Below are 288,358 nucleotides of genomic sequence, written 5' to 3'. Positions count from 1 at the left end.
TGACTGATTTAATTCAATATTACAATAACAATTATCTGATCCGTACATTGATAACCTGTTGTTGTAAACTTCATGAGGACTTTTGAAAAATTGTCGGAATGGGGTCCTGATATGTAACTGATCTCTTGGTCTTGATTTCACAGTTGTCTAATAGCATCAATATCAAATTCCTGCCTGAAAACACTCCAATACAAAATTCCAGAGTTCTGTAATCAATCATGATCCTCAGATTTCTTTTCAAATTGAGCTCGCTTTTGTAGAGATGTACTATAATAAGGGTCTTTATTTAATGAGAAACGAATTTAAAATTGATTTAATGTCTATGAAACATAGAACTGCTCACCAAAAAATGCATAACTTTCGACATTTGCTAAAAATGTTTTTGCCTTTCTCATTCACTCTAAAATTCGTCAATCTAATCCCGACCGGGATGGCCGAGTGTCATATGCCAATCAACTCAGTTCATCGAATTGGAAAATGTCTGTGTGTGTATGTATGTGTGTATGTGGAAAAAATGTGACCTCTGTTTCTCAGAGATGGCGGGACCGATCTGCACAAAGTTAGTCTCAAATAAAAGGTACAATCTTCCCATCGGCTGCTATTAATTTTTTTATTGATTGGACTTCCGGTTCCGGAGTTACGAGTTGAAGAGTGCAATCACACAGCAAATTCCTATATAAACTGAAATGAAAAATTCTCAAAGTCAAATTTGTATTTTTGATGCCAAATGACTTTAAAATGCATGAAACATTGAGATTTTATGTAAACTCGAAAAAAATAATGTTTGAAAAAATTGACTTTTTTGGACTTTGGTACATTTTTGCCTTTCTCATATAGAAAGGTTATGCAATCACTCTAAAAATCGTCAATCATACTGGCCCGGAGGGAGTATGAAGTGAGGGGTTGCTACTTTAAAATTAAAATTAGTTTAAAATTTCTTAACAAGTGGAAAATTTTCGGCAGGACCCGGACCTCCCTGATCTTTCTCCATGATCCGCCGCTGGTTTCAAGCGATGTTTCAGTATCACATAGTATCTCAAGATCGTGGCTGTCGATCCATTGTATGTATATGCAAATCGTACTGAACATGTAATATTCATTTCCACCATTGTATTGAACATAACCAGCCATGGAATCGTAGTCTGGACAGATGAGAAAAGCACAATTGCGCCACTAGGTGGATTAAACAGGTTTTTATTTTGGGAATTCGTCGAGTTGAGACGAAAACGTAGTATGATTAACAAAGAGGATAACACTTTCCGAATGTAGAGAGAACTTTATGAAAAATGACGATTTCCATTCGACTCTAGCAGTTCCTGATCGATTTTGATGAGCATTTGATTTTTGTTGTATGACCAATTATATGTATAGGTAAAATGTTCAAAAACAGTAATTTAAGGTCAAGATAGCATCATTTTGAAACCGCCAATTTCGGAGGTTTAGTATCATCGATGAGTTTTACAAACGTTAAACAGCACATCATTTGATAAAATTATTTTGACGGTATATCGTCCAAGAAGTATTTATGGTGAATTTTCTCAGGTTAATATTAATGACTACAATAAAGTCTCAACAAATTCGCTAAAAACACGAACTCTGTTACTATTGTCTGAAAAATTAATTCTGCATAATTTTAAAACTTCAAAAATTACGGTTTCGGGATTATGGCGTTTGGACAGTAAGTTCGATTTTCACCAAACCCCCACCAAACCGAATTTCTGGCTACGCCGCTGACTGCAAGTAAGTAGAAACAAAGTCGTTCTACACTCGTTCACAAGAAACTTCTTCGAATGCTGAATATCTATTATAATACATTGAAACCCCGATTTTATCAGCCAAATATGAATATATGTTTGATGGGCTCTAATAGGTACATTTCATTTTTGGGGGATTTTTTATTGCATCGAACTACCACAATTTTTAGGTAGTTTTCAAGGGGTATTTTATAGACTTCTTCCAAAATTTGGCGAACCTATTCCAATTCGTATACCGATTAATTGGTATACTTAAGGGTTTATATGATGCAGATAGAGAAAATACTGAAATTTTCAGCTTTTTGCCTTTCTCAATAGAAAGGTATTGCAATTGCTCTGAAAACCGACTTTTTAACGGAGGCCCGGAGGGCCGAGTGACATATACCATTCGATTCAGTTCGTCGAGTTCGGCAAATGTCTGTGTGTGTGTATGTATGTGTGTATGTATGTATGTGTGTGTGTGTATGTGTGTGTGTATGTGACCAAAAATGTCACTCATTTTTCTCAGAGATGGCTGAACCGATTTTGACAAACTTAGTCTCAAATGAAAGGTGCAACGTTCCCATAGGCTGCTATTGAATTTCTAATGGATCCGACTTCCGGTTCCGGAATTACAGGGTGATAAGTACGAACACGCAGAAAATGTCGATTTTAATAAATTCTGCAATGAATGTATAAAGGTGAAAAATTTTCCAAAATATGACCACAACTGCTTCGATTTGTAGTATTAGGTCACTAACATCCATTCAAAGTCTATTTGGCCACCTTGGCCACCATCCTCGGTTCCGGAAGCCCCGGCGGAAGTATCTAAATTCAGAATAACAGTCACATCGGTTTCTCGGAGATGGCTAGACCCATTCGACTAAACTTGGCCTCAAATGAAAGGTATTGCATCCCCGTAAATGGCTATTTAATTTCCTCCCGATCCGACTTCCGGTTCCGGAGTTACAGGTTGTGGCGTGCGATCACATAGCAAATTGTGATTCAAACCGATACTCCGATGAAAGCAAAAAAGGTAAAAATTTCGCTAAAATGTCTCTCAAACAACTTAAATTTGCTGTTCTAGGTCACCGACGGCCAACCAAACTTTCGTTGACTACATTAACCATCATAGACGGTTCCGGAAGTGCCCGGGAAAAGCGGCCATCTTTCAAAATTTACGAACTCACATCAGTTTCCCGGAAATGGTTGGGCCAATTTTCACAAACTTAGTCCCAAATGATAGCTATAATATCCCCATAGATGTCTATAAAATTTCGTACGGATCGCTTATATGGTTCCGGAAATATAAACTAAACCGTCCGGTCACATATGAAATTCCCATATAAGCCGGAACTCAAATTTTTTTTCAAAGGGGGGACCTCATGAAATTTCAGAAATCGAATTCGTATTTTTGATGCCAAACATCTTTAAAATGCATGAAACGTCGAGATTTTATGTTATCTCGAAAAAATTTTTTTTTGTAAAAATCGACTTTTTGGGACTTTGCCGATTTCGCACCTTTTTGCCTTTCTCAATAGAAAGGTATTGCAATTGCTCTGAAAACCGACTTTTTAACGGAGGCCCGGGGGGCCGAGTGACATATACCATTCGATTCAGTTCGTCGAGTTCGGCAAATGTCTGTGTGTGTGTATGTATGTGTGTATGTATGTATGTGTGTGTGTATGTGTGTGTGTATGTGACCAAAAATGTCACTCATTTTTCTCACAGATGGCTGAACCGATTTTGACAAACTTAGTCTCAAATGAAAGGTGCAACGTTCCCATAGGCTGCTATTGAATTTCTAATGGATCCGACTTCCGGTTCCGGAATTACAGGGTGATAAGTACGAACACGCAGAAAATGTCGATTTTAATAAATTCTGCAATGAATGTATAAAGGTGAAAAATTTTCCAAAATATGACCACAACTGCTTCGATTTGTAGTATTAGGTCACTAACATCCATTCAAAGTCTATTTGGCCACATTGGCCACCATCCTCGGTTCCGGAAGCCCCGGCGGAAGTATCTAAATTCAGAATAACAGTCACATCGGTTTCTCGGAGATGGCTAGACCGATTCGACTAAACTTGGCCTCAAATGAAAGGTATTGCGTCCCCGTAAATGGCTATTTAATTTCATCCCGATCCGACTTCCGGTTCCGGAGTTACAGGTTGTGGCGTGCGATCACATAGCAAATTGTGATTCAAACCGATACTCCGATGAAAGCAAAAAAGGTAAAAATTTCGCTAAAATGTCTCTCAAACAACTTAAATTTGCTGTTCTAGGTCACCGACGGCCAACCAAACTTTCGTTGACTACATTGACCACCATAGACGGTTCCGGAAGTGCCCGGGTAAAGCGGCCATCTTTCAAAATTTACGAACTCACATCAGTTTCCCTGAAATGGTTGGGCCGATTTTCACAAACTTAGTTCCAAATGATAGCTATAATATCCCCACAGATGTCTATAAAATTTCGTACGGATCGCTTATATGGGTCCGGAAATATAGACTAAATCGTCCGGTCACATATGAAATTCCCATATAAGCCAGAACTCAAATTTTTTTTTCAAAGGGGGGACCCCATGAAATTTCAGAAATCGAATTCGTATTTTTGATGCCAAACATCTTTAAAATGCATGAAACGTCGAGATTTTATGTTATCTCGAAAAATTTTTTTTTTGTAAAAATCGACTTTTTGGGACTGCCGATTTCGCACCTTTTTGCCTTTCTCAATAGAAAGGTATTGCAATTGCTCTGAAAACCGACTTTTTAACGGAGGCCCGGAGGGCCGAGTGACATATACCATTCGATTCAGTTCGTCGAGTTCGGCAAATGTCTGTGTGTGTGTATGTATGTGTGTATGTATGTATGTGTGTGTGTATGTGTGTGTGTATGTGACCAAAAATGTCACTCATTTTTCTCAGAGATGGCTGAACCGATTTTGACAAACTTAGTCTCAAATGAAAGGTGCAACGTTCCCATAGGCTGCTATTGAATTTCTAATGGATCCGACTTCCGGTTCCGGAATTACAGGGTGATAAGTACGAACACGCAGAAAATGTCGATTTTAATAAATTCTGCAATGAATGTATAAAGGTGAAAAATTTTCCAAAATATGACCACAACTGCTTCGATTTGTAGTATTAGGTCACTAACATCCATTCAAAGTCTATTTGGCCACCTTGGCCACCATCCTCGGTTCCGGAAGCCCCGGCGGAAGTATCTAAATTCAGAATAACAGTCACATCGGTTTCTCGGAGATGGCTAGACCCATTCGACTAAACTTGGCCTCAAATGAAAGGTATTGCATCCCCGTAAATGGCTATTTAATTTCATCCCGATCCGACTTCCGGTTCCGGAGTTACAGGTTGTGGCGTGCGATCACATAGCAAATTGTGATTCAAACCGATACTCCGATGAAAGCAAAAAAGGTAAAAATTTCGCTAAAATGTCTCTCAAACAACTTAAATTATCTGTTCTAGGTCACCGACGGCCAACCAAACTTTCGTTGACTACATTAACCACCATAGACGGTTCCGGAAGTGCCCGGGAAAAGCGGCCATCTTTCAAAATTTACGAACTCACATCAGTTTCCCGGAAATGGTTGGGCCAATTTTCACAAACTTAGTCCCAAATGATAGCTATAATATCCCCATAGATGTCTATAAAATTTCGTACGGATCGCTTATATGGTTCCGGAAATATAAACTAAACCGTCCGGTCACATATGAAATTCCCATATAAGCCGGAACTCAAATTTTTTTTCAAAGGGGGGACCTCATGAAATTTCAGAAATCGAATTCGTATTTTTGATGCCAAACATCTTTAAAATGCATGAAACGTCGAGATTTTATGTTATCTCGAAAAAATTTTTTTTTGTAAAAATCGACTTTTTGGGACTTTGCCGATTTCGCACCTTTTTGCCTTTCTCAATAGAAAGGTATTGCAATTGCTCTGAAAACCGACTTTTTAACGGAGGCCCGGGGGGCCGAGTGACATATACCATTCGATTCAGTTCGTCGAGTTCGGCAAATGTCTGTGTGTGTGTATGTATGTGTGTATGTATGTATGTGTGTGTGTATGTGTGTGTGTATGTGACCAAAAATGTCACTCATTTTTCTCACAGATGGCTGAACCGATTTTGACAAACTTAGTCTCAAATGAAAGGTGCAACGTTCCCATAGGCTGCTATTGAATTTCTAATGGATCCGACTTCCGGTTCCGGAATTACAGGGTGATAAGTACGAACACGCAGAAAATGTCGATTTTAATAAATTCTGCAATGAATGTATAAAGGTGAAAAAATTTCCAAAATATGACCACAACTGCTTCGATTTGTAGTATTAGGTCACTAACATCCATTCAAAGTCTATTTGGCCACATTGGCCACCATCCTCGGTTCCGGAAGCCCCGGCGGAAGTATCTAAATTCAGAATAACAGTCACATCGGTTTCTCGGAGATGGCTAGACCGATTCGACTAAACTTGGCCTCAAATGAAAGGTATTGCGTCCCCGTAAATGGCTATTTAATTTCATCCCGATCCGACTTCCGGTTCCGGAGTTACAGGTTGTGGCGTGCGATCACATAGCAAATTGTGATTCAAACCGATACTCCGATGAAAGCAAAAAAGGTAAAAATTTCGCTAAAATGTCTCTCAAACAACTTAAATTTGCTGTTCTAGGTCACCGACGGCCAACCAAACTTTCGTTGACTACATTGACCACCATAGACGGTTCCGGAAGTGCCCGGGAAAAGCGGCCATCTTTCAAAATTTACGAACTCACATCAGTTTCCCTGAAATGGTTGGGCCGATTTTCACAAACTTAGTTCCAAATGATAGCTATAATATCCCCACAGATGTCTATAAAATTTCGTACGGATCGCTTATATGGGTCCGGAAATATAGACTAAATCGTCCGGTCACATATGAAATTCCCATATAAGCCAGAACTCAATTTTTTTTTCAAAGGGGGGACCCCATGAAATTTCAGAAATCAAATTCGTATTTTTGATGCCATACATCTTTAAAATGCATGAAACGTCGAGATTTTATGTTATCTCGAAAAAAATTTTTTTTATAAAAATCGACTTTTTGGGACTGCCGATTTCGCACCTTTTTGCCTTTCTCAATAGAAAGGTATTGCAATTGCTCTGAAAACCGACTTTTTAACGGAGGCCCGGAGGGCCGAGTGACATATACCATTCGATTCAGTTCGTCGAGTTCGGCAAATGTCTGTGTGTGTGTATGTATGTGTGTATGTGTGTATGTGTGTGTGTATGTGTGTGTGTGTATGTGACCAAAAATGTCACTCATTTTTCTCAGAGATGGCTGAACCGATTTTGACAAACTTAGTCTCAAATGAAAGGTGCAACATTCCCATAGGCTGCTATTGAATTTCTAATGGATCCGACTTCCGGTTCCGGAATTACAGGGTGATAAGTACGAACACGCAGAAAATGTCGATTTTAATAAATTCTGCAATGAATGTATAAAGGTGAAAAATTTTCCAAAATATGACCACAACTGCTTCGATTTGTAGTATTAGGTCACTAACATCCATTCAAAGTCTATTTGGCCACATTGGCCACGATCCTCGGTTCCGGAAGCCCCGGCGGAAGTATCTAAATTCAGAATAACAGTCACATCGGTTTCTCGGAGATGGCTAGACCGATTCGACTAAACTTGGCCTCAAATGAAAGGTATTGCGTCCCCGTAAATGGCTATTTAATTTCATCCCGATCCGACTTCCGGTTCCGGAGTTACAGGTTGTGGCGTGCGATCACATAGCAAATTGTGATTCAAACCGATACTCCGATGAAAGCAAAAAAGGTAAAAATTTCGCTAAAATGTCTCTCAAACAACTTAAATTTGCTGTTCTAGGTCACCGACGGCCAACCAAACTTTCGTTGACTACATTGACCACCATAGACGGTTCCGGAAGTGCCCGGGAAAAGCGGCCATCTTTCAAAATTTACGAACTCACATCAGTTTCCCTGAAATGGTTGGGCCGATTTTCACAAACTTAGTTCCAAATGATAGCTATAATATCCCCACAGATGTCTATAAAATTTCGTACGGATCGCTTATATGGGTCCGGAAATATAGACTAAATCGTCCGGTCACATATGAAATTCCCATATAAGCCAGAACTCAATTTTTTTTTCAAAGGGGGGACCCCATGAAATTTCAGAAATCGAATTCGTATTTTTGATGCCAAACATCTTTAAAATGCATGAAACGTCGAGATTTTATGTTATCTCGAAAAAAAATTTTTTTTGTAAAAATCGACTTTTTGGGACTTTGCCGATTTCGCACCTTTTTTCAGTTCAATATTACCGTGGCGGTTTTTTTTTCAAAATTTTAGAACTCGCACTCTTTTAATGAATATAAACAACGCACACATTCTCGTGATTCATAATTGAGAAAGGCACAATTGCACCGCTAGGTGGATTAAAATAGGTGTTTCAGTTCAATATTACCGTGGCTGTTTTTTTTCAAAATTTTAGAACTCGAACTCTTTTAATGAATATAAACAACGCACACATTCTCGTGATTCATGATTGAGAAAGGCACAATTGCACCGCTAGGTGGATTAAAATAGGTTTTTCCTACACAATATTACGAAAGCTTATTAAACAATTTTTCCTAATAAGTTTTGTTTCTGAAGATCTTACATCATTTGATAAAAAATGATTGAAAAATCATAGATATAAGCGTAAGACAATGATTGAATAAGCATGTCAAAATGCCCTAGAAGGCAAACTTCTCATATTTTATTACTAAAGTCGCAAATGTTTCGTTTGATTCCTGAAACTTTTCCAAAATAGGAAAACCGCAAAAATGTGATTTGCAGCCTATAGAGAAAATGTTATTAAAAATGGGGAAACTTGATATACTTTAAAACCCTAACTTCCCATGTTTTCAAGATACGAGCATATTTCCATTCGAATAATAAAGTTGTTTTCATTAAAATGGTATAAACTGTAAATTTACAAGTGCAACTTTAAAAGTTCTAGCATTTAATACATTTTTCACTCATATTTTTTCATAGTGGCATTGGCAAAAACTTCAATCCAAGTGGGCGGAGGTCAAAAATACCCAAATAATGTGAAATTTGGCATAACGGCGTACTTTGATATTTTTCGCAATCCAAAGGGCTTTTAGGCTTTGAAAATTACAAAAAAAAAAATACAATGTCCTAGTGTCAATTCTTCCGGCTATGTTCATCATCATTCTCACATTGCAATCAGAAAAGTAAATATTTAAAGTCTACCATACTAAAACGTAGAAAAAGTTGCGAGTTGGAACTGGTCTTGAATACTGTCAATGTAGTCAACCTACAACTTCTGACGTTCGATATCCTACTACCTATTCATTTTTGAACATAAATATGCTAATATTGCGACTCCTACCATAATTTTTCAATGTTCGAAATAGTTTATCAGGACAGGAAATAATGCTACGAGGAATTACTGTTTTTTTTGTGACTTCAATTTAAAGTGTGACTGTAAATAAACAGTGGTCGCCTCTTGACTCTAAGCAATATTTTCGTAAGTCAGAAGTAAAGAATGGCGTTGAATCAGTTGAAAGATTTGAATGATGATCTAAGAGAATCGATTGTTATGTGAAGTAGATAGAATCATCTTTTTTCCTATTCATCATTTAATCATATACATACCTACCACGTAATTGTTGATCAAAATGATGATGCTACTTTTTGCGGTAAAAACATCCTGGCCTGGCTATCACATCCATGCTAGGCGCACCAATTATAAAATATGCTTGCTTTGATAAAAATCCCATCATTGACCACACGTATTCGACCTCTGGCGTTTATGGGTCAAGATACCTGTCCAAAATTCAAAATTCAATTATAATTGGCTTTTAGTGCTAACGGCAGTCAGTGGCGTCATCGGCTTTACGAAAAACACGGCTGGAACAGAGTGAATGATGTGAGCAAAAATAAGCATTTGTGATGTTCGCTTAATTGAACTCATCCTCGTGGAGAGTATCATCAGCGAATATAGCCGACCCCGCCGCCCATCGTATGTAATTTTTTTTTACCTTCTAGGAAGTGACCTCATCCCGGTCTGGCAGTCCAGTCATCTCAGCAAGCCATGTTGCTGAACTTTTTCGTGCTTGACTCCCATCGAGGAACTAGCAGCCGATGCAAAAAAAAAACTAACCAATCGAACGAGGAATGTGATGACAAGTAGGAAGTACCTGATGAGCAGTTCAGGAATGGGATATATTTTTAGCCGGTAGCATCACGACCACAAGAAGCATGATCGAATGAATAATGCCTATTAGCGAATGTAGTTGCTGTTTGGTCATTATGACAACACACTTTGGAATAATGCAAATTATATGGACAATTAATAATACGGTTTGAGGATACCGAGCATACTTAACAAATATGATCATAAAAATGGCAGTCGTGAAAATACATATTAACAGTATAAATTCTGCGCTTCAGAAAATGTTCTATAACAATTTATGGAATCTATAAATAAGTTGAAACGATCCATGAAAAAACGGAAAACAATCCATAAAATTGAATAACGAAGTGCACGAATTCAAATGATGCATGAAAAAAGGAAAACAAGAAATTAATGAGCGAGTGGTATTGTCAGTAGAGCGTTCAAAACTAGCGCTACGTTTGGAATTTTCGGGGAGCTCACCCTTCAAATGGTAGCTAAAGGTAATACAAATAATTTTCGAATGATAGTAATACAAGGTAATAAATATTCAAAGAGAACAACGATGAGATTTAATTAAGAAGTTTTTTTTTCAGGTAACATAACTCTCTGAAATTTAGTCAAACTTAACACTTAAATATCTAAGGATCCTAACTATTTTAGAAAACTCTAATAGTTTCTTTTGTTTCATTTGATTTAATGTTCCGAAACTTTGAAAATATGTCCTAGTTCAAACACTACAAAGATTGTTGATACTAACAAAACGACTAATAAATGTGAAATTGGAACCACTGCTGTGAACTTGCTGAACAAGATATTAGGTTTTACACCAACCGACATAACTCCACAAAATGAGCCGGATGAACTTCGTTTGACAATTATCGGTGGTTTGTTTACATGGGAGTTACGTGAGTTCGAATGTAACAGATGAGCACCCGTTGCACTCGCACTCACGCAACTGACAAAGTAAACAAACCACCGAGAATTGTCAAACATGAATTTAATTCATCATAAGTTCATTCGTGTCGTCATCTTGTAGAACTCAATTGAGTTCTACAAGATGACGACACGAATGAACTCATAATGAATGAAGTTCATGTTTGACAATTCTCGGTGGTTTGTTTACTTTGTCAGATGCGTGAGTGCGAGCGTAACGGTTGCTCATCTGTTACATTCGAACTCACGTAACATCCATGTAAATAAACCACCGAGAATTGTCAAAAGAAGTTCATCCGGGTCGTTTTGTGGGGTTATGTCGGTTGGTGTAAAATCTAATACCGCTGTATTTGCATTCAAATGACATCAGTCTGCCAAATCACACTTACTACTCACACTTACTACTTACTATAACCAACCTACCAGACGGCACGTGCCTCTATAATAACCCATTTTTCTAGCCTCAAACTGTATACTGCCACGCCGCAGGCATTTCTGATTGCCTCGAGAGCATAATTGAAATAATTGGCATAATAAGCTCCTGCACACTTCCACAAATCCAAACGGTTCTGGCTATTACGCAGCTATTTGGCATGACTTTCCTAACCTCTGATAGGGTCTTGTTGCAAACAGTGCCATTTGAAATGAAGAATTATGAGCCATTAGAGATTAACGGCATAAGACTCTCTTTTTACAACATCGAACGGTTTCGAATAATTACCCATCACAATTGTTTCACAGGTTGCTGCTACTAAGCGACTTTTTTGTGAGTTCCAATTTCTCTAGCTGCTGAAGTGTAAAAGACTAGAAGTAGGCTACAAAATAAGTTACCGTATGTAGTTTGGTTAGCATGGCTACGAGACCATATCGATTGTGTAGCAGGTTTCTCCACCATTTCAATCCTTTCAATGTTCTTCATCTAATTTTGCGAGACTGTTTGGTGCATCTCAGTGCGCTTACTGTACTGTGGACTAATTAGTTGTAGTTGAAAAGCTCCTTAAAATAAAGTTTCACTTCAATCGTGAAAACTATTGGGGCTGCAGTTTGCGAACAAAGGAAGTGTACGCCATCTTGTTGAAATATAGGTTTTGTGTCCTTGACACCCAAAAGTCGTTTTCCCAATTTTCTTCTTAATGAAGAATAATTATAATTAATAGTAAGAATTATAATTGGTCTTCACCAAAATTTTCGGCAAGGAGGCATAAAGCATAATACATCTTACATTGGCTTACTGAGGCGAAAAGAGTTCCGAGCTAACCAGTTCTCATCAGCTTTACAGAACTCATTTTCTTGTGGTACATTATGCTTGACAGGGGGTATGCTCAGGAGCACAAATTCAACGGAGTCTAGGTATAGCAGGATCTGAACTTCGGCTGATATTATCTCGAAGGTGGGTTACATGGCAACTAAAAACAATGTTACTGATAGTGTGGATCCCCGAGGTACACCATTTTCGGCCACTTTGCGGCTGGATAATTCTCCATTTGCAGCTACACGAACGGTTCTCTCATTTAGGAAACTAGAAAGAATGTTCATCATATGACCGAAGAGTTTCCATTTTTGAAGGGTTCGGAGGATGGCAGGGCACCATGTCGTTTCATAGGCCTTAGCTATGTCTAGTGAAACGATTTCCACATTCTCGTTGTTGTTCAGATATTCCAGGTATGCTATATGAAAATCGATGCCTTGACCGGCAATGAATAGTGCTGTCGATGGTCCAGCCGTCCTGTGACCTGGAGTTCGGTTATTAATCGGCGGTTTACCATACGTTCGAATAGTTTTTCAAGACAACTAAGCAGAGTAGCCGTCTGATTTACTACGATATATTCAAGGTAATCGTGTTATTCCGTTTGCTTACTCTTTTTTATTCATTTCGTTTATTTGATAGGCACAAATGCGTTAGCTTTTTACAGCTATCTTAATACGAGAAACAGGATTCGATATACAAGAGAGGAGACAAAAGATTTTTTTTATGAAAAATTTTAAAACTAGAAATTCAGTTTGATATACATGAGGAGGAGTAATAGTTTTTTAAGAAATATTTTACAGTTATCTTAAAACTAACAATATAGTTTGGTACACAAAAGGGGAACAAGTCTATGAGAAATTTCACAGCTATCTTAAAACTAGGGATACAATTCTATTTACAAGATGGAGAACAATAATTTAATAAAGAATGAATTACATTTTACAGGTTTAACCGGCATGGAAGACTAAACATTTTCCACAGTCAATAAGATTATTTTGACTCAATCGCAATTTTTTAAAAGGGCGTAGACGTTTCCACGCGCAATAATTTCAAATTTTTTTGTTCAATTACACTATTTTATACAGTAAAACTATCTGAGAACGAGTTACAGGGAATGAACACTTCTGCACGAAAAATATACACTGAATATAATTCTAAATGTCATTTTAAAATCAAAATGCATTTAACAAATATCTCGCAAAATGCGATAGTTTTCGAGATATTAGGAATTTTGCTCCAACAAGAACAATTAATTCATGTAATTAAGTCCTTTTTAAAAATTATTCGCGTTACTCCATCATAAATAGTCAAAAGTCTAATGTTTATCGTTTTACAGACGTAAAAGAAGCTTTTTCAGTGTATTTGGATCATGGAGAAGCTTTAAATAAAAAAGTTTTCCAAACAACAACTTTTGACAAATTTTCATAATTCATACTATTTGCAGTCAATGGTAGAATTTAATTTTTGACAATGATTCCAAACGCCATTTTAAATCTTATACTTATAACAAAATTTTTCTGAAATGTAGTAGTTCTCGAGATATTTTAAATTTTGTTTTTACAACCCAATTATTTTGTTTTATTACGACCTTTTCAAAAGTTATTCGCATTTCTCCATCAACGGCAATTAGTTTTTCCTAAGGCCCATAACATTTCCTATAACTTTCCCATTGACATCAAGGCGATATTGTTAACCATTTGAAAGTTATATAAAAACAATCAAAGTATTATTCAACCATAGGATCTGATGATTAAACTACATAGTTGAATTATATTTTGGTGGTTTTCATGTAGCTTTCAAATGGTTTACAATATCGCCTTGATGTCAATGGGAAAGTTACAGGAAATGTTATGGGCCTTACGAAAAACTAATTGCTGTTGATGAGGAAACGCGAATAACTTCTGAAAAGGTCGTAATAAAACAAAATAATTGGTTTGTTAAAGAAAATTTAAAATGTTTCGAGAACTGTTACATTTCGGAAAATTTTTGTTGTAAGAATTTTGATTCAAAATGGCGTTCAGAATCATATACAGAAATAAAATTCTACTTTACTTCTACTATCAAATTTTGAGTATTTGATCCAAATACTCTGAAAAAGCTTATTTTATGTCTGTAAAACGATAAACCTGAAAAAAGACAATTTATGATGGGGTAACGCGACTTTTAAAAAGGAAATAATTACATAAATTAATTACCAAAATTCCAAATATCTCGAAAACTATCGCATTTTGGAAGATATTTGTTAAATGCATTTTAATTTAAAATGATACTTAGAATTATATTCTGTAATAAATTTGTTTGTATGTCAATTAGTATGAGATTTAAAAACATGTATAAAGTTATTGTTAGAAAAACTTTTTTGGTTATAATTTTTCCATCATGAAATTACATTCAAAATATTTCTTTTCTCTTTACGTTTTGATGACAAAATATTAAAAAATTAGAAAATATTGTTTTTTTGCCTTTCTCATATAAATAAAGGCTATGCAATCACTGTAAAAATCGACTTTTTAACCGAGGCCCGGAGGGCCGAGTATCATACACCATTCGATTCAGTTCGTCGAGATCGGCAAATGTCTGTGTGTGTATGTATGTGTGTGTATGTGTGTGTATGTGTGTGTGTGTCATTTAAACTCACACAATTTTCTCAGAGATGGCTGAACCGATTTTCGCAAACTTAGTTTCATCTGAAAGGTATAACGCTCCCATAAGCTGCTATTGAATTTTTAGTTGATCCGACTTCCAGTTCCGGAGTTACGGGTTGAAGAGTGCGGTCACACAGCAAATTCCCATATAAACTGGTACCACCATAATGTTCAAATGATGTAAAACATATTAAAATTGATGTAACATTACTCTAGTTTGCGGGTCCCGATCACTAATGATCAATCAAAGCAGCTTTGACCACATTGGCCACCTAAGACGGTTCATGACGCCCTCGGGGAACCCGCCAAGTTCCTAAGCTAATATCACACCCATTCCACAACGAATTCTCTACCGATTTTTACGAACTTAATTTCAAATGAAAGATACAGTAATGCCATTGACTGCTGCTGAATTTCATTCGGTTCTGACTCTTGCTTCCGGAGTTACAGGGGTGTTAGTAAGGATACACTGGAATTTCCCATATAAATCGCGGTAGAATCGTAATACCTCAGAGGCTAAAAACTATTGAAATGGTCACCAAATTACTTCTAATCGTAGATCTAGATCACTGATTGCCAATCAAACATTCTTTGAATATATTGTCCACTATCGACGATTCCGGAAGTCCGGAATTCCGGGCATATTCCACAATTAAAGTCACATCGCACAGTGGTCGGAAACGCCAAAAACGTGAACTTAATTCACTAGAGGCCAAACCATCGAATATATTCACAGGGTGTCTTTGGAAGAATTGTTTGTATGAATATTCCCCACAATCTGATAATAATTGAAATTAGGCATGGCTTACTATGATCGAACTAAAAAAATAACTTTTTATGCTGACGAGGTAGAAAGTTGGTGTCTTGGAAAAAGTTTTAGAAATGCTCACAGTAAAGAATTTAGTTGAAGAACTTGAGCTTGTAGGACTAAAGGTTATCGAGTTATAAGGCGTTTTCTATGGCAACCCCCTTAAATCTAGTTTTTTTAATATAACTTTTTTCATTGTAACTTTTCGTGCAAACTATGTTCAAGACAAATGTTGAGGTACCAAAACTACATAATATTGTAGAAGACTGTATGTAAAAATACTCATTCGTTTCAAGGTTATTGACGATTTTTACATTTTTTTACACCAATTTCAACTACGTATAAGAAAGAAAGGTGCAAACCAAAATGCACGAACAGGCACTTTTTTCACTGTCTAAACTATGCACAATGAAGCTAAGAAGGTTTGGTGCGTGGCACTCTAGAACCCTAAGAATAGGGTAAGATTACTTTATCATGTTTTTTGACTTTTTCCATACAAAAATCAGCAAAAAAAAATTTGTTTTCTATTTTTTCCGTAAAATTTAGTAATTAATAGTATGACATCCTTTTGTAAGCATTAAATTCATTATGACATGTCTATTTGAGTATATATTAGTTTGGGATCTCCAATGATATTAAAAACTTCACATTTTTACTCCCACGTTTAAAAAATCTGAAATATTCAGGTATAAGTTAAAATAATACTTGTAATTGAATATCAAACCAAGAATTTAAAAAATTGGGGTAAGAAAATTAAAAAAAAATTTTTTTGCTGATTTTTATATGGAAAAAGTAAAAAAACATGATAAAGTAAGCTTATCCTATTCATAGGGTTCTTGAGTGCCACGCACCAAACCTTCTTAGCTTCATTGTGCATAGTTTAAACAGTTAAAAAGTGCATATTCGTGCATTTTGGTTTGCACCTTTCTTTCTTATACGTAGTTAAAGTTGGTGTAAAAAAATGAAAAAATCTTCAATAACTTTAAAACGAATGAGTATTTTTACATACAGTCTTCGACAATATTATGTAGTTTTGATACCTACACATTTGTCTTGAACATAGTTTGCACGAAAAGTTACAATGAAAAAAGTTATAATTAAAAAACTAGATTTAAGGGGGTTGCCATAGAAAACGCCTTATAACTCGATAATCTTTAGTTCTACAAGCTCAAGTTCTTCAACAAAATTCTTTACTGTGAGTATTTCTACAACTTTGTCGAAGACACCAACTTTCTACCTCGTCAGTATAAAAAGTTAATTTTTTTAGTTCGATCATAGTAAGCCATGCCTAATTTCAATTAATATCAGATTGTGGGGAATATTCATACAAACAATTCTTCCAAAGACACCCTGTGAATATATTCGATGGTTTGGCCTCTAGTGAATTAAGTTCACGTTTTTGGCATTTCCGACCACTGTGCATCGGTTCATCGGTGATGACTGAACCGATTTTCTCAAACCAAGTCTCAAATGGAAGGCAAAATATGCAGTTGAGTATTGCGTAGCCGCCCCTTCACCCCCCCCCTCCCCACCTTGCCCTTACACCTCCCTCCTTCATTACTCCCCTCTTCTTGGATCACCCTCACGCCCAGATTTCCTTCATCCACCCCGTATACCGAAATAAGATGAAGGATTTCTGACGCATCCTCCACACCCACTCTACTAAACCCCCATTCCCTACACGTTCAAACGCATTCCACCAACCTTTGCAAATTATAATCACATGAAGATAACATTGAACTCATGCTTATTAAGCTAATTAAATATTATTCTTTTGCCTTTCTTATATAGAAAGGTTATGCAATTGCTCCAAAAACCGACTTTCTAACCGAGGCCCGGAGGGCCGAGTCTCATATAACATTCGACTCAGTTCGCCGAGATCGCAAAATATCTGTGTGTATGTATGTGTGTATGTATGTATGTGTGTATGTGTATGTGTGTATGTATGTGTGTGTATGTGCGGATTTGTTAACAAAATGTCCACATCGGTTACTCGGAGATGGCTGAACCGATTTTTACAAACTAAGATTCAAATGAAAGGTATAATATTCCCATAGGTTGCTATTGAATTTCATTTTCAACCGACATCTTGTTCTGAATTACGAGTTGAAGAGTATGGTTACAAAACAAAATTTGTTGATTTTTCCAAATCGGTTTCTCGGAATTTTCTGAGCCGATTTTGACAAACTTAATTTTAAATGAAAGGTCCATCAGCTGCTGTTGAATTTTGTGTGGATCCGAGTTCTGGTTCCTGAATTACAGGGTGATACGTACGATCACGCAGCAAATCCCGATTCTAACGAATTCTGCGATGAATGTAAAAAGGTGATTTTTTTTTCCAAAATGTAAACACAACTGTTGAATTTGTAGATCTAGGTCCCCAACAGTCATTCAAAGTCTCTTTGGCCACACTGGCCACCATCGACGGATCCGGAAGCATCCAAAGTCAGAATAACGGTTATATTGGTTTCTCGAAAATGGCTAGATTTGCTCAACTTAGTCTCAAATGAAAGGTGTTGCGTCCCCAGAAACTGATATTAAATTCCATCTCCATCCGACTTCCAGCACCGGAGTTACGGGTTGTGGAGGTCGATCACATAGAAAACTCCGATTCAAACCGATACCGCGATGAATGCAAAAAGGTTCTCTTATATATACTTACCAAGTGTAATAAGGGATCATTCATAAATTACGTAACGCAAAAATTGCCCAAAATTGACTCCCCCCTCCCCCCATGTAACAAATTGTCACAAATTTATCCATCCCCCCCTCCCCTATTACGTAACAAATTCCCAGAAAAAAAATTTTTTTCTTCGGTGAAAACATGTTACGTAACGATCTAGCTAACTCCCCCTCCCCCCTATGTCACAACATGTCACAACTTGTTGTACCCCCCCCCCCCTAAAAGCGTTACGTAATTTATGAATGGTCCCTAAGAATGAAAGACATTTCCATAAAGTTATATTGTACGAACCAGCTATTAAATCATAGTTTGTAGAAATGAGAAAGGCACAATTGCACCTCTAGGTGGATTAAAACAGGTTTTTTTTTGCAATTTGAATTTTTATCATAAATTTTAATTTTTGTGAAAAATGACACAACATTTTTTTCAGTGCATATTTTTTTCGTGCAGAAGTAATCATTCCTTGTAACTCGTTCTCAGATAGTTTTACTGTATAAACTAGTATAATCGAACAAAAACAATTTGAAATTATTGCACTTAGAAACGTCTACGCCCTTTTGAAAAATTGCCCTTGTATTAGAATACTGCAATTGCCAGAGAAAATCATGGAGATTCATAAACCGAACACAAGTGTAAAGTTTCGTTCGAATCGACGATGGTCATATTTTGCGATCTGCCGGTTTCTCATGGAATCCCTCAGCTATCTTAAAACTAGGAATACAGAATACAAATTTGATTTTTTAAAGGAGACTTATGCTTGGTCAAGATATTCAGAGGGTGGCTTGTTCGTTTGCCTACTTGCAGTTGGTTGATGCGACTCCAAACTTGCGTGGTTGGTGTACTAAGGTTGATCATTTGAACAAACTCTTCCCAATATGCACAATAAAGCTAAGAAGGTTTGGTGCGTGGCACTCTAGAATCCTATGAATGGGGTAAGTTTACTATATCATGTTTTTTGACTTGTTCCATACAAAAATCAGCCAAATTTTTTTTTTTAATTTTTCCATAATATTTAGTAATTAATGGTATGACATACTTTTGTAAGCATTAAATTCATTATGACATGTCTATCTGGGTATAGGTCAGTTTAGGATCTCCAATGATATTAAAAACTTCACATTTTTACTCCCACGCTTATAAAATTTGAAACATTAAGATATATGTGAAAATAATACTTGTAATTGAATATCAAACCAAAACTTTCAAAAATTGTGGCAAAAAAACTTAAAAAAAGTGTTTTTGCTGATTTTTGTATGGAAAAGTCAAAAAACATGATATAGTAAACTTACCCCATTCATAGGATTCTAGAATGCCACGCACCAAACCTTCTTAGCTTTATTGTGCATAGCTTAGACAGTGAAAAAAGAGGGCCGCCTTAGGGAGATCTAAATTTTCCAGTATTCGGTGTGCTTTTCTCGCACTTTAATTTGTTTATAAAGTGGTTTGCCCGTTTTTGTCCGTTTCAAAGTTATCGGCATTGGAAAAAGAGCTATTTTCAATCAAAAAATGTGAATATCTCCACACATACTAGCGACAGTAAGTTTCCGTCTTCGGCAAAGTAAAGCAGTTTAATAGTCCAAACAATGTTCTAAAACATTTATATAATGGAAAAAATCTAGAAGAAAACTTATGATGAAAAAACAGTTTTTAAGGTGCCTTTTACAAATAATGTCCCATATCTCAAAAAGCTCAAAAGTTAGAGAGTTGAAGTCTTCAGGTAAAATGTTTGTAAAAAGTTTCTCTACAACTTTGCTGAAGTAAGTATTTGTCTATCTGAATTGTTGAAGAAAATAAATTTCGTAACTCACTATTAAGGGGATTAATCATCAATCCGATAAAACAGAAAGAAGGGGAGTTCTACTCCAAGAAACTTTCTCAAAGACATAATATTGCTAAAGTCAACCGTTTTGACGCAATCTAAAAAACCTCCTTTTTTGTTCTTTGGGACCACTGTGCACTGTGCGTTGGTTAGAGCAGCGTCTGCCATCTTAGTTCTACGCATTGAGTCAAATGGTAGCGCGACAATAGGGACACTCGATTCGAGTTTTCGTTGCGCTCAAACACGAGTATTTCGCAGTTTTCAGGGTAGTTATTATCTTGGTTCTTAACAACGAAGCAAAGCTTTTGATGCCAATTTGTACGCAATCCATCGATTGTAGACTGAGTGATTAATGAATTAATGATGCGCCCTCCTTAATATGGTGAAAATAGGCACTTTACCCTATATTGGTTCTTTAAAATCAAGCAAAGAATTTGATACCAATTTAAACGCACTCTATCGATTGTAAGCCGAGTAATTAATGAAATAGTGAAACCTCCTCTCTAATAGGGCCAGAATAGGCATTTTACCCTCTATTTATTTACGTCGATATATGAGAAAAGCGTAATCACATCCATTAAGCTTAAAATAGAATGCTCTTGCTTTTGCTACTGCTCTCGCGCTGGGCCGGTCAATACTAACGTAGTCGGTTGTAAAATATTTGATTGTATTCAAATGAGAAGAATCCTAAGCCTACCATTTAAAATAATAATATGAGAAGTGCTTTGAAACGGTTTTCTGTATTACAAATCTCATTAGAAAATATGCCAATTAACTGTCTCTGATAGCTTTGGGCAGTGCATCTTCTACGAAGTCCATTACGATCGAATGTGGCACAGTTTGCGATAAAAACGCACAACAGAATGAAGCAAGTACCTATTTGCAAAACTCATTTCTTCCCGGCGGCACATCCACCGCCGATCAACCAGTAACGGATAGAACCACTCCAGGCCTTAGTCCCAGTCAGTGCAGTCTGCTGCTAGCAATAATAGCATTTTAGCTAATAGATGATTTTTCACCGCTTCGGGAGATAAGCGCATTATACGTTCAATGGGTGTCTTTCAGTTCTTGGGATCCTCGGAGGAAACCAAGAATCGTTTAGCACCTGAGAAAAGAATGGTATCTATAAAGAAAACATTTACCCCGCAGCTATAGGCTGAACTATCGTGTTCATGTAAAACATATCCTCTTCACTTCATAGGCAATCTCTAATCATCCATCGTCAATTTACACGTTGGGACTCCGATGCTGACTTAAATAGCCATTGTGGAATCGGTTACTCCACGATGTATTTTTTTATATTTCCTCAGCAGCTCTCAGTGCCCAGTCCATAACTTACTAATTTTCATTGCGCGCAAGCAGATTAACGAACAAGCTAGGAAATGAGGCATCCGTCGCCTTTGCTTATCTAATCAATGACCTTCAAGACCTGAGAGGAGAATAGACGATTAGGGTTAGGTGTGTCTATTTTTACTGAGAGGCGAAAAAGTTCGATTCAAAATTTATTTAATCTATTTAATTTGTTGACTTGCTTCCCCTGAGTAAAAACACTCAGTCTCTGCTGCGAATATCAAATGAGCATAATTCGCCTATGGTATGCCAACAAACGATTGAAGAACCCATTACTCCCAGTGAGAAATTAGCACCAAATTATGCATGCTAATTGAAGGTCAGAGAACCTTCCACACGAGTGACTGGAACCGACAGCTCCGTAGGCACGAGCTTGCCAGCCAACACCAGGAAGTTTTTCCTTGTGCTAAAGCTAAGGAAATCCGAGTGCTTGAAAATCGAGAAACAGTTTGTTTATGCTAATGATAACAAAATTACTCCGGAATGAGTGCAAATTAAGCAATTACACATCATTACGATAGCAAAGTGGCGGCAAACCTGTAGCTGGTGGTATCCAGAAAATAGTCTTAGACCAAGAATCAATAGCTATTATCGAATGTTTGGCTGCCAGTAGTTTGCCATTCGGCATGATTCTGCAATTTTCAGGGACACGAATTTTTACTGGCGTCAAAAGTTGTCCCGGCGCCATCACCCATCGGTATGTAGGGGAAACGACGAAGAGCCGGCACCTAATTCAAGTCGCAGCACGCCGTCATATCGGTTTCAATTAGCCGGAGCTCCTGTAAGGATTAATTACGAAATATATTGTAAAAATCAGCGTGGAAGCTGCAATTTGGAGTCATTAAACATACAGCAGAAGGAGCTTGCGATTGCCTGTGCATCACGCTTCGTTGTTTGTTTCTTTGCAGTTATTGCTACACATTTATGATCTTGTTGTTCAGACTGAAGTAATATCAGTAGCAGTGAAATGGTTCTTCCATCAATTTAGAGAAGACTTCCATGCAGCCGGAAGTTGTACTTGCTTGGCGAAACAATGATTTTCACGCAGGTCGGTGTGAACATGGTACAGCGCGCAAAACATAACGCTTCTACAAAGTTATTTCCAAGGATGCTTTTGAAGATCAGTTTAAAAACATACAAATGAACAAAGGATGATTGTGCCGAGTACGTATTCTGTGAGAGAGGGTATATTAAATCGAAAATTTATTTTCACAAGGTTGGTGATAGCCCACATATCATAAATGTTCCACAAAAACGTGCGTGGCACTCTAGAACCCTATGAATAGGGTAAGCTTACCTTATCATGTTTTTTTACTTTTTGCATACAAAAATCAGCAAAAAAAATTTCGATTTTTTCCGTAAAATTTAATAAATAATGGTATGACCTTCTTTTGTAAGCATTAAATTCATTATGACATGTCTATTTGAGTATATATTAGTTTGGAATATCCAATGATATTGAAAACTTTACGATTTTGCTCCCACGTTTATAAAATCTGAAATATTCAGGTATAAGTGAAAATAATAGGGGTGGGCGTAGCGTATTGGTAAATCGATTGCCTTGTACGCAGCGCACCTGGGTTCGAGTCCCGACCCCGCACATAGGGTTGGAAATTTTTCCTAAGAGATTTTTCTAACCCGAAGAGGCGAATGACCTTAAGGTTAAAACCTCTATAATTGAAATAAAAATAAAAAAAAAAAAATGAAAATAATACTTGTAATTGAATATTGAACCAAGAATTTCAAAAGTTGGGGCAAAAAAACCTAAAAAAAATTTCTTTTGCTTATTTTTGTATGGAAAAAATCAAATAACATGATACAGTAAGATAACGCTATTCATAGGGTTCTAGAGTGCTACGCACTAAACCTTCTTAGCTTTATTGTGCATAGTTTAGAGAGTTAAAAAAGTGCCTGTTCGTGAATTTTGGTTTGCACCTTTCTTTCTTATACGTAATTGAAGTCGGCGTAAAAAAATGTAAAAATCTTCAATAACTTTGAAACAAATAAGTATTTTTACATACAGTCTTCGACAATATTATGTAGTTTGTTACCTACACATTTATCTAAAACATAGTTTGCACGAAAAGTCACAACGAAAAAAGTTATATTAAGAAAACTTGATTTAAGGGGGTTGCCATTGAAAACGCCGTATAAATCGATAACCTTTACTTCTACAAGCTCAAGTTCTTCAACAAAATTCTTCACTATAAGCATTCCTAAAACTTTGTCGAAGACACCAACTTTCTATCTCGTCAGTATAAAAAGTTATTTTTTTAGTTCGATCATAGTAAGCCATGCCTAATTTAAATTGTTTTCAAATTGTGGGGAATATTCATACGAACAATTCCTCTAAAGACATCTTGTGAATATATTCGATGGTTTGACCTCTAGTGAATTAAGTTCACGTTTTTGGCGTTTCCAACCACTGTGCAGTGTATCCCCAAATTATAAACAAGAATCATAACAAAAACTAAATACGTCTGGGGACCACCCAAAGATTTTTGGCGCGAGCTATTTTTTTGTAAACACAATTAGTTTCATGCATACGATGTTTATTATTAATGATTTCAGGATACGATTTTCGTAAACGGCTCAGTTCATGGAATCACGATTTTCTTTTCATGAATTTATAAACATATGAAAAATCGTTTCAGTCATCATCGAAGTGGCATTAGATCTGGAATATGCCCGGAACCCGGGACATCCGGAATTGTCGATAGTGAGCAATACATTCCAAGCATCTTTGATTCGTCATCATTAATCTAAACCTGCGAATCGAAGTAAATTGATGTTCATTTCAAAATATTTTTAACCTCTGAGGTGTTACGAATGTACCAGTGTATATGAGAAATTTCTATGTGACAACCTGTAACTCCGGAATCAAAAGTCAGGACTGAATTAAATTCAATAGCAGTCAGATAGAGTATTATATCTTTATTTGAAATCAAGTTTATAAAATCAGTTATGAGTTTGCTGGGAAATAGGTGTGACATTACTGCAGGAACCAGTTTATATGGGAATTTGCTGTGTGAACACACTCTTCAACCCATAACTCCGGAACCAGAAGTCGAATCAACTAAAAATTTAATAGCTCCTTATGGGAGCGTTATATTATTCATTTGAAGAAATTGAGTGACATTATTTGACTCACACATAGAGATGGGCAAACCGATTCGGTTTGGAGAGTTAACCGTATCCGATTCACTCACTAAAATGAATCGACTCTTTCAATCGATTCAGTGACTCGTTCTAGTACTGTGAAAAATGATTGCTTGAAATAAAACGAAAAAAAATGCAGGCTTTAAAAAACGCTTTCGTGTTACACATATTTAAAGAAATTTTCTATTATAGTTCTATTTTCAATATTAGACAATATTGAAGTTTTAGTTGATCAGACTTCCGGTTCCAGAGTTACGGGATGAAGAGTGCGGTCACACAGCAAATTCCCATATAAACTGGTAACCCTATGAAGTCCGAATGACGTAATACATATTCAAATATGTTCAACATTATGTAGATTTGCGGAGCTAGATCACTAATGACCAATCAAAGTAGTTTCGACCACATTGGCCACCTATGACGGATATTGATGCTTCCGGGGAACTCGCCAAGTGCCCGAGCTAATGTCATACCTATTTCCCAGCGAACTCTTAACCGATTTTTACAAACTTGATTTCAAATGAAAGATATAGTACTCCCATTGATTGGCATGGAATTTCATTCAGTTCTGACTTTTGGTTCCGGAGTTACAGGTTGGTTATTGCGGTTACATAGAAATTTCTAATAAAAACCGTAATCTTAATACCTCATAGGTAAATCTATTGAAATGAACAACAAATTACTTCGATTCGCAAGCCAAGATCACTGATGGGACCCCCCCCCTCCTTCCAGGTCCTACTGTGAGTTGGGGAGTATTGCTAGGATATGGTGGGGTTTGGATTGGACTCTGCCAAACCTCTAAAAGCCAAAACTCCGAAAGCAGCTCCGACGAAGCGAGTCTGTGCCGCTTCTGCTAAGATCCTAAGTTTCCAATAGTCTGATTCCAATAGTCCAAGATCTTAGCAATAAAAGCACTCTAGCCAACCGACATATCAGGATCGACGCAAATAACATCCTGATTAGGTACAACAGACAGGACATGGATCACGAATTGGACGGCGACTTTGGGCAGACAGGCGTGCTGTTCTGCTCCCTGAGTAAAGAAGGATGACACCGACGTGAAATGGCGAGTGTGCTAACATCACGGCTGCCTCCGTCTCAACAAAACCCTGGCAGGTCTCCAGGTACGTTTAAAACTCGTAACCATTTAGTTGGTTACACTAGGTTCGGTTAGAGCATTCTCGATTTTACACCGATCCGGCTCTGAACACTACTCCCCATGAAGGATAGTGTCAACCCATGCTCGACCACCCTGCTTCATAGATGATCATGGGAACACGAAAAGCGACTATGTACACCGAGTTGAGATAACAGCCCGGAGTTGAGACCCAATAAAATGGAGAAAAACTAGAAACTAATATATACAGAGCAGACATGGAGAATCCGTTCGCCAGAGGTAGGTGAAGGACTTCCACAAGTTTGTGCTTGCGAGAAATAATGTCCATAATGTCCATGTCTGCCGTGAATGAGTATGACACGGAAATGCGGAGAGCTTATGTAGCTGAGCGAGTATTGGCGTCGGCTAAGGCTACTATCTTCCTAACCCCTCCAAAGCACGGTAAAGAGAAGCAGATTGGAGTGGAGATTTCACCAGTTTCCATGATTCCAAATAGGACAAGATCCTCGCCAGGAGACGGTAGACCAGGCGGGCTTTCACCTCGAACATATGACGAGGAACCGCAAGAGCCCGGACAGGTCTACACTGTGTGTGGCACATTGCTAGAGACTGCACAAAGCAACTAAAGTGCATGATCTACAAACCGGAGGACGGATACGACCCCACGACGGGAGGCTTCAAATGCCCAGCGTACATAAAGGCGAAGACAGACCAATGATGGTGGAGATAACCCAGCTTAACCTCAATCATTGCGACATTGCACAGCAACTATTGTGGCAGTCGACAACAGAAACGAAGTGTGACGTTGCAATTATTGCAGAGCCGTATCGTGTTGTTCCCGATAACGGTAACTGGGTGGTGGATAGTGCAGGGATGGCTACAATCCAAGTAATGGGCGGGTCCCTTGTCCAAGAGGTGGTGGATAATACACACGAAGGCTTCGTGATCGCCAGCATCCGCCAGTCTGTAGCTACTATTCTCCCCCAAGATGTACACCAGAGCAGTACAATCGGATGCTGGACGCACTAACAGACTCGTTAGTCGGACGAACGCCGGTTGTGATAGGAGACTTTAACGCTTGGACCGTAGAGTGGGATGGCAGGCTGACCAACGTAAAAAGTTACAGCTTGTTGGAAGCCTTGGCGAAGCTGGATGCAAGAAGGTTCCGCTACCACATTCCGTAAAGACGTAAAGTCGAGAATCCATCATCGACATAACATTATGCAGTCCTTCACTGATAAATAACATGAATTGGCGGGTTAGTGAGCAGTATACTGCCCATGACCGCATATTTGTCCCGTTTTTTATGAGATTTCCTATCTTTAGAAAATGAAAGACTTCGACAAGGACCTTCTTGTGGAAATACTGCGTGCTGATAGCGTCACTCCAATTCCGAGTGCTGATGAGCTGTCGGAAACAATAGCGAGGACGTGTGATGTAACAATGCCGAGGAAAATGGAGCCGAGAAACTACCGGCTTCCGGCGTACTGGTGCAACGAAACGTTTAGCATCCTCCCGGCTGCCTGCCTAAAAACCAGAAGACCCGTTCAGAGAGCAAGATCTGAGGCAATCAGAGAAGAGTATAAGGTGACATTCCGGGTGGCCAGGGCCACTTTTAAACGCGAGATAGTGCTAAGCAAGTCCACCTGCCACAAGGAGCTGTGCAGAGAAGTAGACGCTAACCCCTGATTCAATGCTTACCGTGTCGTTATTATACCCATGATCAAGGGTGCAACGACGCCAGCCGAAATGTGCGACGACAAACTGAAAATTATCTTGGAGGGTCTTTCCCGAAGCACGACCCAACCGCATGGCCGCCTACACCGTATGTTGATGCAGACGGTGGAAATGCTGGTGACAATCGAATTTTCAACGAGTTGTCTAAAGGCAAAGGACTGAAAGCGAAGAAAGCTCCCGGACCGGATAGTATTCCCAACGTGGCACTGAAGACTACGATCCTGGCGTTTCCGGACATGTTCAGGATAGTCCTACAGAAATGCCTGGACGATGGCTACTTCCCGGATAGATAAAAGTACCAGATGCTGATGTTGCTGCCAAAACCAGGCAAACCACCAGGTGATCCAACATCGTATCGGCCTATTTGCCTGCTGGATACTCTTGGTAAGCCCCTGGAAAGGGTCATCCTCAACAGGCAGACCACCTACGCTGAAAGTGAGAACGGACTATCACAGAGGCAGTTCGGGTTCCGGAAAGGGATATCGACGGTGGACGCCGTCCGCACAGTCATTGCGAGCGCGGAGAAAGCATTGCAGCAAAAGAGAAGGGGTAATCGATATTACGCCGCGGTAACGATTGACGTGAAGAACGTGTTCAACGTTGCCAACTGGGTGGTTATCACTGTAGCGCAGCAAAGAATGTCGAGTCCCGAACTCTGTGCAAGTTTCTGAACACTTGAACTGCCCAATGGAATAGAGACGAGGAAGTGGAGATGTTGACGGCGGCAACAATAGGCATCGTGGAAACCTGGATGGCTGACGTCAAGTTGCAGCTGGCTCACCACAAGACGAAGGTAGTGCTTGTCAGTAACCGTAAAAAAATCCAGCACGTCGAGATCAGTGTCGGGGGACAATCCATCCCATCGATGCGTGCGATGAAGCATCTGGGTGTGATGGTCGACGATCGATTATATTACAACAGCCATGTCGACTATATATTAGAGATGGTCGGGTTCGGGTTTTTGGACCCGAAACCCGGACCCGACCCGAACCCGACGGGTTTCGGGTCGGGTTCGGGTTCTATAAATTTAAACTTCTCGGGTTCGGGTCGGGTTCCAGGTTTTCAAATATGAAATTCTCGGGTTCGGATCGGGTCCGGGTTTTTGGAATTTTGAACTTTCGGGCTCGGATCGGGTTCGGGTTTTTAAAATTAGAAATTATCGGGGTCGGGTCGGGTTCGGGTTTTGAACAAAACAAACCAACCATTTGTTGACGCTGTTTGCATCTGTTCACAAAACCCAGTCTAGTAGTCAATTATGCTTCTTGATACGAATGGATGACACATATAACCATTCTAAATATTAGCGCCTTTGAATTGTTAGATTTCGTCGTATTTTCTGGTTCTCAATTATTGTATTTTTTCATTATTGTATAAAATTCCCGCTCTTCAGATTCGCAAACTGCCTGAATTTTATTTTTTAAACGTACATTACGCTTAACAATACGTGTTTCAAATCTAAAATCTCTTTGCGATTTATTTTTCATGACAATTAGTAATAAATCAAATCAACAGGAATTTATCCGAAAATATTGGATCAACTCTCTATTATGGAATATAAATTTCGACAGATACTTTAATACCGATAGGCCACGGTTGGAGTATACGCGTTGAACTCGGCTAAAGCGTACAGCTAATCGTATCTACAGCAAACCGAGTAGAAATCTACGGGAAATAGAGACAATAAAAAACTATCTATTGATCTGCTCCTGATTGGTCGTTTTGACTGTCGCGAGAAATCGGAAAGTAAGTGTCACGAGTGTACTGAATAGTAGTACTTTTTGCTACATATTGAATTATTATTAACAGAAACATGAATTAAAATGATAATTAAATTTCAATGCACCACGATTTGTATATTCTTGGCATAGTTGCGATCCACGAGATGCTTTTCAACCATTTATTACAAAGGCCGTTGCAGCCCTAGGACGATTTGACGATTCCCATACTCACACATTTGGTGGTACTTTGGTGATATTATAGCGGCTCAAATTGCATCGCCATTTATTTTTTAAAAGCAGATAGTTTATCAGGCCTTAACAGAAAACCTAGTGGATTCCATTTAGAAAAAAAACTTCCGCCAGGCTTCGTTATTCAGGACACTCATATGAGCGATCAAAAGTAAAAGTCGCAAGGACTGAACATGCTCCGGAAAACCCGTTTCAAATACATTTGAATATAAAAACCGAATATGAACTTCAACTATAAAAATCGGACTGGGACTTTCCTTTGTAAGAATCGGATAAAAAAAACTTCAGTACAAAAACCGGGAAAAATATATCCGATTCTTACAGAGTAGTTTTTGTTAGCCGACTTTTAATGTTGAACATCAAGATCCTTGTGACGTTTATTTTCGATCGCTCATATGCTTGAAGTTTATTTCCGATTTTTGTATTCTAATGTGTTTGAAACGGGGTTTGCGAAGCATGTTATATCCTTGCGACTTTTAATTTCGGTCGCCCATATGATGATGATATATCAAATCAGTGGTACATATATGAAACAAGCACTTTCTGTCAGATTGTCCCCGGACTGGACCGTTGCATGATCCGAATTTCTTTATGAAAATACATGAATTTCCACGATCTTAATGAATTGATTGCAAAAATCTTGTGTGCTCTGTTGAAGCCATTGACGGAAGCTCGGAGTCGTTCCGAGAGCTCCATTGGAGATGTCGAAGCATGTGTACTGGCGCGCTTACCATATAGTCTGAAGCGTAAAATAAATTAGATACCCCATCATAAATCGTCCTAACACTAATGTGACATAAAGAACGCGTCAGAGAATCTTCTTTGACACTCTTCGACACATGTTTGACCTTACCAACTAGTAACGTGCGTGACGTCATGTAAACTGTCGTGTACGAATTGCCATAGCATTATTTAATACATGTAATAAATTATATAAAACTGCCTTGCAAGAATGGTTTAAAAAAATTTAAAATTTTGGTTAAGTACAACGGGCAAGGTTGTTTGAAACTATCACTGTTTGTTTCCCTATGAGTTAGCCGCCGATTTATCATAATTTCCGGTTAAGATATCGACGATTTATAAGTTTCTCGGAACACTACAAATTCAAACTTCAATAATAGTAAATATATATGTGGATTCTACTCGCCAGTGATTCGTTTTGCCATAGGCAAATATGACTCAACGCATATGGTGTTACTTCAGATTCGAGTGATTCTACTATTCTTAGATGAGCATAGGGTCCTGCTCGGGAGCCTGAAGTTAAAAATCTTCGAGACTTTTGGATGATTCTCTGTATTAACAAGTTGGGTTCGGATCGGGTTTCTTAAATTTTAAATTTTAGGGTTCGGGTCGGGTTCGGGTTTCAAATTTTAAAATTCTCGGGGTCGGGTCGGGTTCGGGTTTTAAAAAAATTTCATTCTCGGGTACCGGTCGGGTCCGGGTTTTTCAATTTTAAAATTTTCGGGCTCGGGTCGGGTTCGGGTTTTTCAAATTTTACAATTTCGGGCTCGGGTCGGGTTCGGGTTTTTCAATTTTCAAGCTCTCGGGTTCGGGTCGGGTTCGGGTTCGAAAAAAATGAAACCCGACCATCTCTACTATATATGTTAGAAGGCTGTTATGACAACTAACGTATTGGCAGGGATCATGCCAAATAACGGTGGAGAATGAGGCAGACGTCTCCTGGCGGGTGTCTCATCCACAAGACTGAGGTACCGGCCTGGGCTGCTGCACTGAACTCAAAGCGAAACCGGATGAAGTTGACAAGCGCATTTCGCTTAATGGCTGTTCATCTCGCAAGCGCGTACATAACGGTATCGTCGAAGGCGGTATGCGTAATTGCCGAGATAATTCTCACCTGGATCACTCTGGCTGAGGACGTCGAATGCTACCTGAAGAGGAATGCACGAGATGCAAGGAAACTGGTCCGAGCGGACTCGTTGGCTAAGCGGCAGTAAGGGTGGAACAACGCAGAGAAAGGAAGGTGAACCCACCAACTCATCCCAAATGTGTCGGTTTGTGCGCCCAGGTAGCATAGGTAGCATGCTTCCGGAAGTATCATGCATCGGTTTGGACATACCCCGTCACCCCTTTGCAATGAGTGTGTGAACGTGCAAGAGACACCGGAACACGTGTCTTCGAATGCCCTAGGTTCGAATAAGTTCGAGGGAGTATGCCTGATGTAATAGTTGACAATATCTTCGAAGAGATGTGCCACGACAATCATATCTGGGATGCTGTCAACAGAGTGGTACGAATATTCTCTCCGAGCTGCAGAGAAAATGAAGAAGGGACCAACAAACCACAAATCGGGTTTTGGAAAAAAAAATCCGCCGCTGGGGAACTCTCCGACGTTGTAGATTAGGTCCACCACCGGGGACAAGTTGACTAGTACGCGACATAGCACCGGGTTCTGGGCGTCGGGGCGCCATCGAATCGGATATCAGGCTTTACCGGAATCGCCGGACTGACCTCAACACCCTTTCGGGCAGCTCGTGAGCAGGCAAGATCCACCATCGAGTAGACCGCGTCTAACAGCTAACAGTGGGTCGTTGGGGCGCCAGTGAACCGGAAGATACGCTCCACCGGAAATTGCTGGCCCATTGAGTAGGCTAGGTCTACCGCCGGAGACTAGATTGAGTAGACCGGGACGAAGCAAGGAGTTAAATGGCTCACGGAAACGAACATCGGTATCGGAAGCAATCTAACGCCGGGGAATTCACGGCAGGATAGATTCGCCGTCGTAGACTACCCGACAGAAGCGTGACGAAAAGGAGAGCTCATTTGCTCACGAAACAAACACCGGTACCGAGAGAAATTCCCTTGTCGAGGAACTCTCAGTCGGAGTATGATAATATCCGAGTTGATCTCGATAAAGCTGGCAAATCGCTCAAGGAAGCAGGTATCGGTGTCGGGCTAAATTCCTCCGTCGGGGAACCATCGGTAGTAGTAGTGTGAGTTCACCGTCGGGGACTATCCAAGTAGATCGTGATAAGGCCGGGAGCTGAATGACTCACGGAAACATGAGCTAAATGGCTCAAAGAATCAGCACCTAAATAGCTCACGGGGATGAGAGCTAGCCGGCGACGTAATAGATGGAGACAAGAAGAATCGAGAGTTAATTCAAAGCTCAAAGGTTGAGCCATTTCATAAACCAAGAGAGGCTCCGTGATAGAGCAGAAGAAAGAGGTGAGACGAAAGCACAAAGAGCCCCCTTCCCCCTCGAAGTAATACCTTGGTGTAGTTCCGTGGGGAATAAGTGCGAAAAAACAGTAAGGAGTGTTTTAGTGGCTAGGCACGAGCGTTAGTCGTGAGTCCCACACAGTGCCAATACACTACAGGTTTTGAAGCTTTTTAAATGTTACCTTCAAAAAACACCAAAATTAAATAAATGTATTATTCAAATATTATTCTGGAGTGGTACCAAGGCAACGGGGTCACTGTCGTACCCAAGGACATATATTCAAAAGAGTAAATATATTGAGCTTGAGGTTGTGCGTCCACCCCTGGCTGCTACTCCGTTATTGATCGGGACTAGTTGAAGTTGCACAGGGAATCAGTAGATAATTATGTTTGGGATTAGCGAAACATTTTTCAATGTGCAACTCCTGGTAATCCTAAAGTGTTTCTGATCAATACCGGCGCCGGCCAGCCCGAACGTAGATCGCGGAAGGAAAGGGAAGAAATTGTTAGTCCGATACTTGCTTTTTCTAGAGGCCGTATATAATACTGCGCACTCTACAAGTATATATTCAAAAGAGTAATTATATTTGTTATATAACTGGATGGTTTGAAAAGGAGCGATAAAATTTTAAATATTTTAAATTAATTTCGAAAATGTTTTCTCTATTTCCAATGGAATGGCTCAACCTCAGTGACTGACATAGCCACGGCACTGTATATTGGTGAGCTTCTTTGTCTTTATAATCATCAACAATCAGTGTTTTTCAGACTACAACGTCCATCCTTTTTGACGCTTTATCTTTGAAAAAAGTATGTTCAATGCGTTACTATGTGTACCTACATCCATTCATACAAACAACAACTCTGACTTCCTTACGACTAAATCGCGTACAGCAGGCCAGCCTCGATCGATTCTCCTGGCTGGGAGCAGAGCGATTATAATTATTCACTGAACCGAAATCAAGCGTCAAATTCAATTTGCTCACAATGAAAGGGTGAGATTTATTAAATGTTCATTCGACGGTTGTAACACCATTATTATTGTTCCTACATATGCATCAATAAACTCGTACTGGTCAGTTTTTTTTGCATCAAAAGGAAACAACTTCATCAATCAATGTTCTAAATGGAAAAAAATAAATTAAATCAGTCTTGCTTGCCTTGGAGAATCGTAGGCGATGTAGGCGAGAAACGAATTAAAAGAAAATCCAAATCGTCTGTTGAATGTGAATCACTTTGGACGAAACGTTTGCTCTTCCTGCGGTTGTTAAAAATTTGTGCGACCTACGCAGAGTTTGAGAAGAGTTTACGGAAATCACACATTGGCTTACTTTTTTCGAGTAGGAACTTAACAAGACGATCATGACCGGCCAGAATGTAAGAAGATTCTTGTGATCAACAATGATCAACGGCCTCTGCCCTGGATCAGCAATCATCAGGAATGGAGGAGAGGGCCTGAAAAAAGCTACAATCTTGAGAATTGCTACAGGTTTTCTATGTGCGGGTTTCGATATAATTAGAAGTCGATTAATTCGATGTCTTTATTGTGAGATTGTTAGAATTGTCTAATTTATTCGATTTGCTGTAGCGAATTTGTTTTTCATTGCTTGATGGCGCCAAGAGTGGGTTTTTTGCATAAAAATAATTGTTCTATTTCATGACCGTAAAATAAATTTTATCTTAAATTGAATAAGTGGGTTTAGCTATCGTTAACTTGACTGGAAAAGGTCATGTTTTAAATAAAGACGAACATAGACCATGAATGCTAATTTATACCTTCGACCACTAATTATGTACGTGACTAATTTCAATTTTAGGCACGTTCCAATGAAAATTGAAATTTACAGGCCTTCAAATTCATATCCGAGCAAAAAATCTACACGTGGTTTTCTTCATTGGCAATTATTATATTTGTGCTATTGAGAAACAGAATTTTGCAAGTACATAAACAATGACAACATAATCGAGAGTGATGTTTCTGAAAGTAATAAATTATTCTCGAAAAAGATAATTAAAGAATACTCAACCGGACAACAATATTGTGGTTTGCTTCTCAAAACGCAGGTCAACGAACAGGAGAAGTGTTCACTGTCCTGGTCATCAACCGGCTCTATCCAAAAACGGTCAAAAGTTGTGGGAGTCGATAAAAAGCCTCGTCGGTCCGCTGGCTGACTTGACTAAGTGCCTGCTGAGAACGTTCGACAGTTCCGTTTCGTTACTTATTTTTCTTGGTATAAGAACCGCTGGTTTAAAGCGACAAGCTTTGTGAATTAACTTCTTTTTCCATATATGAGTTGCTAGAGGCATCGAAATAGATAGTTTTAGATAAAGATTTTTTTTCGCGATGAGCTACTCACTGGACTCCGCGAGGGATCACTAATTGAATCCTTGAGTAATTCCCGGAGATTTTACACGTACTTCCCCAGTAGAGCGCTTTGTTTTATTGGTACACCACCCCGATCAGAAAGGCATAACAGAATTGTTTCAAGAATGAAACAAACTTTGTTATTTGTTTCAGGGCTGGATATATATTTGTTAGTGGGAAAAACTACGACAAATTAAACAGATATTTTATATCAGGTTTATAACTAGAGCTGAAACAAATTAAGGAAATACTTATAAAATACAGATTTTACGAAATTTCACTGTGCTATATGTATAAAAACTACAAATCTTTTAACAATATTTAATCAATTTGTGTTCGTATCTTACACACGGAAATAAATCTCGTTTCTAATGCAGGGTTACTTTCTGTTTTCCCTAGAACACTAACACATTGCCGAAGAGAATAATTGAGGCACATCAAATACTGTTCAAATTTCCGTTCTCAAAAGGAAAAAGTGATGAGTTCCATAAGGCACCTATATTGAAAAAAAGAGAACATGAAGATATAAAAAGCTATTGTAGTAGTTTTCTCTACCTAAATTTGTGACAGTCCGTACCAAGTGGATTGAAAGATGTACATTATATACCATACGGTCCGTTCCATACAATTTTTCAAATCTCTTAGCGAACAGATTCATCCTCTTGTCGCATGTCGCTGTAGTAGATTCCGTAATGCTCATCTCTAGTAATTCAGAAATGGTGGTAGCAAATAGCATTATATGATTGAGGTATTTTGGGGGCAATATATCATGGAAGCACTGATAAAAACAGTTTAGGAGTATGGTTTCCCATTCAGAAGCCTTAAATTTTTGAGTTTCTTCAATTTTGCGTAGTCGTCTTGGAAAGCCACTTGGTAGACGAATAGATAGCAGTCGCCTATCTATTAACTTCTTGTGATTTCCTACGTAGTATGGATACTGCTTTTTATCGTTCTCAGGACTCAACAGCAATTCCCATAACATTTTGGTGATCCCCAAAAGTCCCATGTACAAATAATCTATCGGTAATCCGTCAATAACGTTAAAATCTGGTACACCAATAAGTACACATATTCCTTTTATTCCATATATAGGCTCATGTGATGTAGACTTATGGACTTCTTTCGTCAACTCTCGTGTCTCTCTGTCTTCTCTAATCTTTGCGTACTGACAGAGATATCGAATCTGATTATTAATCAGTTTTCCTGGGTGTAAGCAAGTCGAACATCCAAACCATCAACTATATTGTTTGGTATTTTCGAAATATGCAAATAAGCCAACTGTCAAAAACGATTTTAAGGAACAATCAGTTAATCACCAAGAACAGATGTCAACATTTCTCTTTTTTCAATTAATGTGTCCTAAACGTGCCATTTGAGCTGATTTATTCTGATTCCCGATAGAGTGAGTAACGACGAGTAGTCTGAAATTGCACCACAAAGTACATTTTGGTAATTGACCTACGTTAATTGGTCATTAAATGAGAAAAAAAAGTCGTTTTTTATTACTTACATCGATAAAGCTGATTTTCGTGATTGCAACAATGTTTTTTTTTCCAACTCAGGAAACGTGAAAATAATATTAAAATTTAAAATAAAGAAATATGTTGACAGTCTGGATTTCACTCTAGGAAGGATTTGACATATCGAATTTCACGACAAATGATGCCCTGTCAGAAAAAATTAAGGCATGTTTTCTCGGTTTTCCCGCAGGGTTTCTTTTATTTGACATAAACACCATACATTGCAAATAGTTTTTTTTCATTTTGGGTGTTGTCCTGATAGACTAGATGTAAACAACCGCAGTTTTCCTATGTATGGTTGCCAAGTTTACATAAGATTTATTTTAAAAAACCAAAAAATCGTTTTCCTTATCGCAACGATTTTTTTTAAATAATGTTATATTATGTATATTGGACCTAAAATTTATCGAATGGAACGGAAAACTATATATAGCTTAATGACCCAATTAGGGCATTAGGCTTTATGTAGTTTTCCGTTCCATTCGATAAATTTTAGGTCCAATATACATAAAATAACATTTAAAAAAAAAAATTCGTTGTGATAAGTAAAAACGATTTTTTTTTGTTATGTTATCTTATGTAAACATAGACAACCGTACATAGGAAAACTTCGGTTGTTTACATTTGGCCTATTAAGACAACACCCAAAATGAAAAAACTATATACATTGAATGGAGTTTATATCAAATTAAAATAACACTGCGGGAAAACATGTATTCATTTTTCTGACAGGGCATCATTTGTCGTGAAATTCGATGTCAAATGCTTCTGATAGTGGCAAATCAAAACTGTCAACATATTTCTTTATTTTAAATTTAATTTTTTTTATTTTATCGATGTATGTGATAAAAAAAGATTTTTTCTCATTTAATGACCCAATTATTGGGAAACACGCGAAAGTTTATAATTTCCGAATTTCATGTAATTTCTCTATGATTTACTGGTCCAAATAATGTAGTGATCAACATGGAAACAATGCTTATAATGCTCACAATATATAATTGAAGTATTTTTCACTAACACTTCTTTAAACTATATTACACTTTATCAGTAACAGAGAACCAAAAAAGTGGTTGCAGGCGAGAACAATGAGAATACATATTGTTGCCTGTCTTATAAACAAAAGATCAAGCTTTCAAATACATATTTTTAACCCAATTGTTCGCACCTCTAATAGTATTGCGTCTTGAAGCACGCCTTACTGGTTTCAATTAATTTTGTTAGTCACCATTTTGTTTTACATCGTGGCGTCTAAAATGGGTCGCAAATATGTAAGCGTGGCTAAAAGAAAAGTGCTGTCGTCGGCGAATGAGCGGAATTTATCCTTTTTGTGCGACGAAATGGAAGCGAAAAACAGGAAAGCAAAAGTGAAAAAATGTTCAAAATGCGAGAAAAGCAAACGGATGAAATTTCGGTTCGTGAACGCACCATGGTAAGGCAAATATTGACCTTCTAACACTAAGTTAATAATAAGATTTATTTATTTCAGGCTCAACAAGCTCACGGTGCTCCGTTAGTGACGCACGGCAAAAGGGCATCAGAGAATTCGTACCAAAATGACCACGAAACGGTAAAAGCTATCCGGGGAAGAAAATTAAGCGTTCTCGTCGCAGTTCCTATAGATTCTGTATTTGCGGATTCTTCGGAAGACGGGCAAAATTAGAAAACTGATCAAGCTCCTATGGTCAGAAGGAATGCTGTAGGTGCCCGTGACGCTGTTTGTCGACCTCCGGATAGCAAGTAAAAGCTAATAAAGGTAACGGTGACTGGAGGTCAAGCCAGTGGCGTAGCCAGGGGGGGGGGGGTTTTGGGGGTTAAAACCCCCCCCCAAACCAAAATTAATTGGATTGAAAAAAATTGATGCTGACGAATTTAATTTAATATTACACAAAATATTTTTGGAAAAATATTCTCTGATCACTACATTGAGAACTGTGTTTAAAGTGTCATGAGAACTTTTGGAAAATTGTGGGAAGGGGATCTTGTAACTTATCTCTTAGCCAAAATCCCATAGTTGTCAAATTACTTCAATGTAAAATAAAATAACTGTCTGAATTATTATGAGCTCATTTTTGGAAAGATGCTTCAAAATATGGATTAAAGACAATTTTTCGAATGGGAATCTAAATTTAAATAGGTTGATTGCATATAAAACATAAGCTTGTTTACCGAAAACTTACATACATTTCAACATTTGCTGAAAATATATTTTTTTAGATTGTGTAGAGTTTAGACAACAATTCAATATGGTTGACAACAAGAATAACATTTCAGAAACTAGTTGAAAGCTGATGTAATTTTGTCTCTAGCAGGTCAGGATCGGTTTTATGAGCATTGGATTTTTGTTGTATTATCAACTATATGAATAGCCTCTTAGCAGGATGCAATGAATGGCGTACTAAAATTTTGTGTGCTACGTACTAGTACTGTAAGTTGTGAGGTTGACTAATGAAGAAAAGTAAAATTGCTGTATCGATTTTGTTGGCTATTTTCGGCAAATTTGAGACTAAGAGAAACGAAAGCAATGAAATTGAAAGACGGATAGGTATTCTAGAGCGAATCAGTTATAAACTTAGAACGGAAAACTAGAACTAGGCAGGCTCATATGGGCATGATCGAAAGGAAATGTGAAGAATTCTTTGCCTTATGCATAGTAGGAGTTGGGCGTTGCACCCAAGTCTACCGCATGGTCTATGGTAGAACATAACTCATCATCATGTTTTACCGCCGGCGTCGGCGGTAAAACATGATGATGAGTTATGTTCTACCATAGACCATGCGGTAGACTTGGGTGCAACGCCCAACTCCTACTCTGCATAAGGCAAAGAATTCTTCACATTTCCTTTCGATCATGCCCATATGAGCCTGCCTAGTTCTAGTTTTCCGTTCTAAGTTTATAACTGATTCGCTCTAGAATACCTATCCGTCTTTCAATTTCATTGCTTTCGTTTCTCTTAGTCTCAAATTTGCCGAAAATAGCCAACAAAATCGATACAGTAGAACCTTGCGGCAATTAAAACATAGTAACATAACAGAAAAGTAAAATTAATGCTCGATAAATTTTTAACGGTCACGATCACATTCATTCGAAACTGCCAAATTTCGATGTTAAGTAACATTGAAGAATTTCAAAACGTAAAACTGTTCATCTGCTGATAGAATAATTTTGACGGTTAATCCTCCTAGAAGTAATTATAGACAAGAATTACTCTTCAACCAAATTTGGGTCGAGACTTGTCTCCAGCAAAGTTTTCGAAAGTGCTATTTCAAACAACTTTGTCAAAGACATAAATATCCCACATATTCAGAGTATCGAAATATAGTAGTAGAAAACCTTTACAACAAGCTATTCTGAAATTACTGTATTTGATAAATCTCTTCTGCGGTAATTAAATAATAAATTCACATTGCGTTCAAGGTGCCTTTGAAGCTTACAAAAAAATAAGGGAACTGGATTTAAAACAAATAATTCCCAGATATTAAAAGGACTCAAAAACACAAAGAGTGATTCCATTTTCAGGAGCTAGCATCAATTCGGCGCAAGCTTAGTCCGCCCACCAAGATAGTGTCGGATTCTGATGAGATGAAGTCGAAACGCAAGTTTCAGTTCCATCCATCCATAATTTAGTTATAGGTTTTGTGTTCTCAACTCGCAATTATTGTTTCAAACAATTTTATCCGTAGCGCAGAAAAAAATAGTTTTCACCTAAATTTTTCTTCACTAAGAAGAAATAGAGCAGGCCCAGTCCATTTAAATCCCTATATGTTGAATTCATGTAGCCTTCATATTTTCAACAAAATTGTTTGAAATGACATTATCAAAAACTTTGCTGAAGGCACCATGTCTCCTAATATTTTTGAAAAATTAATTCACCATAATTACCTCTATGAGAGTTAATCACTAAAATTTCTATATCAAAGTAGGCGCTGTTTTATGTTGACAACTTCCCGAAGTTGTCAAACCTTCAAAGTCAAGGATTATTATATTAGGTGATCTTGAACGTTGAAATTTTTTTAGATCATTTATCCCACTTTAAAAGATCGCAATTTTTGACTTCATTGACATATTATACAAGAAAATAATCTATAGAGGTTTGAAAACTGTTCCATGTTGATCCTTCTTGTTTGTAGACTGGAATGACATCTGTTAGACTACTTATGTTTTTGAGTTTTCAATAATTTATCAAACTCATATTAAATTTTAGCATTTTTTCAAAAAATTTGCGATTTTTATCAAAACCCCCTCCAAACCAAAATTCTGGCTACGCCACTGGGTCAAGCAGATAGAAAAACGATATGCGTTCGCAACGTTCAACCATTTTCTGCGTCTCAGAATACCGCGGAAGGCGGCCAAAAACTAAAAATTGCACCAGAGACCGTTCAAGTTCAAGGCCCTGTGGGGAGAATTAAACTTCGACACGTTCGCGATGCAGTTTCTCCTACGAACTCATTAACCAAGAATCTCCCAAGAGTTGATAAAAAACTGCCTTTGCAGGTAAGTAACACTGCACCACAGACAAGAAGACCTAACATTGAATGAATTTCTCGATAAAACATCGTTACGCTCATTTTATCAGAACTCTAAATCCACATTTTGCACAAAATTTTAACACTCATTTAAAGTGTATTATCCTTCATGCTCTGGAACATTTTTTTTTGCAAAATTGCGTTCGAGTGTTATGTCTGTTAGTCTTTGATTGCATGTAACATATCATATTAATTGTTTATCGAACAAACTAAAAATGAATCAATATTAAGAATAGCTTTTCTTATTTACATTTTAACGACATTCAATTAGCTAGAGATTACTGGGTAGGGAAAGTCATGAAAATTAGAGCCATAGTACTCAAGTGAGAGCAAGCAGGGATGTTATGCACCTCAGAGCAAATAAAGAGAAGAATAACAAACGCTCTTTGCACTTTTCATGCGAACCACCGCTCTTCTCTTTCACAATAAACCTCTTCACTCCGATGCGTGTTGCTCCCACACGTGTATTTTACTCCATGGCTGCACGCCACAAAGAGTGGAAATATAGAGGCTCTTTAGTGTGTATCTTGGTCCCACGCGCACGTAAGTAGAGAAAGCAACCATAAAACATTTTTAAAACGTTCTTCCGATCTAACTTTATCTGAATTGTAGTTTGATTCGCATACCTACCTGCTTGCCAGTGAGGGGAGGCACAAAAAAGTAGCTCTTCAAGGTGACTCTTTGAACGAAATTGTGCAACTCTTGGTGCACAGATATTACTCTTTTTCGTTTTCAAGTTTCTCTTTGTGTGGTCGTTCTGCACATAGCAGTGTTTTTGTGCTGCTCTATTTTTAATCGGTGTATTTCGCTCTTTGTGGCTCATTGTGTGAGCAAATAACAAGCCTGAGAGCAAGGATGTGAAGTAAACAGATCGGAAAACTAGAAGTGGCAGGGTCACTAGAACAGGCTTAATATCGTGCGGGCTTAATCTTTGTCTTCTGTCAATGAGGGTCGAGCTCAGGCAGTATAACTACGAATCACCCGAGTTCACTAACATGTGTCCTGGTAATGATAGACGTGTCCATCTTTACCGTGACAACCTTATTTCAGGGAAAACGAATCTACGGTGCTCGATCTGCCCGGAATAGAACTGCGAACCCGTTGTTTAAAAATGTCTGTGACATGGGAAAAGCTTCCCAAGAAACCGAACAAAAGCTTTCTATAAAGGTGATTTGAATGTCTTTTGATGATAAATTTTCTATGATTGCATTTATACGATACAAAGAGTTCCTATTTTAATTTATTTTCATTTGCTTGAGAATCTTAACACGGAAACTCCCAAAAAGGATATGACTATCAATAGTGAACCGGAAATGGATACCGAAGATTTCGACACATCGGATGTGTGGACGAGATCTGTGAGTTGCAGAAATTATAATCGATATGACAATAGAAAAGCCCTGAGAAACAATTCATTCTCTGACCATATTCGCAACGGATGTAGTGGTAAGAATGCCTGAAATCAAGTAATTTTTTAATGCACATATTTTTTTATATTTTTTATCTAGTATGTAATTGCAGACATCAACCGGACATCGAATCAATCATAAATGAAAATTTCAACTTGATCAAACTAAAACGCTATCTAAAGGCCAAATATGATGATACTTTGAAGAGATGCATGTATCTTACGGATGCGTTGAGCAGTAAGCTTATCGGAGAGCCTCGAGCTACGGTTTTTACTGAAGTAGATGGATATCCAAACAAAGAAAGCCTTCAGATGTTTTCTGAAGCCGGAAATAAAAGTGATTACATTTTTATCAAACTTCTTATGTTAGAGCTATGGCCTGATGGCCTCCAGCACCGTTCGGTAACAGGCCGTACATCGAACAACACGCTTGGTCGAAAACGCCAGGGAAATGTATCGGAACCGTCTTTTCAACCAATGAACAACAAACGAACCGCGCTTGAAGCTGAGAAAGTGGAGTATATAGCTGGTCTATACTTGAAATAATGTTTATCATTTTAATATACTTATAATTAAATATATTTTCAGATCGTCTATTGGAACATAGATTATTCATAGGAGATAGTCCGTCGACAGCAAAGAAAAATGCAGACGAATGATATCGGCTTATGGCAAGAGTTATTTCCTACTACGGAAAAAAGCATTGAACGGAACCGACCTTAATCCTCGCAGCAGTTAAGAATTATTGGCGTTGCATACACTGCGTGTATGCGACACACTTGAATTTCGTTTTTTTTTATTTCACTGACGAACATTTGAATTTAATGTATGGTAAAGATGTTTTTTTTAAAAAATATGAATATAAATTATTTACGTTCTGATCGGGACAGCACTTTTTAATGCTCAATTTAAAACACGTTTAAAACTGTTTTTCAAATACATAGAGCAGGACTGGTACTCAGATTGGATAAACTGGGGAAACAATGTTAAATCCAATAATGCTTGAAACATGGCATGAATTTGAAACTAAAAGAAGCCCAGCTCAAACTGCTGCTGGGAGCGTAAGTTTCAGTTCCAAAATTCACGGCTCACTTTCATGCCCCTATTCCCCTTTAAAAAAAATTAAAGGGTTGTGTACAGGACACGACCATGGTGACATTAAAAATGTAGCTTTTTTCAAGAGCGTACAAATGTATTTTATCTATCACACATATCGACTCAAGTTCTTGCTCACTCGCCTGTTTTTTATGTTACAATTTGCTATATACCCTCCCCATTAAAACATAATTTATTGAAGGTCTTTTAACGGTAATCTATCAATTAATCAAGTATCTCACTAGGTGATTGGCATTATTTGGCTAATCCATCTAGTAAAAATAGGCTGGTCTGTCCAGAAAATATATTTAAAAGAAAAGTTCCATATTTAGAACCGTGACGAGGAAGCCCACGCCCAGCAACGGAAATATACAGATTCTTCATGAAATATGAAATTCATTTTCCATTTAAATTTTCAATAATGTATTAATGAACTTAAGTAAACAATCTTAAGGTTAAGTATTTCTTGATCGATTAGTGGTGAAAAAAATGAAATTATTTGATAAATTACATTGTTATGCAACGTTCGCACTACCAGTTAAAACGGGTTTTATGCTATCTTGGTGACATTTTCTCTTGTTGCTAATTATTAAAACGTGTTATAACTCTGTAGAGTAAACATTGTATTATTAAACCAATTCTGCAGCGTTTTATGTTATATAGGTGTTTTATGTGGTAATAGGACTGACATAATTATATCTTCAGTACAGCGGTTTGTTGCATAATTTCAAACAGATATATTTTAAAATTTAAATTAGTATACCTAACCGTTCTATTTGTTGTATACTTTAAAACGCAATTAGAACTGTGTTTTAACTACATAGGGCAGGACAGATACTCTGACTGGATAAACTGGGAAAACAATTTTAAGTCCAGTAACGATTAAGACATGGCTTGAATTTGAATCGAAAAAGAACACCCGCCTAAACTGTTGCTGGGACGGTAAGTTCTGTTTTAAAATTTTCCGTTGTGTACAGTACGAAACAAAAGTGTTTGAAATTAGAAAACAAAAAGTTCTGCTGGGAATGTGATTGTTTCCGATGCAATTACACTCAGGTTTTTTTACGCAGGGGATACAGGCCGTGCAAATGAAAACCGCCTAAATTTCAAAAAAACGCGTAAATGAAAACCGCGGAAATTTCAAAATTCGCGTAAAAAATACCGCGTAATAAAACCTGAGTGTACTCCCCTATATAAAATACTACGCTGCTGAACAGTGCAATAACTACAGAAGCACGTTGTCAGATGCCTTACTGATAAAAAAACATATAACCAAAATATGAAACATATGAAAACCAATAGGCTCTTTACCCTAGGCAGCTACAATGCGCCGTAAACATGGATTAACAAGTTACAACGCACACGCATGCATAAAAATAAATATATTTTATTCAAACGCAACACTCTTAAGCAGCACACACCGTATTGAATTAAATCCAAACCACCCCACCCACCCACTTTGCAAATCATTCTGTGACACCGTGCTGGTACCCGAAAAATCCGCACACGGCCACCGCTGCCGAAAATGCATAGCGTCTACCGCTTATTGTAGTGGCCACACGCTACAGCCATAATCTTACCCGTTCGACATAAGAACAAAAACTGATTCAAACGGGTACGCGTCACCTCTATTTATAAACTAACCGTATATGGTTTAGTCACATAGGTGCGAGTGTGTGCAAATGCCAACGTTGCCGAAAATCGATAGCGCTTATTGCATCGCCCGGAGACGATGTTGTTCGTATGAGACAAGAGCAACAACTGATTTAAACGGACATGCGTCGCTTCTATTTATGACTTTTCGCCTTTCATTGAGTCACTAAGCTGCCCTCTTTTGACGGCTGTGTCTGAGAAATCTGCCTCACGAATGGTAATTTTCCCGTTTTTCGTGAACTTTTTAATTTTACTAATTTCCAAAAGTCTACTTTTATTGGGGAGATATTAAATTATTACCAATATTTAAGTTAGGTGTTTCTGAATCGGTTGGTGTATGAATGATTAAAATCCATCTAGTAATATCGGAGTTATAAGCGTGCAAACCTTACATAGTTTCGTTACATGGGAGATAGTTTAGATTTTAGAATGACACCTAGCCCCAGATAGTGGAGTAAGACATTTTTAATGTCAAAAGCTACGTAGCACGACAAGACCCGCTAACCCCCCACCCCCTGTCGTCACACATCATCACAAAATACAACACTCCCCCTCCTCCAAATAATGCTACGTCATTTATGGATGGTCCCGAACGGAAATAATCACTTGTTTTTTTATTATTTCACACATTAAAACTGGTATACGGACGGCGCCGGTGGTTGAGTGGTAAGTGTGACCGCCACTCATTCCAGTTGGCCTGGGTTCAATTCCAGCCGAGGTCGTTGAGATTTTTCTGAGGTGAAAAAATCTGATGTCACGTCTTCCTTCGGAAGGGAAATAAAGCCGTTGGTCCCCGGTCCATGAAATTGGTGGATCGATATCTAGTCCAGGCAGTGGAATCACCTCTCTGGCGTCGGTAAAGAAGAAGTATATCCAACTTCTATACTCTACTAACAAAAATATCCTCCTCCCGTGATGCTTGTGGAGTGCGCAGTAGTATATACGGCCTCTAGCAAACGGACTAACAATTCCTTCCCTTTCCTTCCGCGATCTACGTTCGGGCCTAACCGGCGCACAGTGGTCTTCAAACAAAAGTCGGACAAAACCTCAAATGTTACTTAATTTGGCTGAAAATCACAATTTAAGCTAATATTGAGATGCTGAGCTCATATTTGATGTCAAAAGTCGTAAAATATTAAATGCATTTTTCCATACAGTGTCATTGAACCTTTCTTATAACTATGATCCCGTTTTCAAGACAGATTTTCCGTTACTGTTCACCAATGTCAGCAATATCATAAAAAATGAAGAACACTACTTTAAATCCATTGTATAACGTGTTGGTTTACTGTAGATTGTCTAACTAGTTTACACAAAACACCATGCGCCTCCATATCAGCAACAAAACTTCAAAATCTCCTTAGACCTTTTTGCGCACCTAGGCGCAGAACGAGACAATGATATTCTAAAAGTAGAGGTTATTTACCATAGAATTTATACTATGTGACCGTTCCGAAATGATTCCGAAATTTGTACAGAATACATTAGTGAAAAAAGTATTTTTGATCTGACCACCTCAAACCTATTTAAACTAAAAAGTCATAGTTCCAAGCAAATTTACCAAATGTATTTTATTCACTAACCAAGTTCTTTCTTTCTCTACACAATGAAACTAGTAGTGCTAAAATCGAACCAAAACCAAAAGAGCAACATGCATTTGAAGTGAACAGAGCAATGGTGGTTTCAGAAATGAAAATCTTTAAAAAGTCCGGACTTTGCTACATTTAAACTCATGTTAAAAATCGTGTTCTTACCCAATGATCATAAAACTTTGAATATAATACATGAGAAATTTAGAAAAAAAAATTAAAAATATCAATATTTTAAAAATAAATTTTTGAGGTTTTGGCCAGCCTCCAGCCACTGTGCGGCGCCGGTATTGATCAGAAACACTTTAGGATTACAAGGAGTTGTACATTGAAAGATGTTTCGCTAATCCCAAGCATAATTATCTACTGAATACCTGTGCAATTTCAGCTAGTCCCGATCGATAACGGAGTAGACAGATCTATAATATAAAACTGAAAATTTCAAAACTAGAACTTTAGTATTAGGAAGTGAATTTTTACTATAACGTGATAATTTTGTAACATATTATGTAAAAAAGCTTTTTCAAATGCCGTGTCAAATAAACGTTTTATGAAAAAAATGAATTATGGAAAATTGAATTGGAAAATAATATTACCTATTTCGTTGCAAAACCCAATATTTCATTTAGAGAGCGTGGGCTTACCCCTAGGGGCAGATCACTCTAAGAATGTATAACAAATTTGCATCAAATTGAAAAAAATGCATTTAATTTCCATTTTTGCATCAGCTTTGCACTGCCTCGCAGAAAAGTTTGTTTAACAAACGTCCTACGCTGATCCACTTTATTCGACGTTTTGTTAAATGTAGGGCTAGTTTTTCTGTAGGGTTTTGACGTCTTACACGCAACGCAAACAACCTTGCACGCAACGCAAAAACATTGCAGGCAACGCAAAATACATTATGAATTTCTAATTTTGATGAAAATAAATGCATTTAATTTCGCTGATTTTTAAAAATGCATCACAAGTGATCTGCCCCTAGGCTTACCCTCAGTAGAGCGTTGAGTGTTTCGATTATATTTCACAAAGTTGCTAATTGTAAGGGCATGTTCAGGAGTGTTTCAGTTTTAGATTCATAATTTTGACAGTTCTATAATATGAAACTGAAAATTTTTAAAACTGGAACTTGCTGTCCCCAGCAGCAGTTTTAGCGGGTGTTCTATTCAGTTTAAAATTCATGTCTCGCCATGCCTTCAGCGTTACTGCATTCGAATTTATTTTTCCCCGGTCTATCGGGTCTAAGTGTCTGTGCTGAATACTTTCCATGAATTTAAAACACAGTTTTAAACGTGTTTCAAAATCATCAACAAATAGAACGGCGTCGCATAACAGTTTTATATTTTAAAACAAAACTGTTCGAAAATATAAAACAAAACGCTCTGCTGGGGATGTGAATGTTTCAGTTTCAATTGTACTTTGAAACTCCTATACAAAATAAAACGCTCCTGAACATGCCCTAATCGATTAATACTAAGAAATAATTGATTAATTGAAATAATCGATTAAATTAAAAGCATAGCAGAGAGCATTGTGTTGTACTAGAATTTATAATTTTGCTTTTGTCGGAGGGCAAATAATACATTATGTTTACGGGAATGGTGTATAACAAATTGTAATATATGGAATCAGGGAGTAAGGTAGTATGTGCCGTAACCTGTTTTCAATGAAGACACACAATTTTCAATATCACCGTGGTTATGTCCTGTACACAACCCTTTTTTATTTTATAATTCGTTTATTCAATTCGGTTCAATGCGTTAGATAAACGTTGCTGTGTGTTTTTATAAATTTACATGATTTAAACAATAAAAATGATGAAACGTTAATGGTTGTCCAACTTATCTCTCGCGAGCGTGACTAGTGATTGCGTGTGGATACCTGCTTACTTGGCTGGGAAATATTTTTCCTGACCAACAGCGTCTTGGTGGTCGTACATTTATATTTCGTACACTTCCGTGTCATGATCGTGGTGAATAGCATGTTCATGTTCGCGAACATCAAATTTCATGCTTGTTTCATACTCTTACAGGTGGTGTGGACTACCTCAATGATGGTGCTGGCTGTTAATTTTGAGATACTTGACACAGCTTTTACCGTCAATATTACCTGAACAGCAGTCACAAATACGGCAATTGTTTGCGGTTCTGGTAATAGTATTGGAGACTTTGGATATGCAAAGATGTAATCTGTGTAGTAATACTATCCCATTATGTTTTGTACGTGCAGTATCAGGTAGGAGGTAATGTGTCGGTCCACCTAGATTCTTACCACAAAACACCATTTGAAATACGGGGAATCACTTCCTAGAATGATTTCCATTTCCCGGTCCCGGTTCAAGTAAGTGTTTTAAGCTACAAGTTATTATGCAAAATGACTGGTTTCGCCTGGGCTAATTTGTTGAACGCTATCAGCACTGAATGCCTGACATGGTAGAACTTGATAAAGGTGACTTCCGCCAACATAACCTCCATTTCCTCCGTCCCGTCAGCAAATGTTTCACATCACGAATATGCGTCTTATGCGAAAAGGCCGAAAGTTAATAACCCCCATATTTGACTGAAGCACCACTTTTTGCTTCTGCGACTCACTCAGGAATCAGGAATCAGAATATATTGGCTCATATGGCACGCACCCCGCTTGTGTCTTCCATTGACATTCTCTCATTAATTTGTTTCCAACGAAACAAGGTACAAATTTGTTAAGAGTCACCGAAAAACATATTTTTTCTTAAGTGTAGTTTTGAAAGGATTCGAGGTGGAGGGTGCCTTTAGCTCCTTTGCCTCCCCTACGACTGCGTGCCTGTTTGCCGCAAATCTATCAGAATCCTAATCCCCAGCAAAGTTTAGCCAGAAATTGAGCGGGAATTCTTGTTGGTTCTGATTAGTGTTCCGACTCCAGTGGCACAGTGACACCGATTCTAGTTAGAAATTTACAAAAGTATTTCAAACTTCAAACTACACACAAATTTGCGAAGTGTCAATAATTCCATCCAAACGAGCATGATGGTTTTGTGAGGGGAAATATGAGTTTATATTCATGTTGGTTAGTTTTACTGTTTTTGTCTCCGCAAATCTGCGTAAAGTGTCTGTAGTTCTAATTCCTCTTTGAAGGATGGCGGATTGAACTCCCAACCACATCGAGTACCAGGCCTGAGGATACAGTCATAAATAAATTCGATTAAAAACAAAATCAAAACTTTTGATTAATTAGACTTCGAAGCTTAATCACCCAGTTTTACCAAACTGTTTCCTAACTTCATGCATGGGGTAATAACCCACTTTAGTGCTTCCGTTAATTACTCGACTTACAGTCAATAGAATGCGTATTGATCAACATCTATGATACAAGTGAAATACTCGTGTTTAAGCAAATCGAAAACTCCAATGGGGTGCCCCAACTTTTGCCTCATCATTTGTGCCAAAGAGTGAAACATAGTGAAAATGAACTCAGCACCCTTCTTAATTGTCGTTCGTGCCTGCTCATCAGAAACAGGAACCGAACGAGACCCACCCACGACCGACTGTCATCGGAACAATAATTATGGCGCCTCCGTTCAGAAGTTTATTGGATCGAGCAGTTTTTGAAATTAACCAGACCGCCAAGGCTACCACGAATGCCTGCTGGTTATTCAAGCTTACTTTTATGAACATACCTATAAGAGTGCTGACGGGTATGTTCTCCATAGAAGTTGATCCGTTGGATACAATTCATGTAGCTTGACTCGAACCAACCGTTATTGGCGTCGGCGTTTAATCTATGAGACGACGGGTTACTTCTATACGAACAACGCATGCACTGGTGGCCCACGCATCGGGATCTAACCCGATGTAGTCATAAAATATGACGAGTGCAGATTTCAGATGGTTTTATAATAAAGAAACATCTCCAAACTTCAGTTCAAGTACAGGAAGGCTAATTTTATTATGTATAATAAAATAAACGATTGAATAGGTTACGACTTCCGTCGGCCAATCGTGATTCCTAACTTTTAAATTGTTTGTAGATTGAAAATATCCTCGCTGTTGGGTCGCCACTATTCAGTCTCACTGCACTACAGATGGGGAAAATACTTTGCCTCGAAGAACCATTCCTGAGTGAAGAGTTCTGTAAAAATAATTAGTCCACATAAAGAGTTTTTCCGCTCAGCTCATTCAATTTCGTTAGAGATGCCGCACATTTCCATTCAATCCTGCATCAAAGTAGGGGTAACCGGGGCTGGTTGGCCAAGTGCCTTTTCTGAAAAGGCTATTATGCGCAGTAGCGACATCTATAGTGATTTTGGTGGAGTATTAGGTCACCAATGCACCGACGTAATTTCGGGTGTTTTGGTGGTGTCGTTTGTACAGGACTCCGTTTGTTCTTTTTTCGGCACTGGTGAGTAAATTTCTGTTTTTGAAAAATAATATGTGTAACGCGAATCACTTTACATCCGATTTCCAATAACTTTGTACTGCTGGAAAGGGTATTCAAAACCCAACAAAATGGTATAACGGTTACCAGTGTAACCTTATATTTGTTTGTGTGAATCGTGATTGTTCTCGAAAATATACATTGGGGTAGGTTGGCCGAGTTGTAAATTTAGTGTAGAGTAATGTTGCACTTTAAATAATAATTTAAAATTATTACCAAATAGAAATAAGAGATTAGAAACATTAAAAGTCAGAAATTGTTTATAAAAAAGTTGATTCCGATATTTTATGAATTAAATACCAAGCAGGAATTTTTTCCTCCTGAGGAGCTTCTAGCAGGATTTGTCACAGATCGACTCAACCCCGAACAAAACTCCTCCATTATCATAGAATCTGCTGCAGATGTAAGCCTCTCTGAAGACGTCAGACCTCTTCCCAAGGCGAGTGCACGATCTGATTCGAAGAAGTGGCAAGTTCGTAAACGCCGATCGTCTCAAATTTTGACCGATTCCCCAATAAAAGCAGTATTGGAGGAGAAGAAAAATGAAATCAAACGTAAGCGTACGCTGGCGGAGGAAAAAAAATCAGCGAGAGCTGGTAAAAAGTTCAGCTGCCGAAACTAAGTCTACAAAGGTTAAAAAGACTAAAAAGGGAAGAGTGGATTTTATTTTCTTTACGTATATTCGAAAAATGATGTTTTTTTTAATTACTAAAAGTTTTCCACTGATACATTTATATACATACTTATTTTACCAAACTAGGCCAACCTACCCCAGCCCTAGGGTTGGTTGGCCGATTTTTCTTTCCGCTTTTGTTTGCTAATCACTTTTTCCCTGATTTTTTATTCATGAATGAAAAAAAATACATATGTACTCAAGGGTTGTATCTTGATGACAGCGCAAACCGGTTTTCAAAAAGTCTAACCAGAATGAGTACAGAAATTCCGAAAGCAAAACTCGGCCAACCAGCCCCGGTCTCCCCTAAACCATACAATATATGATGAAACCTATTTTATCAATTGCGACAAGTATCTAAAATACACTGAAATGGTTTTGTCGTGGAAAGTTTTCTATCAATTTTCCACGAACATTTTAAAATAAAAAATTCGGGTGAGATGCCGCACCGTGGTCTTTAACTCAAAAATGGCGAAAAAAGTATTTTGTGGCTCTCGTCGATGTTTTCGTGATTAGATGTCTTCAGCTAAGTTTCATGAAACTTTATTACAACTATAAAACAGTTAGCACCTTAAATTTTTCTTAAGGGGGTAATCCCATTATCAGAAATGTTTTTTATTCAACAATATAATATTTTTCTTTCGCAACCTTGTGTAATCGTTAAGTTGGAATAATTTTTATCAAGGGTACCCTTTATCTATGTATTTGTGGGAACGATATATATCTTTGTGTTAGTAGGTGTTCCTCAAAAGCTGTTTTTTGCGGTTTTTCTGTACAATAAATGTATACCGCTTTGTGAAAACTTCATTTTGAAAAAATGCATTGTTTCGTTGGAATTTTCGGAATTGATATCAATACAAAAATAATGCGTTCGCGAAACTCAGTGCCTGAAACTTTAATGAATAACTCTAAGTAACTAATACTAATAAATCGGCCCAAAAATGCATATCGCCCGTTGAATATATAGATAAATAGACTCATAATCCTATATGCACCGGTGTTAAGACCGTAAGTTTGTGGTTATACCGTATTAGGAAACTAAACCTGATGGTAATGTTCATTTAATGACAGTCCGACGTGCAAAAAATACATTTTTGCTACGCATCTCCACCATCGAGTGCGACACCTCAACTGCAATTTTAATGCGGCATCTATCCCAATTGTAGGGGAGAGATGTCGCACAATATTTTCCTCAGAAATTGTAGATGACCGTGTCCATGATCAGAATGTCTCCTAAAGGTCCCAACCATTCAACTGATACATGATTTACCAAAAAAGATCGCCGCCATTCAAAAATAAGTGAAATTTTAATGTTGAACTGAAAATTTTCGGCACTTCGCGATGCAACTGGGCGCACATAATCATTAATAATATTTTTGTGGGTTAATAATAAGGATTATTTTACATCACCAGTGTTCTAATTCTTCGAAAGAGAAAACAAACTCGCAGTCATATTATCGTAGTAAATAAAGACGCTGAATCCCTCTAAATAAAGACTCCCCATCTCTATCTTTCTTCTTCTAGTTCTGGTTATTTACCGTCGGCCTATTTCCGCTACGAGGCCAAGCACCGACGCCAGAGAGGTGACGACTCCTACTATCTAGACTAGATATCGACCCATCAACTTATGGACCGGAGACCAATAGATTTATTTCCAGAGGGGGAACAACTTGACAGCTCCTATACAAATCGTTGAAACCACTTTTTTTGGGTCTGTGGGTCTAAAATGGCGGATAAATCTTTATTCAAGAGCAATTTCTAAAAAAAGCGTAAACGTGTTCACAGTTGAAATTTTCTTGTTCAGATTTTTTTACTTCCGATAATTCATTTTTGAAGACTTTTTGGGTTTGGTGTTGTTTTATGATAAAAATAATGCATCTTTATTCCGATGCATTATTTTTAAATGATTCATGATTTTTTGGAATCATCAGCATACAAACCAAGCGGCGCTTATGCTAGTTAGTGAACATCTTCATTTAGTTTTAAGATATTAGGTACTAATATTTGCATTGCAATGTAAACAACACACACAATGATACTGGACTGTTTTTCTCCCTATCCGATAGAAAATGAGCAGTCATCAGTTCTGAATTTTGTGGAAACCTTTGCACCGTAAATATCGCATGAAGTCAGAAAAAACAATCGAAGTCAATCCCGCCTTTGTAAAATACGAAGTGAAATATGATAATCACAAAACTAAATGTATTTAAGATTAACGACAAACTTTCGAAAATTGTCATATGCGAAAGATATTTCAAGGGCGACGGGAGAAGAAAAAGTTCACACTAGAAGCGCACTCAAATCAAATCATGCATATTACATTTTACATTCGGCACAATTTGTAATCCTTTTATGAAACTCCAAAATGACGAATTAACTTGTTTGTATTTATATTAAATTATTACGCTGTTTTGAAATGATCATCTTGATTACCGCTTCCGAATGTAAATAAAGAAAACAAGTTCGTAAAAGACGTCACGGAATTATTTTCTCGCATAGAAATTTACAGTATCGCAATTTGTGGACGGCGTTCTATGGTGGTGACATCATTCGAAACACGGTGGTTTCATGCAACTTAGGCTAAACGTCAAGTTGCGGGAGGGTTGTTTATTTTTCACCTCAGAAAAATCTCAACGATATCAGCTGGGATTTAACCCGCACCAACTGGAGTGAGTGAGTTTGAACCGGAGGGGGAACAACTTGACAGCTCCTACACAAATCGTTGAAAACACTTTTTTGGCTCCACGGGTCTAAAATGGCGGATCAATCTTTATTCTACACGGTAAAAAATTGTCACGTCTAATTCAAATGATGTTGCACTTGAATCAGTTTATCATGTATCACTAACAATTGAAGTGATTTAGCATTGATTTTCTAAGGATTTATAACTCGTATCATAATGACCTGGTCTTTGAAAGCTATTTAATAGAAATGATCTTTAAATTGAAATGAATATCCGTTGAATTAGCACCACTGTACTAATCTATTGAATTTGAGTGGTTCCATCTTTAATTACAAGTGTCAAAACACTAAAGTCTTTAATCGACTACAAACGTATGCTCGGAAATAGGAGCAAAAATGGAAAATTTGAATTTCTAAAGTAATGTAGAACGTGAGTATTGTATATTTTACTTGTAGTTAATTAATTATGTAATTATTTGCTCTCAGGTAATCCATAATGGGATATACCGTAAGGAGTACGTATATAGTTAAATGCAAGATCTATTAGAAGCAATGTACAACACATTTCAAATGAAAGTGATTTGCTGTTGATTTCGTAGTGCTTTTAAATGATCCATTCCAACAGATTGACACATCGCATTGAAATGTTGAACAAGTAGTGCGAAATCAACTGCAAATCACTTTCCATCAACGTGAGAATTTTTTACCGCGTAGACCAATTTCTAAAAAAGCGTAAACTTATTTACGTGAAAATTTTCTCGTTCAGATTTTTTTACTTTCGATAATTCATTTTTGACGACTTTTTTGGGGGTTTTGTACTGTATTGCTATAAAAATAATGCAACCGTACTCCGATCAATTTTTGGACTCATCGGCATACGAACAAGTTGTGTGCATAATAGTTAGCGAATACCTTCATTTAGTTTCAAAGTATTATGGTAATAATAGCACCGACATGACAACTAGAACGATTTCGGTGAAAATTTTTTGGCAAATAGTTTAAACTACAGACACTTTATATAACAGACTAGCGGAGAGAAAAACAGTAAAACTAACAACCATCAATGTAAACTGGCATCACGGAAGCTCCCATAATTGCATTGGCTTCCTCTTGTACTTCTTCTATCAAAACCCAAACGAGCATGGGCTGCACTTTTTGACAGTCCGTTTGGCTGTAATTTTTGACATTTCGCTAGTCTGTGTAAAGTGTATGTAGTTAGTACCTCTTGAGCCATGAAAAACACGCGAGTCCGTCCGTCTCAATTAGTCTCTGCTATTAATGTCCAATACTTGACAAACATATGATTACAGCCTAAAAGCCAACTGTCAAAATCCACTTTTAATGGAAATTCCGGACAAGCAGTTACTAGCTGAACACATTTCACAAAGTTTATGAAAGAGAAAACTTTTCTCTTTCGTTTACTACCAACATCTGTGATTGACATGTAACGGTTTGTCCGGAATTTCCATTCAAAGTGGATTTTGACAGTTGGCTTATAGGCCGTAATCATATGTTTGTCGAGAATATGACACTGCTTCACGAGGCTACGATGCATACCCTTCCCTAATAACCAGCGATGCCACCTGTTTTTTGAAATGTCTGTAGAAGAATAACTAAAATGTCTGTAAAAGTCTGTAGATGGTTGTGTAAATCCTAGTTACACTAAAATTTTACTTTAAAAATAGATTGAAAGTAGAATTCTATTGTAAAGGAATCACTCGTATTCGAAAACAGTTATTCTAGTGCAATTTTACTAAACACTATTACCCTTTTAAAAGTCTGTAGATCTCTGGCTACGTCTGTAGGAGACATCAAAAGTCTGTAAAATACAGACATGTCTGTAAATCTGGCATCGCTGCTAATAACCGTCCAACCAGAACCTCCCAAGCAGATGTTATAGAGAACATCATGACAGCACTAGGGCAGAGAAGAGAACCCGCTTGGAAGAAAAACGGGCAGCCAGCAAAAATCCGTCAGGATTCCGGCAGCTGTCAAAATTATCAAAATGGCGCTGCCAGAATTCAGCTATACTCCTTCCAGTTATGGCAGGCAGATTCGCCTCACCGGTTCTGTTTTGTTCATCGTTGTTTCATTTTCGCCATATTAATATTTTTCCAAGAAGGATAGTTTTGGCAGTTAAAAAAATAGGAAGAAACAAAGATTTTGGTTTTAAACAAGGTAAGTAATATGGATTTCATGTCTCCAGGCATGTTTTTATTATAAATTTACATAAAATTAAAAAAAATTAAAAAAAAAATACAAGCAAAACCTGAAGCGGTGCAAAACCGGTCCTGCCGGTGCGTGCCTGGCAGAAATCCGGCAGAAAAAACCGTTAATAACCGTAAGGCGAAAAAGTCTGCCAGAAACGGTTGTTGCATTTGAGCCGGCCGGCTCTGCCAGCCAGACCCCCAGAAATTCTGCCAGAGTTTTTATTTCGCTGCCGGCTATCTGGGGGGAATCCTGCCAGGCACGTCCGAGCGGGAAGTACCACTTCGAACAAAAAAAATCACGAAAGTTCTCACAAAAGCGAATCGGATTTGTTGCTGGTTTTCCTTGGTTTTCTTTGAGAGTGCATCCGTATGACGTTTCAACTAGTATAACTTTTGAAACTGGCTCGTATAAATCGTTGCAAGCGGCAAGGTCGAGCTTCGCTAAAGCGTACAGTAAATAACAGAAAATGTATTATTGTATTTCGTATCATAGATTTTACTTTTCTGATTGATATTATGCTTATTGCTGTATGTAATTAGTGAACGCTAGTTTTCTAAAACGACATTATCTGTTATTTTTGTGGGGCGTCCGGAAAATCATCCAGTTTCAACAGAATGTTCTCTAATTACCTGGCCCGACGCAAATGCTTTTTATCAATTTTGCATATTGAAGAGTAACTCGTAAGGAACCTTTACTAAGCAGCACATGATTGTAGAGCCCCCTTTCTAAGTAGTGGAACGTGATCTTCCGCATGGGTGGTGTCATAAATATTACTTGTGATAATTAAGCTGAAGAAATAAACTTTTTTTTTCTGAATTCCAATCCAATGCAGTGAAAGCTAATGTGAGTACTTAAGGTCACAAGAGCACTTAGCACATATTAGGGAATCCAATGGAAGATTTTGTCGCGATAACTCTAATTTGTAAAACAAATATTTGTAATTCTGCTAACAAAAAAATTAAAAAAAGTTCGATAAAACGTCAGCTGCGTCGGAAAAAATGAAAACAGCATATGGCTTACTCTAGTAACAGTTGTGGATTTATGATAGTTTTATAGCCCCTGGTAAAACTTAGATTGCACTTGTCGCGTGCTATAAAACTTCAATTGTTACTTGTATTAATGACGTATACGTATACAATCTCGCCATCGTCGGTCTTAACAGCATTTGAGTTGTTTTCTCTAACAGTCTACTAATTTTTAAATTTATTTTAGAATTTTTTTTTAAATTGGCTGCTGAGTAACTGATTAGTATTTGCTTCTCGGTACGCAGATCTGAAAAGTGTGTAGCAGCGATGCCACAAGTACAGATTTATCTAGAAAGGTACAGATTTTTCGAGTGTTACAGATTCTGTACGATACGGATACCATATTTTTGTAAAAAAGTGCAGTTTGGTACAGTTTTTTTTTAATGTGACATGTAAAATAATTTAACACCGCGATGCATACCAATAAACAGGTTGTAAATGTTGAGTTAGACCGCTGACAGCGTGATGGCGAGAAACAGAGCTGGAGCTAACACTGACATTAGGATGCGGAATTCGAGAAACTTGTTTACAGCAAATCAAAGGATTGATGTCAAAATAGGTTTGTTGCCGTACCAGAAGAAACTGGAAGTACTTCTTCTCCGTTTCTACTTCTAGTAGCAAACCGAATAAAAAATTAGCAAGTTTTTTTTGTTCCTGTTTGCTACGGAGCAACTAGGAGCAAGAAGCGTGTATTAAAACAAACCTAATTGAGTTCTTGTCGGCCGATCTCACGAACACTACTGCAGTTTCTTGGTTGAAAGCAATCCCATTTATTTTTTCCGTTTTGTTTATTATTTTCCACCAGCTAGTGATGTAGTATTTGTGTCATGTGACGTGTACGTACTTGAGCTGTAGAAAAGTCTATGAAAGCCGAGCGGATTTGCGCGGATTGATAAGCCGCTTACATAGTGGCGGTGAGAAACTGTGTAGGGGCTGGTACTGACAGTAGGATGCGAGATGCGAGAAACCTTCTTACAGCATATCAAATGAAACCTGTCAGAGTAAAAGCAGGTAGCCGGTGCAGATCCGCTCGGCTTTCACTCTGACATCATCCCTTTGGTTAGCAGCAAGCAGGTTTCTCGCATTCTAATGTCAGCTCTAGCCCCAGCTTAGCTTCTAACTGCCACTCTGTAAGCACCCATAGGCTTCATTTGATTTGCTGAATCCAGGTTTGTCACATTTCGCATGCAAATGTCAGTACAAGCCACAGCCAGGGTTGCCACATTCACAAATTTTTCTTTAAAGTCACAGATTTATATAACAATTAGGCAATCCATTAGACGTGTTGGATTAGCTGATTATTTCTTGATTGTTTCTTCTGACGTTACTCCGCACTGCTAGGCACAACGTCCGACAAAACCATTGATTCGATCTAACATCAAACGAATTGGTACTAATGAAAGATGTTTGTCGGACGCGTTTTTCTGTTCGCAGAAGTAAAGCAAAACAAACTTATTAACAAAACCCACCACTGAGTTGTCAAACAAACCTCTCCTAGATTGCCTAATGAAACACAGCTTCCAATTTGGCCCTGGCCGCAGCTCAGCTTAGGCTGAAAACAAAATGACAACGAGAATTTGAACGGGAGCTGATTTTGACATTACCCAGTCAAATACTCCGGAATTTGGACTGATTTCTGGCGAAAGTTTATCGCAAATGAAAGAACTGATTCCGAGTCGGAATTTTTGGTTTTTCGTAGCCAAATATCAGCATCAGCACCAACTCAATATATCACTATCTCGAATGAAAAAAAATTATATAAAATGATTCAGTTTGTCATTGTGTTGGTACAGAATACGAAGAATTTTCAACTCCCAGTGCAGATTTAATTGTGGCAACACTGGTGAGTAGTCAGAACGATTGTCGTTTGCATTTTTCATACGTATCAATCCGCTGAAGTTTTCGAGCCCATCATGGTTTACAGACCTTGGTGACATTTCGTAAAAATTTAAATGCGACGTTAAATCCTTGAAAAGGTACTCATGAGAATTTATAAAAAGCAGCCTTTAATATTAAAGATTGAAAATAATTAAAAACTAATTTCCTCCACTTTCATAAGGACCAAAAAACTTATATCGAATCCTGAAAAAGGAAAATGGCTGGCTAACAAAATCCTGTTTGTGTTTGAATTTAATTTCCTTGCATGGTAGTTCTCAAAAGAAAGGACGCACAATAACCATTGGGAAGATATCCATTGAAAATCTTTCTTGGTCAGTGCGCTAAGAATCAACTGTGCAGTCAAAAGTTTCGATATTTAAACGTAAATGTATGCTAACATACTTCATCATAAAATCTTTCGGTTTTTCGATGGAAAAGGATAGGTTAATATTTAAAGTTAAATATCCGATTGCAACCCAAAACGCACTCAATGTTTGAAAGATGGGTTAATTAATGCATGACAATTTTTATTTGGAAGAACATATTCTAACCATCGTATAATTTTGAACTAATGTATTGATTAACAGTGTATTTTGCAGGGCTTCGACACCACGTGCCGCTAGTGATTTTAAAAAGAATTGTGAGAAGTTTTTATTTCGAGTGGCCCTTCTCTTCTCTGACTAGGGGCAGATCACTCTAAGAATGTATAACAAATTTGCATCAAATTAGAAAAAATGCATTTAATTTCCATTTTTGCATCAGCTTGGCACTCCCTCGCAGAAAAGTTTGTTTAACAAACGTCCTACGCTGATCCACTTTGTTCGACGTTTTGTTAAATGTAGGGCTAGTTTTTCTGTAGGGATTTGACGTCTTACACGCAACGCAAACAACATTGCAGGCAACGCAAAAACATTGCACGCAACGCAAAATACATTATGAATTTCTATTTTGATGGAAATAAACGTATTTAATTTCGCTGATTTTTAAAAATGCATCACAAGTGATCTGCCCCTAGTGACAGCATCAGAGTGCCAATAATTATCCGAAATATCAACCGTCTTAACGCCCCTGCAATTACAGGCTGGAAGCGAAAACCACTACAATGAACCTTTTCCCTTACTATTTGCTATCCCGAGATAAACTAGCGTTTCGTCGATTTGTTGCTATATGTGACACAAATGAGTGCGAACGAAACAAAAATAAACGTCAAACAGTTTTTTCGCTTGCACTAATGCAAAGTGAACATGCGCGTAATTCGGCGCACGGCTTGGTGGCGCATGGCTGAAATGTCTCGATGTGGATTTTAGAAAAAATCGCAATAATATAAGAAGGGAGCAAGCCGCCTCTAAATGAGCCAGTATAAATAAAACAATAAATAAATGTTGAACTTTTGACTTAACGAATAATTGTAATTGATAGTCTTTACAGTGTGCTTGTTGCGATCTAAGACAAGACGTGACAATCGGCTTCTTATTTTTCCTTCGACATTCTTCTTTTTGGACATTTCCGCCCTGCCGAAATCTTCCGAATAGTGTTCCTATTTTTATTAATGAAAATGGAGTCTTGTTAATTTATTTTATGCCGGCAATATTTTGTATCTTGAATCCACTATATTTATGAAAGGACACAGATAAGGTTTGATGAAGCCATTTTCTGAAAAAATTTTAGATTATAGTGTGGTTTCTGTCTTACTTTTGTTAAAGTTAATCAACCACGTATGCGGTAAATACATGATAAATACTTTTGTTAAAGTTAATCAACCACGTATGCGGTAAATGCATGATAAATACTTGTTTCACTTTGTCGTACAATTTCTGTTCTATTTAGTCATTTTTACTTTTTTAACGATAATAATTGCTATCCCTGCAGTAACATCGCGTACGGTGCAAAAAGTCAGAATCATCCAATCAGGAGCTGGACCATTCTGACGTAAAATTGGAACAAAAACGCCCCCTCCCTATTGTCACGTCTTGTCTTAGGTTGAGATTGATACAAATCTTCTTAACCTTTATCTTGATACCACAGAGAACAGATGTCCATCTTCAGCATTCAACTTGTGTAAAATCTCTAACGGTTTCGAAGGTAGTTTGGATATCTAAACCAGGTGCGCTACTGTCGTCATGTTTTTTGTGGCTGAGTTATTCCTCTACCCAGTCAAACTAGTCCGGAACCGATTCGGACTTCCAGCATGAATTCCAGCTCAAATGCGTCAACCGATAGAGTCGGAATCGGTTGTTTTCTTTGAGCTAGATTCCATGCAGAATCCATCAAGGATTTCGAACCGGTTCCGGAATCGATTTGACGGATAGTTGGGATAGGTTAGTGTGGCGGCGCTAGTGTTTTTAGTATATTAATTCAAATGTTTACACACGTTTTTTAAATATTTTTGTTCGATCATGGATGTCTGTTCTCTGTGTTGATACATTAAAACGCAACGATCTTAGGTTAGCAGGTCTTGATTGCTGTAGTAGACAATCAAGCTTCAGTTTTTGGAAGGATATGGATGAGAGCAGACGAAAAACCTCTGGTCACGACACCATGTACTTTAAAAATGAATAATCAGTCTAGTTAAGCTACCGCATTATGCCCTAAATAAAAATAATTTTAACCTTTGTGAAGGCAAGCTAAAATCCTAACATTAAAGGGCAAGCCGGACCTCTCAGGCCCGTCTAAATTCAAGCTCCTTTTTGCCGTTCTGCACTGCACTGGGGGCGTGTCGGACTCGAATGGTGACCAGCCATTAATACCGACTAAACTCCATTGGACTCCGCCATCATTCCTCCCAGGAACTACCTCTCGGTATTACTTCTGGGGAGATGGCTGTACTAAATGTACTCATTCACTCTCACTCACGCGTTCATACATCCTGTATGAGGCTTACTTGGGTGCTCTCTCAATCGCACTTTGATTCACTCTCAAACACTCCCACATGAGGCTGACTTTTGTGCTCACCTTTTACGTTCCATGCGAGGCTGACTTGTGTGCTCACCTTACTCGTTCCTTGCTAGGCTTACTTTTGTGCTCGCCCTACCCATACCATGTGAAGCTGACTTGGGTGCTCACCCTATCACCTGATTCACTCTCAATCGTGCCACTCTATTGTACCTTTGTCTTTCCCTCTGGCATCCCATGTGGGACATTTTTCTTAGGCCCCACTTCTGACATACCATGCGAGGCTGACTTTTGTGCTCACCTTTTTCATTCCTTGCTAGGCTGACTTTTGTGCTAGCCTCTACCAACCTGTGAGGCTGACTTTTATGCCCACCCTTAACATGCCGTGTGAGACTGACTTGGATGCTCACCCTTTCACACCTCTGCCACGCTATGAGGCATCGATAGCTTAGTTCCAACATACTACGCTACGACCCTCCCGTCTTGGCATGAGGCAGTCCACTTATACGCCTATACACTCACTCTTCTGTCTTGCTTCGGGGTGGCTGGGTTTACCCCTTACGCGGTTGCCATTCGCTGCGCCAACCTACCTCGGCATGAACAGACCATTCACTCTCTTATTTTGCGCTTGGCCTTTTTCGCTCCAGCTAACCAATCACTAGTTAGCCGTGCCCGTCGTCTGTTGCTCGGTTCGCCAGATTACCTGTAGCCTACTGGCAATCTGGATGGTAGCAGCCGAGACTGCGTTCCACTTCTCCACCGATTGACACATCCGCTGAATAAGGGTATCAGGGGTTGTGTCCCAGCCACAGACGTCAAGCATTGCTCTTCTTTCGACGTCGAACCGATGACATACGAACAGTATGTGTTCGGCAGTTTCATCTACACCTGGGCAGTCCGGGCAGACTGGGACCTCCGCGTGCCCGAACCTGTGGAGGTACTGACGGAAACAGCCATGGCCTGACAGGAATTGTGTCAGGTGGAAGTGAACTTCCCCATGGGGTCTTCCCACCCAGCTCGATATGCTAGGTATCAGCCGGTGAGTCCACCTACCTTTCGAGGAGTTGTCCCATTCACGCTGCCATCTGGCGACCGAGGTCGCCCTGGTGCGCTCGCGGGCTCCCCTATTTCCACGTAGCTCAAAGCACTCCTCATCTTCCCGAATGACCAGCCCGACTGGCATCATGCTCGCTATCACGCAGGATGCATCGTGTGATACCGTGCGGTAGGCAGATATCACTCTGAGGCACATCACGCGGTAGGTGCTCTCCAGTTTCTGTAGGTAACTGGTTACCCTCAGTGCTCTTGACCATGACGGGCCGCCGTACCTGAGGATAGATACGGCAACGCCTGCCAGTAACCTACGTCTACTGGCGCACACCTTTGAGCTGTTGGACATCATTCTCGATAGTGCCGCAACAGCAGTCGACGCTCTCTTGCACGTATAGTCGACATGGCTGCCGAAGGTCAGCTTGTCGTCTATAATGACTCCGAGAGCTATTTGCCAACTCGGATGCGCTAATTGCCCCTCAATTTGCCAGTAATTTGCTAGCAATTTGGGGGCTATTTCAAATGCAACATTTGGGCGATTTGCCGCCGTCATTTTTTAGCCGCTTTACCCGCCCTTAAACCGCTCTAAAGCGCGCAGGGAACGCGCCATTTAATCGCCCTTAATTGCCTAATATGAAATTTACAGATAATAGTTATTTTCGGATTCATTATCTTCTCACATAAAATTATCACTACACTAAATAATCACCACCAAACAATAGGAAGAATCAATGGTGAAATAGGCATTGCACACCAAAACTTACCACAATCTGACTTTTATTAAGAGTTTAGGTCAGAGATCTTGTTCCACTATATTTACACACGATTCCACAATTTCCCACATTCGTTGGCTAAACGAAGTGCGATAGACAAACAAAATACAAGCGAGAACACTCCAATTGTTTAAAAAAACTATTTTAAGCTTAAACCAACATGAACCGCCATGTTTGAAAAACGCAAAAACAACCAAGTCCTTTCCAGCCGCCAGAAAATTTGTCTAAGTGTTCAAATCGCCTTTAAATCGTATTCGCAAACTGCATTTGTTCCTAGGGGCAATTAGCACAGGCGAGTTGAGTTAAACGTCAAACTGTTTAAATAGCCTGACCATGCTCGTCCGCATTTTTTTTTGACCGGGATTAATTTCTTCTGATGCATAACCGGAGTACATATTCATATTTTTCTGCATCAGATTCATCGTCGGAAGCAATATCATTCACATCTTCTTCCTCGCTTTGCAAATCAGTTTCGGAATCGTCTGCTGTTGAATTTGCTCGAATTTCTTCCATTATTTCAGCATTCTTTGAGACGATTGAAAACATGGGCATATCGTCTTATAGCCATTTCAATTTTTTGTTGCTTTTAGATCCTACAATTTGAATAATTATGACAACTATAACACAAAGAATAGACAACAAAATGAGACAATAACGACAGAGTTAGGTTATGTTGTATCCAATTGTCAAGTAGACCACAGTGGGTGAAATAAAAGTATTTATCCAAAAAAATATGACACACGTCATTATCGTATGCTATTTTTACATTTCTTATAAAAGAAATGTATAGAATTCGCTCAAACTTTCAAGATTTTTTTCTTATAAGAAAAGGTAAAAAGATAAAATCAATCAAAACATGAAAAAAATTCCTGATAATATGAAGATGAACTCATCAAAACGTTTTTTCAGATAATTATTAATGTATCAAACCCGTGGTAGTCCTAGTAAATATTGCATGCACACCGGGCCTGCCAGGCCCGGCTTGCCTTTTTGTGCATGTAAAAAATTCAAACAGCTGCGCATCACTCCATAGATGAAAATTTCACAATTCTTTATTTTTGTTATGGATTTCAAAGCTACTTATCAAAATTTCCATGCCCAAGCTTGTACTGCATACACATTTTTTTGTAACTAAAAAATTGTAACGTGCCGGGCCTCTGAGACCCGATTGCCTTTTTGAGGGTTAAAAAAATCTTGCAAATAAATAATAATAGTAATGAAAACAATAATAATAAATCGCTTTTAAATTTCAAATTGAGAAAAAAAAACATTTTAGCACATTCAATATTACCCAACCTTTGAGTAATCCGCATTTTACCCAATTTTGAAGGATATACATTTGGATGAGTTTTATTTGATGATGGGTATTTTTCCACCAAAAACACTTTAGTGTGTACGGCAACTGACAGCATACTTGTTTATTCAGTTGTCAAAACAAGCAATTAGAATCGCGATTAAATTTTGTCGATTTACGAGCAGAAGAAAAATTTTATTTGCCAAATCGTTCAGTTCTTATGTTTTTGCGCTAATCCAAATTATTTGCAGCAGTCATTGTTCACAAAATTTGCATCTCAACCAGTTCGACCAATCCGAATCGTGAACGGAACACCGCTCTCCGAAGCAGGATGAAGATCCACTTTCGCGAGCAGTATGGTTCAACTGGGGAGGAAATTCTCTACGTAACACCAGACAGTAAGTAGCAAACAAACTTTTTTTTGTACGCTCAAGATATTAAAATTATTTTTCCAGATCAAAATTCGGTTGTCCGGGTGAATGTGAAGGGGGAGAAACCAAAACTTCGAAAGCGATTGAGCTTGAAACGATTTTTGCAGAATCTGTTCCTACCCGCAGGCTATCCAGACAGTGTAAGCAGTGATTATTTGGCTTACCAGCGATGGGACACCGTACAAGCCTTCTGCAGTACAATTAGTGGTTAGTATGAGAAGGATGCTGAAATAGTTTGTTGAATGTAATATAATTTTATTTTAAACGCAGGGACCTTGACTACACACTCCATTCTAAAAGGGGTTGGCGTTGGAAGTGATATGGCAAATCCGTTGTCCGCCACCGTTACTTGGGTGCTGAAAGATGGTACGGGACATTTTGGTCGAATTCTATTTGCCTGGTGGAAGGGGTAAAAATAAATTAAATGCGCTGCATAGCGCTGGCGGGTGTAATTCTTGACGATATTTATGTTTCAGAACGGAGTTGGACATAGATTCGAAAAAATGGCGCATACGGGCCGATATTCTTAACGATGTGGCCATGGCTATTGATCTGTTCGTGTTACCGTGCTATCCGAAAGCAGCTACCTTTATACTGTGTGCAACAACTACGATGAAAGCCATTGTCGGTGTGGCTGGTGTAGCTACACGCTCGGCTTTAACCCAACACCACGCCATTCGGGGTAATTTGGCTGATGTGGCGTCTAAGGACAGTGCGCAGGAGACCTGTGTAAATTTGATCGCATCGTTTTTAGGGTTGTTCCTGTTGACCCACGTGCAGGAACAGAGGTTAGTGTTGTTTCTCCATTTTTTCGGTTTGGGCGCTATTTTCATTGTAATATTTTTAGGGTTCTCTATGGTCTGTTCCTGTTCTCAATTCTGTTGCACATATATGCAAATATTAAAGCAGTTAAAGCCGTCTGTCTTCGCACTTTCAATGAAGCTCGCTATTTAATCACATTGGAGGAATACTTCAAGACTGGAACGATGCTTTCTCCGGAGCAGGTGAATAAGCTGGAACGGGTTACAATCGGCCAAACGGTTTCGCTCACGGCTCGAGTAGAAATAGGCTGCTCTGCTCGTGAATTAGCGCAGTATTATCGCAATTGTTACGACTTGGAGAACGTAATTGCGTGTTTTGACTCGCGGGAAAAGTTTCTCATTTCCGAAACGCGTCGCTACGTTGGAGTGTATTTGCACTTTACTGTCAAACCGTTGGACATTATCAAATCATACTTTTACGTGGCATCGTATCTACAGGACAAGAATCAATTACGCGATCGCTACTGGGAGATTCAGAACAAGTGGAACGAGTTCCTCAATCTAGCTCAGTGTGAGGGTTGGAACGTTCAAGCGCATCTGTTAAAAACCGACGAGTACCGTTTGGATTGGAGGATATAAAAGATACGTTTAAACACGGCCAGGAAGCGTCGTGGCTACTCAGTGAGAGAGATTTTAATTTAAACCAACCGTAGCAGTAGAACACAACCAGAAGGAACAGTGAGCAATTAATACATTTCAAAACCTTCCGTCTTGTAACTGACACGCGAGCGACTTTTAGGGTGCCAAACAAGCAATCTAGTCTCAATTATCGTAATTAAGAAACGCACTGCAAGCATGTTGGACCAAATTACCGAAAGAAGTTCAAATTAAAGAAGCATTGAATACGAGACATCGAAAAATAATATAAGAGCACAGCGTTCCCCAGCGTCACTCTAAATCTAACAAATTTTAGGAAATATCCTATTGAAACGAATAGCGTTAATAGTGCTATACAACTAAGCGAAACTGAAGAATACCGCAGAAAATATTTTTCTAAACATTCCAATTAGTGAGTGCTTCGGCCCGATGGCGGGCCAAAATTGCGACGTAGTGTATAAGAATAGGTCGAGTTTAACCAAAGGTTTACCAAGTCACCCGTAAATTTGTTTGCGATAGAATCGACAGCAGCTAAGAACCCGAATTTTACTACTTTCGCTTCAACATTACAAATCAGAATCCTAGCGAGACCGTGTCGCGCAGGTTTAAGCCAAACTCACATCTTTCCGATCCGATTCAGTGACGGTTCAGTACCATGGAAGGACACTAATATTCTTTCATGCAATTCAAATGTGAGCATTTATATACACTTGTCCGGCACGGTACTGTACTGAACCGTCACTGAATCGGATCGGATAGGTGTAAATAGTGCTTTAATTATTAGTCATATCATCACAACGACTCCTTCCAATAACGGTTGAAAACGCGTAGCATTTGAGCCAGCGAAATGGTGATCAGTTGCTGGTAGTTTTAACATAGCTTCTCAGTCCACTCCTAAAACACATCAATTTGTAGTGATTTACGTATCAAAAACGAATATCAATTTCAGAAAGTAGAAGTTAGAATAGAATTGCTTTTAAACAAACGAAAAATTACGCTCGATGCGATTTTATGCTTGGTTTTGTACCTCGCATGCGTTTTATACTCCCTTGAGTCGCTTATAAAATTTTAATACTGCTACGTATTTTCTTTTTCTACGATGACATAGAAAGCAATTTACCTTTTGCTATTCCACTTTCAAATTGTATAAATAGATAGTAACCCGTGATTAACTTTCAAAATTTTCTTGAGAGCAACGTTATAGACACTCAGCCTTGAATCATCAGATATTGGCAGACAAATGGATTTCTTTTTCCCTCTTCATCAAATGTACCTTCATCATAATAATGTTTGTCTTTTAAGCGAAACCAAAACTGCCGATTTTCATTCCACTTTCCCGCCCGTCTGTGACAAATGTTTCACTATATCCACCCAGTCCCAACCCCTCGGTCGATTGCCTTTGTTATCCACTCGATCCCACTGCTTCCGTTTCTGTGCTTTGGTCAGTTGTTCCTTCTTCTGGTTGCCTCCTCCACCACCAGTCCCACCAGCGCTGGTTCCCCTTTCGTCGGGATCCGCTTCGTCCGAACTACCCAGCTCTGCGCACTGTTGGTGGTTCGTCCCGATAATCTGCTGATCAGCCCCGCAGTTGAAGTTCTCATCCATCAACAGTTCATCGACCTTGTCCTTAAGGCACTCGAATAATGTGTAGGTCATACCGCAGCCAAGCCACTGTTCCCCTTCTTCCTTCAGAATCCCAATGATCTTATCTTTGACAGAGCGTGAACTACATTGAAAACACCGTGAAAGGTGGTTGAATACAATGGATATGATTAGGCTTACACGTTTTGATTGTAGAACGTATCCATGTTGATAGTGGGAAGCTCATTTGGGTACGTCTCATGCCAACAGATTTCTAACAGAAATGATTTACCTCCTTCTTCGCCATACTGAAAGAAATTGGCAGTTGAGTAAAGATTTATTTGAAACTTTTATTCTACCTTGTATTGAAATGTTTCCGCACTGATTTGCTTAAAGGAATTATCGCCTTCATAAATGGAAGTTAGCGCCTCGCGTTCTTCAGTCTGCAATTCCTTTGTTTCGGACATTATGGAGGTGTAATTCTTCTAAGCGGGACTGTACAATGTTTAACTAACTATTAACTATTGCTATCGGTGTTCACTGGAATCTATTGAGAGCAAAACATATTTTTTTGATTTTTTTACTAACAATATAAAAATACAGCAAATATTACAACACCATGCATGCCTGAGTTTTGTTTACTTCTTGTTTTCTTTTTTGATATGTAATAAGTGACATTGACAGTTAACGTATGCTGTCAACAGAATTTACACCGTCAAGCGGGATCGTCCCTTTACACAATATAGTATAATAAACCGTTTTCGCATGTTTTCACCCAGTAAACCAAGAGGCGAGTAGGCAGGTTAAACTGAATGCTGGCACTGAGAAAAAATCTATAGTATATATGACTAGACTTTTATGGTTGTTTTGACTATTTGCCAAAAAAGTAGGAATGACCATGAGATTGGTAATACTAAACTTCTGTATCGTAAACAATACTAGAAAAATCGATTACCGCTCAACTATAATGCTGGTATTTATGACAATTTGATCATGGTCACTCCAACAATATTTGTCATCTTAAAACTGATAATGGAATAGTCTGAATCACTATTAAAATAAAGTTAAAATGAAAATATGAGCATCTTAAATATAACCAGTGTCATTGTTATAACTACTTTTTGTGTCATTGTTCTCTGCACAATGTATTAATAAGTCCCAAAGACTTAATGTATAGATGTTATGAAAACACAAAGGTTGAATTAACTGAATACATCGTTTATGTGGACGAGACCCATGTCGTAAGCACCATTTGCGTATAGTGCTTTTCAGCTGACTATACTTTGTATTATTATCAACTATAACACTGGTCAATTTTTGCGTTCCCAAATGTATTCCTACATGTCGCGGCCATTACAGTGAAAAACCATATACATAACATACGGGCGTGCTTTGAAGACTTCGATTTTTTTACGATTACTATAATTTTGCGGTAAGGCGATGGCCTTATAAATCATCACATAATCGAGTCCTAGCCGGAAAGGGTTCTTAGTGACCAAATGGGAGTTAGCACTAGTCTTAAAGGTCTCTACACCAAGAATCGGCTTAAAAGTCTGACGAAACAGAAAGTCGCAACGGAATGCAGTACCAAGAGTTTGCTTTACTCATTAGTATTGCACCAGGTGAGTAAATACTGTAATTTTATATGATAATGAACTGTAACGTTCTCAAACCATAAATTTTTCGATTTATATTTTTAGCGTGACTGCAGAAAAATGAGACTAAAAAGAGCTTTTTTAAGATCATTATCGAGGATTATTAGATTAGATCGTCGTAAGTTTATCGAAGCAGTCCAATGCTACAATGAACTGTCCTACCGATCTATTGTGGAAGAAAGTGGAAGCAAGTACTAATATGTACCGTTATTGCTTCGGCTGGTCAACAAAAATCGCGCAGGCTGGCTACTCTTTTCAAAGATGAGCGCTGTCAATATCTTCCTGCGTATTCTATTTTGGAGAAAATGTATTTGGATCGTATCATTCGTCGATCAGAACAGCAGGATTTTGCAGTCTTGCTTCAGGCTCACCAGAAGGCAAGCACCATTGATGGTTTTACCATCCTCGGTCGAGCGGTATTTGGGCACAATCTATTGTCTGCTGGTAAATTGCCACTGTGATTATTATCTAAATTATTATTTCAATAAAAAATATACGAAACGCTTTAATCCACTCTTACTATCCATCTAGTTATATTAACAGGCGTCATTTTCAGAATAACAATATCCTTTCTCAAAATAACTAGTCAACAAATGTCAAAGTCCCAATGTTTTGGTTATTACAAACAGGCCTTGGTCAGGATTACTATGCTTATTGTTATACCAAGCAGCCCACTTATAATGGTCATTTTGACAATATAGTGTTCAATTTCACTATTATGATAAAACGTTAGGTCAACATAACTACGCATATTGTTACACTGAACATTCCACTCACAATAGTCATGCTTGCAATATTACTATTATGGTACAAAGCTCGAGTATAGTGAAAGTGAGCATGGATATAGTCAAGGTGAGCTAATGCTATAGTCGGTTAAAAACCACTATACTCGCAAAGTCTAATTAACCTCCTCATATGGTAAGTGTTACTATATAATTTTTCTTAGTGGGCGATCGGTACACTCAAAGAAAAGTAAACGTTATGCCTATTGATTTTACACATAGATTTTTGCAATTAACGGAGGCATATAGACACTATTTGCTGGCACATAACCCTAATGTGTGTATTTACAAGAAATATTAATCTTACATTACCATTTCATAACTATTAGGCACATAAAACCCCATTCTATAACAATATGCACATATGACACATAGAAGGTATATGTGCGTATGATAACAATAGCATTTCTTCTTCATATGAATTTTAAGCGGTTTGAAGCAAAAAAAATAACGTTTGGATTTTTTCAGTGTAGGCTATTGTTACTTTGTTCTACACGCGGAATTTTATTTATGCATCGATAGCATACTTCTCGACAAACATATGATTACGGCCTAAAAGCCAACTGTCAAAATCCACTTTGAAGGGAAATTCCAGACAAACCGTTACTAGTCGAACACAGTTCACAACAGTTTATGAAAGAGAAAACTTTTCTCTTTCGTTTACTACCAACATCTGTGATTGGCGTGTAACGGTTTGTCCGGAATTTCCATTCAAAGTAGATTTTGACAGTTGGCTTTTAGGCCGTAATCATATGTTTGTCGAGACTTTTCTATCTGCCTCTAGTTTCTTCTGCTGTAAATTTTATACATTGTACATATTCAATATATTCTTTCATTGAATGCTTACTAGAAGTGTCTGCTAGAAAATGCATAAAAATCACAGCAGAATAAAAAAGACAGGAATAGAAAGTATGCTAACTATGCATATTATTATTTCTCAGTGTAGGCTACCCGCCATAACTTGCCGTTCACTCATTCTGTCGCTCCTGTCATCCGCTATGGAGATATACAGATTTTGACAGTAGTCAACATATGACGGGCCTAGCCGCATTGGGTTGCTTAGGTTTGAACAGAGGTTGGCTAGGAAAAAATGGCTGCCTAGCACCCGGCCAAACCATTCGGAATTTGATTCGGAATCATGAATGGAGTCAGTATGGGTTCCAGATCAAATGCAACAACCGATTCCGAAACCGATTGAGCTGGAATCGGTTGTTGCATTTGAGTTGGAATCTAGGGGCAGATCACTCTAGGGTTGTATAACAAATTTGCATCAAATTAGAAAAAAATGCATTTAATTTCTATTTTTTCATCAACTTTGCACTCCCTCGCACAAAAGTTTGTTTAACAATCGTCCTACGCTGATCCACTTTGTTCAACGTTGTGTTGAATATAGGGCTAGTTTTTTGTAGGGTTTTGACGTCTTACACGCAACGCAAAATACATTGCACGCAACGCAAAATACATTTTGAATTTCTATTTTGATGGAAAGAAATTCATTTAATATCGCTGATTTTTCAAAATGCATCACAAGTGATCTGCCCCTAGGTTGGAATCCATTCTGACTCCATTCAGAAATCCGAACCAGTTGCGGAATGGGTTTAACTGGGCAGGAGCTTGCGTTCACTGTAAAAGTAGTGTGGGCAACAGAGATAATTGTATAGAGATGCGCCAAAGTTCCAATCGAACCCAAAACAACGGTTCCAAACGAGCAATGTAAACAAATATGACGGATTTAGAAAGTAACTCGTGGGGAGTAGATTATGTTTACATACATAGAGTGAAAACTTATATACATAACATACTAAATAACTTTAATGATACAAATGAAGTACGAGTAAATTTAAACACATTTTAAACATTTACAAAGCTTTTGATCGATTGTCTAGTCCCATATTTTGTATAACTGGTAGTCTACCGTTTTACGCATAATTGTCACATGTTACTTTTTGATCATGTTGGGTGGATTAAATAAGAGGCTTTTCAGCAACACCCTAAGGAATGTATTCCAAACGGTATCAGCTAAAAGCTGATGTAATTTATTAATATTATGCTTAGAGTAATATTCAAGCTTACTTACATCGGTCAATTATTGTATCTCGTTAATTCCCAACAATTACGGCTAGATTACAGGGCAATACGCAAGTCACGTATCACCTAACCTCAATCGTGCACAATTCGAACGGTTGAGTGCGTTTCTTGGCCTTCCGGCACCTGTTTAGGTTTTAATTCAGAAATTGTACTCATGTAAATTCGTGCTGCCATAGGATCTACTTACGGAAATAAATGTTTGCTTATATCTTCACGAATTCAACGTTCTATTTACTTAAACTTCCAACAATTTCTATCTATTCTTTTTTCTTATACCTTTCTCTCATCTCTACGTGACGTCTATGTTTTTCTATCCTACCATTTCAAACGATCCTTTTTTTCCTTTTTCTATCCTTCCATTTCAAACGGTCCTTTTTTCCCTTTTCCTATCCTTCCATTTCAAATGGTCCTCACTACATCAAAATTGTCCACCGACAGGTGGTAGACCGTGGAGTTGGAAGGGGTCAGCGGGACATACCGTAACACTCCCCGACCCGTAAGGCTGGTTAGCTATCTCCGGTTCAGCTTTACCTTCTGCTGTTCCCGGCTGAAGCCCCACCTTTTCTATGTCGATCCGCGCCAGCTTTGCAACAGGTCGATGCACCATTCCGTCGGGAGTTTGCACCACGGCATCGCGAACTCGCCCATCTCGGCCCACCACGACCTTGGCTACACGTCCTCGAATCCATCCGTTGCGTATCTTCTCCTCTACGATGATCACCGAATCTCCTACCTCGATCGGTTTTGTCTCCTCAAACCACTTGGTACGACGTGCGATGGTAGGAAGATATTCCCGCACCCACCGGCGCCAAAACTGATCTACCATTGTACGGCATAGATTCCAGTCGTTCCTGCAGGCTTGTCTTGGATCCGTAAGCGTCTTCGGAGTCTGCGTTACGCCGCTCGAGCTCATTAGAAGAAAGTGGTTCGGTGTTAGAGCCTCCTGTTGCGCCGTCTCCAGAGGAATATATGTTAGCGGTCTCGAATTGACCACACTCTCAGCTTCCACTAGCAACGTTGCCAGCGTTTCTTCGTTCGGCGTTCGAGAAGACTCCATTGCAGCAAGAGCGATTTTCACCGACCGCACTAGACGCTCCCAGGCGCCACCCATGTGAGGTGATCCAGGTGGGTTAAACACCCATTTCGTGTTCGCGTTGGTGAACGTTTCGGCAAGCTGGCGCTCGATTTTGCCCATCTCCTGCTTAAGTTCGTTGCTCGATCCCACGAAATTTGTGCCCCTGTCGCTGCGGATCTCCACAGGTGCTCCTCTGCGTCCGATGAAACGCCTGATCGCCATCTTGCAAGATTCCGTTGAAAGTGTGTGAGCGACTTCGAGATGGATTGCTCGTGTGGTCATACACGTGAACAGAGCTACCCATCGTTTTGCAATACTTCGGTTCACCCGCACGCCGATCGGCCCGAAATAGTCGACGCCTACGTAGGAAAATGGACGTACGTACGCCTGCAACCTGGCCGCCGGGAGTGGAGCCATTCGGGGTGTCGCCAGACTTGGCTTCTTGACTTTACACAAGGCGCACTCTTTAGCCACCTTACGCACGAACGGGCGCAGCTGCGATATGTGGAAACGCTGTCTCACTTCGTTCACGACAGTCTCGCCATTGGCGTGAAGAAATCGTTGGTGGTACCATTCAACCAGCAGTCTAGTCACTGGATGGGCTTTCGGCAATATTACTGGAAACTTAGCGTCAAACGCGGCGACGGTCGCAGCAGATATCCTTCCATCAGAACGAATAACACCTGCTTCGTCCAAGTACGGAGACAGTTTGTATATTTTGCTGGTTTTCTCTAGCCGCGCCTGTTGTCCTGGCTGCTTGTCCCGCATTACTGACAAAGTCGCCACCTCGTCCGGATACTGCTCACACTGCACCCAACGAAAGATTGTGGTTTCGACTGTTGCTAATTCCTCTTGAGTGAGTGGTCCGTCCAGTCGAGTCTCTCGTTTTACCGTTCGCCGTAGATTTTGTACGTAGCGATGAACATGTGCTACCGATCGATACAAATGCGTCAGTTTCGAGAATCGCTCCCACCTCACAAGTTGTGGCGGTACGATAACCTCCTTGTGCACCAAACACGACCTCAGCTCTTCATCGGTCGTCGCGCCGACTGAATCTGCATCTATGGTCCATTGATCTTCTGGCAAATATAAATCGTTGTCACCACGGAACCAACGGCCGCCTGAGGACAAACACGGCCCTTTTCCCCACTTTGTCGCATCGTCGGCGACGTTCTTTCTCGATGATATCCAACGCCATTGCTTCGCCTCCGACTTGGACAAAATCTCACCTACTCGGCAAGCTACGAACTGGCGATATCTTCGATGATCTGAATTTATCCAAGCCAGCACCGTCTTAGAGTCACACCATAACACTGTCTTCTCGACTACGAGCGAGTGCCCAGTGAGGATGGTCTTCATCAAGCGAACTCCGATTACCGCTGCCATCAACTCCAACCGTGGGATGGAGTGTGCCTTCAGTGGAGCCACCTTGGATTTCCCACCGACTAACGCAACAGAAATCCCATCCGGAAATACCGCCCGAAAGTAAGCGACACACGCATAAGCTTCTTCGCTAGCATCCACGTAGATATGCAGTTGCAGCGACAAGATATCTTTCACCGAACGTTGCGGAAAGTAGCAACGCGGAATGCTAATCGGGTCCAGATGTTTGAACAAACTCGTCCACCGCATCCACTTTCCAAGTAACTCCTCCGGAATTAGTTGATCCCATGTCGTCTTCGCCCTCCACAGCTCCTGGATTAGTACCTTGCCGTGAATGAGGAAAAAACACAACAATCCTGCCGGATCGAATGGGCTCATCACTACTCGCAGTGCCTGGCGCTTAGTTGGATGCTCCGCACCCACCGCTAGCGTCGTTGTAAACGTGAAGACATCGTCGACCGGCTTCCAGTACATCCCGAGCACGCGTTCGGTTGAACTGTTCTTGTCCAGCTGGAGACACTTTTCTGTGACTGGGTCTCTCTCCCCGACCCGTGCGAGAACCTCGGTGGAATTCGAAAGCCAGTTCCGCAGATGGAATCCGCCGAGAGAGTGGACCAGTTTGACTTCATGTGCCAGCTTCACCGCTTCGTCAACGTCGTCAGCGCTGTCCAAGTAGTCATCCACGTAGTGCTTCCGGATAATTGCGTCGGCTGCAACTGGATACTGTCTTGAATGCTCCTTAGCGTTCAAATTCTTCACGAATTGTGCCGAACACGGTGAACACGTTGCACCAAACGTTGCGACGTCCATCAAATACACATCGGGGGCTTGTGTAGGATCATCTCGCCAAAGCAGTCGTTGCGCATGTCGATCTTCTCGTCGAATCCGAATCTGGTGAAACATCTCCTTCAGATCCGCGCACAGAGCGACCCGTTTCTTCCGGAATCCGTATAGAACATTGAGCAACGTATTTAGCAGATCCGGCCCTTTCAACAGCATCGTGTTGAGTGCGACTCCATCCACTTTGGCCGCTGCATCGCAGAAGATACGAACCTTGGACGGCTTCTTGGGATTGATGACCACTCCTAAAGGTAAGTACCACGTACGCCGTGGATCTGAATCATCGAGCTCCTTCCGGGTCGCTTTGTGTATGTACCCTTTCGCTTGATACTCAGAAAGCTGTCTCCTCACACTTTCGCCGATGAGTAAATCCCTCTGCATACGCCTTTCCAAACACTGCAGTCGTCGAACCGCCATCTGGTAGCTGTCCGGGAACTCGAAGCTATCGTACTTCCAGAGAAGCCCAGTTTCGAATCGCTGTCCGACCCGCTTAGTAGTTTCCATCAGGATCCGATTTGCTCGTTGAGTTTCCGCGGACTCAGGATGGGCGACTTCCATTATACCCAGACTCTCGACTGAGAAAAACTTCTCCACGAGCTCATGTAGGGTCTGCTCGGCCTCCTGGCACTCGCATATGTGGAAACTATGAACGATATCCCCTGACTTGTCCTGGTTGGATCCGTAAACCGTCCATCCCAAACGTGATTTTGCTGCTATCGGCTCTCCCGGTCGGCCATCTCGTAGCTTGAGTGTCGATGTAACGTGAGCGTTGTCGTTTCCGATGAGGATGCGCGGTACCGCTTGATCGTAATCATCGATCGGTAGGCCCTTTAGGTACGGAAAGGTTTCTGCGAGTTCCGCGTACCGCAAGGATTGTCGTGGTAAGTCCAGCTTGCTTACGGTGCGCACGTCCGACAAAGAATGTTTGGATGCCCCTGACCGTCCTGCTATTTCCAATGCGACCCGTTGAGAATTAGCTTCTGACCTCTTCACGTTCGCCGTCCACTGCAAGCACAATGGTTGCGGATCTCCTACAACCCCAAGGTCCTTTACCAACTCTTCGTCAATCAGCGTTCTCTCCGAGCCGTCGTCCAAGAAAGCATACACGGACACAGATCGATTGTTCCCATACAAAGTCACTGGAATAATACGAAAAAGCGTAGTCTTCCCAGCGGAATGATGGTTGGTGACAGCTTTGGAACTACTTGTCTTAGCTTCACTCGATTCTTGCCTGGACCCATTCTTCGCCGAATTTCCGTCGTTCCCAAACTTCTTACAGCCATTTCCTGGCGTCTTTCCGTTTTCCCTGGCCTGTTAACTCCCTGGCCTACAACTTTTCACTTTTTTTCATCAAACAGTCCTTTTTGAAGTATATTTTTAGAAAACACATCCAAATCATACAGTTTGTTCGAAGACTTCGTGAAAAAATATCAAGTCTGTTTGTCTCATTGTTGAAATGCTACGCATAATCACAGAGAACAGACATCCATCTACAGCATTCAACTTGTGTAAAATCTCTAACGGTTTCGAAGGTAGTTGGGATATCCAAACCAGGTGCGCTACTGTCGTCATGTTTTTTGTGGCTGAGTTCGACAGAATTGACAGCGGTTATTCCTCTACCCAGTCAAACTAGTCCGGAATCGGTTATTTCCTTTGAGCAAGATTCAATACAGAATCCATTCAGGATTTCGAACCGGTTCCGAAATGGATTTGACGGCGCTAATGTTTATCGTAAATTAATTCAAATGTTTACACACGTTTTTTAACTATTTTTGTTCGATCATGGATGTCTGTCCTCTGTGGCATAATTTTCCCACTAACAAAGAACCCCAAACAAATGCACAATAAAAAAATAATTACGAAATACATTACGCTAAATGCCGGAAAAATTGATGGAAAAATACAGGTTCATTAAAAAAGAGATGGCAGTGGTAATATTAATTTACTGCAGTGAGAACAATCCTGTAAAGCTCATCATCACTATCGTCGTTTGCATAACATGGCGAACGTATCTAGGATAATGAGTCCTATTTTCGCAATGTTCCTATAATCACGCTACCCATTTGAAGCCGTTGGATAGTGCAGCGTTTGTTATGTTTTTTCAACAGATTGGGTCAAATGTTAGGGCGGAAATTGGGGCACTCGATTCGAGCTTTCGTTGCGATCAAACACTAGCATTCCATCGTTTTAGGCCATTTGTGGTATTAGGTTGTTTTTTAAGTACGAAGCAAACTTGTTTAAGCCAAGTTATACGCACTCCATCGAGTGTAGGTAGAGTAATTAATGAATTTGTGACATACCCTCCTTAATAGGGTGAAAATAGGAACTTTACCTAGGGGCAGATCACTCTAGAAATGCATAACAAATTTGCATCAAATTTGAAAATTTCCATTTTTGTATCAACTTTGCACTCCCTCGCAGAAAAGTTTGTTTAACAAACGCCCTACGCTGATTCACTTTTTTCGACGATTTGTTAAATGTAGGGCTATTTTTGTAGAGTTTTGACGTCTTACACGCAACGCAAAATACATTACGAATTTCTATTTTGATGGAAGGAAATGCGTTTAATTTAGCTGATTTTTAAAAATGCATCACAAGTGATCTGCCCCTAGCACTTTATCCTATTTCCAATTTTGATGAAGGCAAGAAATCTCCCGAGTAACAAAAAAAACTCACGACATACGGTAAAAAATGAGTAATAAACATCGTTTGCATAGATCGTTATGGGGGACTGATATGCGTGGAATCGTCCGGTTTCTGTTCGATTTCTCGGCATAACAGTCCCACTTAACAGTTTTCGTCAAAAATAAAATAATTGGATTTCTTAAATGAAAAACTGGACTGATTATGTTGGAAACGATAGCAATGAACGCAATTCTAGACAATAAAGCATTATTTGTTGAACTGTTTCCCTCCAGATTGCTAATACAATTTTCATCTTCAATCGCGTTTTTTTCAGTTGGCAGTTTTGCAACATGGGACAATTGGGCGTAGAATGGCAGTTGATGCAGTGTCTGAACATAATAAACCTATCGACCAGTTTTCTCCTATTGTCGTGATATTCATCATAAATATTAATTTTGAATGGCATCAGCAAAGTTCCAACTGTGCGACAATATTGTTATTTTTTATTAACTGTATTTTCGATATATCCTCTCTGATGCAACGAAAAGCATTTGCACATGCTCAGTTATCTGGATCAATGCGTTTTCGAGTTGCATGATTGAGTATTTTGCGAAATATTTCTCAATAGAAATTCGTCAAGCATTAATTAAGAGAGCAAATTACTCGCTGTTTACACAAAACTCCTGGTTAAGGCTAGTTCTCATATCGGAAAACGTGTCACGGGATTTGTGTCCCTGTATATTTTAAAAGGAGCTCGGGATTTCAAAACCCATAACGGGAAATGAGTCTACACAAAAATGACAGTTTTCCTGAAGTGTAAATCCAACCGCGGGAACATCGCGTGCATTTAAAAATCTCCATACATAAATCCGGCCGGAAACAATTCAACACAAATTGTTTCCGACGGAAAAAATAGTATTTTTATAAAAATTGCAATTCGCTGCAAGTTAGATACTTTTTGTATTTTTAAGATGCAGCAGAATTTTTGGTTTGACAGTTTGGAGAGATCTCGGCGGGAAATTTTCCCTGATCAAAGCCCGACGCAAATCCCGTGCGAAATCCTGTGATCCATTTCCCGAACTGTAAACAAGCCTTTACTAGAACTAGCAGGCAAAATAACTTGATAAACCGTGCAGTCAAATTCACTGTTTTTCTCTCCGCGTGTGAGGACATTTTGAAAATATTGATTCTGTAGAATTCAAATGGGATTGACATATTGAAGAAGTCTTGTCAATATGTTTATTGACAATATTCTTGTCTCTTGTAGGCAGTGTTGCCACAATTAAATCTGTACCGGGAGTTGAAAAATCTTTTCTATCTGTACTCTTCTCTAGAAAAATCTATACCGGATTCTGTACCCAAACAATAACAAAGTTGTTTTAAAAAAATCATTTTTCTTATACTGATTTTTTATTCGAGGAAACCAGACCAGAACTCGGAATCGGTTGTTTTATTTAAACTGGAGTTTTGCAAGAAAACAGTCAGAAATATGGATCAGATTGACTGGGTAATGTCAATATCAGCTCGCCGCCACTTTGTTTGTAACCTAATACCGCTGATAGAATGGCGACGAGAAGCTGAGCATTACCATACATGACGATGCGAGAAACCTGCTTGCAGCAAATCAAATGGAGCATGCCAAAGTATACGTAGACACTCCGAGTAGATCCGCTCGGTTTTCACTCTGAAAGGGGGAAAAGGGATGATTTTGCTGGAAGCAGGTTTCTCGCACATCGCTTTCTAATGTCAGCTTCAGTTTATTTATTTATTTATTTATCAGTTCAAGTTCAGTCAGTTCCACTTCATCTTCTTGCCATCACTCTGTCAGCGGCCTAACTCTACGTTTACCTGCTATTTACTGGAATACATCACAGTGTTAAATTACATAACCTTGCTGTCATATAAAAAATCTGTACCAATCTGTACTTTTTCACAAAAATCTGTAATCTGTACCGTACAGAATCTGTACCAGAAACACTTCAAAAATCTGTACCATTCTAGATAAATCTGTACTTGTGGCATCACTGCTTGTAGGGTTCGCTTTATGATTTTGTGTGTAAAGTGTTCAAAATTTGATATTGCGATTTTTTCTAAAATCCACATCGAGACATTTCAGCCATGCTCCACCAAGCCGTGCGCCGAATTACGCGCATGTTCACTTTGCATTAGTGCAAGCGAAAAAACGGTTTGACGTTTATTTTTGTTTCGTTCGCACTCATTTGAGTCACATATAGCAACAAATCGACGAAACGCTAGTTTATCTCGGGATAGGCAATATTTTCCTCCCAAGCTCACAACAAGAAATCTCATGTTTTGACTACATGCACATTTTTGAGTAATTGAGTGACTGCCACTCAATATTGAGTTGTTATGAATGAGCGTATACTCCAATACGAACTCTCCGAATAAATGAGTGAGCTAGATTTACCGTGTAATGCTGTAAGTTTTTGTTGATATCAAAAGCGCGCAATTTTATGAAAACAAAGTAAAATTTACTGTTATCATCTATTTGTAATTCGTATTTTATTTATAGTGATAATTTATAATAAACTGTTTTAGAAAGTGTACTCAATGGAGCCGGATGAGTTGGAATTTATTGGTGAAAACTCGACTATCGGTATTATTCCCAATTTCAACCATGATCCGATATATCTCATATCTGGTGCGGTTGGTCCCTTTCGGGGTGGACATCCGATACACATCCCACTATGGTTGGCAATTCATCTGAGACAGCAGCAAAAGTGCCGTATAGTGCCACCTGAGTGGATGGATCCAAGGCTACTGGAAGACATAAAAGAGGAAGAGAAGCGGACTAGGTAATTACATCTCCAAAAAATGCAGAATTCTCTATAGCTCACTATCTTTGCAGGAATTTTACCAAAATGCCCAGCGAACACTATATGGTGGAGGCGAAGCTAGTACTCAACACCGCCCCAGAGGATGTCCCCCAGTCAGATGAAATCAAAACCCTTATAAAGGACATTTGGGATACTAGGTGTGCCAAACTGCGAACGACGACCGATGTATTCCTGAAGGGCGAAGGAGAAATGATAAAGCTGGATAATGTAACCATAGTAGAGCTACACACTATCAGAACTTTTCTTCTGCATTCGATGGATCTACTCTCGCGGATACAGCAGGCCAAAAAGGGGTCTGGCGGAAACATGTCCTTACCAAATCAGACCCTGATGATGAGCAGTATGAGTGGGTCACATTCACGACACTCACAGTAGGACTCAGAAGCGTTCGCTTTACCTGAAGTCCTATTTACGGTTTACTTTTTCTTAAAGGCAATCGATATTTATGTAGTCTATTAATCAATCGTTACAAATAAAAAAAAAACTAGCCCATGATCAACGGCCACGTTTTTCTTAACCGTAAAATAATAGACGGTAACACTAATAAAGTTACTGTGGTAGTGTTCATGTTGCTTCCCTCAGTATAATGAATGGCGGCGATTAAAACAATGGGTTCAGTGGATTTTGCGATAGTTTCTTTTCAAACGTAGTTCCCTTGATCCTATCTACGCTGATCGGTACTGATTTGTGAATAATAATCATTGCTCCTACATATACATCTAACCTTAGTAGTGATTGTTATAGTACGTGTTATCATTTTCAGTCCAGAAATCAGTTTTCGTCCAGCTTTCTGATAATGATGCTTCCTTTATTATAACTAGTTAGCTCTGCTTTGTTTTCACTATTCAGTAATGTTTCGATTATAGATAATAGAGGGTTATTAAGGAACCGGGGATATGCCAAGGTCGGGAAAAAATTGATATACAGAGGAGAGTTTACGCGTAAAGCTCGCATATCTTTGTTATGCTTTCTCGGGCAATACGGGCTACTAGATAGTTGTCTAACCGAGGGAACATTTACAAGAAGAAAATTCTTTGAGTGCTGTCGTGAATTTGCTAATAGTGGATGCGTATATCGGCATCCTGGAATTCATTCCGTATGGGTGTTGGATGGAACAAGAATTCACTGCCACAGTCGCATAATAGAATACTTGCGATCCATGGGCATACATGTAGTTTTCCTGTCACCATACACTCCGTTTTTCAACCCAATAGAATTCGTATTCGGTTACTGCAAGAAAAAACTTCAGCGAAATTATGAGGAAAACAGATCCACTGACCTAACAATAAACATTTCGGAAACATTGAACATGTTCTCTGAATTCGATTGCACACGTATCTACAGTAAATGCGGATATTTTCCTGGTGGGAAATTCTATGTTGCCGCAGGACTTCAACAAAACATAAACTATTTGGGGTTCGGCGATAAAAATGAAATATTGGTAAACGAGTAATTTTTAATACATATATTTATATATGTTTTATTTGTTTAAAAATGAACAAACGTACTTTTAAAAATCGATCGCTGTTTCTTCGGACTGTGAGTTAGATTATCGCATTGCGTATCACTCGCTACACATGGTCAATATCTAAACAATCAGTTACATCTCCCGCTAGTTGACGCCCGAAGCTATCCTCAGCCACGACAACCGCACCTTCTACATCCGAAAGTAAATTCGCATTAGTAGATTGCAATATGCTTAACGCATTCAATCGTAGTTGCACTGCGTTTGCACAGCCTGAAGGTTTTCCAATGCCTCCTTGAATCCGAGATTGACATTATGTGCGATTCTTATATCATTCTGCGTGCTGTTCAATACATTTTGGCTTCTTGAGGGGATAGTTCAGAACAAGTGAATTAGATGTTGAGGAGGTCCTCGCGTTTTTAATGTTTCCCGCTCAAACAAATCCTTGCTGAGCAAAAGAGAAGCCCATACTGACCAATTTATATCCGCAGAACGATATATGTCTTTATACATCTCCTTTAGCTCTTTCGTCAGGCTATTGAGCACCTGATTCGATGCAGCTCCAGCTCTATCGCGCTCCTCAGGCTTCAACAATTGCGTTCGTAGCAAATCGTACACATTTGCTGATGCAATAGATTCAGGATGTACAAATATATTAACTTTTTTTGTAGCAACTTTTGTAGCCTTTCTGGTTTTTCAAAGAATTGAGCCGGTTTGTAATTTCGCTTTGAAGCTTTAGTTTGAAAGGTGACGAAACTATCGATGTCCTGTAGACCTGGTTCAGCATTTTCGTGCCAATGAACTGTAAAACTGCTGGCATCACCTTTAGGGATGGGTCAGAAAACTGCTTCTCGGCGAATATGCGACCTGCAACAGTCCCATACCGTGCTCATAACTTCTTCAACGGAATCACAATTTATAAATAACTTTTCAACCGATGGTCCTTTCTTATGATCTCTTATCCGAGTGTAAACGGTAGCAAAGAAAGAGTATAGTTTACGTTTTTCGGTCGAATCTTCTTTTTCTCCGAAGTTACTGGTCACTGAACCATTATCCTCCATGGTGCTGCTGGCATTTTCTAGCAAATATTCGGCTCCGTATTCCATTTCACCTACATCCTCGACATCTATATCGTAGTCCATATTGGTCCAATAGCTATTTCACAATGCTAAAAGAGAAATATTAATTATGAGAAACTAATAATAACACTTATTTCAAGAGTGCTGATTCAAATGGTACTTAGTGACAAATGTAAACAAACTGAATTATTTGCAGCGCAGCACGTGATTACAACATAGCTAACGAATACCGAAAACCAGGATTCATTATACCAACAAGCATTATATAAAAAGTTGCAAAGTTTTCATGATCAATTTTATTCCGAATTAAAATAAAGAATAATTAAAAAAACAATTATTGTCTAATTTCTGTTGTGTTCAGGGTTGCCAACCTTCCAGATTTATCTAGATTCTTCCAGATTTTTAAGCGTCGTCCAGACATACAGATTTGTTTTTCTGATCCAGATTTCAGAAAATTTGAAAAATAACAAAATGAGATACAAGAATGCATCGTTGATTTTTAATCCACCTATTCGAGCTACGATTTTGAAAACAAAATATTTTAGAATTGCTGGAAACACAAAACGGCAAAGTTTTTGTTCGCTAAAAGCGAATAAATTTTGTTGAGTTTGCATCAGTTGGAAATTTCAACGATCCAAGATGCTGAAAGCTCACAGCCTCAAATTCAATCCTCAAGCTTTTTCAAAAAATTAGGCCATCCAGACAATTCCAGACTTTTTCGCAAATTGTTACAGACTTCTTGGAAAAACACTTGGCATCCCTGGTTGTGTTGAATATTGCAATGAAGATTTGGTTCTACGACTTTCCCTCAAAAACCATTCCACAAAAACTAAAATACCGAAGTGTTTTCTCCAGAAAGAACTGTTCTCCAGAAAACTATTCCCTCGAAAGCAACAATTCCTAGAAAACTTTATTCCAGAATATACCCTTTCTCAGAAAAGCCTTATCCAGAATGAACCAATGCTCAGAAGATCCTAGATATAACCATTTCCCAGACATTTCAAAGCAATATGGGTGATTTTGGGAAAGCAACCACATTGCTTTGAATTGGTAAACATCTTCATGAAAATCAAAAATCTTATTCTGAATGTTTGCCATTTTGCTTCCCACAAAAAGTTCACTGCTAGCAGCATTAGACAATAGCAGTATTTTTGAATTTCTTTTAATAAAATAAATATACACGTAGAACAAATTGCAGAATTCAGTACAGGTGTGTTTTTGAGAGCCATTTGGCAACAACCATAGGAAGCGGTAGCCCCTCTTTCTAGAATTTAACAGAATAGAACAATGTTATGTAAGTGAGGTTATGAGGTGAAACTAAAATTTTGTTTATTAAGGTTGGACAGAGAATGAGCAAAAATCGAAAACGAAAAAAGCAGTTCTTTTCTTCACGGTGTGTTAGATATTCATTAAAATCAATCAGCTTATGAAGAATGTTGTTACAGTTGTTACTGCTGATTGATTTTGATGAAGATCTAATACACGGTCTGGAAAAAAACTGCTTTTTTCATTTTCGATTTTTGCCCATTCTCTGTTCAACCTTAACTAAGTCAAGAAACTGATGCGATGTAAAACTGCTGAAGATGAGCCGCCGAAAGCGTCGGCTCCTCGCCAGCAAGCCAGTTATCCATTCGCATACCCGGTTTACTTGAACATATAAATTGATTCCTTCTTTCAAACATGAGCAGTTCTTTAAATCTTTATGCCAAATAATTCTTGTACGCAAACTTGTGATCCGTTCGTCTGCCCGGTTTAGTCAAGTATAGGTGTTGTTTCTTTCTTTCGAGTTTTCCTTGTATCTATATTGAAATCGAAACGAATGCACATTTTGATAAATGGTAGCGGTTTCTAGCGGAATTCAAACCGCTCCGATGTCTCAAACAGACTGGGAGCATCATTGGAGATCTGTATGACATACCTGGTTTGGCAGGCTTTCTGTATCTGTGGCTTGAAAGGCGAATTTTCCGTTGTTATCGGGACCGTCAACCAGGAACGTCTTCAATCATTTAGCCGTTTTTTGAATACGATAAATGGAACGCATCAAATAAGAAGCTTTGATCCGAGTCACTATCTCTAAAATCTGTAAATAAACATTACTTAACTTCAAAAGTATATCAAAACAAATATTCAAAAAAAAAAACACAGAAGAACAACTCATGTTTAAAAGAAGTAGTTTTTGATTTATAAAATGAACATTACAAACAATCAGTGCCAACAGTGCAACAAAACACTTGAAAAAATGTCCCAACTTTTGAGAATGACTATCCTGTGCAGCAATTCATTTCGATTTTAATATAGATTCAAAGAGTTCGAAAGAAGGAATCTCGACAAACATATGATTACGGCCTAAAAGCCAACTGTCAAAATCCGCTTTGAATGGAAATTCCAGACAAACCGTTATTAGTCGAACACAGTTCACAACAGTTTATGAAAGAGAAAACTTTTTCTTTCGTTTACTACCAACATCTGTGATTGGCGTATAACGGTTTGTCCGGAATTTCCATTCAAAGTGGATTTTGACAGTTGGCTTTTAGGCCGTAATCATATGTTTGTCGAGGAATCAAAACCTATGTTTGAATAAACCGGGCAGATGAAAAGATCACAAGTTTACGTGCAAGCGTTATTTGGCACACAAATTCACAGAATATCTCATGTTAGAAAGAAGGAACCAATCCCTATGTTCGATTACACCGGTTATACGAGTGGACAACAGGTTTGCCTGCGAGGGACCTCCGTTTTCGACGTTACATCCTCAACAACTTTACACTGCATCCGTTCCTTGAATTAGGTAATGCGCAAACCTTTGGCTTCACCACAAAAAATGAATAAAAAAATTAACTTTCTGAGGAATGGGGCATTCTGGGGAATGAATTTCTAGGGAATGATACATTGTGGGGGACGGAGGGGGAGCTTGGGTTGCTTATCTATCCTTCCGGCCATCGTATAGTAGATACACTTAATATGTGTATCTACAAAAGCGATAAGCAAAGGGGAAAGTAAGGGTTATGTTCGTGGTCTGGAAGGAGACTTGCTACAATATACGGGTCATTCCTCGCGAAGTGATCAAGGCACGTGTAATCGGCCATCACGGGTTTGGACCGGATTTGGAGGAGTTGTTCATCTGGGGCCGGAATGTATAAGCCCAGGTTTTTGTGTCGGTTTAACCACTCCTCGGGTCATGGGGCACCCCCCGTTTTGGCGGGTTGCCAAGGCCCTTAATTTTTCTTTGATCGTATCTCCGGTTCTGTTTGCTCTGGAGTCTGACCGCGGGATGGCTTTTGAGGAGGTTCGGGGGGCTGGAAAGTGTGTTGGTTTTTGGCGACAGTGTTGCCAGCTGTACGGTTTTTTGGTTGAGTATTGAAGGTTGATTTTTTTCTCAATGCATATATTTTGGTTTTGAGAAGTCTAGTGCCATCGTGTTCCTCGAACATTTTTGCATAAGGCACGCTTATAGCAAATACAAATTATTACATATTTGTATTTGCTTATAGTCTCAGTGTGGTTTGAGTGGGTCCTGGGATGCACCGTTTTGAAGGGAGGGGACCGCAATTTCCCATATAAAATCGCAAGCGCACAACACTAAAAGCAACTTGAGTATTCTGAGTTCAAACATAATTTTTCGTGAAGTAGACGAGAAATGATGACAAACTACGTTTTTGGTTTGCTTCTAGCAGATCAGGGTCGATGTTTATGATCGTTTGAAGATTTTCTTAATTTTGGCCAATAAAAACGGATTTTCATATGAGAGAATGCGAGTTTTTCCCTTCGGGCGGTGTATCTCAGGATGCGCTCATGTTGTATTGAGATGGTAGGTGTTTTGTGTGGGAGTATCTGAGGAGCGCGGTGGCATTGGAGTTTTATAGATTGGAATATATGTGTTGAGAGTGGGATAGACTTTTGGTATTTGGCTGGGGAAGTCGCATGGTTGGCGGCCCTGCCGCCAAGGATTAGAAATTTTTCTAGACATCTTGAACAATTTTCTTCAGGGGCCGTCTTGTGGTTTGATTCTGGAGTGGATGGAGCCGGAGATGTGATCAGGGGGGAATCAAGGGTTTTGGCGGTTTGCCAGGGCGGGGGTGCTCCATGACTCGAGGGGTGGTTCAACTGACACAAGGATTTGGGTTTTTGTGTGTTGGCCCTGGATGAGCGGTTCCTCCAGGTTTGGTTCGGGTCCGTGACGGTCGATTTCAAGTTTGCATCTTTTTTCGATCACTTCGCGTGGAATGACCCATATGCAACTCGGTGCAAGAGAACGAAACGGAAAGCCAATAGTCCAAACAGATCAGGAGCCAGGAAGGAGGACTACGAACAAGAAAACAAACAACAGATGAGAAATCGTCTACTTATTTATTATAACTACGATACTAATCACGATTGTTTTGCTTTTCTTGTCTCGTTTCAGCAATTCAAAATCTCTACTATCTCTTCATTTTCTGCCTCCGACTATCCTCTATGTAATGTATCTGAAACTTGAAGGACTGGTTAACAGCCGGTGCCTGCTTGTGGAAGAAACTGGTGTGCTATACGGACTAGCACATACGAACAGTTAGGCTTTGTAGGTCCTCATCTTGACAGAGTCTAGATGGGCGGATGAACGTCTGCCAGGGTGTGGGCTGAGAAATGACAATGACAATAACAACGGTACATGCTGGGGGACGGAATTCGGGGGATGGCTTTCTGCAAAATGATTTTATATTTCTTTTAATGACCCATTTGTACCTATGACGGGACTTACCAATAGATGTTTTCGTTCTCATTTTTTATGTTCCTTTTATCTTTCGTCTCACATAACCTCTCTTTCTGCCTCACATAGTTTAAATGGACTGGCTGCATTTGGTAGTATCAACGCTGCATTTGACGTTCGATTTTTTGCTAGTCGCATGTCTCGTCTCAGATTTGTACTAGTGGTGACTATATATCATATGCCCAGAAAACAATGACTATTCAAGGAAAACCTGTCATCATAATGTTACTAAACGAAACAACTTCCATTATTTTGATTTGTATTTGTGCTGATTGTTCGCCACTATTAATATGTTATTCTTAAATGCTCGATTGGTTAAATACACCCTTAGAACTATTTGTTTTGAAATTGATACCTATCATCTCCAGTGCAACTGCCCTTCACTCGAAGGGCATTGAGAATCCCATTTAATTAACCTAATGACTCGAAACGTTCGCTTATAACCTACAATTTTTCTGCAGACCTCCGTGTTTAATAGCTGAGGGTAAAAACTAGAAAACTAGATATTTTAATATAACTAAAAATTTTGACAGTACAGTTTCCTCGGTGGAAACCAACGAAAAAGAAAGCAATAGAGGAGTGTCTTTTTTGATTATGATGTAAGCTTTGCATGACTTTCAGCAGCCCCTGTCCCGGAAGGATCGTTCGGACCTAAGTCAACTTTGCGCAAAGCCATCCAAACAAAACTTTGGCATGATTCCAGCGGTAGTTTCCATGTTCGGTTTCAATCCTCATTCTGTTTAAAGAGGGAAAGAAAACTACGAGAACAAATAATAATCCTGAGCATACACACATACCTTAAATTCAAAAACGAAAAAAAAACTAAACTGATAAGTTAACAATTGCGTAAATTAAAAATTGAGATTTTCAAGCTGATTCGATTGATTTCGCGATCGATATCTCGGATGTGTACAGAGTTTTGGTACAAGCCGCGCAGTTTGTGAGTGTCGCGTGTCTCTGATTTTGTGGCTGTTGTATTTACAGGGTCTGTTCGCCTACGATTAGATTCGCTTGCTATATTTACAGGTCGCGAATTGTAAGGTAAATGCAGTTCATTGTTCTCTCGTTGTTCTTGTTGTTATATGCTTATAAACTAGGAGTCTTTTGATCATTTTTCAGCAGTCGCTGGGGCTCGTTGGTTGCATGCTGCATTTACACGGCGACGATTTTGCTCGGATCCACCTTGACGCGTAGAAATACGGTATCATCGCGAACGAATGGCCTACGACTGAGCAGCTCGTGGGACACGAACCGTGGGAATCCAAATCCTAGAGCATCCGGCTCGGTTGAGGGACGCTGAAAGTTTTCCCACGATGGATCCGGAACGAACGATTCGGCAACACCACCCTGACCACCCATGCTACCCTGCTCGAAGAGGGTGAAAGTGACCGAGTGAGAGAAAGGCCACTTGAGAAGAGCATCATATTCACCCGGCAGAACTTTGATGTAAACGGATACGTGGGTTCCTTCACCGGGACCGTTACCGTTGAGAAACATTGAAGCTTGCAATTTGTAGCCGTACTGGCTGGTGTAGAATGGCGGTGAGACTAATTCGAGACCGTCTTTGCTCTTGGCTTCGATCATTTTTGCCGACCAGTCGGTAATCTTCCAGAGTAGGGTACCTGTATAATTGGTGCTTAGTTTCGCCATAGCGTTTTTCAACATCGTTATCTGTTGCCCCTGACGACCTGATAGGGCAACCATCAGCGACAGATGAGCTGATGTGTTGGACTCTAGGTGGGACTCTAAAAGATGGCGAGGTCCTTTGAAACGACAACCGGCTTCTTTGAAAGTACAAGGCACCGACAACGCTTTACATTCATCACGCAGGTGTGACTCCAGATCAGCCCTAGCGAATGGACCCGCTTCGCAACGTTGTGGACATGGCACTGGGCTACGGGGACACGTGGCTCCATGAGCGGACAGAGTATCAGCACTGAACTCGCGGCTGCAGTGAGGACAACGTCGCAGCCGCTTGCCACAGTCTTTGGCACGATGGATGGTCATGCGGCCTCGAACGACCCGCGCACCGCATTTCGACTCGCAGTAGATCGGCTCCGAGCTACACGTACCAGCGTGCTCCTCTAGACCGATGCCGGTGAACTCGACGTTGCAAAATTCGCAGATGGCACGACGCAGAATGCAGGTGAAGGCCAGATGATCGGTCATCATGACCCGCGGGATTTGCGAACCGCACTTGTTGGGACACGGGATCGCATCATGCTTGCAGGTGTTCAAGTGGGCCTGGTGTGACAACGAAAGAGAGAAAAAAATAATTATTAGTGGTTTGCGTATTTATGGGTTCGAAATGGCAACTGCTCTCGCTGCAAGGGTGAAAAAGAAAGCAGAAGCAATACAATAAAAAAAAACTCATGTCTAACTGTGCAGTCTCTCGCTCATGGTGGAAGTAGTAGTAGTAGCAGTGATAGTAAGTACGTTTAAAAGAGGCTTAACGGTGTTTTTTTCGATCCGATTCCATGCATTGGCCGGTGAAGTTTTAGATACCAAATCTACTTGAGGCTTGTGGCTCCGTCGTCCACCGGCAAGATTCTAATTAATATTGAATTAGCGCGATAGCGCGTCCGTTCGTCCGGTCAGGAATGATTCTGGCTGTGCTGCGAATAACGTGGACGCGAGTGAAAAAAAAACAGCCAAGATCAATTTAAAGTCAGAGGTACAGTTTTGCGTAGGCTCGACCATACCAAAAAGCAAAGTGTTGATTAATCTGCTGGTGGCCGTTTGTGGAGTGCACCGTTCGAGACGAGAAATGGAATGGAAATGTACAGGCTGGCCGTGAGATTGAATCTCCCGCCTGTTGTGTACCTAGCTGTCATTATTTACCTCACTTTGGGATTAAAAGAATTGATTGTATAATGTTCGGAATCAAGCATTATTTACCCTATTATGGAATATTACTGTTTACCATGCATTGCTCGAAAAGTCGAGCAATGTAAATATAAATAGAATCGAATATACGAGAGCAGGTCTCTTTTACAACTGACAGTTTACCGAGTGAAGTTCCTTATCCGAAAGTCCAAGTGAGTTGAGGGAAGATTAGTCCGTTAGATATTCCGGTGTTTGTAGGATAATACAGTACAGAGAGCTGGTATGCTATTGTTCCTAACCTAGTGCGGTAAAGAGCTATAGTTTAAGCCGTATTTGAATGACAATATCTCTTCGGGGGTATCATCGTTCTGTTATCTCAATATCCTCTCGGGGGTGTTGATATGTCCGCTCATCGACAAGTGTCTTTTATTTCCTTGGGAGTAAAGCATACTTCCGTATTGTCTATGTTCTCTGTGTCGTTATTTTCATTATCCCTAACCTAACCACTTCCCCAATTCTTTCCTTTTAGGAAATTTCTAATTCCTGAAGGAACAGAATCATGAACATTTAGTTCACTCCGAAAAATGTTCCTTTAAGCGCATATGATTTCGAAGGAAGCATCAGAACAAATTAAACCAACTGAAACGTGGGGTAGTCCAATCACATGGGATCACTGTATGAAAATGGATCTGTCTTTAAACCTGTTTCACGAAATCGAATGTTGCGCATGAGCATGAGAAAAAGTCACCGACTACTGCACTACCAAACAAGTGTGAGCGGATCACAGTGATGCCATCAGTGTACCTGAACAATTGCTCTCGATCACTGAAGTTGTTGGCAACTAGGCGACATTCCACTGCGCAGTGTCTAACTCGAGAGATGGCACGAATAATCGGCTTAGAGTGCCCCCCTTCCCTTCCTTCCCCATAGGTACTGGCTGCATTTGGTCTTTTTTAATCGCCTCTCGAAAGTAGGCAAACCCAACAGCCCACAACTACTTAGTAGGTAAATAATAAGCACCGCAAACTCGGCGAATAAAACCAGTTTAGGGCACTTAGCGCAATTCTCGAAGAAATAGAAACGCAATAATGGGTCCGTGGGAGGAAAGAATAATCACCTTCAGTTTGCGCAGCTCGTCGGACCATTTGCAGCCCTGCTTGTGATGGATGCAGAACACCAGCGATCCCATGATGGCCTTTTCCGATTCCGGGTCTGGATAGATCTGAAATAAAAGATACAGAAGTGGCGTTAGAGATTTGTGTTAAGGGTTTCATAGTCTGAAACTAACAATTAAACGTCTCGATTAGGATTGTATTCGAAATCGCTGGAATGATTTGCATTTTGAACCGAAAGATCCTGGCCCGGATTCGGGTAAAAAATTAAGAAACCAATTATGACCGTACACCTAACCCCTTTCATTGGGACGTGAAAGTTTCGGGCTAAGTTTGCCTTTGAAGAACGGAAATCAAAACAGAATATTGAGCAACCGATTAAGCAGTCATGTAAACACCGGACGATTCGGTTTATCCTTCATATAATTAAGTTCGCCAGAGAAGTGCTTTTATCGTTTACTGTTTGATGAAAGAGTGACGAATCAATTCGTTTTAGTCGGATACTCAAACTATGATGTTTACTCGAACCATCGGGTCCGATAAGACTAGAGGTTTTTTCCACGCGTATACCTTCCTACGCGTAAAGGTGGCTCAAACTGCCTATTCATGACATCAATCACAGCCGGTCCTACATAGCAGTCCGTAGGCTGTAGTACGCTTCGCATTGAATGAATAATGTGTGGGAAAACGACCAGCTAAAGTGGCTCGTCAATCTCAACCACTCGGACAAGTTGACCTTGTTACACTTAGGAGACCACGCGAGCAGTAGAAATTGTGTATTGGTACTTTTCTCAGTCCCATTCTTATCAACTCGTAAACACAGTCGTAGTTCAACGATCCATTAGCGTACATACACACCGGATCAACGACGCGCCAATCAGTGCGATTAAAAGACAGTTAAAGCAGCAGTTTCAGTCAGTCCCATTAAATTCTTCCGCTTGGCCCCCGTTGAACCCCGTGGTGCTTTGAAGAGCCACGCGTAATCGTAGTACACGGCGGCGCGCAGTTACTTGCTCGATTCGAATGCCTGCTGCACGAAAGGGTCACCGGAAATGGGGCCCTGATTCAAAAGAAGAAACTCGTTTTGTTTCTTCTTTCCTCTCTTTAACAGTCCGTTCTGATTGGGGATAGGAGATTGTGGACCAACGCACCGTGTGCGTCGCCACGATCGAAACTTCTCGTTGATCGATCTACCTTTTGTACCGTGGCCGCCTGTCTGTCGAATCTAATCGATAATTAATTGTACGCCTTCTACGATCAGCGATCAAAGGCGGGTGGGGCGTTCGTTTTGCCTGATGACCCAAGAACAAATTCAAACGGACGATTAGAGGTGTCATTGACAGTTTTGTTTTACTGAACGGCGAGGCTCTAATTTAGAACACGCTTCACGACTTCTGCGGTGGTTCCAGCAGGGGAAAGGAGTTTCCTGTCCGGAGATGAAGAGCGGTACAAGAAAAATAAAATGAAATAAAAAAGAACATCAACAAGAAGCACGTCAATTTATCGAAAACGGATACTTTCATAAAAATTTATACTTTTCGAGTGTTTTCCTTTTCCATGTTTCTTTTCATGTAATCATAATATTTACACTATCAGAACGCATTCCCATCCCTCTCGGTTATTGTGTTTGCTCTTCGCGAGATTGCTTCCCCGCACTTTTCACTGTTTGCCATGAAGGAATCTTTCCGGGAAAGTTATGGTGATTTGCCAGGCAGCTAATAAATCAATAACCTTTATATTGTTATTCTCTTTTCTCTCGTCTATAGTTCGTCTGCCATCGGCTGGTTTTTCTGTCGGTGTTAAGTTATTTAATCTACAGCCAAGCACGCTGATGTTTTCTCAGAACAAACCGAGCATTTGTCCTCTGTTGCCGAAGAAAAGTTGTTCAAGTCTCTTGCTTTTTTTCCTTTTAAAAAGATAAGGTGGTACACAGTCATAAAAATCCGCATATCTTCACACGGGAAGGTTTATGCCCGGGTGATCTTTCACCAGATAATCGAATGATGGTAACGGCTTTGCGAGAGTTCACCATGCACGGAACTACCAAACCTTAACTTGTTATTATCTTGAACCTCGCCGTGACTAGTATTTACATTCTGATATTTATTTGAGGTGAATCTTTTGCGCAGCTCGGCTGTAGTTATTTGCACAGTTCCGTCGGTTGTTAGACTATCCGGGTAGGTAGCTTCTCTAAAAAATATGCACATTTGTCTGTGACTGGGGTGACTGCCTTCTGGAAAGCAAACAAGCACGCTAACGCGATTCCTGCAATATCCCGAGTGCCTACTAACTGGTGGTGTTGTGAGTTTGTCATCGGCATAGCTGCCACAAAAATAGATGAGTTTGTTTTGTGAACTTCAGTCACGGTTTCCGTCCTGTCACTACCAAATCGATTTTCTGTACGTGAACTGGTTCACAACCTTATGAACATTATTCATAAAACCGAAAGTTGACTCTTGATGTTATTCATATATTTAGGAACATCAGTTCACCAAATTAAAACATTCTGAATATTTTTTCATGGACTATTTCACGAAACTAGGAATTTCATTCATGAATCCATTCAATCCTCGTGAACTAATTCATGATTCCTAATATATTAGTCACGATCCGATATCCGTGCTCGTGAAATAGTTCACAAAAGCATGAAATATTATTTATGAATTCGTGAACTGGTTCATGAATTCTAGTACAAAAGCTACAACTTACCATTCGAGCTCGTTTGAGTTCACAAAATCATCAAATATTATTCATTCACTCAAGTTTTTTTTTACGCGGTTTTTTTTGCGCGGTATTTTTTTACGCGGTTTTTTTTACGCGGATTTTGAAATTGACGCGGTTTTCATTTACGCGGATTTTGAAATTTACGCGGTTCTCATTTACGCGGTTTTTGAAATTTACGCGGTTTTCATTTACGCGGTTTTTGAAATTTACGCAGTTTTCATTTACGCGGATTTTGAAATTTGCGCGGTATCCATCAATGAGGTTCCCTTTATCGCGGATTCTTAAATTTAAGTGGTCTTCATTTACGCGGATTTTGAAATTTACGCGGTTTTCATTTACGCGGATTTTGAAATTTACGCGATTTTCATTTACGCGGATTTTGAAATCTACGCGGTTTTCATTTACGCGGATTTTGAAATTTACGCGGTTTTCATTTACGCGGATTTCGAAATTTACGCGGTTTTCATTTACGCGGTTTTCATTTACGCGGCTCGTATCCCCCGCGTAAAAAAAACCTGAGTGTAATGGTACCGACTTACCATTCGTGATCGTGAAGCAGTGCACGAAATCATAAATTATTTTTCATGCATTAATGAACTGGTTCATGATTCCTAGTACAATAGTCACGTCTGACTATTTGTGCTCGTCAAAAAGTTAATAAAATTATGACCTATTATTCGTGGATTCGTGAACTAGTTCACACATTATTTACGGTCTATTTTGTGTGCTTGTAATATTAAGAATATATCTCAAAAAAATTCTATGTCATGCAACATGGTAATACAAATTTCACCTGAACTATTCACAAAATTTCAGTATTATTCGTGAAATTCTTTTTTTTATTTTTTTATTTCGATTATAGAGGTTTCAACCTTAAGGTCATTCGCCTCTACGGGTTAGTAAAATCTCTTATGAAAAATTTCTAACCCTATGTGCGGGGTCGGGAATCGAACCCAGGTGCGCTGCGTACAAGGAAATCGATTTACCAACTACGCTACGCCCACCCCCTCACCGTGAAATCCTTTTGGTGTTATGCACTTGCATATAATGCCCAACGGCCAGTGACCAGTAGTAGGTACGAGTAGTAGATATGAGGAAACTATTAGGACCTTGACAATCGTTATTCATTTGATAAGGTTCAGTATGTTCAGTTTCACAGAATAAAACTGCTGATATCATGAACATGGGCCACGCTTCAAATTCGAAAGCAAGCTAAGGTTCAGTATGTTCAGTTTCACAGAATAAAACTGCTGATATCATGAACATGGGCCACGCTTCAAATTCGAAAGCAAACTCTGCAATAACATATCACGATAACTTGAACAGAAATTACGAAAATCGTGGCTAAGATCCTCAAATCATGAACATGAATCACACTACTCGTGACAAAAGTGTCAAAAATCGTTACTAAGATCCTGAAATCATGAACTCTACTCATGACTAAAATATGACGATAACGTGAATAGAAATTAAGAAAAATTCCTGAAATCATGAACATAAATCACATTACCCGTGTTTAAATTATCAAAAATCACGACTAAGATTCTGAAATCATGAACATAAATCACTCTACTGACGACTAAAATATGACGCTAACTTAGGTTTTTGACGACTGGGATGGTTTAATCGATGGGAATTTGAACGGCTGTCTCTGTCAATTCTTATCAAAACGAATGTTGGGCTGTAACCAACATTCCTTTTGATAATAATTGACTGAGACATCCGTTCAAATTCCCATATATGACACTAACGTGAATATAAATTAGGAAATTCGCTACTAAGATCCTGAAATTATAATCATGAATCCCGCCAGTCTGACAGCAAAACTCGGTAGTAAACTCATGAATAAAATAGCAAGGTAACGTGATGAGAAATCAGAAGAATCGCGAAAAAACTCCTGAAATCATGAACATCATGTAACTGGAGGCTGTGTATTCTCAAATTATTAACAAGAATCATAACAAAAACTAAACATGTCAAAGGAAAAACAACAGTAACCCCACCAAACATTCGAATGTAACGCCATGTATATATTCGTGGCGAACTAGTTTTTTTGTAAACATAAATAGTTTCATGAGTATGTGGTTTATTATTTACAATTTTAGGAACCTGGTTACGATTTTCGTAAATCGTTCAGTTCACGAAGTCGTAATCTTTTGTTCATGAATTTATAATCGAATTTTTTCCATGTAAATTTTGGGTGCGATTGGTTGCTCCCCGGATTTGCGCATTGCGCTTAAAGTCACTATAGAAATTAGTATTGTGCTTTTCACACCAAATTAGATATGACAGAAATGTGCACCCTCCTTCAAAGTGTGATAAACGTACAAATTTTTTCATACAACCTCGAGCCATCCCAGTGCAAAGTATGATAAAAGTGCACAATTTACGTAGGCTTAGGAGCCTTTCATGCATGTTTGCCTCAATTTATAATATACCCGTTACAGTAAAAAATCGAAATATTAAACTTGCACCCTTTCGTTTTTTTTTCTTATTTTCAACATGGGCAACTTGAAAGGTGTAAGTTCATTATTTTAATTTTCAACTGCAGAATAAATTAGAACTCTAAGCACTCTACAATAGAAGCGAACTGTCGAAGACAAACGCTTGAAGTAAAGTATTCAATACAACGGTAGTGAACTATAAATTTTGTGCTATTCGACTAAGGTAGAATATTTACTGAATGTGAAAATGAAGCTCAGTATTACGAACGTGCATTTATACAGATTCACCATATACATTTTTCCGTGCTGATGTTATTACGTAAGCCCAAGCAGAGAGTTTCATTTTGCAGAACAATCTGAAACACGTGGTTGAAGCACGGCCACACGATTTGGTACCGCATAGTCCCTGTGAGCTAATTGCAAAATTCATGCCACAATGTGGAGCACTGGAATCCGCTACGGCTGATATTTGGAGAATTTTCTTCTCAGAGATTTTAAACGATGTACTTTTCGTGTGAATGCTGCCTCTTGGTGGCCAACTGATGATACAAATTCTCATATACACGGTGAGTCATATAAACCCTATCGTTTTGAGCCTTTGCGAATTGCTCAATTTGAAAAAATAGTCAGTAACGACGCTGAATCCCTCTGGATAAAGACTCGACACGTCTATCTATCTGTCAGTGTTATTCCAATCGAGCACGAGACCTTTCAATGACCCTCGTTCCAAAAGGATTCGAAGCGATTTTCTTCAGATTAAGTGCTTTTGACAGGTCTTGTGCTCGATTGGAATGACACTGACAGATAAATTATAAGAAAAAGATAGAGATGGCGAGTCTTTATCCAGAGGGATTCAGCGTCTTTATTCGTCACTTTTGGCAAAATGCTTTTGAACAATTGTAAACAATACTCGGAGCTGTCATTCGGCCAATTTATAGACAGCTGATGCCAGTGCGACAGTTGCGCGAACGGTCTCAAGTTGGTTACGCTTTGAGTGCGGGACCCTGTACTTCTAAATGAACATGTTCATATCTAATTTGGTAACCGGAGAACAATTGTTACGGAACTAGTTAGCAAAGGACGTCATAAGATTGAATTTTTCAACGTAAGTAAAACGACTGCAAGTAATACGCGAAATTTCGAGTTCCACAGATAAGACGACTAAAAGTCCCGCAAATTCCCCTTTCCCCATAACCATTCTGCTCTATGCTGCAAAGCATACATTTTTTGCAGTTTATCTGGTCGGAAAAAATCTCAGAAAATGAACACTACCTTTGCGACCTTTGAGATGTTATGCTCCCAGGGCATTTTGTCATTCATATAAAATTTAATCATTTTCTCGTGTATATCTCCCCATTACTCTTCAATCAAATTTTACTAAAAATATCTAGTTGAACGTGGAAAATTCACAGGAACCATAAAGAAAAAGAATCGTTGCCAGCAAAATTCAGAAACATTAGATTTTTTACATTTAGTCTAGAAACCTTCCTTTTTTCATCAAATGCTCTAATACCCCAACTTCCCGTATTTTTCCTAACAGTCAAACATTTACGATGAGATTTTTTACACTTTTTGCACTTAATAGGAAATTGAATAATAATTAATTGTTAAATACAGTTATTATGTGCCAGGCATGCACAAGAACGGTGCTGCTCCGTGTCCTATTGCTGTGCACTGACTCATAATGTGTCAGCGTTAAATTCATTGAGCTAGTGCTTGCGCTGGTTTCCGATGAGCTAGAGTTTGCATGTAGCACGAGCACCGATGAGCGAGATCTTTCACTAGCACGGTGATAGCTAGCACGCTGCACGGAACTATAACTCAGCTATAGCAAAGCAGAATAAAAAACAACGCGTTAGTGTGAGTAATGATGCCTGCATCGTTTTTTCAGCAACCTGTCGCACATTCACCAACGCATATTTCTTGCTTTGTCCTATTCTTTCGTTCCATAGCTTACACTACTGCACCGTTCTAGCTCATCGAACAAGCTTACCGTGCCAGTTCATCGAGTTAACTCGTGCTGGCTCACTGAGCTAGCTTTTCGAGCTTGCTCGTGCCAGCTTACCGAGCTTGCTCATGGTGCTAGCTTATCGTGCTAACTCGTTGTGCTAGCTCTTCGAATCCTACAGCTCGAGCACGAAGGTTACCTAGAACGAGCGGTGTCAGTGCTTATTGCTTTTGGTTCGTTCAAAGCGGCCGCTCAGCTCGTGTTAGTCTCTCGTGCTGTGCTTCATGCATCCCTATTTAATGTGCTATTATGTGATATTTAATGATTAAATGTGGTATCTTGACTAAAAGTCAAAAAATCTAATGTATCTGAATTTTTCCGATGATAAATCTGCTTCTATTTTGTTCCTTAAGATTTTCCACGTTCAACAAGGTACAATAAATTAAATTAATTTCAAGAATATTTGAGATATATGCACGAGAAAATTATAAAATTGAATATGAATGACGAAATGCGCTAGAACCCCAACTTCTAGTACTCAGAGTACGTGATTAAAAAACAGCAAAATATGTATGATTTGCAGCATAGAGCAGAATAGCTATTAGGAAGAGAGGCTTTTTGGGACATAATGCCCCAAAAGCAAATGTCCTGCAATTTTCGAGAAACAAAAACATCTCCATTGAAAGGTTAAGAATATTTTCTTCAAAAAAGGTAAATTTTTGAGTACTACTTTAAAAGGTATAACATTTAATACTTTTTTTCCTATTTTAACATTTCTTATATTTTCTCATGGTACTAATGTCAAAAACTTCAAGCGAAGTTTATTGAATTTACTTTGACATTTGTTGTTATGAATTTACTTTGACATTTGTTAAAAAAATACGATACCCTAACCGTCAACTTGCCCCGCATCTGTCATCACTAATTTACCACAACCGCATATTTTAAAAAGAGGTGTGTGTAAAACAACAACTTTTTTTTGAGAATCTTTATCTATACGGATAAAGAGAGATCTTTTAAAGTACTATCGAAAAATATAATCATTCGTCAAATAACACAACATGTTTAAAATCCAAGTTAAAAATTACTTAAGATACACTACGAGAGACAACGCCATTTGACTAATGGAAGCAGAGAAAAGGGGCCTTCGCCAACTTAGCCCAACCGCCAACTAGGCCCGGGCTCCCCTACCTACAGCACTTTATCTTTTTTCGTAAAAGAAAAGCAGAAATTAATATTTGGAGCCTAAAAGGATCAATCCGGGTACCACAAACATAGCACTCTCACTTAGCTCTAGCTCAGACCCTAGAGTAATATTCCCTACACATTACAATGAATAATTTGTCATGCATTTTTTGTACGTTTCATTTCGGTACCTAGCGACAAAAGGCACTTTGCAGCCTTAATTTCTTTTTCCCTTTGACAGTCGGTTGTCGAGAAAATTCAGCTCAAAACAATAGTGCGGAACCGGCAAGGGGAAACCGGTTTTCGGTACACATGACCGCTCGCGGTCCTCTTAACATACAGACACAGCCTATACTATAGGACTTGAGTGGGTACTATATGATCCATAGGAGACACATGAATCATTCACGGGTGACTTACCGTGTTTTTGTTGTTGTGCGCGCGCAGTAGAAACCACGACCGGAGAAAACGCAGAGGAAGGTAATTAAAAATGTAAACTTTTACGGTTAAAGCAGCAGAAAGAAGCATCCAAAGGTGACTTCCAAAACACGGACCGCAAAAATCATGGCCATAGTTTTCTCTTGTGGGGAGCCTTGTAAAAATTCATAATAACCATAAACAATCAGGAACAATTGTTCACTTAATTGAAGCTCGGCAGATCTTCGCATCAAAAAGGTTTCGCTGAATTGAACACGAAATTGAGCCACCCAACAAATTAGATCATTCGAAATCAAGGTGTTAAAATTCACTCCTCCTGAGCAGCATACAAACTTGCGGTTGCGCCGAATGAATCCAGCGACAGCCAACGCCTACTTTGTATAGGGGTTCGCTCAGGTCACAGCACCCTGGGTGTTGGTTCGACAAGAAAACCGTCTCTTCGTTGCTATCCAAGCTGCAGGTGGTCGTTGCCATCTGTTCTACGACCAGCATTTTGCAGCAATATGCAAAATTAAATGAACGACTGAAAGTGCTGACGTTGGCGTTTCAGGGCCAATGTTTTAGCAACTTACTGTTTAAAACAAGAAACAAAAATGTGCTACCGAAACGAAAGAATGCAGGTAGAATTTGCGTCGAGTGGAAAGTTTGCTCAGCAATTTCTACGGCTTGTGTTGCTGTTCATTGAAATTAACATTCTAGATAACTCGATGGCAGTCGTAGAGTGTAGGCGAGATCAATATTTTACTGTTTGTAGTGGTGTTGTTTCAATTTAACCAATAATTTTTTTGTTCGCCAGGAAGTTGTCCATCAGCTTGTAAAAAAGATCGCAGGAATTTGCAGTATGATAGATGATGCATTTGCTGTAAAACCACAACTTAAATCAGATACATTGCCTGTGGGAAAGTTCAAGCATATTTATATTCTTTCCACCACCTTCGGGCAGTCTTGGGATATTTCTAGGGATGTCAATGATATAATGGTGTTCTGAATTATGACTAAAAATTAGTTAACTTTGCCATTTAAAAAAAACCTAATTAACTTTGTCAATCTCGCTTAATATTTGTTTTGTCTTGTCAAAAGTTTTTTAAGTATATGTCTACTGAGAGAATTATTTTTTTTGCATAGGAAAGCTAAAATGTGGTCAGTAGAATCTCAGCACTAGCCCTGCAATTGTTCTGTACACTACGCATGGAGTACGGGCTTTACCGAGAAAGTAAGTTTCGCAACGGAATGTAGTACCAAGGTCTAGCTTCTTCATGATTTTCATAGAAAGGTATTTGAGCTATAAAAAAGTAATAACTGTAATTCTCGTGCCGCCTGCGAGCAGTGCAAGTTTCTGTAGTGCCGTTGCTCTGACGCCGCTCTGTGTGCTTTGTTCGACAACGACGTCTGTAACGTGTAGAACTTAGTACTCCTATTTTGGATACATGTTCTTGAAGGACAGGCTCATCGACGAAAAAATAAAAATTGAACTTAGCCATCATTTAGATGGTGGGCATCCCTATGTATTCGCGCTTCACCCAAACCACCACCGTAGAGAGCCCATGACGAAAAGGATGAAAGGAACGGATGAGCAACAGTCAGTGCTGTTTGGTGACTTCATTAGAACAAATGTGAATGGAATTTCAAATTATTGTGCATACCATTCCCAGCGCGCTCAGAGGGAACCGTCGCGTCACAGATAATCAGACATTACATTTGATACGCTTGATAAATTGACACGAGGTGTGATCAGGAATCGTTCCGTTTGTCAGTGACCGAGTTCGAGCGACCGATCGGTGATGCAAGGGAAGCGAAAAAATGGAAATGATGAAATATTTATTGCTGGTGGTAGGTAAATATTAAGACAAAGCTAGTATGAAACGGAAATTGAACCGTGGACTGCAATAACATGCTTCGTCAGCAACGATTCTCTGACGGAAGTTTCGTACGATCAGGTTTCTGTTCGATTATATTTTGTGCAAAGATGCAAAGATTACTCAAATTTACTTGATCCAATTATTATACCTCGATGGTTCATTTCCGTCGGCTGTTACGTTTGTTTTTGTTCCCAAATGATAAACAGAAAACACGGACACATTCTTCTGCGCCTCGAATCTCTAGCTTGGGTTGTTAAAAATTTACAGGTCATTTCCCGTAGACCTAATACGATACGCTTTGAAGATCGCGATCTTTCATTATTTCGATCCGAGCAACCAGGTCTCTTCAGCGCAGATCGAGGAAAGAGATCACTCTGTCAAACGCTAGTGTCGGCGCGATCGACACCAATCCATACAGCAGCGTGGTGGGAACTGGGAGGGGCGGCAACATCGTTCTGTGCCGTTTAAAACGTGTCTCGACAGGTCCACAACCAGCTTGCACAAGTCCGTGTTTTTGCAGCCTGACGGTGTAGGTTTTGTGCCTTTTCTGAATCATGAGGTAGGCTGCGTTTATACCTTGGGAATTTTTGTATCATTGTGGCTTACTTGGCCTCATTTTTTCACCAGCAATTTGACGTGCGCTAATCTGTTTAACCAACGCTATGGCAACGTTTCTTCAATGTAACTTATTGTAGGTCCTATTTTGACAAGTGATTGTCAAACTACATGGCTCCTCCATGCGTCTTATTTGACGTCAATGGTTCTCTGGGTGATTTTTGTTCGTAATCATTCGGTCTTTCTGAACACACGAGTAAAACATGAGAATGTTGAACTTGTTTACATTACTACTAAAGAAGCTGAACCCCTCTGGAAAACTCGCCTCTTTATCGTTTGTTTACCATTTATCTGTCAGTGTCATTCTAATCGAGCACGAAACCTGTCAAAAGCCCACAATCCGAAGAAATTTTCTTCGATTTCTTCTCGAACGAGGGTCATTGACAGGTCGTGTGCTCGATTGTAATGACACTGACAGATAAATGGTAAACAAACGATAGAGGTGGCGAGTCTTTGTCCAGAGGGATTCAGCGTCGTTAGTTACTACGGGCAAAATTACTTAACTGTCAAATCGAAATCCCATTAGCCGAGAGTTTCTGGTTACACGCCGGTCATTACGAGCGGGATTAAAACACAACCGGCCGGAACGATCAAATTTAAGAGCTACCCATCAATGAATCTTGACTTCATTCCCAGAGGAGGCCTCTGCGAGTATCCGAGAAGATGGAATCACTAAAAATAAAACTTCTCTTTTTTATCTACCATACTCTACCTCGCGTTGATCGTTTCCTCTTCTGGTTTTATTATTATTTTCACAACATTCTCAGCCTTAGCCGCATTGTCTTGAAACGGCCGCCGCCGCTGATGGGGAATGAGATGAGGAAACTGAGAAACGGTACCACAGAAAGAGCAGAACCGAGCCCGAACACTCCCGGAATCGTTGAAGTGAAGTGCCCACCGTAGACACCCCCATCCCCTCCTTTTGCTATAGCCGACCGACGCAAGGTATAAGGAAAAGCGAGAAATTACTCCAAGAATGTGGAAAATAAACAGCAGCCCCACACTACGGGAAAATGTATGTAAAAATCGATAAATATACGATTCCGTAAACATTTGCCCATAGCTCAAATGGAGATCTTAGTGGTGGCGATCTCCTACATAGGTGTGGATTGCAGTGGTGGAAGCCGGTCACCACATTTTTTTGTTGCAGCTGTTTGGAACCATTCCTATCGATGGCCGATCGTGAGAAAGCTATAGACCAAACTAAACGAACAATGTTTGAGGTATAATCAGGGCCGTACCGATGTCTTTTGGTGCCTTTGGTGGATTCTCAATTTTACGCCCCCTTGGTATTTACTGTAGATTTCTTTTTTTAGTTTTCTTTTCGAACAATAATTGGGTACCTTCAAATAGTATATTTTTTGACATAGAACAATGCTTTTATTTTCGTTATAGAGTTATGGACTTCCAGCAGCTTCCGGGTCTACTGTTCTTCACCACCCAGCGTTTGATGTTCCGGAGCAAGTAAGGAAGTAGAAACTTTCAAAGTTTGCCAATAAATACAGGTTTTGGCAAGCGAGCTGCTCATGTGGCAAACGGAGTGCGCCGTTCGTGATTACCGGGACTGTAAACGGGGAGATCTGCGTCAAGGAGTATCTACTGAAGCGTCGGCTACCTCTGTCGAAGCACCCTGATGGCCCTACGATCTTCTGGTCGAATCTAGCTTCGAGCCACTATTCAAATGTTATCCTGGAGTGGTACGAAGCCAACGGGGTCACTTTCGTACCCAAGGATATGAACCTCTCAACGCACTGGAACTAAAGCCCATCGATAAATACTGGGCAATTACTAAGAAGTCACTACGGAAGCATCTCAAGGAGGTCAAATCTGAGGAAGACATGAAGAAATGAAGGTATCCATACAGAAGAAACTGCAGCCAGATGTACAGAACCTAATGAGTGGAATTAAGCGTAAGTTGCGAGCATACGGTTATGGTATTAAACTTGAATGAAATAAATATGCCAAAAGCTTACTAATTGGTTATATTTTACTGTATGAAAGTTTGAAAAGGATCAGTCTACTAATTAATTTTCTTCAGCGTTTTCCGTGATGCAATTTGATGTAGGACACCCTTTAATCGTTCAAATACGAGAGATACGCGAACGCGTCTTTCACTGTATGATGATTATTTCTTTCAAAATATTGACAAATGATCTTAAACATGTTTGAAATATTTACAAAATATAATATAGGCAAGTAACTTGCTGTGAAGAATCCGAAGGATTAGAATTGGTCACAATTTTGAAATAATACGCTGCATTAAAAATGTCAGTTTTATTTTTCCGACATGAGGTCGGAATTCTCAGTGGCCCTAAAAACCCCCAAGTGATAATTTTCAAGTGAAATTATACAGGCAAAAATTATTGTCACAAAGGCTAGTGACTAATAACTTCATCTCTTTTGGGACCTTGCAAGTTAGTCTTTTACGGGTGTTCACTTGTAATGTTTCCAATTTAGGACTAGTGTCAGTCTGGTGCCTTGGTCAAGTACTTAATTCCCAAGTAACCATAAGCATTAAGCCATTGTACAATATAAACTATACATTTGCACTAATGTTGCATTGAAACTCCATTATAGTATTAACAATGCAATTAAGCTTTATATAAGCATCATAAATGCATAAATGCTCAGCCGGAATCACTTGCTTGGTATACGTATATAAAGCTGATATAAAGCATACATACTTCGAAGATTGTTAAAGCATGTTTGCTTTATATGTACATTATAGAGCAAATATAAAGCCGATCTAATGATATCGTAATGCTGTGGGTTTATTCGTTATGAAACTCCTTTTGAAGATTAATATGCTCAATATAATTTCATTCGAATATATGCGATATAGCCCAGGCAGCAGAAGCAGCACACTTACCGTGATGGAAGAGGCAAGGTACATCTGTTCGAGACTTACTAAAGGTAATTTTTTTAAACATTATTCATATCATGTGAAAACAAAATCCCATTAAGGATATTCATTACAATGCATTAGAAGGGAGTCAATTGCGGTTTAAAACAAAACATTTCAATTTGATATGTTTCCTTTTTGTTCATCATACCGAAATGAAACATTAGAAATGGTTTAAAACCAATTTCGAAAAATGACAGCCAATTGAAGTTTTCTAATAGCGTTAGTAGTGCCAATATTAGGCTTTTAAATTTGACATTTGTACGTTGGTGCTATATAATAACATTAGTACCGCAAAAACGGACTGTCAATCTCTGCCCATTAATAGCACAATATTTCGCCCTTTTTGGCATAATACCAGCATTATATCAGTATATAGAGCTTCCCGGTTCTGTATGATTGCCCCATATGTAGATCTAAAGCTGATATTAGGCTACGTTACTGGTTGGGCAACAGTTTGTGCTGAAGTTTCTGCATATGTTCTGTGTTTTGTCTTCAGTACTACCGCGAAGGTGTTACATAGTGTGTTGATTATTTACAGTACCGACACGAGAGTGTCTGATTGTCATAAGTACAGTGCGTTGTCTAAGAATGGGAAAATCCAGGATCTAGAGTAATGAAGGAAGGAATGGGGTATTTCAACCGCATTCCAACCACTCGAACACCGTGGAGAATTCCTTTTTGATGTAGAAAACTTCTCCATATTACGAAATTTTCTTTAAGAGCAGGTGTTCTCGGAGACAGACCATGCTTCATGTTGTAGCATAAAGCAAAGGTTTGCAACGATAAAGGTTACAAAAAACAGTCTAAAAACGCCTGTAGTAATTTGAAGCATTTCAAAGGGAAATTTGAAAGAACCGCCATTCTGAACAAGAATAGCGGATGAACGAGAATATAATTGAATAAGCTCCAACTTGAATGATGTTTAATATCTATCCAGGTGGAAGTCTCGCGACAAAAATGATACTTGTTTGCTAAATCTGGGTTCGCCTATAACTGCGTAGTACACCAATGAAATAAATCAGTTGATCGGCATTGACCCAAACAAATTTCTCCTTCATTGGCGCTGACGTTATCGACACGTGTTCAGCAAAACCGACTACTTAAAATACCTGAAAATAAGCAGCTGTAAGTCTTTGACGAATGTCTTCTCTCAAACTGGATCAAATTTATGCCTCTACCGATTAACGACCAAAACCTAAAATAAATCCACATATTTGCGATAATGAGTTAGTTTTATTTGGTCACAGCTGGAGCGCGCTGCCAGCTGAAAGGAAACACAATTTGAGATATCGAAATTCCACCACTCGTTATCGCCATCGACGATCCACGCGGTCCTCCAGCTCAATCAGCTGCATTGTTTTGGTGGAATTTGGAAATCTCCAAGGTGATAACAAATTGCGCACATTCCAGTACTCCGCACTGCGGGGTTTTGTCGGTGTAAAATCATGTGCCTAATTGTTACTACTTGATACGTAATTTAAAGTCTTTTATGTGAATTTACTGTAATATAGCCGATACTTAACACAGAAAAACGTACGATCTTCATTCTAACAAAACTATCAAAACGGAAAACTTTATTCTCTTCTGTTCAATGTTTTTTTTCGTTAAATGTATATTTGTGTTTCCTTAAACATACATTTTAATTGAAGATGGTAAAATTTATCTGCTTCTTTTCGATTAGTTCAAACAATCCATAAAAAATAAGCATATACTATCTTAGTTTTTAAGCTAAACAATAATTTTTTAAAGAATTTAATCTATTGATTGAGGCAAAAACTTGATTTAAAAATGCCAGCTAATTCTGTATTTCTAGAAAGTAATTTAAAAAAAATCTTCAAAACTTGATCAATGTCCCCCCGTTCTACGATATCCACACAAAACTTACGATTTGACTGATTTCCGTTATCGGCACATTCGGTGGCGGAGAAGGCGACGAAGTGGTGGACGAATTGGACGAGGAAGTCGTCGAGGTCGCTGTACTTTTGTTCCTCGGTGGTGCCGGGGGAGGCGTTATTGGCAACACGTTGACGTTGCACTCCTTCGAGTTTCGGTTCGGAGAAATCCGGGCCGGAAAACTGAGCGTTTTGGTCCACTGCGATAAGCTCCGTACCATGGTGACGGTCGGTGCAAATTTTCGGTCCACTTTCCAAAAAAAAAATAAACTCAAACTACCATCGGTTCTGTTTGTTCTGGTTAACACTGAACACTTCCCTTGCTAAGCGATCTTCACCGGAAGCGTATCTTCCTTCTTTTCTCGTAAAAATGCACTCTCTTCGGTATGAGTACCATGAAAACTGATCAGATGTAGTGCTTCAGTAGCTTCCTTCGCAACTGGCGCTTATTAGGCCGTAAAACACTTGACACTTGATATCCGTTTTCCGATCGCCACGTAAAACGATCTCCCAAATCTCTAGTAATCTCGCAAGGCCAAAATGCAACAACAAAACTGATTAAAATCTTCGCTTCGATCACATTACGCAATAAGAAGACTTTTACAGGAAGAGCACTTCACGAATATCAATCCTAAAATTTTCATTCGTTTTTCTAAACAGTTCAAAAACCGTCTGCACTATGAAACGAGTTGAGAGCAACTGATTCGTATTGCTGATCGTCTGGAAGGGGCAAGCTAGCACTGCAAGCATAAAGCTGCACCCGTCGATGGGCTCGGTGCTACAAACACAAACATAACTGGCGAAGTTGAAAGCCCTGAATTTTACGTGTCTCGCTCACGCCAATGGAACCGGGATGGCAATGTTTATGTTCGCTCTCTATTCTGTCTCCGCTTCGTGTTCCGTTCGGTTGGTACTTCGGCGTTCGGGAAATGAGTCAAACGATATGCCGGCTCCAGCTAGCATATGCTTCCATCAGAATGAATTCGGTAGCATGAAAACTGCGTAACCCGAATGATGTGATGTATAATGTATACTAGGACAGGAACAGAGATTACCTAGGCAAAACCTCTAGCGCTTTGGGCATGCAATATTGTGAAATGGTGTTAGAAAGCGTCTTGGTTTTACATCTGCCATATTTTGGAGATTTTTTATAAACGGCTATTTGAAACGACTTATTGCGATAACTTAACAGAGTCGTGAATCATTTAAATAATTACAAAATGTAAAAATAAAAATAAATAAAAATATTATTGAGTGTCTATCGGATCTCGTCCACGTAACTTTATATTGCGCGTGGAGACCGACTTTCGCGGTGGGAAAAAGTGTGGGAGTCTTTTACTTTTCTCTTGTCGTCCACGTTAATGTCATCATCGTTAACGCTGTCTTGGTATTCACGATCAGGTGTTCTTCCTGGCTTGTTACGATTTATGACAGCTTATTTAAAACCAAAGATGCAAAGCCAAATCCAAGTAATTTATTTTGCTTTCCTCATGGAATAACCTCAAACGATGTTTACAGCACAATTTTTTTGTTTTCCTAACGAAATAATTTGGTACCATGATGATGCGCATTTTTGGAAAGTAAGAAATCCGACGTTCTTTTTATTTATTTATTTATTGTCGTCAAGCATGTCTAGATTACATAGAATGATATTACAATATTTTCTAGTTTACTCTACATTATTTCTACTGTAAAGTTATTTTTTTTATTTCTATTATAGAGGTTTTTCGGGTTAGTGAAATCTCTTTAGAAAAATCTCTAACCTTATGTGAGGGGTTGGGACTCGAGCCCAGGGAGCTGCATACAAGGCAATCGATTTACCAATCGCTATGCTCGTTCCTAAGTTGAAATTTAATTTGTTTTCTAGACATGGAAAAGTCAATTATTTCACAATGTTCATTATAATGACGCATCTTGACAGGGCTATTTATAGCATAGTTTGTCCGAAAAGATTGTTCTTGGAATCAATTACGAGTTCTTAGATGACGGCTAGATACATACAATTTTATTTGCGAAAGTAATGGTACGGCTTGTACATGTTGGACAACACCGTCGTTGATATAGAAAAGCGTGGCAAATTCGCGATGTTTTTGGAGTGTATGTTTGTTAATAAGCATGCAACGTGCTTTATATGATGGAAGAGAAAATGTCGTCCAGTTTAGTACACGAAGTGCGTACAAATGAAATTGTTTTTGGACTGACTCGATAGTTCTCCGTGCCGTACAGTGTATGGGTTCTATACTACGCTGCAATATTCCAAAATCGGTCTGACTTATGTATTGTATAATGATTCTATTGTATAAGGGTCCTCTAAATTATAGCTGATGCGTCTAATAAAACCCAACATACTATTTGCTTTATTTATTATTGTATTGTAATGTTCCACAAATGTGAAATGGAGTCTAATATTACGCCTAAATCTCGTACAATTTTGCAATTTTCTACAAATCGGTTTCCCAAGTGTATATCTATGGAGATATTTGAAGTTTTTCTGCTGAAGGTTATTGAGTAACGTTATGTTAGAGTTGACTTTTGCTACAACTCTCCTGCTTCTTCCGCGTAAGGTTGTTCACGGTTTGGTGCCTGATTGCAGTACTTACACTAGGACTTTTTCCATCATAGGTGGATTGCATAGCTTGTTTAATAGTAGTGCCGTGAGTTTTGAGTTTTATGATCAAGTAGGAGAGGAAAGGTCTTTCGACCCGCAACCTTACCACAAAAACGCCATTAGGAATATCCAGGAAAAAGTTTCACCAGTGTAACGGATTCTACTTCTTTGTAGTGCGACATGCATTTTGCAATTATCTCAGGAGGGGTACGAAGTGATAGGTCATGTAGCCTTGCCTCAATATAGTCATTTCATATATACATGGAATTGGAATTAACGTTGTCACATTCAACAACATTGTTTAAGTTGTTCTTCAAAACGAAACGACCGTCTTAGGCTAACGTGTTGGACAATATCAAAACTGCATTGCGGAGATGATGATACTGAATATAGGCGACTTCCTTAAGCCTAAGCTGCATTCTCACCTTCAGAAGGCATTCCGCTTTACGAAAACTCGATCCTATTGAACAAAATTTAAAGTGAATAGTGGAGCGTTGGGTCAGAGAAGAGCTTTTATTGTCAACTTTACTCATAATAGCAAGAATAAATACAAAGTTTCCTTTATTCTCGAGACAACGCATAATAGATCTAGTTTGTGGCGAATGACATACCGAGTTTAAAACGCCAATAAACAATTTTGGATAAATCTAAAGGCTGCTAAGTATACTGTGGTATATAATATATATCCTATACAGCTGCGTTGGTATTGTGCCGGTTTGACGCTTGAATTGAGAGAATTATGAGATTAAGGGGAGGGAGAATAGTATACAAATGCGAAATCTCAGTGTGCGTATTTTAAACGTCAGATATCTCAATGGAATTAAATACTGTGGCGTCTCTGATTAACTGAGGTACTATGCAAATTGTGTTCCCTTTTCTGATCACCATCGCGCTCGGGTCACTTGCACAAAGCTGTGGGAGCAGACAGCTGTTTGTAGTTACTCGTTCGGTGGAGTGAGATTACACTTCCATTCACATTGTCGGCTCTCGGTTATACGTGTAGATTGTAGATGTATGTATGGCTTACTTTCGGAAGAACCGGACAGCCTTCGCGAAGGCAGACAAGGCAACATTCACATACGGATAGCATAAGGTGTTTGGTACCATTATTGGTAACAGCGAAAGAGGATCAAAAGGAGAGAAGGAAATATGTCGATCTTCGGCACTAAATGGTGATGGTTCAGCTGCAACTGTAGTTGATCCTAAACACATCTTTACCTCCCTTCGAGGGTCGATCATGTTCTTGCCTGTTTTGTTTTGTTCGATCCCGCAGTTGAGCCGTTTTCTTCTTAGCATGCTGCATGACCTCATGTCTGTTCCTGTACAGCTATGAACTCATCTAATTTCCTTCTTACGCTGGGGAAGAAAAGGCTGTTTGTGTTATCATATCACTTCTTTTATTTTACTTAAGAATAAGGCATACAAATCTATTGTACTGGTGCGAAGGAACGCACAGCCGATATGGCCAATGTCGTTGCGTTCATTCCGACACCAGCACTAATTTGTTGCTCATATCCGTTGAAGCTCAATATGAAGAGCAGCATGCATTCTTTTCTTCTCTGTTTCCACTGATAATGTCCTAATGGATTGAGGGACTCAATACAAGATCGACTCAAGTTGAATTGAATGTAACGGAAAATAACCAATTTGAAAAAATTCCATTCCTCTATTAATTATTATCGATATTTTAAATTACGCATTACAATTCACGATTTTATGGTACTAGTAGTAGTGAGATTCTAGCTATCGCATAAAATGATACTGGTTATAAACATTTGATTAATAGTTTAGATCGATTGTGGATCTGTAAACTATGTCCATATATGTATCCCAATCATAACTAATTATATGTCGGTTTATAAAATCGTGAGACAAGCCGCAAAAACTCATCAACGTCTCCGCATTATTTAGTTTCATAAAATCGATTTTTTGGTTTTGCATCAATCGTTAGAATTATTATCTGAGAATGTTCTTGCTAAGTTTCCTAAGTTTCAGTATATAGCTGATAAATGCCTTTTAACTGTAAATTTATTTTAATTTGATTTTTTGTTTCTAAACACTATAAAGCCCATTTGATGAAAACCATGTTTTTCAAAATTCCATGCACGAGTTCAAAAAAAACTGTAACAGCTACATATACAAGAAAATCAATGTTTTTAGATAATTTAATTGTGCACAGACTGAACTAAAAAAATGTATTAAAAACCTCGTTTTGCAATGTTAGTAACGCATTTACTGCTAAAAAAATGCAAAAATACCATTCTAGAAATCTTCGGAACCATTTCCTAACTATTCATATAATACTCACCATATTGGGAATACTACTGATACATTCCACCATCATAATTCAACTATTATACTACCATACTCATTAAGTAACCATTTCCAATACCTTCCGTGTATCCTATATTGAAGATTCGTATACTACATTGTACTTTTGCGCCAGAGGTTATACTGATTTGGTGGTCTTTGTTATACGTACATCTGTTTACGCTGCTCCAAAAACCTGTAGATTAATATGATCAAAAATCCGCGTCTTACAATATTACGGCGATAGCTCAATTGGATAAAGCGTCAGTCCACTTAGTGTCAACGAAGTTCTCTTCAGAAGATAGCGTGTAACAAGATAAAACTTCATCAATCGATAGAATTGAAATGTTGAAGGGGAAGAGATTTTTTTTCTCCAGCTAATATTTTATCCATCGCTAGGCCTAAAATATGCATGCCACCATAATCTGTATGGTTCTTGAATGGTATGTTGTCAAAATGCTTATGGAAAACAGCACATTTTGGTATGGTGACTGTTCTTAACGACCCGTTGTTTGTATGGTCGAGCATGAAAAAACGACACTGGTTATGTTCGATATTATACTAGGCAATGGTTAATCTATTGTTGAACGAACCATATTGAAAATGGTTTTTGAACGTTTGATTCAATGGTTGGCATATGGTACAGATTTATGCGGGAAGGCACCACGTAGTTTTGTTTCCCCCTTTGCATCTTCCTGTTCGTTCAAAAAATAAATAAAAAACCACGCTAACACAAGCAATTTTAAATTAATATTGTCATCAGTGGCGTAAAGATGTCTATGAGCAAAGAGTCCCGATTATGGGCGCCTTGGTGCTTAATTTGATTTTCGTTTTCATTTCGACTTGAATACAATAATTTAGAGTTTACCTAGGAATAATATACGTATAATGACTGATCAAAATTCCTACGCGCCTTAATGCTCGCGATCAGATGTTCTTCCTTGCTTCTTGCACTTACAGGTCAAAAATGTTAACCCGTCGTTTTTCGCAATTGCTGCCTCGCTGTAGTGCTGGCTATTGATTTTGAGATACAGGACCGTACCGTACCGTATTATTTTTGTTTTGTGTAGGTACAATGAGTGGTTTGTGTAATGATGAACACATTGCACAAAATGTGATTTTGGCAACCATGGCAAATAAATTTATTTCGGCCGGCTATGCTGATCTCTCGACTTGTCAAACTTCTTTTTTTGTTTTGGTTTCGATGAGAGTGAAGTTGGCGGAAGTGGGCAGCAGAAACTGTAAACTTGAAATATTTGCAGGGCCGTAGCATGGTCTTCTTGCGTCCTTGACCGAGATTCAGTTCTGCGTCCCTTTTGGTGCTTACTTTTCCTGGCGGTTGACTTTGTAACAGATTAGCAAACCACTGAACGGGCTTTATTCCAACTTCTGCTAGAAAGTGCAATCCACTGCCCCAGTGCTTTTCAATTAACAAAGGTGTTTAACTTTCTTTTCCAGTTCGACTTTAGTACTTACATGGAAATGGCACAATTATCCTGACTGATTTTATGACTTATCTTCACTAGGTTTATAAAACAGATCAAGACTCGCATAGAGGTGGCGTCTTTGGAGAAGGCAAACCCCCACCAGCACGCTACGATTCTGCACAGGTGAAATGAAATTGTTGAATGTTGCGTCGTTTGTAAACGCTGGTAGCATGGTCAGCGAATATGTCGGAAGGAATGTGAAGTAAAGTGTCTGTAAGACAGTTTACCTGGTAAGCAATGTGTTTTAAAATGTACATGAAGATATACTTCAGGTTTAAACAATGAACCATTTTACATAAACAAGTGAAAACAACAGAAGATAATCAGAACGAAAAAAGGCGAAAACTCATTTTCAAAAAATCGAAAGCGACGCGGAAAACCGAAATTTTGCTGCATATTTCGGGCATGGCCATTAATACGGTGCACCAATAATCGGGGGACCCGGCTCTATTAAGAACGTGATGGTAATTCAGACCCCCTCGTATTTCTCAGAAAATCGTAAGCCTTTCTGACTGTCGTAGATATTCGTGGAACCGCTAGCCTAAAACATTATTTTTGACAACTGAATCTAATTATCTGGTTTTTTAGAAAGGAGATACGTGTTTCATTTTTTACCGCCCTCAAAAAATCATTATAATGGTAAAACCGTGATTAAAGCAACAAGTGAAAAAAAATAACAGGTAAGTATAGTAGAGAGCTTGAGGCTCCTATTTTATGGAATGATTTTTGTTTTGGTGAAAACACATATTTTCAAGACGCTCACTACTTTTGTGCTAAATGAGCGTACGGGGCTATTCGAACCCCCTATTCTATCAAACACCGTTCAGCGGCTTGCGGCTACCCAGACAATACATGTCACAGCAAAGAAAATACGTGATGCGCCAATTGACAGCTGTGACTAACCTGATTAATTTTTTGTAACGCAATTCATTTTTTTTGCTTCCTAAGGAGTTTTTCCAATAAATATTTCATAGGCAAAAACACTAAAAAATGGTTTAAATTGGCCCGTAGGGAGGTTCTAATTACCTCTACGTTTTAAAAGGATAGAAAAACGTAGAGTTTTGCAAAATGTCGCCTAGCGTTAGCATAGAGTGGTGCAAATGAACTATCTACCTAAAAGGGCGATTTGCTTAGGTAGGTCCGAAAAGCCTCGGGTTCCCCTACACTAAAGTTTTGTGAATTTTTTAACATAAGTTCACTGCAGATTTGCCTGTAATATTATCATGTATCATCATTGTTGATTTCAACCCGCCTCTATCATACAAAAAATCGAAAAAGTTATTTGAATATTTGTTCCTTCAGCAACCGTTATATTTATTTGCGATGGTCGAAAAAATCGATTTCCAAAACATTCGTGTTTGACTGCCGCTCATTTTTTTTTTTTCAAATTCCAGTTGCGAGTCTTGACCTTTAGAATCGTGAATTCAGTAGACGCTAGGTATTTGAAGGTAACAGATGACGCATCTATTCAGACGACTGTATATCAAGTCTAGTATACTGAGGAGGCAATTTTTGGAGCTATGTTTATTGATGTTGATTACGGTGCATATGATTCGATTTTAATTACCAGCTCAAATGCTTTCACGAAATTCTGGTTATGTCTCAGACGTTACTCACCTCCAGTTTTGCACCAGATGCAATTGTGATGTGTTGGTATTTAAGGTATTAAAGTAAAGGTCAGCGACCAAACTTTTGCATTACTATCAAATGAGTCGTTTTTTAACTTTTCATGACTACCGTAATTTCTGCCGTTTCTATATATTCTTAAAGCTTTTACTTTGCGCCCAACCGATGGTAAAATGAATGTCGAATATGGTCGACTCCGACTTTCTATTTAAAATAATACACATCGAACTCACTCGGACAATTTCTGATATTATTCCGGATCGCAGTTAATCCGCAATATTCTAAAGAATGAAACGGAGGCATAAATATTCAGCCGTGAAATATATCTCGAAACTTTGCCCAGATACGCTCAAATTTCTCATACCATGTCTAAAGCAATCGAATGACATTACTGGTGATAAGTATTTCATGAAGGACTACCACGCCTACATGTCCGCCCCCAAAATTGAAATCGATGGTGAACCACTGGGTTGGCTCTTTAAAGGATACCTTGCTTCAGTGGACATAAATTTTGCATGGCAATCACACAGGGCGGGACAACATTTGGGTAAAAGGGTCCAATACGCCCCCCTTAAGCAAAAATAGATATATTTCAGCGCTTTGCACCATGATCTACGCAGCAACTAATCTAATTTATTGCTATATATTTTTGAAAATAGCTCCTACTTTTTGTCAAAAGAATGCAAATAAGAATATTATTACACATATTTCAAAGATGCTCAAATTCTGGTTTCTTCGCTTACCCAGGGCCTTTTGTCCCAGTGGGGCGTATTATACCCTTTTACCCTATATGTCCCTTCAAACTCGTATAGGATATTTGCATCGGGCGTCATGAACTGCACTAAAAACACGCAGACCATTGTAGTAATATTGTCCGTTGTGGCAAGTGCGCAGTGTTCCTGCATTGAGGATGCTGTAAATGTGTCATTATTATGGGGAAGGGTTCACATGATCCAGTACCATGCCCCGCAAACAAACAGCATCCGGAGAATCTGAAGCATTTTCTTATAATCTAAGCAGTCTTTTTGCAAAAATACTAAATAGATCTACGTCTTTCACCACGACAGATCATTATGCTCTTTTGGCTCTGAAAGAGTGCTACTCTGACTCTGACGGTCCCTTGTGGGATATCTGTTGATGCTTTTTCAAAAACTATAGGCAGATTGGATTCATTTTATAGACTTGGGAGGCCGCCAAATATAACAGATCTAGAATGCGCTGACACAAAGCTGAAGCAATCAGTCTCTGGTCTTAGAAATTAAAGCTCAAACAAGGAGTTTCAAGTGCTTCCGGGAACACTAAAATTCTCAAGTGGTTGGCACCGGATACTCTGTTATTACTACATGATCTTCACTACAGCTTTAAGAAGGTAACCTCCTTGAATGTGGCAGTCCCATTTATGTTTCTATCAAACTTTGAAATTTAGCGATAAGTTGCAATAATTTTCGCCATTTTTTGGAATTTGAGATGCGAACCACATTCGTTATTTTATCCACTTTACATTAGAGAACACTATCAGTTCTTGTGAATAAAACTGAATTGGACGTCAGTCCAATTCAGTTCCGTAATGCCACGGAACTGTCAAGTTGCGTGGCATTATCTTCTGGCATTTGGAGTCTCAGTTTTGCGTCTTTTTGATGTTTAAATTGGCTTTCAGTTCGACTTTCGAACAAAAATTTTGCTTGCACCTGGCAATGAAATATTTGTCCTGATTTATATTCTTAATTCTTCTCACTTATTTTATAACGTTGTTCAAGATTTCGTCGAAATTTCAATACAAACAAATATTCGATGTTATGGTTACAAAACAATCAACATAAACTGAAGTGAGATATATATGCTTTCTTTAGTATCGGAGGTACCTGAAATTCCGGATATTCTGCATTAATGAAAATAAATTTCAGTATATTTTCAACCGCCAGACATTAATCACGATATGGAGTGTGCTTTCTGTTTATCCCTGAGACAGCACGAAACGAACGACAGTTGCATTTATCATGTGTGCTTTGTCAGAAGAACAAAACAAACTGTTACTGTATTCGTGTTGTGGTTATTTATGGAGATTAGTGGAACACTTTGGCGAGAAGTGGTGCTCCGCTCAAATACGGTGTCTATTGACTTCCGATCGTTTTGCATAAGCCCGAGTATGACAAATGAGGTCAGGCCTCGGGAAGTCGCCTTTATCTAGCTCAACCACGACAGAAATACAGTGCTGATAGCGTTCAATAAATTCGTACAGGCGTAATGGTTCTATACCAGCACGTGGTTGGGTGTGACCACGCCAATAGACGTATCAGCATGTACGCGGACGATGAGAAAATCGATATTCGGCTACATGATCTAGTAGCACTTGGTGGCCATTAAAAGTGTAAGGCTGCAGTTGGAGAAGTGGAATCAATGAGAACGACACTACTTTCCAGGTATTATTAATAATGCGATAAGGTTATAATGAAGTTGGACCGACTTAATCCATCCTACCTAATCCTGCAATGTAAAGCACAATGCGGTAGTACTATTACACGAAGCACTCCTTGTACATATCAAGGATGGTTCTGTGAAAAGAGAGTACATTACTGATAACCCTGCTCAGAAACTACTGAGGAAATCTACGAAAATAATTTCCAATACACAGTTTCCAATACCATAATCTGAACCACAATCGATTGTCGAATTTGTAGCTGCAGCTCAGGTAACGATGGCAACTGCAAAAGCTGCGCCAAGTAACTCCAGATAAACACCCAGCACCATCAGAGAGGAAGCTACCAACAAGGATGGAGGGTTGAAGTCGTAACATGTAAGGGAAAGAAGCAAGGAGAACATCTGATCGCGAACATCAAGCAGCTACCACGATGATGACGGATATGTAAAGTGAATCTCCAGAGACGCCCCGAAAGAGAAGTATTTTTCAGTGCACACCAAAAATTTAGATCTGCTGGACCAATCGTGTTAAAAATGTTCACAGTATGGTAAAATAATTCTATTATATTCTATTCTAACCCTTACACAGCCAGTATTGAAAAGCATCCTGGAAAACACTGTAGTTATACTTTAGTGTTTTTCTTGTCTACATTAATATTTGGAGCATATTATAATATGTCGCAAATATTAAAACGGCCAGGCCTACTGTGCAGAGTTGGGTTTAAAGATGTTTCAATATTATCCGGCAATTGAATTATTCATTTAATGAACAATTTAACCAACGAATCGTTTTGAAACTTGAATGTGGATGAAACCAGGACGACCGTACCGACCGTTTCAAATTAGAGGGGGTTGGGTTAAATCGTTGGGAGTGGCTTGGCTAAGGAGGTTAATGTCACTCCTTTGGTCCTTTTGGATGGGACAGAGGTATTTACACCTTGCCCTGACTAATGAGCCTAGGTTAAAGCGCCTATTCTTGCTCATGTTCACAGTATGGTAAAATAAAATTAAAAATTAATTAAAGTTATGTTTCACCAACAATCATTCAGCCACGGAAATATACCTAATATAAATAAAATTATTTATTCAGCATTTAATAAATGGACCGATTCTTCCTTGCCGACAATTCAAATTTGTCTATGAAAAGCGAATTTCACCACTCAACTATTCTTTTGCATTAACCCGAAATGTTTGAATTCACATCACGTGCCGCCGCTACAGGGATAAACCGGTATAGATCTTTGAAGGAGCCGAATAAGAGCCACCTTAAAAGCTTCGCTTAGCATGCACCGTCGCAAGACACTGACGATGAGTCAATATTTGCAGGTCGCATGCCTGTGTTGCTGATGGTGTCTTATGATTTCTGCTTATGTCATCGACGCCACCGTTGCCGCCTAATGCCGTTTGAGATACTCGAACCGGCCGGTTTCAAGCGGTATGAGGGACGGGATGAATCAGTACTATTGGATAGTTTAAACAAAGAAAATTAATTAGCTATTTTTACGCCAAATATCGGTCATGGCGGTAAAACTGCCGCATCAGACAACAAATTTAAATGCTCAAGCTGAGAAAAATAAACCTTTCTCTTAAAGAAACATAGCGATTGGTAGTTTGGCATGGTTTAGTTTCGGTGCAAATGAAATATACAAATCGAATAGTAGCTGATTTTTTATGCAGTCTGTGTTTATACAGATACTAACCAAAACAAATAATAATTCCAAATCGAACACAAAGCAAAACGTGACAATTGAATCTAAATTTAGATTATAGAGTTTCCTCTTTCTTATAGATACCTTCATTAATTGATAGCTCACTCTTCACGCTACTGTCTTGCAGATGTCGACCACATGTGCTATCGTAGTTTTCGTTTTCAAGTTGCAGCTTTTGAGAAACAACGCGAATCGAATTTAATAGTCGAAATTTCTCAGATGGCTTAAATTTCCGATACAGCCTCCACGGTGCATTCAGCAATCGACATCCATCGAAATACATACACCATTTGTCCGTCTCGACTCTAGCAATCGATAATCGAGAGGCGAAAAAAGAAGCAAAATAGGAAAGACCTCAACACCCTTGAAATCGAAAAAAGGCATTTTAGGCTAAACAAAAATAACACAGCAATGAATAGACGCAAAGTTTGGTTTCTCTCGATCACAATCACCCTCCCGTGCACGGTAAAAAATAAAAATGTTAATTTATACATAATACATGAGATGGAATACACCTTTGAGTAGGAAATTATAGTTGAGTACTAGTGTGACTATTACATATTGGTTTTGTCAATGCTAATAGAATTCCAAGTTATCCAAGTTTGAAAAAAAAATCCATTTTTTTTGCGGTGTACTCATAGCGTCTGCAGATCAAATCGAAGTGGCTTTGTCAGTTAGAGGATACGTAAAAGCCGTTACGGTTGAGGCTGTCTCTAGGTTTTGTGTCTTTTTTGTATTTGTTTAGACCTTAAAATCGACACGAGTTCGGTTGGTACCCAATCGAAAGCGGAACGGTTTGTGAATTACTTTTTCGGCAGATTGTTCCGTAAATGCAGACGCGAAAAACATTGATTGGTAATCTATTTCGATGATCGAGTAGTTAGGGATGCTAGCCGATTGTAGGTTTTATTCGAATATGTTTAACATTAGAAAGTCGATTTTGTGTAAAATGCACAAAAACGCCACATAGTGCACGATTAAAGCGATTGGTTGGGACTGACGTCCCAGAAGAACAGAAATCGCTTTGCCGAATAAAACATTTTTGGCAAGCAAGCCAATGTAGCAATAGACTACTTCGGCCTAGGCAACAAAACTAAATTTTATAGTACACACAAGCTGTGTGTACATTTTTTGGGTAAATATCTAACTAACTGATAATAAATTATTGACAACGGTCGTAGGAAAAATGAGTATAGTAGAGATCCAAAATTTTGAAAAAAAAAAACTATCATGGTTAGGTGGTGACTCCTGCGTTGTATTCATGGACCAATCGTCGAATGTTAGTGTCCCGACGGCAAAAGTTCAGAGTAATAATATGATCGTAGCTCTACTTAGAAAGTTGAACTCTTAAAACCGTTGATATCGGTTAGATCCGTAAGAAATTCAACAGGAGGCTATGCTGCTAATAACAAATGTATCAGAAGAGACTTTGATTAGCCATCAGCGATCTAGACATGTAATTTCTAACAATTTTTTGTCCATTTCAATAGCTTGGTCACCATTTAGTTCCTGTAACTCCGGCCAGTTTCCACCCACCTGACGACCAAATGGGGGGACCACCCCCTCTCCCCATCCGGGGGGGGGGGGTCGTATCTTTGAGTCGGACTTTTCCAGGGTACTTAAACTCTGGCGATATCATCGACAAGCAAACCAAGCATTGGATGGTGAGTTCGATGCCCGACTGACGATAACATGTTCACAATTTTGAGATCGGTACAATGTGTGTTAGGATGCGATCCGACAAAGATGGTTTCGGCCACAAAAGAAGGTAAAGGAACCTGGTACGTCTTAAGGACGATTTAGAAAAAGGCATATAACGGAGTCGCAGCAGTGCGTTGGTGCACCACGGAGTGCTGAGCAATTCTCCTCTGGTGGTGATATCTTTTCGTGGTTCAACCCTCCTCGAATACATTTACCTCGGACTAGAACGCACTACCATCCCCAATGCTGTACTACCACTAAGGTAAATTCGGGCACGGTACAAGGGTGTGCCCCAACCAACTTGTCTGAACTGAAGCCTGAAACACTCTTCAGATCGACATAACCCATACATCAACGTCCCGAAGTGCTTAAACTACAGTGGCGAGCACCCAACTAGAGCAAAAAAGTGCTCTAAATACATGGAAGAGGATGCCATAAAGCGAAAGTTTCCCAAAAGCTTTCCTTTCCCGAAGCAAGAGCTCTAATAGCACAAAAGTGCAGAGGACCTCCCCTGCTTTGCCAAGGCGATGGAGGTACTGGAGGATGGCAAACTTTTGGAACGTGAATTGGCGATGACGTTCCGACGTGGGGCAGGTATCTGTGCGTACCTCGCCAGCTTAGGAGATGTGGTGCGCCAATGCGTAACCGACGGCCTGCACGCCGACATCGCGATACTCAACGTTGCGAAGGTATATAACACCGTGTGGCTTACGGAGTACTGCAACAGCTGGCCAACTGGGTGATCACCGGATCATCGCTTACTAAGCGACTACCTGCCCGTTCGTAGATCCCGCATAGGAATCGGGGGTACACAATCCGACGCCTTTCCAGAGGACAACGGTGTCCCCCAGAGATCAGTTCTCGCTGTAACACTGTTCCTGGTGAACATGAACTCTTTGTTCGTCAGTCTGCCGGCAGCGATATATGTTTTCGTCTACGTCGACAACATCGTGTTGGTCACCATAGGAAGGACCACGTCGTAAATGAGCGGAATCATTCGGTTTTAACATGACACCCGCTAAAAGCGTGATTACACACTGCTGCAACAAAAACCACATTGCAACCGGAAGGCTGATCCTGCTGAACTACCCGAGTAGAAGAAAATAACCTCAGAATACCAAATTCAGGTATACTGAACCCAATACTTGAACACCATAATAAGGTATTGAGGAGCCTTGCATAAGAGGTAAAATACCTGAAATAATAACTGAGACATGCACTACGAATAACTAGTTGATAATGAAACGAGTTATTGTAATACCTGAATAATAACAAAACCTCCAATAACACAATTCTTTATATGAAGGAACTTAATAAGGTATTGATTTGGTATTTGTAAAACTCACTAGAATACATAAAAAATACTAAAATAAAGTATTATACCTCATTAAGGTATTAAGCAGGTATTGAAGATTGGTTCTTCAATACCTGCATAATACCTTAATAAGGTATTAATAATCAATTTATGCCAGGTTTTGGTATGATACCAGAAAATAGTACGCTCGGGTTATTGGCCAGTTATTTTCTCTTGGACGGATAGCGGTCTATATCTATCGTAAGGAACCGAAGATTTTGGGGATAACCGTAGACCGTCGACTCACTTTCGCGCCACACTTCCAAACGTACCAAGGCAGACTGCCGGAGCCGATTGCGACTAATGAAAACAATCAGCTCCCGGCACAAGCGCTGCAATCATCACACTGCCTTCAACATTAGCCAGGCCCTAGTCCACAGCAAGACGGGTTTGAGATAACGTTCTGCAAAACGGAAGGGCTCATCAACATTTCAAGTCCGCTATAGCACGGAACAATTCGCACTGCCTCTGATCTATTACCCAGCACGCCAGCTGAGGCGGCCTGCATGGAAGCCGGGATTCTCCCTCTTCGTTGGGCACTCACTAGAAGAGCATTGGGATTTTTAGAACGTACAGCCGGAGAGGACTGATTCCTGCTACAGGCAGCTAACGAGATCCATCGGGAATACACAGACATGGATCTGCCAGCGATCGCCCGCTTACATTGAGTTCGTGGCCGGACCTGGCACGCCTGCGGACTCAACCTGGACACAAATCTGCCTGTCGCTGCTGGTAGTGAAGCCAGAGCCAAATACAACCGCCTGATGGCGCCAGGTATAACAATCACGCGCGAATATTCACCGACGGCTGAAAATTTTGTGAGCTGCCCGGTGTACTGTGTACTCCGGCAGCACTATAATCCACCGAACTCCATCAGAGAGATCCTCACCAACAACCACGCCCGAGAGGAATTGCTACTGTCCTTTCTTAAGAATACGGTAATAACACCTATATAACAAAACAATGATTTGTAAATGCAAATAATCCGATACTAATTACAATAATTTTTCTTTCTCGCAAGGCTAATGACCGATGAGGTTAAAGCCCTTAAATAAATAAACAAAAATGAAATGAATTATGTTAATACTCATCTGGATTTCATTTTCCAATGCTACCGAATAATTGGATCTTCCATCGAAATTGTAATTTTGTCTAATTTGGGAGACCCGTTTGAGAAATTTTGACTCAGCAATATCAAAAAATACAAAAACCTTTACATCACTGAAGAGAAGCAGTTGCTGGTGACATGTTTTTATTCTATAGGTTATAGAAATTATTTCTCGCCGTTTTATGGAAGTGAATATAAAACTCAAGGAATATCTACAACCGCAAATGGTGAGTACGGTCACATTGTCACAGAAAACAAGTGCTTTCAAGCGTATATTGTAGGTATGGATGTCGAAAATTAAAAAAGCAACAATATGAATTCGTTAAAAACTTCGCATTCCTAACTCCAATGCATTGCTTTCAAATATTAATTTAGAAACCCCGAAGCCTAACACTTCGATTACTTTACTAGCGGATACATATTGGATAGTTTATAAATGAGACAGCCGATGGCGATAGGTTACAACCGAAAGAGCGACCAAGTGATGGAAAAGAAACACATCTCGAAGTGGCGATGATTGCTCTCTAGAGGCCGACTGTGATGCTGCACTGTGTTATGATTGCTTTCCGTTTCGAGTTGATTGTTTTGTTTTTGCGAATTGTGAGTAAATACTTTGTCTGGGTACACGAATCAAGAGACCCCTTAAAAGCGCACTCTAGACTCTTTCAGATTGGTTTCCACTTTTACTTAATGTGTAGCTTACGCAAGTAAGACTTATGATTTGCGAATTCGGATGTGCAATAAATGAGTGTATTAACTCATAACGTTGATGGTAGTCTTTTTTTGACTGAGACTGTTTTACTTTTCAACGTTCGCAAACAAATACTAAGTTTATTTGAAATCGGTAAACTTTTATCACCATTTCCTAAGAATAGTTTTGTCTGAAGATAAGAAATTTTAGTGCACTCGATATACCACGATTCATGCTATTGTACATAAAGGCCGGAAATTTATTAAAACATGCGTAGCACCCTGCCCCGATTCCTTAAATTGATTATAACTCGGCTTACAGCGATTAGATTTCGCTTTGTATCAATATACTCGCTTCGTTCCTAAGAAGCAGTAACATTAAAAATTTGATTCGGAAGAAAATGTTAAATACTCGCGTTTGAGTGAAACAAATGGTCGCATACAATGTATCCTTAATTATCCTACCATTTGACCTAATGCGTTGAATAGAGATAGCAGACACTGCTCTAACTAATGCATTCAAATAGGTGGGATGAATATGGATCATCCACCACCCACTTGGACCTAACAGTCACTAATTGCACTTACTTTAAATTTGTTTCTTCTTCTTTTCCGCGCCTTGGGTCAGTGGTAAAATGCGGCATCTGTTTTTGAAATTCCTCTATGGTTTAACCACCTTGAACCGACTAGCAGACGATTTGGACTATCGGCGTGTCCATCGTGAATATTTCTTAAAGTAATCATATCTAATAGCAAATAGGTTTGATAATTAAGGCTCGAATTTTTTCATAGCTGTCAGCATTCGTACTATAGGCCACCACTTCCAGAAAACCATAGAGTTCGGCTCATAACATTACCTGTCTATATGAAAAAGGCAAACACTGGTGATTACTTTTACCAAACCAAATGATATCAAAATGTTTTTAAAATTATTGCAACATAGCACTTTATCTATGCACCATGAAATGCATCGTGGTAGTAAATTATTTCATTCTTGTATCAAACATTCGTTTTCAGCTTACTATTCTTGCGATATGCTGTTATATTAATATCATCAGCGCAATATTTGTATGGAAAAACTTCTACAATCCAAATACCGTTCTCACTTAAGTGAAATTTCAAGCAATTTTATTTTTCCTCGTTCGAAATATCAATCTATCGCTTTTAGAACGCATCGACAATTTACGAGTAAGGGAGAAAAGGGGACGTATACCCATAGGACAAAGGCGACAAAAGGAAATGCCGTTTCTGGGCGCATGTGCTAGTCTCTAAAAACAGAGACCCTACCGATTTAGGACAGAGGGTGTGCTGTATGGCATTTGGTTTCATATTCTCTTTTTCTCTTTTCCTTTCCATCATCTGGCTCCTTTTCGAGCCACATATCCTTTCGGGTGTCGTTCAAAACGTTGCAGTTTGGCGAGCAGCCGCGCGCCAGTTCATTGTTTACCACTATTTTTGGGTGCACTTTCGAAAAATCTCTTTTATTATTACAACAGCTATGGTGAACCAGGCGAGACCATGCACACATGTCCTGTTTTTGTTGTTCTTATTTCCTTTCCGGTCTTATTCCTATGTAGGGTGCTTAATTGGAAAAGCACGATCGGATGGAGTTTCCTGCGTACGGATTTTCATGTCGATCCCGCTCGTGACGCTAATTATAGACATTCAGTTCCCGTTGCGGTAATTGCTGTTGCCAGGAAGAAGGATGATCCTCTTAACAGCTGATCCAGACACTGGGCGTGAATGATTGGAAGTGGGCTTAGCGCAACATATTTTTAGAAATTGGTCCTCACTTGGGATTCAATTGGATTACAACAGAGTCGACCGTATACAAGTTTGTAGCTAGAATAGGCGTATTCGGAAAATACTCTTTTTTGGTGAAGACATCAGCTACTTACTGTTGGAGGCAGAAAAATTCTATTACTCTTATTAATATATAGAGCAATCAATACTGTTTTCCACTGAAATTTTCGTGAGCTTGAACTTGTATGATTACCCCCAAGGAGCTTTTATTCTCTAACTCTAAGCACCTTGGATTACCCCTACTGGGAACAATTCCGTTATTGACCCGGACTAACTGAAATTGCACAGTGAATCAATGACTGATAATATCTGCAAGTAAGTAATCATCCTTCAATATGCAGCTCCTAGTAATCCCAAGTTTTTTATTGATCCAAAACCTGCCTGGTTCTAACCAGAATATTTTTTATTCAAATTCTCACAAGAAAATGTTCTGTGTCTTAAAATAATTACAAAGTTTGAGGGAAAGATGGTATGATGCAACGAATCTATCATGAGACGAAACGGCACGAGAGGGGAGAGAAGTGTTAAAATCATTCATAAAGCTGCTAAATGAATGATCTCGCAAGGTTGAAGATATTATTCGATTTTATGCTAAATATAAGGATATTAGCCGAGTTTTCTTTGTAATGATTTTTTGATACATTATCAGCCCAGCGCATGAAATTCCATACGTTAGTTTTTTCGCAACAAAACGTTCCAAAGTAGTAATTTAATTTTTCCTGTACTTAATTCGGCATAATAGGAGGGCTCAGGAAGTATTGTATAAATAACCAAAAGTTTTAACATAGCAGATTCCATCCAAATAGGTCTACAATTGACGAAATGAGACCAAAATTAAAATAAATTTTTTGGAAATGTAAAGGTTAAATAGGTAAAATTTAACTAAATAACAAATTTAAAAAAAAAATATTTTTGGTTTTGATCAGAATGGTTTTAGTGCGATGGAGCAAATTCAGAGTTATATGAATATCCATTTTGGATCACCGTGAACTTATTTTTGCGGATTTTATTGATGTTTTTCAGTGAAAATGAACGGAAAAAAGTTAATTGGTTTACGTTTCGGCCGACTGTTTCTTTTCAGCCATCATCAGAACTTTACTAGCCATTCTATTTCCCATCGCGTATTAAAAAGCCACCTAATGGGGAATAGAGGGTAGAATAGCTAGAAAAGTTTTGCGGTAAATGTAAATTCGAGTGACCAAAATACGTATAATTCGTGTCCAATTACAAGAATACAAGAATCTGAAAATATTTTCAACCACTAAATTAGTTTAATTTCAATTACTAAGGGGCCTTCCATATACCACGTGGACAAAAAGACTTCATTTTCAACTCCCCCTCCCCCCTTCGTGGACAAGCGTGGACAATTCCTGTACCCCTACAGCCTCCACACGATTTCCACGTGGACTTTCCAGATTTTTTGTCGGGCAATGTCATAAACAGTGGGTCTTAAGAAAATTTTCCTATATCCTGGCGAAGAAGGACTTAATAAAATCGCCCAAACTTCAACACAGTATATCATACACTTCTATAGTCTTTTAGGAAATTTCCATGGAAATATCTCTTTTCTGAACGACAGTATGATCTTCTACCGTTTTAAGATTAATCACAATTAATCATAATAACATACAATTGCAGTAACCTATGGATCCTTGAATAGGCTCGTAATTTTAACCACAAGTTGTCAAATCCAAAATTAGTGGTACAGTAGATTCAATCAATTGATTCAGACAGAATGTTTTTTCTCGTTTTTTTATAGAAGACAAAAATGTAATCAAAAGTCCACGTAGACATTTCAAATACCCCGATCCCCCTTCCCATGGACAAGCGTCATGACCTCTACCCTCCCCTTAATTGTCCACGTTACGAGGTATATGGACGGCCCCTAAAGAGTTTAATCAATTTTAAATTTTAGTATTAGAGGAGTGTCAACGGAATAGGGAAATAGCGCGTCCACAGTGGTCAGAAACCCCAAAAACGTGAACTTAATTCATTAGAGGCCAAATTATATTCACAGGGTGTCTTTGAAGGAATCGTTTCCCATATTCCCCACAATCTGATAAAAATTTAAATTAAGCATGGCCTACTATGATCGAACTAAAAATATAACATTTTATGCTGACGAGTTAGAAAGTTGAAGTGTTCGACAAAGTTTTAGAAATGTTCGGAATGAAGAATTTTGTTGAAGAACATGAACTTGTAGAATTACAGGTTATCGATTTATAAAGAGTTTTCTATGGCAACTCCTTAAAAATTAATTTTTTTTAATATAACTTTTTCCACTGTGACTAACTTAATATAACTTTTTCCAGCATGACTTATTGAACTGTATCTAAAACTACTCATTCGTTTCAAAGTTATTGTAGATTTTAGCATTTTCTACACAAACTTCAACTACGTATAAGAAGGAAAGGTGAAAACCAAAATGGAGGAGCAGGGACTATTTTCAATGTATAGACTTTGCATAACAAAGGCAAGAAGATTTGATCAGTGAAACTCTAGAACCATACAAATAGGGTAAGCTTCCTTTTTCAAGTTTTTTACATTTTCAACAATAAAATCAACAAAAAATTTTTTTTGTAAAATTTAGTAATAAATGGTATAACATTCTTCTGTAAGCATTAAAATCATTGTGACATGTGTATTTGAGTATATATCAGTTTGAGATCTATTGATGATATTGTATATATCAGTTTGGGATCTATTAATGATATTAAAACTCCACATTCTTGCTCCCACATTCATAAAACCGGAAATAATCACGTATAAATGAAAATAAAACTTGTAATTGAATATCAAACCAAAAATTACTAAAATTCGCAAAAAATCTAAAAAAAAATTTTTTTGCTTATTTTTGTATGAAATAGTCAAGAAACATGGTAAAGTAAGCTTACCCTATTCATTCCCTTCTAAAGTGCAACGGATCAAACCTTCTTAGCTTTAATGTGCATAGTCTAGATATTGAAAAAAGTACCTGTTTCGTGCATTTTGGTTAACACCTTTCTTTCTTTTACGTAGTTAAGTTGTCGTTAAAAATGTTAAAATCTTCAATAACTTTGAAACTAATGTGTATTGTTACATACAGTCTTTAACAATACTATCTGGTTTTAAAGCCGCAACGTTTGTCTAGAGTGTCGTGTGCATGATAAGTAGCCATGGAAAAAGTTATATTAAAAAAACTAAATTCGCACTGCAACCCCCTTAGCCATAGAAAATGATTTATAAATCGATAACCTTTAATTCTACAAGTTTAAGTTCTTCAACAAAGTTCTTCATTACGAGCATTTCTGAAACTTTGTCGAAACTTTCTACCTTGTCAGTATAAAAAGTTATTTTTTTAGTGCGATCATAGTAAGCCATGCCTAATCTTAATTTTAATGTGATTGTGGGAAATATTCATACGAACAATTCCTTCAAAGACCCATAGCTACGCCGTGAAAATTCCTGAAAACCTGCATTAGGGCATTGCAAAAAAATTTTTTTTTTGAATTCTCAAAGGCCCCCCCTCTCATATTGTGACAAATGTCAAAGTAAGCTCAGATGCCAAATTTCACATCATTTGGACAATTTTAGACCCCCGCCCACTTCGCTTGAAATTTTTTGAAATTGGTACTATGGGAAAATATGGAGGAAAAACACATTAAATGCAATAACTTTTGAAGTAGCAATCAGAAAATTACAATTTATACCTCTTTTGAAAGGAAACAATTTTAGTATTTGAATAAAGATATATTTGTTTCTAGGAAAATACGGAAAAGTGGGGTACTGGGTCATTTTGGCCCCAAAATCCCCTATTTTTAATGATTTTTTTGCTCCGTGATGCAAATCATACATATTTTGTAGTTTTTCTAATGTGAAAAAATCTCAGAAATCGAACGGAACCCTTTTGATCTTAGTCCGAATACGAGAAGTTGGGGTTATAGGGCTTTTTGTCAGTCATATTAAATTTTATCATTTTCTCATGCATATATCTCTATTATTCTTCAATCAATTTTCATGAAATGTAACTTATTGAACGTGTAAAATTTTGAGGAATAAAACAAAAATAAAAACGTTAAAGGTAAAATTCAGAAACATCAAAATTTTTGATATTTACTCTACAAATCTCATTTTTTTCATTATTTGTCCTAATACCTCAACTTCCCTTATTTTTCCAGGAATGAAACTTTTCTCATGTGATCCCTAAGCATATTTTACACTAAAAGTAGTAAATTAAATAAGAATTTTGTTGTTAAATGGAGTTTAATATGTGCGATTTTATGATAAAAATGTGAAATCGGCACTATATGTCAGATGATTTGATGTTCCTGAATTTTACCGGTAACGAATCTATTTTTGTTATAATCCTAAGGATTTTCCACGTTCAACAAGGTATAGTTTATGAAAAATGAGTAAAGAATAATAGAGATATATTCACGAGAAAATGATGAAGTTTAATTTGAATGACAAAAGGCCATTTAACCCCAACTTCTCGTATTCGGACTAAAGTCAAAAGGGTTCCGTTCGATTTCTGAGATTTTTTCACATTAGAAAAACTACAAAATATGTATGATTTGCATCACGGAGCAGAAAAATCATAAAAATAGGGGATTTTGGGGCCAAAATGACCCAGTACCCCACTTTCCCGTATTTTCCTAGAAACAAATATATCTTCATTCAAATACTAAGATTATTTCCTTCCAAAAGAGGTATGAATTTTAATTTTCTGATTGCTACTTCAAAAGTTATTGCATTTAATGTATTTTTCCTCCATATTTTCCCATAGTACCCATTTCAAAAAATTTCAAGCGAAGTGGGCGGGGTCTAAAATTGTCCAAATGATGTGAAATTTGGCATCTGAGCTTACTTTGACATTTGTCACAATATGAGAGGGGGGGCCTTCGAGAATTCAAAAAAAATTTTTTTTTGCAATGCCCTAACCTGCATCAGTTAAAAAAAATTGGACCTCTGGGGAAAATAAATTCGAATGTGGGGTCTGAAATTTCGATTTTGAACTGTGCATTATACAATATACGCGATAAGTATTAACTTCATTTAATGCAAATCAGTGAAAAATTTGATTTGAAATGATTTTAAGATTGAAACTAATATGTAATTAAAACTCTTCTTGGCTCCACCGATGGCCCTCTGGCTGGGATAGGGCAGAGATGATTGTATAGAGATGCACGAAGACTGAAACCAAAAGTTCCAATCGAACCCAAAACAACGGTTCCAAACGAGCAATGTAAACAAATATGGCGGATTTAGGATGTAACTCGTGGGGAGTATTGACATTGAAATAAAAAGAAATGCATGTAATCATGTTTACATACAAAGAGTGTAAACTTTATATATATATATATATATATATATATATATATATATATATATATATATATATATATATATATATATATATATATATATATATATATATATATATATACATATATATATATATATATATATACATATATATATATATATATATATATATATATATATATATATATATATATATATATATATATATATATATATATATATATATATATATATATATATATATATATATATATATATATATATATATATATATATATATATATATATATATATATATATATATATATATATATATATATATATATATATACATACTAAATAACTTTTATGGCACAAATAAAGGATGAGTAAATTTAAACGCATTGTAAACATTACAAAGCCATTGATTGACTGTCTAGTCTCTCATTTTATATTAATGGTAAATGCAAAGTCTGAACACTATGAACTTATCGACTAGTTTTACCCTATTATCGTGATATTTGTCATAAATATTAAGATTGTATAGCATCAGCAAAGTGCCAACTGTGCGAGAAAATTGTTATTACTCATCAACTGTATTTTCGATATATCCTCTCTAGTGCAACGAAGAACATTTAGACAGGCTCAGTTACGTGAATCAATGCGTTTTCGGATTGCATGATTGCGTATTTTGTGAAATATTTCTCAAACGAAATTTGTCAAACATTCATTAAAACAACAAGTCACTTACTGTTTACACAAAACTCCTGATTGCCAAAACCAGCAGACAAAATAACTTGGCAAACCGTGCAGCCAAATTCATTGTTTTTCTCTCCGCGTGTATTTATATTTTAAGCATCGTCTGTTGGATAGGGCTGTCGATTTTCAGAGTGATTACATAACCTTGCTATGTGAGAAAGGCAAAAATGTGCCAAATCAATCAAATCCAAGAAAATCAAATTTCAGCAAAAAATGCATTCAGCGAAAAGTTAGCTGCTTTAGTGTTTTATGGAACTTGCTTGGTTGTACAAACCTTGACCTGTGAAACTGTTCATAACAAACGAGAATATCATTACTGCTGTTCAGATAATATTTAGTGCTTATAACAAATATTTATATACGAGCGTAAATTGGTCAATGGGCCTAACAGTCTTTTTCGATTCCCAAAAGCCATGTTTCATAGGCGGATTTCGCAGGTTGTATACAATATAAGCACATTCAAGTTTCAAGTGAAAATATAATTTTAAAAATAGTAAGCTTTGCCAGCGTATTGGTTGTTGTTGATGATTTTGTCATTGAAACTCGATTATAGTTTTTCTAGTACCGCTTATTTGCAACCAAACTGAAAACTGTTCTTCAACCCGGATAAGATAACTTAAAAAACAATGTTTTCCGCGCTAAACTCTTCTTCGTACAATCTTGTTCCATTTGACTCATTACCATTTCGCTGCTGGATTACTTATATGGAGCAAGCGGGATGATTCGGCACAAAATAAAGTCTCACGCAACTTCTTCCGCTCTTCATTTATAACATCGAACCTGTTTCTGCCGCATCTTCTAGCCGCTCCATAGTTAAACAAAAGTTCAAACCGTTGAATTTTCGCCTTTCCTTTTGAAAGCTAATTTTCTTTCCATTTCTCACAGCACAAATACCTACTCGCAATTCTCTCAATACTTTGTTTTTGTGTTCGCTTCTTTTTTCCCGCCTTACTTTGCGTTTGCAACGAAGCTCGAACGAACGATCGCAATGAGGAGAGTGTGCGATCCAGCACGGCCTTCTATGACCTTGCCATAAACCGTCCTTTGCCTCCCCTCTCGCTGAAAACATGATTCAACAAACGAACGGAAAAAGACGATCAACACTGGCTGGGTAAATTCGCTTCGTACAATCGTCGTTGCTTTGCTGGTTGGAGCCTATGCAGATGCCAGATGAAGCCAGCCGAAGAAACCCCCTTCTGGAACAACTGTGCCGTGGACGTGTCCCACCATGCCTTTCACAGTGCATTCAAGCGGTTGGCACTAGCGACGAGCCCCGTGAATTCACACAGCCACGCTGAAACATGTTCGGGCCAGAAATGGAACGGGTCTGGTGCCAGTAAGTTGGGACAGGTATTGCGCGAATGGAAACTGCCGCCCCTTTCCCAAACTATAAATCGTCGATCGTTTCCATCTCACGATCACAGCCGTTCCAGCACCGATTATGGCGAGAACTGAAAACCGTTGGATGGAAGTTAACATTTAAATCGCATGTTTGAACTGGAACCCCCTAGGTAGAGCCTCGACAAGAGAAAATTAGGTGAATTGACAATTAGAGCCGACAAAATTGGCAACGCTTGAATATCTTCAAACACTTATGTGTATTAGAAGCGTGTCATCAGATGTTTTTCGTACGATAATGCCCCAACTAGATTTTGAAAATATAAGCAAAAATAGGAAATTAAAGCTGATTTTTATTAAAATTCCCACCGAAACGACGCGCACTAATCATTTGAAAATAATGCGTTTTTCGCGGTATCACCGTTTCAACAATGTTTTATTTCGATGAAATATATCTAAAAATTCTGGTTTATTGCATTGAGTATTGTTTATTCACACTTTTTCATACTAACTTAGTTTGTAATACGACGAACTTTTTGAAACACCTGGGGTATCAAACCCAAATACATCTATTGGATTTATGATAATTCTCGACAAACATATGATTACGGCCTAAAAGCCAACTGTCATGTCATGTAATCATATGTTTGTCGAGAATTGTACGCCTAATGCTGTCATACGGATGCCTTATGTGGTGGCAGAGGGGAGAGCTGATGACAGTCTAGTCAAAGGCAAATCATTTGCAAAGAATGGCTGTTGCTTTCACCACAACTCCGACTGCTTTAGGCCCTTCTAAATATCAAATCATTTCATATACACTTCAAACAAGAAGCATTATCATGAACACACATACTGCAGATTACTGGGCTCTGGAACAATAACCATGTTGATCTTGCCACCAGTACACAACTGTGGTCATAAATGATTACATAGGTGAAGATATTCTTGCTCCCAGCGATATTACACTCACTTGTTAGTTTCCTTATAGGATATTCCATGCGAAGCTTTCCTCTCAAGAGGAGTGGTTGTCTGATTATATGAAGAGACAACAACAAACGCAAGTGGTCTGTTACATTGACGGATCTCTGATGGAGGGACGTGTTGGTACTGGTATTTACTATCGTGAAATGAGATCGAAACAATCTCACTCGCTCACTGTATTCTATCCCGATCAGAATGAAATAACAAGATTATAACAGAACACAATTTCTGTAACATATTGTGTTATAAATTAGGTCTCGTTAGTAGTTAAAATAACAGAAATTTATAACAAGTAATAATGCGAGATATAGTTTTGTAATATTTCTGCTATGTGTTTCTGATCGGGATTCCAAACAGAAATCTTTGCGATTATGTGCGGGGTACAATCGGCCTGTCAACAGAGCTTGTACGGCAAAGTTATAAACTTCTGCTCCGATAGTCAGGCTGCAATTAAGGCCCTTAGCTCGAACAAATCACGGTTCAAACTAGTGATCGCGTGCTGGACCAAAATCGAAGAACTAAGCTACCTACCTTACCTTGTTGTTTACAGCGTCATCTCGCCATTTCCGTGCGTATCGCAGAGCTCCATCTTTGTCGGTCTTGGGCGACGTCCTTCCAGTTCTCTCGCACGGTTAGGCATCTCAGTTCCTCTTCCACTGAATATAGCCAACGTGTTCGTGGCCTCCCACGAAGCCGGGGTCCTCTTCCTAACTTCCTGCCGAGTATTGTTTTCGATATTCGTACCATCCCGATCAGAAACACATAACAGAAATATTTCAAAACTATATCTCGCATTGCTACTTGTTATAAATTTCTGTTATTTTAACTACTAACGAGACCTAATTTCTAACACAATATGTTACAAAAATTGTGTTCTGTTATAATAATAATAAGTTATTTCATTCTGATCGGGATATGATCAGCCCATTGCAGTCTGCCGTATTTTATCTGTTTAACAATATCTGCATTTAGTATACCTTGTAAAACTCATGATTCATGCGTCTGCGCCAGACTCGCATACCCCTCCGAGTACTGTCTGCAGCACTTTACGCCCAAAGACTCCGAATGCTCTTCTATTTGCCTCCCTCAACGTCCACGCTTCGTTGCCATAAAGAGCGACAGGGAGGATCAGTGTCTTGTATAAAGCAAATTTTGTACGCTTTCAGGTTTCGGGACCTAAGCCGTATACCGTAAAAGGCCCTGTTGGCAGCTGCAATACGCCTTTTGACCTCACGGGAAACATCGTTGTCGCAAGTCACAAGTGTACCAAGATAAACGAATAATTCGTAACGTAACCATCAATCACTACCTCGGAACCAAAACCACCGGACCTGCCTCTCTCTTTACCTACAACCATGTACTTTGGCTTGGCAGAGTTGATGACTAAGCCTATCCTCACTATACCCTCTTAAACGGCACGAAGGCCTCTTCCACTGCTCTATAATCGATTCTAATTACATCAATATCGTCCGCAAAACCAAGGAGCTTATGCGACCTTATGATGATAGTTCCTTTACTTTGCACGCCAGCTCTTCTGATAGCTCCTTGAAGAGCAATATTGAACAGCAAATTTGAAAGTGCATCGCCTTGCTTCAGTCCATCTAAGACCACAAATAGGTTGAGATCTCATCTGCAATCCGAATACTTGATTTTGAATCATCCATCTAATCAGTTTCGCCGGAAAACCATGTTCTGACATAATCTGCCACAGCTCATTTGTTTTCACTGAATCGCACGCCGTCTTAAAATCAATGAACAAATGATGGGTCTGCAAGTTGTACGCTAGGAATTTATCTGCAGCTCATTTATTTTCACTGAGTCGTATGCCTGCAAGTTGTAATCCGCAGACTGAGCATCTGATCCGTCGTTGATCGGCCCTCACGAAAACCATCTGGGTATTCGCCGATGAAGGACTCCTAAAGCTGTCGCAGTCTGCTTAACACTTATGCCGCGCACTGTTGACAGTTGCATAAAATATCCGCATATCATTCCGGTCCGCTCTCTGTTAAGGCGTATAGCAGTCGGTAGCATCCGGCTTCTGGCCGCTTTCTCCTCGTTCGTCACATTCTGGCAGTCTGGTGCTTCGTTGGCACCGCTGAATTGTATCTATCACTTCTTGCGCCGTTATAGTCACAGCTTCGTAGATAGCCTCCCACATGCTGTTGACATTGCAAGTTACGTTGGTCTCATCTATCCACTCATCCAGCTTCTGGCGATACTCAGTTGCTACACCTTCCGCCAAAAGACGTTTGATATTGAATCGCATCGATCTGTTGTTTCTTGGACTCGCGACGCTGATAATCGAGCACGAATCTTTGCTACTACGATATAATGATCCGAGTCGATATGTAGGCCTCTGAAAATCCTCACATCAATGACGTCGGAGAAATGCCGTCCATCTACCAGTACGTGGTCTATTTGGGACAAGTACTGCCACTGGGGTGTCATCAGGTATACTTTCGGATATCCCTACGTGCAAAATAGGTACTAATGATTGCCATCCCCCTAGCTGCAGCGAAAGTTACACTAAGAACTAAGCATTCTCAACATTATCTACCTTGTCTGGGTGCCCGGACATTGCGGTATTACTGGAAATAAATGCACTGACGAATTTACCAAGGCATGTGCAGCGATTGACTTCGTTGGTCCTGAGCCCATCCTGCCAATTTCGACAGGTTTGATTAGAGAAAAAATACGGTCCTGGGCTTCGTCCGAGCAACGCAGTTATTGGAGAAATCTACGAACGTTTCGCCAAATAACACCGTTTTTAGAACACCCGTGCCCAGTGATTTCGCAAAATCTCCTACATTTTTTGAAACTCCACTGTGGCATCCGACCAAGGCTTTAACCGGCCACTGCAAACTCATTTATCACTTGGCGCGCTGAGTCTTTTATGTGATCTTTGTGAATCGGACTACGGAACCTCATATCATGAACTACCATATCATCATATTCACTTACAGTGATAATACGTGCCACCTAACGACGAAAATGTGAGCTAGTTGGTTTTCTCCATCTAAATTGTCGAAAAATCTCATACAAACTTCAGGCACGTTGGTCCGGTAGCTAGACTTGTCCGGTTTGCTTCAATTTGGTGCAAGTATTCCATGTGGTATAGGAATCGACTCAGAGGTGGGCCGATAGGGGTCATTTTTTTCTTGTCACTCTAATCAATACATTCAAATCCTTTCTGAATCGCACTTATGTTTCATCAATTCTTATACAATAAATTTTAACGCGTCGGTTACCCCCTTTTCAAAAGCCGGAAAACTTTCATAGCGGTTTTCAAGCCAGCCTTGAGACGCATAAAACCTTATGATTTTGTAAAATAAACCCATTTACCAACAGGGTTTTTGGTAGAATTGGCCACAGCCATGGTATTTCACGAACCTGGTTCCTCTGGACACTTTGCGACCGATTATAAAACCCGTCTTGCGGGTGTCAAGCTTTATAATCTTGCAAAACAAGTGCACTGGAGAACACCAATCCAGAACACTTGACGGGAACCTGTTTCCTTCGGTAAAAATGGACGATCTTCGACTGGTTGCAAAACCCGCCTTCTGGCACTTCAAACTTCATGATTTTGCAAAGCAAGCTCACTGAAAGCTACGAACCCGGCTCCCGAAATACCCCGGAGTGTGGCCAATTTGTACAAATGCTCTCAAAATGCCTTTCAGTGAGCTTGCTTTGCAAAATCAAAAGTGCCACAAGGCGAGGACACTTTTGGACCCTTTTGAAACCATGTCTTTCGGCATGTCAAACTGCTTGAATTTTCGAAAGAAGTATGGTAAAAGACATTTTGAGGGTTTTGAGGGAATTGGCCACAACACGGGTATTCCAGGAACCTAGTTCCTCCGGCAAACAGGACACTTTCGACCGATTGTAAAACCTGTCTTGTGGGGTATCAAACTTTATTTTTGCAAAACAAGTGCACTGAAGAACATTTTGAGGGTTTTTGGTCTAATTGACCACGCCCTGGAGTATTCCGGGAACCTGGCTTCGCTGGCAAAGACAACAATTTTCGACCAGTTCTTAAACCCGACTTGCGGCATGTCAAACTTTATGATTTTGCAAGTACACTGGAGATCATTTTGAAAGTTTTTGGGCAAATTTGCCACAACCCGGAGTATTCCGGGAAATATTTACTTTTCAACCGATTATAAAACCTGTCTTGCTTGACACCCCAGCTTCATGAAATACACTGAAAAGCATTTAGAGATTTTTTGTCTACTTGACCACAACCAGGGACATTCCTACAACCTAGTTCCTCCAGTATCCGGACACTTTTCAATCTGTTATAAAACCCGCCTTGCGGCATGTCCAACTTCATGATTTTGCAAATTCGTTGGTCTGCTTTCATGTTTTGTTGGACACGCGACACAAAACGGGTTTCACAACGGAACTTTACCGTGAGAACCGGTAAAGAGGGGCCTGTCTTTACCAGGAGGCATACTGGTGGACTTGAGTGATTCGTAGCTATGATGCCTAAGCTCGACCGCCATCAAAAGAAGACAAAAGTTAAGCCCGTAAGGTATTAAGCCTGTTCTAGTTTTCTGATCTGTATACTTCACATCCTTGCTCACACTTGAGTACTATGGCTCTAAATTTTGATAACTTTCTCTACCCAGTAATCTCTAGCTAATCGAATGTCTTTAAAATGTAAAAAAGAAAATGTAACTACATTTCGAAATAAAAAAGGGGAAAAAGTTCCTAAAACTAGACAAATTTGTTTATCGTTTCCAAAAAACCACATCAAATTTGGTTAGAGCGCCGCTGAGGACCATTATTTTCGAATTTTATAATTTCAATTAAATGGGGGTTGGGAACAGGGTTGTTAATACGATACATTTTTCACGATAATTTATCGGCGTTACTCGTTAACGATAATGTATCGTCATCGGAAACTCCGTTAACGATAATGTATCGTCGCCTTCATCGTCATCGTCGATAATTGTATCGTCGTTTTCATCGTCATCGTCGGTTCATCGGTTATCGCAATACATTTTGCGTTACTTTCCCATTTATTGGAGTTGAAGTTGATCCGGTTAACTTTCAATTATTTAGAAATAAATACCTATTGAAGGACATGTTGTTGGCAGTTGAAAATCAATAATTTTGGACATTTCAATACGCAGAAGGGTCCGACGATGTATCAAAATTGAATTTTTCAACTTTTCGAGTAAGTTTGTGCACAGAAGAGTCCCAGGTACACAGTGTTTCCAAGCGGCAAAAAGGTGATCAAAATTGTTTTCACCATGAAAAAAAAAACAAATTTTGAGCTATTGTGTAATTAGTAATTTATAGCACGCAAAATTGTAGTGTATTGAAAAAAACATCTAAACCACTATTATTAGGCCATTCACAAATTACACTACACATTTTAGTGGTGTGGTGATTAACAGATTTTATTATAATTTTAATTTAAACTAGAAGATTTCGGATTTTAAAAAAGAGAATATACATACTTATTTCCAATGTTTGATTACCTTTTCTAGTTAGGAAGCTTTAAGCCCCCTCTTTCTTCTCTACACTATGTAACAAGATGCTTCATTCTTCCTTCTTTTACCCTTAAATATGTAGTGTAATTTATGAACGGCCTCATAATAGAGTTTTAGTCGTTTTTTGAATACAGTGAAGACCCGTTTTTATCAGCCCCTTGGCGAATTTTAGGCTGATAAATCGATGACACTGGCAAAATCGGCACATATTTTTTCTGGTTCTGAAGAGACGAAGTCGAAACGCAAACACCTGGACTAACATATTTTTTCTTTCTTTTTAATAAATCGGAGCGGTTAAAAAATTCTTCTTTAGTCCCTCGACAAAGCCTCTTAACCCGTTCTGACCATTTAGTAAAAATTTCCCTTAAGGAGGTCTTACAGTACAGTATTATTATTTTTGAATATTTTGCATCTCTAAGATAAGAAAAATATTCTAAAGAAGGAATTTACTCGAATTTGACTTGAACGTAGGCTAGAGTCCACCAAACGATTTTGATAGTGTTTGTTTTACAGATTCGTATTGGTATTCGTCTGCGTAAATTTGCGGCTTCCATACCAAAATATTGCTTTTTGGGCACTAAAACATTCGATAACTTCTAAGTTGTAAGAGATACAAATAAACTTACATTACAAAAATTCTGTATTTTCTTATACTGGACAAAATCTTGGAACATTTTGAAACTCTACAAAATTACCAGGAAAAGCATTTTTAAAAGCAATTTTCAGGGGTATATCAAAGAAATCTCCACAAATGTAATTTAAAATCGACAGATAGACACATAGTCTCTTCAGTGAAGTTAATACTCAAGATATTCTCAACAACTTTGCCAAAGAAAGTATTTTTTATTTTCATAAATGACCAAACAAAAACTTGCTGCTCAGCTTTAGAGGGATTAATCACCCAACTAATACTTTTTAAATGCAAAAAAATATTAATAAACTTTGCTGAAGACACTATAGCTAAAAAATGTTTTTCGTGGTTCAAAGAATTTCTTTCACCTTTTTGCCACTTTGGAAACACTGTGCACTGGTGGATCCTCCTGTGAATTGAAAATGTCCAAAACTATCGATTTTCAACCGCCAACAACCTGCTCTTCAATATAAAAAGTTCGCGAAAAGTTGAAAAAATTTCTATTTTGACGCACCGACGGTACATTGAAAATGCCCAAAACTATTGATTTTCACTTACCAATAACTTCTTCAATATAATAAACTTTCCCCAAAAGTTGAAAAAATCCATTTTGACACATCGTCGAACCCCCTGTGTATTGAAAATGTCCAAAACTATTGATTGTCAACTGCCAATAACTTTCCTTTCAATATAAAACTCTCCCGAAAAGTTGACAAAAAATGCTATTTTGACACATCGTCGGACCCCACTGTGCATAGAAAATGTCCAAAACTATTGATTTTCAACTGCCAACAACATGTCCTCCAATAGTTATTTATTTCAAAACAATTGAAAGTTAACCGCATCAACTTCAACTCCAATAAACGGGAAAGTAACGCAAAATGTATCGCGATAACCACCGATGAATTATCGACGATGACGATGAATCCGACGATAAATTATCGTTAACGGAGTTTCCGATGACGTTGACGGGTGGTTAACGTTATCGACGATGACGATTAATTATCGATTAACAACCCTGGTTGGGAACGTAATACTTGTAATACCGTAATGCACATTTGCGTGGTCTGTTCCCAAAAAGACAATAGAATCGTACCCAAAAGTAATAGAAACGTACCCGTCGGATTTTGGGTGTATGTGTGAATCGAACCGAGGTAAGTTGTGTACAATGTAATCGACATTCAAACTACACTGTAATATTGATTTAATAATTTAATAGATGAAAAAAATTTAAATCAAGATTACTACTACTAAAGTTAAAAATTCACTGAATCAGTGCAATTTTTAACTAAAGAATTCTATAGTCAAAGAATGGTTTCAAATGTTACATAATGTGGCGAAATGCAGGAAATACGAACAGATCCTAGAGCTGATTAATAGACTCAATCGCAGTAATCGTTTGTACTTAGTATCCACTGGGTTACCATTAGATACACCAATCACCAGCAACGGGCATAGTTAAACAAAGCCTACAAAAGTGAATAGCAGGCAAGGTACCTCGTGAAAGGTCAACTGATCTATTACTTATGGGTATCTATATAAGATGCCCACGCGTTCAGTTACTTGCTGGCAGCTGCAATACATCAACCACTAATACTACGCAATCCTTGAAATCATTTTTGAGCTTAGGCAGCCATTCGAAGTTTCAGGTGTCTGATCACCGGCTATTGAGGTTCGGTGGATGGCGCCATCATCTATTCCCGGCAGCGTCATCGTCGCAAACGCGTCAAATGCTTGAAAAAAAAAAATGCTGCTGTTGGGTTACAATTTCAGCTTTCAACCTCTTATTGCTTGACCGTTTCTGGTAGCATCCCCAAACAGGTTTACCAGCTGAGTGCAAGTCGGAATGATAATCCGAAAGCGCTACGAGTGAGAGGAGAACTTGCTCAATTTCACATCATCGCGAAAACGGCCACGCGCAAAAAGCCTGGTGTTATTGTCGGGCACCATCGAAACTGGTTTTCAAGCTGCCAATTTACCTACACCATTAGTAGAGGATTGCACTAGAGTCAACGGTGTTTTGAAAGGCTTAACGTTCGTGTGATATTGAGAGCTATGAGCATACCTTGACTACATTCTAATCAATAGACACGTTCTTCGATTCGAATGATGCTACTAATGAAGATTCCGCAGTTCATACATGCGTTGGTAGTTGATATATGGAGTGCAGTTGTTTTAAGGCAGCTGAAACAGATTTTCAATCCCATTTGAACCTGCCACTAAACAACTGTTTGCGTATACAGATTTCAAAACATGGAACCTTACTACGATGTGACCAGTCGAGAAAGCAACGGAAACGTGACCCGAAAAGGAGCCGAGGATAATTATTTGCGTTACCACAACGCTCGCAGCGGAAGTGACCAACCACAAAAAGGACAGGTGCGACATTCTATATATGCAACCGTTCAGGCAACGCGTGGTCACAACAAATAAGATACACTGTCGTGGGAATGGTCGACGTTGACGTTGTCCTCGAAACGACTCAATCCTTTGCCGTTCCCAGTTTGGAATGCTCATGAATATTTTATGATTCAAATTCACCCCCACTCATAAATACAGGTAAGCCGTGAACTGTAGGTACAAAGGGAGCATAAAACGAAACCATTATGGTACAACACCCTTCACGCTTAATGCACTCGAAACAACCTTTTTGACTCCTAATCCTTTCTTATCACCAACAATTACCTAGACCGAGTAGAGGGGAAATAAAACACCGCAAACAACGAAAGTGGCGAGTGACGATGTGAAAACGGAAACAAGAAGCTTATTCATGTCCTTCCTTATTGAAAGCATATCACCAAATTGTTTGGCAGCGTGCATCAGTAAGAAACCACAGGAGGTCAGTTTGCTTATCGGGCTTAGGTAGAAGAAATCGTATCCTGCGTCTCCTGAAGGCTGGGTTGTCAGTGATGCCAGTTTACAGGTAGCTGCAAAGGAAGTCGAATGCCGTTTGTCAAAAGAGTCAAACTAAGATAGAGGCTGAATTAAATTGGTATTCATTGGTATTTTTGGCTGAAGATTTTCAATGTTTTACCTTTCTTAGAAATGAAAGGTAGAGAATTTCTCAAACATCAAAGCCTTTCAAAGGGTATTAAAATCAAAATTTGATCAAACAAGAATGTGTACAGTCCTACTGCGCAGATTCCTACTACGCGGGTTCCTACTGCGCGGTATCCGCGCAATAGGAATCCCATAGCTTATGGTATTTTAACTAATTGGGGCTATGGCTAAATATTACTACGTCTACGTTAACAGTTGGCGCCATACTTTCTTTGGCAACGTTGGTGTGCTTACTTAGACCTACAATTTAGGATATCCAATTAGTTGAGGACTGTGCCGCCAGGGGTACTTTAAAAGAGAGTAAATAAATCGAACCGCTCATCGTGAATGTGACTATCGTTGAATGGGTTTAACATGAAATATATCGAAACACTGATTGGTTTGAAAGGTGGTGTCTTAGGAAAATTTGTCCAGAAAGTCAAGAGCTTCTGGATGGCGGAAATAACAATTCGGAATTGTCCCACCAGACGACGCTAGTGCAAATGCGAATGTCCAACTAATGTCAAAATCATTCTTTATCTCAACAACGAGAATATTTAGAGCGGTATTTGTCCATAATCGCGTAACCCTTGATCTCCGACGGCGCCGGTGGTTGAGTGGTAAGCGTGACCGCCACTAATTCCAGTTGGTCTGGGTTCAATTCCAGCCGAGGTCGTTGAGATTTTTCTGAGGTGAAAAAATCTGTGGTCGCGTCTTCCTTCGAAAGGGAAGTAAAGCCGTTGGTCCCCGGTCCATGAAATTGGTGGATCGATATCTAGTCCAGGTAGTGGAATCACCTCTCTGGCGTAGGTAAAGAAGAAGTATATCCAACTTCTATACTCTAACTAACAAAAATATCCTCCTTCCGTGATACTTGTGGAGTGCGCAGTAGTATATACGGCCTCTAGCAAAAGCATGTATCGGACTAACAATTCCTTCCCTTTCCTTCCGCGATATACGTTCGGGCCTAGCCGGCGCCGGTATTGATCAGAAACACTTTAGGATTACCAGGAGTTGCACATTGAAAGATGTTTCGCTAATCCCAAGCATAATTATCTACTGATTCCCTGTGCAACTTCAGCTAGTCCCGATCGATAACGGAGTAGCAGCCAGGGGTGGTCGTACAAGCTCAAGCTCAAGCTCATAATCGCGTAGCCCTTGATCTCCTCTAGCACTTTGCCGAAACCACCATCTTTCTAAGTTATTAAACTTTTGAGATGTATCACATTCTATAATGTGCTGAAAGGTGGTGCGCCCACTAGCGCCACATAGTAAGAGTATCTCAAACTAACATGTCACCATCTGGTAGTCTTTGATTTCTCGAGCAACTTTACTGAAGACAGTACCCCTCTAAATATTCTCTTTATTTATTTAATCGTCTTTTGATAAGGTATGTTTGCATTAGCTTAAAGGTGTCAATTTTGTTTTGTTTTACATTTTAAGTTTCTTAAAACTAGGGGATTACATATTGATTTTTTTAAATGAAACTAAGGAGATTTTATAGCTATCGTATACATATACACGAGGTGGTAATATAATTTTCGTTTCCTTTTATGGCAATACGGTTTAACATTTTTAGCAGGGAGATTATTGTAGCAAATAAGCACAATGTAGCACAATTTTTACAACTACCTTAAAACTAAGAATAACTAGAGGGGGTGATTGAATTTTGTAAAGATTCATAGGAATTAAGTAGAGCTATTAGCTAAGTGGAGTTGGGCACTTTCAGCGAGATTATATAGTATAATAGTTCAAACTAGAAGAGACAGAAAGAATAAAATGCTTCGGGAAGATATTTGGGGGGGCGAGAGGTGTAGGGGGAGATACTTCTGTGTATAAGAGTCAGGGGAGGGAGAGCGGATAAAGATGACAGGGGGGAGAAAATTAAAAACTTTCAGTTTCAAGCATCGGGAGATCAACCTCATATGTCACAGAATGGGATGGGCTTCATCAGAAAGAATTATGTACTAGGACGCCGGGTGGTCCTCCTCGAGTCCTCCAGACGATTTCATAGTACGGCTCAGATGCGGATTGGAAAGGACACTTCTGAGAATGATAAAAAATAAAATGTGCAGTTAAATTTGTATATTGATGGTTTTTAGGAAGGCGTATACGAGGGACATGTAGAGGAGATCGCGGCTTGCCAGTACATCTCGAACCGGGATATTGGTTGGTCTTCCTTGGGCCCGGAGGGTATCCATTAGCCGAGACCTGGCCGAACTGTACTCGTTGCACGTCCAGACAACGGGCTCGATATCGTGATAGCCGTCGCCACAAGCGCAGATACCACTATCCACGAGCCCAATACGCCCTAGTGGTCCCGAAAAAATGCCAAAAAATACGAGAAGTGCTTTCCATGTATCATCCAGCGAATAACGTCAATTGAACCGAGGCTATCCGAAACGATGAATTAATGGTCTGCTGGTAATGTTTCAATGACTCCAAGGGTATACTGAATAGCAGCTAGTTCTGCGGCGTAAATTGAAGCATGGTCACTGAGTTTGTACAACGAGGTGAACTTTTGATTGAAAAAACCAAAGCCAGTGGACCGAAGAAAACAGTAGATTCAGAAGTATATAAGAAATGGACACGGTTGGGATTGTAAGAAAAAGGATTAATATTCTGCACCGTGTATTCAAAGTACAGGGACATGAAACGGGTCTGAGAATTGAGCTCGATAAACCTTTTGAAATTTTCAATCACCATCAGGTTCAAGATATCGCATCGAATGAGCAATCGATATATGAGTTCCCAAATTCGATTTTTCAGCGGGAAAAAGTACGACAGGACTTCAAGACTCATCGTATGGGTCGACTGCATGCACCCTAAAGCGATACGCAAACAACGATACTGGATTCTTTCGAGTTTGATGAAATGTATGTTCGCAGCGGAACGAAAGCAGAAGCATCCGTATTCCATTTCCGATAGTATCGTTGTTTGATACAGCCTTATTAGGTCTCCTGGGTGGGCACCCCACCATGTTCCGGTTATTGTACGAAGAAAGTTGATCCTTTGACAGTTGACATTTCTGTTTCAGATACCTAATGTGGCATCTCCAAGTACCTTTCGAGTCGAACCAGACCCCTAGATATTTTACGGTGAAGACCTGAGCGATAATTTACAGAAGCTATACAACTAGCTCGGTTTTCTCCGTGGAGAATTCGATACCCAGCTTGATAGCCCAAGCAGACAAATTGTCCAAGGTATTCTGTAATGGTCCTTGTAGATCGACAGCTTTGGGTCCCGTTACAGAAACCACGCCATCGTCTGCAAGTTGCCTTAACGTGCAGGAAATGTCAAGACATTCATCAATGTCGTTGACATAGAAATTGTATAACAGAGGGCTTAGACATGAGCCATGGGGAAGGCCCATGTAACTAAATCGTGATGTCGATAAGTCACCATGCGAAAAATGCATTTGCTTTTCCAACAACAAGTTTAGTCAAAAGTTGTTTAAAGTCGCTGATAGACCATGCTGGTGCAGCTGCTCTGAAAGAATGTTTATTGAAATGGAATCAGAAACCCTTTTAATATCTAGGAACACTGATGCCATCTGCTCTTTGCTTGAATTTCGGTTGAGAGCAACGCAAGACAATCGTTTGTCCCTTTGCCTTTGCGAAAGTCAAATTGTGTATTTGACAGTAAACCATTTGCTTCGACCCAATTGTCGAAGCGGGATAGGATCATTTTCTCGAACAACTTCCGTATACAGGACAGCATTGCAATTGGTCTATACGAATTGTGATAGGAGGCTGGTTTTCCTGGTTTTTTGGATGACGATGACCTTCACTTGTCTCCAATCATGTGGAACAATGTTAGCCTCAAGAACTTATTAAATAAGCTCAACAAGCGTCTTTTGACAGAGTCTGGCAGATTCTTCAACAAGTTGGTTGTTACTTGACAAGCGACAACTTCACTTGGCACTTTTTGATCCCCAAAAGCACTCCTCCATAGGGGGTGTCTCGATCCAGGAGAATAATATTAAAATCGTGGAAGTTGAGATTTATATCTAAAGTTAACCAAGCTTCACATAATACAAATGCATCGTAACTCAAACTATTTATTAAAATTTTGAAGGAACCGATTTTCGGGAGGATACTTCTGCAATTTCACTGTAGAACAGTGATCGAATCAGTGACCTCGTTTGATGACTTAGCCATCGAAGGATACAATCGCTGAAAGGAGGGGCCATTTAGCAGTCAACTGCTTCAAAAATGTTCTTACTGTAGGGAGCAAAGCTAACAACAGACTTTTAATAGGATCAGTTATAATAAAAGTTTTTATTATCCAGTCCACAATATCCGAGAGTTTGATAATTCCAGTGCTTATTCTCGAACTGCAATAAAGGAACACTTGGGATTGCTGGGAACTCCTACTCTGAGCTTAATCCTCCTAGACCACGAGCTACTTGCTTCGGTTTGGTTGCAACACTTCCAATAGATGTCACTTTCGGAGCCCTGCCCCGTCAACCTTCTGGCCTTCACAAGGAACTTCCTACAACTTCCAGGCACCCTAGTATATGTTCCCTCTTGTGGATCATAAGCCTCGCCTTCATTAGGAGCATAGCGGTTCGTTGAGGATGGTGGCATAGCTTTCTTTAACATTTCTGCGAAATAACGCTCGGAACGTTCCGCAAGGGAACGTTTTAGTTTATCACCGCGTAGTTTGTACGCGAGGCATGCCGAGGTCTCACGCAGAATCTTTTCAGCATTCTTACTGCACGAATCACCCACATGATTCTCACCACATTTTCCACAGCGGGCCTTATTGCTACAATGGGTGGCTATGTGACCCAATTGTTTACACTTTGTGCAATTCATGACCCGCGGTACAAATAGACGGACAGACCGACGAACCTTGTGCAAGAGGATGTAGTTCGGCAAAGCGGTACCAGCCAAGGTCACCCGATAAGAGTTTGATTGGGGGTACGTTTTTGAACCATCCCCCGCAACTACTACTGAGTGCAAACGCTTGCACTTAAGTATTTTCACTGACTGATGTAAGCGGTCTCTAAAACGGCCAACCACGTACTGCAGCAGATCCTCGCACGTCAAACTCCCATCGGTGATGACGCCTTTAGACTGTACCTTTACAGCTGGAATATACACGTTATAATCCCGCGTAAAGTGCTCACAGCAAGCAATATCGTTTGCCTGCTTTGAGTTGGCTAGCAATACGGTTATCTTGTCCGAGTGGACATTTGAAATTTCGGTCACAGCCGAGAACTGTTCCGCCAGGTCTTTAGAAATCTGAAGAAGATTCAGCGATTTAGTCTTGGCCCGATAGAAGACCACAAATGGACCAGTTGAGAGTTCTAGGTAGCATTTGAGCCGGGCCCCCCGCCTTAGAAGTTGGGCCCAATCCAACGTCCATTTGACCATCCGTAGAGGGAGCCATCGAAAAGGTCAACGCACGGGGTCAGTGCCCGCGCAATCGGAAGAAAGCAATAAATGTGTTACGAAAGATAAAAAACCACTCAACTTTAAACTAGTGTCCAATGACGAACCGATCCAACTTATACGGCCGGCTATTGTTTAATCCTCACACGCGAACAAAAGACTTAGGACCGAACCGAACTGGCAAGATAACCTTGAACGTGGATCAGCACTATTTGTCGCTATACACAGCACGGACTGGAAAAAGCACTTGTGTCTCGACCGAGAGCACGAAAACGAATGATTATTAGATTCTATTATCTTAGTTTTGGAATTGTTTTCATTAAGAACTTTTATTTTACTTTTTAGTTTTTAAAGACAATCTCAAACCATTATAATTTATACATATATGAATTAGTTTGTTGAGTCTCTCCCGAAGCAAAATCCTGGCTACGGGTCAGTTATTGTGCTTGGGAATACAATATCGCTCACAACTTCCACAAAACAAAAGTTTATGCAACATTAACACATTGGAGAATGTATTTCACATTTCTTCAGGTACACGTGAGACAGCTCTATATGTGCAATGGAAGTGGAGAAAAAGGGACACCGCCAATTTACCTCAACCACCAGATAGACCAAAACTTTTCAGGAAATCCACGAAGAACTGAGTTGATTCCAAAATTTGGCCTTAATTTTCAGGGCACCCGACATAAACTCATTAACAAACAGTGAAAGTTTCATCGAAACCTGCAATCAAATTTATATAAACAGGTTATGTTTTAGGCAAAAAATATTCCTTCTTACCTACGGAAATCATTTCTGAAACCTTAGAATTTCATATAGAATCCTCAAAAACATATTGATTGTGTTGTGCTTTATCTAATATGAATAGTTGAATGCTTATTTTAATTTAAACACATTAGTTAAGCCGCTAGTACACTGTTTGTCTTTTTGCCAGAAGTCACTCAAATCATCCGATATTTCGTTCAGTGTCAGTTTATCTCTGTAGAATCTTGCTAGATATACGACAAATGTTTATTTTTTGTTCCCTTCATCGACGTAATGTACAAACAAGTTTAGATTATCTACCGAATCCTTAACAAATTTGAATGGATGTATCCCACGTATCTGGCCTCACTGCTCATAACAGGACCAAAAGGCGACAAGACCTGTTGGTACAGATTCAGGAAAAATACCACCTAGAGGTAGTTCTATTCCTCGAAGGTAACATTTCTTCTTAGTCCGGTTCCACAGCAGTGGCCTTCAGACGAAAATAATGGATCTATTATCTTGCTCAAACAACGCGCGCACCGGTCGTCGGTTGTCTACTGGTGCCTCTGTTGCAGCAGCCGGCATTCCATCGACTAGCCTCTTTTATGAGGATGATATATCTATTCCTGTTTCAACGCTCACCTTTTTACTTGAGTCACCGGTCCGGTATGGAATATATTTTTGGAATTGATTCATGAGCGCCGTAAAAAGATCTAACGACCACCTCCTGAGTTGTGGTGCAAATTTTCGGTTCGCCTAATCAGTGTGACCGAAAGGTGAAGACGAAAATTTATTTTATTGCAATCTAAGCAAAATAAAACAACCGAACATGGCAACAACAAGGAGGAGAAATTTAGCCACTCTGTTACGCTGAAAGCGCAGCAACCGGTTACCATTAGTTTCAGCACTCACTAGAAAAAAACAAATGGATACAATAATGTTGGTAAAAGCAACAAGCTCACTGAATCTTCTAACCTGTTTCGGGGCGACAGAAAATTCCAGCGTAAATTAGAGCTCTTTACTTAATTCGATACTTAAACACAGCACAGAGGTTCTCACGGTACATTTTTCATACACCCTACCTGAACGTTGTGCCGTTTTGGCGTTGATGGATGTGTTGAACGTTTTGCTAATAAACTCGTTTATATATTAATTTCGTTGATTTTCAAAAAAATGCATCGAAGCTATCTGTTCCTTGATAAGTGATGTTTTTTTTAGAAATAAGTAAATATGACTCATTTCTGACCAAATTCGTAGCTACTTAGAAATAAATAGATGTAGGATAGATAAGTTGAAAAATCAATATCAATCAATATCGGATTTTAGTCTATTTTAATCTAAAACGATATTGAGAAATCTTACAAAGTTTACTCATTTCTGAATAAAAGTTTTTTTTCAATAGCAATGATTTGATAAGGGTAAACGTGTGGAACTTCGCATTAAATATCACAACTAAAACTGCATACACTGCAAAATAATAAAACACACTTTTAAGGTTAATTTAGGTATTTTTGAGTTCTAGATCTCATTCGCCGCCCTTACTACAGTTGTCAAAAACAAAACAAGTGATTCGATCCAGTCGAGATCTTCCGTACAAAAAGTACTTTTGAGATATTTCAGCTTTACTCATAATTAAATACTTAAATGGGTGTTACTGAACCTAAGCTGCCGCTCTTCGCCTAATTGTCCCATGTGTATAGGGAATCCCATAGCACATGGAACAGGTATGCGTATAGCGGCAATAAGGATGAGTATAGAATCGTAGCAATGAGTTTTGCTTTTTGCGTGGTCAAATGGAAACAACCTTTAACCAACACGATTTATCTAAAATTACCTTATTGTACGATACCCCCAAATTGATTCAAAAGAGGTAACTTTTCGTATGCGTGTATGCTATTCGTCATGTACGCAAGACCGAAAAATAAACGAAAATTGTCTAAAAAAAACACAAATTTAACCACCGCTGCTGAAACTCAATTGAGGTGTCATAATTCCACTCTGATTAACACACTTTTAAAACGATGACACCAACTACTGCGAAGGAACGCTACTACAGGGAAGGTAATAAATATCTGAGGTGATTTGAAGTAGGGCTCTCTGACCGTGTTTGAGCAGGTAATAAACATGTTACACCGTTGCTTGGTTGGGTGCAATGCGTTTTGCAATGAAGTTGATGGTGACTCTTCCCCGTTTCACAAATCGTAAACTTATCCTACAGACATTTATACGATATATCATACATCGTAGGGAAAAAGTGTACATGTTAAAACGTCGATTATTTCCGCACTTTGTAATAAAAATGATAATAAAAATATGCTCAAGATAGCTTTCTCTCTAGAGTTTAGACAAATTTACAGGATGCGCTAAAAATGCAAAAAATTATCGTCTTGGTGTGAATACTTTTAATATTTTTGTGGGGTGTCCGGAATCTCAACTGTCATTTGATGTAAAATAAATTGAATTGATATCCGATTCGTGTTCAATTAGAGAGCAGACTAAGGATGTGAATATCTTGGTACTTACATCAACATGTACATGTTAATCCAATATGTCTTGAAAGTGTCATAAAACGTGATGTGCCATCTAGTAACAGATCGATGCAAGACTTAGCGACATAAACATTCGAAGCGTTTGCTCTCCTCATTAAATCCTGATAATATTGAAAATCCCGCAAATATTTAATGTAATCCAAATTTCAGTAACCCCCAAACAACCATAAGCATTAAGCTATTGCACAATATGGGGTATACATTTGTGTTAATGTTGAATTGAAACTCCATTGTAGCAATTACATTGTAATCAAACTCTATATAAGCATCGTAAAAGCATACAGGCACATCCGAAATATTGCATTATCACTAGCTCTCTATACTTCTATAAAGCTCATATAACGCAAATATGCTTGAAGGATTTTTAAAGTATGTATTCTTTACATATGCATTTTGTGCTATTATAGAGCCAATATAATGCTGACATAATCCAATATAATGCTGATATAATAACGCTGTGGGTTTATTCGTTAAGCAACTCCTCTTGCGAATTATATTAGGAAAATTTCATTGCATTCGAACATGCGCATTATCACCTAGGCACCAAGAGTAGTGCACTTGCCGAGAGGGGTGAGAAACACATAACAGAAATATTTCAAAACTATATCTCGCATTGCTACTTGTTATAAATTTTTGTTATTTTAACTACTAACGAGACCTAATTTATAACACAATATGTTACAGAAATTGTGTTCTGTTATAATCTTGTTATTTCATTCTGATCTGGAAGGTACCTCAGTTCGAGACTTACTAATGAAAATATTCATAAAATACTATCCATATCGCGTAAGAACCAAATTCCGTTAAGGATATACATTAAGAGAGTCAATTACAGTTATTTTTTATATTTTGCAAAAACATTTGGGAAAATGACAATCTAATGAAGTTTTCCAAGTGCATCAAAAGCACAGATATCAGGATTTCAAAATTGACATTTATACATTGCCCCTACTTAATAGCATTAGTAATGCCAAAAACGAGCTCTCACTCTGCCCAGAAATAGCATATTATTTCTCCTTTTCTAGCTTATATCACATTCATTTATTGGAATGCACTTTCATGAAAAATAACGGATCAAAGTCCAAAGAAAAATCCAAAGATGAAATCCGGGAAAAATGTTGCCCAAAGACCCCCTGAACTCTCAACGAAAGATGCAAATATAAATATGCTTTTAACTTATAGCAAAGGTTTCAGTTGCTAAAATTTGCCTTATGTTGAGAACGCTTCAATTAAAGCTTCTTTAATGCCAGAATCAGTAGAGAGGCATATTATAATTCAGTACAGGTTTCGTAAGGGTGCTCCGTATTTTACACGTAATTAGCGAGGATTACAATCTGATTTTATTCATTGGACAGATAGTTGCTCTTACTGAGTTTTTGTCATACACATTACTGTGTAACTACAACTGACACTAAGTTGTACTGAAAACACCAAATATTTCGACATTTCATAATCAATGTGACTAAAACATATTTATTTGCGAAAAAATTACGACGACTTCAAAAGCAGTCCAGGGATACTTTCAATGGACATTTGCATTTCGACGAATTTAAATGCTTATTCTGGTACAGTGAAAACCCGTTTTTATCAGCCCTTGGCGAATTTTAAGCTGATAAAACAGGAACATTGATAAAATCGGGACATATATTTTTCTGTCTTTTTAATAAACCGAAGCTCTTAAAATATTCTTCTTTGGTCCTTATATATAGCCTCGCAACCTTTTCTGATTATTTACTTTAAGTTTCCCTTAAGGGGGTCTGACAGCGCAAAATTAAAAAAAATATATTTTTATTTTTGCATTTTTCGGATTTGCAAGATAAGAAATATATGCCCAAGAAAGGATTTACTCGAATTCAACTTGGTTCGTCTGCTAGAACCCATCAAACTACCAACTATCAATTTTCATATGAAGCTGATAAAATCGGGTCAAAAGCTGATAAAATCGGGGGTAGATAAAATCGTAGTTTGACAAAGGAATCATTGTACTGTTTTGTATGGGACTCGTTGACCCATATCTCCAGAACGAGAATTCTGAAAGAAATAATTCACAAGTTATAAGGATGGGTGGAAAGAGACTTTATTGTAATCGACTGAATGAACGGCTTTTGTGCCATCGACAATTATATAATTGCTAACATAGCCTAGACATTTGACACGCTTTTCTATTTACTTCAAAGCAAATTAATGCATGAATCGTATTCTCTCTGCCGCTCTCTATTTAAGGGGCGCGAAAGCACATGTGACCTTATCTCAGTTTACAATTATACGTTAAAATACTGGACCTGAAAATTCTGCACAAAACTAATTTTTTTTTTTCATAAATCTGTGACCAAAAAACATCGCTTAATTCGGTCGGTTCTCACGGCAAAGAGGGACAAGTCTATTTTTACCAGGAAACATACTGGTGGACTAGAGTGATTCGTAGTTATGCTGTCTTAGCTCGACCCCCATCAGAAGAAGACAGAAGTTAAGCAAGTAAGGTATTAAGCCTGTTCTAATGACCCTGCCACAATGCTATTCTAATGAATAGCGTTGTCTGAATGTAAGGCACACACAGTATATAAAGTTTGATCAAACTTTATACATTTCTTTCCTAAGAAATGTGAAAAGCGATCATTTTTATTGAGCAAATCCGCAATACATATTAGTAAATCTGAATCAAAAAGCTAGTTTGTAGTTCAGTATCGATTGATGAAAATAAGGTAAATTCAGAGATGAATTTTAAAATGCACTATGTACTTTAAATAGTTTTGATGACTTCAGATGGAAATTCCTGAACAACAATAAAAAAATAAATGTAATACCGGTACCGAAAATCCCGGGAATACCAACCCATTTTTGGTACCGTAATACCGGTACTGAACAAAAGCCAGTACCGGTATTTTCGGTACTATTAATTTTTTATGACAAATATGTTAACTCTGCAGGGGGATCTGTTTCAAAATATCGGTCTGTAAGATAACGTTTAATTATATTAATTTGCCTTCTAGATAAATCGTTGAGATAACACCTTTGTGTGGGAATGAGGTGGGGCCATCATCATAATAATTCTAGAAGTTAAAGTTTTATTAGTGAAATTCTGATTAGTTTCCATTATTCACTGTGTGGCGCGTAATAAGACTACGGTCTAAGTCATGTCTGTATTTGGTTTGCTCTTAAACCTTTATCTATAAAAGAACGAACAGCGATTTAGTAGCTAATAGTTTTAGACTTGGTGAACTGCTTCAAATGGGGAGATTTGTAATTATTGGTAATCGGAAAATTCAGCAAAACAACGAGCCTTGATATGCATTAGAGAATAGTAGGAAAACGACATAAATGTCGGAACCAATTTTCAGAAAAGCAAGAGAGAAAATGCGATTAACCTGCTTAGATTTACTGCCATTCTCGCTTTGATTTACTGTTGTTAATAGGGTTTCATACATCTACCATCTGTTCAAATCGACGAAAGTCGAACCTCTTAGCAGTTATTGATTTCAAAGTGGCCTAGATTTCGAAATAAAAGAAGGTGCCCTATACGAAAAATATCTTCTATCAAATAAGTCTTGCCATTCCGAAACTATTAAAAACAATAAATATGTTTTTTGCTCAGCACAAATCAATCATCTGAGAATAAGATCATCAGTTTGAGCATTCAATTGCAGTTTGAAGCTTTTTTCGATTTTTTTAAAAAAATATTCGTGTGCCGGTACTTTACCGGTACTACCAGTACTAAGGGCTTCAGTACCGTAGTACCGGTTCTCGCCAAAAAGGGTCGGTACTGCGAACCCTACTCCAAACCGACTTGTATCGTGATGGATAGCAGAACTTGCATCAAAATCGACTTCCATTTACTCCCTAGATAGAAATATTTCAACGATTAAGTCCGTGTTAGGAATTACAGAGCATGTTCAAAAGAACAAAATGACGAAATTTGACAATAAAAATTTGATCTTGCAGATAATTTGTGAATGTTGTGAAATTAGCTTTCCCTAAATTATTTATGTATAATAAATTGTGAGAAATATAAGATAGAGTGAGATAGAGAAACGCGAATCAGCGAAGGTCGGACTGGTGGTAAATGCGTCCAAAACAAAGTATATGCTGGTAGGCGGAACCGGAAACGACAGGATCCGGCTAGAAAACAGCGTTACGATCGACGGGGATACCTTCGAAGTAGTGGAGGATTTTGTCTACCTAGGATCCTTATTAACGGCTGACAATAACGTGAGCCGTGAAATCCGAAGACGCATCATCAGTGGAAGTCGGGCCTACTATGGGCTCCAAAGAAACTGCGGTCAAGAAAGATTCACTCCCGCACCAAATGCACCATGTACAAAACGCTTCTAAGACCGGTGGTTCTCTACGGGCACGAGACTTGAACCATGTTCGAGGAGGACCTGCAAGCGCTAGGAGTTTTCAAGCGACGGGTGCTAAGGACGATCTTCGGCGGTGTGCAGGAGAACGGTGTGTGGCGGCGAAGGATGAACCACGAGCTCGCCGCACTCTATGGCAAACCCAGTATCCAAAAGGTGGCCAAAGCTGGAAGGATACGGTGGACAGGGCATGTTGCAAAAATGCCGGAGAACAATCCTGCAAAGATGGTGTTCGCTAATGATCCGGTTGGTACAAGACGGCGAGGAGCACGATGGGCGGACTAGGTGGAACGTGATTTGGCGAGTGTTGGGCGTAATCGACGATGGAGAGCTGCAGCTACAAATCGAGTATTGTAGAGGCAAATGGTTGATTCAGTGTTATCATGAAATTGATGTTGAACTAAATAAATGAATGAAATGAAGCATAAGATAGAGTGGATTCAGCAATTTTTCCTCTAATAATGCTACAAGCATGTTGGATTGGTACATGGTCAACAGCGAGAATTTTGTACCGAAAAAATGAAATTGATTATGAACATAGCGCTTGGAAAGCATGCCTAAATGTTTGAAAGTGAGCTGGAGCAAAATTTGAAAGATTGTGCGTTTAAAATGAGAAAAGAAAGGACAACTACCCGCGAAGGTGGTCCGCAGGTCGTCCGAGGTCAAGTTGGATTCCGAGAGTTATCGCTGCCATCAAAAGGAAAATTAGGGGCAATCGTGTACGTTCCATTAAGAAAAATGCGAAGGAGCATGGGATCAGTGATTTTACGGCACGGAAGATAGTAAAGAAAGCTTCGGGGCAATGTTGTGCGCACGAAAAAAAAACATATGATAACTAACAGCATCCGGGAGCTACGAGTCGAGCGTATCCCGCCAAAGTCCGATAGGATTACTGAAAAAACCAGAACACATCAGACGATTTAAAAGCGCTCGATCCTGTATTATCCATCGTGAAATTGAAACAGAATAAATATATTGAGTAAGAGGGGGTGGCGATGAGATCTCGCTTCAGAGACGATACGCCAATTACATAAGCAGGTGCATTTCTAGGATCTCCATAGCCAAAAGATAAACTGGGGGCAATTTTTTTCACATCATAATCGTTTTACATTTTTATATTCTGATCTGTTATTCTGTTGGATATTACCGAAAATCTGTGAATACCTATGACATTTTAGAAAAAACATAATGCACTATATGTAGTCACATTTTTCAAACTGCATTCAATAACAGTTATTAAATGACATGTACCATCAGACACACTGCAACTAAACGACACGTGATACAAATGGATACAAACGAGATACTGAACCAAAATTCCAAAACAACATGATCATCGCTACTCTTCTGACAGACGATCACCAACGACCCGGCGCTTTATGGTATGAGGTAACTCCACTGGGCAAATTCTACAATCTACACCACTTTGGATATGCATTCCTTGCGCTATGGGTGTATTCCATAAGGGATAAACATTTATTAATTGGAATAGCCGACAGTCTGCGGTTTACAACAGTTAATGCATTTATGCTGCTGCTGCTGTTGCCATGGTCGAACCGGAAAACCAAATATAGCTCTGGCATGCCGACCAAGGTTGTAACCGAACCGAACCTTTTGTGGCCGAGGAAAGCTTCCCAGCTCAATTACGCATACTGATGCTACGCGAATTCTGCTAGCAGGGAAACCGGCTATCTTCAGCAGCATCAGTTCTGCACGATTCCATAGGATCGTGTTTTAGTTTCGTCATCCCACACAGACTAGCTACCAATTTGGTCAGTCTGATCATTTCTTGACTAGGGATCAATTTGTCTCGTACCGCAATGTGAAATACAAGATATGTTTCAATGCTAAAGTCGTAGATTATTTTAAAACTTTATTTTCTGGTAACAGTAGTAATGCATCATTATTGAGACGATTGTTCCCAGGAATCGTTTCAGGACTAATTAGTTTCTTCTATTCATCACACATATTCACACACAGTAGTCCGAGCTACGTCTGTTATCTCTGTTCAACACATTGGCTCAAACGGTAGTTTCGCTTAACTCAGACACAAGTGTTTTACATTTTCACGTCAAAATTTATTACCATGCTGCTTCTTAGAAGCAAAGTAAAGATTTTGAAATCTATTCTAGCGCAATCCATTCATTATAGGCCGAATAATCAATAAAATGGTGTGACATCCTAGCTATTCAATGAGATGTTTAATACCATAAATAATAAGTTTTTGTGACCTTTAGATCAGATTCTAAAGAGACTCGAAAGATCAACGCAGCGCGGAATCCATTTAGTTATGCATATCCGAATTGTAAAGGTGTTTGCATACTTACACTATAGAGCTGGACTGAAACTGGCACCTTCTTGTGTGCCTAATCTACGCACATCTGCGAAAAGAAATGAACCAAGGGGAAATTTAAAGCTAGTTGTGGGAACGTATGTGAACCACGTGATGAAAAACGATGCAATTCGTTCCATTTACGGTTTGGTTACTTTCCTGGAGGCAAATTAATTTTACGCCGTGTTTCGAATAATAAGTTGGTGCCTACAATTAATAGACCAAGACAGTACCTACAGCTTGATCTGAACGTTCTACCTTTAATGCATATCCTGACAATTCTTTACAATAACGGCTATTAAAGTTTGACCGCTTTGACACATTATTCTACAAATCATATGTTTTGGTATGTAAAATTAATAGATCTAAGAATATCTACGATGCTTCGAATAAATTGCATTAGTTTCGCAGATTTTCCCATATAAACATCCTAAACAAAATTTGTGTTTTGTTATTGAATGTATAGTAAACTGTCCACAAAAAAAAACTTTTTTTAATCCGTCTATGTGTGTAATTGCACCTTTCTAAAAATGTATGCTACTTTTATCATTATTGGTTATAGTCAGCATAAATTACATGCACTCTATAAGACCACTCTTAAAATTAGAGTAACTAAAACGAATATATAGATTTTGAATCCAATTTTTCTGCACTTCCTTTAGTACACAACGAACGTAGTTTTTAGGGGGAGGGCAAGAGTTTCAGCGTGAAAAAACACTTTTTAGCGATTTTTTAAGAACTTTGCGTAAAGCGAATTGATCGAAACCCTTGTACATTATAGTGTATCATTTCAATAACATTCATTAATTTTTCTATGCAAAAATATCGACAAACGACTCGGTGACGTAGCTTGTTGTAGAACGTCTTTAGAAAAACATGATTTCCGGTGTTACCTGCTATTCAAAAACTACTTAACCGATTTCTTTCAAACTTCTCATGCACATTCTAAGAATAAAATATCTAACCCCTGGAGTTTTCGAGATGAATTTCCAATTAAAGGGGCTTTTAACTCATTTTAATTAAAAAAATCATATTTCACGAAAAATCTCCCCATTTTATGAGTAAAAACCCCTTAATTAAAAAATTATCTCAATAACTCAACGTAGAGGTAAGGTATTTTTTACACAGAATACGTAAGCAAAGTTTGAAAGAAATCGGTTAACACCGGCAGGTAACACCACATATATTATTTTTGCTTAGAAAAATTACAGAATGTTATTGAAATGATAAATTATAATACACAAAAGTTTTGATCAATTGCAAAGTTCTAAAAAAATCGCAAAAGTGTTTTTTCACGCTGAAACCCTTCCCCCCACCTTAAGTACTATTTATTAGAACTTTATCCATGCTTACTTCGATTGTAATAATCAGCACAATGGTCAAACAAAAACACACAGTTTTGCATAAAAACATGAATTTCATATCAATATAGAACGATATGCATTATAAATGTCCATATTAGAGGTCAAACTTCCACAATGATGGATTCTTAATACATCCAAAAAATAATCATTTACAGCAAATCTTTTTGCCTTTCTCATATAAAGAAAGGCTATGCAATCACTGTAAAAATCGACTTTTTAACCGAGGCCCGGAGGGCCGAGTGTCATACACCATTCGATTCAGTTCGTCGAGATCGGCAAATGGCTGTGTGTATATGTATGTGTGTGTGTTTGTGTATGTGTGTGTGCCATTTAAACTCACACAATTTTCTCAGAGATGGCTGAACCGATTTTCGCAAACTTAGCTTCATCTGAAATGTATAACGCTCCCATAAGCTGCTATTGAATTTTTAGTTGATCCGACTTCCGGTTCCGGAGTTACGGGTTGAAGAGTGCGGTCACACAGCAAATTCCCATAAAAACTGGTACCACCATGATGTTCAAATGATGTAAAACATATTAAAATTGATGTAACATTACTCTAGTTTGCGGGTCTGGATCACTAATGATCAATCAAAGCAGCTTTGGCCACATTGGCCACCTATGACGGTTCATGACGCCCCCGGGGAACCCGCCAAGTTCCTAAGCTAATATCACACCCATTCCCCAACGAATTCTCTACCGATTTTTACAAACTTGATTTCAAATAAAAGATACAGTAATAACGTTGACTGCTGCTGAATTTCCATCGGTTCTGACTCTTGCTTCCGGAGTTACAGGGGTGTTAGTAAGGATACACTGGAATTTCCCATATAAATCGGTACAATCGTAATACTTCAGAGGCTAAAAACTATTGAAATGGTCACCAAATTACTTCTAATCGCTGATCTAGATCACTGATTGCCAATCAAACATTCTTTGAATATATTGTCCACTATCGACGATTCCGGAAGTCTCGAATTCCGGGCATATTCCACAATTAACGTCACATCGGTTCTTCGGTGATGACTGAACCGTTTTTCTCAAACCAAGTCTCAAATGGAAGGCAAGATATGCAGTTGAGTATTGCGTCACCGCTCCCCCCCCCGCCTTGCCCTTACACCTAACTCCTTCATCACTCCCCTCTCCTTGGACCACCCTCACGCCCGCATTTCCTTCATCCACCCTGTATACCGAAATAATATGAAAGATTTCTGACGCATCCTCCTCGTCTCATATAACATTCGACTCGGTTCGCCGAAATCACAAAATATCTGTGTGTATGCATGTGTGTATGTATGTATGTATGTATGTATGTATGTATGTATGTATGTATGTATGTATGTATGTATGTATGTGTGTGTATGTGCGGATTTGTTAACAAAATGTCCACATCGGTTACTCGGAGATGGCTGAACCGATTTTTACAAACTAAGATTCAAATGAAAGGTATAATATTCCCATAGGTTGCTATTGAATTTCATTTTCAACCGACATCTTGTTCCGGATTACGAGTTGAAGAGTATGGTTACAAAAAAAATTTGTTGATTTGTCCACATCGGTTTCTCGGAATTTTCTGAACCGATTTTGACAAACTTGATTTTAAAAGAAAGGCCTATCAGCTGCTGTTGAATTTTGTGTGGATCCGAGTTCTGGTTCCTGAATTACAGGGTGATACGTACGATCATGCAGCAAATCCCGATTCTAACGAATTCTGCGATGAATGTAAGAAGGTGATTTTTTTCCAAAATGTAAACACAACTGTTGAATTTGTAGATCTAAGTCACCAACAGTCCAAATTCAGAATAACGGTTATATTGGATTCTCGAAAATGGCTAGACCGATTTGATCAACTTAGTCTCAAATAAAAGGTGTTGCGTCCCCGAAACTGATATTAAATTCCATCTCCATCCGACTTCCGGCTCCGGAGTTACGGGTTGTGGAGTGCGATCACATAGAAAACTCCGATTCAAACCGATACCGCGATGAATGCAAAAAGGTGCTCTCGTATATACTTACCAAGTGTAATAAGAATGAAAGACATTTCCATAATGTTATATTGTTCGAGCCAGATATTAAATCATAGTTTGGAGAAATGAGAAAGGCACAATTGCACCTCTAGGTGGATTAAAACAGGGTTTTGTTTATAATTTCAAAATCCGGTTGGGGCATTACCGCACAAAAAAAAACTCTAGTATGCATTGTGGCCGAAAATCAAATCCCAATTCTCGAATTCCAAAGATGAGGTATATACCCATTGCATTAGGTGTTGCGTTAAACCGTGAGTTAGTTTTGTGCTGGTATATGCATACATAAGCTGATCAACTCCAATGAAAAAATCCGTACACTATTCGAGCCGTGCGCCTGAACGTGCTGAATGATTACGTTTCGTTGCTAAATACCCACTGAGACGTCCAAAAAATTGTTTCAAAATCGTTCAACACGGGTCCAACGATGGACGTTCGTTGAACGGTTATTTGGACGTTGTCCAAATTGGTCCAACGAACGTCCTTCATTGGACGATTTTGAAACCAACCGTTCTTAGAGGGTAGTGTCTGGATTTTTTTATCAGAGTTGGTCAGGTTGGCTCCCCCTACCATCTTTGTCCACCCTCCCTCTACCCTTATAACCAGAAGTAATACCCCTACTCCCCCCCCCCCCCAAATATCTTCCCGAAGCGTTTAGCTCTTCCTGTCTCTTCTAGTTTTAACTATTATATTATATAATCTCGTTGAAAAAGCCCAACTCAACTACCACATACAAATAACTCTAATTATTGTCCCCGAATCTTTACAAAATTCAATCACGCCCTCTAGTTTTTCCTACTTTTAAGATAGTCGTAAAAATTGTCCCCCTTAGTTAAACATTATTTGCTCCAATAATCTCACTGCTGAAAATGTCAAACCATTTTATCATAAAAACTAAATGACCCCCCTAATTTCATTTAAAAAAATTAATATGTAACCCCTAGTTTTAAGTAATTCAAAATGCAAAACAAAATAAAATTGGCACCTTTAAGCTAACGCAAACGTGCCTTATCAAATAAACGAATTGAATAAAAAAAATGACAATGTTATCCACCTAGTAGTGAGATGATAGCCATCTCGCATAGTTCATATTCAGATTATACTCTAGGCATCACCCAGAGAAAATTTGTTTATTTGCTTTTTACAAAAAATAACATTTTATCTAAGGCACGCATTTGTTATTTTGTAAATAAAAACTGGATAAGGAAAATTTTCGAAAATATCAATTTATAGCTCGATATACTCCCTACACGATGTATTCATAGATTCAACAAAGTTGTTTAAAATGACAGTCTCAACACATTTACTAAAGACACGAAGTCTGTTACTTTTTTATTTCGATTATAGAGGTCCTTCGCCCCTTCGGGTTAGAAAAATCTCTTATGAAAAATTTCTAACCTTATGTGCGTGGTCGGGTCTCGAACCCAGGTGCGCTGCGTACAAGGCAATCGATTTACCAACTACGCTACGCCCACCCTCAAGTCTGTTACTATTTTTTTGAAGAAATAATTCTTCATAGCAACTTCTAGGAGAATAAATCGCTCAAATTATTATAACAGAAGATATACTGTTTTATGTTGTAAAACTACCACAAAGTTTTAAAACTTAAAAGATGACTTATGATGGTTTCATAATTATGTCATTTTGACAGTAAGTTCAATTTTCACCAAACCAAATTTCTGGCTACACTACTGAGCAAGTAGGTAGAAACAAAGTCGTTCTACACTCGCCCACAAGAAATTTCTTCGAATACTGCCTATCTGCAGGGTGATTCAGCATGATAGTTTTTTACTGGCAAAAAATGAATTAACTCGCCAAAATTTTATAATCATTCTTTGTCATTTATTGTTTGAAAACAATTTCTTTTAAATGTTGACCATAGCAGCGCTTGAGGTGGACCATTCGCGTGGTACAAGTTTTGATGACGCGTTCAATCATTTCAAGTGGTATCTGGCTAATTACTAGAGTAATATTGGTTGCAGGTCTTTTGACTTTTGACTTTTTATTGCTTCAAAGAAAAAATTCTAGGAATGTGATAACGCACGATGTAGGCAGCCAATTGACAGGTCCACGGCGAGAAATTAAACATTCACCGTATTTCTCACGCACAAGATCCATTATTACATTACTTGTGTGGTACATGGTGCCATCTTGTTGGAACCAAATGTTGTCAAGACTACGGGCTTCATGTTCTGGCAGTACCCAGTCTGTTAACATGGAACGATAACGTCATTTTTTAAGAAATACGGACCAACGAGACCGATTATCCACACTACGCTGTTTTTTGTGGATAAACTGTTAGCTCCTACATTTCTGCGGGTTGCTCCTCACTCCAAATACGGCACTTTCGCATATTGACGTAACGATTGAGCCAGAAATGGGCTCCAATACTGAACAAAATGAGATAAGTGAGCCATGCCCCTTGAAATGATCGAACACGTCATCAAAAATTTTAAAGAAATTTAAAAGAAATGGTTTTCAAACAATAAATGTCAAAAAATGTTCTTTCGAGTGATAATAATGTGACTATTGCCTTTCATTTGAGCTTTAACAGTTACAAGGATTAGCTCTAGGGCTGAATGTATTGCAATTAATCTGAATGGATTCCGACAGAGCAGTGCTGCCAGGGAGAGTTTACGTTGACGGCGGAAAATATGTTTTTCATATATCTTCGTTATGATGCAATATTATTGAAAACTGATAAAACTTATCAATTTAGACTGTCTTTGGCTACGTTTTCCACGCAATTGGACTATTGTAAATATTCTATGAGAATTGTATTGAGCATTGAAAGGTAAAAATTGAGCAGCTTCTAGTACTGCAAGGCAAGTACCTATTTTTAGGTAAAAAGGTATTTCTTGATCCAACAGTTTACAAGGAAAAATAGTTTTGAAACCCTACATGCACTAGAAAAAAATTGGGCATGAAAGGGTTAACACTTTTTGATATGTAACGGGGAAAACAGATCGAAATGGTGATTTTACTTTTTACTTAATTTTAATTTTTACTTAAAGTGATAATATTATGCATACAGTGCCACCTAGCGCCGAAAATGCGAGCTAATGGGTTTTCTCCATGTAAATTTTCGAAAATCGCATACAAACTTCAGGCACGTTGGTCAGATAGCTAGACTTGTCCGATTTGCTTCAAATATGGTGCAAGTTCTCCTGATGGGACTAGGAATCGACTCAGGGGTAGGCCGATTGAGTTTTTAAAAGTTCTTAATTATTTTTCTGGATAGTCTAATGTGTATCCGTTTTACCCCAGTTCCAAGAACTCAAACTTGAGTTAATCATTACTGCAAATTTAAAAAAAGGCTGGGTGTGGCATTTCGAAAGTAATATTTCTTTTTTATGAAAACCCGAGAAATTGATTACAGATAGTTTGAAGGACTATACGAAACGTGTGAACCCGTTTTACCCAACTTCTTCTCATATCACGTGTTTCCAGTTAAACCTGACTGCATTTCGGAAACATGTTGAACGTGATTTTTGTACATAAGAATTACTACTTTCGCTACTACCGCTTTCAGCCTCTTACTGAACTGTGGGATAAGAATAATTTTACACTTGTATAAGGGAAAGAATTGGTATAAAACGGGTAAACACGTTTCGTGCGGTCATAAGTATATTCAATCGATTTCCTGAACTGTTTTAAATAAGCAAAAGTACTATAGTGAGCCACTTTAAACCTCTTTCTAAAGTATAGCGTTTGGTGGCCGATCGTAGCGCCGGCTAGTGGCAGGTTGCTACTTGCTGGTGGCATTTCAAAACGACAGTTTGAACACATAGTGAAAAATTTGTTTGTATGTCAGTTCTCAGTGGAGTAACGTATAACTTCACAGATACATTATACGGAGAATCAGGGTAAAACGGGTATACACGTTTCATGCGATCTTTCTATCTTCAAACGATTCCCAGGATTTTTTTACATAAAAATTACTACTTTTCTTCAACTTTCTTCCAAGTTATATATTCAGTTTTGAACATAAACTCAAACAAATGGCTGAATTGGGGTAAAACGGACATGATAGCTTACTGCGTGGTGATTCTAAATACTAGCAATCAATTTTTCAAACCTTTTTAGATAACAAACACTTTTCCTGTTAAACGTCATCCAGACTTTTCGTAAAAAGTCACAGTTTGGGTCCATTTTTCCCCTCGATCCCGGGGTAAGTTAGTGGTATGTATGGACACACCAGAAAATAAGGAGTCAAATGGAGATATCAGTACTTCATGGGTCCTTTTGGAACGTACTGAATGTCTTTTCAATAAAACTGCATATTAACTGACATTTGCCAATATATTTCAGTCTCTAGACCACGTCAATTTTTCAAGCGGTTGGTTGAAGTAAATGTTTCCTGTATTGACGATATACATAAGAAAATATTTTCTACCATTGGAGTGGATTCCAGAAATAAAAATATTTGATGCCAATGATTGCACTGTAAATAGTACCGCCAAATTGCATCGCGTGCGTCACCGCCAACTTATCTCAACCGCATTATTCATAAAAACTATTTAAAAATAATTTTTGTTTGTGGGTAGGTGCAATATACAGATACTGAAAGCTCTTTTAACGCTCTTTCGAAAAATAGAAATATTCGGCGAAGAGATTGAAAATCACCTTAAATTCCACAAAGTGTTTAAAATTAAGAAAATTAACTTGGTTTGCTCGAAAACACAAAAACGCACACAACTTCTACAAAACAAAATATTTTGTAGAAAACACATTGGATAATGGGTTTTACAAAATTAGAGGTACCCGAGCAAAGTCCAACATCAAAATTACAGCAAATAGACAACATATTTTGATATCCAGCATCAAATTGGAATCTTATTTTGATATCAGTTTAAACTTTTTCAGATATGACATCATATTTTGATCCCATTTTGATGTGCTTACATTTTTAGAAAAAAATGTTTGTTTCTATTTCTTTGGCAAACATCAAATTGATTACTTATTTTGTTTTCAATGAAATATTTCACCATCTCAATGAGTTTTCAATTTGCTTTCACTGATAGCATAAATAGTTTTCTGTTTGATGTCATAGTGCAATTTTTCTGCTTTCCATTTTGATCTTTTAACCGTTAAAACGACCAAAATTATAACAACCTGAGCAATCATTCCCTACTACATCACAACATCAAGTTTAGTTCTCAATTTGTTATCAGACTCTGCTCGGGTACACAACGAGAGGCAGCGCTATATGTCTAACAGAAATGGAGAAAAAGGGACTCCGCCATCTTACCCCAACCGCTAACTAGCTACGGGCTTCCCTACCGTATATCCAAACTAAATAACAAACATCGTCATGACAGATTCGACATTGCTCTACGACAAATTCCTTTTATATTATCCACCTTTGTGTTAATTGTATGCGAAAATGAAATACAGTAATGTTTCGATTATATCACTATGCGTTTATATCAATACTCGTTTATATCACCCTCGATTATATCACGGTTTTGTCTCGATTATATCACGCTTTTTGAAAAACAGACAAGGCACACTACGTAGTGATCCAATTAAGCTACATATTGTGTCCTGTCACTTTTAAGATATTTTTACAATTGATTTGCTTATTTACATGTAGGGTAATGAGCCTATTATTGGGTTTCGGACTATTTTGTTAAGGGTTTATACATGATGAGGTCGGTCAAAAGTTTAGTTATTTTTTATTCTTTTATCTTAACGAATAGATTCTTAAGAATGTATCTGAAATTTTTTTAGATGTACAAGCAGCAGAAGCAATGTTATATCGCTGTTCATCTTCGACGGAGGGCGTGGTGCGAAACTTTAAGCGTTGTTGCAATGACTAGGATTGCCGAAATATCTTTCGGCTGTTTCCAATTTTTGTTTTAAATTCTTCGCAACTTAATTGCCGTGTCCTAGGGCATGTTCAGGAGCGTTTTATTTTGTATAGGAGTTTCAAAGTAGAACTGGAACTGAAACATTCACATCCCCAGCAGAGCGTTTTGCTTTATAATTTCGAACAGTTTTGTTTTAAAATTTAAAAATGTTATACAACGCCGTTCTATTTGTTGCTGATTTTAAAACACGTTTAGAACTGCAAAGTTTTCAGCACAGACACTTAGACCCGATAGGCTGGGGAAAATAAATTTGAATGTAGTAACGCTGAAGGCATGGCGAGACATGAATTTTAAATTGAATAGAACATCTGCTAAAACTGCTGCTGGGGAGAGCAAGTTATAGTGTTAAAATTTTCAGTTTTATATTACAGAACTGTCAAAATTATGAATCTAGAACTGAACATGCTCTTAAGAGGGTGTCTGGTGTACTGGGTAAAAAACGATTTATTTTTCGCTTAATTATTAGTTATCTGCAGGAAAATCTAACAAAATAATGAGCAAAACAAAATAGTGGTGATATGGTGGGTATTCCGAGATATGCATTTTCTATTGAATGGATGTGGATACTTTTCTTTAGGAAGGACAACATCAGCGATTGGATATGGGACTATTTACATGGATGTTGAAACAACGAAAACTGAATCGTAGTCCCTTCGAATACACTGTTTTTAATAATCAAGATATTTTCCCAAAATCTTAACGTGCCAGATTGCTTCAAGTTTAGTTTTGGGTGGATCAACAATTTTAAGAAACGGTACGGGATACGTGAAGTGAAGCTGTGTGGGGAAAAATTATCCGCTGATGCCATACCATTTGATCCAATGCGTTGAACAAAGATGGCTTCAAATGGGTAGTATGATAATAGAAACATGTCAAAAATAGGCTCATTACCCTACTATGATTTATTATTTTTGGCTAACTTTAACTTTTTATTACTTTTTGTTTATAGAAAAACATGGATTAATGCTTGAATGTAATCTTTTGCTTTGTTTTGAATATATTACGCTTCAAATATATCACTCTTCAAATATATCACGCTAAAATACAGAGCAACAGTGATATAATCGAAACATTACTGTAATTTAACGTCACACTATCTTCAGAACAGTGAAGCCATAGAAGGAAGCATCATAGTGTTTTGCTCGTGCAACAAGAAATCTTACGATGGCTCTTTGTAGCTAACGATCTTCTAGAAACGACCATCCTTGAATAAACCTACCCAAAATCAATGAACGTCACTATTTTCCCTTCGAAGTAGCAGACATGTCGTGAAATATCTTTAAACAAAGCTGTCCGACGAATCATAAATGACCGATCGACCTACTGCTCATGACGGTTCAATGAAATCGGTGCGATACGTTCTAAGCGGTCGATTAGGTCCGGTTTAAAATCAACCGGCGAGCAGGGTGCGGTTACTATAAATATCCACTGATTGCTGTTCGTTTGTTTGATTCTTTAATTTTTACGTCGTTATCCGCTTCACGGAGATCCTGCTACACAGATTACTAGAACGTTTTTATTGCTAAACAAGTGCGAAACGGATGTAGCTTGAATATTTTTGCACGTTCGCTTTGGGGCTATGAATTTGATTGGTTCGAGTTTTTGCCGGTGTAAAACTTCGTTTCAAAGTAATCGCCAACCAACCAGCTGTCATTCGGATTCTTTCGTCAAGTGCTGATGCTGGCCTATTGTAATTCAATAACCCTTCCGACAGGGAGGTTCTCATGTTTTGCTATGAAGCGGACCTATTTCAGGAAAAAATACGAACATAATTGCCATAATCACAGGAAATTAATGTATCGTTCAGGTCTTCAAGCCGTACAAACTCGCTGCAAAAAATATCGCCTCGGCCGACAGAAAATGCTGCCTAAGGCCTCCGACAGTGCTGGTATCGGTGACCATTGCTCGAAAGGCCACAGCGAAAATGCAAATGTTGCGGCTTTATTGCCGAAATTCTTATTCAGCTCATTTCCTTTCTCGGCCGAGGCATAACCGCAAGAGAAGCAATGAATGAAGCAACGAAACAATGCAAAAGAAAATTAGCTCGATCAATGGCTTCTTACTGGAACGCGACAGCAGTGACGACAGTTGCGAATTGGTACATCACGAACGAACGATGGGCAAGATGTTTGACGAACTACCACTCCAATATGCCAAAGCAAAATTAATCTTATTTTGCATGTTATTTTTTATTATCTACAGTCCATTAAAACATTCTTTTGCTTTGCACACGTAATCAAAAGCAATTTTTCACCTTCAACTTCCCGTGAAATTTTGCTCCGATCTGCGTGAACCAATTAACCTTCAAAGGTCGTCCGGCTTCCTGGAATTTTCTATAGCATCGAGAAGAATGTTATGTTTTAAGAAGAAGAATCCAGTTGTACTGACATTGTTGAATGAAGAAATCCAGAGATTCATCCAGAAAGAAGTCGATTGAATGAGATTTGAATTTCTGTTTTACAATAACCACTGCAGCATCAATCAAGTGCGCGATCAGGCATTCCTTTCGTAACGCTCTATACTCACCCCATCGGTAATCTACGATTTCCTTTCCAAATTATACCAAGACTCTTGGTCCAAGAGATTGGATGAGAAACGAAAAAGGGTGATATTCAGCTGTAAAAGTTGACTGCCACTGTGTGAATGACGGTCGAAAGTTTGGGGTTTTGTTGAATATAACTGAACATTTTAGCAGACATTGCACTATGATCCTTAGTACTTAGGTCCTTAGTGCTAGACCTGTGCGCCGCCGCGCCACGCCGCCGCCGCCGGTAATTTTTAACGTACGCCGACGCCGAACGGTAGATCGGCGGCGCGCCGCCGATGCATTTTTCCCGCGCCGACAATTCGCGAACTCTAAAATTGTTGACTCATAATTTTATCCACAAATCTAAGAACATTGTCCTTGGGTCGAATATACGACGTTAACTGATTGATGATTTATCACATCTTGATCATTATTTGGTATTACTGGTCGTCAATTGGATTACAAAATTAAAATAATCTTGATATTTTCTCGAAAACCATTACACGACACTCGTTATATAATTCAAAGATCCATTCTTGCTTCGTCAACTGGTTATGATTGTGAGCATATAAGTTTCAATTCACCATTCGTGTGCGTGAAATGGTCCACAAATTAAAAAAAAACTTCCACTTTCAAGATATATGTGCCTGAAATTTACGATTATGTGCCTGATCCTAATCTTTGCACGTAATCAATTTCACTGGAACGCAGTGTATTATTCATTGATTTTTTAACCGATTCTTAATTCCTAATATGCTACACACGATTCACCAGTCGAGTTCGTGAAACTGTTCATGATGTAATTCATGAAGTAATTAATTTTCCACATAATCTTATTATACTTACGTAAACAATTACAAGGAACTCATGGATTATTCGCTCTGCTTTTTGGTTTTGAAATTTCTATGTGAGCTATTGTGTACAACTGCTAGCAACCAGTCTAATAGGCACGAGCATTAGATACAAAGACATTACTAGGACCTGTAACCCTATTATTCCTTTGTTAAGATTCAGAGAAATGTTCGGAATTAAATGAAACTGAACAAAATACATTACCTAGCCACAATTCATGTCCGTGAAACAATTTAGAAAACTATAAGACACGTGACTCTGTGTAAAAAATCCAACGGTAAGCTCAAGACTAAAATATCACGATAACACGACGAGAATTTACGAAAATCGTTGCACGTCGTTTAATTCTTGACTGTTTTCGTCAATAAAGTTAATACAAATCAATATTTCATCGAGTTATGAATTAGAATCATAAAAATATTAAACATATTCAGACACAACCACCTACTAAACATTTCAGTATAATGTTTTTTTTACGTGAACTAGTTTTGTGAAAACACAACATTTATTTTCAATACGAGGTTTATTTATAATTGATTGAATCGTCACCTATTTTAAATTTTTTTTTTTTCTCGAAGAATAGTTGAGCAAAGTGATCTTGACTTTTCGTGACGCTGGTGCACAGATGTGGCGATGCAGAGGGTAAGATGTCTAGTCTCATAAATTATTCATCGTGTGATCTAGCCCCACTCAAGAAAGATTTTCAGTGTCAGTTGCACCGGCCCGGTATCACAGACAAATAAGACGTAACAAGAGATGAATTTTCATCACTCGTAGAAAAAACGGTCGATTTCAATTACAAATCGGTGGCGTTAGTGAGATTTTGACACAGAGCTAATTGCGTTACTTAGTTTCCGCACTCACCCGAAAACGTTACGGTCTTTTTAATCTCATGCAAACCAAAACAAACAATATGGGCAGGAAATGAAAAATTCATTCTTGTCGAAGTGTCCAAGGTGGGAGTTGTTCACAACCATTTCTTAAGTTACAACACGATGCCGATCGGTGAGTAAGCACATAACAGGACGTTAGTAATTTAATTGATTCGGTATATCGAATGTATGCAATGGATTAGAATTCGTTGGTCCCCGGAACTGCTGGAGAAATTGGCGGGGTGCAGGTGCTAGAAAAACTAGAGAACGCTCAGACCATTTTCAATCAGACTTGTTTAGTGATCAGTTTCAACCTAACAGGAGCTAGCACGTCAAGTCGTGGAATGATTATGATTGATAGTAACTGTATATTTAGGTTTCGTCAGGGTGTAGATCTGTATTATTCCAGCAAATCGAGCATACTTTGCACTCAAGATAGAAGCAGACCGTACGTTGTAAGAAAATGTAGTGCCAGAGAATCGTATTCCTTATCATTGGCGATTTTGTACTTACAAGAAGTAAAAGTAAACACCAGCCTGGAAAATGAAGTAATGTGTCTACCTTGAAAGGTGTCCTTACACGATCATTAAAAGTGACATTTCTGCGCAGTAATTCCAATAATAACGCCTCGTGTTCAGGCACGTAGCCAGAGGGGGGGCTAGGGGGCTAAAGCCCCTCCCGAAATTTTTCAAAAATGATTTTCAAAAACCGGCGATGTTTAACAAAATTTGTTGCTCATTTGGTTTGAACAAATCTTTGAGAAAAAGTTGAAGAAGGCTATTTCTAACCACCAAAGGCAATGGTCACGAAATTCAGTCACTTTATGCTTTTGCTCGAGCCAGTGCGACGCGAACGATAAAAATAGTAACTTTTATATTGTGTGTCTTGCCTAAAGAATAAAAGAAACTGTTACTATAATTGTTGCTGTAGTAATCTGTCGAGAAGCAAGAAGTGGTGCTCCAGCCAAATACGGTGATTATAAAATTATTGATGATTCGCTTAGGACCGAGTATTCATAATGTGGAACATTTCCTGAAGGTGTAAATGGAGGTTGGACTTTCGGAAGCGAGTTCTACCATGTCAGGCATTTAGCGCTCAACAAATTAGCCCAGATGAAACCATTCATTTCGAACAACTTAAAACACATGGTTGAAAGTGACAATGCTATAATTAAGATCCTCCTATATATGGACGATGAGAACATCAATGTTCCGCTACAAGATCGGATATCGCTTACTCGCAGATTAATGTCATATTTGGGAGAAATGGAATCCATTCGGAAGGATAACTATTGAGAACGAGAAGCAAGGAACAAATCAGACATTCGCAAACATAAAGGCAAAATTGACGAATTGACATAAAGTTTTGCAAAAGTTTCACAGGAAACGGATAATTTGCTGTGATTTGAAAACAGACAACTCTAAAAGAAAGCCTCTTTTGAAAATTAGATGTAAGTGCGATGTGTTCTCTTCCATGTGTCGGAAGCAAGTGATACTGAAATTATTAAGCTCACCTGTGTTTATAGTTTCTAGTTATTTTGGTGGTGATATATTTACCTAATTTTACGTAAATTAGAAGCATTCAGAATCAGTGCTAAGTAATTTTCTTTCGATTAGTGAACAAGTTCTGAGCAGTTTCGCTCAGTAGATTAAATTCTGGGTAGTTTTCATTAGTAGATTAAATCATTGAAATATATATTTTACATTGTCCAAAAACCCATGAAATCCGAAATAATACCTTCAAATGTTCAAATATAATATTTACTTAATCTAGGTAAGCTTCACAAGTTCCAACGGTTTTGCAAAATTCTGAACGTCAATGAGCTAATGATCTTATTCTTGCATTGTAGTGGAATCAGTAGTTTTTTGCACTCACTTTACATTTTGACTTTTACTATAGTTTCAGGGATCTAGGAAAATCAGTCTACGATATTTTTAATTCGTAAGTCCAATGATATGAAAGTATCTAAAAAGAATCTACTTAAATAAATAAATAGATAGTTATTCTCAGTTGCCTGATAATATTGTCGAAGATAGCGTTTAACCCATTCCCCACGAGAGTCAAATGAAAAAACATGTTTTTCTCAGGATTATAATTACGACATGATCAGTATCATTTAAACAGAAATTTCATAAAGTTGAGTTAACGCATACTTCGGATGAAGTCACAGAACTAGTAATAGTAGCCTGATCATGAAAATAGGAGTTGAAGTTCACTTTGTTCGGACATTCTTTGCAACGATAAACTTGGATTTCACACTGATATATTCCTATCCATGGAGACAACCTTGACGTTGGTTTCGTTCTCCTGTTTCGCAAATGCGTGTAAAGTTTCGTTAGGCGGGTTTTTGGATATTTTTGTACTCATTCCAATTTAGCGTCTTCTACACCTTGTAAACGTGTAGTCTAGAATGCGCAGCATTTTCAATCAGCCCTAAATACTTTGATCTCTTGATGAATCTTGAGAGAAATTTCTAACTTATAAACTAATAATAATCAAATTTAATTCGTCGATGCACTATAGCTTGTCTTGTAACAGACAACATATTTTTAGGGTTTTTAGTGTCTATTGTCTTAGTTATGGAATTGTTTTCACTAAGAACATTTCATAATTACATTCAGTTTACTGTGACTATCTCAAGTCATCAGAATTTATACATTTATGCAATAATTTTCAAGCCCCTCCCGAAACAAAATCCTGGCTACGGGCCTGCTCGTGTTAGGGTTCCTGATATCTGCGGGATTCTAAAAGAGCGACGGTAAACAACCCAGGGACAACTTGACAGATAATTCTTGTTTCATATATGCACCACCGATTTGGTGGTGGCGCTAGTATGCCTTCTCTGTATGAGTACCACGAACAACGAAACGAAAAAGTTTCAAGAGAAAAGCGTGTTTCGTTACGTATGTTATGAACGCCGTCAATGCGGCTAGAACAACATTTAGAAAAAGCTTATTCCAAAATGTTAATAAAGAAAACTATTATTAGAGAATAAATTTATCCCTAACTGAAAACCGTCAGCAAAGTTACATAAATCTTATTATATATTTAGCTGGAAGTCGTTGTTTTTAACAACCGGCTCTCTTCCCTCCTAAACATGTTTTGGTTTTCTTGTTGTGTGAAGTTTGAAACCGTTAAATCATTGGTGCTTTTTATCTCGAGAAATGTAAATGAAAAACATTTTGGCCAATGAAAGTACATCACCACCATTCGTTTTGAATAGAATTTGTGTTTTATTAGAATTCTAGCAGCAAAAAGAAATGGTAGAAATGGTATAAATGCTTTAATTGATTATTTTCCACAGATATGGAAAATAATAAATGGGATGCGCCTTTTTCAAATTTCGCTCCATTCGAGCCGCCATGACATCACCAAATCACCCCAAAATTTGCTTATGAATTCAATATATGGGAGCTGTCAATTGTCCCCGGGCTTACGGTAAAGATGACTAAATAGAAACAAAAAACAATGAAACGACAACAACAATTAATTTCCTCAAACAAAACAAAAAATGTTTTACCGTTGCTTAATTTCCCAAATATAGAACAATAAATAATTATTATGGGTTATTGAAATACAGTCGTTACTCTGCATTCTTCAAATTTGTCCATTGCAATCATTATTTCATGCGAGGTTGTAGTATGCGACATCGCCAATTTTTCTATTTCGTTCTTCAAATTTTACAACTGTAAAAATAGTTCCACCTTTCATTTATTATCTTGCATTTGGCAAGCAGGGTGGTCACTATTGGAGCATCAGTTGAAAAAAAAATTGATATGGTTGCGAGAATTACATTTTGTGCAATGTGTTCAACAGATGTCGCTAGTACATCGTGGGCGATGATTTTTTAGATTTTCTTCAAACTGTAACGTTTGTTTGTATGTGTTGTGAAGTCTGTTACAATAGCAACCGAAAATTTGGGAAAGAAATTGTACTGTTAAGAATTTTTTTTAGTTACCTAGGCGTCAATATTCGTCACGCCGACACACGCCGGCGCGCCGCCGCCGATAGGGTCCAACGGCGTGACGCCGCCAACGCCGCCGGCCAAAAATGTCGCTTACGCCGCCGCCGATTAAAAATGCATCGGCGCACACCTCTACTTAGTGCTTTCTTAGTACCGTAAACCGGGGCGACTTTAATCACTCGATACGTTTTTTCGTAGCTCGCTTATTTTCTCAGAATAGTCTACTGAATGCGAATCATTCAAATTTGAAATGAGTTTAAACATAAAAACGCTTTTAATCCACCTAACAGTGTGATGAGACATTTCTTATAACTCTTATCACTCTCTTCGGATATTATATCGTTTGAGAACATTTAGGACTTGATGCTTCGCGATGTTTTTGATAACACATACTACATGGGATAGTGGCAGGACTCAGAGAATCGCTCAAATCAGCATAGGACAACATCAGTGCTAGAAATCTCAAACCAAATCAATGGGAAAGCGATAAAATGGCCCATAAAATAGACATACAAACGAATTATTGTTAATCCCAAGTAACAATTGAAGTTTTATAGGACACTACAAGAGCCATGTAAGTTTTATAAGGGGCTATAACACTATCATAAAACCAAAATTGTTACTAGGGATGCTCTGTTAATAAAATATCTAAATTCCTCAATCAATGCATTGTGGTGGGAAAACTGAATTTTCCTAAAGAGGTTATGTATATTGTACTGAGCCAAAAAAAATCGAATTTTTTTTTTGAATCGATTTGAAGTTTATACTTTACTCAAATTTCCAACGCGACTGAGAACTAAGAAATCAACGTTTTTTCTTGAAAAAAGCGATACTAGTAGTGATACCATTCAAAGAAAATCAACAGTGAATATTTCCAGACTTGGTTTTATTTCCTATTTAAGAACTATTGTGTTTTTTACATCCTAGATGGCATGATTCAGTGATCGAAACCCAAAACTTCATAAAGTATTTTGAAATTATTAAATTAAAATTTGTTTTTGCTATTGAAATTGACAAAATGATAGTATCGCCCCTTTGGCGATTGTTTACTTTTTCGGTCCCACCTATCAGCATTGAAGTATCGCCCTTACGTTTATTAAAATACCAATTTTACAATTGGTGGGGGTTTGGTGAAAATCGATCTTACTGTCCAAACGGCATAATTCCGAAACCGTAATTTTTGATGTTTTAAAATTATGCAGAATTTATTTTTCAGGAAATAGTAACAGAGTTCGTGTCTTTAGCGAATTTGTTGAGACTTTATTGTAGTCATGAATATTAACCTGAGAAAATTCACCATAAATACTTCTTGGACGATATACCGTCAAAATTATTTTATCAAATGATGCGCTGTTTAACGTTTGTAAAACTCATCGAAGATACTAAACCTCCGAAATTGGCGGTTTTAAAATGATGCTATCTTGACCTTAAATTACTGTTTTTAAACATTTGACCTATACATATAATTGGTCATACAACAAAAATCAAATGCTCATCAAAATCGATAACGACCTGCTAGAGTCGAATGAAAATCGGAAAGTGTTATCCTAGTTATTACGTTATATTACGTTTTCGTCTCAACTCGACGCATTCCCAAAATAAAAACCTGTTTTAATCCACCTAGTGGTGCAATTGTGCTTTTCTCATTTGTCCAGACTACGATTCCATGGCTGGTTATGTTCAATACAATGGTGGAAATAAATATTACATGTTCAGTACGATTTGCACATACGTACAATGGATCGACAGCCACGATCTTGAGATACTATGTGATACTGAAACACCGCTTGAAAACAGCGGCGGATCATGAAGAAAGATCCGGGAGGTCCGGGTCCTGCCAAAAAATTTCAACTTGTTACGAAATTTTAAACTAGTTTTAATTTTAAAGTAGCAACCCCTTACTGCATACTCCCTCCGGGTCGGTATGATTGACGATTTTTAGAGTGATTGCATAACCTTTCTATAAGAGAAAGGCAAAAATGTACCAAAGTCCAAAAAATCAATTTTTGTCCAACATTATTTTTTTCGAGTTTACATCAAATCTCAATGTTTCATGCATTTTAAAGTCATTTGGCATCAAAAATACAAATCTGATTTTGAAAATTTTTCATTTCAGTTTATATGGGAATTTGCTGTGTGATTGCACTCTTCAACTCGTAACTCCGGAACCGGAAGTCCAATCAATAAAACATTCAATTGCAGCCGATGGGAAGGTTGTTTCATTTGAGACTAACTTTGAGCCATCTCTGAGAAACAGAGGTCACATTTTTTTTTCACATACACACATACATACACACAGGCGTTTTCCGATCTCGACGAACTGAGTCGATTGGCATATGGCACTCGGCCCTCCCGGTCGGGATTAGATTGACGAATTTTAGAGTGAATGAGAAAGGCAAAAACATTTTTAGCAAATGTTGAAAGTTGTGCATTTTTTTGGTGAGCAGGTCTATGTTTCATAGACATTAAATCAATTTTAACTTCGCTTTCTATTAAATAAAGACCCTTATTACAGTGCATCTCTACAAAAGCGAGCTCAATTTGAAAAGAAATCTGAGGATTACGATTGATTACAGAACTCTAGAATTTTCTATTGGAATGTTTTCAGGCAGGAATTTGATATTGATGCTATTAGACAACTATTAAATCAAGACCAATAGAACAGTTACATATCTGGACCCCATTCGTTTACATGTTTATGTTTATGTTTACAACAACAGGTTATCAATGTAAGAATCAGATAATTGTTATTGTGATATTGAATTAAATCAGTTAGCATCAATAAATTTTCAACTTCAATCCAAATTTTTTTTTGTGTGGTGGGGGGGGGGGGGGAGGAGTTGTATGGTGTTAAACACCAAAACCTTCTCTCGGCTACGCCGTTGCTTGGAGTTATTTGCTTCGCTTTCATTTTCCGATCTGTTTCAGATCGATCCGATGGTTATAAGTTAGAAAAATTGTAGTCAGAAGGTTCGCACAAATGAACATTTTTGCACTGATAAGCTTTCAAGTTCCTTCCAGACAACTTGGAAGTGTTCGATGAATATTTGTAGCGGTTGTAGATAGAAAAATGAAATACAAAATTCGTTTTATCGAAATAATGTTTGGCTTATTTCAATGGATTATTACTATATTGAACAATAAATAGGCGACAAAGTGTAATCCACAAACAACAAGCCATAACTTTTAAAGTATTCAAAATAGATATTTGAAGTCTTCAGTAAAGTTATTCGCAAAAGTAAGAGCTACAAATTTGCTGAAGACATCATTTCGATATAATCACTTCCAAGAAAATTTGTGAAAATATCTCACTCATAGGGGGATTAATCAGCAAAAGCACAATACCAAAAGAAAGGGCATATTGCCTCCATTAAATTCTCCGAAGATACTATTGACCTAAAATAAGCCGTTTTGGCGTTAATAATAGATTACATGTTTTTGCTCATAATTCTGGCAATGGGAAATGATAAAAATCTTTCGTCCGCATTTAATGTTAAACATCTCTTTTGATAATAGTCCGATTTCAACAATCTATAGCTTGTTCGAAAGGTATTCGTTAAAGCTGTCTAAAAACATATAAATTGTTAATCTATATTGTCATTTTCGGCAGATAATTTAAAAAAACTGCAAAAAACGCCATTTTTACGCATTCAAACATTCATATCTTGGAAACTAAACATCAGAATCAAAAACAAATTAATAGCGTTCATACTGTTTTTTAGTTCTTTCATTTAAAATTGGTTTGGATAAGATCGGTTCAGCCATTGCTGAGAAACACGAATGAGAATTTGTCCGTTACATACACACACACACACAGACACACACACACACACAGACATTGTCCCAAATCGTCGAGCTGAGTCGATTGGTATATAAGACTCGGCCCTCCGGGCCTCGGAAAAAATCTTGAAAGTTTGAGCGAATTCTATACATTTCTTTTATAAGAAATGTAAAAATACAGATACTTTTTGAATATCTTGTTCGGTTTTTGGGTACAAAAACTACAAAAAACCGAAATTTGACTTCACGAAGCTTCGTAAAGTGTCTATTTTTTATAAAATAAATAAATCTCGGATTTTAGCAAGAGTAATAAATTCGAAGCAGGTTTTAATTTTTCTTCAGAGTGGGATGTGCCAAATTTAGTTTTAGGAGTTAGTTATCAAAGTCACCCCGGTATACGAAGACGGATTTCCACTTCAAATCATTTTTTGGAAAAATAGCAGTAAACGGACAATTTTAGGTAAAACCATCCAATCTTATTCAAATATGTAATGATTACTTCGAAAAGTGATCAATGTCACTCCGGTTTAAGGTACTACTGTATCGATTTTGTTGGCTATTTTCGGCAAATTTAAGACTAAAAGAGACGAAAGCAATGAAATTGAAAGACGGATAGGTATTCTAGAGCGAATTAGTTATAAACTTAGAACGGAAAACTATGATTAGGCATGCTCATTAGAGTGGGACATGGTTATATGAAAAATAAATAAATTTCGTTACAAATGAAAAAAAAATAAATTTTTAACTTTTTGGGTCCCATTTAGCTCCCAGAACAACTCTGCAAATTCTTAGTTCAATCGGTAAAACTATATTTTTGCGCCCACGGTTTAAAGTTTACATGGGATTTCGTATGGGGAAAACGTCTTTTGCAAATTAATTCTTCCAAGAGTCGCCCGTTACCTCCTAAAAATAAATAGATGTCTTATTTTTATAGGAAATTTGTCAAGGAAACAAAGTCTAGAAGACTACGAAACGATCTAATGCTTTTGGAAAAAGTTATTAGGCAAAAACCGATTGATGCCCTGAAGATTGATGAAAATTTTACTTTTCATGGCATCACTGCTGCTGACGGTCGAAGTATATGCAAAAACTTTAATTTTCTCTTATTATGTACAAAAGAAGAACTCAAATCTCTTGCGAAGTGGCCAAACAGTATAGATAAATGATTTAGACACATTAAGAGAAGATCAAAACAAATTGAATATAATTGGACAACCAACAAAAATATGAATATTTTATCAATCATCAGAGCATTAATTGGTTAATAACATTTTTCTCAAGCGTCAGATCGTGTTGTATTTTTCGAGACTTTGTTTCTTCGTTAAATTTCCTACAAAAGCCACATAACGGTTTATTTTTAGGAAGCAATGGCGACTCCTGGAGGAATTATTTTGTGAAAGTTACTTTTCCCATATAAAATCCCATGTAAACTTTAAACAGTGGGCGCAAAAATATTGTTTCAGGGATCAAGCTAAGAATTTACACAGATGTTCTAGGACCCAAATGGTACCCAAAAAGTTTCTCGGAGCTGGAATCTACTTTTTGTCCCACCCTAATGCTCATATGGGCATGATCGAAAGGAAATGTGGCGAATCCTTTGGCTTCTGATAAGTAGGAGTTGGGCGTTGCACCCAAGTCTACCGTATGGTCGTTGATAGAACATAACTCATCATCATGTTTTACCGCCGACGCCGGCTATCTCTGACATTACCTATCCATCTTTCTAATTTAAACAGAAAATTGTTCAAAAATTGTGCTTTCTATCCCATTGTCGTAGTGAATTATGCCCCCTTGTTGTGTTGAAATTTACCCCCGCACAAGTGCGTTTTGTCCTGCCCATTTTTCAAAGCGTAATTTAAAATGATTTTGAAACATTGCATATTTTAAATGTTTTTGAACATTTTGCAAAGCGTTATGATTGTGATTACAGGGGAAAGTGTTAGTTGAATGATATTTATTAAATTCCCCCAATTAATATTCTATAGCTAGGCTATGATCTTATTTCCTTAGGAGGCGCGTTATATCCCATCTGTTCCAAAATAATAAAATGCTTAAACCTTAACCAAGCCGGTTTTTTAGAATGGAATTTTCGCAATGACCCTGCAATTGTCACGTATGACAATCGACAACGAATGCAGTAACAGGACATTACTTTTAATGGAGCTTTTCACTTGTTGACCCGCGATATTCACAAAACAAAATAAGTAAAAAGCACATTGTGTCATCTAGCCGCACATAAACTAAGCCGGTCTGCATCAACCTGATATACAATTACTCTGATTTTACGGATCGTTATTTAACTGTGTTCAAACATTGATGATACGTAAAACTTTTTCCCGGTTTGAGTATTTTAAGTTTCACCGGGTAGTGTACAAAAGCCCTATAAACTCGTAAATAAGCTTTACGAAGTGGTGAATTTATCTGTACACGTACCTGACGCCACATATAATTTAAAGAGCAAGAAAGCGCGGTTCTCTCGTACCAAACCACCCCATCGCCAATCCATTTATTTAGCTTCAAAAGAAAGAACTTTCTGCTTTTCTGTGGTTTTTTTATCATTGTATCTTCTGGGTATGCATGAAATTGGCGCCAGTCCATCAATAGAATGAAATGCTATCAGCGCCTGGCGGCAGTCATGGGATATATTACCTACTACTGAAGAATGCGAGCTGACATGAAACGCAGCGGCTGCTACATTACCAGAACACAAACTAACGAATTTTTCTTATGTTCTCTCTTTATACGTGTCACAGTTCATTCGATGACAAAAGGGGAGTCCTAGCAACGCTCGTTGCTTGGTCGAATTGTACCAACCAATCATGGATAATCTAACTACTGCTTTCATAAAATCCATTATTTCCGTTATTTTTAGTAATAGTACATCCTACGGAATTGGATACAAAATTGTTATACATATTTCCAATCAGATAGCGCAATAATCTTATTTTTTCATTCAGTATAACAGTAGATATTCACGTTTAAAAAATCGGATGAAAAGCAGGCAGTAAATTTTGAAACGGGACCCCTATATTGATACGTTAGAAGTATTCTACTTCAAAAAAACTCAATTTTTTGATCGTGTAAACCAGTGATTCCCCAGGGGCCGTGAAGACGTTGCTGGGGGTCCGCGAAGAAAAATATATTTTCCGAGTGCAGATTGAAATTTCAAGTCTTGTTACCTAACAAACTGAAAATAACATATTGAAAGCATAAAAAATCTATATTTATCCATAGGGATCCGCAGCAAGCCAGAATGATTTCTAAGGGGTCCGTGGTACAAAAAGGTTGATAATCGCTGGTGTAAATCAATCCTTAAATTTCCAATCAATGAATATCTTCCTCAATGCCTATGGCAAAGATACTTATCGAATACCTTCTTAATCGTTTCATCAATTTGGCTTCATTGGAGTGTTTGCCTTTATTTCCCCGTTTATACCTATTTACACATAGCGAGGAATATCATTTCGAACAAAAACTTCGATCACCTTCACGCCTTTTCGAGCTTACCAAGCAAATCGATTTCCCGCAACTTTGAATCGCTCACTCGGCACTTCATGCGGACCGTTTACAGGAAATGTAGACTTCATATTCCAGTGCAACGTGAAACCATACCTTCACTGGGGAAAGCAGCTGATCCAAGGTTGACCATCCTTCGATCACCACGTCAGTAGGCTTGAGAGTCAAGTACAATTCGACGTACGAAATTTATTGGAGGGCTTTATCCGCCAAATCGTTTAATATTTTAAAAAAGTAATTTGTTAATCAAATTAAGAGTAAAGCTAAAAAAATGTCAATTCTTAGTCAAAAGTTAACTACCATATGATGTCGCATATCGTCTAAGCACTAAGCGAATACCGGAGACAGTTGAATAAATATCATTAAGTAGCAATGCAATAGACATGTGGCGTGGGCTTTGACAGCCATGAAGGACTCAAATTCGTTGTTTTTGATTGCGAATTGTGCAAACTGATATCACGAGAAAATGTCTTGAGCTTAAATGTTATAGAAATCTAAAAAATGTCGCAAATTTGAAATAAGACTGTCATAATTCAAACTGTCAGCCCACTGAACTTACGTGCAGTGACGGACAAAAGCTAAACAACTTCGTAAAAGATATTTATTTTGTTCTTGCATCTTTCGATAAGTTGTATACTACCCATGATCGCATAGTTGTCCCGTTTTCTATGGGTTTTCCTATCTTTATGGGACTGATATGCGATCATGGGCAGTATAGGCAATAAATAGACATAGTTGTAAGCAATTTATAGACTAAATCGATGCGGCTCAAATTTTGAGTAAACACTTCTAATTTGACTAGTAATCAACTCAAGGACACGTTGACGATTGCTCAACTTTTGTCGAGTACCAATCAATATATGGAGCATCATTCTCTAAGCTACACAGCAATGCTTGCAAAAAGCAATTCAATTCTACTACCCAGTTGCTTACCTTATGTCCGACACTGTATTTCGATTTCAGCCACCCAACGAAGCAGAGCCCACATATTGGAGAAGGAAGTAATTAAACTAAACGTTGGAACGCACCCATCGGTCTTGGAAGATCTGTTTCCCACCGCTAGCTGCTAGCTATTTAGTGGGTTGATTTTCCGCAGTTTAGCTTACCTGGAAGAATGCATGCACGGGTATATTTGGAAACGTAGGACTCACCTGCCTACATGTAGTTGAAGACGACCGAAGCTCGTTGATTACGCAATGAAGTTATTTTATTTTCCATGGGCTGAGAATTAGTACAAGTGTGCGGAAGGTAGATACGTACTAGCTGTAGGGTCTTCAACTGGTGGGCACGATAGAATTGCCTGCTGGATTGTTCCCGCTAACCCCGTTAAACTGTTTCGAGATGGTACTGATTGTCAGCCATTTCCCACACAAGTTACTCCATGAGCTTTATTTCTCGTGCAATGCTTCCATCATTATTTCTCTTCATTAACTGAATTCATGCATAGAAACTATAACAAATCGCCAAGCTTAATAGTTAACTCAGTTAGCGATGTCCGAAAAACTCGATTTTTCAATTTACAAACACTCCAAAACTACAAATCAGCCCGTCCAGTCTTCCATACAAAAGTCGAACAAAACCACAAAAGTGGCCCGAAATTAATGAAAACTTCACGTTAGGGTAATTTTGTGGCGCTGAATTCATATTTGATATATTTTTGAAAAATGTTATTTGCCTCAAAATTTTGGTACAAAGGGAGGTTCGAAAATTCAACATTTACGAATATAAAGTGCATTATATCTGAAAATTCATTTTCAAAAAAATTGGTGCAGTGAATTTTAAGCAGAATTTTTCAATTGTTAATAATGCTGTGAGATATTTATAAATTATATTATGAGCCCTGGGTATTCAAACACTACCATGCGTCTCTTTCAGACATATCATGAAAAATCACCTTTTTTCATACCTCGGGGCAGAAAAGGGCAAAACAAGGCATTCATTTTCGGAAAGTACACCAATTTTCAAGTTTTATTAACTACAAGTAATCTTTCTACAGTTTCAAAAAAAAACTACAGCCACTTTGAACATTATAATTTTAATTGAAAGCGCGATTTATTTTTTGTTCTTCGTGTCTGAGCAATAAGAAAGTCTTGCATCTAAATCGAATGGTAAGTATAAGTTTAGCGAATAACCTTTCAAATGAAACCAGTTCGACCCTAATCGGAATCTGAACCAAAAAGTTATAGTCATTTGAAAAAGATAGGTTTGAATACAGATTTTTTCCAGAATTGATCATCCTTTCACCTTTGAAATTCATTAAAAAATCTAACTTTCGTTCTCGACTTTATTCAACCTGCTTACAAACAGAAAAAATGTTATATCATGAAAAATCCAAAATAAAATTTTGAGGTTTTGTCCCCATTTTTGAAATTCTTGGTTTTATATTCAATTACAAGTATTATTTTCACTTATACCTGAATATTTCAGATTTTTTAAAAGGGGGAGCAAAAATGTGAAGTTTTTAATATCATTGGAGATTCCAAACTAAAATTAGACTTGTCATAATGAATTTAATGCTTACAAAAGTATGCCATACCACTAATTACTAAATTTTACGGGAAAAATCGAAAAAAATTTTTTGCTGATTTTTGTATGGAAAAAGTAAAAAAACATGATAAAATAAGCTTGCCCTATTCAGAGTTCTAGAGTGCCACATACCAAACCTTCTTACCTTTATTGTGCATAGTTTAGACAGTGAAAAAAGTGTCTGTTCGTGCATGTTGGTTTGCACCTCTCATTCTTATACGTAGTTGAAGTTGGTGTAAAAAAAATGTAAAAATCTCCAATAGTTTTTAGTTCGATCATAGTAAGCCATGCCAAATTCCAATTGTTGTAGGGAATATTCGTACGAACAATTCCTCCAAAGACACCCTGTGAATATATTCGATGGTTTGGCCTCTTGTTTATTAAGTTCACGTTTCTGGTGTTTCCGACCACTGTACCTTGCTCCGGGGGTTAACGTCTACTTCTCTACACAGCTCCTTGTAGCAGGTGGACTTGCTTAGCACTATCTCGCGTTTAAAAGCGGCCCTGACCGCCCGGAATGTTACCTTACACTCTTCTCTGATTGCCTCAGATCTTGAACGCGTCTTGTGGCTTTTTGACAGGCAGCCCGGAGGATGCTGAGCCTTTCGTTCCACCAGTACGCCGGATGCCGGTAGTTCCTCGGCTCCATTTTCCTCGGCATCGTTACATCACATGCCTTCGCTACTGTTTCCGACAGCTCATCGGCGCTTGGAATTGGAATGACGCTTTCAGCACGAAGTGCTTCCATAAAAAGGTCCTTGTCGAAGTCCTTTATTTTCCACTTCCGCTCGCCAGTCCTCACTCTCCGCGTTACAGTACAATTCCGCCGACCAATGGTGAGTTGATATTCGATTTTTCAATATCATTTAAAATTGCCTGTTGAAAAATAAGCGGGGCAAAACGCACCTGTTCGGGGGCAAAATGCACCGCAACAACGGAGCAGAATGCTCGGTGAACAAGCAAGCAGTTTTGTTTTCTGACGAGATTTCACAAAAGTGTGCCATTAAATAGCCTTAGGTTACGCAATTAGTAGGTTTTCAGGACAATTTTTCTGTTTTCGATTAAAGAATCAGCAAAATTAAAGAAGAGGGCATTTTGCCCCCGATGGAGCAGAGATATAAATTTAGCAAAAAGTGAATTATTTAGTAGATTTTTCATATATAGTGCGACAGAATAATTAGCGGTATAAATAGAACTGGAATGCACTGATATAATAGTGCAAATTACATTTATAAGTGCTGGAAATCCTTGTTGCACTAGCCACGATAATAACATGAGAAGAGTACGTTATTGTCTTTTGTTTATTTCTCGAGCTGCTATTGACGTACGGTTATCAAACTTTAACAAAGTATGTTTACTATGGCGGACTTCCGACTGGTGTTACCCTTTTCTAGAAATTTTCAGCAGTTTTCATTATAAGCAAGGGGTGCATTATGCCCCGGGGGTGCGTTTTACCCCATCTTACCCTACCAACCGTTATCGTTCGGAACACGATACGGCTCTGCAATAGTTTTACGTCGCACTTTGTTTCTGTTGTTGACTGCCACAACAGTTGCTGTGCAATGTCGCAATGATTTAGATTTAGATGTTGTTGTCTCCATCATGTTTAGCTTGCTTTCGCCTTATTGTACGTAGGACATTTGAAGCCGCTCGTCGTGTGGTCGTTTTCGTCCTCCGGTTTGCAGCTCATGGTTGCTTTGTGCAGTCTCTAGCAACGTGCCCCTTTCCTCCACTTTTTCTACACAGTGCAAATCTGTCCGGGCCTTTGCAGTTCCTCACCTGATGTCCGAAGTCCAAGCACCTGAAACATCGCTCCATCTGTTTGGTTACTCGCGGAGCGACTCTCAATGACCACACCGACCATCCGACTTTTATCTTGCTCGTCTACGCCAGTTTGTTGGCAACGACCACTGGTAGTCGAATCGACGCCATTTGAGTTCCTCCGTACGATCTAGAAATCCTGATAGTCGCCGGTACGATCAGTTTACACTGTTCTATCAGTTCACTCTTCACTTCTACTGTCGTTATCTTGTCTAGACCCTTGCATTCGACTACGCCTTCTAGCGACAGAGTTCTCTCATTCGCTTCACTACCTAAGGATTTAGCAACGAACTCGCGGTAGGTCGAGCTCTTGACGGAATGATCCTTCTTCAGCTCGAAGGTCATCTCGCCTTTCTGAGTGCGTCTGGTTTTAACGACGTTCTCTCCCAGCTCCTTCAACTCCAGGTCCGCACTCACTTTCTTGAGAGGAGCGGCGTAGGACGTCGTATCGTTCGCTTCGATGATCAGTGCATCGCCCTTGTCCCTCTCCCGAGAGGGCTTTCTTCTCGTGTTCCTTCTTCTTTTCTTCCTTTTGTTTCCGTTTCCTCTGCTTCGCCTGCTGGCTTCCTATGATGCACCAACCACGGTCTTTCCCAACGTTCCTCTGGTCGCTAGAGCACTCCAGTTCACTCTTCTGCTTTTTCGGGTCCTCTTGCTTCCTCGGCGTGTCCCTCACTCTTTTCACCGAGCGAATATTATAGTGATTCTACGGTGTCACCTCAGTTACTGCCGTCGCGTGTTCTGCGCCTTCTGGCCTCTCGATCTAGTGTGCATTGTCTCGAGAACAAAGGAAATATCGGATTATTCTTGTCATCATGAGTAAAGTTGACGAAAAAGTTCTACTCCGACCCAACGCTGCGGTCGTTGACTTTAAATTTTGTTTAAAACGACCGAGTTTTAGTGAAGTGGAATACCTTCTGAAGGTAAAAATGCAACTTAGGCTTGCGGAAGTCTTGTACCTTCAGTATCATCATCTTCGCAATGTAGTGTTAATATCATTCAACACGTTAGCACAAGCCGAGCGTTTCGTTTTGAAGAACAACTTAGAACACGTGGTTGAAAGTGACAACGTTGGAATTAAGATTCCCGTATACATTGAGAATGATTATATAGATGTAAGGTTATATGACCTATCACCTCGTACCCCTTCTGAGCCAATTGCAAAATGCATGTCGCAATACGGAGAAGTAGAATCTGTTACACCTGATACTTGGAGAAACTTCTTCCCGGGTACTCCTAACGGCGTTTTTGTAGTGAGGATGCGGGTTGAAAGGCCTATACCCTCCTACTTGACAATAAAACTCAAAACTCACGGAACTACAATTATGCAAACTACGCTATGCACCCATGAGGGGCAAACTCCTACGTGAAAGTATTGTAATCAGACAGCTCATCATGGACAACCTTGCGCGGAAGATGCAGAGGAAAATGCATCTCAACCGATTGCCAACTAATCTACGGCAAATCAACCTAAAACAGAGTTTTCAATACCAATGCCTGAACCACAAACGGTGGCCAAATTTGTGGCAGCTGTTCAGACCATAATGACAACCGCAAAAGAATCATCCAGCACCCTAAAAGCAACTGTAAGCAACATCGGCAACGAATGCAGTAACAATGACGACGGATTTACACTGATCAACAATAAGTGCAAGAAGTAAGGGAGAACATCTGATCCCGGACACCAAGCCAGCTTCGACCGGGACGTGAAAAACAAGAGAGAATTAAATTACCCCCCTGACGCTGTTTGCCAACAGACCTCGCGAAAAAAGGTCTCCGCTCGCGATAAAAAGTTGCGCGCACGAGATCCAATTAAGTAATTCTTGTTCGTATTTTTATTTTTACATGTATTGTAAACGTATAAAAGATCCACGGCTCCGTTAAGCTACCGCTATGAGCCATGTCAAATAAACGAATTAAAAAAAACCCTCTGCATGCCCTGTTATTTAAGAACAATCACGTTTTCAAACAACTATAACTTTGGGGTTAGCCAAGACTTCCTCAAAAAAAAGTAAAAATAATAATTGTGACTATCACCGTTTTCAGTTATCGGTGAAATGTAGACTGCTATCGACTATCTTTTCTGTCTAATCGAACTACTGAAAACTTTGCAGGAGATGTGTATTAAGGATCGATATGTGAAAATTGAGCAGCAAATTTTGGAACCATATATGTGCTGGAAAAATATTAGGAATGAAAGGGTTAATTTTATCCATATTATTCATATCATTCATCTTATTAATTCAATCTTTTTTTACATTATTAATATTATTTATTCCATTTATTTTAATCATTTTATTAAATTGTTAATTTTTCCCAGTTCAAAAAAAACTGAATAATATAAGTTTCTTCATTTTATTAATTCGGTTTAGTCAGTTCTTTTTATTATTGGATGACAGTTTGTTAGCTTAATTTTATAACTTTTTGTAACTTTTTGAATATAGTCTAATTTTCATTTGAGCTAATTGGATTTATTTTATAAATTGGATTTATATTAATCATTCTATTCATTTCATGAATAATTTTTTTTTGCTTCATAATTATTTTGAATTTTTATTTGTTTTATTATTTTTCTTTAATTTATTCAGTTTATTCGAAGTGTTATTCGTGCAGGACTCGAAACTGTGCTTATTTCACATCAAGTTGCTTGCCAACTTTGCGTGTGTTCGGCAAACTAATAAGTAATACAACAGTGATATATGTAAGAAATGTTGCATCTCACTGATAGGTGGATTAAATCGGTTTTTTACTGTTAAAATATACGATTTTATTAGTAATTCATTGACTCATGTTGTCCAGAAAAAATAAGATCATTATATGAACTACCTTACAATTCCCGCATGTTTTAGTAGTACGAGGGGTAAACCCCGGGCTACCTAGCGTCCAAAAAGGGGTAACCCACAATTCACACGTCCTAACCATATCTTTCGTTCTAGAGTTATGGTACCATTGCCAAAGTTATTGCATGGCATCTAACGCTTTATTTGATCATTTTATATTAGTTCGGAATTCTTTCACTAGGACGGTGCTGTTATCAACTTTTTAATAAGACGAGATAAAAAGATACTGTCTACGACAAAGTTATATGTTAGGTAATTATAAGTGTATCTTCTGAAGATGTAACTTTACAGGTCCTGCAACTTTAGTGTATGGCGCATTTATGAAAACATAATCTGTGAGTAAAATTTTTAACCAAAATATGCCCTGTCTTGAAACAAACAGTACCTGTGTACCCCAACGATGGTCTGACACGACTCCAAGACGAGACAAAACATCTGTCGAATGAACCAACAACACGAGACCTACAGTAAAACATCACACGCGCAACGCGGTGTGTTTCCGATCCGTATCTGAGCCGTACTACGAAATCGTCTGGAGGAACCCCAGCCGGCTCCAGGAAAACCGCCCGGCGTCCCAATACTTGATGCATCCGTTCGAATTTGTAATCCTGGCCGTTGATTCCTGATGCCGGAAACTGAAAGTTTATATCTCCCCCCCTCCCCCTGTCAGCCTTGTCCACTGTCTCTCCCATGTCTCTGATATAAAGATGTATGACTTCACCCCCTTCTCCCCTTGAATATCTTCCCAACACTTATGTGCCCCCCTATCTTCTAGTTTTAGTTGATCAATATTTAATCTCGTTAAGAAATGCCCAACAGTACCACTACTTTAAAATAGCTCTAATTAATTCCCCCTAACCTTGAACCACTCTCTCTAATTATTTCTAGTTAATAAGCTTGAAAAATGTTCCGCTTAGTTAATAATTAATTTCTCCAACAATCTCCCTTCTAAAATTCATAAAGTGAATTGCTATACAAAGAACACACAAAATGACCCGTCCCCCTCATCTTACGAATATTATATTATCCCCTCTTTTATATGTATAAGTTAACTGTAAAGTTTTTTTTTAGTTTCATTATATAAAACAAAATAATATTGAAATGTGTAACCCCCTAGTTTTAAGAAATTCAAAATGTAAAACAATGAAAAAATGGCACCTTTAAGCTAACGCATACGTGCCTTATCAAATAAACAAATTGAAAAAAACAGCACCTACAAAGTTTGGATCTTCAGAAGATATATTTAAAATGATAAGACCTACAACTTTCCCGAAAACACCACATTTCTATCTAGCTTTATTAAAAAGTTGATAACAGCGCTGCTCTAGCGACTGAATCGCGAACTAGTATGCTTCAACCAAGTAAAGCGCTAGGTGCAATACAGCAACTTTTCTGAAAACATCCTAGTCTTTAGTTTTGTATGTTTATAACATTGAATCTAGAATATTCAGTCGTCTTTCCATTTCGTATCTTTTAGTTATCAGTTGTCGGAAACAACTAAGAAGAATCGATGTAGAAGAAGTTCTCTTACCAAATATCAAGGCATATTATCGACCAATTCATGATTTAAAAAAAACAAACTCGAAGCAAGATCAGTGTTTTTTCCTACTGTCCCTTTAAACGTCTCTGGCAGTAGAATTATCAAACTGACTGCTTGCGCCACACTGATAAGAAGCCATATGCTAGGCATGAAATATTTCAATTCTAAATGGGTTTTCTACGGAGACGCGCACTTGGACAATTTCTAGTGAACTATTTTCTACAACATGAATCTGACTGTGGCGGTGATTTTGGCGTTTATTTTGCTATATCATTGCATCAAGATTGATACTGTGAGTGATGGTTACCCAATATCCAACAGTGAACAACAGTTCGAACTAATTCGATTGAAGCTAGGTGATGAGAAGAACGAATGAATTTCAAGTTTTGAAACTACAAAGACTAATTGAAAATACGAACCGTATTGCGAAGGTAATTTTCGCGTTTTAGTACGGCAGAGTTCCTTTTCAAGTATTTAATTGTAGATATATCGTCAAAATCATACTGAATAGACAAAGGATTTCAAAGATCGTGGTAACAACGAAGCGCCTTGATGTCATGGAAAACAACTAGAAGACATAACTTGATGGCAACAGGTTGAGCAGCTACAAAACAAAGCTTGAACCAAAAAGATTATAATTATACATAGGTATAAACGTTGATCACGTTCAACTTTATCTCAAAAGGAAACTGTGAAAGATAGTTCCGCAAAACCGTTTTGCTACCATCTCAATCCATCCGTTTCCCACTAGGTCCAAGAAAGTGCTTATCTGAGGGAGCGCATAATCGTCAATTTACAAATTATTGCAAAGTTGCTACCTCACGATCCAGCTCGTAACTTCAATGGTTATTTGTTTTCAAGCCGCCGTAGGCTATGATTCTCATGCAGTTCCGAAAAAATAACAATATTAACGCTAAATTAGAACCCATGCCTTCCTTTTTAATACACGAAACTCCCGTCGTTTCCCATGAATAGCATAAGAAGGAAACGAGCGTTCGAAGAGTGAGCATTTATGTTTAGTTCGGTTTACTACAGCGTATTCAGCATCAATCTGGCCGCGGATTCTCAAATTAACCTACGAACGATGATGGTCATGACTTTGAAAAACTGTGTCTGCTTTTTTCACAAAACCGCTTGCGTTTATTAAAGTCAGGTTAAAGCAAAGCGGACGGACTCTACAGTATGTCTCATGGAAGTTATAAAAATAATGTTTGGATCCCTCCAAATAATAGCCGATAAAACTTTCACAATTTTAAGGGGCAAACTGTACCTTGCAGACTAGAGTGAAAATGGTTGCCAGATCCCTCTGAATTATTCTGAAGGCTGTTGTTGTTTCTGAGCAGTCATTTCGACTGATTGACTTCAAAACCCGTTGGAAACATGGTTTACAGTGGTGCATCAGTCACCTACCAATCTATTTGGCCCAACGAATGGAAACGATGCGCTATATACATAGTCTAGTCATCAGGACAACCAACCAATTTTGGACCCATAGAGGAAGTGAAATTACATTAACGTAAAAATATTTGCTTGCCTATGCTTTTTAATGCAATACATGCACGAGTCTACTCCAAAATTGCTGATCTTGAAAGAAAACTGTTTATGGATGTTTTATACATTGACATAAACTCGAAAATTACTTTGCTTTACAGCATGAATTTTTCGGATCTTTCCACACTAATTTGACAGTGTTCCAAGCATATTTTGGTCATAACAGTTTTAACCTTCGCCTTGAAAGGTTGTGTTTGCTGATTGGTTGTAGCAACCAAGGCTGTGCAAGCCGTGAATAGGCTAGAAGTTTGTGTACCGTGTCAGTATTTGATGCCGTGTTGGTGCGGAGACAGGCAGGATTGTTTGTTGCGAGAGCGGTCGTTTGGTGGTGGTACCACGCGATAAGCGAGTGTTGGTGCGAAGGCAACGAAGTCTCAGGTAAGCGGCGCCCCACCTTGGTGGTAGTAGTGGTTGCGCTGCATACAACCGGCGCTTGCGACGGAGTGAGACAGAGCTGCATCTGGTTGGTGAAGCGGCTCGCTTCATCATCATTCATTCATCCGTATTAGTGCAGATACGGGATTTTGAGTATTTGTGTACCTAGCCACGCTGCGTAGTAGGGGAATACCTCTGGACCCACAGGTAAGCGGCGGCCCCACCTTGGTGGTGGTAGTGGTTACGCTGCATACAGTCGGCGCTAAGTGAGACAGAGCTTCTTGTTGGTGAAGCGTCTCGTTTCATCATCACTTATTCATCTGTGCTAGTGCAGAAACGGGCTTTTGTGTATTTGTGTACCTAGCCACGCTGCATAGTAAGGAAATACCCCTGGACCCACAGGTAAACAGCGGCTCCATCCTGGTAGTGGTGGTTGCGCTGTGTTCAACCCGAGCGTGACAGAGGGAGACAGCGAGAATCTGCAACTCTTCGAAGGACAGGTAGATTTTAATATAATTTTGCTAGTGTTAGTATTTAATTTACTTACTGTGTATGGTAGGCGAGATGGAGGATAGTGAGATGGAATCCTCCATTTCACAAGAGCAAAACTCTTCTGATCCCCCTCCCTCAACTCCCCTTAGAATAAAATTATACCCCCAAGGGTCTTCTGGACCTTGGCAGGTTTTCTTCAGGCGGAAAGGAAAGCCATTAAACCTTGTGCAAATTGCACGGGATCTGACTTCACGATTTTCTGCTGTAACAGAGATCGTGAAAGTAAATAAAGATAAACTTCGAGTTAGCATTGATAACATTAGACAAGCTAACGAGATAGTAGCATGCGAACTCTTCACGCGTGAATATAAAGTTTATATACTTTCGCGCGATATAGAATGCGATGGAGTCATCTCCGAACCCAGCCTCACTGCCGAGGATATACTTAAGCATGGTGTTGGTTGTTTCAAGAACACCCTGCTTAATAAAGTAAAAATACTCGATGTTAAGCAATTGTACTCAGTATCAATTGAAGAAGAGAAAAAAGTTTACCGACCATCCTATTCATTTCGTGTAACTTTCGCTGGGTCTGCTTTGCCTAGCCATGTTCTCATTAATAAAATTCGTCTCCCCGTTCGCCTTTTCATCCCTCGTGTGATGAATTGCCTCAATTGTAAACAGCTTGGCCACACAGCCACTTACTGTTCCAATAAGGTACGGTGTGGCAAATGTGGGGGGCCTCATCAAGAGGATACATGCAATAAAAACTTAGAAAAATGTTTACATTGCGGAGAAACTTCACACGAGCTCCTTGCATGTCCCATATATAAAATGCGGGAGGAGAAAATTAAACGATCCTTGAAGGAGAGATCTAAGCGCTCTTATGCAGAAATACTGAAAAATGCTACTCCTGAACCCACGGTCCCAGAAAACAGATACGCTATTCTATTGCCGAAAGAGTCTGACTCTGACGAAGCGTCCGAAGGTACATCATTTGTTTTACCTAGAGGATCCAGGAAAAGAAAACAATCCTCTTTTCCCAAACTGCCAAGCAAGGGCCTTAAAATTTCTCCTCCAACAAATAAATTGCGGCCAAAGCTAAAGAATTCCGATGCAATACCGAAGCCAGTCCCTCCCGGTTTTGGTAATGTACAATCCAAACAGAACTCCATTACTGGAAATAATAAAACTTCAACTTCCTCCGAGCCTCAACCGGGGATAGGTTTATTGAAATTTTCTGAAATTGTTGATTGGATTTTCAAAGCATTCAATATTTCTGAACCACTAAAAAGTATACTTTCAGCGTTCCTCCCAACAATTAGAACATTTTTAGAGCAGCTGATTGCTCAATGGCCCATCCTTGCAGCGATTGTATCTTTCAATGGGTAATTCACCTCCTCCAATGAAAGATTCCATCACTGTTTTACAGTGGAATTGCAGAAGTATCATACCTAAAATTGACTCCTTAAAAATTTTGCTGCATAATTTGAAATGCGATGCTTTTGCTTTATGTGAAACATGGCTCACCTCAAACATTAATTTCAACTTGAATGATTTCAACATTATTCGCCTAGACCGAGACACCCCATATGGAGGAGTGCTTCTAGGAATTAAAAAGTGCTATCCTTTCTATAGAACTAACATCCCCTTGTTTGCGGGCATTGAGGCTGTAGCTGTCCAAACGAATATTAAAGGCAAAGACATGTCTATCGCTTCTATATATATACCTCCCAAAGCTCAAATTGGACAACGTCAGATTTTTGAGGTAGTGGAATCCATGGCTGCTCCGCGGCTGATACTGGGAGACTTCAACTCGCACGGAGTATTGTGGGGTTCCCTCTTCAATGATAATCGATCCTCTTTGATATACAATGTTTGTGACGAGCTCAATATGACAGTTTTAAATACAGGCGAAGCAACACGCATTCCCAGACCACCCGCACGACCAAGTGCATTAGATCTATCTCTATGCTCGACATCACTTCGGTTAGATTGCACGTGGAAGGTTGTACCTGATCCTCACGGTAGCGATCATTTGCCAGTCGTTATTTCAATTAACAGTGAATTAGGCCTCACGAATTCAATCAATGTACCTTATGACTTGACACGAAATATTGATTGGAAAAAATACCAATCTTTAATTTCAACTTCTCTTGTTTCGACGGAAGAGCTACCACCTACCGAAGAATATGAATTTCTAGCGGGTTTGATTATTGAAGCAGCAGAACAAACCCAAACGAAATGCAATCCTGGCATGACAATGAATAGCCGACCTCCTAATCCCTGGTGGGACAAAGAGTGCTCGGATGCATATGAAGCTAAACAAGTTGCTTACAAAGAAATTATGAAACGGAAAGGGTGTACACGTGCGAACTTTGAAAATTATTCGATTTTGCAAAACAAATTTGACAGTCTCCGTCGTGCCAAAAAGTCTAGTTATTGGAGACACTTCGTTGATGGCTTGTCAAGAGAAACATCAATGAGTACTCTTTGGAATACAGCCAGAAGAATGAGGAATCGAAACGTAACTAATGAAAGCGAAGATTTTTCGAATCGCTGGATATTTAATTTTGCGAAGAAAGTTTGTCCAGATTCTGCTCCTGCGCAGAAAATCATTCGCGATGCTCCCACAAGTAACGATTCCATAGATTCGCCTTTGACAATGACAATGATTTTCAATTGCACTCCTCTCATGCAACAATAATGCTCCGGGTCCAGACAGAATTAAATTCAACTTGGTGAAGAATCTGCCTGACCTAGCAAAAAGACGCTTGTTGAATTTATTCAATAAGCTTCTTGAGCAGAACATTGCCCCGCACGACTGGAGACAAGTGAGAGTTATCGCCATTCCAAAACCGGGAAAACCAGCCTCTGACCATAACTCGTATCGACCGATTGCAATGCTATCCTGCATCAGGAAATTGTTGGAAAAAATTATCCTACGACGTCTCGACAATTGGGTTGAGGCGAACGGCTTGCTATCAGATACCCAGTTTGGTTTTCGGAGGGGAAAGGGAACGAATGATTGTCTGGCGCTACTTTCGTCAGAAATCCAACTAGCTTACGCAAAAAAAGAACAAATGGCGTCTGTGTTCTTAGACATAAAAGGAGCATTCGACTCTGTTTCCATTGATGTTCTCTCAGAAAAACTACATCAATGTGGTCTTTCACCAATATTAAATAATTATTTATACAACTTATTGTCAGAAAAGCACATGCATTTTTCATATGGCGATTTGGCAACATTCAGAATAAGTTACATGGGTCTCCCACAAGGTTCTTGTTTAAGCCCCCTTCTCTACAATTTTTACGTGAATGACATTGATAATTGTATTGTCAGCCCATGCACTCTAAGGCAACTTGCAGATGATGGCGTGGTTTCTGTCACAGGACCAAAAGCCATAAATTTACAACAACCACTGCAAGATAGTTTGGATAATTTATCAAGTTGGGCTTTGAAGTTAGGCATCGATTTCTCTACGGAGAAAACAGAGTTGGTTGTTTTTTCAAGGAAGCGTGATCCAGCTCAGCTTCAGCTTCAGTTGGTTGGTAGAATGATAGCCCAAGTCATGACCTTTAAATATCTCGGAATTTGGTTCGATTCTAAAGGTACATGGGGAGGCCACATTAGGTATCTGATAAAGAAGTGCCAACAAAGGATAAATTTTCTCCGAACAATAACCGGATCTTGGTGGGGTGCTCATCCAAGTGACGTGATAAGATTGTATCAAACAACGATACTTTCAGTAATGGAATATGGGTGCTTTTGTTTCCGTTCAGCTGCAAACACTCACATTATTAAATTGGAACGAATACAGTATCGTTGTTTACGAATCGCCTTAGGTTCCATGCAATCGACACATACGATGAGTCTTGAAGTTCTAGCGGGAGTTCTTCCCTTAAAAGATCGATTCTGGGATCTCTCCTCTCGTTTACTTATACGATGTGAGGTTATGAATCCACTTGTAATTGAAAATTTCGAAAGACTTGTCGAGCTTCAATCCCAAACCAGATTCATGACAGTGTACTTCAATCACATGTCACAAGAAATAACGCCTTCTAGTTATGTTCTGACATGTGTTAATATATTAGATACTCCCGATTCCACTTTATTTTTCGACACGTCCATGCAAGAGGAAATTCGTGGAATCCCGGATCACCAGCGCTCTCTGGAGATCCCTAAAATATTCATAAGTAAATACCAACACATTGACTGCCATAAAATGTTCTACACTGATGGGTCACGAATCAATGAGGGCACTGGCTTCGGTATTTTCAACCATAACACCGCGATCTGTTTCAAGCTTGCAGAACCTGCCTCTGTTTACACAGCCGAACTAGCAGCCGTTCACCATAGTCTGGAAATCATTGATACTTTACTTCCGAGCCATTATTTCATCCTCACAGATAGCCTCAGCACAATTAAGGCACTACACTCATTAAAGCTTGATAATCACGCTCCGTTCTTTTTGAAGAAGATACGAGAATACTTAACCAAATTAACAAATAAGTCTTATCAAATTACCTTAGTGTGGATTCCCGCTCATTGCTCCATACCGGGTAATGAGAGAGCGGATAATTTAGCCAAAATAGGGGCGCTGGACGGTGACATCTATGAAAGACCTATTGCCTTCAATGAATTTTATAGCGCTTCTCGTCAGAGGACGCTTACTAGTTGGCAAACATCATGGGACAATGGAGATCTGGGACGGTGGTTGCACTCAATTATCCCTAAAGTATCAACGAAGGCATGGTTCAAAGGGTTGGATGTAAGTCGAAACTTCATTCGTGTGATGTCTAGACTCATGTCCAACCATTATACGTTGAATGCGCATCTCCGCCGTATTGGGATCGCAGAAGATAATCAATGTGCTTGCGGAGAGGGTTACGAAGACATTGAACATGTTGTTTGGTCTTGCATTGAATATCGTGAAGCCAGATCCCAATTAATAGACTCCTTACGAGCCAGAAGAAAACCACCCTATGTACCTGTTCGTGATATCCTCGCTTTACGAGATCTTACATACATGAGCCATATTTATCATTTCCTGAAATCAATAAATATTCAAATATAATTATCCCCACAATGTTTCTAGTTTTTTCCCTTGCTACCCACAAACAATTTAGATTTCTTCGCAGTTAGTTAAGTTAGATAAAACGATATAAATAAAGAAAAAAAAACAAAGATTACAGAAAAACTATCAATAGGTTTACAATGAAATTCAAGAAAATAGATTATAATTAAAAACATTCAAAATGATGATTATCCTCAGTGTTAGCATTAGAAAGTGATTTTTTTTATAACGTGATAGTCTTAAGAACCTTTGTAACATGTTATGTAAAAAAAAACCCCGGCGTAAAAAAGCTTTTGCAAATGCCGTGTCAAATAAACGTTTTATGAAAAAAAAAAGCATATTTTGGACATATTGTGGTTATCACTGGAAATTAGCAAAAATAGCGAAAAAACAAGATAGCGACAAGATTGCGAAACCGCCATTTTTAAGATTTAACCTTTTCAATTCCGCAAGGCTACAAAAATGTAATTTGAATTGATTTTTATATGAAGTGTTATGAATATGAGTGTCTTGAACCAAGGGAAACTTAGGAGGATGCAAAGAAATCGAGTTAGGAATCAAAAAGGCACACTAAACAATAAATTAAATGGGTACCAAAAAACTAGAAACAAATAACTTTCGCTCAATAGGTAGTGAAGGGGTGAATAAATCCATGAACTGTCAATTCATGACCGTCCGATACCGGACCAACAGGGCCTATATATTGCTAGGTGTTTGTTCTAAACTGGGCGGATGGAGCTATCAGGGTTTATTTTCAATTCTTTCGCTATTATGAATTGATTCCGTCGCATGCTAATCTTCGGTGAAAAGCACAATACTGAATGTGACTGAATATGTTTTAGAAACAGTGAAGTTTATTCTAAACTGACCTACTGACTCGTTCTCTTTCCAGTATATTTAATACATGAAAGAAGAACATAAGAAAATCAATGACTGCCAATCAAAAATGATACATTAATAATTATATAGAAGTCTAACTGCACGAAGTATATTTTTAGTTCGATCATTTTGGGAAATAGAAAAACTTTCGGTACAGTTAGGTTGCTGCAGACTTAACAAAGCAACATTAAATACTATGCAACAGAGTTAACAATAATATATTTCGTGTAACAATTCATCTGTAACAGTATTATGGAGTAACATCCTCAAGTGGATGATGAATTAAAGTTCAAAGTTCGTCAGGAATCTTCTTTTGCTAAATAATAATTTTTAATTCTTTTGTTTACGAGGTGATTTCTTGTTATTCTTTTTAAGCTTTTCTTTGTTTCTCTTCCTCTACTTTCCTGTTACTTCAGTTTTCGTCTTGTGGTAAACAACTCTTCGGCGCAATGTTGAAACAGCAGGACTCCATCGCTTGAATCGTGTAACGTTCCTGTTCGTGTGAGTGTTTCAGGCGATTCTAGGAATTGAGCAAGCACACTCTTATTCTCATTATTTAGCTGTGCCGCTTAGAATTGTCAAAAAATAGCTGGTCGAATTCAACAAATTCGAACTGCAAAAGTTCTAAAATATGGATTTCAGAACTCTCCGCTTTAGTCATATTCTGGTTTTCAATGAAATAATCGTTTGATTTTCAATATCCATTAGTTTGAACATATTTAAAAAATTTTACCAAAAAGAGTAGGCGACCTACCGTTATGAAATTTTTCACTTTGTGATTATTCCAACTCGATAAATAAATAGCTGTCAAGAAAGAAAATGTAGGGGTGTCCAAAATATACTGATAGAAAATTTTTAGGACATTTTATTAAAGACTTTTTGTATAAAACATTGCGAAGAAACCTTTTCAAACACATGCATAATACCAAATCAGACAAACTAATTAACTTAATAAAAATATGATTGCCCATTTAAATTCAATTTGAAGAAATATCACTTCCACCGGTTCCTCTTGGCCATCGTTGAAATATGAAACGTTTTCGGTGATATTTTTTAAAACTGTGGATTCTGTTTAATTTTAAACGATAGAGACGATCTAGTGATATTGAAACTTGATAGACCCTAAGAATGTAATTGTTGCATTAAACCAAACACATGCAGAGATACCTGAAAGTGCAGGAGGCAAATATATTAACGGGGTCCAACATATGTAGGAGTCCAAATTAATTTTGATTAGAATTTTTTCTTGTGTTGTGCAAAAGTAACAAATAGACTGAAAATGATATATTCTCGATTTTGATTAATTAAACATGATACCGATCTATAATACAATGGTAGAAATTCCTAATACATTTTGTTGAAAATATTTTATATTTGTTGATATTTTACAAAATACTATAGCTAATACCCGTTGCGCGTTTCTGTGATCTTCGACGAAATAAGAGTAAAACACAATTTGTTCAGCTGAAGAATATTAGAAGTGTAAAATAAACTAAATAAAGTGTAAAATAAAATAAAATAAACTTTATTTAAATTTATTATTGTAAAGCGAGTGGATAGATGTTTCCTATATGGTGTGAAAATGAACAAATTTTTCGGGTTTCCAACTCTGGAACTTGCGACTTACAGCTGACCGTGGGAAAAACATGGGTTTTCTAAATTCCTAATTCCATATATTTGTTCCGAAGCGCCACAGATAAACCCCAACCAATAGAACACAAACACGCTCCATATCAAATGTTTGTGTGATATTGGTTGGGGATTATCTGGTTGCCAGATGGCGCTTTGGAACAAATTATGTTTTGCTCCTATTTCGTTGAATATCGCAGCAACGCGCGATGGGTATTAGCTTGTTTACTCTAAAATCAAACCGCAAGTTGTATCCAGAAGGAAATTGTTCAAAGAGCCTAGAAAAATATTATTTTTTGGCGGTAATGTTGCCAACTATGCTATTATTCCAGATAAAATTTAAAAGTTTATTTTTCTCGTAATACACGTTTTTTAATTTTTAAAACTCTTATTTCACCGTGTTCTTCAGTCATTTTACATAACAAACACTTCTAATGTCAATACAATTTGAACCAATCCTGAGATACACCGTTTTGATGAAAAAAACTCGCATTTTACCATATATAATTCCATTTTTATCGACAAATATTGAGAAAATCTTCAAATCGACCCTGATCTGCTAGATGCAAAACAAAAACGTGATAATACTAAAGTTGAATTTTGTTCGTTCTGAGCTTGCGATTTTATATGATAAATTGGGGTTTGATCGCTTCAAAACGGTATAAGCTCAAATAATATTGAGATTATATGTGTATTTTATGTTAAACTGTCTGAGGAACACGAAGGAATTAAAGTTTTCAAAATTAAGGTATATTTATTGCCAGAAAAATTAACTTTAATTTTTTATTTAAAAAACCGCATAATTGGCAGCACTGTCACTAAAAACTAATATTTTTTCTAGACTCCTTGATCAATTTTATTCAAAAACAACTTGCGGTTTGAATTAAGAGTAAATAGAACCGAAGATATAATCAAAAGAAAATCAAAGGTTTTACCAATTTGTTAAAATAGGAGGTGTTCCCATTCCTCCAAAATTGGTTCAAATCTGTGAAGGTCGATTACATGTGCCTTGATCGCTACGCGCGGAATGACCCATATCATTGGCGTCCAAAAAGGGGTAATACGTTACTATGTTTTAATTGCCGCAAGGTTCTACTGTATCGATTTTGTTGGCCATTTTCGGCAAATTTGAGACTAACAGAAACGAAAGCAATGAAATTGAAAGACGGATAGGTATTCTAGAGCGAATCAGTTATAAACTTAGAACGAAAAACTAGGACTAGGCAGGCTCATATGGACATGATCGAAAGGAAATGTGAAGAATTCTTTGCCTTCTGCTAAGTATAAGTTGGGCGTTGCACCCAGGTCTACCGAATGGTCTATGGTAGAACAGAACTCATCAAATTTGCCGAAAGTAGCCCACAAAATCGATACAGTTAAAGGGGCCACAGTCTTTTTTTGAAATCGACATTTTTGCAGTTTTTCAATAGTTCTAAGTAGTCCACGTGTACTGCCATTTGAAAAATTTGAAAATAATTTTGAGATTTTCGACTATTAGCTGTCAAAGATGGCCATGGAGGTAACCCCAGTACCAGCTGGTGTCCAAAAGGGGGTACACCACGTTGTGTCCTATGGGAATTCGAGTTTTCTTGTTTATTTTCCGAGAATTTAAGAAAAGGTAGTCTATCGACTCGACATCAGCAAATGTTATGTTGTAGCTCACATATCAGTGATCTCGATATAATACTGTTTTAGTTGGATTGCATTGTGCGTTGGCGCTCGGCCCAAACAGTCGTTCCTGAAGGTGAGTGCCGCTCACATACTTGCTATATATTTTCTATCTAAAATGAATTTCTTGCACAAAAGTGTCATGTCTCTACATTGAAAGCTGACCGAGAGAAAAACGGTGCGTTACGTACAACGGTCGCAAAATAAAAAAAAAGTTATGGTGTCTTCGGAAAAGTTTCTGTATAACATCTCGAGCTTTATTTGGTTAAATCATACTAGTCCTCGTTGAGCTCTCGACTTCGCGAATTACTCGGGCTAGTCCCCGACGATAGACCTAGCTTACTCCGACGGAGAATTCCCCGGCAAGAGAAGTTCTCCCGAAACCGAGCTAACCAGCCAGGTTGTGATGTCGGTCCGATGATTCCTGGTGATGTCTCGTCGTGATCTACATAGTCTCCGCCAGGGTGATGTAGATGGGGATCTACGGCCATTAGGCAGAACGTCCTGTACAGCTTTTCGTGGTTCCGCTTGATTTTCAGCGCTGCACCCCAGGCCGAAACCCCATATCACAGTGTCGATGACGAAGTAATAGCTAGCAGACGTATCGAACCGCAGACGTTTGGCGTGATCCTCGCTATCCCGTCCGATGCTTTCGCCGACCTTTCGTAGGCGTAGCCGATATGATAGATGAAGCTCAATCTGTCATCGATTAGTTTTTCGAGTTTTCTAAGTATATCCAGCAGACATATAGGCCTATACGAGGCGGTATCGCTGGGTAGCTTCCCTGGCTCTAGCAGCATCAGCAACTTCTGTACTTGCCACATTGCGGAGAAGTTGCCATCATCTAAACACTTCTGCAACACCATTTTGAACATTTCCACACAGCTTTCAGCGCCATGTTCCATTCAGACCGGGGGCTGGACGCCATTTAATGCGTGGCTCCAGTTTTCGGCATTGTAGCGTCACAAGCCGTCACACTCCTTCTTGTTAGATCAGCTGCATCAACTTTCTTGATCTCGTTGTCCGGCCGAAGTGCTTCAAAGAAGTCCATTTTAGCTCGTCGGTCATACTTCTCCGTGCAGCAGGGTTCCGTTGGCCGATGCGGTAGCGAATCGCCTGATGGTCACTATGATGGTGAATGAGTACAGAATGTGGCGTCCCTCCTGTCTGTCCGAAACGTGCTAACGGAAGCATCATTTCATAATCGTACGTTTAATTTCGTTCCTCTTGAGATGATTACTCTTTTGCCCCACTTCACAGGACGGACACTGAACCACCACTAACTACCGGTTTTCGGCCGATCAATTGCTCGGTTAACTGTTCCAACATTAGCCAGAACAGCTCAACCTTTAGGATCGTAACAGCTTCACATGAAAACGCCGTTGTTTTTGGCGATCTCGAAGTCTTTTGCTCACGAGTTTTCTAAAGTTAATTCGGACCTTCGCTTTATCAATGAAGCTGCTCGACAGTTCATCCATTCATTTCCCGACATTCCTCTTGTTTACCGTCATTCTCTCCATTCATTACGCTATATATTTACTTTGCATATTTGAGCCATTTAGTCCCAAACTCCAGTCGGATATTACCCAGCGGTAAGTTAATGCAAGGCATTTCTGTAAGCCGTTTAGCTCCCGTTTTCGTGAGCTTTTAGCTTTTGTCTCAGTGATCCATTTAGCTCCTGATGTCATGAGCTATTTAGACTAAATTTAATGCCATTTAGTTCCGAGCTTTGCACCATGGGCCACAAATCGATTTTTTTGGTCGAAAATCCAGAACTTATAAACCGTTAGTACTAGACTTTCAGTGTCTTTGGAACAAATTCTCCACAATAAGTGCTCTTCATTTTAGGGAAAACAAAATTAGGGTGGCTCTCACGATTTTTGAAATAAAAAAATTATTTCCTGAATGAAAGAAGATAGGAGAATATGATCTTCCAAAGAAATGTAGAGAAAGCAATTTTGGGTAACTTTGCTGAAAACGTCGAAACTCTATCTTCAACGGTTTTTATTTTACAGCGATTTCCCTTGTTCCGTTTAGGGTGGCTCTTAAAAATTCAGTTTTTTTAATATAACTTCTTTGAAGTTGATTTCTCGCGAATGTCAACTTCAGACTAAAGTTAGCTCTTACAAATGCGCACATTTCTTCTTCAGAGACGAACTCATTAACTTTTATATAAACAGAGTTATTGACGATTTTATGCTAAAAATTCGACATTTTCTAAGCTAAATAACTCCGAAGGTGGCAAAAAGTGGCAACCAATGTTATGACCATCAGATAGTACTTTAAAAACACTGCAAAACAAGGGGTACATGGTTTGTCTCCTAGCTACTGTTCATGTGAAATGTTTGCTTATAAACTACCTCTGTTCCATGGGCCAAAAATCGATATTTTGTTGAAAATCCAGATCTTATATCCCATAAGTGCTAGACATTCAGTGTCTTCAGAAGAATTTCTTCACCATAAGTGCGCTTCATTTCGGTGTAAAAAACTGGGTGGTCTCCTTGATTTTTGGAATGAAAATATCTTCTCCTGAACAATAACAATAGAAGTATAAAGCCCTACTGAAAATAAAAAATATTCATGTTTAAGTAACTTTGTTACTCAATTCCCTAACTATCATCAGAGGCTTTTATTTTACGGCATTTTCCATCATTTGGTTTGGCCTGACCTTTAAAAAAATAGTGTTTCAATAAAATACTTTTGTAGTAAATTTTCCAAAAAATTTGTTCTGATAAATGCCTATTTTTTCTTTGGAGACCAACTTATTAGTTTAAAAATCTAATATATTGAATTTTTTCAGTGGTAATTTTTTTTCTCTGCGTTTCAACAATTTCTACACTGATGCGTAGAAAACTGCCCATTTTGAATAAAAGTGGAATAAACCACTTAATGGGTAAAGAGCTTGTACGTCAACCTGGTTACGTTTTAACTATTATTTCTCGTGGAAAACTTACAACGAAATGCGTAAAAAATACCCATTAATGAAAATCGTCCCAGAATGAAAAATACTGAAAATAGTTTTTTTTTCTGAATTTGAAAAAATTGTACAACACCAGTTTTACATTATTTCCCTCGGTTAAAAGTATAAGAATTCTGATAGAATCTCTATCCTAAAGCCTAAAATCAACATAAAAACTGTTAGTTGACAGAATCCTTGAATCTTCCAGGGCAGTCTAAATTGTTGAATTATCGCATATATGCACAATTCTAAATAGTCTAAACTGCCGTTTTTAATAAGTAGGTTATCTCGCTTGAAGTAATTCATTATTAGCATCAATATATACATTGGCATAACTTCATCGAGTTATTATGAAATGGATTAGAAGTACTCATTGTTAGAAAAAAAAGTACTCATAGTTGACAGCTCGAATAACTTCCGAAAATAAGCAATTTATATTGATATCATTGATAAAGTTTTTTTGCCGCGTTTGGAAAATAACTTCGAAGGAGGAGACTGCCAATCTATCCGTTGGATAATAATAAAAAATACTATAAATGAGAGCTGAACAGCTTGTCCCCCAACGTACATTCACGTGGATTTTTTTGTTAATTTCCAAAGGCAAAAAATGGTATTTTGCGAAACTATTAGGCTAAATTACAGTGAGCTGAAGCAGAGGAGGTAATATAATTAATAAAAGACAAATGAATCATTAATGCTAAACAAAGGGTGTTCCTTTACGGTAAACCTGAGCTTTCAATATATTGTAATATATTCATAATAATTTCTTTTTTGCCATGCGAATAAAACGTATGCCATGCAAATACTCCAAACATTCATTTCATAAACCGTAGTCCGAAAACCACATGTTTTATGTACAATTTCACTCCACGAAACAAGTTTAGAATAACATCTTCGAGTGTACCGATTTGCATCAGAGATCCGGATATGTGTGTATATAAGAACGGCGACTATGTATGATAAATATATATTTTAAGTACGAATTTAGATGAATACCGCATGCATTCTCTATAACAGAGGGAGTTTATAAGCAAACATTTCACATGAACAGTAGCTAGGAGACAAACCATGAACCCCTTATTTTGTAGTGTTTTTAAAGTACTATCAGATGGTCATAACATTGATTGCCACTTTTTGCCACCTTCGGAGTTATTTAGCTTAGAAAATGTCGAATTTTGAGAATAAAATCGTCAATAACTCTGTTTATATAAAAGTTAATGAGTTGGTCTCTGAAGAAGAAATGTGCGCATTTGTAAGAGCTAACTTTTGTCAGAAGTCGACATTCACGAGAAATCAACTTCAAAGAAGTTATATTAAAAAAACTGAATTTTTAAGAGCCACCCTAAACGGAACAAGGGAAATCGCTGTAAAATAAAAACCGCTGAAGATAGAGTTTCGACGTTTTCAGTAAAGTTACTCAAAATTATTTTCTCTACATTTCTTTGGAAGATCATATTCACCTATCTTTTTTCATTCAGGAGATAATTTTTTTTTTTTCAAAAATCGAGAGGGCCACCCTAATTTTGTTTCCCCTAAAATAAAGAGCACTTACTGTAGAGAATTTGTTCCAAAGACACTGAAAGTCTAGTACTAACGGTTTATAAGTTCTGGATTTTCGACCAAAAAAATCGATTTGTGGCCCATGGTGCTTTGTTACGATCTCCTCGGATAGTCGCCGGCGGTAAACTCAGCATAATCCGACTGAAAGTTCCCCGGTAGCGGAATATCTCCTGAAACTGAAACCCGTTTCCTTGAGCCATTTAGCTCCCAGGCGGTGAAATAGCCCTACTCCGACTGAGAGTTCCCCGGCGGCGGAATATCTCTCGGTACCGGTGCCCATTTCGTGAACCAATTATTTCTCAGTTTTGTGACGTCACAAATGAGGCATTTAACTCTACACTTCGTCGAGATCTACTCGATAACATGCAAGTACACTCAGGTTTTTTTACGCGGGGGATACAGACTGCGTAAATGAAAACCGCGTTAATTTCAAAATCCGCGTAAATGAAAACCGCGTAAATTTCAAAATCCGCGTAAATGAAGACCGTGTAAATTTAAGAATCCGCGTTAATGGGAACGTCGTTAATGGATACCGCGTAAATTAAAAAATCCGCTTAAATTTCAAAATCCGCGTAAATGAAAACCGCGTATTTAAAAATCCGTGTAAATGAAAACCGCGTAAATTTCAAAATCCGTGTAAAAAACCACGTAAAAATACCGCGTAAAAACCGCATAAAAACCTGAGTGTGTTTAATAACAATTATGGGATTCCGTTTATCTACGAGGTCAGTTTTAACAGCATGGATCTGCAAGAAGGAAAAATAAATTTCATTTACATTAATTAGTGCAATCAGAAAAGCTTAATTTCTTTTCCTCATGCAAAATTGTACCCTGAAAACATCTCTTCATAAATTCATGAACGAAAAACCGCGATTTCGTGAATTGAACCATTAACGAAAATCATGATCTAGTTCTTGAAATTATGGATAATAAACCTCGTATTCATGAAACTGTGAGTGATTTCAAAAAAAATAGTTCGCGCAAAAATGTACATGGCGTTACATTGCAATGTTTGGTTGGGTTGCTGTGGTTGTTCCCTGGACATGTTTAGTTTTTGTTATGATTCTTGTTCATACTTTGGGGATACACTGGTTTGTATTATATCAATCAAAACGATGTTCATAATTTCAGCAGCTTAGTCGCGATTTTCGTAATTTCTCATCACATTACTGTGATTTTTATTCATGAGTATACTATCGGAATTTTCTGGTAGACCAGCACGATTTATGTTCATGATTTCAGGGCTTTAGTCACAATATTCGAAATTTATAATCACGTTCTCGTGATATTTGATTCACGAGTTTCGTGATGAATTTTACTGGTAAAGTAGTATGTCTTTCGGGGTCTCAGTTTCAATTTCCGTAATTTTTATTCACGTTATCGTGACATTTTAGTCATAAGCGGACTGATTTGTGTTCATTATTTCAGGATTATAGTCACGATTTTTGATATTTTAGTCACGAGTAGAGTAATTAAGTGTTTATGATTTCACAATCTTTGTTACGATTTTCGTAATTTATATGCATATTATCGTACTATTTTATTCTTAAGCCTCCATTGAATTGGACACATGCAGTAATGTGACTCATGTTCATGTTTAATTACTATCGGATTTTTGACTCTGAGTAATGTGACAATGATTTGGTTCATAAAAGCGTAACTGATTCGCAGTATTTTGTTTTGTGAGCTACATCACGAACACGATTTGTGGCGTTATAATATTTTTGGTGCACAGCGCAGTTTTTATTTTCTGTCCAGACATTGAACCTTATCAAATGAATCACGATGTTCGAGGTCCTAATAATTTTCTTATATATTCTGCTTTCACCTATTACTAGTCGCTGGAAGTTTAACATAACTAAATAATATTTCATGAAAAAAACCCCAAACTATGTGAAATAGTTCACTATAAAATATGAAGACCATCTACAGAGATGCATGATATTTCACAGGCACACAGGTGCACAGCCAATTTGCATACTTTGTTTTTCCAAAAATGATCTAGACTCTCTTTTGACAAGGGTCAAACTTGTTTTACCAATTTTTTCAAATGGCAATAGGTTATAAATTACAAATCCTACAAAAAAATGATATAGGAGTGATTTTCACAAAATTAGTCAAATTTTTGAACAAAAATATTATTTGAAAAAAAAAACTTTTCCTTGTTCAAACAAATTTTTTTTCAGTTTTTTTTATCGAAAACTAAACCAATAAAGGTCAATAATCTCAGAGTCCAATTTCCTAACTGCTAGTTGCCTGATATATGCCAAAAGTATCAGTAACGAATTAGATATATATATATATATATATATATATATATATATATATATATATATATATATATATATATATATATATATATATATATATATATATATATATATATATATATATATATATATATATATATATATATATATATATATATATATATATATATATATATATATATATATATATAACTTGAATGAAGACTGGAAGACAGGGAGACTGCATGCAGATCAGTTGTTCATCTCAAAAAAATTTATGAAACAATTGACAAACTTTTCTAAAATTTATTTTATGTCTGATGGAGCAGCAGCAATACGAAAATAAGAAAAGTTTCAATATTTTCATTCAAAAATTTGACTAAGTTTGTGAAAATCACTCCGACAACATTTTTTTGTAGGATTTGTCATTTTTAAACTATAGCCATTTGAAAAAAATGGTAAAAAAGTTTGACCCTTTTCAAAAGACACTCTAGATCATTTTTGGAAAAACAAAGTATGCAAAGTGGCTGTTTGTGACAAAGTCTTTATGTACAGAAAGTTTCATTAAAATCTGATGGGGTCAGGAATCAGAATCAGAATAGATTAGCTTTAATGGCACGTTCCCCTGATGTATTAAAATCAGGCATTGCATTTATAGCTCATATGAGTAAATGCGCCCGGATAGTTTGCTACTGCGACAATAAAAATTCACATTTTCACACGAAAAGTTATTGGCACTCACAAAAATTCGCCGGATAAATACAACGTGTTATTTCTCCAGATAAATAAAACAGCCGGAGAATGAGTGAATGAGTTTATCACGGTATCCTTGTTGCGTTCGCTGCTTTGCTGTCGTTATTCCAAAATACAAAAAACAAGTCTATCATACTTCTTTGTCGCTTTTCTTTGTAATTAAATGTATTTTTTTAAGTTTTTTATAAATTTTATCACCTTCTCCGGTGAGAAGGAAAAAGTCAAATAAATTTTATCCGCAAAATCATTCTCACGCTATTTGTGGAGACGGAGAATTTTGCGACTCATCTTATCTCGGAAAAGTTGGACATCGGATAAGCTTCTTCAAGTTCGCAATGATTGAAACGAATATGATTCCGAGTTTTGTGAAATAGTTCACAACCACAAAAACCAGATCATGTTCAAGATGTCACAAATCATGAATCAGTTCACGTCGCATAGTCGGACTCTGAATAATGTTCCAAAAGATATGAATAAAATCTCGATTTAACCTTTGGTTTTATGAATAATGTTCATAAAGTTGTGAACTAGTTCACGTACAGAAAATGGATTTAGTTATGGTATGGAAACCGTGACTAAAGTTCAGAAAACAAAACAAAAATAATAAAAGCGATATACAGGCGTTACTGATTGGAAATGGAGCATAATCATAAAACACATGATTTTTGTTCATGATCCTGTTTTAGTATCATAAAAACATGATTGTTCCGGAATTCATGGCACTTTATTCACGGTTTTGGGAACAATTTTTTTCCGTGATTTCGAAAAAAGGTTTTCCACCTACTCATCAACCGGAGGGAGAGGGGGGGGGGTTGTTCGGCCTTGGTTACTTGGTAAAATGAAAATCTAAACTAATTATTATTTGGAGGTTGATATATTTTACAAATAAGAAAAATCTTCGAGTTATCTGGACAATGAATGTTTCTCATGAATATAATATGCCCGAATACGAATACGCTCACCTATTTTAGAGATGGCCGCCAAATTACGAATGTTAAAAATATTTATTTCACGTGTTTTCAATATTTCTCAAATATGGCAACACTAGAGCTTGCCACCGGTATGAAACTGGTTCCAAAAACTGCGATATACATACACTTCAAGATTTGATTCATTATCTTCATCTATTTTCCGAGCAGATTGTTGATGGAGCCTTTGATCAGTCCCGCCAGTTTTATTCCACATCATCATATCGTGGCTTTGGGACAAAGACCGTGTAAAACGGATAAACTTTCCTTTTCTTCAACATCATTCTGAGTAACTCAACAATACACACTGTCATGATTTCCAAACGCTCATTCGCAGAGATGCGGAGTAACAGAACGACGCAATATCAAGTTGTAACCAGTAACTGCCGTGAGAAAAATTCGACAATTTTATGCAAAGGGAACATTGCGAATGAAACCTAGGGCGAGAAAAAATCTCATGCTGTCGGTGAGTTTAAGTAGCGCAGAGTTGAAGCTACTTAAGCTAATTGTGAATAATTTATTTGTGCTGGACCTGCAGATGTGTCGATTCAAGTTATTTCACTAATTTAGATAACCGTCTACCACCCGCATAATGTACAACCCTACCGGGGGAACCGCTGCTGGGCATGAAGAAGCTACTACATTCAATTAGATAGCCACAAACATCATCCACTCGTAAATTGTCAATCATAATTTAATTCTATTTGATGTGCATTTTCAAACGAGCAAACTTTTCATTCCAATTTCGCAACTCTGCATCACAATACCTACCGGCCAAACAGATGGTAATAAAATACAATGTTGTGCTAAGACAACTTTTTCGCAACGACCCGCGGCGGCGGCGACGCGACGCCATTTGATTAGCCGTTGCGCGAAACTGGCTTGCAAACCACTTCCAATTACGTAAAAGAAAGTTCACCAGCCGAACCCGACTTCTTGCGATGTAGGATGATGAAAAGTAACCCGATCTGGAGACAACCGGGCCCAGTCGATGGAGAAAAGGTGCATCGATGCACATAATTGTGGCATTTTTCTGGTTATGAACATTCTCAATATTTCTGAACCCGTTAGCATCTATGTAGTGGAATCCTGTTACACAGCCAGATATTTTATATTATGGTACGTTTCGGTTAAAAGGGTTTCGCAAAATACTTGAATACTTGAATGGCATCATTTCTTTCTTTTCAAAAAATGCGAAATTCGCGCAAATAAACAATTTTACGTAGAACCTTGACTTGAACCAACAATTATATGCATAAAGTTATTAATAGAAAATTTAACTCAATCAGAAGTTATTGACAATATTTTTTACTGTTAAATTCGTGGAGATGCAAATGCAGATAATAAACTTGAAATCCGTAGGAAACCTACAGTTCGGTCTACCGGTGCGATGAGGTTTCAAATATTTCAGACCCACCTACACTCCACTGTTCGCAGGAATGCTTTTATCCCACCAAATACCTAGCACATAAATCAAATTTCGCTCGGCACGATAGAATTAGTCTGTTTCAAAACTTGGATACTTGATCGGACCAAAATAATAAAATCGCGAACGATGCAAAAAGCCGGCTTGTTTCCTTATAGAAAGATGCGACCGAGAAAAAAAACAACAAAACTCGTTCAACGGAAAAGAGAGAACCAACGGTCACTGCTCCAGTTGCTGGCTATCGTCGGTCGGCATAGCCGTTGGTATTTTTTTGCAGCAAGAATCCAGCTTTTTTCCGTTGCAAGCATAAACGACCTTGCCAATGCCGACCGGTTCCGATAACAGCAGAAAAAAATTGCGTCAACTTTTGATCATTTACTTGGATCCTATGTAGAGTTTTTTCCATGTACATTGTAATTCTTGGCAAAATTGGACCCAAGAATAATATTCTGTATCTTGCGCAACAGCTTTTTTGAAATTTCCAGGACTATGGGCTCAATTGCTTGAACTATGAACAAGACTATGAAACCGAAAATGATAAGAAAGACATTGGATCCTCCAATTATGAACAAATTCGGCATTCGAACATTTAATTAGTTCGTAAAAAAATGTTGTGATTTTGGATTTAGTTCTTGAATAAGGCTTTCTTTACATCCCCATTGAAATTTCCTACGTCAAAGGTTGATGAGTTCTATAACTCTTGAAATTCATGACATCGGCGGTGGTGAGCTATTTTGACCTGCGTCGCTTATCACCTATTTTTATAGGGTGATTCATCGACAGTACTATATTTGAAAATGAGCCACACTTTTTTTACTGCAAATGAGTAATAGTCTTCGTTTTATTAATTTCAAAATTGCACATATTTTGTAGCATGTAATTTTAAATGTTCGTTGATTTGATGGCATTATAAGGAAACAGGTAGCCGTCGGGTGATGCCAATCGAGCTGACATTTCTTTGGACTGAGTAAATTAATTTCTTTGTTTGTTTAGTATTTATTTAATCAACTTTAGAACTATTCCACTGGACATTCAATGTGCATAGGGATACGCATGGTCTTGACTGAGTGGAATGATGGCTGCTGAATCATGTAAATTCTTCTTAATTGTTTTGCCTTTCTCAATAGAAAGGTATTGCAATTGCTCTGAAAACCGACTTTTTAACGGGGGCCCGGAGGGCCGAGTGACATATACCATTCGATTCAGTTCGTCGAGTTCGGCAAATGTCTGTGCGTGTACATACATACACACGCATGTGCGTCTGTGTGCGTATGTGACCAAAAATGTCACTCATTTTTCTTAGAGATGGCGGAACCGATTTTGACAAACTTAGTCTCAAATGAAAGGTACAACGTTCCCATAGGCTGCTATTGAATTTCTAGTGGATCCGACTTCCGGTTCCGGAATTACAGGGCGATGAGTACGATCACGCAGAAAATGTCGATTTTAATAAATTCTGCAATGAATGTAAAAAGGTGAAAATTTTTCCAAAATGTAACCACAACTACTTCGATTTGTAGTACTAGGTCACTAACAGCCATTCAAAGTCTCTTTGGCCACATTGGCCACCATCACCAGTTCCGGATTCAACCAAATTTAGTCTTAAATGAAAGGTGTTGCGCCCCCGTAAATGGTTATTAAATTTCATCCCGATCCGATTTCCGGTTCTGGAGTTACGGGTTGTGGCGTGCGATCACATAGCCCATTGCGATTCAAACCGATACTCCGATGAAAGCAAAAAAGGTAAAAATTTCGCTAAAGTGTCTCTCAAACAACTTAAATTTGCAGTTCTAGGTCACCGACGGCCAACCAAACTTTCGTTGACTACATTGACCATCATACACGGTTCCGGAAGTGCCCGGGAAAAGCAGCCATCTGTCAAAATTAACGAACTCACATCAGTTTCCCGGAAATGGTTGGGCCGATTTTCACTAACTTTGTCCCAAATGATAGCTATAATATCCCCACAGATGTTTATAAAATCGTACGGATCGCTTATATGGTTCCGGAAATATAGACTAAACCGTCCGGTCACATAAAAAATTCCCATACAAGCCGGAGCTCAATTTTTTTTTCAAAGGGGGGACCCCATGAAATTTCAGAAATCGAATTCGTATTTTTGATGCCAAACATCTTTAAAATGCATGTTATATCGAAAAATTTGTTTTATGAAAATCGACTTTTTGGGACTGATTTCGCTCCTTTCTTCAATTCAATATTACCGTGGCTGTTTGTTCTTTTGCAAAATTTCAGAACTCGAATAATGATTTCTTTTTTTGTATATAGTTGTCAAGTCATGTATAATAAAATTGTAAGGTATACATTTGAAAGCTTTTAATAAATAAAAGCAACTAAAAATTCTCGTGTTCATGATTGAGAAAGGTACAATTGCACCGCTAGGTGGATTAAAACAGGTTTTTTTTTCTTTTCTGATAGGGTGGTTAGGAATTTTTACCAAAGGGGTACATGATAAGAATCAATATTCGGAAAGGGTTACATGGAACGAAAAAGGTTGAAAACCACTGCTATAGTGTAACTATTGAACGTGTGCTGGGTCGCTGGGTCGGCATAAAAGCTTTACCACCAAGTAAAAAAACACACACACACACAATTGAACCCCAGTGACAACCATTGAAGCATGTCCTTGCTGTTCTGACAGCTGGCTAGATTTTGTTAAAACGTAATTGGGCCATCCTGGGACTGCTGATACTGATTTTTTTGCCACAGGAACAGTTCCCTTGCCAAACCATTTGTTTCGAAAACATACTTTATTCTGCTAGAAATCGTGAACAGCCTTGTAAAATTTGAGACCTGCATTAATTTGAAATTGTTTTCGCATAAGTTCCATCGTCGGTCACGACACATCCATCAAATTTCGTCAGCACCTGGCCGTACAGCTAACGGGCCCGGGTTCTGACCGGTTTATGTTGTTTGGGGCTACTGTTAGGTTGTTTATTTTCTCGGTGACATTTGTAGCCTTCTCAAAAACGGATTCGCCACACTGTTCAATGTTCAGCTTTTTCGCCTTAATGGCATAGATTTTTAACGAATAAACCAAACATCAAAGCAATATGGGTACATTACTGTAGACGCTGTTATTCAAGGATGAAGAATTTGTATATGGTGTTAAGACTGCAAAATTGCCCTACGACATCAAACAGAATTTCAATATGTGTAATCAGTGAAAGTAAATTGAAAATTCGGTTGCGTAAAGTTTGACTTGACTAACTGGAAAACAAAAACATTTACCTTAGGAATTCCATGAAGATCCGTCCGAAAATATTTAAAATCGTGACCGACCATCTTAGATTCCTATGAAACTTTACACGTTTCACCGGCATGGAAGACTAAACATTTTTCTACTTGCCTTAATTTCAATTTTTTTTGTTCGATTACTATTTTATACAGCATAACTTTCTGAGAACGAGTTTCGGGTAATAAATATTTATGTACGAAAAAAATACACTGAAAAAAAATGTTGTGTCATTTTTCAAAAAAACAAAAATTTGTGTTAAAAATATAAATTACATAAAAAACATTTTTTCTATTTTTTTATAATTTTGTCAACGAAAACCTAAAGAGAAAAAAACATTTTGAATGTGATTGTAAGATGGAGAACTTATCGGTAAAAAAGTTTTTCTAACAATAGCTTTATACATGCTTTTAAATTTCATACTAATTGACATACAAAACTGTAATTTTACTACAGAATATAATACTAAGTATCATTTTAAATCGAAATGCATTTAACAAAAATCTTCCAAAATGTGATAGTTTTGGAGATATTTGGAATTTTGTTTCAACAAAAACAGTTAATTCGTGCGATTATGCCTTTTTTAAAGTTATTCGCGTTACCCCATCATAAAATGTCAAAAATCAAATGTTTAACGTTTTGAAGACGTACAAGAAACTATTTCAGTGTATTTGGATCATGGAGAAGCTTTCAATAAAAAAGTTTTTCTAACAACAACTTTTGACATATTTTTATAATTCATACTATTTGTAGTTAAATATACAATTATCTTTTTGAATATGAATCTAAGCGCTATTTTAAATCAAAATGCTCATAACAAAAATTTTCTGAAATGTGGTGGTTCTCGAGATATTTTAAAAATCTAAATTTAAAATTTAAAATATCTCGAGAACCACCACATTTCAGAAAATTTTAGTTATGAGCATTTTGATTTAAAATAGCGTTTAGAATCATATTCAAAAAGAAAATGGTATTTTCGACTGCAAATAGTATGAATTATAAAAATAAGTCAAAAGTTGTTGTTAAGAAAACTTTTTTATTGAAAGTTTCTCCATGACCGAAATATACTGAAAAAGTTTCATTTACGTCTTTAAAACGATGAACATTTGATTTTTGTCATTTTATGATGGGTTAAAGAGAATAACTTTCAAAAAGGACATCAGGAATCAGGAATCAGTAGCGTCTGGCTCAAATGGCACGTTCCCCATGTTGATCGGAGATTTGTGCCTTGCCAAGAATAGTCTTTTCATCATTTTCCTGATGGGAAAGATTGGGGAAGTGGTAAGGTTAGGGGTAAGGAAAACAACGACACATAACAATTAAAACAGAGCATTCTGCACCCCCGGAGTGATGCTGAACGATCTGCAGGTGCTACAACAGCAGGAATAAAACTTCCAACCCCCGGAGGGATTTAGAACCTCTACTCAAACAGTGAGCGGGTATATCAACACCCTCGAGGGGATATTGAGATAACAGAACGACAACACCCCCGAAGAGATATTGTCATTCAAATACGGCTAAAAAACTATAGCTCTTTACCACACTGGGTTAGGAACAAAAGCATATCCTTAAATTTCAGCTCTCTGTACATAGGTTCATCTATGTATGGAGAACCAAAAAACCGGATGCGCAATTGCATTAATACAGGGCAATTGCATATCAAATGATATGATGTTCCGTAATCGGATTCACAAAAGATCACATGAATAATACTCAGCGCGCTGAATAGTAGCCATGTGATAATTGAGTTTGCAATGTCCAGCCAGTGCCCTGACCAGAATACTGCAGTTGTGCTTGGAAAAATGCAACAAATTTCTTGACATTTTCGGACTCACATCCGGCAGAAAAGCCTTTGTTTGAACGCAAGTTTGCAAGCTACGCCAATGGTTGGCATGTTCGAATGCAGCCCAAGAGCGAATCTTGTGCTTTATCCAACTTATTGACAGTGGTAGAACTGGTTCTGGACCAACGAAATCAGTCGCAGCGCCAGCTCTAGCCAATTCGTCCGGCCATTCATTTCCAGTAATACCGGAATGACCGGGTACCCATAGAAGGTAGATAGCATTTGAAATGCTAAGTTCTTCGATTTGAGTTCGACATGCGATTACTAATTTCGATCTCGAATCTGCCGAACTAAGTGCTTTCAGGACAGCCTAACTGTCAGAGCAAAAATAGTTTCTTTTACCGCAAATTCCCTGTTGAAGTGCGGATTGTACGCCACACAGAATCGCAAAGATTTCTGCTTGGAATACGGTACAGTATCTACCAAGCGAATGAGATTGGTTTAATCTGATCTCATGACAATAGACACCAGCACCGGCTCGGCCCTCCAACAAAGAACCGTCCGTATAACAAACTACGTATTCTTCAAGTTGTCGCTCCATCCAGCCAGACAGCCATTCCTCACGAAGAGGAATTCTCACATTGAAAGTTTTAGTAGGAAAACTACATGTGAGTGTAAGGTCACTGGGAGCAAGTGTATATTCATCCCAAGTAACCATTTGGGGCCACAGTCTTGTGTGGCTAGTTACACGATCTATTGGGTTACTGTTCCAGAGCCCAGTAACCTTAAGACGGTATGCACAAGAAAGTGCTTCTTGTTTCAGAAACACATGTAGTGGTTTTATGCTCAAGAGTGCCTCGAGAGCAGCAGTAGGTGTTGTCGAGAACGCACCAGTCATCGCCATCAAGACCATCCTCTGAAGATGGTTTAACTTTGATTGGATTGTCGTGACTCCTTCCTTCTGCCACCAAACAAGGCACCCGTATGGCAGTATTGGTCTAACAATTGTTGTGTAGATCCACTGAATGTACTTGGGTTTGAGTCCCCAGGATTTGCCGAAAGCCCGTCTACATTGGCCAAAGGCCATGCAAGCTTTCTTGATCCTGAAATCGATGTGAGCTGTCCAATTAAGTTTTGAGTCGAGAATTACCCCAACGTACTTAACTGGATCTTCGACAATAATTTCAGAGTCAAAAAACTGCAATGGACGAGCTCCGGTTGTAATCCTTCGTTGCGTGAAAAGCACCATTGAGGTTTTATTTGGATTAACTGATAGTCCAACATGAAGACACCACCGCTCAACAACACATAAGGCTTGTTGCATCAAATCAAAAAGTGTGTTAATGCAAATACCGGTGATCATTATATGATAATCATCGGCGAAACCATACGTCGGAAACCCAAGCTCATTTAGTTTTCTCAACAAGTTATCGGCGACAAGAAGTGGTGAAAGCACACCACCTTGAGGACATCCGCAGACACTCAGTTTCCTCATCTCTACTTGTCTTAACGATGAGCACAGATGTCGGTTGCTAAGCATTGCGTGTATCCAGTTCGTGATATATGAAGGTACTCCATGATCTCGTGCTGCTTCCAAAATGGATTCGAAAGACACGTTGTCAAAAGCACCTTCAATATCGAGAAAAACTCCTAAACTTGATTACTTTTGTGAAAAAGCTTTTTCAATGTTGTAGACAACATTGTGTAACAGGATGGTAGTAGACTTCCCCCGCTGATATCCATGTTGCATTGCATGCAGCGGGTGCTCGCCCAAGCTACCATCCCGAATGTAGTGGTCGATTAAACGTTCCACTGATTTGAGAAGGAAGGAGGTCAGACTGATCGGTCTAAAGCTCTTTGCCTCCTCATAAGTGACGCGGCCACCTTTGGGAATGAATTTGACAGTTATTTCCATAACTGACATACTTCAACCCGCCGGATGCCACGCGGCCTCTAGGCTGGTTTTGTCCGGAGAAAGATATTAGAGTTATCAACCTCCTAGTGGACCACAGCCAGTTACTGGGGAGTTTGCCCGGCTCTTCCCAGGCTCCGTTCGCCATTGAGAATATTTTAAACCCCCTCAACAATTTTACCCATAGCACGGGTCGCATGACACTATGGAATTGGGGTTCCCTGTTTGGTGTTACCACCGGAACAGGTAGTGCGTAGTGTAATTCTTAGCCGGTTGAAACAACCACTACCGACACTACACGGCTTATCTAGGCTGTTCGGAGAAAGAAGCTGACATTGATGGACAGCTCCCATAGATGGCCGAACAGCCGTGTTCTCGTTCTCGAGATATTTTAAAAATTTAAATTTAAAATTTAAAATATCTCGAGAACCACCACATTTCAGAAAATTTTAGTTATGAGCATTTTGATTTAAAATAGCGTTCATATTCAAAAAGAAAATGGTATTTTCGACTGCAAATAGTATGAATTATAAAAATAAGTCAAAAGTTGTTGTTAAGAAAACTTTTTTATTGAAAGTTTCTCCATGACCGAAATATACTGAAAAAGTTTCATTTACGTCTTTAAAACGATGAACATTTGATTTTTGTCATTTTATGATGGGTTAAAGAGAATAACTTTCAAAAAGGACATAATCACACGAATTAACTTTTTCTGTTGGAGCAAAATTCCAAATATCTTTGTATGTCACTTAGCATGAAATTTAAAAACATGTATAAAGTTGTTGTTAGATAAACTTTTTTAACGATAAGTTCTCCATCATACAATCACATTCAAAATGTTTCTTTTCTCTTTAGGTTTTCGTTGACAAAATATAAAAAATCATAAAAAATGTTTTTTTTTGCAATTTATACTTTTAACACAAATTTTTGTTTTTGTGAAAAATGATGCAACATTTTTTTCAGTGTATATTTTTTCGTACATAAATATTTATTCCCTGAAACTCGTGCTCCGAAAGTTATGCTGTATAAAATAGAGTAATCGAACAAAAAAAATTGAAATTAAGGCACGTAGAAATGGTTACGCCCTTTTGAAAAATTCCTCTTGTATCAAAATATTGCAATTGTCAGAGAAAATCATGGAGATTCATAAACCGAATACAACTTCAACGTTTCGTTCGAATCGACGATGGTCATATTTTGTGGTCGGCCGGTTTCTCTTGGAATCGTGTGTTGTTTAATCAATGGAATCGTGTGTTAACAAAATCAATAGCGAAATGGACTATAGTAGAGAAAAAAGGATAGTGATTGCATTCAAGGATGATGTAATTCGTCTAACCATTCGCCAATCTGTAAATAAAAACCGTGTTTAGAAAAAGGTTTCCAAAACTCGACACTATTTTGTCAGAAAGGTGTGCCCCCCCTTTGCCAGCCGCCTATGGTGATAAGGGGCGCGGACGAAAATAGCTGACCACCGCCCGTTTTAAAACACTGTGCATTGCTGAGATAATTACATCATATTAGTGTACATACATACATACATACATACATACAGACATTTTCCCAATTTGTCGAATTGAGTCGATCGATGTATGAGATTCGGCCCTTCGGACCTCAGAAAAAGTTTTGAGCGAATTCTATGAATTTCTATTGTAATTAATTGACATGTAAAAGCAATATCCTCACAAGCGAATGGGTTATTCAGGTATTGCAGAAGAAAAATGGAATAATTGGATATGCACTATCCTTTTTTCATTGAGATGTTCAATATGTCGGATTGCAAATGTGACGAAACCGTGCTATGACCAATACCAGAGGATCATATTTATTCTACTCAGTGCTCAGATGAATCAAGTTTTACTGTTCAAAAAATAAGACTGACATCAACTACGTATAATGAATCATCACTAACGGTTCTAACACATATCATAAGAAAGATCACTGAAAAGGTGATCGTAAGACGTGACTCATTCGGTACGGTTCCGTTCGGTGGGTGGGAAAGCATCTTTCGTCGTGGTACATCGTGTGCATTGACCTCGTAGCTGCATACCATGTCAGTCGGTTCGATCGTTATCCGTTGGGCAAACAAAGCACAACATCTTCGTTTTGTGCTGTAAGCCTCCGAAAGATAGAGCCATTTGATAAAATGCTTCACGCTTGAATAAGTTGAATTGAAAAGCGTTCACATTAATCCCATAAATGTATTCATAGCGATCTTTCATTACAGGGGGTATATTTGAGCTTTCGTGTGACCGATTATCATACCATTGGAGTGATTGATACACTCCCTTCTAATCTCGGCTAGAAGAAGGTGATCACCTCCCAAATTATGGGCATTTAAAAAATTAAACAACTTTTCTCAGGATGTTATTGACCCCTACTCGTTAGCTTGTATGGAGAATGGAGGTTATACATATTCACAACAAATGCACGGATACACAACACGGAAACTTGGCGTTCGAATCTGGCTCTTCTGACCAAATTGTGTCATATAATTATTTGAAGTATATGATACAAATAAATAAATAAATTATTTAGTGCATAATCAAGACAAGCTGCTCATTATACTACATAAAATCAACAATCTGTAAACAATGCAATCACATTATAAGTCATTCAGACAGATATGAAAACATATTGTCACAATAACGCCGTACACCATGCCAGTGAATATATAGCGATTCGAAAACTATGTATAATGTGGAGGTTGAATGTTTGATATTTTCAACGATTTGCAGCGCTGCACCTGATCTACCTAATAAAACTTTTAAATAAACTTTCATTGGGGAGACATTTACATCACTAGATGGATTCACGACAAACAAAACAGATTCCCCGCCAGATTTGGCAGAAAAAAAAACAAATGCCAACAAATTTTACCCATACATACAACTGATTGTTCCCAAAATCGTGAATAAAGTGCCATTAACTCTGGAATATTTAGGTTACACAAACAGGACCATGAACATAAATCATGTGTTTAAAAATTATGTTCAATTTCCCTTCAGTAATGCTTTTATTAATGGAAATATTTGTTTTTGGTTCGTGAACATCAGGCACGGTACCCTTCATGTCATTCCTAAATCGATTTTCTGTACATGAACTAGTTCACAACTTTACAAACATTATTCATAAAAATCAAAGAATAGATTTAGAAACATTAGTTCACAAAATTAAAATATTCTATATATTTTCTCGTGAACAATTTCACCGAAACTCGGAACGGAATTTTATTCATGAACCCTTTCAATCCTTGTGAACTAATTCATGATTCCTAATATATTAGTCACGCTTCAATATCCGTGCTCGTGAAATAGTTCACAAAATCATGATGTATTCGTGAACCGATTCATGATTCCTAGTATAATATTTACGACTGACCATGTGTGTCCGTGAAATAAATAACAAAATTCTAGTATAATAGTCACGACTTGTGTTTGTTAAATAGTCCACAAAATCATCAAATATTCAAATCATGTTTTCGTCAACTGATTCATGATTCTTAATATAATAGTCACGATCTCGTTTCAGTGTAACTATGCAGAAAAATATATGGTTTGGGTGTCGGTGCACACTCCCGTATTTAACACCGTTAATAATTTAAAATAATTCCCAATCTTCCAATGATTCTGTAAATCGCATGTGGTATATAAAAAAGGCTTAATGTCTGGACAGAAAACGAAAACTGTGCTGAGCCCCACAAACCGTGTTCGTGATATAGTTCACAGAACAAGATGCCGCGAGTTAACGTTCAAGCTACACGGAGAATTGCTGACAGAGCCATACAGCGGAATCGTGTAGCAGAGTCTTCGACACACTATCGACCAACCTTCGGTAATCAGATTTCTGAGTGGACATGTAGGTAAACGGGTAACTAGATAGCTTAGTACCAAGTTGGATATAATAAAATCAGTCCTATTAGAACCGTTTGTTTTTTTAAAAAGACTTTCCGATCGCGGAAAAGTTAAGTCGCGAATCAGTCATACTTTCATGATCCAGTTCATATTATCACGTTACTACGAGCAAAAAAAACCCGATACTAGCCAAAAAATAAAAGATCGCGATAAGGCGAAGAGAAATTACGCATACCATACCAAATCTGCGGATACCATAAACATCCACATGTTAAATTCGAAAGTAAGCTCTAGATGAAAATATCAGGACAACGTGAACAGAAATTACAAAAATGGTAACTAAGATCCTGAAATCATGAACATAAATCAGACAACTCGTGACAAAAGAATCAAAAACCGTGACTGACGTCCAGAAATCATAAACATAAATAAACATACATCTCCACTTGCAACTAAAATATCACGACAACATGAATAGCAATTATGAAAATCTTAAATCTTAAATCACTTAAATATCACAATAGCGTAAATAGAAATAATAAAAATTGCGACTAAGATCCTGAAATTATGAACATAAAACCCGCTAGTCTGAAAGAAACTGGGTTGCGAAACACATGAATAAAATAGCACGGTAACGTGATGAGAAACCGCGAAAAAAAACTCCTGAAATCATGAACTGTCGGAATCATAACAAAAACTAAACATCTCCAGGGAACAACAACAGGAATCCAACCAAACATTTGACTGTAACGCAATATTGTGATGAACTAGTTTTTTGGAAACACAAATAATTTTATGAATACGAGGTTTATTATTTACAATTTCATGATTTTGGTTACGGTTTTCGTCAATCGTTCAGTTCACGAAATCTTTGTTTCATGAATTTATGAACGGATTTTGTTCTTCGTGTAAGCATGCAAAACTTATGACTGTCAAGTTGAATCATAACTAGATCGTTGATCCTCAAGAGTTTAACAACTTTTTGGTGAAATAAAAACTATGAAATCTCGAAAAACATCGAATGGTGAGTTATGGTAATAGTAAGATTTGAAATTAATTGAATTGAGTCATGTTTGATGAACACACGCTTGCCATTCCAGAAACATTTGTATTACTTTCCACTTGATCGTTTCCTTTTATCTGTCGTTTTGTCGCTTCTTTCCGGATTGAATAGACCGACATTTCCGAAAACACATGGAGCGAGTTGCATCTATTTGCACACAATCTCTATTATCACCTAACCCTTTTGAAACAGTTGGTTTGGTGGGATTTGGCTCAAATACACAAATATTACAATTACCTGGCCAAAGTGGCTATTGTACTAATTTTTAAGAAAGATTCAAAGATATCGATTGATATCGATACCAATACAAACGGATTCTATCGATTGTAGATTATGTAATTAACAAAATAGTCTGATACCCTACCCTATAGGATCAAAGTAGGCTCATTACCCTCATTCAAATTCCAATAAAGGAGACACATTCGTAGAAGGATTAACCAGATTGTTGACATGCCTGACAGAAAAACAAATTGAGGCTAGCCTCCAGGCATCTTTCTATCAAAACTAATATATCTAATCCCGGAACCCCATTGAATGTTCTGACTCGATCAACGGGTCTGTTCTCAACGCAAAATGCAAATTCCACAAACACGTGTTTTTACAATTGATGAATTTTTCTGGCCTTACCAGATTCAATTCCAGTTAAAACCTATCAAAATGTAAATAAGTGCATCCTTTAATCCGGTTCAGCATAAATGTTACTCATTGTTTGTAATCTTTTCCTAACTGCCTACGGTGGTCTCTTCTGAATTAGATCGCATTGTTCGACTGTGATGTGTTATTTCATGAAAAAGGAATGCGAGTTTGTTTCCCTCTTGTCGTATGTTTGCCCATCTACGGAGGATCATCGAAAGGAGGCCTAAAAAGGCCGCCAAGGAAAGATGCATTAGAACCACTATGGCCACAGGAAGAGCTGATCACGGACGCCTATACGGATAGGATACGGTCTCTGGAAAGCAAACAATGGAACCAGGAGTGATGAAAAGAATTTCGTCTACTTTATTCGTGTAAGGGAAAGATCCATAACGGTTCGATCGTTGAACTATCGATTGGTGCCGACGAGCGTCATACATGATAGAGCACAATATCAATATAAATCTTGAAAGTAAATTGATGAAATTGGAGATGGGTGTCCTTACGGGAGCGAAAGAAGACAACGATTTTCGAGCTGATATTGTTACACGACCTCCGGCTTCCTGTTCAATCTTTACAAATTCTCACCTGGCAGCTGAAATGCATCGGACAATCTTGTTACCTATGAACTGGCCTAAGGCTGTAACAGAATACCTTTTTATTTAAGGGGATCCTCTACTATCAAGGCCTGGAATTGAGCTGTTTTATGGGGAATAAATTGCAAAGTATCTACTGAATAGGTATTGATTTTTCATTTTTAGGTGGTACTATACTGCCCAGTTAACCAGGTGTCGTATAAGGATGACCAACAAAAATCGTAGAAGCATACAGTTTTTATCGGAATCGTACAATGGTGCACCGTATGTATACGCATTATACAAAATTTATCATAACTGGTGCGTTGTGAAGACTCCTTTGCGGCTTAACCGATTTTCGTAAAAATTTATACGTAGTAGACATTTGTTCTGGAGCGTGTTTGTGTGCTATTTGTTGAGGATTATCTGCCCGCCAGATGGCGTCTCGAAAAAAATGTGTTTTACTCCTATTTCACGCGAATATTAGCTAGTAATGTATAAAAACGATCGTTATTAGTGCAGTAGTATACTACCCATGATCGCATAGTTGTCCCGTTTTCTATGGGATTTTCTATCTTTATGGGACTGATGTGCGATCATAGGCAGTATATGACATAATTACGATTACACAAATGTGTGTCGGTAATACCTAAATTAATATAAGTAATATACGCCAAGAATCGTAAAACAAAGGGTGGTGGGGCCAATTTCGATTGAAATGGTGGCTTGGTACCTACCTGAATTCAATCCCCAAAATAAAGTACCAGTTCTGGAAAGTTTTCAAAAAAGTTAATGAATCGACACTTTGTAAAAAAGGGGATCTCAGTTATATGTTAATATTGCCTTCAATTCGTTCCCATACCAGCATGGTTTTATCGAGCCATAAGTAGGAACTTAGAACTATGTAAATATGAAAAAGTCTTTTAAGTAGAGTAGAATGGAGTCAAGGAATTGGGGTACAATAGGTATAGGACATTATCTTTGATATATTATTGCAGAAATAGCTAATCTTGTGTGAATTAGATACACGGCAGAGAACATCGTCATTTCGGCTGTTCCGTGAAGCAGCTGCAGCGGCGTAGCCAGGGGGAGGGGTGGTAAGGGTCCCCCCAAACCAAAATTAATAGAATTGAAAAAAAATTACTGGAGGTGACCAGTTTAATTTAAAAAAAAAATATGTTTAATATTTAAATAATTATTTTTGATATTCACTATGTGATCGTTACATTGAGAAATTAATTTTTTAAACACCATGGGGACTTTTGGTAAATTGTGGGAATGGGATGTTGTAACTGATCTCTTAGTGATGTCAAATCATGTCAATATCAAATAAAGTATTCTCGAAAAACTTGATGTCTTCAGTAAAGTTTTCAAGAATTTTATTACAAATAACGTGGCTAAAGACATGAATTCTGATATTACTGTATATGATCAATCTCTTCTGCTGTTAATAAACAATAAAATAAACATTTTATCCAAGCCATGTGTCTTTGAAACTCACAGTAATATTGAAGAAAACTAGATCTAAGAATAATTTCGTAAATATAGTATTATATATCGATATGCTACACACATAGAGTTATCATATCTTCAATAAAGACGTTTTAAATGAAATTCCATACAACTTTGCTGAAAACATCAAGTCCCTTAATACTTTTTTAAAGAGTTGATTTTCCATTATAAATTCTAGGAGAATTTATCACTATAATGATTATATCAGAAGATGTTTTTTCATGTTGGGACAATTGTTGCTAAACTTTCACTTAAATACTTTACTTACCAATCAGTCTAAAAGTCGTCTCGAGTTCACTCTGTTTATGGCTGTTTGTCGCCTCTCAGGGCAACGTGCCATTTGAGCCAATATATTCTGATAACCTCTTACTCTCATGTACTATGTCTGTTGCATTTGTGACCAGTTCAATTCGCTTTGCTTCAACCGTCAGTCGGATGTACGCCCGGCGAAGCTAAAAAGCTGAACGGACTTCCGGAAAACCGTACCACTCGTATCAATCCTCGCTCTTATTATCATGCCTTGCCGTAGCGCTTTCCGAATTTCAAAAGGATAGTATCTCTAATACTCATCACACGTCACTCGATCTATTGTCGTTTGTCCGGAAATTCGTATTTGGGCAACAGAGAACACCTTCTGCAATGTGATTGCAATCCCGCTTAACACCCTTTTTATAAATGAGACATACTACTTCCTCCATTCAATCCTCCGGTAAAATCTGTTTCTCCCAGATCTTCAAAACCACCCAGTGGAGTGCTCTTACCAACGGCTCTCTTCCGTGTTTCAGCAGCTCACATGTCAGTTGATTATTGCCAGCGGCTTTATCAGTCCTCAACCGTCCGATCTTCTCAAGAATCTTAGGTAGATCTGGCGCAGGGAATCTGTCGTCGGCTGTGCATATCCCCGGGCTGATTCTTGCGATACTTTCGCCGTATACTGCTATTTCGATATTCGTTATAATACACTGATCGATCAGCTCACACTCGAGCGTGAGAAGGTCTCCATTAGTATCTCTTCATATGTCATCTCAAGGGTATCGCTGATGAGGAGCTTCACATGCTGTCGCGGACTCCAAATGCGCGTAAAATGCATCTTTCTCATTCTTGGGTCTCGGTGCGTGAGGGCAGTGTACGTTGAGGATGCTGTAGTTGCAGAAATGGCCTTTGATCCACACGCATCCTTTTGCTGATCTTCTTCTACCTTATGACGCGTTGGCGAATTTTACCCAGTACTACAAAGCTGACTCCCACCTCGTCTGTTGTGCCGTCGCTCTAGTAGAATGTAACCGCTCGATGCCCGCTTTTCCACATATTGCTTTCGATTTCTTCGTAAGGTGGACTTTTCTGGCAGGCTTGTTGGTTTTGACCCAACCTCCTGTTTCGTCTAAGAACAGCCGTGCGGGGGTCGTATTCAGTTATGTCTACGGTAGGGTTACAGCGCCCATGCTCATTCGCACTTTTTCATTTCGCCATGTGATTTTTTTCTAACGTAAAAATTAATGCTGAACACGAGTTTTGTGTTATTATTAAAATATTTTTGTTTTTGAAAAAAATACGAACTTCAACATGAAACATACGCTTGGGGCACTATAGGTCCGCAGCAACATGTTTTTTCAACATTTCCTTTCGCGGTTTCATGATTTTTCACGTCATTTACCACTTCTCATTTTGCTACCTGAATGACGTCAATTTGAGTTTTAAATAATCTGTAGTATTAATACTCCTCAAATAAAAGTTTACCAGGTGATTTTCTAGGCGTGTACATTGTTTAATTTAACCTCGAATATAGTGACCTATCGTACCCTCAGGTTTTAAAAACATCGGAAAAAGTACCTTCATCTTATTTGATTTAGCTTGAAAAATGTTTGGCCATGTATAACCTTTACAAAGAGTACTTGTTTATCAAAATCAGTGCAAAACTACAATCGCACGGGCTCGCTAAAGAAAACTGACATATTTGACCCCACTGTACTCTACATATGCATATACATTTATATTTTTATCAGTTCAAGGAAGATGTTATAATATATGAGTTGTTTACTACACATTTTGTATACCATCAAAAGTATATTATGATAGGCGAGTTAATTATCTCATGTTCGCATAGACAAAGTCGTATATAACGGTAGTATAATAAAAAGCGTTTCCCAAGAATCAATGAGTTTGTCCCGAACTACCCCAACCAATCAAATGGTGTATGGGGTATGTTGCAGGCACGTAAGCTGATGCTTCAGGGTTCGAGACCGAGTGAACCCCAAAAATGCTAGAAACGTTTCAGGATGCGAAAATTTTAAAGTAATTCTCACTCTTAAAAAACAGGCGGTCGAAAGATGGTCACCCTTAACGTTTATTTTACAGGAGAAGATGGGGTAAAACGCACTCCCTAAGGAAAAATGATCCTAACTCAGTTATAGAACACCAATTTTGAGAATTTAATTAATGAAATTGTTTAGTCAACTTTTGCCTCTGTAATCAAAATCATAACGATTTGCAAAACATTCAAAAAATGAAAAATATTCGATTTTTCAAAATTATTCAAAATTACCTTTTGAAAAATAAGCGGGGCAAAACGCACCTGGGCGAAGGCAAAATGCAGCACAACAACGGGGCATAATGAACTACAACAACGGAGCAGGATGCTCCGCAACAACGGGGCGGAATGCTCGGTGAATAAGCAAGTAGTTTTGTTTTCTGACGGGATTTCACAAAAGTGTGCCATTAAATAGTCTGAGGTTATGCAATTAGTAGGTTTTCAGAACGATTTTTCTGTACCATTAAATAGCCTGAGGTTATGCAATTAGTAGGTTTTCAGAACGATTTTTCTGTTTTAGATTAAAAAGTCAGCAAAATCCATGAAGAGGGCATTTTGCCCCCGATGGAACAGAGATATAAATTTAGCAAAAAGTGAACTATTTAGTAGATTTGTCGTATATAGTGCGACAGTATAATGAACAACGGTATAAATTGAACTGGAATGCACTGACATAATAGTAAAACAGTATTTATAAGAGATGAAAATCCTTGTTGCACGAGCCACAATAATGGCATGAAAAGAGTACGTTATTGTTTATTGTTTTTTTCTCGAGCTATTGATGGACGATTATCAAACCTTGACGGTGTATGTTTACTATGGTGGACTTCCGACTGATGTTATCATTTTCTAATTTTTTTGCAGTTTTGGATATAATCAAGGGGTATATTTTGACCCGGGGGTGCGTTTTATCCCATCTTCCCCTATTCATATTTTCCGAAAGGCCAATATAATCGTATACAGGGTGTTTGGTTCATGTTTAAGATCTTCTCGCGGGTCATTGCCTATCATATTTCGAGAAAAAAAATGTTATACACATTAGGGTGGGGCAAAATGATCGTTTTTTCAGCACAGCACTTTTTTGGTTCCATTTGGGGTCCCAACAACTGTGCAAAATTTTAGGGTCGATTGGATTTGACCCGGCGTAGCGCATTGCGTTTGAAATTTGTATGGAAATTAGTATGGGAAAACCTACGTTTTTGCATTTTCAATTTTACAGACTACAATTCTTCCTGCAATATACCAACAATTAGATAGAAGTGTAGTCCAGGATATGCTGAATAACTTTGCCAAATGATGGATGGTGCTAGAATGTCTCTACAACAAGTTATAGCTGTTCAAAGTTCGATAGATCGAATTAATTGCCAAAAATTACTTTTTTTTTGCCAACACTGCGGGTGTACCAATAATATTTTATATAGCATAAAAAAATAACATCATATACTTTAGATTTACCACATTGGTATGTTTGGATGAATTATTCAAGAGCCTTAGCTAAATTTCATGGGCATAGGTAGTTTAGCAATAGAGCGTAGTGGGGAGACTTTTAAATATGGAAATTTGAACTGAAATCTTATCGAGTTGGAATGTTCAGATGAATTATTTTACAACATTTGCACAACCCACAAGAGCCCCAGTTCAACAGCAATTTTTACTTCAGGTGATCGAACAACATCGAAAAGAGCATCCTATCAAATCATAGTGCGTATTAAACTGAAATATAATCAATGCATTCCTCTGACATATCAACTCGACATCAGTCGATTCAGTATGCAACTTTACTTCCATTGATAAAAAGTCAATGCAGGGGGATACTGTATGTTTCGTTTCATCGTTACTATTATGCATAGGACATTGTGCAAATGTTTTAAAATAATTCATCTGAACATTTCAATTCGACAAGATTTCAGTTATTTCAGTTAAAATTTCTATATGTTGAAGCTTCCCCCTCCCTCTACCCTCACTACGCCCTATTGCGAAACTACCTACGCCCATGAAATTGAGCTAAGGCTTTTGAATAATTCATCTAAACATACCAATGCGGTAAATCTAAAGTATATCATGTTATTTTGGTATGCTATACGAAATATCATTGGCAGATTGGCAGTGTTGGCAAAAAAAAAAGATTTTTGGCAATTAATTCGATCTATCGAACTTTGAACAGCTATAACTTGTTGTAGAAATATTCTAGCACCATGCATCTTTCGGCAAAGTTGTTCAGCATATCCTTGACTACACTTCTAACTAATTGTTGGTATACTGCAGGAAGAATTGTAGTCTGTAAAATTGAAAATTCAAAAAAGTAGGTTTTCCCATACTAATTTCCATACAAATTTCAAACGCAATGCGCTACGCCGGGTCAAATCCAATTGTCCTCAAATTTTGCACAGTTGTTTGGAACCCCAAATGGAACCAAAAAAGTGCTGTGCTCGGTTGATTAGGTTATGATTACATTTTTCCATATAACAATGCCCCACCCTAATACACATGGTATCAAATCTCAACCATTACGGAGTTATTGAGCTTTTTATGTAAAAAACTGTCTTGTATTAAAATAATTCTTACTCAAAAAGTATATTTTGTATTTAAAATCTTTTATGTCCATTAGAAAGGTGAGAAAATTTACTATTGAGTAGTGTTCTCATGTCTTTCAGTTAATTAGTTTTAGTTACTGTTGAGTCGTAAAGTAGATATAAGGTAATGTTTTTGGTGAGGTTTTTGTTAATTTTCTCAAAATAATGAATTATAATCATAACGATATCTATTATCCAAAAGTTGGGTTTTAATACGATCCATAATTTGTTCTTCAACACCATATTCCTTTCAATTCTCGTTTTTTTTTTAAATTTCATTAATAAACTTTTCCTTTAGTCGACTTGCAAGTGCTTAAAAGACTCTAGTCTTTATAATATGCTTTATATCGTTATTTCCAAAGTTTCATTGGAAAACTGAGAAAATTTTCAGCCTATTTATGTACAAATATCTTTCAGTTAAGAGTACTAAATGACTTTTTACTAGTAAAATAGCTCAAAATTAGTGTTTTTCGATGAGTGTTGTAATTATTCTAATTATTTATCAACAAAATTTATTGTTGCTTTTGTTCACTTGATGCCCTTTAACATTCTCTATAAGTTGTTATTTGACAATTTATCACTATCTCTTTTCATTTCGCTGCAATCACAGCATGAAATTTGCGCCGAAACGAAAAGCGATAATCGAATGGAGTAAACGAGAGAATTACATAACTTGCTGAGATGCATTATTTCGATGATAATAATGGTGATGTTTATTATTTACTATTTTAAGATAGATTAACGAAAATGATAATAATAACCCTAACTTTAAACTAATTTGCTTCCAAAAGAATACTAAATTCACTTAACTGAAAGGTATTAATACGTTTACCTCGGTAAAATTTTCTCTTTCCAATGAAAACAGAAAAAATGCAATAAGTCCCATACTTTTTAATTAGAGCTAGTATTAGATAAAATAAGATAACAGTATCCAAGTTCAATAACTCAAATGCATGGAAACAAGAAAAGGTAAGTGTATCATGCCAAACAACAAATTATGCTCCTTTTTTAGCCGAACAAACTGAATTTTTAAAATGATGAAGCTAACTATCAACATTTTTGAGAAATGATCGAAAAATCGATAAAAAAAAGCTAAGTTTTAACTAATTTCAACTACTAGTAAAATTTAATTAACCTCATAAGCTAGAACATGTGAGGAAATCATTCCTAAGGAAACCAATGAAACTAAAATATATGAAATACAAAGTGTACTTTTTGAATTAGAGGTATTTAAAGACAAACCAGTTATTCACAGAAAAAGTTCAATAACGCTGTAACGGTTGAGATTTGATAGTACGTGTAGAACAATTTTTTTGCGCAAGTATGATCTTCTATCACCCATCAAGAGATTGTTAACCATTAACCAAATACCCTGTATAGTACTGTTTTGAGTAGTACGAGTGTATAAAAGGTGTCTGTTTCTAGCCACATAGAATCAGACTAAATACCAACCATAGTCGCATTTATGTACAGTTTATATCAAATATTGAAACCCAATTCCATCTCAGTATAGATATATTGCCTCCACTTTTGTCTGTGTATTGCATATTTGCACATTGTATACAACTTAGTTGTACTGTATATTTACTGGGTTGAAATTTCGATATAACTACAAAATTGTTTGCTATGTAGAAAGAAAAGGTTACCTTTAGTACACAGAAAAAAATATTTTGTAATTTTAAGTTTATTTTCATGCACATATTTGGAGCATGAATATAAATGTAAAATTAAGTTCCACCACAAACACACACGACTTGTCGTGCTTTCTTCAACGAATTTTATTATAATTTTACTCGTGGATTGAAAATTACAGTTTCTTTAAACGGAAAACCAATGCGCTTCTTATGTATTTTTACTCGAATACTGCTGTAAAATGAATGACATGTAAAATTACACGAATGAAAGTATAAAATTGTATGCTGTTTGATGCTCCAATTGATTTTAACGTAATTTTCAATCAAATTTTTGATTCAATTGTTGTATGTTTACATTTGTATTGATTTACATGTCGTTAAATTTCATTATTTTTTGGTGTGTATGTTACAATTTATAGATATTTCAGTAGTACTATACTACGTTCACACTACGAGTTAAAATGCATTTTAACGCTATCTTGATGACGTTTTCCTTGTTGCCAATTATTAAAACATGTTTTAACTCTGTAGCGTCAAAATAGTATTAGTCACGTTACAGAACTGTCAAACTTTTCCCACGCCTTTTATAATAATCCACTCTCCTTGACATATATAAATCTAATTATACTATACATTAAACTATGTTTCTGTTCAATTTGGCGCCGACACGTGACCTGCTTCGAAGGGAATAGTATTAAAATATTCCCCCTTAGCTAAAACTGTACAGTTCAACGAAACATTTGATTAACTATGAAAAGATCGTTGGTGTAGGAAATCGATGGCGTTGAAAATTCTTGATTATTTTACAGGCTAGTTTATTGAAGCATATCGCCCTGACGCATGCAGAATACCAAAGAAGCGTGACCAAATTATATTACGAACAACATAAGCCTAGCGAGGATAAGTAGTTATTTGTTGCAATAAAATACATCTAGTTACGAAGTTCCTTAATTTCAGAAACTTGCTGGTCAGTTCCGTATGTGCTCGGAATGCGAATAAATATCCGTTTTAAAAGAAGCGATCAACTCATCACCATGCTTCGGTTATATACTGTATCATTTCAAAAGTTTATAAAATTGTAGTTTGTATTGATGAGAATCATCCTCTACATCCACCAGATGCCGTTTGTTTTTGAAGTGCGGTGCCGTTTGATTAGAGACGCTTTAATTATAACGAACTCAAAGAAAGTAATAAACGCACTCAATTCGGGAAGGAGATGCTGCCTTGCACTTCGTTCCACATAAATAAGTAGGTATGTATCGAGATCGGTACCTACTCGAAGCACAACAGCAGGAGCAAGTCGGTATCCCTAGCTCCGGCACGGTTTTACGGTCGACCAACTCTCCAACTATATCCAACTGTGAAACGGGCAGTAAAGTGACTCGTAAAAGTAATTTTGACCTATTATATTGGAGCGCCACCTTTCTCGGAAAAATTATCAAATCGTTAACAAAACTTCGAAATGTCCGGAAGAAGGTTGTTAGAAGATAGCATCGAAATTAACAACCTTTGTTCAAACTTCATCAATATTCAATGACTCGGATTTGAATTTAGGGTCTTACCACTTCTCGAGATAATTAGACGCAGATCCCATCGTGCATTTGTCAGTCAATTTGTTGACGTTGAGTAAAACTCCCACAATGCTTCGAGTGGTACCATAAAATTCAAATTGACCAAAAGTTTAGTCTTTCCTCAAATAAGAAAGATTTGCAATTCATTCAAAGCCGGCGGTAAGCCGGGTCGATGCACCAAAAGCGTCAAAATGCATTAATTATTCCTTTCCGTTTCTCGCCTTCTGGTTTTCATGAGGCTGTCACTGGATGTTAGAATTTTTCGGGTAGTAGGGCGTACCCATATGGCTCAAATTTAATCCAGCTGACAGTCGGTGGGGTGAAGTATGCAGTAGAGCACACCAGCAAAAGATGCCGCGCGATCCAAAGGCTATTGAAGGATGCATGGAATGAATGAGCGTTGAAAATTGTGCCCTTCATTCTCTGGAACTTCGACGGGTCAGGGCTGAGCTGTAATGCAGCTGTTTTTTCTCATTCTGAATAGTGTTTTATTTTATTCAGCGTAAATTTCATGCTGTGTAGGTGATATCTTCTCAAAAAAAATTGAAATCGAGATGGTTGAGCTCAGTTCATTTCCAAGCAAATGATAAAACAAATTTCTATTATAATAAAAGATTGATAATATGCTAAAAACATTCATATTATCGATAGTTGCATAAAGGCGACTGATGTCTTTGCCGACGAACATTTAGTTACATGGATGGTGTCATGAGCATGAATAAAAATTTTCCGACAACACACTAGCTCCATTAAAAAGCATTTTAAAATTTAGGAACATATAGGAATTTTCAAATAAATATTCACTGCAGGCACGCAGCCAGCACATATGCATGTCGACAGCCCCTGTTGTCGAGTGCATTTCATTCATTATACCCTCTGCACATGTTAACGATTGAAGCTGAGCAAAAAAAGTTAAGTCATTGAAAAACATAGGGGTGATTTCCAATATAGCACACACACACCCGCCAGCCAGTAACTGTTGAACCGGGAAGTTTCGGCTTCAACATCATCAGAGAAAAGGGGTTGCCCGGTAATGGATGCAAATTAAGGAGTGACTACTTCCTGTCTGAATTCAAAGGTCCTCGTGCCTAACTGTTGATTCTGCGGCTTTGTTCTACCGAGTACAGCCATACCCGAACTTATTTAGGGACGCCTAATTTGATTCCATACCCGAACAGCTGACGGACGCAGATAACCCGCAGCCGGCAATACGCACAGTCAATTAAGAATCTGAAGAACGGGACATTAAAATATTGTCATAAACTTCTTTATAAAAATTCTCCGCTTCAGGACAGAGGCGTTGCCAAACGATAAACTAGCGAGATTATCGATCTTTACAGCAAAAAGCTGCGTCGTTGTCTTTGTCACCGTAGGCCACGTTCTAAAGTGCCCAACTGCTTTATTGTTCCGCAAACCATTTTAAAACTTGGTTTGGACCTATTTATTTTATAACTTTGCTTCAAACGGCACAGTAGGGTCCCGGTAGGCTCGCACGTTGCACATTGTCCTTTTTGTCACCATCAAATCACCACTTGTGTGCCTAGTACACTGATGCGAAGCTGTGGCCAATTGTAAAGGGACGAAAAATTTATCTAGCTATTTGGTGTTAATGTGTAGTGCACATTGCACAGCGTAAATAAATATGTTTTTGTTCAGGGAATAAAGTATCCTTGCTGTGACAAATTTATGGTATGGCCTTTGATTCCGTTGTTAAATGGATTCTGGGGTCTGGCAGTTTGAAAGATATTTTCGACGAGAATCAATTAGCTGATGCAGCTGCCAGATCGGTATTATCAAAGATTGGCACAGATGATAATAAAAAATAAAAATGATCAGTCCACAAATTCTACTTTCTCTTTCATCCGTTTGATGCAGAATGTGGCGAGGTTCGCTTAAAATTACATTTTTGGGTGCACTAAAAATACATCATCAAGGAAGTCTTTCTCATTAACTGAATTTCGGGATTTTATGCAGAAATGATGTTTTGTAGTGACTACCGGCATAGGTTTTAATACAAGTGGCCAACATTTCGGAAGGAAAGTCTTGTAACATTTGGAACGCTTGTGTCTTTTGCCGTTCGTCATGGATTTAATAAATTTCTTCGTCATTTTGTCGAAAATATGTTCAGCAATGTTGAATTAAATTTTGGAGTATTTGTGACATACAATAATAACGAAAAACTGTTTTGAAAAACTAACAGTACGCTTAAATGATAAAAAGAGATAAGCTCCCTAATTCATCTCAGCACCTCTATTCATTTCACCAATTTAAACACTATTAGTTAGAGCAGTGTCTGATATCTGGGTTTAACGCATTAGCTGTAATGGTAAGATGAATAAGGATCCGTTGTACTCCATTTTCCACTTCGCTCAAACGCGAGTATTTAACATTTTCCAGGCCCGATTTATCTTTTTAATACTTCTTAGAAACGAATGGCTGGTGTATGAATCAGTTTGTATCGTTACCTTCTGCTAGCAGAGGCAATTATTTTCATTCAGTAGGATGCCTGATTAGAACATCATACCAGAAGACTATCAAAACTGTAGCTCACGTTGGTACTTGTTTATAATTTTGTGTTATTTTAACTACTAATGAGACCTAATTTATAACACAACTTGTTACGAAAATTGCGTTCTGTTATACTACTAACCGGATTATAAATCACCTAATCGAAGCCTGTCCGTGATTGGTTACCGCTAATTTTAAGCACCGAGCCGCAAATCTTGAACAAAAAGAATTGTGATTTTAGTCGGTTTCTATTAGTCAACCTTGTTGGAATGCATGTCAACATAGGAAGGGAAGGTGTTTAGTAAGTTTCAGCTAGCTCCTTAAACTGACTGATATAATTAGTTTGCATAGATCCGTGCTAATAATCGGGGGGAATTGCAACAAAAACCTTTACTCAGAGAATATTTATACTATCAACCAAGAATTGAATTTGAAAATACTTTCCTTCACCAACAATTATTTTTATATCCGACGGGTCGAAGTTAGCATACACGCAGGAAAACCGATTTCAAAACATTTAAATGAAACTCAGTCCTGATTGGTTCCTGCTAATTACCTGCACTGAGCTGTAAATCTTGTATTCATTCGAAACTCCATCTCTTTCTCGATGGCCAGCTCCATCTCACTCACGATGGCCAGCCCATTTGGCTTCGAACGTAATCTGAACCGAGTACAAAACCGTGGATCGTACGTGAGTGCGGCATTACAACGTGACGAATGAAAAACTTGAAAGTACGGTAAATAAAAATAAATAAAAAGTGCGGCATCATTCGTACTGGCTACACCACACATACACTCGCTATGTCTGGATGCGGTTAAGGGGGCCCAAGTCTATTTTAAGGGCCCGCATGTTTACCTGATAATGAGAATAATGTGAGTGGAGATTGTAAAAAACAGTAATTGTATTACATTTATATTTATTTACCACAGTGAAAAAAAATTGTAATAAAAACTAAAGCTGTTCGCTCACGAGGCGACAAGACACAGGCCACAAAAAATATTCTATGGATTTTGTTCTACTTATTCCAACGGAGTTTCTGTTGCCGCTTTAAAATTGGTAGATCAAAATGCATAGTGAATATTTTTTGTGGCCTCCTGTGAGTACAGCTTAATTTAAAAAATCCTGAAATTTGAACAAATGTTGTGAATAGCTTTAACTTTATGTTCATCGCAGAGACTTGTTATCGCAAAGGAATTTTCCAGAATAATTTTCTAAATGTGTTGGACGTAGCGCAAAAAACGATTAAATTCACTTAACAGTGAGATTGAATCATTCTGGTATAATTTATCACAAATATTTTTTGCATTTGCTCATTCAATTGGCTAGTGATACAAAACGCGTAAAGAAGCTGTCATTTGTTCGAATTTAGATTGGAAATGATTTTAAGTACCGTAAACCGGAGTGACTTTGATCACTCGAATCTTTTTTCGTAGATCGCTTATTAAACCAGAATAGTCTACCGAATCATTTTAGTTTGAATTGATTTTTGCTCTAAACTTATAAAATACTGATTTGTTATACTTTTTGAGTATATGGTACGGTTTTTGGGTACAAAAACTACAAAAAACCGAAAATTGACTTTACCTGATTTTTGCGAAGCTTCGTAAAGTGTCTATTTTTTATAAAACATATCTCAAATTTGAGCAAGAGTAATAAATTACAAGCGAGTTTTTATTTGACTTTAGATTGGGATATGCTAAATGTAGTTTAAAGAGTTTGTTTATTTTTAATACATTTTTGTGAAACTAGTTGGCAATTATTTCAAATTATTTTAAGCTAAAATTCGCAACATTTTTTTTATTGTTCAATATTCCAACGTGTTAAAATGGATGAAACTTTTTGAAATGATAAAACACTGAAACAAAACAATTTTAGCAGTTTTAAAGGTTTTCAGAATCTTTTATTCTAGTTGGACACAAATTATACGAATTTTGGTTACTCGAATTTGCAGTACATTGAAATACTTTGTATAATACTAATTAATATCAGTTTAACAATGAATATCTTTCCAGAATTAGTTTAAACAAACATTTGAATGAAAAGCATTGACATCAATAACCAAATGTGGGTGAACATGCAGGTTATCAAAGTCACCCCGGAACACGAAAACGGATTTCAACTTGAAATCATTTTTGAAAAAATAGCTGTAAACGGACAATTTTTGGTAAAACCATCCAATCTTGTTTAAAAATATTAAACTCGAAAAAAATTTGTTGCGTCTAAAAATGTGTAATGATTACTTCGAAAAATGATCAATGTCACCCCGGTTTACGGTATTAGCAGAAGCATTTGAAGTTTGCATGAAAATGATTAGCCTGTTAATTGATTTAGAGTCATTCTTAAAATTTTGCTGTAAAGCAATTTTGTAAGATAACTTTTTAGCTTCCCAGAATGATTTAAACGAACTTTGGGCCAACATGAGGGTAATACAATGCTTCGCTTTTACTGATACTGACAACAATTTCTGTTCTAAACTCGAACAAATGAATCATGGCAATACACTCAAGTTTTTTTTTTACGCGGTTTTTTTTGCGCGGTATTTTTTTACGCGGTTTTTTTTACGCGGATTTTGAAATTTACGCGGTTTTCATTTACGCGGATTTTGAAATTTACGCGGTTTTCATTTACGCGGTTTTTGAAATTTACGCGGTTTTCATTTACGCGGTTTTTGAAATTTACGCGGTTTTCATTTACGCGGATTTTGGAATTTACGCGGTACCCATCAATGAGGTTCCCTAGTGACGTTTTTGAAAGACCAATTTGCTTCCACGAATTTTTCAGTATTACTCATCAGAGAACCCTCGAAAGTTGGCAAACCTCGTGGAGCAATGGGGAGCTAGGAAGGTGGCTACATTCGATAGTCCCTAAGGTATCGACGAAACCTTGGTTCAAGGGGATGGATGTGGGTCGTGACTTCATTCGTGTGATGTCCCGACTCATGGCAAACCATTACACGCTGGATGCACATCTCCGACGTATTGGGCTCGTGGAGAGTGGTATCTGCGCTTGTGGCGACGGTTATCACGATATAGAGCACATAGTCTGGGCGTGCACCGAGTACAGTTCCGCCAGGTCTCGGCTTATGGACACCCTCCGGGCCCGAGGAAGACCACCCAACGTTCCGGTTCGAGATGTGTTGGCAAGCCGCGATGTCCTCTATATGTCCCTTATATACACCTTCATAAAAACCATCAATATCCAACTTTAACTGCCCCTTTTTCCTTATCATTCTCAGAAGCGCTCTCTTCCACCTGTACCATACACCCACGATGGTTTGATGCGACTCCAAGGCGACACAAAACATCCCTGTCGAATGAGCCAACAAACACGGGACCTAAAGCACGAACATCACACGCACAACTCGAAACGTAGCCGATCAACATCTGAGCCGCACTACGAAATCGTCTGGAGAAACCCCTGCCATCTCGAGAACGACCACCCGGCGTCCCAGTACATGATTCTTCCTGATGAAGACCACCCTGATTCTGTAATCCATCCGTTGATCTCCCGAAGTCTGAAACTGAAATAATGTTCTCCCCCTGCCATGTTTGTCCACCCTACTTCCCCTGACTCTTATACACAGAAGTAACACCCCTTCCCCCCCCCCAAATATCTTCATGAAGCATTTAGCTCTTCTTGCCTTTTCTAGTTTTAACTATTATATTATATGATCTCGTTGAAAATGCCCAACTCTACTACCACATAAAATAACTCTAATTAATGTCTCCGAATCTTTACAAAATTTAATCACGCCCTCTAATTATTTCTACTTTTAAGATAGTCGTAAAAATTTTCCCCCTTAGTTAAACATTATTTGCTCCAATAATCTCATTGCTAAAAATGTCAAACCATATTGCCATAAAAACTAAATGACCCCTCTAATCTTACGAAAATTATACTACCCCCTTGTGTATATATATAGCTATAAATTAGCCTTAGTTTAATTTCAAAAATCAATATGTAAGCCCCTAGTTTTAAGTAATTTAAAATGTAAAACAAAACAAAATTGGCACCTTTAAGCTAACGCAAACCTGCCTTATCAAATAAACGAATTGAAAAAAAAAAAAATGAGGTTCCCTTTATCGCGGATTCTTAAATTTAAGTGGTCTTCATTTACGCGGATTTTGAAATTTACGCGGTTTTCATTTACGCGGATTTTGAAATTTACGCGGTTTTCATTTACGCGGATTTTGAAATTTACGCGGTTTTCATTTACGCGGATTTTGAAATTTACGCGGTTTTCATTTACGCGGTTTTCATTTACGCGGTTTTCATTTACGCGGCTCGTATCCCCCGCGTAAAAAAAAAACCTGAGTGTATATCAAGGCAATATATCAATCACATGGAAGAAACATTCGCGATGAATAGTATCAGAATGGTTAGATCCCACTATCAGGAGAACTATATGAGTTTTTTGACTTTCCAACTACTTTTATGTAATTCACAAAACCATTCTCAGAACCATGTTGCGTTTCGGCTTCGCCTCATCAGAAACCGACACTAACACATTGTCGGAATAGATTAGCGCCGGCTTGACGCAAATCCCTTAAAACTAAAACACACTATGTGTTTCAATCAAACGACTGATCAAACGTGATGTCCCGTTCGAGCAGAAGTTCTGTTTATGCCGATGAGACAAGTGAAGCCGAAACTTGTCTTGGCTTAGCAGGCCTATGCGAAAGCACTATGCTATATTTCACCCTAAGGAGGAAAATTTGGTAAAAATCAAAATTTCTCACTAGGGTGAAAATTTGTTGGTAAAAATCAGTCTTTGTACAGGAGGGCACAAATCCTTATTTCATACTATGTTGCGTTTCGGCTTCGCCTCATCAGAAACCGACACAAACACATTGTCGGAATAGATTAGCGCCGGCTTGACGCAAATCCCTTAAAACTAAAACACACTATGTGTTTCAATCAAACGACTGATCAAACGTCATGTCCCGTTCGAGCAGAAGTTCTGTTTATGCCGATGAGACACAAGTGAAACCGAAACTTGTCTTGGCTTAGCAGGCCTATGCCGAAACGCAACATAGTATGAAATAAGGATTTGTGCCCTCCTGTACAAAGACTGGTTTTTACCAACAAATTTTCACCCTAGTGAGAAATTTTGGTTTTTACCAAATTTTCCTCCTTAGGGTGAAATATAGCATAGTGCATTCTCAGAAGTTCTTACGATGATATCAAAGCTCTGCGATGAGCATGCTCTTTAATGTGATATTTAGGGTTGAAATGTAGCAGTTATCCAGTAAAGGTCAGCCGGAAAAAGAGCCGGTTGATTCTCGTTAGTAGTATGGCTCTAGCGACACAACCAATTCTAATTAGAATCGCTTGTGTCACTGGAGCCGGAATACTAACTAAAACCAGCCAGCACTTACTGGATACTCGTAGATTTGCAGCGTTGACAGAAACAATAAATTTCCGAAACAAAATTAACCCTTTTAACTTAAAATCGTTAAACCAATTTCATGAAAAAAAAACCTATTTTCGTCAAAGTTATTCTGGTTTATATTCCTTCCTACGTGACCCAAGAAAACAAAACATTATGCGGTACCATTGAACAGACAACTCTTTGCACATTTCAAGGACAATTTATTACGTAAGTACCAATTTTGTAATCAGACAGAAAACCATGTTCAGCCACCGCTAAGAAGGTCCCAATGATCATAGAAGCCGCATCCAGTACCTCAAAATTAACATCACGCACTGTAAACGAGGGGTCATTCGTGAAACTCGACGAGTTCACATTCGTAACCTGTAAGAAGCAATTAAGCCCACATGATCGCGATCACAAGGGTAGCAATAACGATGACGATATGGACGTATATGACAACTATGCTAAAAAGTCTTGAATTGCAACGGGAAGTCGCGCAGTTTGATGGAGAGCTACTAATAAAAGGTCAGTCGTGAGTTATTGCGACCTTTTAGATTGATTGATAAATCGGTTATAGTTATCGAAATGAAACCAAAGTTTTACAGTAGTTTAGTATATATTTATTTCCGCTTATATATGTCGATTGAACTTTAGAATGAGTGGAATGCTCGACATTTGGGATGGACGCCCAGCATCAGTGCTTGTGTAGTCGTTTCCGGTACGTTTTTCTCAGTTTTTTTTCAACTTCCGCATCATTTTCTTTTCATATTCCGCCATTTCGCGCTTAATTGTCATCATGCACAGAAAAAAATATTTTGTAATTTCAAGTTTATTTTCATGCACATATTTGGAGCATGAATATAAATGTAAAATTAAGTTCCACCACAAATACATACGACTTGTGCTTTCTTCAACGAATTTTATTATAATTTTACACGTGGATTGAAAATTACAGTTTCTTTAAACGGAAAACCAATGCACTACAATGTATTTTTACTCGAATACTGCTGTAAAATGAATGACATGTAATATTACACGAATGAAAGTGTATAATTATATGCTGTTTGAAGCTTCAATTGATTTTAACGTTATTTTCAATCAAATTTTTGATTCAATCGTTGTATGTTTACATTCGTATTGATTTACATGTCGTTTAAATTTCATTATTTTTTGTGTGTGTTTCGATCGGATGGAGTTCAGGACCGTTTTGTGAGTTCATGGTACAAAATCCACAAAATTATCCGTGTATCACACCAGTACGGTTTTGGAATAGTGGCATGACGCCAAATTAGGCCAAAACAACTGTTTTTGATCGTGCAGTCTTTATAACGGCAGCAGACGTCTTTGGAGACACACAGTTTTATAAATCTCATATTTCATTGAGCTTTTGGTCACGAATGGTGGTACGTTTTCCACAAGTACATACACTCAAAACACGAACCGTATGATTTACGTGCAAATAAGCATGATTCTAATGAGAATTTTGCATTGTAACTGGTATAATGCATATAAAGCGATATTGGTCCGGGACAAAAATGCATGAAATGGCGATTACGCTGTAGAAACATACACAAACTTACAATTGGGAATGTATTCGTGAATTCAGCCATATCGGAGTATTAGTTTTAAAATGACCTGCACTAACACACATGTAAAGAACACCTTCACTTGTATACATGGGCGCTCTAAAAATACTAATACACGCTCAAGAACCTTTTTTCATTTCTCCTATCCATCGATTGCTTGCTGCATCTTACAGAGAGTAGCACACGGTAATCATCAAATTGATGGGGTACGTGTTATGTTTCTGGGATGATATGATAAACTTTCGGCGTTCTCTCAACCTTCAATATACCAGCGGTATGGGAGTTCTAGCCGCTAAACAGTCTCATGCATTTTATTAATGATTTTAATGATTGATAAATAATTAAGTGCACTATAGGCAGGAGAAAGTTGCCCATATGGGATCATTGGGCCAACAAGTTAATTGAACTTTTGTTCGATTAAAGACCGTACACTAATCATTTCTGGTATTCACCATTACGACAGTATTTTTAAAAGTCAGGTTATATCATAACAATATTTTGCGTCAAACGCATTTAAGTGTAAGTCAACAGACGAAAGACTATCACTGTGTTAGAAGACAGAAGTTCGTTCAAACACCAAAGAAGTGTCCATGTATAGAATACACCAGATTCAGCCAGCATGCAAAACCAACTAATACTTCTACATGCGAACAGACTATACTGTAGCGTCTATTTTCAACCAACTTATTTCATAGCAGATTGAGTTGTGTTTGTATAATGCGGTAGGTAAATTTGGTCTATAATGCGAACAAGGCATGATTCGAATTCAAAATATGTTCGAAAGGTTGTAATGCGTTTATTGCATTGGGAAATTGTTTTGGGTGTATGGCCTACCAAATCAGGTACTTCAAAGCGAATTTCGACAGCTTCTTTCATTTGAAACGGTCATCCACAGCAGTCCCTACCCGTGATATACCGACAACTGTGTGATTTCCTTTTTGATGTTGGTCTCATCATCAATGATGCAGCACTGGTATTTCGTTAGTAGCGTCGTGTAAAGTTTTTGGTCGCCCGTTTTGGCAACACTTTGCTGGTGTTCGTCCTGATTTGGAAAGTGCTGCATATTATGCGTTTTCAATCAGGATCTTTTCTAGGCCTCCTAGACGAAACTTTGTGAAACATCTAGTTTTCTGGTCACGTCGAAATATTCGGATTTCGCTTGAAATGAGTAATTAATGCTCTGTCAGTTTTTTACGGGTTGTTCTTTCATGACTTGTGGTTCACTCCCATCAGTTCTAGGAACCTTAGGAGGAGCTTTACGACGAATGATCTATATTCCTATGACGCAATGCTACAACCCAGGATTTTGCATTTGGATGAAAAAAATCTTTCGCGAACGGTTTTTTTCCATCTCGACCGGAATCTCTCTGAGAACTGCTAAATCAGGCGGATGGCAACAATATACTGAAAAACTGAGCAAATTTGGGTTAATTTCGGTCAAGTATGAAAACAGTTAGGCAATTTTGAAACCATCGCAATAATTATCTACACACCCTTTATTCGTTTATTTCAATTAATTTTTTCCATCTTTTAAATTTATAAAACACCCTAGGTTCCGTTAAGCTAACGAATTGAACCGTATCAATCAAACAATTAGTATAAAAATGGTTTGATTTGAAAGGTTGAAACCGTACAATTGCCCCAATCGATATTCAAATAAGAAGTTATCTATAAGAGGGGCGGTATTTTGAACCTGTGGCCCGGTGTGGCTCACGACGCCCCTGATGACTAGTATCAAGATCAAAATGGTTACTGTTCCGAAGCCCAACGGTTTGCAGTCTGCATGCACATGATAGTGCTCGTTGTTTAAGGTGTATGTGAAATGGTTTGATATATAGAAGGGTCTCAAGAGCAGTTGCTTGAGTTGCACATTTCTTTTTAGATAGTTTAGCTTCGACTGGACCGTCACCACCTCTTACCTCTGTAACTACACAAGGTATCCTTATAACAGTATTGGACGTATAGTTTACATGACAACTATACAATTGATGAATTTGGTTTGGAGACCGCAGATCATTCCAAAAGTTCGTCTGCACTTCCCGAAGGCCACTCACGCTTTCTTGACTCTGAACTCAGATCAGATCAGTTTGAAATCCAATATAACTTCAACGTATTTGATTTGATCCGCCAACAGTAGCTCAAAGATAAATAACTGCAAGGGGCGAACTCCGGTTGTTATTAGCTTCTTCGTGAAAAGAACCTTTGAACCGGATAATTTAAATTGTGGACGCCGTAGGTGGGAAATCTAACCTCATTGAATTTCCTCAACAAGCCGCGGAAACTAAGTTCCATAGCAAAGGTGACAGAACGCCACTCTGAGGATAGCAAAAACTACTCAACTATTTTAGGAAAATTACTTAACGCAAAAATTGCTCAAAATTGACTCCCCCCATATAACAAATTGTCAAAAATTTCTGTATCCCTCCCTCCCCTATTACGTAACAAATTCCTTAAAAAAGATCATGTTACGTAACGTTCTAGCTTACTCCCCCTCCCCCATATGTCACAACATGTCACCATTTGTCGTACCCCCTCCCCTAAAAGCGTTACGTAATTTACGTGGATGAGCTGGATACTTTCTTCATTTGAGTTTCGGAATAAAATAGGAATACTGACGATTCTCTCACGTTCCTTTTCACAGATTTCTAAACCATCCGCATTGCTACTTGTACATAGAGAAAGCAAAAAACAAAAACTTTGTTTATCATAATGATTATTTCAGGATGTTTCGTAATATTTTGTACAGTTGTAATAATTATCACACCACAACCAACCACGAAATAAATAAAATTTAATCTTCAAATAATGATTATTGATATTTTTCATTTCGCTGTATTTTTCAGTAAATCATTGACTATAACAGAGCAACGTCTGTCGGATTAGCTAGTAAATAATAAGTTTAAACAGTAAACTGTAAATTTGTAATATAAACCTAAAAATTCGGCACCCTCAAGCTAACGTACTAAATTAAATAAAAAATACAATATGAATCTTACGACCATGCGTTTAGACATCAACGAAAATATTGCAAATTTCGAATTTTTACTATAATAATTGTTTTCACCAGTTATCAAATTCCATTAAGTTGTATCCACGTGCCATGCTAACAATTATTCAAGTCTACTGTCGGTAGCTTAGCTACAGACCTCCAGCACGTAGTATGATTGAATGTTATGCATGAAATGATTTTCTTTCGTCATTCGCGACTCAACCAACCCGAACCTGAAGGTTCAGATCAGCTTCCAGAGTTCATTATAATGCCGCTGTGCGGATGGGGTAGGTATGTTATGTTCCAGCTGGCTGATTCTTGGCGTACATAAACATATTCCTCATTATACGTATGCGCGAGAAACAAGAGGGAAGTACGAGTTATTAAACCGTTTGAGTTGTTTATGGTATATGCGACGGTAGTACTTCTTTTCTAAGCACCCGAAGAATTGTTTCTCGGAAACAATTTCGTCCAGCATGTACCAGTCGTTTCTAATACTTTGTCACTTTGTGTAGGTTGATATTCAGAAATTCACTTCCAAAGAAAATGTTTGTTTATTGTCGACTAATTAAATGTTTCTCTCAGTGTTCTTTTACCTTTAACAACTTCAAAGCCGCTTATTCTATGTAAGGTGATCATGTTCCATAACGCACGCGTTTCCGCTTCGCTTGTTTCCTTGGGGATTAGTCAGGTGCTAGGTTGCAAAAAATGCACTTTGGTTTGTCGATGGATAAGGTACTCCGTTTCCAGGTTAAATGTAAGTACACAGTGAGTTCATTGCATTCTTACCGCTACACGGTCTGCTACTCCCGGAAAATTAGCATTACTATCGACTGAATCTCCCCTCGTTGCAATTTCACCTTTTATCGAAACTTAATTTATCCAACGCAAAGTGATAAATGAACCATAAGTTCCAACTCAACCTCGACAGTATCCGGCTTTATAATTCAATAATCACCAACATTTCCCTTCGTCGCCTCTTCAGACGGCGGATGCTGCAAGGGTTGGAAACTATCCCTATACCTCACTTCGGCACTATCGAAATAGAAATTTATTTATTTGCAAGTCAAACTGATGAGGGTTGAACAGATGGTTATTTTGCGGTCCAGATGCACACGTGCACATCTCGTTTATTTGTACCTACATAGGCGTTGCTAGTGGGGAACAAAACCGTATACCCCTGCGGGACATGTGTCATTAATGTTAGAAAAATTGAAATAAAGGGGTATGGCTACTTTGGAAGAGTCGAAGAAATCGTCAATTTATGATTTTTGTAAGAAAAAATATACAACGTTCGAATAATTGTTTATTTAGACACCATCCTGTAATGGCCAATACTATTGCGCCACAGATTTGAGTTCAAGTACAGTGGAGTGGCTTTGCTCATACTTAATGCCGTAACGAAAAATAATAATAAAAAAACAAAATTACTTACTCGCTATGAATCAAACTTCGAATGATTGAGTTTTAATAATATTAGCCAATTTTCATGAACCTTTGTTAAATTAAATTTGTATGAAGTTTCTCGACACATTCAGATATCAAGGCAGCGTAGAATATAAGCCGACCGAACAAATCAAGCAGTGTTTGCTCTTTTTTGATAGAAAGTATAATATGGAAGATTTCATATCCCCGTACGAAAAATCCACAATCCTTTTAGCACGTGACCAAACAATACTATTGACACAAAACAGCGCACCTTTCCGTGTTTCTGTTTATAAACAGTCCAGCTACAGCATACTGCCCTCACAGCTATCATTTTTCTATAATTAAAACCTTTAATCCTAACCTAATGCAACTGCCACCGCAGTCACGTGGATCGAATTTCATCTCAATCTGTTTGCAAGTTAATGCCACCTTTGGGCACGTACATTTTACTTCGGACCTCCGAACAAACCTAAGTAGAAGGCAAACATTCAGGCGACATCGGTAGACCGATTCAAATGCCGCCCTGCACGAGGATGATTTATATTTCGAAACAAATCCGACAGCACGCCCATCGATCCCACATACATACGGGAAAATTAATATCTATCGTCCCAGAAGGAAAATCAGTTACCCAGAATAAACAGAACGATCCCATTTCCAAACGCCGCCGTTTCGTACCGAAAAGTGTAACACCGGGCCTTTCACATTTTTTTGGCTGTCGCTCAGTGAATGTAGAGGGTGGAAAGCATAACCTGACAGCCGAAAAGGAAGTCGTCATCAATTATAACATTATCTAGTTGTTCGGCACTCCGGCGGGTTCGAAATAGTTAGTCGTTAATTTGAGAGAAACAAATAAAAAAACAGGCATGGTTCTAGGAGTTTATTTTCGTGTCTCAAGTGCAATGCAGGAGAGCATTATGGCTGTGGGTGGCAGTGTTCCGAGATGTTCGGTACATTCTGCCACTTTTGCTTTGCGTTTAAAATTCAACCGAATGTGGGAAATAATTATCGGTGGAACCAAGTAGGATAGGCGCTCCTTTAGGGTCCATTCATAAATTACGTAACGCGAAAATTGCCCAAAATTGTCTCCCCCCCATGTAACAAATTGTCACAAATTTTTCGAATCTACCCCCCCCCCCCCCTTAAACGTAACAAATTTTTCGAAAAAAATATTTTTGGTTCAGTAAATACATGTTACGTAACGATCTAGCTTACTCCCCCTCCCCATACGTCACAACTTCTCGTACCCCCTCCCCGACTGAACGCGTTACGTAATTTACGGATGGTCCCTTATTCATCTCAGTAGTAGCATGTTTGCAGAAAATGAATTTCGCCGAAATTTCGACTCAAATGAAATAAACGATTCCGAGTCGGGATCGGTTGTATCATTTGGGCCGGATTTCGAGAAGAAACCAGCCAATCATATTCCGAATAACTCCAATAAGTGAATTAGTTATGGAATATGCGTTTCGACTTCGTCTCATCAGAATCCGCCACTAGAGTAAACAGGTCTAATACGCCCTCCTTAAGCAAAAATAGATATATTTCACCATTCGACACTATGTTCTCTGCACCAACTACTCTATTTTTTGTTAAATTAGTTAGAAATAAGCGCCCGTTTCATTTTTTTATTAAAAACATCCTGTTACAAGTATTACTAAAAAAATTTCAAAGTTGCCTAAATTCTAGTTTTTTTCTTTCACCCAGGGTAAAATGCCCCCGGTTAAAGTGTAATATGCCCCACAACAAGAGGATGGTATGCCCCACAGCAATCGGTGAGTATGCCCCACAACAATGGGGGGCGTTCTGGTCGGTGATGAGCTGTTGTGAATGCATGAATAATTCTACTCGAACACATAGTTTTAAGCCAAGCTACAACTAAGATAGTAAATGTATTATTCTAGTAAGCTACTCGAAATAGTTTTATCAAATCCGACTGTTTCTAATTGGTTGTAATGTTATTGGAAAAGTGGGAGCTTACATCAAAGTAGCTCTTTTGAAACTTTGGTGTATATTGTTGTTTTGCAACATATTAAAAAATACCGAACTAACATAGTACGTTGATTTCATGAAACGATACTGTTATCAGTCATTTTTACTTTTTAGATAATTCAGGAATCCTGGGAATTGAAGAGGGGCATTTTGTCCCGATGGGGCGTGTTATACCCTTTTACCCTAACTTAGTTAACGGACTAAGCTAGCACCGTATTTATGCTAGCTCCAAAAAACGGAGACACAACCAATGAAATCGAAACATTTGGTTTGGCTTAGCAGGCCAGTGCAAGATACACTATACTATATTTCTCCATAGTGGAGAACAATTTCGGTAAAAACTATTTGTTCTCCATTAAGGAGGAAAAGCGCGTGAAGAGCGCAGAACATATAACTAAATTTGTTATTAAATTTGCGTTTCGACCTCATCTCATCAGAATCCGACACTAACTTAGTTAACGGACTAAGCCAGTGCCGGATTACCGGATTATCCGAAGTTTTTACCAAAATTGTTGTCCACTAAGGAGAAATATGGCATAGTCCAATAAGTGTATTGAACTACTAACACACATGTAACGATTTTCGATAGAGCCAGACCCAACGTCATTAATAAACCAGTCGCTGATCCGTCGTTTTGACATTATCGAATAATCGTTCACTTTCCATATGGGTCGCGATAAGATCGTTTTTGTCACTTTAGAGATCAATAGAACTAAAATTAAAAATCAATATCTTTTCTCCTTTAGGCTTGCTATTTAAGTAAATAATATAATCTCATTAAAATTGTCATTAAGCGAAATGTCAAGCTACTTGGAGAATATATTCTCAAAAAACAGTACAGATCACATCAGTTGTGGTAAAACTAGTAGAAATAATTTCTCGTTTGGTTTATCACTTTTTAGTCTTTGAATTAAGCAAGATAGTTTTTTTCATTGAATAAGATAATAAGAAAATCCAAGACATAGTCTTCGACTGACTTGTTGCATATCTGTTGTTTATTACAACTACCGTAAATAAATTGTGACTTTGAATTCAGATTGACATTGACATATAAATAAAATCGTATTGGTCGTAGAATTAGAATAAATGGCTTGATTGACATATTCTCTAAGTTATTCGAAGGATTGAAATACCCTACTTATTAAAAATGGAAAATGATGGCACAATATAATCACAACACCAAACAGTGAAGCAGACTGGCATGGTCAGAATACTACATTCCCGAAGAACTAATTAGATACGAATGAAAAACTAATGCACTGATACTCAATTAAATTACTACAGGGCAGTCAGATAAAAGAATACCACGTGCAGAGTTCATACAAAGAAAGTTCGTAAAATAAACGAATTTAACGATGATTTCATGAATCATTCGTAGTTCTACAAGTAAAGTTTTAAGTTTGTCACAAGCTTTTCCAACAAATAATATGTCGGTCTCATAGTCTGTATTAATTATGTTGTCGATCGAAGTTCCAGTTCCGCAGTTACGTATTGTACCTTCTTACTACGCTTAATAATAGCATTATTAATTGTCACTGCTCGTCACTTGTATTGCTCGTCACCTACACATTCATTTGTGCTATGTAACCTGGTGTCCAAAGGCTTGGATAGACAAGTCAATAAGCTTGGATTTCAAATCTACGGGTTTGTTGATGATTTCCAAATATTAATTACGATATTCTGCATCGGAACAATCTTTGATTTAAGGGGAGCGTCTGGTGTAGAGGGCTAAAATAATCGACTTCTTTTTTATCCGCTTAATTGCAAAGCTTGAAGCTCTAGTAAGATCTCCCGCAATCTCGATGGCCACGCTGAACTTCTTTTGTTGTAAAAAAAAAACAATGCATTTATTTGCCATAACACACGCTGATTTCGATCTATCGGCAACAGTTTTCAAAAAACTAACAGCGATAAAAATAGAGTATAAACAATACGCTCTAAACCACTTCTACCCCAATTTTCAAAAGAAAATACCCAATGGGTCATTTTCTACGTTTTTTTCCGTGCTGCAATTTGCTGTGGGACACCCTATAATAGCATGTTCTCGAAACGGCATTTTTCAAATTGGCGAACACGATAACTCGAAAACTAATCAACGAATTAACTTTATTTTTTTATAAGGATGTCCAATATGTATAGCCTGTCGATGAACCACAGAAAACCGAAAAAAATAATTCTTCCTATAATTTTGAAGAAAATGAACGAAATTTACAGCAAAATGTGAGATTTATCGGTTTTCATAAAGCCATTTTCCGAAACACGAGCTTTTTTCTATTTTTTGTTGTGGTTCATCGACTAACTACAAGTGCAAGCTTTACAAAACATATTGAATTTCCCGTATCAGACAACTTTATCGAGAGTTATCGTGTTCGCCCCGGCGCTCCTCGACTTGGAAATGGTTGGACGTCTACTCTTGGAACGCTCGTATGTGTGGCTCTGTGTGACTGAAAATATTTTTTTTTTCGTGCACAATGAATGTACATAATGTACATTCATCGTCAAATTGCTGTTAGTATTGGCACTGCTCAGTCTGATTGCTTTTCAAACAGCTCTGGAGTTCCTCAAGGTAGTACACTCGGACCGCTGCTATTTTCGCTGTTTATTAATGACGTGGCTAGTATTTTAAATCCTGGCGGCAAACTATTTTTCGCTGACGATGTTAAACTATATTACGTAATTCGTGATCAGTCCGACTGCCTGGTACTGCAAACCGTTCTGGATACTCTTAACGACTGGTGTGTGCGGAATATGATGGTTTTGTGCATTCCCAAATGCAGTGCCATCAGCTTTCATCGCACTAGGAACACCTTCCCTTTTGATTATAATATTGCTGGAAATCAACTACAACGTGTTGACTACATCAAAGACCTTGGAGTAATACTGGATTATAAACTGACTTACCATCGTCACTTCTCTGCTACAATCGTCAAGGCCAATCGACAACTGGGATTCATGTTTAAGCTATCCAACGAATTTCGTGATCCTTTGGGTTTTAAAGCTCTTTACTGTTCATTAGTGCGTTAGATGCTAGAATTTGGAAATGTCGTTTGGAATCCTTGCCATGCTGTTTGGATCAATAGGATCGAAGGCGTTCAGAGACGGTTTGTCAGATATGCTCTGCGTTTCTTGCCATGGAGTGATCTGCAAAACTTGCCGCCGTATGAAGCCCGCTGTCGTTTGTTAGGCTTGCACACACTTGCTGAAAGGAGAATGACATCGCATGCAGTCTTTGTGGCCAAAATACTGCTGGATGAATACGACGTACCTGACCTACTAGCACAAATGCATTTCTATGCGCCATCTCGTACTCTTCGCCAAAGACTGATGCTTGTTCCTGAAATGAGACCAACTGACTATGCTGCCAATAGTCCTGTCATCGCAATGGTTTGGAGGTTCAACGAGTTCTCCGAATTATTTGATTTTAACCTCACAGCATCTGGATTTAGAAGACGAATTGAATCACACTAATTTTAGGAAATTTCATTCGGACATTAAATGTTAGATGAATAAATTTTTTACAAATACAAATACAAAATACAAATATAAAGCGATCCTAACATTACACAAAAAATCTATTGTTGCCTTGCCTTCAAAATCGTAAAACAAAATAACTTTCGTTTTGAGCACTTTACACCAGACGCACCCCTTAATATAACAAGCATGAAGAGCTGTCGAACAGTGGTGTCGACATGTTAAATTATCAGTTAATCTAAACAAAACTACAATGGATCTTTTCACGAAGAATCAAATAACAACCGAGTCCCTTGCAGTTCTTTGATTCTGGGCTACTGTGCAGTACGTTAGAGCTACATTGGATTCCAAACTGAACAGTTCTGCTTACTTCAAGCACAGCAGACGAACTTTTGGAAAAAAAACTGGGGTCTCGAACCCAAATACATCTATCGGATTTACACGACAAGTGTACGTCCAATGCTGTCATAAAGATGGATCATCACCATATCTCCCCTCTACCACTACATGGGCAGAGGGGAGAGGTGGTGACGATCCAGTCGAAGCTAAACCATCTGCAAAGAATGGCACTCATGGCGTTGGTGCATTCACTATGACGCCGATTGCTGCCCTTGAGGCCCTTCAAATATCAAACCATTACACATACATCTTAAACAAGACGGACTATCACACACATACAAACTTACTGGTCTTGAAATGGTAACCATGTTGATCTTGCTACCAGTCATACCCGACTGTGGTCACAAATGGTTACATGGGTGAAGAAAATCTTGATCTCCAGCGATATTACACTAACGTATATTTTTCCTTATAGGACATTCCATGTCAAGATACCCTTTGGAGAAGAGTAATTATCTTTCAACAACAAACGCAAGTGGCCTGTTACACTAACGCTTCTCTGATGGAGGTACGTGCTGGTGCTGGTATCTACTTTCGTGAAAAGAGATTGGAACAATCTCACTCGCTGCGTAGATATTGTACTGTATTCCGAGCAGAAATTTTGGCGATTATGTGCGGGGTACGATCGGCTCTTCAACAGTGTTTGTCCGGCAAGTTATTTATTTATTTATTTATTTATGCAATCAAGGTCCTTAACTCTAGCAAATTACGGTCCAAGCTAGTTATTCCATGCCGAACCTAAATCGAAGAACTAAGCATTGTCAACACTATCTAATGGGCTAAAGAATTGGCCAGGGCAGATGTAGCGATTAACTTCGTTGGTCCTGAGCCCACCGTGCCAATTCCCGAAAATTAGATAAGTGAAAAACTGCGGTCCTGGGCTTCGTCCGATCAACGTGTCACCAAGCAAAGGCGTTTCTAGAACAACTGTGCCCAGTGATTTCAAAAAAATCCTGCATTTTTCGAAACTCCACTGCGGCATGTTAAGCAGGGCTTTAATCGGCCACTGCAAACTCAATTATCAGATGGCAACTGTTCAGCGCGCTGAGTCGTTTTCATGTGATCTTTGTGAATACGACTACGGAACCTAATAACCATCTGATATGTAGCTGCCTAGTGGTAGCACACTTGCGATGTCGAATTTTCGGCTGTGTTTGGACGACTGAAACTCAGAGACATATTAAAGTTTCTTATCCAATGTGGCGAAGAGCTTTAGGCTTACTCGCAGGCGATTTGAACTACTTGTGAGTTCAATTTACCTGCTGTTTGTTTTGTGCTGTTATTTCTCCTTTCATTCCAATTCTACTTCCTCCCTTCTCATTCTTCTTTTCTTTCGCTCAAGAAATGATGAGAAGACACGGCAAGGCACAAATTCCAATATCAATATCGTCGAAGAGATGTGCCAAGACAAACATACCAAAAGTAAAGTTCCAACAGGAATTGCCATAACGACCTCGGTATCCTGGCGGTTTACTTGCAAAAGAAGGGATAACCAGGATAACAGCTGATATCGTGCTGTAAGGAAGAATGGGTCGAAATAGAAGCAGGACCCCAGCGAATAGAGTTGCCATCCCCAAACAACGTAGTGAGACACCCACGAAATGCCGTCTGTGTGCAGAATACTGGTTCCATCGAAATGCTTAAGCGAACGAGCGCTATCTGCTAGAGACTAGAAGTGATGATTTCAGGTGTCTGTTTGCAGATTGTTGACAAAAAATACACACAGGCACAGACACACATTTTCCGATCTCGACGAACGGAGTCAAATAACACATAACACTCTGCCCTCTGGATCTCAGTTCGGAAGACGATTTTTGGAGTGATTGCAAAGTCGGTCTTTATATGAGAAAAGCAAAATATTGTAAACAAGATATTCTAAAAAGAATGTTTAATGTTCTTTTTCAAATAACACTATATCTCAGAAATTATTAAAGATAGGAAATAACAACCTTCAACTAAGTTTCTTGTTTAAGAAATAACTACAGCTTTGCGAAAAGGCAACAACTTGCCAGTTCTGCATCTCCCTTATAGGATAAATACTAAAAAGCTATTATAATAAGAAGGATAATTTCATTATCATAAGATGGTCGGTGTTAAGTCAGACTGGACTAAATCGCAAAACATCAAAAAATGAGATAATTATAGCAATGGATACAGAATTTCGTCAGCTACATTCGACTCTTGCCAGATTTGAAATATGTAACAATAAACAAGAATTACGGCAAAAATTAATTTCCAATCATAATGTAAAGGATGCTGCGATTCAAACTTCAAACTCGTTTTTCTCGAAATCAATATTTTGTCACTTAGTCCTGTCTGACTTAATACCGACCAGTTCATCCAATGATATCACTATAACTAACAATGTTGGAGCTATTCAAAAAGTTTGTTTCGCGCTTCAATTCATCGTGCATAGGTGATACCAATTGCACAATAGGCTGTGATTTAACCCTTTCATGCCCAACTTTTTTCTGGTGCATGTAGGGTTTCAAAACTATTTTTTCTTGAGAACGGTGAGGTCAAGAAACTCGAAAAACTTTTTTTCATAAAGGTAGGTTTTTCCATGACAGTGCTACAAGCTGCTCAATTTTTACCTTTCAATGCTCACTACAATTCTCCTAGAATATTTACAATAGTCCAACTGCGTGGACAACGTAGCCAAAAATAATCTAAATTGATAAGTTTTATCAGTTTTCACTAATATTGCAACTTAACAAAGTTATATGAAAAATTTATTTTCCGTCGTCAACGTAAACTGTCCACTGCTCCATCGGAGTTCAATCAGACTAATTGCAATAACTTCAGTTCTAGAGCTGATCCTTGTAACTGTTCACACTCAAATGTAATCCAATAGTCATATTTATTAGCCTTACTTGTTTTTGTGAGCAAATCTTGCCTCAATCAAAAGTTATAGCTGCTTGAAAACGTTGTTGTCCACAAACAACATGGGCATGAATGGGTTAACTGAGCCGTCTATATCTGTTGCGACTTAGTTCGGTCTGACTTAACACCGACCATATGTTACCGCATAGAGGACGCCAACACTAACTTTTCGACGAAGATAGATAAAAATTAGGTGTGTTCTACAAAGTTGCAGAACGTTTCTAAATTCTGGGGGTACGATAGGTCACTATATTCGAGGTTAAATAAAACAATGTATACGTCTAGAAAATCAGCGGTATGGGGCTGGGGCTAGGTGTAAAACTAAACTCTGATTTCGAACAGCGCACACTGGGACGGAATCAAAAAAAGCCGGACATTGATATTTGCGACGAAACTATTGGTTATGGCACTTTGATGTCTTCGAAAAGGTTTCTTTATTTTTAAGTAGTTTAATATAGTGCTGAGAAATTTTGATTTAAGGGGGTATATACGCAGATAAAAAAATAACTTTGCAAGTTGTTGCCAAAATTGATAGTCATGTATGGAAAGTTTGTAGACGAAATGATTTTATGAAACTTTGTTGAAGTAGCAAAATGGCTATCTGTTAAGCGAATTAAGTTATTGGGTGAAATTGAAGTACATGTCGGAATACCCCCTTAAAAAGTGTTTTTATTGTAACCTTTTTAATTGATTTTTACAGTTTTTCGATGCTCTAAAAAGTTGTAGATGCTTTCAAAACACACCTTTTTGCGGAATAGACCAACTCGCTATTCAACTTAAAAATTGGATGCAACTATAAATTAGTATTTCAACTGTACACTATTGAAAAATCCGTATTATTGTGAAAACATTGGGAAAATGTAAGAAAATAGACAAAGTTTTCGCTTACATTTTGTTAATTGTTAATGGATTTTCATAATTCAAACACCAATCGATTCTAAAAATTTCCAGTAAAAATTGTTATCAAATTTATCTGTGTATTTTATTAGCACATTATTGAAAAATCCGTAAATATGGAATAAATAGGGATAAACGTGTACAATTTTCATAAATTTGCGCAAGACTTTCCCTAACACGGAATATTTTTGAGCGAATTCCTTCATTGCCATATCTGCTCTGCTGGCAGAACCAATTAGATTATCGCTACTGTTGCTTGTAGGATAGCTGTTAGATCTTTTATTTGACACGAACTACAGAAGGGGAACGTTAATCTATCCGCTGGAAGGATTTTGTTCGCAGTTCCAAATGACGATGGCGGAATAGAAGCGAAATGGCGAATTCCTGGTTCATACCGTTAATATTAGTCGTGCAGGCAAGTCTCAAATCGTTCCATATAATTTTCGTCCGTAACCCAAAACATGGTTATTAGCAAACTGTCCTTATTAGGACGAATTTATAATGCAAAAAGAATTCAATTAGAAAATTCCTTTAATTAACTTGTATTAAGTTTGTGCTTCTTAATTATGTTCCTTTAACATTGAATCATAATAAAAGCAAATATTCAAAATAATAATCACCGACGATTTCTGCAAAAACTTTAAGAAAATTAGTGAATGTGGCCACCCTGCCACTAAGCGAAGACCACACCAAACAGGCTACATTTTCAATGTGACTGCGGTCGTGTCTTATACACAACCCTTTATTTTTTTAACAGCATGAATGCTGCAGATCATTTTAAAATTAATAACACAAATAAAAAATGCAATCCATTAACGTAATTCAGGTAAGAAAACAAGAAGTGGCAAATAAGGTGAAAAATCATGAAATCGCGGAAGGAAATGTTGAAAAAACATGCTTTTCAGCAGTTGCGTCTGATTTTGTACTTGCAAATAACTTCTTCAGTGTCCTCGTCGTCGCCAGAGTGAGGAATTGAAGTTGGGCATTCTGTCTAACGTAGTTGCTTAGCTGTGCGACGATCGTGTTTGAGCTTCGGAGCATTTTTTTGAATTCCTTTTCCTTCTCTGTTTCAATCTTGCTTTTACGATTATCTTCTACAACAATACTTCAAATCTTAATATTATTAACTCACGCAAAATATCTGATGACAAGCACTTTCGTTTCACACGAGCACGAAATGTTTCGAAGGGCGCCTTAAATTGTTTAGAGGCTGATCGAATAATGGCACCATCTTGTACAGCGGCAATTGCGTTCTTTATGTCCTATTCATTTCGTTTTGGCGTTTTTTGCACGAAATTACGCACAATTTTCCTGTCAAAATGATTAAAATTTACATTATAGTGGTGTCCTATAGTGTCCCCAAATGGCGCCCAAGCGTATGTTTCATGTTAATGTCCGTATTGTATCTCCATACCCATTTGACCCCATTCTACTCTACAATATTAAACATGTGTAAAAAATCGCCACAACTGCAGATTTCGAAAAGCACAATGCAGTTGTGCGCGGAACTGCTCTATACCAAGAAAAAAAACCCTCAGCATCGAAAGGAACGTAAGAAAATCAACACAGAATTTATGGCAACACTTGAATGTAAAAATACCATGCATTCTTATCTTCTTACGCCCCTTACATCGTAGCATGCTTACACTTGCAGTGAGTATTTATATCAATTTTTCAAACCAGCATTCAACTCTCCAATACAACCTGGGAAAAGCCATTAAAACTTATTTGTATTTACAAGCAATTACGGCCGTTTGGCTGTCGCTACCATGCATCTCTAACCAGTCAGTGCTTCCTGCTTCCACAGATGCACCAATTGCTTAATCTGTCCCTTCGGAGGGTCGAAAGAGCCGTATATAGCGCTAACGATTGTTCCACGCCGTCTGTACACGCATCAGGTTCAAAGGCTGCACTAAAACCGATTACATTATTCTAAGGTTGGTGCGCGTTGCTATAATAAAATCATTTGTTTTTACTACAACATCTGGATTCCAGTGAAAGGCTTTGTGACGCCGTCAACTTCCGTTATATAATTTAACGGTTTTTCGAAAATGACGGAAGCTGTATTAGCCTACCTACATCCTGCGCATTTTTTTTTGCAATATTTCAATAACAGCATATAACATGCAAAAACTTCGAAAGCTAATTCCGGTCATAAGATACAGCACATCCTTTCTGTCAGCGGTTGCATTCCACAGGGTTTCCCAACCGCAACCGCCCCTTTGCACTCCGAAATTCCTGTTCAACTACCGCAACAATTTAGCCAGTGCCAGCGGTAGACGGGTTTGTGGAAACAGAGTGAGAAAAAGACATGTGAAACGTAAAGACTTTATTAATGCACATTAAAATATTCTTCCCGAATAAAACAAAGCCCCCACCTTGTTGCTGCTGAAGAAACAAGAAGGCGACCACAAAGTCGCTCGTTTTGCGACTTCTTGGGTTAATTTAGTTTTTTGTCTTTGTTTCCTCGCTGCTGTTTTTGTACATGTTATTTCATCCACTCGCGGACAATAGGAATTCCTCTCTAATTATTTCCCACGACCGACGTTGGGTCAGTTTTGCGTAGGATTTACTTTGTTACTGAATCCGTCAGTCTAAACCAGACCAGTAAGCAGCTGTCTGCCGCCTCACCGTGCGTCGTGGTTTGTTTTCATTATTTTTGCTTAATTTAAATGATCATTTCGAAATACGAACGGCTACCTACACACATTCCACATTCCGTTCCTAAGCGGTTATGAGGGGAAAATGAGGACTGATTGCTACTTCCAAGAACTGGAATGTCGGCTTCCAATCAGATAATTAGTAGATGGAAAATTGAAACTATTGTTCGTCGATGTCGATTGCCATTTGGCAATATGTGTACTACAGTTCTTGTAACCACATCGACACTGCTCCCTCAAAAATTAGTATGTTTTTGGTGATATCTGTAATAATTTCGCCGAGGCTCTGTCCATTCTTATTTTTTATCATATATGCCAAAACTCACCTTCTCGTAGTCTTTTTTAGAGGTTACCAAATTTGGCGCCGATTGAGTGATGTTCGTGCTGTTCCTACTAATCGTTCGCGCCATTCGGTGAAGCATCGGTCGTAATGTCGGCCCACGTAGAGCGAAATGCCGCCGCACCATGCAAAACCGTCACCGTTGGATCCATGCCGGAACGGCATGTGTTCCCATCACGTTCACGGTCAGTTCCAATGGTTTCCGCATGTCGGTCAAAGATGAGATTGGCGAAGGCGTAGGACGGGTTCCGAGAAATAAAATAACAAAGAAGGGAGAAACGAAAATGTACTTCAGAACAACCGACAGCAATTAACGAAAAGTTTGTAGCAATTGTTTGACTTGACTAAATAACACGCGGCATCCAGATGTTCTGAATGGAAAAGTGACTCAATCTTTCTTTGCTGGTTTTTGAGATTTGTTTTGTATGCATTAAGATACAACTTGAATCCTCTTTCGTTTTATTGTAGCACTATGCAAGAACGTAGGAGTTAGTTTTAGAATATCGCGTAGAAAAAAAAAGTGTCAATTTAAGTCTACCGCCTTGGAAAATGGTACACACTATAGTATAGGAACAGAAATTACTCACACAGGAATGGCTTAAGGAAAGGATAAGGGTTTCAGCGTAAAAAACACTATTTTCGCGATTTTTTAGAAATTTGGGTGAAGCGAATTGATTGCAACTTTTGTACATTATAATGCATCATTTCAATAACATTCTGTAATTATTCCATTCATGAATATCGACAAGCGACTCGGTGACGAAGTGGAACGTCTCTGGAAAAAACACGATTTGCGGTGGTAACTGCCATTCAAAAACTACTTAACCGGTTTATTTGAAACTTTGTATAACACATTCCATTTGAAAAGAACCCAACCCCAACTTTGAGTTTTCGGGATAATTTTTCAATTAAAGTTTGAAATAATGCAGTATAATGTACAAAAGTTTAGATCAATTCGCTTCACCCAAATTACTAAAAAAATTCACAAAAACAGTGTTTTTACGCTGAAACCCTTATCCCCCCTTAACCTTCTGTAGGTGTTAACATTTTGTAACGAATAAGACGTTAACGGGTCGTATTGACAAGGATTTCGAACTCAGCTTTAAGACACATTTTCAGCCAAATCTATATGGGTACAAGTCCCAAAATGCTTGTTAGAGTTTCAATTTTCAGTTTCTGGTAAATATTACCGTTTTTGACCTGGTTGGCCAGTGGGAATCGGTGTCGAATGTCGGTTTGTCATGCATTGATGTATACAGACGCATAGCCGCCATCATAAATCTAGCCCTCACTTGAAACCAGCGGCGGATCCAAGATGTGGGTTCGGGACAGTGGCGTAGTAAGAATTTTTTTCGGTGGGGGAGGAGAAAGAAAAATTGTACAAAAACCAACAACTCAGGGAACGGGTTTGGGTAGTCACCCGACCCGCTAATACAACTAATCTTCCACGGAACCTGATTCCTCCCCGGCATTACCTTACGGTATTACTTCGGGAAGTATTTTTTATTTGCTCAGCACACATTCCTACCCAACTAGTTCTTTCAGCAGGGTTACAGCACCCATCCTCGAAACACTACCAGTTTTCGACCATCCACACAACGTGGCAATTTCTGTATGGTAGTAGGAAAACTAGCTGTGGGTCTAGAATTAGTGCTCTTCCCCTACGAGGACAATCTGGGCGGGAAACTTCAGTCTGTCTAATTTACTGAGCCCTTCAGTTCCCTTGTGCCATTTAGTACCACTTCCTCGTCGTGCTTCCGACTTGTTTGCGAACTACTCGATCGAGTCCCCGATGATGGATCTAAACTACTCCGACGAAGAGTTCGAGGTCAGTTCGGCGATTCCGGTAGAGTCGCGGTCTATGTAATCTAGCTCCCGGCGGTGAATCTGACTGTACGCTGACGGAGAGTTTCCCGGCGAAAGAAGTTCTCCCGATACCGATTCTTCTTTGATGTTTGCTATTTTTCTATCGGAACAACCGATGGGGTGTCGTGGTCGCTCTGGCGATTCCGGATGGAGCGTGACGTCCGGTTCGCTGGCGTTTCGATTACTCATACTCGGTGCTCTGGTGCAGTCTACTCGACTAGTCCCGACGGTGGATCTAGCTTATTCCTGCGGAGAGTTCCCTTGCGGTGATTACTCTTCCGAAACCGTTGCTCGATGTTCATCACGCTGTTTCCGCTGTAAGACGGTCATAATCTATAGCATAACTCTGTTGACTGCGTTCCACGTCTTTACGTCACTTGTCATTCTGTAGACTACATTATCCGGGTTGATATCCATTCCTCCCGTTTCAAGTAGCTCCCTGCACGTCACTTCCAACCTCGAACATGTAAAGATCACATGCTCCGGTGTCTCCTCGACGTTCTCACACTCCAGGCACAATGGTGACGTTGCGTACCTGAACCGATGAAGATACTTCCTGAAGCAGCCGTGGTTCGGTAAGAGCTGTTTCAGGTGGAAGGTAATCTCTTCGTGCTTTATATTTACCCACGTTGACAGGTTGGGATGAGCCGGTTGGTCCACTTTCTTTTCTCCGTATTGTCCCATACCTGCGACCACGTCAGCATCGAATCGATTCTCATCATCTTCCTCACGTTTTTTGACGTTTCATTGATTGTAGCACTTGATATCCTCCGCCAGGGTGATGCAGATGGGGATCATCTCGGCGATAACGCATACTGCCTCCGGTATGCAATCGCAACTCATACGACCACAAGCCGGAACGTTCTGTTCAGCTTTTCGCGGTTCCACTTGGTTTTTAGCGCCGCACCCCAAGATGGAGCCCCATATCGCAGTATCGATGACGAAACACTAGATAATAGACCGACATTTCGCATGTGTAATAAAGGTGGTTGTTAAACCGTAACCAGTCGTCGATTATCACTTCCAATTGCATCAGTGCACGCTTCGATGCGATCACATGCCCTTCGACGGTGATCTGTATCCGCTGAACCGCTTTGCAATTGCAGACCAACAATACATCCGTCTTGTGGTAAGCTATTTGCAGCTTGACCCCGTTCATCCTGCTCTCGATCGCATCGTCACCGACCTCCATTTCTTCAAGTGTTTCACTCATCACTTTCCACTTTACTGGGCAACCGTAGTGTTAAGACCCCATCGTACATCCCGTTCCAAAGAGTTGGGCAGAAAATGGAGCCCTGAGAAACGCCCGCTGCAACATTGCCTACTGCCCTTTGTTCGTCTGGCACAGCAGTACTCTACTCTGGAAGTAGCTCTTAGATCTGGCTCATTCTTCTGTGCACCGCTGCGGCATTGGTCTATACTAGGCTAGACTTCCCTGATTTTGGCAGCAACATCCGCTTCTGTACCTTCCTCATTTCGGGGAATTTGCCATCATCTAAAGACTTCAGCAGTAGCATCCTGAACATGTCCGGATATGCCAGGATCGCAGCTTTTAGCGCCACGGTCGGTATTCCATCCGGATGAGGGGTTTTCTCTGATTTTAGTCACATCGACGCTTCTTTGAGCTCGCCGTTAGTCGCTTGCCACTCGGCAGTGTTATCTCCTTCTTCTTCGCCGTACGGTGTCGGTGACCAGGTAGTTGAATCGTGCTTCGGAAAGAGACCCTCAACGATTATCTTTAGCTTACCCGGGCATATTTCAGCTGGTGTCGACGGGCCCTCATCTTCGTCATGACGAGTCAGTACGCGCCCCCAGCGATTGGCGTGTATTTCTCAGCACAGCTACTTATGGCAATTGGCTTGCTAAGGTTGATCTCCCGTTTTAAAAAGTCCCTACCTTCTCGAAACGTCGCTTGCGCTCCTCTCTCACTCTCCGATCTTGCGCTTTGAGCCCGCCTTATGGCTCTGAAACAAGCAGCGTGTAGCGCACTGAGCTACTCATTTAACCAGTAAGCTGCACGCCGTCTACTGCATGGTTCCAGTTTTCGTGCCATTGCAACGTCACAGGTTTCACAATCCTTCTTGTTAGATCAGCCGCATCAACGTACTTCGTCGCTGTTGTGCTATCTTATGACAAACGCCATTTTGGGGTGAACTGAGTTAGATATGCCATGTTACTACATTTTAAAATCTCTATAAAGTCGCGTTGTCAGAATTTTGATATTCTGCTGGGTTACTGAGATATAGCGAAACACGATTATGACAAGCGCCAATTCCTCGAATGATCGAGTTGTGCTATCTTATGACAAAGGAAAAACAGACAACATTCCCAGTTATAAGCCAAAAAGTTTATAGCAAGCCAACAGATGTCTCTGATGACATAGGTAATTTCTATGCAGATCAACCATAACCATTAACTAGGTTCTTGTCTCGGGAGCAAAACTTTTCCTACCATATTTTTTTCTGGGAATGGCTGTCTTATATTTTCAACATTATTGAACAAATTTCCTTTTGAGATTTCCACTAGCTTTGGAAAGTATACCGAAATGTAATGATGGATTATGCAAGGAGAATATTTGTTTCGTCTAGTCGCCAGTCAACAATAACATTGTTTGATATATATTGTCTCTAAATTGTTAATGGAACCAACTTTTGTTTATTGTTTTTCCCGAATAAAGGAGGAAAATTGGGAAAACTTTGTGTTTCAATACCATTATTTTGTAACTTGATATTACTGCTATCGCCTGGAACAGTATAATATTGGACATAGCGATCTATAACGCATAATTTTACGAATTAGTTATTATTCATTTTTGCATGAAATCTTCTGTGCACATTTGTGACACGGCATACATATTTTATCATCAAAACACACTTATGACCTGTATGCGAGCGACTTTGGTTTACATGTTAAGCAAAAACTGTAAATATAATCAACCGATCTTCGCACAAATCGAGAGATTACTTCAGAAAAGATAGAAGTATCGAATGCCTTCTCCGAAAAGCTTTCAACATTTATAAATTTTAAGACATTGAATCTCAAACTTTAAAAATCATTTTTCTCGAAAAGTGCTAAATGGCGCTTGTTATAAGATAGCACAACAGCGACGACTTGATTCCGCTGTTCGCCGAGGTGACTCAACAAAAAGGTTTTTGTTAAAGACTTTAGTTTGCCGGTCGTCCTTCTCCGTACTGCAGCAGGGTTCCATTGACCGATGCGGTAGCGAATCGCCTGGTGGTCGCTATGGGAATACAGGTATACCTCGATAGTACGTACCCTCGATAGTACGTACATTTTGCCTCGATAGTACGTACACCTACTAACAATTTTTTTTTCGTTTGATTTTGTAAACTTCAACAAAATACGACACATTTTATAGAAGTTTCAGGGGTTCCATGTTACTTCTGCGTTCTTTAGAGAGGTTATGTCAAGGGTTCTGTGTTACTTAGAGTAGTTCTGCAAACTCCAGCAAAGTATTCCATAGTTTAAGTAAACCATAAATGCATCATGAAATTCTACCTAGTATGAAAAGAATCCTTCGAGCTTTAGGGACGTCCTACAAGTATCTTGAAAGTCTTATAAATTTTTGGGAGCTTGCTAACTTACAAGGAAATCCTTAGAACTTCAGACAATTTATGCGATATTCCTACCATTCATTGTTTTTTTTTGTCAAACATCAGAGAATCTCAATGAGCTTTAAGGATGACAATTCGCCGGTTGCATAAAATATAGGAAAATACTTCAAACTTCAGAGAATTTTCATGCACTCAAACATTTTACATAAACAGCAGAGTGTTCACGATATTCGCTTATCTTTTACCAAACTCGGGGTAATTCTGCGAACTTCAAAAAATGCTACGATCTTGATCGAGATCTTTAGAATTTCTGGAAAGTTTACGAAACTTCAAGAGTATTTAAAGGATTTTTGGAAAAAAAATTCAAACATCAAGGGGTGTCTTCAAGCTTTACAATATTACTTCAAACAAATAAATTACAACGAACCTCAAGTAAATTTCTAAAACTCACAGTTAACTTCACAAAATTAGAAAAGTTCGACCAAAAATTTTGCATGCTTTATGTACGGTGTCTCTCAAGTATCAGAGAAGTATTACTAACTTCGAAGTAATCGGTAAAATTCAAAGAAATTTTTCTAAAGACCAAAAATGATTTTAGTAACGTTTAAGGTGTACTATCTAGAGCAATGATAACACGATTTTTGCTAATTGATTTTCAAATATTATGCACATAAAATGTAAGTGCTGAATTCATTACACTTTATGAGATACTAAGTTTTGAATGGAATGGGTAAGATTCGGATCAAGTACGCCTAGCGAATTTGATGGAGACTAATATGACTTACAGATCTGGACAAACACAGCTAAACGAGCCTTTTTTCTTCTATACTTCTATTGTGAAACTTGTGCGAGCAATTAAAGGAAGTATTCAACATATTGGCGTGGTTCAAGGATTAAGGTATGACAGGGAACTATGCTTTATATATCTTTAAGCTCATATGTTGTCATAAAATATATTTAAAATTTAATCGCCATTGCAAATATATTTAAATATCCGTTTTGCGACCAAAACAATAAAGGAATAGAAAAACAATATTTTCCATGCCATTTTCAACCATTCTGGTTGTAGCAAACCGTTCTTCTAAAATTAAGTACACAGTGATTGAACAGTTTATCACTAATATGGGGATTAATTCAGTGATAAATCTTATTTTTGTAAGTTTTCATGCAATATGAAACATAAAAAGTAAAGTTTTGAAATTTATTTTTGTGATTCGATAGTACGTACGTTTCGATAGTACGTACACTAAACGAAGCGAAGGTGTACCTACTATCGAGGTATACCTGTACTTCTTGCACACTCTCCAGTCCATGTTCGCCGTCAGTGAAGGACTACAGAATGTGGCGAAATTTCTCTCTGTACCGATATCCGTTTCGAAAACCAAACCAAGCTCCCAGTTTTGTCACGATAGCAGGATCAATTTAGCTCCTCGCTTCGACGCGATCTACTCATTGTAGGCGGTTGAGCTAGCCTCCACAATGAGCCGACAGGTAGGTTTCGAGATCTGCCGCCAATTTTCACTACAAGGAAATATTCTCACAAGATAACTTTTGCAAATGAAACTTTGAGAATTCCATTTAAAATATTAGGCATATTTTTGTTGAACATAATCAACGCCGCTGGTTTGGGAGATCCAAACCGCGCCAAAAATTTTCAACTAGTTAAGAAATTTTAAACTAGTTTCAATTTTCAAACAGTTTCGAACTCAAAATAATTTCAAACCAAATTTTTCACTGGTTCACTCATATAGAAAGGTTATGCAATCATTCTGAAAATCGTCAACCTGAGCCGGGCCATTTATTTTGACTAATATAGGTTTTCTGTATTTCAACAGGGGCATGTGATATGCGATGATTACTTCACATTACTTGTAGAAGCTGGATGCACTAAAGATGACAACCAGATAGCCGAATTGAGTTTAGCTTAGCTTAGGTAGACTGCCCGTAGTTGCACTTTGTGATTGACCGAATGAGTGAAAATGCGCAATGAAACAACATAATTAAATTTGGGATTAATAATACATTCTCACCGCGCATGTAACAACCACATAGCCGAATTGAAGTAAAAAACTGCTCTACTGGAATACAACCATCGCACAGTGGGACCAATCCAAAAAAGGTGGGACAAAACCTATTTGAGGCCTTAGATGTCATTTTAGAGCCAGCATTTCTTCGTAGGATATATTCACAATATTATTCTGCAACTTTTTTAATAGAATATTTTGTTGTTGGACTAAGGTAGAGTACCCGAGCAAAAAATTTTTTTTTCAAAAAATTATTTTAGAGGGTCGATGTTTTCGACAAAGTTGTAGAATATTTTGTTTTGAATAACTTCTTCTAAGATACCACAGACATCAGACCTCAAATTTGAGGCAAAATTGTTGTTTTTTGAAAATATGATCAAAAAATCAGTTTTTCGATATTTCCATGCTAAAAACCTTAATTGATTGATTCAATATGTTCTACAAACTTGCAGGTAGCACTAATATACAACTTTTTGTTGAAGGAACTAATAACCTAAAATCAATATTTTGGCTTCTAAAACTATTTTTCATATAAATTTAGTCTGTTTTTATCAAAGATTTCTGTTTTTAGGTGCACTTTTGTGCAGCCAAACTTTGGCTATTCCGATGCTCTATTATTCGTAGAATAAAATTAATACTACATAGAAACAGGATATAGTTGGACGCGTTGTTTTCATGTACGACGGTTTATAACATAAAATGTGTTTATATTATTTTTAATTTATGTACATTATCAGCTTTTAACAAAATCTTATATTTTGCACGCACTTACAAGCATGTAAAACATATTGAGTTGATCAATTACGGTTACAATATGGAAAAGTGAAAAAATAATATAAATTTTGAATTTAAACTGCCAAAGAACAATGATTTCGGCTCAAAAAATAAATAAATGGTCTTTTCAACAAAATTGTTCCAAATACAATATTTGACAACTTTGCTGAAGACCTCGACCATTTAAACAAAATTTGATTTTTTTAGTTCGGGATTTCTACTTTAGTTTAACTTAGATATTATAGAACCTAAGTGTGTGGAAAAATATTCACAATATAATTAAATCATTTCTATTTTTTAGATGGTTACGGACTTCAGCAAAGTTGTCTAATATTCAATTTCGAACATTTTTGTTAAAAATACCTTATACATACAGTAGATTTATTTTTTAATCCGAAATCGTTGTTCTTTGGCAGTTTAAATTCAAAATTTATATTATTTTTTCACTTTTCCATATTGTAACCGTAATTGATCAACTCAATATGTTTTACATGCTTGTAAGTGCGTGCAAAATATAAGATTTTGTTAATAGCTGATAATGTATATAAATTAAAAATAATATAAACACATTTTATGTTATAAACCGTCGTACATGAATGGTCACCCAAACAACGCGTCCAACTATATCCTGTTTCTATGTAGTATTAATTTTATTCTACGAATAATAGAGTATCGGAATAGCCAAAGTTTGTCTGCACAAAAGTGCACCTAAAAACAGAAATCTTTGATAAAAACAGAGTAAATTTATATGAAAAATAGTTTTAGAAGCCAAAAAATTGATTTTAGGTTATTAGTTCCTTCAACAAAAAGTTGTATTTTAGTGCTACCTGCAAGTTTGTAGAACATATTGAATTAATCAATTAAGGTTTTTAGCATGGAAATATCGAAAAACTGATTTTTTGATCATATTTTCAAAAAACAACAATTTTGCCTCAAATTTGAGGTCTGATGTCTGTGGTGTCTTAGAACAAGTTATTCAAAACATAATATTCTACATCTTTGTCGAAAACATCGACCCTCTAAAATAATTTTTTGAAAAAAAATTTTTGCTCGGGTACTCTACCTTAGTCCAACAACAAAATATTCTATTAAAAAAGTTGCAGAATAATATTGTGAACATATCCTACGAAGAAATGCTGGCTCCAAAATGACATCTAAGGCCTCAAATAGGTTTTGTCCCACCTTTTAAAGATTGGTCCCACTGTGCATCGCTGCTACCCAACACATCAAAAGATCAAATATGTTGGGTGGCATTGGTGGTTGTGTATGATCTCGCTTTAGAAGCAGTGGAACGACCACTGTCGCCAAAGCGACAATCGTCTGTTCTTCCTGGGATGTCATCATAGCCCAGGGATAACATAAAGATTTGTGCATTGGGCCTGAGTCCCAAGGGTTGCAGGTTCGAACCCTGCATCTGGAGCGATATTTTCACATAATTGCTTTCGTCTTACTCACCATTTCGGTAAAGTACCGGTACTCGATTTTTTTTTAAATTCGAAAAAAGCTTCAAAGTGAAATTGAATGCTCAAACTAATTACCTTATTCTCAGATGATTGATTTGTGCTGATCAAAAAAACATGTTTATTATTTTTAATTGATTCGGAATGGCATGACTCAACTCAGCAGAAAATATTTTTCGTATGCAGCACCTTCTTTTATTTCGAAATCTAGGCCACTTTGAAATCAATAACTGCTAAGCGGTGCGACTTTCGTCGACTTCAATAGATGGTAAATGTAAGAAACATTATGAACAACAGTAAATTAAAGCGAGAATGGCAGTAAATCCGAGCAGGTTGCACGCATTTCCTCTGTTGATGTTCTGTAAATTGGTTTTGACCTGCATACCAAGGTTCTTTGCTTTCCTATAAACTGGAGTTTTGCTGAATTTTCCGATCACCAATAATTACAAATCGCCCCATTTGGAGTAGTTCATCAAGTCTAAAATTGTTAGCTATAAAATCGCTGTTCGCTCTTTTATAAATAAAGATTTAAGAGCCAACCAAAGGCATGGCTTAGACCATAGTCATATTACGCGCCACCCGGTGAATAATGGAAACCAATAAGAATGTCGCTAATAAAAAAAAATCATCGCAAATTTACGTCTCTTACGCTAGATGTGAATATTTTGAAATTTAGTACAAGATCGTTAAAAATTAATTCCCTCGGCATGTATTACAGTGATTATATCACAGAAACTTGGGATACGGTTAATTTCTTTTTAGTTAAGCTACATTGTGATCAATTTTAGTACTTAACTTGGCGACCTTTACTATTCACTGCCATGGTCAAATAATATACAATGTGGGTTTAGGGCCCAATTCTCTCTGCAGGCACCCTTCTTTTGTTGCTATATTTTCAATTAGATCCATGCTAACACTCACTAACACAAATTGCTTATTCTCTCATATACACTAACAATCTCTCATTCCAAACGTACAAACGTGGCCTACGCGATAACACAAACCTGGTCACAAATACGAACGCCCGCGACCTCGCCAATATTCAAACACCCCGATTGATTAGGTGAACGTTGGAACATAAGAACCTAAGCTCGCGCAATCATGAACCGGTCACGTCCGGAAGTCTCCGCCCTTGATCCTAGCAGCCCAAATTCATGCCTTTAGTTGGACCAATAGAAATAAAAGCTAGACAAGGCGTCCACGCGCGATCATTGAAGAATACGCGAACATGCGAAGTTACATACATACTAGCACACGCGACAAAAACATCCACATGCAAACGCTCGAGTCTTTCGTGATCATCCACGCACGACCACGATCTCATAAAAAGTATAACACCCCGGTGACTAAGTGAATGGTTTAGCACTTATAAATTAACAATCCCGGTGTCGAGAGTGAACCTCCAAATGCCCGTGTTCGCGCGATCATGAATCAGTTTCGTCCGGAATCCCCTATTCTCGGCCTTAGTCCAATGCCTTCAGGTGGACCAATCAAAAATATGATGCTCATATCCACTAAACTACATAAAAATCGAATGTATACACGCAAAGTCGCATACACGCGACAAACAGGTATAAAAATGCTTGGGCCCTTCGCGACCATCCACGCAACCTATACTCGCGCTCTTCCAGACATTATAACATCCCGGTGATGATATGAACGTCTCAGCACTTGTAATCACTCAAACGCAGTCTCAAGCGTGAACCTACAGTCCCCCGCACTCGCGCATTCATGAATCGTTCACGTCCGGAAGTCTCTATCCTCGATTCCAGAAGTCTAGGTCCACGCCTTAATTGAATTAATTAACTCTACAGCTCCAGTAGGACAACTCTCGAAAAAAAATCGGAATATTATTAATACTCAATAACAATACTAACTCTTCTCTTTATTTTATTTTTATTTATTTTCGGTCTCATGCGTTGTATTCTTGTGATGACCTTTTCGAGCTCATACATCCAAGAAGAGCAACATTGCTGCCAACAATGATTCTTCTCTGCCATCAGACGTCGCCAGGTTTTAGAACAATGGAGATGTATTCTCATACTCGATGGAATCAGATAAGTAGGAACGACCAACAAACTGCAAGTAGTATATAACACATTTCTTATTTTAACGTATAAATTATTATTCGTATTAAAATATTATTTACAGGCTCCACACATATCTCAACATACACAAACACAAATGCTTGACAGGTGACTAGGCCAAGTGCATTCACTCGTAAGATCTTTCATTTCGATGATCGCCTCGATTCTACGAAACCAGTGCACAAGTAAGCTGACATAAGCTAGTCTCATCTGGTGAATGCATGTAACCTGGAAACCCCAGACACGACATGACGAGACGGACATACTGGACTCGACGACGCCTAGTTCAGAGTTTTCAGGCATTCTGCAATGCACGGTTAGTGACCTAAAAAAAAGAAACATTCGGCATGTTATTTTTCCTTTTATTACTATATCTTAAGTTAGGTTCATACTCATACTCACTAACACAATCAATAGCATATTCTCCCATATACACTAACATCCAAAGCGCACAAACGCCCCTAACTTTCGCGATAACACAAACCTGGTCCAAAACGCGAATTTACATTACAATTTCAATCATCCCCACACACCTACGCTCGCAATTTCGTCAACATTAAAACACTCCCTTACTTAAGTGAACTTTTCAGCACCTATAACTTTACAACCGCGGTGTCAAGCATTAACCCACCACTCGCGCGATCATAGACCAGCTACGATCGGAATTCTCTACTCTCGACTGATGCCTTCAGTTGGACCAATCAAGAATGATGCAATCAATGATGCATAGTCACCAAACAACACGTTCTTCTACCATACACTAAAAATTAATTATCATATTCACGGTCCGCGCGCGATCGTTCAAGAATACACGTGAATATGCGAATGGCCACACGAATCTAAAATCGAATTTATGCACGCAAAGTTAGAGACACGCTAGCATTCAAATGCTCGAGCCTTTGACGATCACACTATTACACAATTAGTAAATGCCCACGCTAACCCAGACAGATATGCACTCCTAGACTCGAACGCTAAAAACCACACCTTCCACGCATACACCACCCAGGACTGAACATTAGATTCATACATACAAAGCAACAAGTAATAGTTACAGGTATTCGTCTGGCAACCGGGGGAAGTACATCTCAAACGCAGAACTTATCATTTCAATGATGGCCTTGTGATGGCCTTGGATCTGCGTTGCCTGTGTTCAAGGCACCATAGCTTTGTCCGTCAGGTCAAGGATGTATGAAACCCGCTAGCCACCACCCTCGTCCCTAGCTGCCCATAAAGGGATAAAAAAAAGATCGTTAAAAAATAATTTGAAAAAATAAAGCAGGAATTTAAACATTCCGTTCAGTACAACGGGAGCTAGTAATGTTTAACTTATAGAAGGTAATTAATTTAATTAAAAGTCATCCTGCAGACTGATATTTTTAAACCCCCTTAAAAATTGTATGGTACCGATAATACCGGTACTGGCTTTTGTTCATGGGTCGGTAACTCTATTCCCACGCAAAGCTATATGGAAGGTATTGCACACAAACGAAAGGTTAAGAGAAAAACATGATATGATCCGTGACAGGTGCCACAAATACGAAGAGAGAGGGAGAGAGAAGATTGGTACATAGCTAATAGTTAGTGTGTGAGATTCTTCTATTGTGCGATATATTTTGTTCATGAAATCATATGGCAAATAATGCAATTTGAAAAGTGTTGTTTCATGGCCAATTTAAATTGTAGTAGTATTCAAATTTTGGCCAGGTTTACATACTAAAATATGATTACTTTCAGCGAAAAGAATGTCATGAAAATAATATGAAAGTAAACTCTATGAGAAAGCTATTTACTCAATGGTAGGTGGTACATGGTGATGTACAATTAAAGATAGGAAGATTTGTAGAACTGGCGATTTAATGCAATAACTTTTTATTTACAGTCTCAAATATCTCAATCATTATTAAATAAATTCAGTTGGATTTCTTGAATGCATCGCTATCTAAAATTGGTAAATTTCTACCCTGAAATACCAATTGAGCAATACTTTTAATTGACATAATAAGACATGAGAAAAATACAAATAATTGCTTAATATTCCCATTCTACTTTGCAATTTATTTTGACAATATTTTTAATATTTTGCAAATAGCACTAGTTGATCGGTTTTGTGAATAAAACGCTCTGACAAAACCACCTATATCTCATAAATTAAAAATTAAACACAAAATAAACTTGAAACCGTTACCTAGTCACATTAGGCGTAGGTCTTTCATTTGAAGCTAGTTTTCATTGATATCGTTTCAGCAATTGCTGATATAATTACATGATATTACATACATATATACACATACATGCATACATTGTTCCAATTTTCCCAACTGAGACGAATAATATAAAGAACTCGGCCCTCCGGGCTTCAGACAATTCATAACAGTTTAAGCGATTTCAATACATTTTAAATATAAAAAATACAAAAACCAAGAATTATCGAACTAAGCGTTTGCAGTAATTCTTGATTATACTGATAATTAAATTCGACCCACTCGTAACAACGCAAAGGATAGAGATAAAAAGAAGAGGGATAATCATTGCATTGGTATTAATAGAGAAATAATCCTACTACATAACACAGGATTAGATGCTTTCATCTCCGGTTAAACCTAATGTGAATACAATAAAATATGTTAAATCAACTTTTTTAATAGTTTAGATAAATATTCTATTGAGAAATATCAAGGTTTCGTTTCTCAATGTGGGTGTTGAGCTTCCCGAAGCAAGAAGCCTTCTGCGACGATTAACAAGCATATGAAAACAACTTCATCACAAGGCCTACTTAAATACTCACCCGATTGTGTAGGTCGAAAACCCATTTGAAACTCCCTCACTGCTACCAGCATCATTAAATTCCATCATTATGATATCAACTGTATCGATTAGTAAAATCACACCACTATCGGTTAATTGTAATGTATCCGTATAAATATGGAGTCTTCCTTTTCACACTCAGCAAGAAAAACAACGTTGCTGAGTTATTGACACACACCCGAACACACAAATCAATCACGACGGAGGCCCTTTCCACAGTTAAATAACTCAACAGAAACACGTCAGACCTCAGCCGATCACTGTCGTGGAAACATCAAACAAACAACAATGTCGCCCACATTTAGAATCGCGCTCTCTAAGGTTGCCACATCAATCCGGTGAGAAGTGCTAATAAAAACTGCTGCGGTTGCATAAACTCCCGGTGGTTGATAGTCATTCTCGGACCAACTGACAGACCGACCGCCACACTCCGCCACTTTGATATAGAGTTCAATGGTTCATATCTCATTCAAGAAACTGTTCATTATCATGGTACCGGTGCAGCAGTGCAACATAGGAAAGGTTTAAAAACAACGACAGCACCACCACAGAACAGACCATCAGGTTGCGTGTGTACATCATCAGAGCAGAGACCATGTCATCTGGCACCAGGCACCGCAGCTTACCACACCATGCAATGCAATGCAGATGCATTCAATTCAAACCGAGGCTCCGAGACACGACGCATCAAGAAATTGTCGTCTCTGTACGGAGCACTGTGTCCCGGGCGATGTTATTGGTGGCTCGTCATCGCAAGTTCCCAAGCCAAGGTGCCCCAGCGTAATGGCCTGTGTGTGCTGTAAACGGGATAAAAGTAACACATTCATAATAACAGCCGGTATGACAAGCCTCATTCTGATGAATACCTGTACATTTTGCCACTAATTGTAGTTCAGATGGAACGGTGATGGAACAGCGGCAATATATTTTACCGTGTGGATACTGGAAGATATCGATAACCAGCATCTGCAATAGGGCGAGAGACCTATGGTCACACTACATCGTTCATAACTCGGTCTACAATCGATGACATGCGTGTAAATTGGGGGTCAATCTGTTTATTTTGATCCTAAGAAAGAGTACTATAACAACAAGAACATGAAATTTGTGAGATCCTTTTGTTTGAGCGAAGCGTCAAATCGAATTTTCCAACCCTACCATTTAAGTGTTGAACAAAGATGGCAGCCGCTGCACTAATTAACTTCGAACAATAGTAGGAATAAGTTAAAAACGGTTCAATTGAGGAGGTAGGGTAGGGTAAGGAAAATGTGAGCCTATTCGGTCAATTTCCATCCAATGATGTATAGAGTCAAAATCGATTGTTGCTTTCGAAATTATTACCGATATGAAACCAATCTGAGTGCAAGTCAAACTACTGGCGATTTATGTAACCTTCCATTTGAGACTAAGTCCGCGAAAATAGAATTAACCTTATTCTAGGAAACGATGAGGCTCTAATTCTTGAATATTTTCAAAACATGGGACTTGCGGAATAAATGAGATGGACCCTGAACTATGGTCCCTGCTGTATTTAGGAAGACAAAATTTGTTGTGCCCAAACCATTAGTTTTTGATATATAGTGTATTCAGCAAATTTTGTTAGCACAAAGGTTTTTACACGGGGGATACGTTCCGTGTTAAAAAAACCTGTTTTAATCCACCTAGAGGTGCAATTGTGCCTTTCTCATTTCTCCAAACTATGATTTAATAGCTGGTTCGTACAATATAACTTTATGGAAATGTCTTTCATTCTTATTACACTTGGTAAGTATATATAAGAGCACCTTTTTGCATTCATCGCGGTATCGGTTTGAATTGGAGTTTTCTATGTGATCGACCTCCACAACCCGTAACTCCGGTGCTGGAAGTCGGATGGAGATGGAATTTAATATTAGTTTCGGGGACGCAACACCTTTCATTTGAGACTAAGTTGAGCAAATCTAGCCATTTTCGAGAAACCAATATAACCGTTATTCTGACTTTGGATGCTTCCGGATCCGTCGATGGTGGCCAGTGTGGCCAAAGAGACTTTGAATGACTGTTGGGGACCTAGATCTACAAATTCAACAGTTGTGTTTACATTTTGGAAAAAAAATCACCTTTTTACATTCATCGCAGAATTCGTTAGAATCGGGATTTGCTGCGTGATCGTACGTATCACCCTGTAATTCAGGAACCAGAACTCGGATCCACACAAAATTCAACAGCAGCTGATGGACCTTTCATTTAAAATTAAGTTTGTCAAAATCGGTTCAGAAAATTCGGAGAAACCGATTTGGAAAAATCAACAAATTTTGTTTTGTAACCATACTCTTCAACTCGTAATTCGGAACAAGATGTCGGTTGAAAATGAAATTCAATAGCAACCTATGGGAATATTATACCTTTCATTTGAATCTTAGTTTGTAAAAATCGGTTCAGCCATCTCCGAGTAACCGATGTGGACATTTTGTTAACAAATCCGCACATACACACACATACATACACACATACACATACACACATACATACATACACACAGATATTTTGCGATCTCGGCGAACTGAGTCGAATGTTATATGAGACTCGGCCCTCCGGGCCTCGGTTAGAAAGTCGGTTTTTGGAGCAATTGCATAACCTTTCTATATAAGAAAGGCAAAAGAATAATATTTAATTAGCTTAATAAGCATGAGTTCAATGTTATCTTCATGAGATTATAATTTGCAAAGGTTGGTGGAATGCGTTTGAACGTGTAGGGAATGGGGGTTTAGTAGAGTGGGTGTGGAGGATGCGTCAGAAATCCTTCATCTTATTTCGGTATACGGGGTGGATGAAGGAAATCTGGGCGTGAGGGTGATCCAAGAAGAGGGGAGTGATGAAGGAGGGAGGTGTAAGGGCAAGGTGGGGAGGGGGGGAAGGGGCGGCTACGCAATACTCAACTGCATATTTTGCCTTCCATTTGAGACTTGGTTTGAGAAAATCGGTTCAGTCATCACCGATGAACCGATGTGACTTTAATTGTGGAATATGCCCGGAATTCCGGACTTCCGGAATCGTCGATAGTGGACAATATATTCAAAGAATGTTTGATTGGCAATCAGTGATCTAGATCTACGATTAGAAGTAATTTGGTGACCATTTCAATAGTTTTTAGCCTCTGAGGTATTACGATTGTACCGATTTATATGGGAAATTCCAGTGTATCCTTACTAACACCCCTGTAACTCCGGAAGCAAGAGTCAGAACCGAATGAAATTCAGCAGCAGTCAATGGCATTACTGTATCTTTCATTTGAAATTAAGTTCGTAAAAATCGGTAGAGAATTCGTTGTGGAATGGGTGTGATATTAGCTTAGGAACTTGGCGGGTTCCCCGAGGGCGTCATGAACCGTCATAAGTGGCCAATGTGGTCAAAGCTGCTTTGATTGATCATTAGTGATCCAGACCCGCAAACTAGAGTAATGTTACATCAATTTTAATAAGTTTTACATCATTTGAACATTATGGTGGTACCAGTTTATATGGGAATTTGCTGTGTGACCGCACTCTTCAACCCGTAACTCCGGAACCGGAAGTCGGATCAACTAAAAATTCAATAGCAGCTTATGGGAGCGTTGTACCTTTCAGATGAAACTAAGTTTGCGAAAATCGGTTCAGCCATCTCTGAGAAAATTGTGTGAGTTTAAATGACACACACACATACACACACACATACACACACACATACATACATACACACACAGACATTTGCCGATCTCGACGAACTGAATCGAATGGTGTATGATACTCGGCCCTCCGGGCCTCGCTTAAAAAGTCGATTTTTACAGTGATTGCATAGCCTTTCTTTATATGAGAAAGGCAAAAACGTGCAAAAAACCGCGTTATTTGAGAAATCCGTGTAAAAAACATTTTTAATCCACCTAACAGTGTGATGAGACATTTCTCATAACTCTTATCACTCTCTTCGGATATTATATCATTTGAGAACATTTAGAACTTGATGCTTCGCGATGTTTTTGATAACACATATTACATGGGATAGTGGCAGGACTCAGAGAATCGCTCAAATCAGCATAGGACAACATCAGTGCTAGAAATCTCAAACTAAATCAATGGAAAACCGAAAAATGGCCCATAAAATAGACATACCAACGAATTATTGTTAATGCTCTGTTAATAAAATATCTAAATTGTGGTGGGAAAACTGAATTTTCCTAAAGGGGTTATATATTGTACTGAGCCAAAAAATCGAATTTTTGAATCGATTTGAAGTTTATACTTTACTCAACTTTCCAACGCGACTGAGAACTACGAAAGGAAAGGAAATTATTAAATTAACATTTGTTTTTGCTATTGAAATTGACAAAATGATAGTATCGCCCCTTTGGCGATTGTTTACTTTTTCGGTCCCACCTATTAGCATTGAAGTGTCGCCCTTACGTTTTTTTTACAATAACTACCGTTCTACACCACCGATTTCGTCCGTGTTTTTTCAATAGCGATCATTGTTACTATTTACAGCTGGTATCAGCTTGATAATCCTAAAAAAATACGAAAAAAAAACAGTTTCGCATCTAAACAAACTTATTTTAACAAACAGGGCAAAAAAGTATCGCCCTGTTTGTTAAAATACAGTTTCGCCCGTTGTATTTTTTGCTGTAGCAAATATCGTAGAATCCAAATTTTTAGGCAAATTTGTTGCGTTTTAAATCCCTCATTCGCATGTATGAAAAAAGCCTTAGGTTTACATTTGTAAGTATCGCCCTTTTCATAAAAAAGCGTTGAAATGAAATCGCAGCTCCTAATATCACGCTATCTCTGAAGTGCATGCGTGTGTAGTTCCAAATTTTACTTCGACATCGACTTTTTCTAAAGGTGTAGTATCCTTGATTTGAATTATTATCGCTAATCCTAATACCAAAGAACAAATAAAAACCTCTCGAAAATGAACCGTTTGGGAAAATCATCATCATTACTAGAATTTTCATTTTCACGAAACTTTTCGATAGCCTTCCGTCACTTGCGTTAATGCACTGGTTGCACAGTGCTCTGAAAAGCTAGCGAAATCGTCTTAGGGCACCAGCTGGTCTAATTCAGAGCTATCTGCGCGGCAAGCTAACTCTGTAAATAATACTAAAAATTTCTATTCCATAATTTTCAGTTCAGCAATTCGAGAGTGCTCACCGCAAGCCATGAAAAATAGACTACGTGGTGAAGCGATGGTCACTATTTATTAAAAAATCACGGTTGAATAAAAAATTAAACTATTAAAAAATTTCAAATAGTTTATAAGTTTCACAAACTTATTAGGAAAAATTGTTTAATAAGTTTTCGTAATATTGTGTAGGAAAAAAGCTGAAAATTTGAGTATTTTCTCTATCTGCAACATATAAACCCTTAAGTATACCAATTAATTGGTATACAACTTGGAATAGGTTCGCCAAATTTTGAAAGAAGTCTATAAAATAACCCCTTGAAAACTGCCTGAAAATTGTTATAGTTCGATGCAATAAAAAATCCCCAAAAATGAAATGTATTTATAAATGTGAAACACAGTGAATAAAACATACAATAAAGACCCATTTTTATCATTCTCATGGTGTATTTTAGGCTGACGAAATGGGGACATTGACTAAATCGGGCAATTTTTTTTCTTTATAATACACTGAAGCTGTTAAAATATTCTCCCCGTCCCTTGATGTAGTCTGATAACTATTTCTGATTATGATGAACTTTTTATTTTTGCATATTTCCATCTTCATGATAAGGAAAACATGCTCAAGAAAGGATTTACTCGAAGTTAGTCTTGTTCGTCTGCTAGAACCCATCAAACATATGTTCATATTTGGCTGATAAAATCGGGGTTTCAATGTATTATAATAGATATTCAGCATTCGAAGAAGTATCTTGTGAACGAGTGTAGAACGACTTTGTTTCTACTTACTTGAAGTCAGCGGCGTAGCCAGAAATTCGGTTTGGTGGGGTTTGGTGAAAATCGATCATACTGTCCAAACGGCATAATTCCGAAACCGTAATTTTTGAAGTTTTAAAATTATGCAGAATTATTTTTCAGAAAATAGTAACAGAGTTCGTGTCTTTAGCGAATTTGTTGAGACTTTATTGTAGTCATGAATATTAACCTGAGAAAATTCACCATAAATACTTCATGGACGATATACCGTCAAAATTATTTTATCAAATGATGCGCTGTTTGTAAAACTTATCGAAGATACTAAACCTCCGAAATTGGCGGTTTCAAAATGATGCTATCTTGACCTTAAATTACTGTTTTTAAACATTTGACCTATACATATAATTGGTCATACAACAAAAATCAAATGCTCATCAAAATCGATCAGAACCTGCTAGAATCGAATGGAAATCGTCATTTTTCATAAATTTCTCTCTACATTCGGAAAGTGTTATCCTCGTTATTAATCATATTACGTTTTCGTCTCAACTCGGCGCATTCCCAAAATAAAAACCTGTTTTAATCCACCTAGTGGTGCAATTGTGCTTTTTTCATTTATCCAGACTACGATTTCATGGCTGGTTATGTTCAATACAATTGTGTAAATGAATATTACATGTTCAGTACGATTTGCACATACATACAATGGATCGACAGCCACGATCTTGCGATACTATGTGATACTGAAACATCGCTTGAAACCAGCGGCGGATCATGGAGAAAGATGCGGGAGGTCCAGGTCCTGCCGAAAATTTTCAACTCGTTAAGAAATTTTAAACTAGTTTTAATTTTAAAGTAGCAACCCCTCACTGCATACTCCCTCCGGGACGGTATGATTGACGATTTTTAGAGTGATTGCATAACCTTTCTATATGAGAAAGGCAAAAATGTACCAAAGTCCAAAAAAGTAAATTTTTGTCAAACATCTCAATGTTTCATGCATTATAAAGTCATTTGGCATCAAATATACAAATTTGATTTTGAAAATTTTTCATTTCAGTTTATATGGGAATTTGCCGTGTGATTGCACTCTTCAACTCGTAACTCCGGAACCGGAAGTCCAATCAATAAAAAAAATCAATAGCAGCCGATGGGAAGGTTGTATCTTTCATTTGAGACTAACTTTGTGCAAATCGGTCCAGCCATCTCTGAGAAACAGAGGTCACATTTTTTTCCACATACACGCATACACACACATACATACACACAAAAACATTTTTCGATCTCGACGAACTCAGTCGATTGGCATATGACACTCGGCCCTCCGGGTCGGGATTAGATTGACGAATTTTAGAGTGAATGAGAAAGACAAAAAAAAAATTTAGCAAATGTTGAAAGATATGCATTTTTTTGGTGAGCAGTTCTATGTTTCATAGACATTAAATCAATTTTAACTTCGCTTCCTATTAAATAAAGACCCTTATTACAGTACATCTCTACATAAACGAGCTCAATTTGAAAATAAATCTGATGATTATGATTGATTACAGAAGTCTGGAATTTTCTATTGGAATGTTTTCAGGCAGGAATTTGATATTGATGCTATTAGATAACTGTGAAATCAAGAACAACAGATCAGTTACATATCAGGAGGACCCCATTCCGACAATTTATCAAAAGTCCTCATGATGCTTAAAACAACAGGTTATCAAACTACGGATCAGATAATTGTTATTGTAATATTGAATTAAATCAGTCTGCATCAATAAATTTTCAACTTCAATTCAATATTTTTTTGGGTGTGGTGGAGGGGGGGGGGGGGGGTCGGTGGTTGTATGGTGGTCAACCCCAAAACCTTCTCTTTGCTACGCCGTTGCTTGGAGTTATTTATTTCGCTTCTCATTTTCCGATATGTTTCAGATCGATCCGATGGTTATAAGTTAGAAAAATTGCAGTCAGAAGGTTCGCACAAATGAACATTTTTGCACTGATAAGTTATCAAGTTCCTTCCAGACAACTTGGAAGTGTTCGGTGATTATTTCTAGCGGTTGTAGATACAAAAATGAAATACTAAATTCGTTTTATCGAAATACTGTTTGGCTTATTTCAATGGATTATTACTATATTGAACAATAAATAGGCGACAAGGAGTAATCCACAAACAAGCCATAACTTTTAAAGTATTCAAAATAGATATTTGAAGTCTTCAGTAAAGTTATTCGCAAAAGTAAGAGCTACAAATTTGCTGAAGACATCATTTCGAT

At 38.2% G+C, this 288,358-nt stretch overlaps 5 protein-coding genes across 6 annotated transcripts; 2 read left to right on the top strand and 3 right to left on the bottom strand.

Moving 5' to 3' along the window:
* The first annotated feature begins 65,746 nt into the window (after window positions 1-65,746).
* On the top strand, window positions 65,747-68,561 carry LOC131682339 (RUS family member 1-like). Its single transcript, XM_058963728.1, has 5 exons — window positions 65,747-66,030; window positions 66,088-66,270; window positions 66,334-66,472; window positions 66,540-66,851; window positions 66,911-68,561. Exons 1-5 carry the CDS (start codon window positions 65,964-65,966, stop codon window positions 67,461-67,463), a joined length of 1,254 nt encoding a protein of 417 aa, XP_058819711.1. The 5' UTR covers window positions 65,747-65,963; the 3' UTR covers window positions 67,464-68,561.
* A 198-nt stretch (window positions 68,562-68,759) lies between these two features.
* On the bottom strand, window positions 68,760-69,629 carry LOC131678616 (RWD domain-containing protein 4-like). Its single transcript, XM_058958834.1, has 3 exons — window positions 69,422-69,629; window positions 69,264-69,370; window positions 68,760-69,207 (listed from the first exon to the last, which is right to left on the bottom strand). Exons 1-3 carry the CDS (start codon window positions 69,527-69,529, stop codon window positions 68,805-68,807), a joined length of 618 nt encoding a protein of 205 aa, XP_058814817.1. The 5' UTR covers window positions 69,530-69,629; the 3' UTR covers window positions 68,760-68,804.
* Window positions 69,630-73,457: 3,828 nt separating this feature from the next.
* LOC131682338 (uncharacterized) lies at window positions 73,458-78,190 on the bottom strand. The gene is made up of 2 exons (XM_058963727.1): window positions 73,577-78,190; window positions 73,458-73,525 (listed from the first exon to the last, which is right to left on the bottom strand). Exon 1 carries the CDS (start codon window positions 77,441-77,443, stop codon window positions 74,006-74,008), a length of 3,438 nt encoding a protein of 1,145 aa, XP_058819710.1. The 5' UTR covers window positions 77,444-78,190; the 3' UTR covers window positions 73,458-73,525; window positions 73,577-74,005.
* A 3,737-nt stretch (window positions 78,191-81,927) lies between these two features.
* LOC131678612 (probable DNA replication complex GINS protein PSF2) lies at window positions 81,928-82,867 on the top strand. The gene is made up of 3 exons (XM_058958831.1): window positions 81,928-81,949; window positions 82,044-82,326; window positions 82,380-82,867. The coding sequence occupies exons 2-3, from the start codon at window positions 82,082-82,084 to the stop codon at window positions 82,741-82,743; spliced, it is 609 nt and encodes a 202-aa protein (XP_058814814.1). The 5' UTR covers window positions 81,928-81,949; window positions 82,044-82,081; the 3' UTR covers window positions 82,744-82,867.
* Window positions 82,868-89,900: 7,033 nt separating this feature from the next.
* Window positions 89,901-265,715, bottom strand: LOC131682337 (TNF receptor-associated factor 4-like). 2 transcript variants are annotated; one of them, XM_058963725.1, is made up of 3 exons: window positions 265,598-265,715; window positions 93,600-93,704; window positions 89,901-91,900 (listed from the first exon to the last, which is right to left on the bottom strand). In XM_058963725.1, exons 1-3 carry the CDS (start codon window positions 265,691-265,693, stop codon window positions 90,809-90,811), a joined length of 1,293 nt encoding a protein of 430 aa, XP_058819708.1. In that variant the 5' UTR covers window positions 265,694-265,715; the 3' UTR covers window positions 89,901-90,808. The 2 variants fall into 2 exon arrangements, with proteins under 2 accessions (XP_058819708.1, XP_058819707.1); XM_058963724.1 differs by lacking the exon at window positions 265,598-265,715 and adding an exon at window positions 109,598-110,287.
* Between the last annotated feature and the right edge of the window lie 22,643 nt (window positions 265,716-288,358).

The sequence above is a fragment of the Topomyia yanbarensis genome, chromosome 2 (genome assembly GCF_030247195.1).
Source record: "Topomyia yanbarensis strain Yona2022 chromosome 2, ASM3024719v1, whole genome shotgun sequence".
NCBI classification, from domain to species: domain Eukaryota; kingdom Metazoa; phylum Arthropoda; class Insecta; order Diptera; family Culicidae; genus Topomyia; species Topomyia yanbarensis.
The sequence above is the reverse complement of the archived record's forward strand: the minus strand, read 5'-3'. Positions and strand labels throughout refer to the sequence as shown.

Bases quoted from the DNA above. Each gene is read 5' to 3' on its own strand.
- LOC131682339 (XM_058963728.1), top strand. From the start codon at position 65,964: ATGAAGATCCACTTTCGCGAGCAGTATGGTTCAACTGGGGAGGAAATT. The intron at 66,031-66,087 runs GTAAGTAGCAAA...TTATTTTTCCAG, and splicing joins TCTCTACGTAACACCAGACA to ATCAAAATTCGGTTGTCCGG. The intron at 66,271-66,333 runs GTTAGTATGAGA...TTTTAAACGCAG, and splicing joins CTTCTGCAGTACAATTAGTG to GGACCTTGACTACACACTCC.
- LOC131678616 (XM_058958834.1), bottom strand. From the start codon at position 69,529: ATGTCCGAAACAAAGGAATTGCAGACTGAAGAACGCGAGGCGCTAACT. The intron at 69,371-69,421 runs GTAGAATAAAAG...AATTTCTTTCAG, and splicing joins CGGAAACATTTCAATACAAG to TATGGCGAAGAAGGAGGTAA. The intron at 69,208-69,263 runs GTAAGCCTAATC...TTTTCAATGTAG, and splicing joins ACGTTCTACAATCAAAACGT to TTCACGCTCTGTCAAAGATA.
- LOC131682338 (XM_058963727.1), bottom strand. From the start codon at position 77,443: ATGGAAGTCGCCCATCCTGAGTCCGCGGAAACTCAACGAGCAAATCGG.
- LOC131678612 (XM_058958831.1), top strand. From the start codon at position 82,082: ATGGAGCCGGATGAGTTGGAATTTATTGGTGAAAACTCGACTATCGGT. The intron at 82,327-82,379 runs GTAATTACATCT...CTATCTTTGCAG, and splicing joins GAGGAAGAGAAGCGGACTAG to GAATTTTACCAAAATGCCCA.
- LOC131682337 (XM_058963724.1), bottom strand. From the start codon at position 109,825: ATGGTACGGAGCTTATCGCAGTGGACCAAAACGCTCAGTTTTCCGGCC. The intron at 93,705-109,597 runs GTAAGTTTTGTG...CTTTTATTTCAG, and splicing joins TAACGGAAATCAGTCAAATC to ATCTATCCAGACCCGGAATC. The intron at 91,901-93,599 runs GTGATTATTCTT...TTGTCACACCAG, and splicing joins ACGAGCTGCGCAAACTGAAG to GCCCACTTGAACACCTGCAA.